General features: G+C 43.2%; 6 protein-coding genes and 1 non-coding gene across 18 annotated transcripts; 6 read left to right on the top strand and 1 right to left on the bottom strand.

The window, feature by feature from the left end:
• The first annotated feature begins 7,034 nt into the window (after positions 1-7,034).
• Positions 7,035-12,647, top strand: ZNHIT3 (zinc finger HIT-type containing 3). The gene is made up of 5 exons (XM_026710310.2): positions 7,035-7,185; positions 9,318-9,349; positions 10,383-10,475; positions 11,486-11,566; positions 12,159-12,647. The coding sequence occupies exons 1-5, from the start codon at positions 7,091-7,093 to the stop codon at positions 12,347-12,349; spliced, it is 492 nt and encodes a 163-aa protein (XP_026566095.1). The 5' UTR covers positions 7,035-7,090; the 3' UTR covers positions 12,350-12,647.
• Positions 12,648-12,747: 100 nt separating this feature from the next.
• MYO19 (myosin XIX) lies at positions 12,748-48,864 on the bottom strand. Of its 4 annotated transcripts, XR_015741918.1 has the most exons (25): positions 48,690-48,864; positions 42,960-43,095; positions 40,073-40,221; positions 38,803-38,916; positions 38,375-38,507; positions 37,102-37,171; positions 35,645-35,747; positions 33,831-33,927; positions 32,671-32,747; positions 31,579-31,669; positions 30,683-30,854; positions 30,160-30,233; positions 29,698-29,819; positions 29,459-29,572; positions 28,526-28,702; positions 27,321-27,479; positions 26,030-26,137; positions 24,945-25,015; positions 23,523-23,635; positions 20,723-20,847; positions 19,150-19,322; positions 18,603-18,732; positions 17,976-18,061; positions 16,633-16,941; positions 12,748-14,073 (listed from the first exon to the last, which is right to left on the bottom strand). XR_015741918.1 is itself a non-coding variant. In XM_026710296.2 (24 exons), exons 1-24 carry the CDS (start codon positions 48,696-48,698, stop codon positions 13,957-13,959), a joined length of 2,904 nt encoding a protein of 967 aa, XP_026566081.2. In that variant the 5' UTR covers positions 48,699-48,864; the 3' UTR covers positions 12,748-13,956. The 4 variants fall into 4 exon arrangements, 3 of the variants coding, with proteins under 3 accessions (XP_026566081.2, XP_087781436.1, XP_087781439.1); XM_026710296.2 differs by lacking the exon at positions 20,723-20,847; XM_087925310.1 differs by lacking the exon at positions 20,723-20,847 and having other exon boundaries at positions 19,150-19,295; positions 23,499-23,635.
• Positions 48,865-49,078: 214 nt separating this feature from the next.
• PIGW (phosphatidylinositol glycan anchor biosynthesis class W) lies at positions 49,079-53,371 on the top strand. 9 transcript variants are annotated; one of them, XM_087925375.1, is made up of 4 exons: positions 49,883-49,984; positions 50,863-50,956; positions 51,035-51,102; positions 51,536-53,371. In XM_087925375.1, exon 4 carries the CDS (start codon positions 51,546-51,548, stop codon positions 53,055-53,057), a length of 1,512 nt encoding a protein of 503 aa, XP_087781501.1. In that variant the 5' UTR covers positions 49,883-49,984; positions 50,863-50,956; positions 51,035-51,102; positions 51,536-51,545; the 3' UTR covers positions 53,058-53,371. The 9 variants fall into 9 exon arrangements, with proteins under 9 accessions (XP_087781483.1, XP_087781496.1, XP_026566090.2 ...); XM_087925380.1 differs by having other exon boundaries at positions 49,912-49,984; positions 50,866-50,956; XM_087925357.1 differs by lacking the exons at positions 49,883-49,984; positions 51,035-51,102 and adding an exon at positions 49,079-49,523.
• A 10,397-nt stretch (positions 53,372-63,768) lies between these two features.
• GGNBP2 (gametogenetin binding protein 2) lies at positions 63,769-119,389 on the top strand. Its single transcript, XM_026710302.2, is given in 14 exon segments — positions 63,769-63,880; positions 79,970-80,050; positions 81,684-81,937; positions 83,528-83,626; positions 90,536-90,649; positions 95,060-95,269; positions 98,954-99,128; positions 102,444-102,490; positions 102,492-102,636; positions 103,316-103,460; positions 106,057-106,182; positions 108,907-109,052; positions 114,188-114,439; positions 118,432-119,389. Coding segments are annotated over 14 exon segments (2,091 nt in total). The 5' UTR covers positions 63,769-63,787; the 3' UTR covers positions 118,636-119,389.
• A 7,785-nt stretch (positions 119,390-127,174) lies between these two features.
• DHRS11 (dehydrogenase/reductase 11) lies at positions 127,175-169,541 on the top strand. Its single transcript, XM_026710275.2, has 7 exons — positions 127,175-127,644; positions 149,406-149,615; positions 151,416-151,510; positions 152,634-152,763; positions 153,928-154,020; positions 163,002-163,067; positions 165,637-169,541. Exons 1-7 carry the CDS (start codon positions 127,513-127,515, stop codon positions 165,676-165,678), a joined length of 768 nt encoding a protein of 255 aa, XP_026566060.1. The 5' UTR covers positions 127,175-127,512; the 3' UTR covers positions 165,679-169,541.
• Positions 169,542-175,390: 5,849 nt separating this feature from the next.
• MRM1 (mitochondrial rRNA methyltransferase 1) lies at positions 175,391-186,363 on the top strand. Its single transcript, XM_087925261.1, has 6 exons — positions 175,391-175,496; positions 178,453-179,302; positions 180,403-180,496; positions 182,303-182,423; positions 185,153-185,272; positions 186,036-186,363. Exons 2-6 carry the CDS (start codon positions 178,479-178,481, stop codon positions 186,167-186,169), a joined length of 1,293 nt encoding a protein of 430 aa, XP_087781387.1. The 5' UTR covers positions 175,391-175,496; positions 178,453-178,478; the 3' UTR covers positions 186,170-186,363.
• Positions 175,973-176,043, top strand: TRNAG-GCC (transfer RNA glycine (anticodon GCC)). The gene has a single exon. It is a non-coding gene; the product is annotated as a tRNA-Gly (tRNA).
• Positions 186,364-288,358: the final 101,995 nt, after the last annotated feature.

Consider the following 288,358-nt stretch of genomic DNA (forward strand, 5'->3'; position numbering starts at 1 on the left):
ACTGCCTGTACAAATGCCTCCTATTTTATTGTGCGGTAAAGGGGGCTGGAAAGATTTCATTTCAATGGTCTGCAGTTTCTTTTCCTTGCTATACATTTGAATAGCAATGTCCAAAATTCATAGCCCTTAAATTTCAGCTGAATTAGATTTCCCCTCCTTTCTTCCCTATATAATGCCTTTTTTTTATTTTTAAGGCAGCAAACCTAACTACGTTCTGAATTTCTTTGCATTTACCGTGCCTCTAAGTTTTCTCTTTCCTCTGTTTGTTTCTAGTTTTTGCTTCTCTTGAAGTGGAACTTGCCACCCTTTAAAAATGAATCTAATAATAGTGTTCAGAGCATCCAATGCGATATTCAGATCATCCTGTATGATTATTAACTCGAGATTAATTTTATGTTTTCATTTAAACTTTATCTTTTAACTCAAATGTTGCTTAGAAACAAAAGCCATCTTCACTTTTAAGATGTAATGAGATTTAACATTGTGCATTGTTGATAACAAACATAACTTGGGCACGGTTAGAATTGCTTACTTTTCCTATTGTGCATCTATTAATATATGAATGTAGCCAAAATAAAATTCAAATCTTATTGTTTCCTTAGTAGATTTCATATTAAACAAGTAAGTCGTGTAATTTAGTTTACTTTATTGTCACCGCACCTCGTACAACAAAATTAAATACCATCTTCAGTGTACAATTTATGACTATGAAAACAAATACAAAAACACACATCCTTCACGTTCTATACATTGAACTGAAAACTCCTGATATTGCATTAATATTACACTATACAGTAGAATTCAAAAGAGCTACTGCCCTGGGATAGAAACTGTTTTTCAGCCTATTTGTCCTTGTTTTTATTATCCTGTACCGTCTGCCGGATGGTAATAGTTCAAAAAAAGGATGCCCAGGATGAGATGGATTTTTGAGAATGTTTTGAAGTTTCTTAAGGCAGCGGGAGCGATAAAGCTCTTCCAAAGAGGGGAGAGGGCAACCCAGGATCCTCTGGGCAATAATGTTAACCCTCTGGAGGGTTGTCTTATCTGCCACTGTGCAATTGGCAAACCATACAGAGGTGCATATTTCTCTCTCTCTCTTTTTTTTAAAAAAATAAATTTTTATTCTTTAAAAACCAAAAATACAAAACTCTCAATTTCATTAACAGTATTTGTGTCATGGTATATACATATTTCTTGTTCTGTGACTATACATTATTTTTATCTTTATTCTCCACCCATTCGTACCATCTATCCCATCTCACGTAATATCCTAAATCATCCTTGCCTCTTAATTCCATGGTGAATTTGTCTAACTCTGCACAATCCATTATTTCTTGAATTAAAGCTTCATCTGGTGGTATTTTATCGCTCTTCCAACTTTGTGCAAAGGGGATTCTTGCTGCCGTTAAGATGTGTACCATGATGTATCTTTTATCCTTGCTCAAATTCCTTTTAATCATACCTAATAAAAATGTTTCTGGTTCCAGTTTCAATCTATGATTTGTAATCTCAAAAGCCATCTCAGTACCTTCTTCCAGTATTTTTTAACTTCTATACATTGCCACCACATGTGGAAATATATATATATATAGATAGATAGGCATTCAGCTTTGTTCGGTATTTTCCCACGTCATTGTAGTTGTGCTTTTAAAGTTGTAGCACGTTTGGCAGAATCTCATCTGCCATCATCAGGCTTCTGTATTGTGTTTAGTCTGTGAGTCAGACTTTACAGTGGTTTCAGATTTAAATTTGGGGCAGCCTATTTAAATCTGAAACCACTGTAAAAGTCTGACTCACAGACGAACACAATACAGAAACCTGATGATGGCAGGTGAGATTCTGCCAAACGTTACTACAACTTTAAAAGCAAAACTACAATGACGGGAAATACCGAACAAAGCTGAATACCATACATGTAAGTACCTGCACGAAAACTTAAGAAAACACACACACATATATATATCCCCATTGACTTTGCTTAGGAAGGTTGCAAATGGCAATCACACAACCATCGTAAATACATGCTGGTTGCGAAGAACCCAAATTTTGGTCAGGTTGGGGATGCTGTGATGGTCATAAGTATAAGGAATGGTTGTAGATCACTTTTTCAGTGCCATTATAATGTTGAATGGTTATAAGTCTATTATAACACTATCTATTTGTTACAGGTCACTAAGAACAGATCAAACTAAAAAACAAACCCACTCCAGTGTATTTTTTTTTTTTTGCATTTATGCCCTTCTCATCCTCCTAAAATTCTCCTTTATTGCCTACCCCATTTTTGATCGATGGCAGTCCAGTCTCTTCTTAAAAACCTCCAGTGATGAAGCTCCCATGACTTCTAAAGGCAACTTCTGTTCCATTGGTTGGTTGTTCTCACTGTCAGAAAGTTTCTCCTTCTTTCCAGGTTGAATCTCTCCTTGTTCAATTTCCATCCATTGTTCTTCATCTGCGTTGGAAAATAGCTTGACCCCTTCCTCTCTGTAGCAGCTGCTCAAATATTGGAATGCTGCTATCATGTCTCCCCTGGACCTTCTCTTCACTAGACTAGCCGTGCCCAGTTCCTGCAACCATTCATCATATGTTTTCGCCTCCAAGTCATCTTGGTTCCTCTTCTCCGCACTCTTTCCAGAGTTTCAACATCTTTTTTATAATGTGGTGACCAAAACTAGATGCAGTATTCCAGGTGTGGTCTTACTAAGGCTTTATAGAGTGGTATTAGTACCTCACTTGATCTCGATTGCATCCCTCTGTTACTGCAATTTAGGATTGCATTAGCTTTTTTGGCTGCTGCCGCACACTGCTGGCTCATATTTAACTGGTTGTCCACTAAGACTCCAAGATCCCTCTCCCAGTTACTGCTACTAAGCCTGGTTTTCCCCAGTCTATATGTGTACTTTTTGTTTTTCTTGCCTAAGTGTAAGACGTATAATGCCTGAACCTCATAGAATAACTTCTGGCTACCTTGTCCGAAGAGACACAAGACTTGGGGGTTGAGTATCAGGGGAGTCCCTGTCATTTTTAAAAACACTTTTAGGCTGTTTTGTTCGACCTGCTATGCTTTGTGGTTATGCTTTTGTTGTTTTTAATTGCAGATCGGGTGTTGGAAGTGAGTATTTCTGTACCTTGGCCATGTTCAGTAGGATGGACTTCAATCCCCAGAATTCCCCAGCCAGCATTGAATTCTGGGAGATGAAATCCACTCATCTTAAAATGGTTGAGGTTGAGAGAAACCCTGTTGTAACCCCCACAGAGCCCTTTGGAATGGAGCAGCGATACAGACAGCTGTCAACTTACAACAATTCATTTAGCAACCATTCAGACTCACAATGGCAACGAAAAAAGTGACTTAGCACCACTCTTCACACTTGTGACCCTTGCGGTGTCCGCACCGTTACATGACCAAGATTCAGAGGCTTGGAAACTGGCATGTACTTATGACAGTTGCCTTGTTCTGGCTTCCAGCAAGCAAAGTCAATGGGGGAAGCTAGATTCATTTAACAAAAGTGTGATTCACTTAGGAACTGCAGTGATTCCCTAAACAACCATGGCAAGAAAGGTATTTACGAAGAAACAAAATTCGGCGTCTAGATCTACAACTTCGGTCATGACGCGCAGCGGTGCGGGCGACGCTAGCAATCTACGCATCGGAACGAGAGTAGGAGCTGAAGCATTCAGGCCGATGCCTAGCGTATGCATTTCTATCGCATACTGTACTTCGTAATCGTATCATCACGTACAATTTTTACAAAAAGTATAGCATACTGCTGGAAAACCAGTTTATTCCTACTTTATTATTTTATGCATTTTTCACGTATAAAAAGTGTACCTGCTTTGTATATGCCACCCCCTACTTTTTGGGCTTGAAAATTTTGGAAAAAAGGGTGGCTTATACATGGGGAAATACGGTATGACAGTTGCCTTGTTCTGGCTTCCAGCAAGCAAAGTCAATGGGGGAAGCTGGATTCATTTAACAAAAGTGTGATTCACTTAGGAACTGCAGTGATTCCCTAAACAACCATGGCAAGAAAGGTAGTCAATGCAGCCCAACACACTTAACAACTGCCTTACTTAGCAACAGAAATTCTGACCCCAATTGTAAGGAGAAAGCACTCCCTGTAATGAATTTGCTATGACTACTGTACTGAAAGTGATTATCGCCACCTGGTGGTGGAGAGTTGTCATTACTTACTATAATACCTTGACTTATGACCACAAATGAGCCCGGAATTCTGTTGCTAAGTGAGATAGTTCAGTGAGTTTTGCCTCCTTTTATGCCCTTTCTTGACACAGTTTAGAATAGAATAGAACAGAACAGAATAGAATAGAATAGAATAGAATAGAATAGAATAGAAGAGAATAGAATAGAATAGAATAGAATAGAATAGAATAGAATAGAATAGAATAAAATCCTGTGGTATCTCTGGACAACTACATAACTGGATAGAAGCATTCCTGTCAAACAGACAACAAATGGTCAAAATTGGGAGCGTCCTATCAAATTCTGTACCTGTCAATAGTGGTGTCCCCCAAGGCAGTGTTCTAGGACCAACTCTCTTCATACTCTACATAAATGACCTCTGTGATCATATTAAGAGCAACTGTGTTCTTTTCGCTGATGATGTAAAGCTGTTCAATACCACAGACAATACTGCTACCCTTCAAAAAGATCTTGACTGTGTATCAGAATGGTCAAACAAATGGCAACTTCAAATCTCAACAAATAAATGCTCTGTCTTACATATTGGCAAAAAAAATCCGAAAATAAAATACAAGCTGAATAGTCAAGATCTTGTTGATGATCCAAGCTCTGTAAAGGACCTTGGAATACTCACCTCTAATGATCTATGTGCTAGAGCCCACTGCAACTACATAGCCAAAAAGGCATTAAGAGTTGTTAACCTAATCTTAAGTAGCTTTTTCTCTGGTAATATCACACTACTAACTAGAGCATACAAAACATTTGCTAGACCAATACTCGAATACAGCTCATCAGTCTGGAACCCACATTACGTATCTGATATTAGCACAACTGAGAAAGTCCAGAAATATTTCACAAGAAGAGTTCTCCAGTGCTCTACTCGTTGTAGAATACCTTATGCCACCAGACATGAAATTCTAGAACTAGAAAACCTTGAATTACGCCGTCTTCGGTCTGATTTAAGCATGGTATATAAAATCATACATTGCAACGTCCTACCTGTCAATGAATACTTCAGCTTCAACCATAACAACACAAGAGCACACAACAGATACAAACTCAAGGTTAACCGCACCAAGCTTGATTGCAGGAAATACGACTTCAGCAACAGAGTGGTCAATGTCTGGAATACTCTACCCGACTCTATAGTTTCTTCGCCAAACTCCAAAAACTTTTACCTTAAGACTGTCTACTATTGACCTCACCCCTTTCCTAAGAGGTCTGTAGGGGGCGTGCATAAGCACACCAACGTGCCTACCGTCCCTGTCCTATTGTTTCTTTTATTTTTCTTTTATTTTTCTTATATGTACCCATTTCATGTATTCATAACTATGTATACACTTATACTTATTATCTTGTAAACAATTGACAAATAAATAAATAAATAAAATAAATAAAATAAAAATAGAATAGAATAGAATAGAATTCTTTATTGGCCAAGTGTGATTGGACACAAGGAATTTGTCTTGGTGCAAATGCTCTCAGTATACATAAAAGTGTACAAGGACAAATAGCTGAAAAACAGCTTCTATCCCAAGGCAACTAGCTCTGTTGAGGTCTACTGTATAGTGCAGTGTTGGTGTGGTGTTGGGGCTTTTCAATTCAATGTGTGGAATGTGAAGGATGTGTGAGTTGTTTATTTTCATAGCCATGATGTGCACTGAAGATGGTGTTTGATTTTGTTGTACGAACTGCAGTGACAATAAAGTAAACTAAACTAAACTAAAGAAAAGAGATCTTCGTTAAGAGTCAAGAATCATCAGGTACGACACTTAATGACAGTCACAGGGTACAATAAGCAATCAAATCATACTAGGAAACAGTCAATATAAATCGTAAGGATACAAGTGACAAAGTTACAGTCCTACAGTCACAAGTGGGAGGGGAAAGGTGATAAGAAGTGATGAGAAGATTAATAGCAATAGTAGTGCAGACTTCGTAAATAGTTGGACAGTGTTGAGGGAATTATTTGTTTAGCAGAGTGTTAAGCAAATCACTGCAGTTGTTAAGTGAATCATGCAGTCATTAAGCAAATCTGGCTTCCTACATTGACTTTAGAATAGAATGAATGAGCTGGAAGGGACCTTGGGAGGTCTTCTAGTCCAGCCCCCTTGCTCAAGCAGGAGACCCTATATAATTTCAGATAAGCGACTGTCTGTAGATTCTTCTGAAAAACCTCCGGTGATGAAACCCCTGCAATTTTTGGTGGCAAGCTGTTCCACTGGTTAATTGTCCTCGCTGATAGGAAGTTTCTCCTTAATTCCAGGTTGTTTCTCTCCTTGGTGAGTTTCCATATCCATTGTTTTCTTGTCCTGCTTGGGACACAGCAACAGGTCATAAATATGAACCAGTTGCCAAGCATCTGAATTTTGACCACAGGATCAGGGGGATGTTGCAAAGGTCATAAGTGTGGAAAATAGTCATAAGTTCCTTTTTTCAGTACCGTTATAACTTCGAATGGTCACTCCACGAACGGTTGTAAGTCGAGGACTCCCTGTCTACAAGAGCAAGCTTCAGCCCCCAAAGGGTTTTTCTTCCACCCACCCTTGGGAATCACGCATTCATACCACGCCTGGGAATCACGTATCATGCAGGCATCGTATCGTACAGGCGGTCGCTGAAGCCTTCCGAAATCGCAACTCGGGGAACTCCGAGTCCTCGCCTTTCGTCAGCCTTAAGGGTAGGGTTCTCCTGCTTGGGCGTAGAGGGGGGAGGGGTTGGACTAGATGACCTCCAGGGTCCCTTCCAACTCACAAGCTGAGCGCGATCCGGCTCGAGAAGCAGCTTTGCGGGCGGAGCAGCTGCCGGGTCTAGAGCCAAGCCCCGCCCGGGAGGCGGATCGGGCAGGCGGGCCGGAAGAGGCGCCGGAGAGCCGGGCTTGAGGTGGCCATGCCGGGGACGCCTGCCGAGGGGCGATGCGTGGTCTGCGGACGCGAGGGGCGCCAGGCCGCGAAGTACCGATGTCCGGGCTGTCGGGAGAGATAGTGAGTACCTACCAGGGCGCGCTCTTTGCTTATGCTCAGAGGCCGCTTTCGCGAGGGGAAGGGGCTTCCCGGGGTCTGGCGTTTGCAATGGGGGAGGGCGAGGGGGAGGAAGGCGCTTGGAGGATCTCTCATTGGAGGGGGTGGGGGGGTCCGCACTGAGGAGGCTTGAAGATGCTTTGCAAGCACAGGGGGCGATTTGTTTTATTTTGATGTATATAAATACGTGTCTCCGTCTCTCTCTCATATCATGGCTGGCTGGGGAATTCTGGGAATTGAAGTCCATCCATCTTAAAAGTTACCAAAATTGGGAAGCATTGCTTCAAATAAAGTGGTTTCCCCCCTTTCTCTCACACAAAAAATGTCTGTCTGTCTGTCTGTCTGTCTATCTATCTATCTATCTATCTATCTATCTATCTATCTATCTATCTATCTATCTATCTATCATCTATCCTATCTGATCTATCTTTCTGTCAATCAGTCAGTCGTATCATCCATCCATCTATCTATATCTATCATCTATCTATCTGATCTATTTATATCAATCATCTATCAATCATCTAATCTAGATCTATATCTTCTGCCTATCTATCAATCATCTATTCCTTCCGTCCGTCCGTCCATCCATCCATCCATCCATCTATCATCTACTGTGTTTCTCATATAATAAGGTCGGTTCTTTTTTTTTTTTTTTGAGCCCCGAAAAAATGGCTAGGCTGTCTTTTTGGGGGTGACTTAATTCACCCCCCACTTGCATCTTTGGGTGGGCGGGCGGCGACAGCTTGGGTGTTGACCTCAGCGTTGGTGGGGCGCTTTGTATCGGGGTCAACGCAGGCAGCACCATATCCGGGTGTGCAACAAAAGTACTTCCTAACGACAAGCCCCCCCACCATTCCCCCCCCCCATTTTGCATGTTTTAATATAGGCCTTAATTTGGGGGGAGGGGCTTAATTTCATTTCATGCCTATAAAACATGTTGGGACTTTCTATTGGGGGAGGCCGTATTGTTGGAGAAACAGGGTATCTATCTATCGATCTATCTATCTATCGATCTATCTATCTATCTCTATCATCCATGCATCTATATTTAGCTATCTGTCTATCAATATCAATCATTAATCAATAATCTAATCTATATATCTTCTACCTATCAATTATTTATCCCATCCACCCATCAATCATCCATCCATCCATCCATCCATCCATCTACCTACCTACCTAATATTTCTTTGAACATATTTAACACATTATTATCCTCCTATTTGCTTATATTTATAATATCCTATTATAGATACTTGGGGGAATCCCTTGCCAGGGTGGGAGGAGTAGGTCGTGAGGGATTTGGGGATTACTGGCAGAGCAGAAGGTCTCCCCTGCCTCTCTCTTTCACCCAGGTTGTAATGCAATAGGAGATTACTTAGGATCGGTCTCTTCTAAGTGAGAATTGCTGGTTTATAGAAATCTAGAAATGGTTTCACCGTCTCAGGAATGGCCCATTGGGATGTTTCAGGAGAATTTGTGGGTTGGTTCAGGTTGGAACCTACAAACTCTGTTCACACAAAGGTTTGGGAGAGATCTAACATAGTGTTTCTCACGCTTAGGAACTTTTAAGAACTGTGGAGTTCAACTCCCAGAATTCCCCAGCCTAAAGTCCACGCGTCTTAAAAGTTCCCAAGTGTGAGAAACTTTGATTTAGCAAATGCATTTCCAGAATGTGGCAATCTTGGTTAGAGTTTTGCTTAGCTGCGCTCTCTCTATTTTATTTTATTTTATTTATTTTATTTTTAAATACTGTGCTGTGTAATTCCAGCTCTTTGGCCTGGTGGATACTTTGGTGTATAATATGAATCTTGAAAAAAATGGGTAAATTAAGTGAGTTGTGTGTATCTCAGGCTCTGGAATCTAATTACCTTTTCACCTTAACTGGTGGGTATTTATTTTCTCTGTTGGCATTCAGCCTTGTAATGTCTGAAGGAGCAACAAGGAGACCTTTATCCATGTGCAGAGTGCATTCCTCCCACTGGATCCCGAGCTAGGTTGATACACAGAACCTTGGGATCAATCCACATTTTTCTTTTCTATTTCTTTTGCTCTTAAAACTCCTGCCCTGATGGATAATTCTCTTGTCGTTTCAGTTGTTCGGTGCCTTGTTACAAGAAGCACAAAGGTAAATCCCCCCTTTTTTTCCCCATCTGTATCCCTATTCAATTAATTCAAATTGTAATTCTGTGTCTCAGCCTTCCCAAAGTCCATATTGCATGGGGTGTATGGGATTTGAAGTCCTATAAATTCGAGAAGCATCGGTTTTGGCTTTCCGTTTGTATCGTTTCCCTTCGGGTCAAATTCTATACTGGTTTTTTTTTCTGGTTTTCATCTGGGGAAATCCATTGCGGTGTGGTGGCCTAGAGGTGGAGTTCTCACCTCACAATCAGGAGGTTGTGAGTTCAATCCTAGGTAGAGGCAGGTATTTCTCTGTCTGGGCACAATGAGAATATATATCTGCTGGGGAAAAACAAACAAACTCCTCATTGGTGACAAGAAGGGCATCCGGCCAGTAAATACTCAGCTCCAGTCAGTTGCCCAGACTCCATTCCACAAGGGATTATGTGGTCGTTAAAAGATGATCTGGGGAAGTCCATTGCAACTTTGAACAGCTGCTAAGAAACCATTTCAAATTATAACAGACTCCCCCAAAGTCCTTATGACACCCTTCTGGGGTTCTGACAGCTATATGCGCACACACTCACACAAACGCAACGTGGTCATGTGTGATTGCAATGAGCCTTTGGCAACTGGCTTGTGTTTATGGCCTTTTGCAGGATCCAGTCACATTACTGCAATTTGTGGTGGCTTTTGCTGGTTTCCGACATTCTGTTTTGTGGCAAAAGACACTCACTGGATAAAATGGATTTGTTTGTTGATCCCTGTGGTTCATTGATGACCATGTCACTTGCTGAACAACCTCTGCAGAGAAAAAGCCATACAATTGGGCAGTCACATGGTGATCCGCTTAACAGCTGCAATTCTGGGTTCAATTCTGGTCATAAGTCGAGGACTATCTGCAGCCAAACGCAGATCTGGAGTAAAGTTTGTAAGCTTTGCAGCGACTGCCTGAAGAGATGAAAAGCAGGGTGGGCGTGATCTGTAATTCCAAATCAACACGATAACCTTAAAAAAAAATGTGTTTGGCATTTTAATAGAAGAGTGCACATCCAGAGTGGATCCAGCCACACGGCCTGCAGATTCAGGTCCTTCCTGCCCCGTTCAGAGAGAGAAATCCTGGAGGGCTGAAGGTAGGTGTTGTTTTAGTTGTGACGTGGAAGGAAAAATGGATTTTCTTTCCTGTATGAAACATGTGCAGCAAAATGTTTCTCAAGACTTGTCAACTTTCAAGATGGCTGGCGGGGGGGAACTCTGGGAGCGGAAGTGCCTCTTGCCTTGAAGTTTCGAAAGTTGGGAAACGCTGATTTGGAGAGAGAGTGCAATGGGGAATGGCTGAATGGTTTTTGCTCCTTTATATACTACGTAGTAGTAGCGTGCAAGAAGAGGCAGGAAAGGAGAAAGGAAAAGACGAAAGGCCAAAAAGAAGAAAAGATGGGAAGAGAGCAAGGGAGGAAAAAGAAGGAAAGAGGGAGGGAAGGAAGAAGAAATTAAAAAGAGGGAGGGAAGGAAGGGAGATAGATTATAATGAGAGGGAGGGAGGATCTCATCAAAGTCCTGCCTTAGAACTTGGCCACCACGGGTGCCTCCCCTGACATGAGTCCCATGTCACACCCACCAGGACTACACACACACACACCCCCAGCCTTCCCCAGAGGTCAGATACAAGTGGCCCTCAATGAAATTGAGTTTGACACTCCTGACATAGAAAAATAGCAATAGTGGCGAATATCTGCAGCTCGGGTGTAGGATGAGGGTGAAGCTCGGAGAACGAACCTTCACCCTCATAGTATAATAGGGTGGGAAGGGACCTTGGGAGGTCTTCTAGTCCAGCTCCCTGCTTAAGCGGAAGACCCTACACACCAGCAGCCCCCAACCTTTTGGGCACCGGGGACTGGTTCTGTGAAGAAAGGTTTTTCTGTTGACCAGAAGGCCGGGTTTTGCATGCTGCCTGCATCCTGTGGTCGGCGCCTCACTTGTTTGCTGGGATGCCGTGGGCCGGGGCCGGCCACGGACGGGGCGTCGGGGACCCCTGCCCTACACCATTCCAGACAAAGGCCTTTGGCACAATGGTAAGATCTGTGCAGATGCTGCTTTCCTGGATTTCTTTAGTGATGGGAGTTGTCTCCTTTCGGCTTTTTAGGCAGCCCTTGGTCTGTGGATGACATTTTGACCGAAGATGATGAAGACGATAGGGTGCCTCTCCAGAAACTTCAGCTGTTGAGTAAGTTTTCGGCATGAAATAATCATCGGTTTCCTGCAGTTGAGGAAACTTTCCTGTTTCAATCTCCTGCAAATGTTTGTTTGAATGAGATTACTAATGAAATCCTGATGATCTCCTTGCCACGGAGGGAACTAATTAAAAAAATAAGCAGTCGGAAGTCCTTGACTTATGACCACAATTGAACCCAAAACTTCTGTTGCTTCTAAGCAAGGCAGTTGTGAAGGGAGTTTTGCCCCCATTTTACGACTTTCTGGTTAGAGTTATTAAGTGAATCACTGCAGTTATTTAGTAACGTGGTTGTTAAGTGAATCTGGCTTTTCCATTCACTTTGCTTAACTGAATGTTGCAAAAATTGATTGCATGACCTTGGGATACTGCAACTGTCATAAACATGAGTCAGTTGCCAAGCAAAATTCACTTAACAATTGTCTCACTTAGGAACAGAAAATTTGGGTTCAATTTGGGTCGTAAGTCGAGGACTACCTGCATTTGACTTGTCCCTGATCCTCAGACATCTTAGATGCCAAGAACCTTTCAATATCTGAAATTCTCAGCTCATCCTTCTTCCTTTCCCTCTCTTTTCTTAAAACAGGGGAATCGGAAGAGCTCCGAGCCATCCTTTCGAATCCTCACCTCCACACGCTGCTGCTGACCATTGACCAAGCCGACAACAAGAGCGCTCTCATGAGAAGATACATGCAGGAGCCCGTCTTTGTGGAGTTTGCAGATTGTTGCCTGAGGACTGTCGAGCCGGAGGTGGAGGAGAACGAAATTCCAGAATGAATGTCTAGGGAGTCAAGTAGAGGTTTCTCCAGCCCTGGAAAATGGCTAGCAAATCCGGAGATGCTTTGTCTTATTCACTGCCAGTTCTGCGTTGGAATCTCTTGGACAGAATGAGCCACGCTGCTCCCAAGAACAGTTGATCCAAGCATAGGGGTGATTTTCACAAGCTGAATTTTTTTTTTTTTTGAACTACCAAATTTTTGCCAGTTTCAAGAGTGGCAATTCCTCTGGTTTTGAAAGGGAGACAGATGCTTTTATTTTTAAAATAAATCGTTTAATAAAGTCTAACCTCCTTTTTGCACTCTGGTCTGATTTTATATTGTGGGAAAGGAAGAAAAGTTAAAATTTTACTTCTGGAGTATAAAACTGATGCAGTAAAAATATCAAAACCAGCCATATTTATAATCATCTCAAGTTTATTACCTCTTAATTTGTACAGAATATAACGCAACCCAGCAGTTAGGAAGAATGATCGGAGACTATTACTTTGACCTCTGCCTTTTAATAATTTATTCTTTTTTCTGACATTTTAAGAAATATTTTGAACAAAACAGCTGCATCTCAGAAGAATTTTTAAAATAACTCTTCAGGCTTTTTATTAAAAAAATGCCCAAGCATCCGGCTTTTTCCTCATTACATGGGGACACTGACAAGTGCAGTAGATTTAAAAAATATATATAAAGTTCTCACTACATTAAAATGGTGTCTTTGGTGATTTAATGGTGTGGCCATTAAAAAACTCCCGAAGATTTCTATCCTGTAGTATATCAAACCTACAGCACCCTTTTGAAATAAACATTGCTATATAGACATTTTTTTAAAAAAATATAGCACCCTCAAAACTAGCAGGATTGAAATTCTACTGGCTCCTGGTTTTAATAAGATTTAGAGCTGTTACATGCTTCAAAAATGATTTGGAAGAACAATTTTGTGCCTATACTGATCTAAAAATAGCACCTCTTTGCAATTCATTAAGTCTTTTAAGATTGAGGATTCTATAGAAACATAACATAAAAATGCTGTTGCTTTAAAGTTCTACATAAAGCCACTGGATTCCTTGAAGTACCGGTATCATTATTTAAAAACTTGTGTGGAAACGTGGAAAAAGGTAGGCTGTTTTACTGAATAGCAGTAAAGTGGTGCTTTGAGCACTTCCCAATCATTTTCAAGGCGTGCACAAGACTTGTTAAGATTTGCTTCCTGATTCTGAAAATAAAGGATCAGACGATCAGGGAGATGGGATCCTTTCACTACACTAGATTACCGGCTGCTATCAGGCCAAATAAAGCATTGGAGGTAGCTTGTTTCTGTTATATGCATACAACCATCCCAAGTGGGGGTGGGGAGGAATACAATTGATGGATTGAATGAGTGGGCCTCTGCATCTGGACTAGTGCTTCTCAACCCCTTTAAGATGGGTGGACTTCAGCTCCCAGAATTCCCCAGCCAGGGAATTCTGGGAGTTGGTCTTTTATTTAGACCAACCTGTATTTTAGACAAGCTCTGTATGGGGGAGAAGTGCTTAAGTTCTCCGGTCCTCCAGGAAGCATCCTAAGAAGAGCAATAAATACAGGACTAATCAAGGGCCCAGAAGGACTCTTCCAGACTCAAGGTATTGTGCATTTATCAAGGAGAATCTGGTTGAACCCGGTCACTATATGGCTGTATGGCCTGGTGTTGGCATAAAGCAGCGGAGACTTTCTGCAGTAGATCTTGATGGAGTCCTGAAGGAAAAAAAGCGATAACTAGATGACCAAGGCATTATACAAATTAAAAAGATACAGTAATTGCAAAACGGCATCAAATGTGAAGCCACTTGGACGGTTATTTACAGTGAAGACAAACTGGGGGGCACAGTTAACATATATATGTCAAGTAATGCCCAGTGATACAGCGAATGTGCAATCTATTTTTTTTTATACTGAGATATTTATTGGTTAATTTTATTTGCCACCCATCTTGACGTGGGTCTACTCTGGGTGGCTCACAACCATAACATGAAGAAACCAATAACAGAAGCAAAGGAATAAAACAATAAAGAATGGAAGTACAATAATATGGAATTAAAAAATATGGGCAGAGGGGAACTGGGAAGCACAGAAGTGGGGTCAATTAATTAGTCCAGTAGCCACCATATATATCATTATAGACTACATATTCCATAAGATAAAACAGCTACAGGTAATCCACGACTTACAACCATTTGCTTAGCGACTGAAGTTATAACATTGAAAAAGGTGACTTACAACTCTGTCAGCATCCCCATGGTCACATGACCAAAATTTGGGTGCTTGGCAACCAGGCATCTCTAGGTCACGTGATCATCATCTGCGACCTTCCCAGCCAGCTTCCGAAAATCAAAGTCATGGGGGAAGTTGAATTTGCTCAACAACTGCGTGATTCACTTAAGGGCAGTGCTTCACTTAACCGTGGCAAAAAGGCCATAAAATCAGAACGACTCAAGAACAATCTTGCTTAGCGATGGAAATTCTGGTCCCAATTGTTGTAAACCAAGGACTACCTGTACAGGTAGTCCTCAGCTTACAACAGTTCATTTAGTGACCGTTCAAAGTTATACCACCAAAGAAAAAAGTGAGTTAAGAGCATTTTTCACACTTTTATGACCACTGCAGCATCCCCATGGTCATGTGATTTACAGTTGGATGCTTGACAACTGACTCATTGCTGCAGTGTCCCGGGGTCACGTGATCCCCTTTTGCGACCTTCTGACAAGCAAAGTCAATGGGGAAGCCAGATTCACTTAACAACCATATTACTCACTTAACAACTGCAGCGATTCACTTCAGCTGTGGCAAGAAAAGTCATTAAATGAGGCAAAACTCACATAACAAATTTCTCACTTAGCAACAAAAATTGTGGGCTCCATTGTGGTCCTAAGTCGAGGACTACCCGTACGATGCTAGGAATGGCTAACATAGCAGTTATTCTAAATATTAGTGAAAAGAAGGACTGGGGTGACACATGATGGCAATGTTCCAATTTCTCAGGAACTGCCACAAAGAAGAGGAAGCCAACCTATCCTCCACAGCATCTGAGGGCAGGACAAGAATCAATGGGTGGAAACTAATCAAGAAGAGAAGCAACCTAGAACTAAGGAGAAATTAATCAGTGGAACAACTAAGGAGAACAGTTAATCAGTGGAACAACTTGCCTCCAGAAGTTGTAAATGCTTTAACAGTGGAAGTTTTTAAAAAGATGTTGGATAACCATTTGTCTGAAGTGGTGTAGGGTTTCCTGCCTAGGCAGGGAGTTGGGTTAGCCCAGAGGTCGCCAATCTTTTGGACCTCAGGGACCACCAAACTCATAATTTTAACTCCTGGGGACCACTAAGATGAATTTTGACTGACGGTGGCTTGCTGATGTTGGTGGGAGAGAGACAGAGAGAGAGATTTGATCTAACTTCTCTCTCTTACTCATACACACAGAGAGACAGGAGTGGGATTAAAATTTCTTTAACAACCAGTTCATGGATGTGGCCTAATTTGTGGGTTTGGCATGGTGGTCATGTGACTGGCTAGGCATGGCTGTATGTAAATATTATAAATATTGATGTAAATATTATTTTTTATAAAGAGCAATTTTTACCCAAAACCAGGCAAAGGCAGGCAGGCAGATTGAGTTGCTCACAGAATCATTCAGAGATATATTATCTATCTGCCATCGACTACCTGAGTCTGTCACATAAAATTTGCTTGCAGTGAGTCTGTACTGAATAACAGAAGCTTCAATCCTAAGGAAAGTTCTAAAGATTAGCTAGAAAGCAAGAAATGCAATAACTTCCTGCTTTCTAGCTAATCTAAAACTCCCAGCATAGCAGAACAGCTGATGGTTGGGAAAAAAAAGAGGAAAAATAGCAACTTAGCAGGCAAGTTTGCCAGGTAAGCAGTGAGTGGGTGGGGAGGGTACCTGTAGGCCATGTGGGTGGCACAGCCTTGTGTTTCTGTGCAGCCTGGATTAATTCTTTGGGGGGTGCTCTGGGGGTGACATTTCTCTGTGGACCACCCAAATTTTCTCACGGACCACCAGTGGGCCACGGACCACCAGTTGATGACCACCGGACTAGAAGACCTCCAAGGTCCCTTCCAACTCTGTTATTGTAGTGTATTCTAAATTCACTGGGTCTCCATGTATTTGAAAAAAATGGTTGTGCCCCAGTGTTTGGTTGAAAATTATTTAAGCGTGTCTGTTTTCCAGGGATGTGAGTGTGCGAGTGAGCAAAATTCTAAGTCAAAGGCGGAAGTGTGTGTAACAATAGTCCTTACTTGTGGGGGAGCTCGGATGGAGTTGACACCTTGTATAGTGAACCTGGTCTCTGCCTTGGTCCAGTTCATCTTCTGTAAGACTTGGAGGCAAGTTAGCAGAGCAACGTTTCTCTGGAGACCCTCCAGCGTTGTCGGGGTGCTTGACAGAACAAGGCTGAGAGGCCAGAAACGGATGACGGAATTCAGAGGCCAGGATCTGTCCAGTTTTCTCGTAGCCTGGCCTGAGGGAGCAGCTATCCCAAGGACAGAGGGAAGGGGATCTTCTTCCATGCCATCCAGTTCTTCGGCAGCTATCACAGCCATCTTGGTCTACGGAAGAGTTAAAAAATACTCCAATTTATCCACCAAGTGTCAGTACAGGTAGTTCTCGACTTACGACCACAATTGAGCCCAGAATTTATGTTGCTAAGTGAGAAATATGTGAGTTTTGCCCCATTTTACGACTTTCCATGCCACATTTATTAAGTGAATCACCGTAGTTATTAAGTTAGTAACCTAGTTGTTCGGTGAACCTGGCTTCCCCATTGACTTTGCTTGTCAGGTCGCAAAAGGTGATCACATGACCCCCCCGGGACACTGCGACTGTCATTAAAGCTGAGCCAGTTGCCAAGCATCTGAATTTGGATCACATGATCACTGGGATGCTGGAAAGGTTGTAACCATCCTAAGTCCCTTTTTCAGTGCCATTGTAACTTCGAATAGTCAGTAAATGAACTGTTGTAAGTCGAGGACTACTTTTAGTGTGTGTGGGGGGGCAAATGACGAAAGCAGCGGTGTCAATCCATCGTGACATAAACCCCACCACTTTTGTGTGTTGTGAGGTCACACACAGATATTTATTTTATTATTTTACTGATTAGATTTATTTGCTGCCCATCCTGCCTCAAGCTGACTCTGAGTGGCTTACATCATTAAAAGTGATAAAAAATTAAATAGTTCTGATACAAATAAAAATAGAAAATTACAATTAAAAGATGGGGAGGGAGGGAGCAGAATGCAAAGGGGTGGAGGTGGGGTCTATCCAGCACCTACAGTGTGATTATTCCTCTGTTATACCTGAAAACAATTATGTATGATGCTGTTTGAATTGTTTTGAGGAAAGCCTCCAATTCTGTCAATGCTTCTACCCAACCTGTTTCAGACTCTTCACCAACATGTTTTAATGCATTTGTAGACATAAGGACTAGAAACTCTAGAAAAACATTTTAAAACAAAACAAAAAAAAACCTTGCTTAGGTTTTTGCCCAGAACTGCAACATGCACCTAATTTTGTTCCCAGTTTTCAAAGAAGAAAATGCCTGGATGAATTTTTTTTTTTACCTTGTTAAACTTGTTTTTCTTACCTTCCATTTCTTCCAGGTCTGTTTTATAATCCTAACAGCTTTACGTAACCTCTGGAAATGTTTCCTAGCTAGCCACTGGCGAACAGCTACCAAAAAAAGAGAGATAAAAATGCATTTAGGGAATATACTAGAGCAGTGTTTCTCAACTTTAGCAACTTTAAGATTCATGAACTTCAACTCCCAGAATTCCCCAGTCAGTTATGCTGACTGGGAGTTGAAGTGCACACGACTTGCAAGTTGCCAGGGTTGAAAAACAGCGTGTTAGTGGGACACAGATAGCAACTCTCTTATACTAGGACAAATGACTCTTCTAACTTTCTTGGAACTTGAGAAAATAACAGAATAACAGAGTTGGAAGGGATCTTGGAGGTCTTCTAGTCCAACTCTCTGTTCAAGCAGGAAACCCTATGCCATTTCAGGCAAATAGCTCTCCAACCTCTTCTTAAAAACCTCCAGTGTTTTTAAGACTTTCCAGAGGGAGAAAGGAGACATTTCCCTAATTTGGTCCATTTAAATTGAAATGTCTGGGATTGAGCCTGTAGAATTTCACTCTGAGCTATGTCTCTCCTTTCAAAAGACATGTAGAAACTCTTCCAGATCTCTCAGTATAGGAGCCTCCCCCCTCACCTGACTGGATGATGGTTGCAGACCATCTCTGCCTGGCAATTTTCTTCCTCCTGAACCTTCTCCAACAGCACTGGATGCAGAATGCTTTCTCAGATAAGAGAGAAGCCCTTTGGAATTCGAGAAGCTCCAACTATGAAAAGAAATGTAAAAAAAAAAAATCTTGTTGGACCTGGGTGTAGGCAAAAAAAGATTCCTATACACATACACCTTTATTCCCGCCCCACCCCCCACCCCCAGTCAAGACTACATGCTCAGAGGGCTAAACTTCATCTCCTCTTTTCTGGTTTACAAAACAATTTATGCTAATCAAAATGATTTTGTTTCCCCCCCCCCATCCAAGGTAAGCGGAGAGGAGGGAGAATGGGAAGGCCTGAATCTATGTCACTAAAGGGCTTTGCCCCCACCTCCCAGACTTGTTTTTCATGTGTCCTCATGAGGGCTAGAAATCTTTGATGTTACAGAATCCTATTGTGGCAAAAATTCACCCTGATTCCACCCCCGGCCAACATTTTGTTTTCCTTTCCAAAACTTGCTGGATGATTCTTACCATGGAGTTGGTCAAAAATACTTTGGTCTTGCCGCAAAACATGGGTAGGTTGGGTGATTTTGTTTCTCTAGGTTTGACAGATGAATGAATGGGTTTCACTTGCCGAAGGATATCTTGGACCTCAGACTGCAAAGTGTCACATTCTTCTTCTATAGGAGTAGTCACTGATTTGCCTGTTAGAGAATTAAAAAAAAAACACAGTAAAAAGTTTTAAAATATTAGCAGTCACTGTGGGCCAAACTTCACGGGTTTGAACTTAAAAGTACTAAGTAAAATGGGACTAACTAAAATGTCTTGGAAATGCCGAAGCAGGTGATGCTGTGGGATCTAAATATGCACAATCTTTCCCCTCCTGCATGGAATGGATGCAGTCTTTATGGATTCTGTCTTCTTTACAGAATCTACAGGTAGTCCTCGACTTATGACAGATTGCTTAGCCACTGCTTGAACTTACAATGGAAGAAGGGAGTTATGACCCAGATTTGAAGTCACAGTGACCATTCCCCCAGTCTGCTATCCTGTAACCACATTTTGGCAACCGGTCTGCATTTACTGTTGTTTGCAGCACCCTGTGGTCACGTGACCACAATGTTTTTTTCCCATAAACTATTGTTTACTTCCAAGTTTCCTGGGGGAGGAGCACCCATAGCAAACAATGGCTTCACTTAGAGACTGTGGTGATCGCTTTACGACCATAGCATTTTGTAAGGACCTGCCTCAACTAGTTCCTCAGGAAAGTAAGACTCTTGAATCTGTTTGGTTGAATCAAAATAACTTTTACCGAGAGAAAAGTGATTGCGGGAAAGCCAGGCAGAATCTGAAAAAGCCCGCGCAAAGCACACAGCATTCTTTCATTTCCCCAACCCCAAACCCCTGACCAGTCCACCAGCAGCCAATGTGAAAAGTTGTTATGGAAACTCCAAGGTGCTAGGTAGATAATCAGTCACCCTCAGGGCATGGTGGTCCTGATGGCAATTGGAATTGGGTGGGAGGGGATCAGCTCCTTCTCTGAAGATGGTCCCACTCCCCCTTAATTCCCAAGCAGTTAGGCAAAAGCATGAGAAAATGCCAGTAAGACTTCTCTCCCCCCTTTTCCAACGGAAGGGCAGGACACGATGCTACGGACCTGACACATTCACTTTATGACAGATGCAAAAAAAAAAAGTTATAAAATCAGATGTGGTCACAGGATAAACTGCTTAACAGCCATCACGACTTACGAGAGCAATTACAGGCTCAATTACGGTAGTAAGTCGAGAGGTAACTATACACAACAGTTGCATGAGATGGTGTACCTGCCCTAGTTGCTGCCCATTTACAGTTTGAAAGCATGCAAATGCAAGTAGATAAATAGGTACCACTTTGGTGAGAAGATAACAGTGCTTGCCTTGGCCTATAGTTATGCTGATCACATGACCACGGAAGCATCTTCGGACTACACTGGCTCCCTTGGCTAAGAAGCGGATATGAGCAGCTCCCTACAGAGTCAGATATGACGAGACAGGGGAAATCTTTATCTTCACCAACCCATGTAGTTTGGCCCCATGACGGGGGAGTCCTAATCTCAGCTTACCTCTACTAGCCAGCCTTGTTCTGCTAAAGCAAGGAGAGGAGGGTGAAGTGTGTTGCTTGGAGAGAGAGAGGCTGCCGTAGAGAGAAGCAAGTTTTGGGAAGAGTGGAAGAAGAATCCAAGGAGAACTAGGAAAACCAAAAGGGCAGTTGGAAAGATAGCGGGCAACTCATTTGATTAGCTGACGACGACAACAAAAATAATAATCAAAAACTAAACCAAACACCAATAATTATTCCCGAATTTGTATACAGGTAGTCCTCGAGTTAGGACCACAATTGAACCCAACATTTATGTTGCTAAGTGAAACATTTGTTAAGTGACTTTGCCCCACTTTACGACTTTTCTTGCCACTATCGTTAAGTGAATCAATTCATTTATTAAATTAGTAACATGGCTGTTAAGTGAATCTGGATTCCCCATTGACTTTGCTTGTCAGGTCACAAAAGGTGATCGCATAACCCTGGGACACTGCAGCCGTCATAAATATGAACCACTTGCCAAGTATCTGAATTTTGATTGTGTGACCGTGGGGATGCTGCAAAGGTTGTAAGTGCGAAAAATGGTCATAATTCACTTTTTTCAGTGCTGTTGTAACCTTGAATGGTAGCTAAATGAATTGTGGTAAACCGAGGACTACCTGTATTTAGGTGCTTATTTTTCTAAAAATAGTGACAAATAAGATGTCAGCTTTGGAAGCCATATTAGCACCAGAAGCTTCCACACTGCCACATTTTTGAGCTTGGGAATTTGGGAGGGGGGATTTTATGCAGCATATGTAGTTAGACATAATAGCATTCTTTAGAGTCATGTTATTTCTGCACCTGGTGGTTGAAGGGATGTCTTGGGGCATGTGATGAAATGATGGGTGCAGGGCATGGATTTGTAATTTTTAATTATTGTAGGAAAACCCAGAACTTTCAGATTCGGGTTTTCCCAGATGTGCCAGCATGACAGCTCTAATAAAATGGAACTTTGAGAAAATGCCTGTCTCGGAGTTTTGCTGTTGGAGTTTGTTTTTCTGAAACGCTGACATAAAACATACTTCCCTAACCAAAAAGGAGCACTGAGTTATTTGTAAGTGTGATTCTTCAAGTGACCATCTCTGAATTCATATATATTTGGCTACGTTTTCCCAGAGGTTAGATTTTTTTTTTACCAGAAACTCATTCTGCTTGTATTCCATATGTGCTACTAAGTAGGGCCTTTGCTATTCTTCTGAACCTTGAAATTTAGAAGGGTGAATTTACAGATGATCAGGAATGGGACTGATAGGGGAAGTCACTGGTTCTTCATCATTGTTTCTGCTTTACAGATCCAGATGATTATACTGTTCATTATCTGGAGGGAAGTAGATGTTGTAAGGCAGGGGGTCCCCAATCCCCAGTCCGCGGACCAGTACCAGTCCATGCAAGTGGCAGGTGACTGCGTAAAGCTCCATTTGTGTAAGCAGCAGGTGTGTGTGCAAAACCATCCCTACCACCACCGTCACTGCCACCGGTCCGCAGAGAAGGAAAAGTTGGGGATCGCTGCTATAAGGAAACAGAAGATACAGCTGTTTTCCTGAAGCTGGGGATGAAAGTCAAACTGACAGCACTGTAGATGTTTGCATTTCTGGACCCACTTAATACAATGATGGGGGATACAATTAAGAAAAGCTAAATTCTTACAATTAAGAGAGGCAGTTTGGTGGTGTGGTTAAGATGCCAGGCTCAAAATCAGGAATACATGAGTTTAGTCCTCTTTAGGCATTCTTGGTCCAGTCCAGGGGTGTCAAACTCAAGGCCCATAGGCCAGATCCAGCCTGCAGGGTGCTTAGATCTGGCCTGCAGGGCCGCCCTGGAAACAGCGAAAATGGAGCTCAGGGAAGCCATGCAAGGCCCATCCAGGCTCCGTTTTCAGACATGACGGTCTCCTACAGCCCTCTACCTGCGAAAACGGAGGCCTGGGGAGGCTGCATGCTTCATTTTTGCTGGCTGAGGGATGGAGGAGGCTGTTGCAGTCAAATACGTAGCCTCAATGAATAATGTCGAGCTGGCCATGCCCACCCTGGTCATGCCCCTGACCATCACCACCCCAGCCCCCTGAGATCAAACACAACCCTGATGCGGCCCTCAATGAAATCGAGTTTGACACCCCTGGTTCAGTCAGTCACTCTCTCAGCTCTAGGAATGAGCAATGGCCAATCTCTTCTGAAAAGCTTTGCCAAGAAAATTGCACATAAATGACTTCTCACTTGTGACAGATGTGTAAGAGGAATGTTCTACAAAACTTAACCCTACAACTCAATTCCTCATACACTATGACTTCTGAAATCTGCAAATTCACAAATTTCAGAAAATCCAAAAGCAAATATGAAGAATAGAGAAAGTGAACAAAACATTTAAAAAATGGAAGAGGTTTAAAGACCTTGAATGCCCAAAGCTGATGAAGTCAATTAATCTTAGAGATAGTTGTGAAGAAGAAAAAAAATGAAACTTTGACTTTGGTTTTGTTGATTAGAAAGACTTGGTATTATAGGAATGGCTAGTTGTATGTTAATGTGTAAAAGCAAAAGTTGAGGTTGGAGTGTGTTTATCTGTGCTTAGAAGAGTTGGAAGTCAATGCTCCCTTTTCTTACTTTTTTCTCTTTCCTCTTTGTATCTTACACCTTCTTTTCCCTGCTGCCTTTCCTTCCCTTCATTTCCTATTTTTTTCTTCTCTTTGTGTATTTTATATAATAAAATAAAACCTTAATAAACATGAAAAAAATAATTTTAGAGATAATCCATGCTATTACCAGAAGATACAACCTTAAGCTTACCATTCTCTGCATCAGGGGAAAAATCATTTCCTTGGCTGGATGTTGCTTTCGGATTCAGTTTCTTTAATTTCTTCAGCAGCCCATAACGTTCTAAAAAGTTTCTGAATGAAATCCTGCCAGGAAAGCAGTAGGGGAAAGAAATGATCTGATGCATAATCCAATTCTGTGTACTTCTGTACAAACAGCCTATCACTGTAACCTGGAATTAGCGTAATAAATCATGACAGTTATTAAAGAGGTCACCAGGTGACCATGCCTGATTTTATAACCATTTTTCTGGTGGTTATTAAGCCAATCCATTGTCTGCAATGGGCTTCTTTTATTACAGGAAACCAGAAGTAAATGCCAGGCTCTGGCAAAAAATATATATAAATCATGGTCACATGATCATCTGACACTGCAAATAGCCATAAATGTGGGCTGGTTTCCAAGAACCCAAAATGTGATCACATGACTCAAGGGTAGGATGCTGAAACTTCAAGTCTGGGTTTTAAGTCACTTTGGGAAGGTGTGTTGTAACTATGTATGTCCAATTGATGTACTAATCAAATGAATTGTGGAAGCATAACTTTCTCTTTTACTCTTTCTCTCCACCCATCTGGCCATTCCTCCACCCCACCCCACCCACTCCAGCTATCCTCCCTCTTCCTTTGCTTCTGGCTCTGATTCATGATGGACCTTTTAGGTCCTCCTAAAAGAAACAATGGTTACAGTTTGGAGAAATGGTGGCATTTATGAAGGACCATCTCTAGGGGAGATGTATAGGGATAGTTATTGCTGTATTCCACCTATTTTAACAGTGAATGTATCTTCGTGCAATTGAGTGATTCCAAATCAAACTTAGAAGTTGCTTTAAATAGTTCTATTTCCAAAGTTCAGGATGTGGTGAATAGGACCAGCAGGCTTGGAAAAATCCAAAAAAATTGCAGAAGTACAAAATGGTACATACTTAGCAAAATTATCAGTAGTAAACTAATAGCTTGCTTTGATGCTATCAGCGGATGACAGGAATAGCAACTAAAACTTTATGTATGTTATGTCTGTATGCTAGCCAGACAGCCACATTAATTTTAGAGTTAATTTGGATATAAGCAAAAGGCCTCCAGTGTAAAAATAACACCCAATTACCCAACCTGCAAATAACAAATAAATACCTTAAGAGAGAAAGGTCCTGGAAATAATTTTGTACATTTATTGTTTGGGGTTTGGCTTGCAGGAAATTTTATTTTATTTTTTTAAAAAAGGGGAAAATCCTCTCCCACCACCGACAACCCAACTCATTGGGAATGAGATGATAGATAAATGGTATACAAATAATGTATTCTCTCATTTCCAAATATTATAAGGACAATGAGAGAAAAATGCAGGGAAAAATACAAGCCAGGAAAATCATAAATAAGAAAAGAAGTGCAACCTCTTTACCTAACTGGAAAGCCAGCTGCACTGATGTTGACAGTTTCTACAATGCCGCATGCCTCCAACTGATGCAGAACCTGGAAGAGAAAGAAACTTTGAAGAACACCACTCCCGAAAAACTGTTTCCACTTCTGGGGAACACACTCCAAGAGAGCTTCAGAGAAAAAAGGGTTGGAGGAGGGCAATAAGAATCATAAGCAGTATAGAAATTAAATTCTACAACAGGAAACTGAAAGTCCTGGATATGTTTAATCTTGATAAAAAATTGACCTAGAAGTGATATGATGAATATCTGAAAGAAGCCCACAAAAAAGGTGAATCTCATTCCAGAGCGCAGGAGGCGATAGCGCTGATTTTAATTACCAGGAGGCAGGTTATATTTGAAAGTTAGAGAAAAAGTCTGGAGAATAAGAGTAGTCTGGCAGTGGGAAAGTCACTCAGGGCTGGTGCAAAATCCTTTTCTGGATGTGTTCGTTGGGGCTGCTTTAATTTGGATTCCTGCTCTAAGAGAGGAGTTGGGTTAAATACCTTAATGCCCCCTTCAAACTGTGTTACTGAAGAGTTAAACAGCTACTTACATTATCCCTGACATATACTAAAACAAGTATTTTTGTGTGGAAAAGATAGCAACAGCAATAGCATTTATATATTAATTCATAGTATTTTGCATAGTATCTCTGGATGGTTTACAATGTAAGCATTATTTGCTTATTGCCCACAACAATCTGGGTCCTCTTTTTACCGACCTCGGAAGGATGGAAGGCTGAGTTGACCTTCAGCAGGTCAGGATTGAACTCCTGGCAGTCAGCAGAATCTGCCCGCAATACTGCATTCTAACCACTGAACCACCAGGGCTCCACAACCCAGGAAAGGGTGGGTGGTATCAGCAAAACCAACAGATCCTTTATAAATATTGGGATAATGGGGTTATGCCTTAACTTTGAAAGACAGAAGAAATATAAAGAAAGGACTCCACAATGTAGAAGATATTTGATATTGATAGAAGAGAATATTTGTAGCTCAGGGTTGAACTATAAGGTGTCCCTGGAGGGGAAAACATAAATAAATAAAAAAATTAGTGTACAGGTCACCTCCTCTTTTCTGAAAAGGTCCGCCTTGCAGTCTGCGTTGGGCTTAATGCACCGGATGTAGTGTGGGGTGGTACTGTGCAGGATCTCCATCAGCTGCTCGAGGGAACCCTGCAAGAGAAACAAGAGAAACGGGCCCTTGAGGGTTTTGAAAAGAAAAACTGATCTACAGTGAAACGTTGCAGCGTAATGCATTCTTGATCAAGATTGCAATCCGTTGGCCTGGCTCTTTTCTAAGGCACCCCAAATATATATTCTCTCCCAGTTTTATATATATATAATACACACACACACACACACACACCCACCTTGCCTTCCCACTCCCAGCATTCTGTGCCTGCTAAACTCATTGGAATCACGCCTCATAAGCAGCCTGGAGGGAGCAGGATGTGAAAGCAAAGGAAAGCTGGGAGAAGCAGGGCACTATGTGAGGCCAAGGGACTGACTGGGATAATTTGTGACGGCTTCCCCTTTGTCTTTGCTTATGGGAAGATGGCAGGCAAGGCTGCGAATGGCGATCACGCGACTGTGGGGTGGTGCAGTCATCATCCTGGTTGCCAAGTGCCCAAATCGTGATCATGTGACTGCAGGGTCTTGCGATGACCAGAACTTCAAGGACCAGTCAGAAGTACAGGTAGTCCTTGACTTATGACAGTTCTTTTGGTGACTGTTCGAAATTACAATGGCATTGAAAAAAATGACTTGTGACCATTTTTCACACTTATGACCATGGCAGCATCCCCAGGGTCATGTGATCAAAATTCAGACATCTGCCAAGTGATTCGTATTCATGATGGCTTCTGTGTCTGCGGGTCATGTAATCCTCTTTTGTGGTCTTCTGATAAGCAAAGTCAAAGTCAAAACCCAGAGTAACAGCTGTATTACTAACTTAACAACTGTAGTGATTCACTTAATAACTATGGCAAGAAAGGTCATAAAATGGGGCAAAACTCACTTTACCACCATCTCACTTAGCAACAGAAATGTTGGGCTCAATTGTGATCATAAGTCAAGGACTCCCTGTATGACTTATTCAGTTCTGATACAATTTCAAACAGTCATTGAACAAATAGTTGGTAAGTGAGGACTACCTACAGTTTAATGATTCGTCCTTTATTCGTACAACATCCCATCCTGCCTCCCTTACCTGTGATCTCCTGTTCTGAGAATCTCACTTCCTCCTCTTCCTCTCCTTTAACAAATACAGGTTTTGGGGCCCACTGTTGTAGGAGGAAAGCACGGGGATAAAAAAAATGAGGCACAACTTAAATTGAAATCTGTAAATGGGGCGAACCTTAAATTTTGAGACGACTGTGACAAGTGCAGGTTTTGCTTGAGTCTTTGTATGATTTTCGTCAGGTTTGGTGTTTGTCTCTTCTACAGGAAATAATTTCTGAAGCAAGGCATCCTGGGACTGTTGCAGCAATAGGACCAACTCTGGGGGAATGGGATCCTGTATTTTTAAAGAAAAATCAGAAGCAAACAAATTATCAGACTTTATCATAGTGAACCATAAACATACAGAACAATTCCAAATGCATCTAACTGTTGCAGCAGAAAGTGCTTCTGACAATATTTCCAGTCCTTGCTCCGCTCCAATGTATCTTTTTTGGGGGGTGGGGTGGGTGGGGGCTGGTGTTCCAAAGGACAGGGGCCACCATAGAGCAGGCCACTTCCTAGGTCCTATCAGAAGGCACTGCTTAATGGATGGAGTACGTCCACTACAGGCAGAAACCATGAAATACAGAAAGGTTTATATCTGTCTAACTTTTTTGTGGGTTTGTAAGCAAAAGCTGTTGCCACACAAAAGCTTCAGAAAGGAGACCCTAACCAACAGCCAGAGATATAATGTTTATTTGCGCATTTATGAACAAAATTTAAAATCTTCTGGGGATGATGACATTACATTATTGTTGGAGGAACTGCAGGAGAAATTATTCCAGTCCCTTAAAGAAAATGGTGAGAAAAAATATTCATATATATGAATAAATGGTATCTTCTGCGTTCTTTTGGCCTCTATGGTCAGCAGATGACGGTTTAAATTGGTGTTGTTCACTGGTACCAAAGATTCAAGCAGCACGTGCAGGGAACTTCTCTGTGGCAGCAGCCTTCCTATTTTTACAACTCACTTTTAAAAGGCTGACAAGGTTTTTTATATCAGAAAATAATAACGGGGGTGGGGAGGGAGAGAGAGAGAAGAAAGACAGAGACAGAAGAAAGAGACAGACAGAGGGGGTGGGGAAAGAGGGAGGGAGGGAGAGAGAGAGAGAGAGAGAGAAAGAGAGAGAGAGAGAGAAGAAAGACAGAGACAGGAGAAAGAGAAGGAGAGAGAGAGAGAGAGAGAGAGACTTGAACTAAGTTTTGTTTTTTTAAACTGGATGCTTTTCTTTAATTGCCCATCCAGTAAACAATTAGAGACTTAACAAAAAATGACTTAGAGACCACTGGTTTCCCTATCTCTCATTTAAATTAACAAACACAAGTGATAACCAAACATACCTTATTTTTTTCCACCATACTCTCAATTCGATAGCAGACACTACCAGCATAATGGGATACGATGAAGTTTGGCTCCTTCCTAAATTTGTCTCGGCTTACACTCCTGTTCTTGGACAGAGCAATCTCAATCCGACTTTGAAACTGTGCAGCATTGGAAGTCCAGTTAAGGCGACAGGCCTGCCAAAGAAAAGAGAGACACAGTGGGGAAAAGTTGGCTGGGGGGGTGGGGCAGGGGGGGGGGGGAGGACAATTACGACCAAAGCCAATCAAATTTAGGCATAGACGAGTATTTTGGAGCAGTCCAAAAAGGGGGAAATCCAATGTCGTGGTCAATGTCTATGGAGGTTTTCAGTCTTTGAAGATAGCAAAGTCCACATTATGGACAGAGAGGACCTCTGGTTTAAAAGAGGAGTCAAAGAGGCCATCTATGTCAAAACTGAATAGGCTTCACCCAACACAAGGGGAGGGATATGACACCACCCATCTCCTGTTTACAACACGTCCTTTCGGCAGTTCCAAGGAGGTTCCACACTTATTTGCACTACTCAGGTGACCCTGAGGACAGAGACAAACCTCCAAGTGGCCTCAACAACTCTCTAAAAGAATGCAAATGACCAGCTGTCTGCAAGGAATATAAATCCTTCCATTCCCCACCATCCAGTCAGAGATGAAGAAGCTTCTTGGATGAGAAATGTCTTCAAGGAGAAACAAAGAAAGTCCAGATGTCTCTTGAAAAAAGCATCTTTGGGACAAATGCTGTGGTCTTTAAATCAGGCACTCCTTCATGCCTTTTACATTCCTTTTTTTCCCCTTGTTTTGCATTGCATCGGTATTGTCTTACAGTGCCAGTTTAGCCTCTTCTCCTTTGGATAGCTCTGATTACGATTTAATGGACCTTATTTGAAAAAGAAGAAACGGAAGCTTTGGACTCACCTCATTGAGCAAGGAGAAGATGCTAACAGGATTCCCCTCAATGGCATCCAGACAGGTTTGATTATCTTGGTAGTTTACAAAGGACCATTCAAGACCTTCTTCAGCATATTCTTCCTGGGGGAATCAAAATCATAGGAAAATAACAGAGAAAATGATTTCCATTTGCCCAAAGACCCTGGGACACAACCACCGATTCTTGCAAAAGAATCCTTGGGGAAAATTCACTGGCAAAGTATTACCTGTTGAGCCTTTAGAAAATGGCCGACAAAATGCTGCTGCAGTTTCTCATTGGCATAGTTGATGCAGAGCTGTTCCAAATGGTTTTCCACAAAAGATTCAAAACCGTAAACATCAAGTAGACCTGGAGTGAAGCAAAGTCAATGGGGAAGCCAGGTTCTCTTGATGACCACGTTTCAATTAACAACTGCAGTGGTTCCCTTAACAACTGCGACAAAAAGGTTGTAAAATAGGGCAAAACTCATTGAACAACTGCAAATTTTGGGATCAATTGTGGCCATAAGTCGAGGATTATCTGTAGCCTCATCCCAAACCATTTAAAGCTGTAAAGGTAATAATCAGAGCCCTGAAAGAAACTGGATGATTCCCAGATTGCAGAAGGTTCAACGTATAGAACATTATTTAATGTGGATTCTAACTATTTCTGCCAGCAGTTATGTATCCAAGATGACCCCAAATAATACCTATGAAGTTGTTCCACACGGAATTTGAGGCACAGATGCTTTCGTTGATCACAGACACCAGCCAGTCAAAGATCCTGTAAGAAAGATGCAAAATTGTGTCACTCTAAACAGCCAGATATGCTATTACATAGCAACAAAGAAGCCGTAAACACAAATACTGAGTTGTTAATTGTCTGTCATAAACAGGACTGAAGACCCAGTCCAAAGCTAATAATCAATCATGAAGATTATACTTTTTCTTCCAGGTTACCTTACCCTCCTCAAGGAGAGAAAGAGATTTTGAGGAATAGAATGGCGAGAGATGCACAAACTGAGATCTATCAGTTAATATCACAAAGATACATGACATTTTAAAATGTGATACAAGGAATGAAAACACAGACTTTTAAGGACATTTGATGAACAGTTGATGCTTTTATGAAGTATCCAAGGCAGTGTTTTTCAGCCTTGGCAACTTGAAAATGTATGGACTTCAGTTCCCAGAATTCCCCAGCCAGCCAGCCATGCTGGTATAACGATTTACCTGGCATAAATCACCTTGGCCAGACAGTCCCTCCTTGTATCACACTCTGCCTTGAGACAAGGCTTCCTGAACACCTGCCGTTGTCTCCCAGCGGTTATCGTCCGGATCCTGAGTGTGTCCAACAACTGCTCCCCAGGTACTCTTAAAAGCCGGGAAGCAGTCTCTGCGAAGCCTTGTTTTAAAAGAATCATTAAAAAAAGGGGGTCAGACACTTTTTTCTTAAAATAGCCTGGATAAATTTCTGTTCTACAATATAAAGCTTAGGAGAATATCTTGGCTTGATCTATAGGTGGTTCAGAAATATGAAATGGGAAAATGACTTATCATCCTAAAATTTTCTAAGTCAGCAACCATACACACACACACACAATTTATACAGATACAAACATCTGTATTTGTATATATCCGACATTATACAGTTAGTCCTCAACTTATGACCATAACAGAGCCCCAAATTTATGTTGAGAAATTTGTTAAGTGAGTTTGCTCCATTTTACGACTTTTCTCACCACATTTGTTAAGGGAATCTGTAGTGATAGATACAGTGATACAGTTGTTAAGTGAATCTGGTTTCTCCAATGACTTTGCTTGTCAGAAGGACTCTGGGATACTGCAACCGTCATAAACCCGAATATAAATCTCGTGACCATAGGGATTGCTGCAACAGTCGCAAGTATGAAAAATGGTCATAAGTCACTTTTTTCAGTGCCGTTGTAACTTGGAACGATCACTAAATGAACTGTTGTAAGTCAAGGACTATCTGTATTATGACGTACTTTGCTGAATAAGATGCAAATGTCTGGTTTTACACCATCTTCAGAATTAAACCATGATTCTTTGGCAAAGCTGAAACTAGACAGTTTTGAGATTGGAGGACTGGCTCATGGGCAGCTCACCTTTGGCCAGGTTTTCTAACTCACAAAGTTGTGCCTCATCTTCTGACTCACAGAACTGAATATTGCCCAAATGGAGAAGACCAGCTAGTATCTGTAACAAAAAGAGGTTGCAAACTGGTTAGTTTCTCTGTATTCTGTACTGGTGATGTTTTTGGGATGATCTATACTCAGAAACTGAGTTTACTGGAAACTGACCAGCAGAAGATTTGAAGGAAAAAAACCCCACCCTAGGATAAAAAAAAACATCCTCTGTGAACACAGACAAAAACGGCATGAAGCCAGGCTGCTGAAATTCAGGATATGCTAAATCACCCTCAAAGATCAATATGTGCTGATTAGGTGGCCTAACAAATCCTATCACAGATTTGTAACTAAGACTAAGAACATGGCATCTGGCCTCACAATTCCTAGCAAATAGATGGGGAAGAAATGTAGGTAGTGACAGATTTTACTTTCCTGGCTCCAAGATCACCGCAGATGGGGACTACTGACAAGAAATTTAAAGACGCTTGCTCCTGGGGAAGAAAGCTATTGCAAATCTAGACAGCATACTAAAAAGCAGAGACATCACCTTGCCAACAAAAGTGTGTATAGTCAAGGCTCTGGTTTTCCCAGTTGCAATGTATGGCTCTGAAAGTTGGACCCTAAGGAAGGCTGAGTGCCAAAGAATTGAGGCCTTTGAACTCTGGTGCTGGAGAAGACTCCCTTGGCGAGTCCCTTGGACTGCAAGGCCAACCAACCGGTCAGTCCAGGAAGAGATTAATCCTGACTGCTCCTTAGAAGGCCAGATCCTGAAGATGAAACTCAAATACTTTGGCCACCTCCTGAGAAGGAAGGACTCACTGGAGAAGAGCCTAATGCTGAGAACGATTGAGGAGAAAAGAAGAACGGGATGGCAGAGAAAGAGGTGGCTGAATGGAGTCACTGAAGCAGTTGGCGTGAGCATAAATAGACTCCGGGGGATGGTAGAGGAAAGGAAGGCCTGGAGGAACATTGTCTATGGAGTCACGATGGGTCAGACACGACTTTGCAACCAACAACAACAAATCCTATCAATTAATCCAACTGCTATTGAGCCAAGGTTTAACTGACCTTAAAAACATTCCTCTGGGTGAAACTGTCGATACCCAAGTGGGTCATGGCCTCCCGAGTCACATCAAAACAGTCTTCTACAAGGCAAAGAGACATTTGTTAGATGGAAGTTCTCTCTTCTCTCCTGAAGATCAGGCGGCTCTAAGGCAGTCCCAAATCATGATTTGTAAGACGTAACAATGATTTGCTGCTCCAATTTAACCAACAGCCTGAGTTAACATGCACTGGTACTGAATCAGAACGAACCTAGTAAGGCCAAAGTGCTCAAGTGCAAGAATAACTTTTAAGAGTTGAAATTGCAGGTAGACTATACTTGATTCCGCCTGCTTCAGAAAATGGGAAGAATCATGAAAAATGGATGAGGCAAAAGCAAACTTATTTTCACTTTCATGAAAGCAAGAAAATATTGTCATTTTTCCTGTACTTAACGTATTTTCCTTGCCTCTAACATTAAACTTTGACATTTGGGAATCCTCAGGTTATACATCCAGGGCCAGGCAGTACTGAGAGAAATGGGGATGGGTGGAGAGCGGTTATTGGTTTTTGTATTGGGGTTTCATCCCTAATAGCTGTCTGGGGTCACCAAGAGCGAGTTCGGTAGCCAAATACATTTTCTAAATAAATAAATATTCTAAAACCAAACCAAAATCCCAGGACTTGGTGGGACTACGCTCCAACTAAATAATCCTACTGAAGTACCTCAGAAATTATAAACAAACAAATGCATTTTTTAAAAATCAAACCAAAATCCCAGGACTTGGTGGGGCTACACTCCAATTAAATTATCCTACTGAAGTAGCTCAGAAATTATAAACAAACAAATACATTTTTTTAAAACCAAACCAAAATCCCAGCTTGCTGGGGACTAAGCTCCAATTAAATAATCCTACTAAGGTATTTCAGAAATTATGTAAAAATCCTTTTAAATGAATACAGCTGAGAGTTAAAAAAGGTAGATTTGTCACCATAGTTCCTTATCTTTTTTTGAAAGTTAGCCTCAGAATTTGCTCCAGCAGTTTTCATCTAGTCATTTCTTCTGTAACAGCAACTCGGCTTAATTAATTACATTAAATTTTATTTATTTAGGCTTACAGTCAATCTCCTCCCTTTCTTTAAAGAAGCCGAAGGGTCTTTACATGATCTGGGTTTTCAAATGCTACCTTCTAGAGTCTTTTCAGAATTTGGAAGCCAACAGAAATGTGCGCTCTCCAGAAGATCCCATTCTTGGCGCTCATCCAGGGTGGCTCCCTTTGCAATCTGGAAAGTAAGAAAACAGTGTGGCAATTTCCCTCAAACCTACATTTGTGTCCTAGGTACTGACTGTCATCCTCATACAGCGGCATTTACAGAACTTGCTAAATGTGCTTACTGAATTAACCCATTTACTGAATTTGTACAGTGATGGTAGTCTTACTTAAGTTGAATTCGGCACATGGTAACTTCTAGCTTACATTTCTGGGGTCTCCTGCTGGCTTCCTGTCCAAACTCTAACCAGATCTGAATCTTTTTCATTTTTTTAGGTCAGCCAATACAAACTAAGTGGTGGCATCGGCTGGAAAAAAACCAAACCAAACAAGCTGTACAACATGCCACCCTCTGCATCTAAAGTTAATACTAATCAGGCAATCTATATGGAAAAGATTTAAAAAACTAGGTTATTAAATGAGCTTAACACAATTATGGCAACAGGATCAATATTTAACGCAACTATGGTTTAACCATTAGACATGTTTCACAGGCATCTAGTAGCTAAAGCTGAGAAAGAATGGATCTGATTAGTACTTGGATGGGAGACTGCAAAGAAATCCCTGGATTACAGGATAAATTGGGAAATCATGGAAAGAAGACAATGGCAACCCCCTTTTGCACCCCCAGAATGGCTAAATTTGCAATATTCCTAGAAGTCAGGCCCAGTTCAAAGAATCTTTACTTAGCTGGCATATTATGGTTGGTCCGCCAGATGCTTAGACTGGATGTGGCATTTTTGTCCACCTATCGCGTCCTTCCCAAGGACCCTGGATAGGCGGGTGTTTTTGTCTGGAGGTATTAAAGGTATCTTTGTAGGATGTAAACTGTTCTGAGTAAAGCTGCCTTTTGCAGTTGACTGGTGGGATTTTGTCACTGCCAATGATGTTCAAGTGCATCTCCAGATGTTTTGAAATAGCACCCAAGACACTTATGCCTATTGGTAATACCTTTGCTTCCTTTTGCCACAATCATTGTGCATCTATTTGCAGATCTTTATGTTTTGTGAATTTTTCCAGTTATTTTTCTTCTATTCTGCTGTCTCTAGGTATAGGTAGTTCTCGACTTACAACAGGTCGCTTACTGACCATTTGAAGTTACAACAGCACTGAAAAAAGTGACAGGATTATTTTTCACACTTGTGATCATCACAGCATCTCCATGGTCATGTGATTTACATTTTGATGCTTGGCAAGTGGTTCATATTTATGACAGTCATAGTGTCCTGGGGCCATGTGATCCGTTTTTGAGAGCTTCTGCCAAGTAAAGTCAATGAGGAAGCCAGATTCACTTAATAACCATGTTACTAATTTAACAACTGCATTGGTTCACTTAACAAAATGTGGCAAGAAAATTCATAAAATGGGTCAAAATTCACTTAACAAATTTCTCATTTAGCAACCTAAATTTGGGGCTTAATTGTGGTTGAGGACTACTTGCATTACAATTACAACTAAACTTTTTTGTCTTTCTCATCAACATTATTAGATTTTCGTGTGTGTGTGTGTGTGTGTGTGTGAATACAAGACAGTAAATATGCCTAATATTCCTGCCTACCATTTTCCCACAAACAATAGAAGCAAGCAGGTTGTTCCATTAAAAAAAGGATATTACTCATACTGAGACTCTCAGCAACAAAGCAGAATTATTTTCCTAGCATCACTATATGCACACAAATTTTAAAAGAAGTTATTGATTCACATCAAACAAACACAATAAAAACACAAACCTGGTAAAAAATATGGAAATTCCTTTCCTGAGGGGCTTGATAAGCAACTCTTGTTTTCTCCAGAAGAAAAGTCTGAATGGAAGCACTTGTTAAAAGCTGAGATCTATAGAATGGCAGATTAAAATTAAATCTTAGACTCTAAGAGCAGTGGAAGTTCAGCAAAATTACATTTCCTGTTCTATTCCAGAAGGCCCTTCTTCACATACAAGCTTTCCCAACTCAATGGATTGCAAAAAGCAAAGATTTTAACTTCAAGAATGCCAATCAATGGCCATAATTGATGAGGATGCTGGAAGGTGTAGTCTCAACATATTTGACGGGTGTTCAAAATAGACAGGATGGCAAATGCTGTGCATGATGCAAGCCAGGGGTGGGTTTCTACCGGTTCTGTCCACCTCTGCAGAATCAATAGCTCTGAAGAGCAGCAGACATAGAACCGGTTCTATGTCTGCTGATGTTTTTGCCTGCCCACCCACCCGGGCTCTTACCTGATCTTTATTTCCTGATTTTGCAACTTCAGCTGCCGAACGAGGCACAGCTGCAGTTAGAAAAGCAGGAAAAGAGGGCTGTTTCAAAGGCTGCTTCTCTGCACGGAGCGTACTGATGATTTACAGGCGCACAGCTCTCAGCCTGCAGGGAAGCTCGTAAATCCTGAACCGGTAGTTAACCCTCTCGTATTCCACCCCTGATGCAAACTCCACCCTTCAATTTAATGCCACATTGGTTGTCTTGCCTGTTTTGATCCCACCCCTGGACACTATGCATAAATTCTTGCCCAGAATACAGGCAGTCCTTGACTTACAACTGGTGGCTTAATGACTGCTTGAAATTATTACAGGCCTGGAATGAGTGCTTTATAGCCCCTAAAAGCATTTGTGGCAATTATGAAGTGTCATGCCACCTACTCCTCCCATGGCAGTCATGTGACATTTTGGGCACTTGGCAACCAGTATGCCTTTATGATCAGTTTCAAAGTGCCCGAATCATGTGGCCATAATGTGTGACTTTTTTGTTAGTTTCTGGCATTTTCTTTGCTGGTTTCTGGCCAAAAACACCTGTTTGGAAGAATGATTCACACTTATGAAGGCAGCATATATATAATGACTGTGGATTTGTTTCACAACCACACCAAATTGCTTAATGACTGCTGCGAAAAGTGTCATAAAATCAGGTCTGTTCATAAGAGTCCCTTGACTTATTACTATAATGACTTAAACCCAGCAATCCAGTTGCAATGTGGGTCAAAAATCAGGGACTGCCTGTATGGCATCTTTCAAATATATTTTTCAAAGCTTCAGGTTGGATTGGAGCTCAAGTCCATTGACTTTTCAAATGTGTGTGTGCGCATGTGTGTACATGTACACATACACACACACACACACACAAAATAAAAGTTGTGGAAGAAATTGTTAAGATCATCAAAATAGAATATCATTATATGAGTGAATTGACAATACCTGTTTAAGTGAAGTTGGATGTATTTCCCAAAGCGGCTGCTGTTGTTATTCCGAAGGGTGCATGCGTTTCCTGTAAAATTAACAAAAAACTGGCAATATGCAAGACACACCTATCTATCACAAAGGTTAAAGGAAGTATGAATTCAGGTAAAAGAGAGATCCGGCATTATGTTAACATGCAAGGGGATTTAACATAGCATGCTATGTTAACTTGGCTTGATTTATTTTGTGTGTGTGTGTGTGTGTGTGTGTGTGTGTGTGTGTGTGTAGCCTAAAATCCTGTTTTTTCTATAGTATATCATCATTCAACGCAGGAAAGTAATGCAAGGCTCAGAACTGGACTAATATAATTTTTTAAAATGTCATCTACCAAACCAGTTTTACCCAATTAGTTTAATTGCCTTATATCTTGTGACCCTCCAGGTTCTCAAATGTGGCCACTCCTTTATATAATTTAGTACATTTTTGTAAATCAACCCGTTGTGGGTTGTTGTTGTTTTACAAAATGTTGCTTGGGGCAACGTGGAAAGCCAGTCACACTTTTTTTATTCATGGCTGTGTTTAGACAATTTTAGTTGGGTATGTCTGACTTTATAATCAGCTGGAAAAACTACATGTAAGAATTATGCCTTGAGGAGTATTTTTAAACCAAGAAGTACGTTACTTGTTTCATCTATCAAGCTTTGTTCTTTTTGTACCTCTGCATAATATGGTAACATAAACAAAGTTTGTATTGCAGCCCATTTTTCACAGGTGTCTGAGCAAAAAGGGCTGCAGTACAAACTTTATGTTTACATTATAATATTGCGCAGATACAAAAAGAAGGAAGCTTGTTAGATAGCATCCTAATGCACGTCTGATTAGTCTGATAGCTTGCTATGGACACTTATGGTCTGGAACTGTTTGAACAGACTAGATCAGTGTTTCTCAACCTTTCCAAACTTAAGACAGGTGGGCTACAATTCCCAGAATTCTCCAATCAGCAGGGAGAATTCTGGGAGTTGAAGTCCACCCATCTTAAAGTCGGCAAGATTGAGTAACACTGGATCAGATTTAATTTTTATTTGAATTGGATTGTTCCATTGATAGAACATTGGTCCCCAACCTTTATGGCTTGGCAGACTGGTGCCCGGGGGGCGGGGGTGGTGGTGGTTCCATGTGACCAGTGGAGGCATGCCACTTATGTGGCCCAGTTCCGAATAGGCCATGGCCCGGAGGTTGGGGACTTCTGTGCTAGAGCAAACATTTTGTTTATTAAAAAGATCATACTTACCAAAAGCTTCCATGACAGGATTGGAATCCAATACTCGTTGCTCTATCCTTTCCACCATTATACTGCCTTCCGGAATGTCAGATGAAGCTGCAACAGTTGCATAAAACTTCATCAGGCAGCGAGAGGTCCATGTCTAGAAACAGATTTTGAATCAAATTCCATCTTTAACAAGATCTGGAATCTCCCTTTAATCCTGATTCAGTAACTACAGTTATGCAGAGGCAAGAATGAACTGATTCCATCCAAGGCAAAACTGGAAGGGGATGAAATTCAAAGCCTTAAGTTCTAACATGGAAAAATGAGTTAGAGTGGCAACCTTCTGAATCCAGGTAAAAAAATCAGCTGGTCACACAAACTTGTAGGTCAATTCAACCAAAAATAAGCATGCAAAATTTCCTCAAAACAGATTTAAAGACACCTTATCTTACCTTCCCAGCACCACTTTCCCCGCTAACAATTATGGACTGATTAACTAATGAAATCTGGCTCTGGACATTTCGGTAGCTTTCTTCTGCTACTGTGAAAATGTGAGGTTTTAATTCCTAAGGGAAAAAAAATACACAAGCAATTGGAAAGAAAAATGGAAACAGACAATTCAATGGCAGATTGAAACATTTTCAGCAAAAGGGACTCAACACTAGCATCCTGGATGGATGGTGGAAGTAGTACCACAACTGCGTCTTGCCTGTTTTGATACACACACACTCATGGACACAACTGGACATGCACCGTGTGGACTGAACCAGAACTGGAAAATTAACTAAAGCTAGGATAGGCCGAGTGTTCATGTGCACAAGGATACACCTTGGTTCTTGCCAATGCCGTGTCTTCTAAGCTCCAACAGTAGTTGTTGTAGTAGTTTTTCTTTGAATTTTCCCCACAATGTATTTTTTACATTTTACATTATTTTTTACATTGTGCTCACTGATTTCTTACAATGAAGCTACAATACACATTGTGATGGCAAAGTTTTGATTATTAGATGACCTGTCACAGAGTCTATGTTTGTTAGAACCAAGAAAGAATACTGACCTGAAGTCATTCAGATGCTTCCATGCCTAAGAGAGACTTTAAAAGCAGCGTCTCTCTACTCCTAACTCATCACCTCCACTATGCACTGCACTGCTTGTGATTGGTCTCCCCCAATATATTTCAAAAAATTAAATGACAGAAAGCTTCAGTCCAATGCTTTGTTTTAAAATAAGGGTTCTAGCAATATTTTATTATATGCCTGTATTGAAGTGTCATACAAATCAGAAAAACAATTGTGAAATTCCATGCAGTAAAATTAGTTTGAAATTTAACAGCCAAACTAGTAAACAAAGATTGAACATGTAAAATATTTGACAAGTAAAATATTTGACAACTGCAAATTACATAATTTGTGCAATATGCCCTAGCACTTGTTGAGCTTAGTGCTTTATGCTTGCTTGGCTTGGGGAATTCTGGGAGTTGAAGCCTGCACATCTTTGATTGATAGAAGAGAATATTTTGTTGAACTGTGGAGTGCAATGCTAGAGCTGATGACGTTACCTACTTTGGTAATGAAACATCTGCAAAAAACCACTAAGCTTAGAAGACATCAAGGTCCCCATACACATATTAGAGCTGCCAATATTGAAAAGCATTAATCTAACTTTAAACCCAGTTTGGTTTTTCAGAAAGGTAGCAATCAGCCACTGCGGTATATCTTCTCACCTGAAGATGGTCAACAGTGTGGTATTCGTTCATGAGCTCTTGCGAGTAGAGAGACTGAACCGGACGGAAGGGGTTGATGGCCACAAGGCTGCACCCCGCTTTGGTATAAAACACACTGATTGCATATCTTGCTTGCAGACACCTCAGAACTAAAGATAGCAGAACATTTTGTCAATGTTTACTACCTGTTCTCTTTTGAATGATCTATTTTAGTTACCGTTTTCAAAATACAGAATAGTAAGTCTCTGCCTCATCTGATGTCTTTTTGGACAGACAAAGCTGATTTTACTCTGGACATCATGAGTTTCAATTCCCCAGCAATTGTTAAGTTGGCTTGAGAATTCTGGAGTTCATGTGTATAAAATTCCAAATATCAAATAGTGGCGTTATGCACAAAGACATACACATAGTCCTCAACTTACAACCATTCATTTAGTGACCGTTTGAAGTTACAACAACACTGAAAAAGTGACTTATGACAGTTTTCACATTTACGACTATTGCAACATCTCCATAATCATATGGTGCTTGGCAACTCGCAAGTTTTTGCGTTATATTTATGCCTGTAGTGTCCCAGGGTCACGTGATCACTATTTGTCATCTTCTCAGCCAGCTTCTAATAAGCAAAGTAAATGGGGGAAATCTGGATTTACTTAATGACCACTTGATTCACTTTAATAACTGCAATGATTTGCTTAACCGTGGCAAAAAAAAAGCAAAAAATGGGGCAAAATTCACTTAACAATTGCCTTGCTTTGCAAGGGAAATTTTGTGCTCAGTTGTGGTTGTAAGCCGAGAACTACCTGTAATTCAAACTCCTGAAGGCAATAGGGGTGGGTGCAAATGGGCCATTAATCAGCTGTATTGGAGAGTAAAGCAATTACTTCTTTTTTTAACATTCAGCATGACCAGACTGGAATAAGCAGATCTCCAAATTACAGATTACAAATGATTTCCCTATTTTCTTGCTGCTGAAGACCATTAAGGGTTGCCCCCTATCAAGTTGTGTCCGACTCTAAGGTACAGTGCTCATCTCTGTTTCATTGGCCATTAGCCAAGGGAGCCAGCGTTGTCCAAAGGCAATTTTTGAGGTCATGTGGCCAGCATGGCTATATGCCAAAGGTGCACAGAATGCTGTTACCTTCCCACCAAAGTGGTACCTATTTATCTACTATTCACATGCTTTCGAACTGCTAGGTGGACAGGAGCTGGGGTGAGGATGGGAGCTCACCCCATTTGTGTGCTTGGATCTTGAACCCAGGCTGACAAGTTCAGCGTGTTTAACCACTGAGCCACTGCACAATCTTCATTACAGGTAGTCCCCAACTTACAACAGTTTGTCATTGAAATGGCATTGAGAAAAATGACTTATGACCAGTTTTCAGTTACAACCATTGCAGAATTCCCATGATCATGTGATCAAAATTCAGATGTTTGCTGACTGGTTCATATTTATGACCGACACTGTGCCCCAAGCTCATGTGATCCCCTTTTGCAACCTTCTGACAAGCAAAATCAATGGGGAAGCCAGGTTTACTTAACAACCATGTTAGTAACTTAGCAACTGCAGTGATTCATTTAACAACTGTGGTAAGAAATGGTAAAATGGGGCAATATTCACTTAACAAAAGTCTCAACAACATAAATTTTGGGCTCAATTGTGGTTGTAAGTTGAGAACTACCTGAAGCTGCTTGTTTTTCAAAGGCAATAAAAGTTGCTGCAACGTGATCCTAGAGTGCAGTATGAACTTCTTGTACGGACAGACCTCACTTAGCAACCACAAGTTGGACGGGCAACTCTGCCACTAAGCAAAACTTCATGTACACACAACAGGCTTACCATCTCACTTCTTCTATTTAGTTATTCATTTTTAATTTTTATTTACTGTATCGCACCTTTGTTGTTTTTACAGAGAAACTCTAGGTGGCAAACATATCTAATATTCATTCTTCTTCCTATTTTCCCCATATAACAACATCCCTGTGAGGTGGGCTGGGCTGAGAGAGAGAATGAGTAGCCCAAAGTCACCCAGCTGGTTTTCATGGCTAAGGCGGGACCTGAACAGTTGTAAAAATCCACTGGTGTTTATCATATGACTGCAGGGATGTTGTGATGGTCAAATGCAAAGACTGGACATAAAGCTTCTTTTTCAGCTCCATTGTAGTTTTAAATGGTTGCTAAACAGGACAGTTGTTAAGTAAGGACTACCTGTAAAGTAGGCAGTTTTATTTCCAGGCCTCAATGCATTTCAATGGCCAAATTTCTAGTATATAGATAGTCATTGACTAACAACAGTTCACTTAGTGACCATTCAAAGTTACAACGGCACTGAAAAATGTGACTTAGGATCGTTTTTCACACTTACAATATCCCCATGGTCCCGTGATCAAAATTCAGATGTTTGGCCACTGGTTCATATTTATGACGGTTGCATTGTCCTGTCCTCTTTTGCAACCTTCTGACAAGGAAACTCAGTGGGGAAGCCAGATTCAGTTAACAACCATGTTACTAATTTAAAAGCTGAAGTGATTCACTTAACAACTAAATGAAAGGTGGTAAAATGGGGCAAAAATCACTTAACAAATGTCTTATTAGCAACAAAAATTTTGGCCTTGATTGTGCTTGTAAATTGAGGACTACCTGTAATTTCTGCATGATATTATTGTTCAAATGACTAATATCTCTGATGTTACAAGAGACAACTCCTCACCTCAATTGAGTCTATTAAATCAAATTATATTAAAGGCAATACAATCTATACCGCAAACTGATTGTTGATTTCAAGTGAGAGAAGAATTTTCATGAACAGGCGACCTGATTGTATATGTGTAAAATAAGAGTAGCTCTGCAGCAAACTGTTTTCTTTAAGAGTGTTTGAACTCTTACCCGTTGTGGTGGTTACAGGATTCACTTTGGTAAGGTCACTGATGCAAGAGAATTGTTGTTGGTCACTCAGAAAAGATTCAACTTCTTTGTCCAAAGAGTTATCTTCCCCATTGTGATGGGCGGTAAAGCCATTAGCCTAAAAGCAGAGATACAAGCATTAAGAGACTAATGCAAATGAGATATTATTCCAAAGACTTCAGGATATTATCTGCAGGAACCTAAATTTAAAACATTATTTTTTAAAAATAATAACAATCCACATTCCTGTCATGAAACTTTGTGAGATTTGTATTCTGGTGTGATTTCTGCCTTTTCATTTTACATGAATTTTGCCCTTCTGGCTTCATTCTACCTTGCCTAAATGGGTGCCTTGACTTATGATCATAATGGAGCCCAAAATTTCCATTGCTAAGCAAGACAGTTAAGTGAGTTTTGCCCCATTTTATGACCTTTGTTGCCATGGTTGCTAAGTGAATCACTGCAGTTGTTTGATAACACAGTCGCTAAGTGACTCTTGCTTCCCCGTTGACTTTGCTTCTCAGGTTACAAAAGGTGATCACGTGATCCCAGGACACTGTCTTCAATACGGTTAGCTAAGAATCTGAATTTTGATCAGGTGACCATGGGGATGCTGTAATGATCGTAAATGTGAAAAATGGTCATAAATCACTTTTTTCAAAGCCGTTGTAACTCCACTCTCTTAAAAGAATGGCTGTAAATTCAGGACTAACTGTAGTTACTAAACCCTCAGTTTAAAGGTTTGTTGACAAAGGAATTTGGTACAATGAAATCATATGCATCATGACATCTACATGTGTGTGACATCATCATGACACATGCAACATCATTTGCCTCCCTACAATTACTAGGTTCATGAATCTCAGTAAATCAAACTGCATTCTGGTTTAGAAAAATGTAGGATTCATACAGTAATTGGAATGAATTGGATTGATGAATTGAACTCAAACAGAACTTCAAGAGTCTATAGAGATGTTCAGTCATCCAGATCATAATTGCCCCAAAGTTGCTTCTCATCCAAGAAGCTTCTTCAGCTCCGACCTTAGAGCCCTGTCCCAAAAGTGTTTTTTTTTTCAAGAGGCAGCTGGACTTTCTTGATTTTCTTCTAAGACATTTAGTTTATCATCCAAAAAACTTCTCCAGCTCAGAGAAGATGAGAAGAGAAACAGAGTTCTAAGGCATTCACTAGTATAATTTGTATGGTTTTGTTCAGCACTAATTGTATGAACTCTTGTCATCATTTTGTATGCAAAGACCAACAATTACAGGTAATCCTCAACTTACAACAGCGTTGTTTAGTTTCATAGTGAGCGTTCAAAGTTACAAGGGTACTGAAAAAAGTGACTTATCACTGTTTTTCATACCTACAATTATTGTAGCATTCACATGATCACACGATCAAAATTCAGACACTATGAGAGTTGCAGTATCCTGAGGTCATGTGTTGCCCTTTTACGACCTTCTGACAAGTAAAGTCAATGGGGAAGCCAGATTCACTTAACAACTGAGTTACTAACTAAAAAACTGCAGTGAATTCACTTAACAACTCTGGCAAGAAAGATCATAAAATGAGGCAAAATTCACTTAACAAATGTCTCACTTGGAAACAGAAATTTTGGTGCAATTGCAGTCTTATGTCGAGGACTACCTGTATAGTATTAATCCTTTGCATTTTGACTTCAACTACCATATACCTACCAATTTTCATCTGAAGAACAGTTTGGGTTTAATTGTCGATTAATCATCAAAATTACTCCATCAGGCTTTTTCAAACCAACATGTTTTTTTCTTATATGTGTTTCTTGCAGATAAATTGTATTTACTTTTAATTTTTTTCCAAATCTTCAATGTAGTTTGGTAAGTGTTATAAAGGGAGGGACCAACTATGCACGTTCATCCTAACCTGAAACCTGTGAAGCAGCTGTTTACAAAACATACAACACACACGGCTACTGTTGTGGACTGCCGGGGTTGAAGATAATTCAATGATTTTTCTCCAATATAACAGATCTGTTTCCAGATTGTTACACGCACATTAGCAAAGAGAGGAGGAATGCCTGAAGGGAAAACAGAGGCAGAACAATTTTACATGGGTGTGGTCTGTGGAAAGTTTTATGAGGACAAGGAGGGAAAAAGTGTGAAAACATACTTTTTGATTGCTAGCTTCATTCCACTTCAGAGCAACTGGCAGATAATAATAGCTTTAAACTACACTGGATGCTTGCTTATTACATGCATAGAGTACATTTATATTTCCCCTGCTGTTATTTTCTCTATTAAGATTATTCCCTTTCTTCACAAAGAATTATGTTGTACAATAATACAATTTATATTAGTTTCTTTCTAACATTATTATACTGTAATCATTATTACCATATATTTTAAGCAGAAAATTGAATTAAAAAAACCTATTTCTTTTCCTAAAGGTTTTATATCTGCCTAGAAGTAGTTTCCCTTCTTCCGCATAGAAGAAGGCTAGAAACTAGGAGAGCGTGAGTTCTAGTTCTGCCTTGGACATAAAGGCAGCTGAGTGACCTTGAGCCAGTCACTTTCTCTCAGCCCTAGGAAGTTAAATAATGGCAAACAACTGAAAAATCGTACCAAGAAAACTGCAGGGTCTCTTGTTCAGGTAGTCTCTGAGAACTGGACACAATTGAACAGAAGAAAAAGAAGTCTAATTATAGTCCTTCAAGTCCCCGCTACAAAAGCTAATTGGTTCTGACTCTGTTAGCTTTTGTGTGACAAAACAAGGTCAATGTTGTTATTATTTGGCAAACACTAAATTTTCTGCAAATTTGCCCAGAGAAAATGCTCACAAAGATCTCAATGTCCATTTTTTGCATTGCCATTTTTAAGCAGGTAAGCAGGTAAGAAACAAGACATATAAGCCATAATTGAATTAAACATTCTGTTTTGTATATCAGAGTTTCAGCTTAGAGGTACGTAAGAACCAAATAATATTTGTTGGATTAATAGGAGAGGACAGGACAGGACAGAACAGAACAGGACAGGACAGAATAGGATTCTTCATTGAGCAAGTGTGATCCGACACACAAGGAATTTGTCTCTGGTGCATAAGCTCACAGTGTACATATAAATATCGTAAAACATAGGAAAGAATGTTTATAGTTGCATGTGCTGAGAAAATCATGGAAAAATACTAATTCTGGAAACCTTAATAATATTCACCATTAATTAGCATAGTGTACAAGTATAGCCTATGGGATCAGTTTTAAATTGAACCATGGTTTATAATGATTGATTTGTGGAATAAATTGCCAAGCTACAGCGCAGATCTTCTGTACAAATCACAATGGCTGAATTTATCCATCATATTAAGCCCAGATGTCTTCTTTGCCAACCAATGCAGTTAATATACTCTGCCTCTGGGTTTACCTTGAACAATTTTTGATGACTAGAATTTGATTCCTTTATTCGATATGCAAATGCGCTCACACTTTGCCTCTTACCAATCCAGACAGTGCAAAGGAAGGGATTAGCACTGACCTCAAGTATTTTCTTGGGCAGGGGTCTGCAACCTTAAACACTCAAAGAGCCATTTGGACCTGTTTCCCACAGAAAACAAAACACCAGGAGCCACAATACCTGGGTAAGCATGGCCAACTCAACATTCAGTCACTGACCCTCCCAGCCACACCTACTCAGGTTTTGTGGTTCCCTTGTGTTTTCTTTTCTATGGAAAACAGGTATCTGTGTGTGTGTGTGTCCCTCTTTCTTTCTCCCTCTTTCTCTTTCCCTCCCTCTCTCCCATTTCTCTCTTTCTTCCTCTATCTCCCTCACTCTCGTCTTTCTGTCTCCCTCTCATCTTTTTTCTCTTCCTCCCGCTCCCATCTCCCTTTTTCTTCCTCTCTCTCTGTCCCCCCTCCCCCATCTCTTTCTCTCTCTATGAATCAAGTCAACAAGCACTAGCTTCAGATTTTATAATTTAATTTAAATCAAGCTAAACCATAAAACAGCCAAGAAGAACAATCTACTGTACTGTTTATAACAATAAAGGTACTCTAGCCTTAAAGATCTACTGCTGTGTATATACCATGGCTTTTTGTGAATTATATCTGTCCTTCAAATAACCTACAATCCATACAAAGGGCCGTAAACAAAATTTCTCCGCCTCACCCCAAACTGGCTTAAAACAAAACACACATTCAAAATTCAGGATTTAGGGATATAAAAACAATCTTCTTGAATCAGAATATTTAATTCTTAATGCTTGTCCTCCCTTTTCCCTGCCTTAGATTAGAACTTCATTTAGGGGGCATAATATTTCTGGGAGCCCACTGAATAAGATTAGTGGAATTGCAGTATAAACAATGGATATAAGCTCTTTGACTGAAAAAAAAACCCTTCACATTGATGGATCTAATGAGAAGCTGATGGACACAGAAGACTACTACAGCATTGTAGCACAAATTCCAATTAAAAAAAACAAACAGCAATAATTCTTTTAAAAATCAGACTTAGCCTTAGGCCAAGTTTGCCCACTGGATATTCCTCAAGGAAGAAAAAGATAACCAGAGAAAGCCACCACAGTTTCAAAGAAAAATGGCAACAAGGCCTGGATTTGAGTTGGATGATGGGGTTCCATTATTAAGCAACCCAACCCAGGCTTGGCAACACAAGTTGATTGAGGTTAGAAGACTTTTGTCCCAGATTTTTAGTGGGAGAATTTCAGATAGCAAATATGAGGCTGTGGTCATGATGTATCCAACATAATATATTTAATTGGGTTTGTATACCATGTGTAGCCATAAACAAGGTTTGGTCAAGATTTTACATTTCACCTGTTATGCCAAACTTTTAAAAAGGTAACAATCTCAAACAGCCTTCAAAATTCCCCAGATGCCTTCACCCTTTTCATTAAACCTAAATCTTTAATATAAGACAGTCCTATTGAAATCTATGGGGTTTTTCATATAAACATTTCATATTTTTAAAAAAGCCACTTGCCTCTGGCTTTGTAACTTTAAAAATTACAAGCAGGATATTTAAGTTTTTCACATGCTGGTGGTAGATTATTCTTGGGTATAAAAGTTCCACTGAGTTATGACATTGTACTCATCAAACAAGTATCAGGCAGACCACTTGGAACTATTTTGTGAATGAGCTTATTTTGGACATTGGTGAATTTAAAATTTGGTATTTAAATTCCAGCACTTTTAGTTTGACTGCAAAGAGTTGCATATAAATATATACTTGAGTTGACTCACCAACACACACCAAAAGACAATTTTATTTTTTAATGTGTATCTTGTGAGCTACAGTTAAGTCAGTATGGTTTCAAAGCTACGGTCAACTTTAATGTATTAACAAAAGGGTCCTAGCCATTATTTTTAACCCTAACCTACTGTTACTACTGGATAACTTGCTACAAAAGTTTTTTTTTTTTTTCAAATGTTGAAATTAAAGGAAAGCCGGGCCTCTTAGTTGTCTCTTCTCTTATACAATCTGGCAACTTTTTCCAAAAACACTGCTTCTGCCAAGTTTTCTCCCCTCCCACGGTTTAGCTTCCTCCTGGGAAGCAAGAAGGAACTTCGTACATGCGCAGCAGAACTCTTGCTCCTTTACATCTCCTTTTATTTCTCAAGATTTGAGGGCATATTAAGGGGACAGACGGAATAATCAGTGCTCTGGTTCAGCCACGGAGATGGGAGGGGGAGAAAACAGATCGTAATATTGCCCAATCTGACTCACCCGCCGCATATAGATAGATATAGAAAGCAGATAAAGCTAGAATCGGAGTTTCGTGGTGGTCCTGGGAAAGCCGAAGGAAATGTCCTCTAACAACAACCGGGGAAGGAAGGCTGAAGTTGCTCCCTACCGGTCCCAGTCCAGGCAAAGGCGGGGCAGGAGCAAGAGGCGGAGGCTGCTGAATTTGAATCATCAAAAGGCTTGGCTGCCGGGATTGAGCGTCCCGCCTGCGGAGCCCAAAGCCCCCTGCGTTTTTTTCTGGGGAGGGAAGGTTAGCGAAGGACAGTGGCGGAGGGCTCTTGCAAGGAGTGCGCGTTTTCCTCTGGGGAAGTCGGGAGTGGGAAAGTCTTGCAGTCTGCAAAGTTAAAACTCCCCGAAAGACGCAACCCCTGGGAAAATGCAACACGTGGCTCGTGGAAAGATCTGATCGGGAGTTGTATCACGTGCTTTGCGAATAGCGCTCGAGGTTTTGCGTTTTCTCCCAGCTACTTCGCAAAAGGCGAAGTTTCGTCGATTTTTGCCTGTAATTCTTTGTATTACAAGGACGTACGCGCGGTCCTTCGAATAAAACAGCTGGATTAAAGGGCTAGCTTTCTACTTAAAGGGATTCAGTTTTCGTAAGGTGAAGATGTCACTCAACATCTGAAATCTGAAGGAATCGCTTCTAAGCGGGTGGAGACGCTAAGCGAAGGATTTGCCGGTTTTGGGTTGTTCCAGATTTTAAAGGAAGGGCAGGAGGGAGGCTTTGGTACCTGGTTAGAATAAGTACCAAAAGCCGTGGTTTCTGTAGGTCCATTAGCCCAAGCTAAATGGAGAGATGCTCGAAATGTTATAAATGTAAGTGAAAAGACCTTTTTCCTACTTGGGGTTAAAAAAAAAAACTTTCTCTGCAAAAAAAAATGGATGTAGAGGTTTGGGTCCCAGTTTTAACAAGCCCTAGAATAAACCACTTGTCAACGAAGACCTCATTTCGGTGTCTGATCTTATCTATGGCTGAGTTCACTGAGATTCAGTAAGGCTCTGATTTAGATGGACGCGAAAAAATCCACATACTTATCATCAGAACATAATTTTGCGTATCATTTTAATCCTCTGGATTTTTAATAGGAAACGAGCATTCGTTGCTCAAACAGCGTGGTGAATCAGGCAGTACGGTTTAGGAGGATATTTGCTGATGAAAATGTCGCTAGGAAACGGATTCCTCCTTTACTTTTTTTGTGTACGGTGCTGTGGCAAGCTGAAGTTTAAAATAGTCCGCAGCGGAAGGCAAAAGAAGAAACTATTCCAGACGTCCAAATGTAATATTCTTTTGAAAGGGCAATTCTTCTCTCTAAACTGCGTGATTCTCATTTAAGCAACTCAAGTCAAGTCCTATTTGGGTTGTTTTTTTTTTTAAGGAGTTGTTCTTCCTGGTGACTCATGTAGGTTATTCTTTCAAAGCATTTCCGGGTGAATATTTGAAAAATGCAAAGAAATGGATAACATTCAACTGGATTTTAAACTTTTCTCTCTTCCTGCTGCCGCCTCCCAGCCTGTCTGAATTAATAGTCAAAATATAGGGATATTTGTAAGCTCGTATTTATTTGTTAGTTGTTTCAGAAGGGCAGGGTCCAGACTCACTTGCTGCCTAGAAAGCAGCTTCCAAGGGGATTTAGTTTGAATTTTAAATTTATTTTAACTGTTCCTGTTAAAAGGAAATTAATTTTAAATATTTTAAGTTTTCTGCAATTCTTGTCACAACTGGGCAGTGCTGGTGTCTGACTGAATACTTAATTGCTTGCTTGATTTTATTGTTTTTAAAATATTTTTATTGTCAGCAGTTCAAAATGTGTTCACGACTGATTGACAAATAAGATAACTATTATGTGCATTGACATTTTAATCATTCTCTACCCTTTCCTTTATAGGGAGAAAAACCTAAACACCAAATTTCATATTTAGTAATGAGCCCCAAAAAAGAGATTAGCATTTCAGCAGTCTAGACCAGTTTGGGAATAAACAGAATTGGAATGGAATGGAGTAAAACCAAACGTGTTTACTGGAACACGATAAAGCAGCCCTTCACATTTTGTACAGCAATGTTTTGTTATGAGTTGTACATGCCTTGTCAATCAGAATGCATTGCAATATTTCTTTGAATTTGTAGATTTCAAAGAATAACTATTTTGTTTTTCAGCAGACTAAGGAATTTCTAAGGAATCTGCTAGACAGAAAAAAACATGCTGAGAACAGCGATGAATCTTCCTTGAATTATCTGCTTATGCAAAGAAGTACTTATTTTTTATTACATTTATATCTCTTTATTTGACTTCTGTTCTACCTTTCTCACACAGTATTTTCTCTTCCAGTAATTATATGGAGAAGTAATGAGTTGAAATGCACCAAGGGATGAATTGAAAATGAGAAGGAAAAAGGGGTTAGTTTTATTAATTGAAGGGCTATTAGTTTTTCTGTCTAAATTGTGGTGGTCCTTTCTGGATCACAATGATATCTCTGGTCAGAATATATCTTCTTGCACAGATCTTTCTCGTCTGCTTCCCAAAATTGTTTGTGATGAACCCCTTAATAACTGGCATGACTTACAGTCATAATTCTGGGGTTCATTACAGTCAAAAGCCGAGGACTAGCTGGGGAGATCATTATTGCTAACTGATATTTTTCATCAACTGTACGCAAAACAAATGTATTGTCCATTGTTTTGTCCAATAATTCTCTATTGTACATTGAGAAACTGGAAAGTAGTCTTTGAAAGGTGGGAATCTATTTTTAAGTAAACCCAGATGCTTTCTTTTGATTCCTGTTTTAATTTTCTTGCCATTCTGATTTTTGTTTTAAATATAACTTTGCAGAGGCTGAAAAATGTCACAGCGGTTGGTAAAAGAAGCCTTTCTAAGTAACCTAAATGGAACGACGTTACTTGAAATTTCTGTTGGCTTACCTCTTGCACCATTATGTGTTCTCACCAGAGGACTGCTCCTAATTTTGTATTTTCTCCACAATGGAAGACCTTTATGCTCGGTGTATAGTAATTTTTTTCTAGACTTCACTGTTTTAATTGTACCTCTAGTACTTTCCTGTACAATTTTAGCTTCCATACTCCCTTTTGTGGTCCTCTCCATTACGGCATTCTGCACGGGCTTGATTTTTGTCATTTTTACTAAACGGACAAATTATGTCCAAGTGTCTCTTAAGCGAATCTTAGATGATTTTCTGAGAACCAACTTGGACCCAGAATACATTCCCTCCATAACCTCGGTTCGAGTGTTCATCAATTTATGGACATCCATTAGCATCCTGGCTGTAGACTTCCCACAGTATCCCCGGAGGTATGCCAAAACAGAGTCTTATGGGACAGGAGTGATGGATTTGGGAGTTGGAATATTTGTTTTTGGAAATGGTGTGGTTTGTCCAGAAGTTCGGCTGAAACCTGGTGCAACCCAACACAACTTCTTTTATCTCACAAGGCAATTGTTGACCATATGGCCCCTCCTTCTCCTTGGCTTTGGACGACTAATGAGCGTTAAAGCAGCTGACTATTATGAGCATGTCACCGAATATGGTGTGCACTGGAACTTTTTCTTCACTTTAGCTGCTATACGAATGGGTGCATCACTTCTTCTGACTCTCTTCCCCGTGCACAAAGCCTGGATAGTCGCAGTAATGTTAGCTGTGGTTTATGAATGCTTTCTTGAGATTACACCTCTGAAGATGTTTATTTTGCATGGAAGCAATGGGCAAGATTCAAGGACTGGTTTTCTAAATGCCAACAGAGAGGGCATATTTTCTGTCATCGGTTACCTTGCTATCTACATGGCTAGTGTGCAAGTAGGTTTATCTTTGTTAGGAAAAAGAACAACAGCAAGAGGGTGGCTTAAAATAATCATCTACTTTTTACAGGCCATTTTTCTCCTTTTTATATGTCTCTATATTGCTCAGATGTACATTGACAACGTGTCCCGACGAATGGCAAACCTTTCTTTTTGTATATGGATTGTTGCTAGCTGCTTGATCCTCTTTAGTTCTTTTTTAGTGGTTGATCTCATTCTCGTATTCACAAAGCTGCTTGTGGGTGGGGCTGATATTCCTAGTAGTTGGAACATTCTGCACTCATCAACATATAAAAAAACTGATTTGGAATTTCGGCACAGAAAAAACGAATCTCAGAGTATGTGCATGATCAATGCTGTGAACAAAAACCAGCTTCTGCATTTTTTGCTAGCCAATGTTTTAACTGGTCTTGTAAACATGCACTTTGATACAATGCACAGCAACACACTGTCTGCCATGTTAATTGTGCATTTATATATGTTTACAAACTGTTTAGCTATGTATATATTGCAAGCAAAAAATATAATTTTTAAATGGTGGTAATTTACAAAACTGCAGGACATGTCTAAGCAGTCTCCAGGCATCAACATTGACTTGAAGGTACAAAAAATATTGCCAATAAAAATGATAAAAGCTGCAATGCCATTATGAAATATAAAAGCTTGGGTGTTTTTCCTTAGTTTTGGGATATATATGCATAAGATGGGTTGTTGTTTTTTTTAAACTGGGATATTTAATACCCCATTTCTGACTTTTGGGAAATGGAAGGGAATTATTTTAAACAACAGAAGACTTCTTGTCAATAATGTGATGTTTACAAACTTTTGTGACATCATGAAATATAAAAACCATTATCACTGGCGTGGGTTGGGACAATTTTTTTTGGTAGGGGGTTAAAGAATACAATTGATAAAGACAAAGGCACCTGTTTTTATTCTTATTTTAGAAAAAAAATATTTCAATGGTGCAATCAGAACACGAGTGCTGGGGGATCAGGTGTAGCTTGAAGGTTTCTTACACTTGTTTTACTGTTTCTACTCAGCCAAGCTGACATATAAATTTAGGCTGGTTTTGGACCCTCAATTTAGAATACAGAAGGTGAATCAAAGTATAAAAATTAAAGACGGCCGTTCTACTTAGGTTTCTGGAAATGGATCAGCTTCTACCTACATTAGCTTAGTTGTAATTTACTATTGATTGGGGAAAAAACATCAACTACATACAAATAATGTACAAAATAACGTTCTCGTTTCTGAGGTCCTCACCTCAAAAATGAGTTGTTTGCAGTGGAACTGTCATTATACAAATAATGTGCCATTTTCAAGGCCATGCCATTTGTTGTATTTGTTCTGAAACACTATTTAAAAGCATCAGTATTTATGCAACTGAAACTTGCCAATCACAATGAGAAAATGCGAACTGTACAGGTAATCCTCTACTTACATCCGTTCATGACTGTGGTGTCTAATTGTCACTAGAAATAAAGGGATGTGAAGAACCAGAGGTCCCTGTATAAGGTCAGTTTCTTTCATACATGCATGCAATGTTACAATGCCACATTCAAAGGAACCATGGCAACACTAAGACTGCTTTCACCATTTATTTTTTGCAATTCTCCCCATCACTTCCAAATGCCGACACTTGTGAGACAGGTGAAATAATTTTCAAATACTTTTGGTCTGCAGCCCTTGGCTATTTTTCTTTTCTAAATAAAATGATGCTTTACGTTGTGATATGCCACTTCCAATTTATTTATGATGCTAAAATGCTAGATGAAGGAGCCTAGCAAGGGAGTCGTTACAACCCCTAGAGTGACAAATGGAATGGCAAAATATTTGGCAGGCTAGAAGCTAGGTACTAACTAGCAGTCCAGGTACAAGCCAAGCTTTGTTAGAACCTCAACCCTGTAACTGCTTAATGCCAGGTTGATCTATATTATGAATGCAATAATATACTGGTGGTCCTCAACTTGTAACTGTTTGTTTAGTAAACAGTTACAACACTAAAATAAGTGACTGCCCTTTTTTTCACACTTAAGGACTTGTAACATCCCTGTAGTTGTCATGTGTTCGAAGTTCAGATACTTGGCACCTGACGCATGACAATTGCAGTGTCCAGGGGTCATGTAATCATTTTGTACCCTTCTGACAAGCAGTCAGTGTGGAAGCCAGATTCACTTAACAGTTGTATTACTAACTTAACAACTGTAGTGAGTCACTTAACTATGGCAAGAAAAGTTGTAAAATGAAGCAAAACTCACTTAACAATCCTCTTCTTAACAATGGAAATTTTAGGCTGAATTGTAGTCTTTAAGTCGAGGACTACCTGTAACCATGGATAAAGATCATAAGATGACCTTTCTTTCCGAATAGACGTAAATGATTAATTCCTTCAGTTTTACCTGAGTGCTGGTATCCAATCTGCTGTCAGTATGACCTTGAATTATAGAAGAAGCGTTCCATTTTTGATTTCAGATTCAGGTTTTATCTTCTGCTGGACACCTGTACGGAACAGATATCTTTCTGTTCTATTGCTGTGCCATTTCTCAGTTGATTGCAAGAAAAGGTCCCAGATTTGGCATTGTGCATCTCCAAGCTTCTTTAAATATTGATAAGATTTATTTGGGGGGCAACACAGGTATATGTTGCACCTCCTTTAAAAGTATTTATAAGATATATTCTTTTGTGGGGGGGGAGCATGTTATATATTATCCCTTTAAATATTGATAAGGCATATTTTGGGGGGAAAGCAGGCATACATTATACTTTTAAATATTGATAAAGTATATTGGGAAGAAGCAGATTATGTACCTTTTAAATACTGAGATAAAATTTGGGGGAAAAGCAGGTACACATTATACCTTAAATATTGATAAGGTATATTTTAGGGGAAATAAGGTATATATTATACCTTGTTTTCAATATTGATAAGGCATGTTTTGGGGAGAACAAGGGTAGTCTTTAAAATATGGATATGGATATACACATCTTTCAAATGTTAAGGTGCAAGTAGTCCTTGATTTACAACAGTTCATTGAGCGACTTTTGAAAATTATAACAGCACTGAAAAAGGATCTTAATGACCGTTTTTCACACAACCATTGCAGCATCCCCATGGTCACATGAACAAAATTCAAATGGCAACTGACTCATTTTTATGACTGTTGCAGTGTCCTGGTATCATGTGATCGCTGTTTTTTTTACAAGCAAAGAATGGGGGAGATTCATTTAAGAACCATTTTGCTTAATAACTGCAGTGATTCACTTTAACTATGGCAAGGAAGGCTGTACAATGGGGGCAAAATTCATGTAACAAATGTTTCACTTAGCAACAAATATTTCGGGCTCAATTGTGGTAATAAACTGGAGGACTACCTGTATATTTCAGAAGGAAAGGTCGCCTGATAATTTTTTTGTATGAGAAACCAAAACGGTTTAAAGAGGCCAACGAAGTTTAAGGACCAGCAGCTATTTAAAATGGATGAGGGGGGAAATTCTTCAGGAACACTGCCAAAGGGGCAATTTTGCCCCAGTTTTTTAATCCCCAAGTCAGCCCCGTCTCGGATCTATATACGAATTCACTCTCGCCTCAGGGCGAGCGCGAAATAGACATCGCCTCATCGCCACTTTTTCCCGCTCGAACTTTCTCTCGAGGCGGAAGAAACGGCTTACTGGGCATGCGTAAAACCTCAGCGCCCTATTCGCCGCACCGGCGGCAACGGGCCATTTGTGACAGTTCCCAAGAAGGCGGGGGAATAAGCTTGTAGATTCCACTTCACGTCAGCGTTGGGCATGCGCAGAAGGCCGCAAGCCGGAGCCTCTTACCGGCTTTTACCTATATAAAGGAAACGCTCTTCCCCACCCTCCTTTCTTCGATTTGAGCCCGCGGCGGAAAAAAGCGAAGGGGAAGGCCGAGGAAGGGGCGGGCCACGCAAGGGTCATTTACATAAAGAGAGAGAGAGAGAGAAGGGGCGGAGCTTGTGGCAGAGGAGAGAGCTTGAGCCGAGGCACGCCCTGAAAGAGCAGTTAGTCGCCGAGAGGAGGAGGGGGTCGAAAGAGGGCGGGGTTTGGGAGGCCAGGAGGCGGAGCCTGGTGAGCGGTTGGTCGGGGCGGTGGGTGGGGTAAGGCGGGAGGGTTGCCTTCTCCGTCTCTCGCGAGAGGAGGGGGGGCAGCAGGAGGAGGGGCGGGGGCGGAGCCAAAGCCGGACGAGGAGGCTCCATGCTGCCCTCCTGAAAGGGGAGGGAGGGGAAGGGAAGAGAGAGAGGCCAAAAAAATAATAATAATCGCCCGTTTCGGCGTTTCGAGGTGTGGTAGTTTCTTCTCCTGCTGCTTCAGCCGCTTCAGCCAATAGGAGAGGCGGGCTGGGGGGAAAAGGAAGGTAAATTTAAATAGAAGGTGGAGCCTATCGGAGCAGTAAGTGGTGGCGGGGGGGGGGAAGGAGGAGAGAGAAGAAGAGGAAGAGCGAAGGTTATGCTTTGACCTACTCGTTGCCTTATTAATTTATATTTTTCCTTCCATGTATTTCTGTCCTGGGGAGGGGGGGCATTCCTGCTCCTAAACTGCTTCCTTTCGAAATGCATAAAGAAATCCCCCTCCTGCCTGGAGAAGGAGGGGGGAAGCCATTTTCCCCTTAAAAAAGCTATTTCCCCTTTTTAAAAAAGCCATTTTCCCCTTAAAAATGCCATTTGCTCCTTTAAAAAGCCATTTTCTCCTTTAAAAAGCCATTTTCTCCTTAAGCCATTTTCCCCTTAAATAAGCCATTTCCCCCCTCTCCCCATTATTTGAAGACTCCCTGGGAAAAATGCCCCCTTGCAAAATCTGAAATGCCAAAGGTGGGGAAGGGATGCAAAGAACATGGGAAAGTCAAAAGGAGAGGTAGTAAGAGTGAATTTAGCCCCCGATTAAGGGGAAAAAAGAAAAAAAAACCAAACCACCCTCTTTCTATCCCAGGGCAGTAACTCTATTGAATTCTACCATATAGTGCAATATTAATGCAATATCAGGGGTTTTTAATTCAATGTGTGGAGTGTGAGGGATGTGTGTTTGTGTTTATTTTCAGAGTCAAATTGTACACTGAAGATGGTATTTAATTTTGTTGTACAAGGTGCAATGACAATAAAGTAAACTAAACTAAACTTTTGGGAAAAGAAGTAGGCAGGCTGCTAATTACCAGGACTTTTTCTTCTGCTTTGAAACAAGCTGCTTTGCTTTATTCTTTTTGCCCCCTTGGGCAAATTGGGTAAGTGTGTAGGTGTGCAGGTTGTGCTTAAACATCATAATTGCTGGTAAAGCCCTGGATTTGGGTTGCTAAAATGCATTGCAAGTTGGCCTGCCTTGCAATTCCAGGTTGCTTAGTTCTAGAAAACCAAACATGTTTCTCCTAGAGTTGGTTTTTCAAGCTGTTACCAGGCTTGGCCTTTTGAGTCCTGCTGTAATTCAGAGCCTTTGGCTCAGCAGCGTGGAGTTTGGTGTCTTTATTTGGTGTCCTACTTTTATCTCTGCGCAGCAAAAAAAAGAAAAATATCCCTAGAAAAAGTTCCCTTCCTCTCCGTCACCTTGCTTGCAATTAGTTGGCAGGTGCCCCATCACCGGAAGGTTTCAAAAATAGACTGCACCACCATTTGACCCAGGATGCTTTGAGCAGGGGGTTGGACTAGAAGACCTCCAATATTCCTTCCAACCCTACGATTCTGTGTTCTATGTTTGTAAACGGTAAATTTGGGGTTGTGGTGGGAAGTTACTTTGGCTTAGCCTGTGGTGTGAACCCAAATGACGTGATTTTCAATAAGGTTAAATTCAACCCTGGCACAAATTGTGATACAGGTAGTCCTCGGCTGATGGCCACAATCGAGCCCAACATTTCTGTTGTTAAGTGAAAAATTTGTTAAGTTTTGTGACTTTTCTTGCCACATTTGTTAGAGTAAATCATTGCAGTTGTTAAGTTAGTAACCTGGTTGTTAAGTTGAATCTGGCTTCCCCATTGACTTTGCTTGTCCGAAGGTCACCAAAAGAGAATCCGATGACCCTGGTACACGTCATAAATATGAACCAGTTGTCTGGCATCTGAATATAAATCACTTGACCATGGGGATACTTGCAAGTGTGAAAAATGTTCATAAGTCACTCCCCACCCCTCCAGTGCCGTTGTCAGTTTGAATGGTCACTAAATGAACTGTTGTAAGACAAGGACTGACTTGCATATTATATGGTGTAGTTGTTTTTTTATTGTGTGTCTTTGAATCTGTGTTGTCTCCTGGCGATTGCCTGGGCAAGTCTGCAGTTTTCTTGGCAAGGTTTCTCACAAGTGGTTTGCCGCTGCCTCCTTCATAGAACTGAGAGAGGGACTGGCCTGAGGTAAACCAGCTGGTTTTCCGCCTAAGGCAGGACTAGAACTCGGCTTTCCAGTTTCTCGCCCAGTTGCCTTAACCACTAGACCACTAGGCTCTCCTGATATTATACCTCTAAGTGCCCAAAATACTTGCACAGGCATCATAAATATGTGGTAGGCCCTGAGTGTAGATAAGGATTTATGGGGATGGTTGTGAATAGACATTTCAGAATAGTCTATGGGAGCAGAGATTCAGCAAGGAGCCTCGTAGCACCTGTCCTGACTGACCCATTTTATTCAAAGGCATATTTACTCGATTGTGAGGCAAGTGGCTGTAGAAATATTAATAAATTAAGCCTTCGTGTGCAGCATCTTGCTTTATTGGGTACACATTTGAGCAGCAGCTCACAAAAGCTTATACCTTTGAATACTTATTTATTTAGCATTATGGCATATACGTGGGCTAGCGAGATATATTAGCATTTCATCTAGATTAGTAAAACACAATAAAATATAAATGTTAAAATAATATAATAATATGCACAATATAATTAATAATAAAATATAAAAGAGCTATGTTCAAATTGCAATGTTAAACTCGATTTCATTGAGGAACGCATCAGGGTTGTGTTTGACCTCGGGAGTCTGGGGTAGGCATGGTCAGCTCGATATTACTCGTGTCAGTTGCCCTGAGTGCCCTGCCAGCAAAAATGGGCTCCCAAGTTCCGTTTTTGGCTGCGACGGCCTCCTGCTACCCTCTGCCAGCGAAAACGGAGCTCAGGAGCAAGCTTCATTTTTGCTGGCAGAGGCACCTCAGGCTGGTCCTTCACTGTTTCCAGGGTGGCCCTGCGGGCTAGATCTAAGCACACCACAGGCCAGCCAGATCCAGCCCCTGGGCCTTGAGTTTGATACCCTGGTTTAGGCCATCTTAACTATTGAAGCCCAACCTCGTTTATATTTTTTTTAAAAAAATCAGATACTGGACCGGTACATGCCCTCAGCTTACAGCCGGTCATGATGTGATCTACAGTTGGATGTGGGATCTCGCAATCACACCTAGGGGGGGATACTATGCCCCATGTATACACAGAGTCTCGGCAGGCACTATGCGAGGTGGAAATCATGTTCAGGATTGTCCACTGTCGTCGTGGGAGGCACATTTGTATGGAGTCATTTATACGTCTTCCTATAACTGGATGTTCAGTGACCCATTTGACTTTCCATTGGGAACCAATTTAAAAGTTGTTGGCCAGACGTTGTGTAAGTGCCAACGAGGACTTCCTGGATTTGAGTCTTCTGGCTGATAAATGAGGAAGGTCAGCACTTTTAAAAAATTATCCTTCGTTCCAGGTTGCAATTCAAAGAGAGAAGCAACCTCGAACTAAGGAGAAATTTCCTGACAGAACAATTTATCAGTAGAATGGCTTCCCTCCAGAAGTTACGGCTGCTCCAACACTGGAAGTTTTTAAGAAGAGACTGGACAGCCATTTGTCTGAAATTGTATATGGTCTCCTGCTTGAGCAATGGGTTGGACTAGAAGACCTCCAAGGTCCCTTCCAACTCTAGCATTCTGTTAAAATTGTGTTACTGGACTATTATTATTTTTTGCAAGGCTGCATTATTTCATCTATTACATATGTGGTGAAATAAATTTCTTTCTTTCAGATAGGTCGAAATGGGAAAAGGGAAAATTGGAGGGAACTTAAAACTGAATGACTCTGGTAAAGAGAACTGTAATTTGTGAATGTGTAAAGAAGATATGAGCACGTATGTTATTTAGAGTGTTATCAATGCTGGTTTAAAGTCTTCAGTCCTTTATTATTCTTTGAAGTGAAGCCCAGAGGGGAGACCTTTGCTAAGAATAATGAAGTGGAGATTTAAGGCAGGCTTAAAATTTAGGTGCCCCTCCTCTCACAAAGATATCTCGGCTTATATGTGTATGCTGGACGGGTGGGGGCAACGATATATTTTAGAAACTGGATTTTCTGAATGTGTACCCTGTCCCAACCTATAAGCTGGGTTCCTGCAATATATAATAAGTTTAAACTGAACACTAAGAAAGCTTAGGTTGCTAAAGGAGAGTATTTGTAGCTCAGGGTTGACATGAGGGTTCCTTGGTGCTCTCTGAGCTTGGTTGTTTTCTTGCAGACATTTCATGACCCAGCTAGGTAACATGATCAGTGATAATCAAGTAGTCATCATCGACTAGCACTGACAGTGTTACCTGGTTTGGGTCATGAAACATCTGCAAGGAAGCAACCAAACTCAGAGAGCGCCAAAAATCCCTCAAAGCATAGGCCAGGGGTCTTCAAACTTGACAGCTTTAAGACTTGTGGACTTCAACTCCCATAATTCCTCCTCCGGCCATGTTAGCTCAGGACTTCTGGGAGTTGAAGTCCTCAAGTCTTAAAACTTGCCAAGTTTGAAGACCCCTGGTACAGAAGCATAGTTAATTGGCTTGGTTATGTATGTTGTTCAGTGGAAAAGCCCCAGTTTTGTTGTGTTTTAACAGCAACCCCACGGTGTCCAACACACCTATGTTTTTAACTGCCAAGTATTTTTTTTTAATTGTGTTTCTGTTGCTGCTATGATTCAGAGGGCCTCACGTGTGAGGAAACATTGACACAATGCTGGTACCTCTGTCTTTCCCTAATCTTAGTTCTGAGCAGCCAGATTGAGGTGCAACACTATTTATTTTTTATTTTATTTATTTAGTTTAGTTCAGTTTGTCAAGCCAGTATGACAAAACACGTATAAGTCTGAACATAACTTATAAACGTATAAACATAAACGGGTATAAGTATATACATCATAATTGAGTACGAATAAATGGGAAGAGTAGGATAGGGACGGTAGGCATGCTGGTGCACTTATGCATGCCCCTTTCCACTTTGGAAGCCATATTAGCACCAGGCGCTTCCACACGGCCACATTCGCGAGCCTGGGAAAATGGGAGGGGGGAATTTCTTGGAGTGTATGTGGTTAGACATAATAGCATTCTTCTTCTAAGTCAAGGTCATGTGGTTTCTGCACCTGGGTGAGGGGACGTCTCAAATTGGGACGGATGGTGATTGGGGCATGTGATGCCATGAGAGGTGTAGGGGGTGGATTTGTAGTTTTTTACTTATTGCAAGGAAACCCGGAACTTTCAGATTCGGGATTTCCCAGATGTGCCAGTTTACTAAAATAAAAAAGAACTTTTGAGAGGATTTGTGTCTCGGAATTATTTGTTGGAATGGAGGTTTTCTGGAACGTTGACAGCCCCCTCTTAGGAATGGAGTGAAGTCCACGGTAGACAATTTAAGGTTAAAGTTTTGTCGGTTTGAGGCTGTGACAACAGAGTCAGGGAGTGAGTTCCAGGCACTGACCACTCTATTGCTGAAGTCGTATTTTCTGTAACCGAATTTGGAGCAGTTTATTTTTGAGTTGGTATCTGTTGTTTTGCCCGTGTGTTATTGTCCTCAACATTGCGAATTAGTTTGCTTTTCAGTGCGGCCAGGCTGAGGGTGGACTCATTCGGGTCTGGATTAATGAATCATCCTGAAATCTGGGCATAATGTACAGGTAGTCCTCGACTTAACAGGAGTCCATTTAGTGACTGTTTCAAGTGACAATGGCACTGGAAAAAAGTGACTTGTGTGACTGTCTTTTCCCCATGGTGACGACTTTTGCAGCATCCCCATGATCAAAATTCAGATGCTTGGCAGCTGGTTCAGTTTTACGACCTTTGCTGTGTCTCAAGGTCGTGGGAATCACCTTTTGCGACCTTCCGACAAGCAAAACGTCAGCGGGGAAGCCAGATTCACTGAACAACCATGTTACTAAACTTATCAGCTGCGGTGAAGTCACTGTGGCAAAAAAGGGTCGTAAAATGGGGCAAAACTCCCCGAACCAATGTCTCGCTTAACAACAGAAATGTTGGCCTCAGTTGTGGCCGTGGGTCAAGGACTGCCTCTATTCACAAGTTGATCTGTGCTGCTGACTTTTTTTCCCCACCTTTGTTGTGGGTCTATGGGAAACAATCCATGCAAGTTCGCACACCCGCAGTCAAATCTCAAGTGCTTGTACTTAGCCATGGGTGTGTTCCAGCCGGTCTGTATGACCTACATTTTCTGGACTCCCTTCCTTCCTCCTTGGAAGAGCTTTAAGAAGCACATGTTCAGACACCCCACAACCCCAGGAGCCGTAAGGTGCTTCTCTGCTTGTCATCCTTGAGACAGGTCGGAATAACAGAGTTGGAAGGGACCTTGGAGGTCTTCTAGTCCAGCCCCCCTCCCTGCTCAAGCAGGAGACCCTTATACCATTTCAGTCCAATGGCTGTCAGTCTCTTCTTAAAAACCTGCAATGACGAAGCACCCACAACTTCTGGTGGCGAGCTGTTCCACCGGTTAATTGTTTTCACCGTTAGGAAGTTTCTCCTTAGCTCCAGATTGCTTTCTCTCCCTGATTAAGTTTCCATCCATTGCTTCTTGTCCTGCCCTCAGGGGCTTTGGGAGATAATTTGACCCCCCCTCTTCTTTGGGGGGCAGCCCCTCAAATACTGGAATGCTGCTATCATGTCACCCCCGGTCCTTCTTTCCTGTAGACTGGCCAAACCCAAATCTTGCAAACGTCACTTCGTATCTTCTTCTCAAACTAGGGTAACGTCCTGAAAGCCACCCCTCTTCTGGCTCAAATAAAAATATATAAAAATAAAAATAAAAGCCGTAGGTAAAAAAAAACATCCAAGGAGCACCTAGATGAGGTGTTGCCTCCTCCCCCCTCTGCTTTCTTTCCTCCTCTCCTCTCACTTTCCTCTTTTGTCGAATCTGTCCCGGTTAAGGAGGGTGATTCTCCCCCCCTGCTGGTGAAAGTGTGGCAGAGGAACTCAAGCTTATATTTACTTGCCCTGGGTTTGGCTGCTTTTCAGGCTTTGGAAGGAAGAGGCAGAGCAAACGGCAACAGAGATGGCGCGGCTGGTGGCCGTTTGCAGAGACAGCGAGGAAGAATTCCTCTTCGAGAGGCTGCAGATCCCGCTTTACATCGATGACACCCTGACGGTAAGCGAGTCCCGGGGCCACTTCGCTCTGGGCTGGGGGCACGGGGGGAGGGCTTGCAACGCGCCACAAACGGGTGTTTTGCAATCCCTAAGCAAGCCATTCCAAACCCCTCCTCCTCCTCCTCCTCCTCCTTCCTCCTCCCTTCCCTTGCAATGCTCTCAGCAGACTCTGGAAAGGCCTCCGGGGCCACGCCTTGGAGCCCTCCCTTTGCAGTAATTGGTACACCGGGGTTGCCTCACGACGCCTTTTTGTGCCCTTACCCACGTCTGGGAGGCAGCATGCATGCACAGACACACACGCAGACACAAGCAAGCACGAGCGCACATACACGGGCAACACACATGCACTCAACTCGGGGAGGCCCTTCAAGCCGGGAGAGTCGAAGCCATTTTGGAACCTCTGTATATCGCCCGTCGGAGGCCCTGGGCGGCGTTGTGGGTGGGGTGGGATATGGGGTGGGGGAGGGGGGAATAAAGGGACCCACAAATGCAACCGTGGTGGTGGCGGGGGGGGAGGGGCAGAGGGTTGCTGGGGTGGTTCGGTATCCTTCCAACTCTCTTTGACGCGGTGGAGAGTGAACTTTGGTTGCTTTGCACACCTGTCCGGCTTTGCACGCGTTCGTTTTTGAAGGATGGGCATTTTAATTTTTTTTTTCCCCTTTTTTTATTTTAGAAGGGAGGAAGTGGGGTAGGATTGCAGGGGAACCTTTGCAGGTTGGGGTGATTTTTTTTTCTTTTTTTTTTTGCAAGATAAGAGATTTGGGCAGGAAAGATCCCAATTTCCGGAGGAACCAAATGCCAATATTGTAGAGGAATTTTTTCCTAACATTGAAGGTGACACCCCCAAAATATTTCAGCATTTTACTAGCATTTAATACTCTTCCAATCTGTTCATCTCCTTCCTTCCTTCCTTCCTTCCTTCCTTCCTTCCTTCCTTCCTTCCTTCCTTCCTTCCTTCCTTCCTTCCTTCCCCTCCCTCCCTCCTTCCTTCCTTCCCCTTTCCTTCTCTTCGTTTCTTCCCTCTCTCCCTTCCTATCCTGTCTCCCTTCCCTCCTTCCCTCCCCCCTCCTTCTTCTTATCTTCTCCCTCCCTCCCTTACTATCATTTCTCCCTTCCCTCCCTCTTCTCCCTCCCTCCCTCCCTCCTCCTTCCTTCCTATCTTCTCCCTCCCTCCCTCTCTTTCTTTCTTTCTTTCTTTCTTTCTTTCTTTCTTTCTTTCTTTCTCCCTCCCTCCCTCCCTCCCTCTCTCCCTCCTCCTTCCTTCCTATCTTTTCTTTCTTTCTTTCTTTCTTTCTTTCTTTCTTTCTTTCTTTCTTTCTTTCTTTCTTTCTTTCTTTCTTTCTTTCTTTCTTTCTTTCTTTCTTTCTCTCCTTTCTCCCTTTCTCCCTTTCTCCCTTTCTTCCTTTATCTTAAATTTCATCATAAACAGAGGGCTCTATTCTTTTTAACTCTTTTACCCAGGCCCTGAACCACTGCTTCCAACTCCATCTTAAGTTGCTTGCTTGTTATTTTGGGGTAGGTCATCCAACCTCTACTTGGAGATCAGGCCATTGGATCAGGCCAGTAGGAGTAGGGCCTAGTATCCTCGGTCTAAATCGGCGATTCAATGGGTAGAATGAGAAAGCCCCCGATTTTCCTGTTGTTCGGTATATCTCGGACATTAGTCCTTGGCTTATGACTGTAATTAGAATCAGAGTTTCCATCGCTAAGCAAGACAGTTAAGTGACTCGTGCTGGATTTGAAGACTTTTTTTTTTAAACCATGGTTGATAGAGAGATCAGTGCAGTTGTTAAGCGAGTCATGAGGTCATTAAGCAAGCCCTGCTTCCGTGGACTTTGTCACATGACTCTGGGATGCTGCAACCATTATAAATACACGCTTGGTTGCTAAGCGTTTGAATTTCGGTCACGTGACCTTAGGGAAGCTGCAACCACAGTCCTTGTGTGTGCAAGGCCTGGATTGTGTAAATCACTTTTTTTTTTTTAGTGCCACTGAATCTTGAACGGTCACTAAATAAATGATTGGAAGTCAAGGACAACCTGTACTTTGATGCTGGGAGTGCGATTTCCATCTGCTGCATTGAGCGATGGGAATAATCACGGGTCAGAATCACAGAGTTGGAAGGGACCTTAGAGGTCTTCTAGTCCAACCCTCTGCTCAAGCAGGAGACCCTATACCAGAAGGTCTCCAAACTCAGCAACTTTAAGACCTGTGGATTTCAATTCCCAGAATTCCTCAGTCAGCCGTGCTGCTGGGCAATTCTGGGAGTTGAAGTCCACAAATCTCAAAAGTTGCTAAGTTTGGAGATCCGTGCCCTGTACCATTTCAGACAATGACCTGTTGGCTTGGAGATCAACCGCTTGGGGAAATCCAGGCAGAGAATTTGGACTTTAAAGAGAAAGATTCTTCCTTTGACCCCAGTTTCCCAATGAGGGACCTTTCTGGATCACCGGCCCAGATTGTTGGGTGCCTCCAACACAATGCGTGAAGATAGTCCTTGACCTAAGACCATAATAGAGCCCCAAATGTCTGCTGCTAAGCGAGACAGTTGTTAAGTGAGTTTTGCCCCATTTTACGACCTACCTTGCCACAGTTGTTGAGTTGAATCACTGCACCTGTTAAGCTAGCCACATGGTTTAGTTTAGTTTACATTTACTTTATTGTCATTGCGCCTCGTACAATGAAACCAAGCACCATCTTCAGTGCACATCATGACCATGAAAATAAACCCTCACACTCCACACATTGAATTGAAAACCCCTGATATTGCATTAATATTACACTATAGTAGATTCAATAGAGTTCCTGCCCTGGGATAGAAGCTGTTTTTCAGCCTATTTGTCCTTGTTTTTATTATTATCCTGTACCGGCTGCCAGATGGTAATAATTCAAAAAAAAAAGGTTAAGTAAATCCAACTTCCCCACTGACTTTGCTTGTTGGAAGGTTGCAAACCTTGGGATACAGCCACTGTCATAAATGCAAGTCACTGGCTGAACGCCTGAATTTCGATCACATGACCGTGGAGACCCTGCAGCAACCATCGTAAGTGTGAAAAAATGGTCATAAGTCACTTTTTCTGAGTGCCGTTGTAACTTTGGACGGTCACTCAATGAACTGCAGTAATTTGAGGACTTACTTGTACAAAGTTCCTGGCTTGCTTGGAAAAAGTTCCACATTAAATGCCTAATACAGGTAGTCTTTGAACTATCCCACTTGAGCCGGAGGTTTCTGTTGCTAAGTGAGTTTTGCCTTTCTTGCCACAGATGTGAAGCAAGCCACTGCAGTTGTTAAGTGAATCGCTTGGTCATTAAGCGAACCAGTTTCTGTGTCCCTCCCCCCCCCCCAATGACTTGGCTTGTTGGAAGCCGACCAGGATAGCGATCACGTGACCTCTGGGCAGTGCAACCGTCATAAATACAGGTCCTCGACTTACAACGGTTGGCTTAGTGACTGTTCAAAGTTACAGCGGCGCTGAAAGCAAGCTACTTATGACCGTTTTTCACAGTTACGACATTTCCAGCATCCCAGCATTCCAGCTTGGAAACTGACTCGCATTTATGACAGTTGCAGTGTCCCGGGGGGGTCACGTGGTCCCCTTTTTGTGACCTTCTGACTAGCAAAGTCAATGGGGGGGGGGGAAATCAGATTCACTTAGCGACCGTCTTACTAACCTAATCAACTCCAGCGATGCCCTGAACGGCTGAAGGAAGGTCGTAAAATGGGGCATAATTCACCAAACAGATATCTCGCTTAACAACAGAAATGTTGGGCTCCGTAGTGGTCGTTATTTCAAGGACTTGCCTGTACAGTCCGGTTGCCAAGCACTCAAATTTGGATCAGGGGACCATGGGGATGCTGCAACCGTCGTCAATGCGAAAAACGGTCATAAGTCACTTTTTTCCAGTGCCTTTGTAACTTTGAATGGTCACCTGAACCAGGGATCTCCAACCATGGCAACTTTAAGCCTGGTGGACTTCAACTCCCAGAATTCCCCAGCCAGCAAGCTGGCTGGGGAATTCTGGGAGTTGAAGTCCACCAGGCTTAAAGTTGCCAAGGTTGGAGACCCCTGACCTAAACAAATGTTTGTAAGTTGAAGACTCCCTGTATCACCAAGACCGATTTAACTACCCTGCTGAACCAAGATCATTCAACATTAACCAAGGTGGAAACCTGTTACCCTTTGTATGCTCCGGACTATAATTTCCCAGCCTTGTTATTAAATAAGAATTAAAGGAGTTTCTCCGCCGAAGCCTGGAAAACAATACTTCACTATGATTATTTTTACGCATGACCACTTGAAAGGGGCCCTTGATCTCTCACCTGAATGGCTTGGTTGAACTTACCGTAAAACTGAAAGCACTTTTTTATTTTAATCATCTTGCAGTGGTGCTTTCTAAGGCGGCGGGGGTGTGTCTCTTGGGAGTGCAATTTTGTGATGAGGGTGGCAATTGCCTTAAAACGCCTGGGGTGCCGTTTCGCAAAAGAGAGTTTTTGAACTGGGAAACAGCAAAAAGGGGAAAAAAATTCTTGGACTGCGCCAGCGGCGGATTAGAAAATACCTGGATCTCCAATCTATCTATATATATAAAAAAGTGAAATACCACTCATGCATCATCACAAAATCTCCAGAACCGCAATGCCTTCAAACTTGAAATTTGGCACGTATGTTCCTTTTGGCTTCTAGGTGTTCACTAAGAAAGGATTTTTCAAAATGACCACCAGAGCCATTAGTATTTCCTATATTATTATTAACATGCTCTGATGCTAAGAAGTTCTACTCCCCCTCCCCACCTGAAAAGAAGCCTGTTTCAACTGCAGTTGAGCTAAGCCACACCCAGGCTCCTTGCTGTCTTCTTGCTCGCACAGCAAATACTGTTTCAGTTTCCAAACAGCCCTCAACTCTCACACACTGACAGGAGATTAGCCAGATGAATACCGATGGATTGTGGTAGGCAGAGGCAGAAATTTTTTCCCCTTATTTTTTTTCCCCAAAACTTGCCTGATCACATAGTTTTGTAGCGAAGCACAGGTATATCCTTCTAGTAGAAGATAAAATATTTATATTTTAGAGTTGAATGGTAGGCTGGACTTGGCAGTTTTCTTGCAGATGTTTCATTATCCTAACTAGGTAACATCATCAGTGCTCTTGATGATGTTAACAGGTAGTCCTCGACTTATGACTAATTGCTTGCCACCGTTCAGAGTTATGACCTACCTGAAAAAAAAGGGGACTTATGATCTGGATTGGACGTTTTAATGGTTGCACCCAGTGTGGTTGTGTGACCGCACTTCGAGCATTTGTCAACACAGCCACAAGTTCCTGTACAACAATAACTTCTGGTTTTCAGCAAAACTGCACCCACAGCCAACCTTTCATGGCTGCGGCATCTAATTGTCATTAGAAAGGAAGGCCCATGAAGAACCGGAGGTCACTCTATAACGGGGGTGTCAAGCTCGGTTTCATTGAAGGCCGCATCAGGATTGTATTTTATCTCGTAGGGCCAGAGTGGGCGTGGCCAGAGCGGGTGTGGTCAGCTCGACATCACTCGTGTCAGGGGTTCCTGTGGTGGCCCGAGCCCCCGGCCAGAGAAAACAGGCTCCTGAGCTCCGTTTTCGGCTGCAACGGCCTCCTGTAAGTAACCCTCTGCCAATGAAAACGGAGCTCAAGAGTTCTGTTTTTGCTGGCAGAGGCACCGCAGGCCAGTCTTTCGCCATTTCCAGGGTGGCCCTGCGGGCCAGATCTAATCACCCCGCGGGCCGGATCTGGTCCCCGGGCCTTGAGTTTGACACCCCTGTTCTACAAGGCCAAGTCCTTTCAGACATGCTTAGCTGTAATTTACCGTTGATCAGGGTTATCATGATAGCAGTATTCCAGTATTTGAGGGGCTGCCTCAAAGAAGCGGGGGTCAGGCTATTCTCCAAAGCACCTGAGGGCAGGACAAGGAACAATGGGTGGAAACTAACCAAGGAGAGAAGCAACCTGGAATTAAGGAGAAAATTCGTAACAGTGAGAACAATTAATTAGTGGAAAAACTTGCCTCCAGAAGTTGTGCGTGCTTCATCACTGGAGGTTTTTAAGAAGAAAGACTAGACAGTCCTTTGTCTGAAATGGTATAGGGCCTCCTGCTTGAGCAGGGGGCTGGACTAGAAGACCTCCAAGGTCCCTTCTAACTCTGTTATTCCGACCTGTCTCAAGGATGAGAAGCAGAGAACCATCTTATGGCTCCTGGAGTTGTGGGACGTCTGAACATGTGCTTCTTAAAGCTCTTCCAAGGAGGAAGCAATGGAGTCCAGAAGCGGGGTGGGCTAGAAGACCTCCAAGGTTCCTTCCAGCTCTCTTCTATTCTTATTCTAATGTGACATACAAATAATGTAGAAGATAAAGTGTTCCTTTCTGAGGTCATCCCCTCAGCAGTGAGTTGTTTGCAGTGGAACCATGTCCAACGAAAGTCACTATACAATAATGTGCCATTTTCAAGGCCATGCAATAAAGTAAGCCATTCGTTCTGAAACACTGTTTATTTAAAAACACCAGTATTTGTGCAGCCACTGACACTTGCCAATCACAATGAGAAAAGGTGGACTGTACAGGTAGTCCTTGACTTAACATTTTTCATGACTGCAACGTTGTCATTAGAAAGAAAGGGACATGAAGAGAAGGACCAGGGGAGACATGATAGCAGTCTTCCAGTATTTGAGGGGCTGCCCAAAGAGGAGGAAGGGGTCAAGCTGTTTTCTAAAGCACCTGAAAGCCAGACAAGGAATAATGGATGGAAACTGATCAAGGAGAGATTCAACCTAGAAATAAGGAGAAACTTTCTGACAGGGAGAGCAATCAACCCATGGAACAGTTTGCTTTCAGAAATTGTGGGAGCTTCATCCATCACTGGAGGCTTTCAAGAAGAGATTGGACTGCCGTTTGTCAGAAATGGTGTAGGTTCTCCTGCTTGGGCAGGGGGTTGGACTAGATGACCTACAAGGTCCCTTCCAACTCTGATTATCTGTTATCTGAAGAACTGGAGGTCACTCCATAAGGTCAGTCCCTTTCATATATCCATGCAATGTTACAATGCACATACAAAGGAACTTTCACAGCAACGCTGTAAGGCTGTTTTCACCATTTATTGTTGGCAATTCTCCCCATCACTCCCACAAATACCGACAGTTGTAAGACAGGTGAAATAATTTTCAAATAATTTTGGCCTTCAGCCCTCGGCTATTTTTCTTTTCTCTTCTTCTTTCCCTCAGTGACCGCTGCAAAAATGTGAAATCGTGTCAGTCACATGACATGATATTACGAATTATGACTGCAGTGGGCAAGCTCCATTATGTTGTAACTCAAGGACTTTCTGTCCTTCGTGATGAAGGGACCGGGTTGGGCGGATGAATTATCTTGCCTGCAAACCGCCAAAGTCTGAGAGCACCAAGGACTTCCATATCAAGGTCTTATCAGTTCTCGACCTACGACTGCAATTGAGTCCAAAACTTCAGTTGCTAAGCAAGACCCTTGTTAAGTGAGTTTTGCCCCATTTTATGACCTTTCTTGCCACAGTTGTTAAGTGAATCACTGCGGTTGTTAAGTGAGTAACACGGTTCTTAAGTGAATCTGGCTTCCTCCTTAACTTTGCTTGCCAGAAGTTCTCAAAGTGTCAAGATCACAGGACCCTAGGGCGCTGCAACCAACATAAACATACGTGCCAGTTGCCCAGCATCTCAATTTTGATCATGTGACCATGGGGATGATGCAGTGACGTGTAAAAAAAATAGTCATAAGTCACTTTTTCAGTGCCATTGTAACTTCATATTGTCACTGAACAAATGGTTGTATGTCTAGGAGTACCTGTACAATTTTTATTTCTCTGACGTCTGTGCCAAGTTTTCCTCTTACAGGGTGGCATAAATAGCATTCAGATCAATCAATCAATCAATCAATCAGAATAAAGCTGGAGCTCTTCTAGTACAGACCACTATTTAAACAGGACACCCTATACCAGGGATGTCCAACCTTGGCAACTTTAAGACTTGTGGACTTCAACTCCCAGAATTCCTCAGCCAGCAAAGCTGTCCACAAGTCTTAAAGTCCACAAGTCTTAAAGTTGCCAAGGTTGGACACCCCTGCCCTATACCATTCCAGACAAGTGGCTGTCCATTCTCTTCTTAAAAACCTGCAGTGATGAAGCACCCATAACTTCTGGTGGCAGGCTGTTCCACTGTTTAATTGTCCTCCCTGTTAGGAAGTTTCTCCTTAATTCTAGGTTGCTTCTCTCCTTGATTAGTTTCCATCCCTTGTTTCTTGTCTTGCCCTCAGGTGCTTTGGAGAATAATTTGACACCCTCTTTGTGGCAGCCTTTCAAATACTGGAATACTGCTAATCATGTCTCCCCCGCCCCCCCGTCCTTCTTTTCTCTAGACTGGCCAAACCCAATTCCTGCAACCGTTCTTCATATGTTTTAACCTCCGGGCCTTTGAATCCTCTTCGTTTCTCTTCTCTGCACTTTTCCCAAAGTCTCAACATCTTTTTAGTAATACGCTGACCAAAACTGGACACAGTATTCCAGGTGAGGCCTTATTCCAGGCTTTATAAAAGCCGTACCTAATGCTTCACACGATTTTGATTCTAGGCCTCTGTTTATGCAACAAAAAAGATTGTGTTCGCTTTTTGGGTGGCAGCTGCAGTTTTTGTCCATATCGGCACAAAAACTGGTCCTCAAAGTTCTGACCATTGCAGACATGGGCGTAACATTTGAGTCTTGGCAGCCAGCTCGCATTTAGTTTAGTTAAGTTTAACTTACTTTATTGTCATTGCACCTCTTATAACACAATTAAATACCATCTTCAGTGTACATTATGACTATGCAAATAAACACAAACATACATCCTTCACATTCTATACATTGAATTGACCCCTGATATTGCATTAATATTGCGCTATATTTACAGCTGGTTGTCATTTCAGTGGTCCCATGACTGCCATTTGTGACTGTCGCTGCCAGTCTGTGGAAGCTGGCAAGGAAGGTCCCGGGTCCCCTGCACCCCCCACACACATACCCTATGCCTCTTTCCCTGGTCCTCCTGTGCTTTTTTTCTCTTAGCACTGTCATAACTTGGAATGGTCACTAAACAAATTGTACTTACGATCACATCCCTTAGAAGTGGGAATTCTAGACCCAGTTGCTGCCGTAACTTGAGGACTTACCTGTATTAAAGAAGTCACGCTGGTCTTTCAACGCATGGTGACTGGAAGCACAATATCGCACCAGGAATACATTCCCAACCCAAAAAAACCCCATATAAAAATGGCTCAAATCTTCCTACATTTTGGTGTCCTGGATGATACCTTGTGGGTGAGAGTTGCAAGGGTTGTACAAGATTTTGGCCGCTTCAAAGGTTGCGGTTTGGGTGGTGCCTGCATCCTTATGCCAGATTGCACACCGGCTCCGCCTGCCTTGGAAAGTGAAGTGCTTTATAGTGGTGAAGCGACATCTGAGTGTGCAAGGCAGCTCTCACTGCCTGCCGGGCACAACCAGGGCGCTAAGCCTCTCGGCACTGGAAAACGGGAGTGTTATGAAGATACTTCAGAAAGGTGGAACACCTTTATAAAGGTCACTGTTGGATCTGTAGGTAGATTATATTTAAATATAACTTCTGATAATTATCTCCGAGCGGACACAGGATTAGTTCTAAAAAAGTACAGGAATGTAGTTTGAAAATAGAACGAATGACTTAGCAAGCTGGTTGGCTCTCCTTTACCTGGAGGCTGCCTGTCAGGGTTGCTCTGATTTGGTTTACTACACTGTAGGTGGGATTGGGCTCAGCGGTGGGCCTCAGAAATTCCAGCAACCGGTTCTCTTCCCGGTTGCTGGGTGGGCGTGGCCATGGTGGGCGTGGCCTAGTTGGGCTCTTGCATCACGGGGGGGGCCTCCCCCAGGCTCGGAGCCCCTCCGGAGCCTGGAAGCGGGCCTGTTTCTGTCCTTCTGGAGCCTACAGGAGGCCCGTTTTTGGCCCTCCCCAAGCCTCCACACGGGCCCTGCACTTACCTCGCATCCAAAACGGGCCATGTGGAGATTCCTGGGAGGGGTGGAGTAGAGTGGGAAAGGAGCAGAGGTGGTATTTGGCAGGTTCTGACCCGTTCTGGAGAACCGGTAGCGGAAATTTTGAATAGTTCAGAGAACCGGCCAATTCCACCTCTGACTGGCCCCGCCAACCCCATCTCTTCTCTGCCTCCTATTGAGTCCCGGCTGATCGGCTGGGTCTTCTTTGGTTGCCCTGCACAGGAGAACGGAGCTGGAAAGCAGGTTAGTGGGGTAGGGAGGGAATGGGGATTTTGCAGTATCCTTCCCCTGCCAAGCCCACCAAGTCACGCCCACAGAACCAGTAGTAAACAATTTTGAATCCCACCACTGGAGGGGAGGCATGGGAGAGGTCAGCCAGGGATGGGATTTGGCGGTTCTCTTACCGGCCATAACATTAGCTATGGGTTCTCCCAAACCCGGGCGAACCCGTAGCAGCCCATCCCTGGTTGGGCTGGATGACCTCAAGGGAAGTTTTCCAAATCTTAAGATTGTCCGAATCACTGAAAGGGCCAGCTACGTAACTCTACTAAAGACCATAGAAAGCAGCTATATTCCTGGATGGCCTTAATTAATACAAACATATCAACCTGTCTTAATTGTAATTATTATTCTCCAGGCTCCCAAGGTGGTATACAGGTAGTGCTTGACTTACAACAGTTCATTTGGCGATTGCTCAAAGATACAACGGCACTGACCGTTGTAACTTTACAACCAATTTATGATGTAAATTCCAGTCTTAAGGATTACATTTCAGTGTCAACCTTGGGTATTCTCACACACACACACACACACACACACACACACACACACCAGCATTTTCCCCAGCTGTTCGAAGACACCAATTTTTATTTGATTAATAAAATTTTTTATCTGGGTTCATTATTTATTATTAGTTTTAAGATGTCCTGTATTGTTAAAAGGCAGCTTTTGGGCAGTTTTCCTAATCCTTGAGAGGTGTTCAGAGGACCAGAGCACACTTGCAAAGAGAGGGCAACCTTGCCTGTGACGTAAGACAGATGAATGTTGGATTAGATCAAAGGTCTTTGCTTTGCGCAAGAGAAGAAGCTGACAAGGTCCTTCCTCAAAGACCTTTGATCTTCTCAAAGAACAATTTGAGAAATCCAGGGATACGGCACTGGGGGCAAGGGTGAGTTGGGAGCAGGCACCTGACCAGCATTCTACTTAGCCCTTAAATGTTTATTTATTCAAACCATTTAGATAGCCGTCCATCTTTCGACCACCGCTGGGCAAATCTCAATCCAAAATTAAGATTCGGATTAACAAGAGTTGGAAGGGACCTTGTAAATCATCTAGACCAGGTGTCAACTTGTAAAACATATCCTACGTGTCTCAGAGAGTCGGCTTCATACAGGTCATGCTGGCATGTCACTCGTAATAAATCTTTCGAAGTTTGCCCTCGAGGCTTATGATTAAATTGGGGCGATCGCTGGAATCCTGACACCAGGGGTGTCAAACTCGATTTCATGGAGGGCCACATCAGGGTTGTGTTTGACCTCGGGGCCCGCAGGTGAGCTTGGCTGGGGTGGGCGTGGCCATCAAGGTCATCAATGTCGCTCATCAAGGCTCTGTTTTTGGCTGCAACAGCCTCCTGCAGCCCTCTGCCAACAAAAACAGTTTGGAGAGGTCGTACGCGGCTGGCTCGGGCTCTGTTTTTGCTGGCAGGAGGCTGTCGCGGCTGAAAATGAAGCACGGACGAGCTGTGTGTGGCCTCCCCAAGCTCCATTCTTGTTGGCAGAGGGCTGCAGGAGGCCATGTGACCACCGGGATGTTGCAACGATCGTTAAGTGTGGAAACAAAGGTCATAAGTCACTTTTTTCAGTGCCGTTGTAACTTGGAACGGTCCAAAATGACTTGTTATAAGTCGAGGGCTACCTGTATGGTAAATACATTTTGGATGCTGCAACAGTTATCAGTGTGAGAAATGGTCATATGTAAGGACTTGTTTTCAGTCTCATTGTAACGTGGAACAGTCGTGACACCAGTGTCTCTAAGTTTTATACTTCCTGCGTAAAATCATTTTAAACATTATAAAACTCAACTGGATAAAACATCTCTTCTTGTGCCATTATCTGTCATCGGATGTTGGCGATCATGTATGTATGTACACACACAGACACACACACACACACTTTGAATACAGTGTATTGTCAGAGCATATCTACAGAAAAGAAAAAGAAATAGTAACATATATACTAATAACAATAGTAATGGTATAACAGAATAGTTTTAACTGAATTTCTCTTTATATTAGCTTATTTGTAATTCTGTTGGTTATATTGGCATATTTATCATTATAAACCATTTTTTATATTTAGTTCGTACATAGCCATAATCTTTCTTCATCTAATGTCTATTATCTCTAACCACTCATAAAATCTATTCCATGTTGAGTAAATATCCTGTATCCTCTTTGTCCTTTATTTTTAATGTTAATCTGTCCATCTCTGCACAATCCAATATTTTCCAAATTACACCCTCATCTGATGGAGTGTTCTCGTTTTTTTCCCAGTATTGTGCAAATACAATCTTCACTGCTGTCAATAACAGGCAAGACTAGGTATATGGTCCCTTTATCATAGCCCTCCGACATTATGCCCAACAAAAATATTTGTGGTTTGGCGATCATGTTGGCGATCTCCTAGCCGCATGAAAAAGTGCTGCTGAGTTTTGTCCAAACCAATCCCTTAGATGTTGAAGCCATGATGTTCTTCTTCTGCCTGGACCTCACTTGCCTTCCACCTTTCCCTGGAGGATTAAGTGAAGTAGGCCGTATTTTTCTGGGTATCGCATCACCCGTCCGAAATATTCTAACTTTTGCTTTTTGATGGTTTTGATAATTTCCCTTGGCTTTCCTTGGCGGCTGGTCACCTCCTTAAGTTATAAAACACAAAACATTTAAAGCAACAGTGTGCCATCCTCTTTTATCTTTTTCCATCGATTGGGAGAAAAAGCAGGTCTTCAAAGTCTTTTGCAAGGCTAGCCAGAGCCACAGCCCTCCGACACTCATACTTGCTTGTCAGAAGGTCTCAAAAAGGGGATCACCTGACCCCGGGATGCTGCGACCATCATAAATATGAACCAAGCGTGTGAATTTTGATCCCGTGATCATGGGGATGCTGCAAAGGTTGTAAGTGTGAAAAATGGTCAAAGGTCACATTTTACAGTGCCATCCTGCCATGTTTTATATATATTTCTTGCCACCAAAAAGGGTACCAGGTCTTATTTACGGGGGGGTGTCACTTGCACACGTCGCCCCCGGCCTCCTTTTTGCTGTCAGAGGCCTCCAGGAATTTCTTTCGCAGCTGGCAAGGCTTTCCTGAAGGCCTCTGCGGCCGATAACAGAGCTCTGGATCGACCCAGAGCTTCCTTATCAGCTACAGAAACCTTCAGGAAAGCCTTGCTAGCCTTGCTGGTTGCAGAAGAAATGGGCTGGCGAGGCAAGTGTTGAGGTGTGCGAGGCCTGGCTACAACTGTCCAAAGGTAAGTAGTAGGGCAGCTCCACCCCACTATCCCCACCCTGGTTTAATTTTTATCCGTGCACTCTGGAGTGGGCAGGATCTTAATTGGGGTTTGTTTTGGGGGTAGGGCTTATATTGGGCTCACATGTAAAAATCAAGCTAGGACTTACTTTCAGGGCAGGTCGTATTTTCAGGGAAACGGTAACTTTGAACGGTCAGTGCATGAACTGTTGTAAATCCTTTCACTCTATAAGCTTTCTGGGTTGTGTTGAAGCTTTCATTTATTTGTGGCAGTGCAAGCCGTTCTGTTCACGTTGCGCTTCAAAGCAAATAGTCTGTGGTGTTAACCAGAGGAGCACAGCAGTCCTTTAAGGGGCTGAATACGCGATGTTGTACTTTTAAGAAGGTCTTGAGAAACGGGGCCTTGTGATTGTGTGCCCTCCAAAAAGTCATAAGGCTTAGCCACCTGTTGCTCTGTTTACAACTCAGCTCTTCAAGGTTGAGGTGCAAGTAAGGTCAGCACAATCTACACAGGTAGGCCTCGAATTGCAACCCTTCGTTCAGTGGCCGTTTGAAGTTACACTACTGAAAAAGGTGATTTATGACCATTTTTCACACTTAACGCCCATTGCAGCTTCCCCAGGGTCACATGATCCAAATTCAGATTCATAGCGATTGGCATGTATTTATATGTTGGTTGCAGCTTCCTGGGATCACATGATCCTCTTTCGTGACCTTCTTGACACAGGCAAAGTCAACGGGGAAGCCAGATCCCCTTAACAACCCAGTTGTTAATAATGCAATAGCTGCAGTGATTCCCTTGACCACTGTGGCAAGAAAGGTTGTAAAACTCAACAAATATCTCACTTAGGAAGAGAGATTTGGGGCTCAGCTGTGGTCGTAAGTCGAGGATTACCTGTGCAGGTCTGGATGTCCCATTCAAATATATCTTCTGATTGTCTATTTGGATGGATGGATGGGTGGTGGTGAATGGATGGGTGGGTGGGTGAATGGATGGGTGGGTGGTTGAATGGATGGGTGGGTGAATGGATGGGTGGATGGTGAATGGATGGGTGGGTGGTTGAATGGATGGGTGGGTGAATGGATGAATGGGTAGTGAATGGATGGGTGGATGGTGAATGGATGGATGGGTGGGTGGGTGAATGGATGGGTGGGTGGTGAATGGATGCGTGGGTAGGTGGGTGAATGGATGGGTGGGTGGTGAATGGATGGGTGGGTAGGTGGGTGGGTGAATGGATGGATGGGTGGGTGGGTGGGTGGTGAATGGATGGATGGGTGAGTGGGTGAATGGATGGGTGGATGGTGAATGGATGGGTGGGTGGTTGAATGGATGGGTGGGTGAATGGATGAATGGGTAGTGAATGGATGGGTGGATGGTGAATGGATGGATGGGTGGGTGGGTGAATGGATGGGTGGGTGGTGAATGGATGGGTGGGTGGGTGGGTGAATGGATGGGTGGGTGGTGGGTGAATGGATGGGTGGGTGGTGAATGGATGGGTGGGTAGGTGGGTGAATGGATGGGTGGGTGGTGAATGGATGGGTGGGTAGGTGGGTGGGTGAATGGATGGATGGGTGGGTGGGTAGGTGGGTGAATGGATGGATGGGTGATGCACCATCAAATTGGTATTGACTCTTAATGACCACCTAGATAAGGGGAATGCAACCTTGGCAACTTTATAGCTGGCTGGGGAATTCTGTGAGTTCACAAGTCTTAAAGTTGTCAAAGTTGCACACCCTTGACCTAAATCGGAAGGATTTATATTCCTTGCAGACAGTTGGTCATTGGCATCCTTTTTAGAGAATCATTGGGGCCACTTGGAGGTCTGTCTGTGTCTTCAGGGTCACCTGAGTGGTGCAAATGGGTGGGGAGCCTTCTTGGAACTGCTGAAAGGACTCTGTTGAACACTGGAGATAGATGATGTTATGTTTCTTCCTCTCCCCCCCCCCCCCTCCCCCTGTTGAGAGAGGCCTGTTCAATTTTGACATAGATGCCCTAACTGGCTTTGCGTCTAAGGAAGGACGTTTGCTCACTAGATGTCTATGGAGATTCTCTGCGTGAATGTCCCAAAGGTGCTTTTTTCAAGAGACAACTGGACTTTCTGGGTTTTCTTTGAAGACGTTTCGCTTCTCATCCCAGAAGCTTCTTCAGCTCTGACCGGATGGTGGAGGATGGATGGATTTATACTCCTTGCAGACGGCTGGTCATTTGCATCCTTTAAGCGAGTCGTTGAGGCCACTTGAAGGTTTACAGGCCGAAGAAGTATAAATCCTACCATTCCCTACCGTCCGAGTCAGAGCTGAAGCTTCTGGGATGAAAAGCGAAAGGTCTTCAAGGGAAAACAAAGGAAAGTCCAGTTGCCTCTTGAGAAACGGCACTTTTGGGACGACCATGACGTGGATGACTGAGAATCTCCATAGACGCTCGTGTGTGTGTGTGCGTGCGTGTGCGTGATCTCCAGTGTCCACTTCCACCTTGACCCCAGAACTCACCTGCCAATGTTGTCCTCCTCATGCAGATGGTGATGGAATTTCCTGATAACATGCTAAACCTCGATGGACATCAGCACAGTGGAGGCCAGTTGAAACAGTTCATTCAGGTACAGTAGTATCTTCCCTCACGAGATCCAAGTGCTGGGGTTTTTTCAATTCACAAAAAATCATTAGGGGGCCTGGAGGCTAAGGTTTATGAAGAGCTGATGTTCCATCCTGGCAGTGGGGGTGTGTGTCAGGTTTGACTCAGCCTTCCGTCCTCCCGTGGTGGGTAAAATGAGGACCCGGATTGTTGGGGGGAGCAATAGGCTGACTATAAACCCGCGTAGAGAGGGCTGTGTAACACCGTGAAGCAGTATGCGTCTTAAGCGCTACTGCTCTTTCTAAGTGCTATAAATATAGCTTGTGATGTTTATATATTCTATAAATAAGATATTGTTGTTTGTTTAAGATGGTATGTGGCATCCAGTTTTGTCACCACGATACAAAGATGTTAAAATGCTAGAAAGAGTGCAGAAAAAAGCACCAAAGATGATTAGGGGACTAGAACATATGAAGAATTGTTGCGGGAATTGGACATGTCTAGTTTAATGAAAAGGGTGATTGCAGGGTTCCAATATTTGAAGGGCTGCCACAAAGAAGAAGGGGTCAACCTATTCTCCCTAGCACCCAAATGTAGCACAAGAGGCAATAGATGGAAACTAATCAAGGAGAGAAGCAACCTAGAATTAAGGAGAAATTTCCTGGCAATCAGAACAATTAACTTGTGGAACTACTTGCCTCCAGAGGTTGTAAATGCTCCAACACTGGAAGTTGTTAAGAAGAGCTTGGACAGCCATTTGTCTGAAATGGTATAGGGTCTCCTGCTTGAGTAGGGGGTTGGACTAGAAGACCTCCAAAGTCCCTTCCAACTCTTTGTTTTTAAATAAAAGTTTTTTATTTTTTATACATCTCTTCAAGTGAGCAACGTGGTTCCAAGCTACAACATTCATGCATAGTCATAATTACATTTCCAACTTTATTATCTAATTTCATATCAAATCATTATCTATTCCATTGATCTTTAAGTTCTCACTTCATATTTTCATTAATCCAATATCAAAAGCATTTCATCCTCACATATATTTTCCACTCTTTATCCCCTATTATTTTCATTTCCAGTTTACCACCTATTTTATTTTACATTATCTTCTTTAACTTTCTCAAAGCCAGTGTACAATAAACAACAAAAAAAGAATAAAATAAACTAATATATTCAGGATCCACATGGTATTTCCCCCCAGGAGGAAATATGAAATGGTTATAGGAATATCTCTGGAAGAAATATAAGATTTGTAATCTTATATTTCTTCCAGAGATATTCCTATAACCATTTCATATTTCCTCCTTGTTTCCATTTAACCAAATTTTACCTATGGAATTTTATTAAGTTTTCATTCCCTCCTTTTAATCATCATATAATAATCTCATTGCAGATACTTTACAATGTAATTGTCAACTATAAAACATGTATACAAAATGTTTTATGAGTTAATTGGAGTAACTGCCAGAACCCTGACAATAATCCTTTCTGGTTTACCATATTCTCATAGTCCTTTCCAACTCTTTGTTATTCTGTTAAGGTGCGTGGCTTGTATAAATTTTGCAAACCAACAAACAAATTATACTTTCCTACCTATGACGGTCGCTGTAGCGCTGAACCATTACTTTAAATAATTCCTTACTCTCTTCCCTCTGCAGAGGCACAGCATGCTGAAGCAGCAAGATTTGAGCATCGCCATGATGGTGACGTCACGTGAAGTCCTGAGCGCCCTTTCTCAGCTCGTCCCCTGCGTCGGCTGCCGCCGTAGCGTGGAGCGCCTCTTTTCTCAGCTGGTGGAGTCTGGGAACCCCGCTCTCGAACCCCTCACGGTCGGGTCCAAGGGAGTCCTGTCTGTCACTCCGAGCTGCATGAGGGATGCAAAGAAGCTTTACACGCTTTTCTACGTGCATGGGTAAGATCACTGAGGGCCAGCGTCTTGCCCTATCCCTCGTGGGAGGATTTTTTTTTCATCCACCCATCCATCTTTTTACGTATATATTCATTCTGTCAGAAAGGTGAGCAGCTATGGCCCCTTTACGAGTTGTGCACTGGTCCGGGAATTCTGGGAATTGTTACAAAGGTTATAAAAGGGTCATAATTGCCCATCCTTTTCCTGTCAAATTTAAGAGGCTGCCCAATTCACCTTCGATGCAGAGTAGAAAAAGTACCCTAGATACATGGTGGCTAGAGGGGCCTTCATTTGTGGCCAGCCCAGAGTTGGCCGGAGTTTGGAAGAGAGAAATAACCATAGATTAACCTCCATCTGCACCCTGGTGTGTTTTGATATAGGCAAACTCTGGTTTCCTGTGTGGATTGTGCCACTCCTTTACCCACAGATTACTACACCTAAACCACGCGCTAGTCGCAATCCCAAGATAGCTGTCGACATCATACAAATAATGTAAGGAGGAATTTTCTGACAGTGGGAACAATCAACCAGTGGAACAGAAGTTGCTTTCGGAGGTTGTGGGAGCTTCATCACTGGAGGCTTTCATCACTGGACTGCCATCTGTCAGAAATGGTGTAGGGTCTCTCCTGCTTGGGTTGGGGGTTGGGCTAGAAGACCTCCAAGGTCCCTTCCAACTCTGTTAATCTGTTAAAAATGCAGGCAATCTTTGACTTACAACCACAACTGAGCCCCAAAATTTCTGTCGCTAAGCAAAACGCTTACAAAGTGAGTTTTGCCCTATTTTAGGACCTTTCTTGCCACAGTTGTTAAATGAATCACTGCAGTTGTTCAGTTAGTAACACGTTTGTTAAGGGAACCTGGCTTCCCCGTTGTCTTCACAATGTCAGAAGGTTGCAAAAGGGGATCACATGACCCTGGGACACTGCAACCGCCATAAATATGAAGCGTTTGAATTTTGATCATGTGACCAGGGGGGTGCTTATGAAAAATGGTCATAAAGTCACTTCTTTCAGGGCCTTCATTACTTTGAACAGTTGCTAAATGAACTATTGTAAGTTGAGGACTTCCTGCACAATGAAAATTTATGGAAGAGCATCTATAATGGGCCCTCATACAAAATCATGTTGGATGGGAAATATAATGTTGAACGTGTCAGCATTCCAGAAAACCTCCATTCCAACAAATAACTCCGAGACACAAATCCTCTCCAAAAGTTCTTTTTTATTTGGGTAGTAAACTGGCACATCTGGGAAATCCCAAATCTAAAAGTTTCGGGTTTCCTTGCAATAAGTAAAAAAATACAAATCTGCCTCCTGCACCTCTCATGGCATCACATGCCCCAATCACCATCTGTTCCAACTTGAGCCGTTTCCTCAACCAGGTGCAGAAATAACATGACCTTGACTTAGAAAAAGAATGCTATTATGTCTAACCACATACACTCCAAGAAATTCCCCCCTCCCATTTTCCCAGGCTCAAAATGTGGCAGTGTGGAAGCGTCTGGTGCTAATATGGCTTCCAAAGCTGACAGAACGGATTTTTCAAGGGTTTTTTTTAACATTTTTTTCCCCATTTCTTTTCTTCTCCCCAAAGGTCCAAATTAAATGAAATGATTGATGCAATTCCGAAAAGTAAGAAGAACAAGCGGTGCCAACTGCATTCTTTGGACACTCACAAACCGAAACCCTTGGGGTAAGTGTTAATAAAAAGCACACGCATGAAACGGGTACGGGCACACCTTAGGACACCCCTCGGCAGGCTTAGTTGGTAAAACTGCTGGGTGTAGAGAGAAAGCAGAAATGGACAAAATAATGGTGCTTTTGTGCCTGCTGGCATCAAACCGAAACATTAAAAAAGCAGAGTCAAAAACAGATTTTCTCTACCAAGGCCGTGTTGGTATAGGTTGGGTGTCAGTCACCTGCGGCTCCGGAGCCGCATGCAGCTCTTTGGGCCTTCTGCTGTTGCTCCCTGTTGGGTGATCCCACCGCTGACTGGCCTTGCCCCTCACCTTCCCAGTCATTCCTCGCCTGGCTTGAGAAGGTAAAACTCAAAATAACAGAAATGAGAGGGAGGGAGGGAGAAAGAGAGACCCATTTCCCACAAAAAACACGGGGAGCCACAAAACCTGGGTAGGCGTGGAGGAGGGGGGTCATGTTACTGGGTGGGAGTGATGTTGAGTTTGCCACATGCACCCAGGTGTTGGGGCTCCCGGTGTTTTCTGTGGGGAAACAGGTCCAAAGAGCTCTTTGAGTGTTTAAGGTTATAGTATAGGTTGAAAGGTTATAGTATAGTATAACCTGGTATAGGTTGAAAAATTAGGAGCTTAAAAACCCATGGTGAATGTTAGCACCAATAATTGCCTCTTGGTGGCACTGTCTTAGTGGGGATCTTCCCTAGCCAGCCAGCACAACGAGTCAAAACTAGCAATTTAATCCATTTAAGTGATATTTTTACCCCCTCAAACAAGTTGTATCAGGGCATGCATTATGTTTATTTTTGGGGTGTGCGTGCCTGCAATTGCAAGTGACAGCATTGGGGATATAAAACCGATTTTTTTACCCCTCTGCAAAACTTCTATGGATATTCTCAGTCATCCAGGTCAGGGTTGTCCCAAAGGTGCTTTTTTTTCAAGAGACAATTCATAAAACATTTCTATGGCCGTTTTAAAGTTGCCAACAGAAAGAGAATGGGGAGAAAGGGATTTGAAAGAGAGCAGTGTAGCAGTTTGGAATCGGAAGTGTATTCCATTCGTAGTTTTTCAGAGATTGTAACTAGGTGACTGGAGTTTCTGCCAGGCAAAAATCTAATTGGAGAACATGACTGATGACTCTTGGCTATGGACGTGTTTCGTTGGAGAATATGAATTATGATACACCCAGGGGGTGGGGGGAAAACCCAGTGAATTACGTGTCTCAGAGTCGGCTACACCCAGGTCATGCCGACATGTTGACTCCGGTAGTGGGAGTCCATTTTTTTTACTACCGGTTCTGTGGGCGTGGCTTGGTGGGCGTGGCAGGGGAAGGATACTGTAAAATCTCCAGTCACAGGTGGTATTTGCCGGTTCTCCGAACTACTCAAAATTTCCGCTACTGGTTCTCCAGAACTGGTCAGAACCTGCTGACTAACACCTCTGGTTGTCTCCCAATAAATCCTGTTTAGTTTTGGAAGTTTGGTTTGAGACTCATGATTTAATTGGGGTAACTGCCGGAATCCTGATAGAAGGATTTATGTTCCATGCAAGTTATCCACCATTCAGTCAGAGCTGAAGAAACTTCTTGGATGAGAAGCGAAATATCTTCAAAGAAAAAGCAGAATGACAGCGTTCCAGAAAACCTCCGCTCCAACAAATAACTCTGAGACAGTTGCCTCTTGAAAAAAGCACCTCTACAAAACATTTTCTGAGGATCTCAGACTTCCCGTATGAACTTTAATAAAAATTACAGTCAATTTTTATTAAAAAGAGAAATCAACTGCAAGGGTTTCAATGTATAGGGATTCCTTGACTTACGATGACAGTTGAGCCCAGCGTTTCTGTTGCTAAGTGAGACAGCTGTTAAGTTAGTTTTGCCCCATTTTACGACCTTTCTCGCCACAGTTAAGTGAATTGCGGCAGTTGTTTAGTCACATGGTTGTTAAGTGAATCTGGCTTCCCCATTGACTTTGCTTGTCAGAAAAGGGATCACATGACCCTGGGACATTGCAGCCATCATAAATATGAGTCGGTTGCCAAGTGTCTGAATTTTGACCCTGTGACTGTGAGGATGCTTTTACAGTCGTAAGTGTGAAAAACGGTCAGGTCACTTTTTTCAGTGCCGTTGTAATTTTGAACGATCACTAAGTGAACCATCATAAGTCAAGGACTACCTGTATACAGCAAGCTCTGACTTTTCCCTTCAGTCTCTTTTAGTGGAAACTGAATTTTAACTCCTCTTCAGGTGCAAGGAGATAGGTTTTTAAGCGTCATAATTCACGCTTACGGGGCTGTTCAGTGGTTACCAAATTTCCAGGGTTATTTGGGGGGGTTTCCCCCCTTCTTTTAATGGTCCTGTTTGTTCGTTCTAAGCCCGTGTGGCTCCTTTGATGCTGTTGTGGGACCTTGTCTGTTTTTGTCCCAAAGGTGCTTTTTTTTTTTTCAAGAGGCAACTGGACTTTCTGTCTTTTTTTCTTTTGAAGACGTTTCACTTCTCATCCAAGAAGCTTCTTCAGTTCGTCCCTTTTTTGGATAGTTGTCGATTACATTAGCAGGCTACAATAGCCACAGTTGGAGGCCTGGTTGTTCTGCTCTTGGGACATAATCAGTGGTGGGCTTCCAAATTTTTTCCTACCAGTTCTATCATGAGAGCATGCTTCGCATAGCGCAGCACTCAAAAAACCGTCCTCTGTGTCAGCGCTAGTGAGGTGAGCTGTTTTTTTTAGCTCAGCTGAGGCGCAGCAATCCGGTCTTCCGTGCAAATCAGCTGAGGTAAAAAACAAGGGAATATAGGACAGGAAAGGGGGGGGAGGCGGGGGGGCGGGCCCACCAGAGGCGGTATTTGCCGGTTCTCCAAAACTAGTCCAAATTTCCACTACTGGTTCGCCTGAACTGGTCCGAACCGGCTGAATTCCCAGCTCTGGACATAATCCAGTTTCTGTTTTATGAGGGTTTTAAAGGTGGGTGTATGAAAGGGTCCAGGGAGGCCTAAGGATCCACAAAAGAAACACATCCATTTACACCGTGGTAATACCTCTGAATTCTTCTTTTAATGCTGTATACCCTAGTGAAGGGAACGGTAGCACCCCGAGCACAGAGAAGTTAGGTGCAGATAAGAGATCTAGCGAAGAAGACAGGAAGGAGAGCAAATGTAGGATCACTTTCTACTGTGGACCTTTCCAGGGAGCCAGCAGGTAAACCAAACCAGAAAATATTGAATTGTTTGTGTCTTGAATACGGCGCCGCGATGGCTCAGTGGGTAAAGACGCTGCGCTTCTCAGCTGGAAAGCCGGCAGCCGCCTGGGTTCGAGACCCGAACGCCGCGGGATGGGATGAGCTCCCATCCTCACCTCAGCTCCTGCCAACCTAGCAGTTCGAAAGCACGTAAATGTGAATAGATACAGGTAGTCCTTGACTTAACGACCACAATTGAGCCCAAAATTCTATGTTGCTAAATGAGAAATCTACTAAGTGAGTTTTGCCCCATTTTACGACTTTTCTGGCCATAGCTGTTAAGTGAATCACTGCACTTGTTCAGTTAGTAACCCAATTGTTAAGTGAATCTGGCCATTTGAGCCATTTGAAGTTACCAGTAGGTAGTCCTCCACTTACAACCTCAACTGGCACCAGAATCTCCATTTCTAAGCAAGGCGGTTAATTCTGTGAGTCACACCCAATTTTACAACTGTTTTTGCCCTGGCTGTTAAGCAAATCACTGCAGTTGTCGAATGAATTATGCGGTCGTTAAGTGAATCCGGCTTCCCCCATTGACTTCGCTTGCTTGAAGCGGGTCAGGAAGGTCTCAAACTGGCAGTCACATGATCCCCCTGCCATCGTCATAAATACGGGTAGCCCTCGACTTATGACCACAATTGAGCCTGAAATTTCTGTTAAGTAAGACATTTTTTAAAGTTTTGTTCCATTTTACAATCTTTCTTGCCTCCATTGTTAAGTGAATCACTGCAGTTGATAAGTCAGTATACCGGTTGTTAAGTGAATCTGGCTTCCCCATTGACTTTGCTTGTCAGAAGGTCGCTAAAGGTTGATCAGGTGACACAGCAACGGTCATAAGTACAAACCATTTGCCAAGGATCTGGATTTTTGATCACACATCATGGCAGAGGCTGCAAAGGTTGCAACTGTGAAAAATGGTCGTAGGTTCCCCTTTTCAGTGCTGTTGTAACTTTGAACGGTCACTAAATGAACTGTTGTAAGTCAAGGACTACCTGTGCATGCTGGTTGCCAAGCACCTTAATTTTGATCCTTTGACTCGGGATGCTGTAAGGGTCATAACATTGATAAGTCCCTTTTTCAATGCCGTCATAACTTCGAGCGGTTGCTCAACAAATGTTTGTAAGTTGAGGAACATCTCTACCCACATGGGCTAAAGTAACAGAAAGACTGCAAAAACCTCAGAGATTTAAGCAAGTAAACCTACTTTCGTATGGTTTTCAACAGGCAGTTGTGGGTAAAAATCAAGGGTCTTTCAAAAGAGGTGAGCACTGACAGAAAGAGCCCCTTTTGAAAATTAAGGGTGTGTGTGTGTGTGTGTGTGTGTGTGTGTGTGTTCATTTGAAGGATGGCCAATGTAGGTATAAGGAAGGCAGATGGAGAAGGAATGGATTACATCAAACAAACTCTATGGAGATTCTCCGTCATCCAGGTCGTGGTTGTCCCAAAAGGGCTTTTTTCAGGAGGCAACTGGACTTTCTTGTTTTGTTTTGTTTTTTTAAAGACATTTCACTTCTCCTCCAAGAAGCTTCTTCAGCTCTGACTGGATGGTGGGGAGTGGAAGGATTTATATTCCTTGCGGACAGCTGGTCATTTGCATCCTTTTTAGAGAGCCCTTGAGGCCACTTGGAGGTTTATCTATGTACTCAGGGTCACCTGAGTGGTGCAAATGGGTGTGCAGCCTTCTTGGCTGCAGGATGCTTTTCTGCCTTGTGTCCCTTTACTGGTGAAGACAGGCACAGGCTGTTGGGGACGAGTCTTATGTTATTTGCATCTCAACCTGAAGCGCAAATGGTTCCTGTAGTCTGCTATTTTTCTTTGGAAGTCCGTTCCCCACCATCCAGTCAGAGCTGAAGAAGCTTCTTGGATGAGAAGCAAAATGTCTTCAAAGAAAGAACAAGGAAGTCCACTTGCCTCCTGGGCGGGCGGGGGAGGAATGGACGGACGGGGGGGGACACCTTTGGGACATGAAACAAATGAATGCTGAAAAACTTACAGGTAGTCCTTGAGTTATGACTGTAATGGAGCCTGCCCGTTACAGGTAACCCTCGAGTTACGACCACAGCTGAGCCCAACATTTCTGCTGTTAAGCAGAACAGTTACTAAGTTTTCTTTGCCAGTGTTTATGAAGGGAATCACGATGTTTATTAAGTGAGCAATGTGGTTGTTAAGTGAAACTGGCTTCCCTATTGACTTTGCTTATCAGAAGGTCACAAAAGGGGGATCTCATGACCCCAGGACACTGCAACCATCATAAATACATGCCAGTTGCATGATGACGTGGCCCTGGGGATGCTGCAACAGTTGGAAGCGTGAAAAGCAGTCCGAAGTCACTTTTTTCAGTGCCGTTGTAACTTCAAACAGTCACTAAATGAATAGTCGTAAGTCGAGGACTACTTATATGGTCATAAGTTATAATATTTATAAAATGGGTCGGTTATGTGGCTGATGTAATTTTATGGCCTTTTGGGGAGCAGTTCTGAAGCAAACCCACAGTTAGCTATTGTGGGTGGGCTTTGCTGAAAATTGGAAAAATTGCCGTTTTCAGCAAAATAATTGTAAAACACAGTTAGGTGACTGTAGGATGCTCGAAACAGCCTTAAATGTGCCCATGTTGCTGAGCATTCAAAGTGTGGGTCATACGACCAAGGACATCTGATCAATGAAACTTTGGCTTCTGGTCATAAATCCCCTTTTCCAGATCAGGTGTAATTTCAAATGGTCCCTAAGCGAGTAGTCACAAGTCAAGGACTGCCTGTAGATGAAAAATAACTTTTTGCAAACCACTGGAAATTGTTTTGTGAAAGTTGATTATCAGGTTTTTTTAATTCTCATACTGCTTCATACTCGGTACCTCCAAGTGTGTGGGATGGAGATGGGATGGGATGGAGCCCCCGTTGTCCGGCTGTGTGGAATGTGGGTCTTTTTTCCCACCTTGTACAGATTTTATATATATTTTTGGTATATCTTTTCAATATTGAAAGCAGCCTAGAATTACTCGGGTGATGTTGTGGCTTGGCAGACTTGGACAGTGAGGAGGTTGGGGAGGAACCTGGTCCAGTCCTGGAGTCTGGAGAAGGCTCTGACAAGGGCTCTGCATCGGAGGCAGAGATGGGGCCAGGGTCCTCCGACAGTTATCCGCTGCCTTTGGAGTCTGAGATCAGTGGGGCAGAAGAACAGCTGGAGCCTGTTCCCAATGTGCACATGCACAGAGCTGCTAGGAGAAGGGAACAGTTAAGGAACAAGGGTTGACTAAGGAGTAAAGGCACAAGTGGACGGTGAATGGCCCCTGCCATAGGTAATAAAGTGGAGCAAAAGGGGACTGGTGTTTGCAGGAGACAATTAGTTTGTTTAATTAGTGTGAAGATTTGTTTGTTACTCTCAGAGAAATCCTTGCCAAGTATTTTCTTGTACAACGTTGCGCTTGGAAGTTATTGGCCTGGCAGCTCTCTAAGCCTGATAAGGTCTGTGGTTGCAATTCACCCTTGAAAGAATGTTTGCCGGGACTTTGCCGGATGTGAATGGATAGGAATTCAAATTAGCCAAATAAAAAAGGGGTTTTGTCGGGACAAGGAGTCTGCTTCGTGATTTTGTGAAGCCCAGGTCAGAACAGGTGGGGTGGATGGCCATATACGTTCCCTAAATAAATAAATATTCTTCTTTTTTTTACCCCTCTTCAGAGGTTGCTGGATGGATATATGGGAACTCATGTCGCAGGAATGTCGAGATGAAGTAGTCTTAATCGATTCCAACTGCCTACTAGAGACCCTAGAAACTTACCTCCGAAAACACAGGTGAGTAGCTGGGATTGGGAGCACCCTTCTCTTCCCCCTCTGCGTTTTACTCCTTGTGGTCAGTAAAGGTGCGTCAAAGGTGACACTAGGGTGGATTCAAAGGAGCTGGATCCAGTTATAGAAGCTTTTCAGGAAATCCGCCTGCACTCTCCTTTGGAAGGACAGATCCTGAAGCTGAAGCTCAAATACTTTGGCCACCTAATGAGGAGAGAGGACTCCTTGGAGAAGACCCTGATGATGGGAAAGATGGAAGGCAGGAGGAGAAGGGGACAGCAGAGGATGAGATGGTTAAATTCAGGGGTGAGATTCAGCCGGTTCGGGCCAGTTCGAACGAACCGGAAGTTAATTTTACATCCAGTTTGGTGAACCGGTAGTTCCAACAACCAGGTGGCCCCGTCTACCCCGCGCCTACCAGGAGTCCCATGAGGCCCATCTGGCTCCCAGGTAGGTGTAAGGTGGCCTCCTGGAAGCAAAAATGGGGCACGGAGGGGGGGGAATCTGGCGCCCCTCCTGCCCCGTTTTGGCTGCCAGGAGGCTCCAGGGAGGCCTTCAAGGAAGGAAGGAAGGAAGGAAGGAAGGAAGGAAAGAGGAAGGGAAGGGAAGGGAAGGGAAGGGAAGGGAAGGGGGAAAGAAAGGAAGGAAGGAAGAAAGACAGAAAGAAAAGGAAGGAAGGAAAAAGAAAGAAAGAAAAGAAAGAAAGAAAGAAAGAAAGAAAGAAAGAAAGAAAGAAAGAAAGAGAGGGAAAGAAGGGGGAAAGAAAGGAAGGAAGGAAGAAAGACAGAAAGAAAAGAAGGAAGGAAGAAAGAGAAAGAAAGAAAGAAAGAAAGAAAGAAAGAAAGAAAGAAAGAAAGAAAAGAAAGGGAAAGTGAATGAGATATGGATGGAGGAATGGATAGAGGGAGGGAGAGAAAAAGGAGAGGAAGGAAGGACCACAAACCCTGGCACTAGACGCAGCTTCAGAGGATGCTTTGAAACAGCACAGCAACCCCAGGTCGGAAGGGAACTCAAAGGTCATCTAGTCCAAACCCTATCTGCAGCAGGAGACATCTGGCTTATTTTGGTGCCTCACCCAGTCACATGACCACCAAGCCACACCTACAGAATCGGTTGTTAAAAAATTAGAATCCCACCCCTGTTTAAATGGTGTCATCAACGCAACAAACATGAATTTGGACAAACTCCAGGAGACAGTGGAGGATTGGGGGTGCAGGGGGACTGGCATCCTGTGGTCCTTGGAGTTGCGAAAATTCAGAAACTCAGCCGACTCAACAACAACACAGAAGCTTCTATTTTTTTAACGTTTGAACACCAGTTTTTTTTTTAATCTGTGGCAGCATCCCATGAACCTACAAACCCCTTTTCCAGGTAGTCCTTGACTTATGGCCACAATGGAGCCCCAAAATTCAGTTGCTAACTGTGGAATTTGTTAAGTGAGCTTTGCCCCACTTCGCGATCTTTCTTGCCACAGTTGTTAAGTGAATCACTGCAGTTGTTAAATTAGTAACATGGTTGTTAAGTGAATCTGCCTGGCTTTGCTTGTCAAAGGTCACCAAAGGGGATCATGCGACCCCAGGACTCTGCAGTGGTCATAAATATGAGCCGGTTGCCAATCATCTGAATTTGGATCATGTGACCATGAGGATGCTGCAATGGTCGTAAGGGTGAAAAATGGTCATGTCACTTTTTTTCAATGCCGTTGTAACTTCAAATGGTCACTAAATGAACTGTTGTAAGTTGAAGACTACCTGTACTTGATTCACCATGTTGGATTGGACACCACAAGAGATGCCTATAGAGCCTATTTGAATGTGTGTGTGTGTGTGTGTGTGTGTGTGTGTGTGTGTGTGTTAAAGCCAGAAAAAGCATGCAGTGTGTATGTTTCTCTCTCTTCTCGATGTCTTTCCCCTCCTCCTCTTAAACATTTAAAGAATAAAATAAGTAAACAAAAAAAGGAAGAAAAAGAAAAAAAAATATGAGTAAGTAAATAATATGGTCAGAGCTTAAAATTTGCTATTTCAGAGATTACATACTGTAATTCAATGAATATTTACTACTAAATTCATTAAATCGTCTTGAGACGTAATTGTCCATCGTTACAAAACTCTCAGTGTTCATAGTTCCATTGATGTCAGCACACTATCCTAACCTAAAATAAATGCACATATTATAAAAAGAAAAAAGGAAAATACTAAAAACAGTGAGTGAAAACAATATTAAGCCCCAATTCTCTTTTTCACCTCGAGGAGTATTTGCCAATCATTACAAAACTCTTAAAACACTGATGTTTATATTGATTGTCACCTTGGTTTATCGTTATCTAAAGTAAACACACGCGATCTTATGAAATGAAAAAAGGAAAACCTGAAATACTAAAAATCGATAGGTGAAAAACAGTGCTGTATAAAGTATCCTCCCGAGAAGTAATTGTCAATCATTACAAAACTCTTTTAAGCATCAATACTTATATCAATTGTCCCCGTGGTTTATCATTACCTAAATAAATGGGCCACATCTCATGGAACGAAAAAATACTAAATACTAAAGAATGAGAGTTGAAATCAGTATTACTTTCTAAATTCTCTGCCATTGTACCTAACTGCTGATTACAGGTAGTCCTTGACTTACGGCCACAATTGAGCCCAAAATGTCCATTAGTGTGCAAGACAGTTAAGCGAGTTTTGTCCCATTTTACAACCTTTCTTGCCACAGTCATTAAGTGAATCACTGCGCTTGTTAAGTTAGTAACAACAGTTGTTAAGTGAATCTGGCTTCCCCATTGACTTTGCTGGTCAGAAAGTCTCAAAAGGTGATCACATGACCCTGGTGTCGGTTGCCAAGCGTCACATCTTTGATCATGCGATCACGGGGATGCTGCAATGGTTGTGTGGAAAACGATCATAAGTCCCTGTTGAGTCGCCAGGTCACCGGGCAAATCACCTGGTGGCGCAGTGGTTACAATGCAGTCTAACTGCAGTCTAACTCTGCCTGTAAGTGTGGTGTTCGATCCTGACGGGCTCATGGTTGTTGACTGAGCCTTCCATGCTCCCAAGGTCAGTGAAACCAGGACCCAGATTGTTGCGGGAAAGATGCTGACATTGTAAACCACTCAGAAAATGCTGTAAAGCCAGGGGTGGGATCTTCCAGGTTTAACAACCAGTTTGGTGATCACGCGCTTGATGCGCATGTGCAGCGCTCAACACAGCGGAGAAGCAGCAATCCTCTGTGTCGCGCTAATCAGCTGAGATGATATAGGTAGGTTAAGCACAGGGGCAGGGCGGGCACATGATAGTTGCAGCAAACTGGTTCTCTGCCAGTTGATTTTCTGAGCAAGGGGTTCAGCCAAACCGGTCCGAACCAGGAGAATCCCATCCCAAAGCACTAGGAGACGGTATTTAAGTCTAAGTCAGGGGTGCCACACTCAAGGCCTGGGGGACAGATCCAGCCCATGGGGTGCTTAGATCTGGCCTGTGGAGCTCCCCTGAAAACAGCGTTTTCCAGTGAAAATGGAGCTCGGGAGGTCTGCGTGTGGCCCTACGGAGCTCCGTTTTCACTGGCAGAGGGTTGCAAGAGCCCATCACAGCCGAAAATGGAGCTCAGAACCCCGTTTTCACTGGCACTCTGGCCACCTCAGGCGCCCCCAAGACAAGTGACATCAAGTTGGCCGCCCCTACCCCTGCCCCCCCACACACACACATCCCAAGGTCAAACACAACCCTGATGTGACCTTCAGTGAAATCGAGTTTGACACCCCTGGTCTAAGTGCTGTTGCTGTTTATTCAGTGCCATTGTAATTTCAGACGGTACTAAACAAATGGTTGTAAGTCAAGGATTGCCTGTACATCCAATTATTGATCGCCATTAAAACTGCATCTGGCGAATGTCTTTCCATCAAGTACTTTGCCCCGTAAAAAATGTCTTTCTGTTTTCCTCTTTTAAGAAAAAACAAAATTCTATAATACCCCTGTCAACTCATAAAACATTTCTATGCCTGTTTTAATAGTTGCCATTAAAAAGTGTGTCTGTGGGGGGGAAATTCTGGAAGAGCAGTGCAGCAGTTTGAAAGTGAAAGTACATTCCAACTCTTCTCTTTAAAAGACTGTAACTAAAATACCAGAGATTTTTCCCGCGAATATATTTAATTGGAGAATGTGAATGATGACACCCAGCCTGTGAATGTGCTCAGTTGGAGAATCTGGTTTATGAGACGCTCAGGGGGGAAGGGGGGAAACAGGGTCACAGGGGACTGTAAATGACGTAGGCGAGTTGGCTTCATACAGGGCAGTGCCTGTATGTCGCCTCTAATGAATCCTTTGGATTTTTTTGAAGTTTGTCTCGAGAATCATGATTTGATTAAAGTGATTGCTGGAATCCTGACATTCCCCCTCTCCCCCCCCTTTTTTTTTGAACTAGGTTTTGCACCGACTGCAAAAACAAAGTCTTGCGGGCTTACACCATCCTGATCGGCGAGCTGGACTGCAGCAAGGAGAAAGGCTACTGCGCCACCCTTTACGAGGGCCTGCGCTGCTGCCCTCACGAGCACCACATCCACGTCTGCTGCGAGACCGACTTCATCGCCCACCTCCTTGGCCGAGCCGAACCCGAGTTCGCAGGAGGGTACGAGTATGTAATTGGCTAGACTGGGCTTTCTAGCGCTTTTGCTTCCTTTTTTTTTTCCCCTCTCAAAAGAAAATGTATATTTCTGTCTCGAAGATATACATTGTGTGCTCGGGACTGCCGCACCTCTCTCTGGGTCTGCCGTGCTGTTGGCGCTTGTTGGCGCATGGGCCTTCTGAGTGGAGCTTGCTCAGTGCTGCTGGGACGTGGGTTTGCCACACAAGCCAAACAATTTCCTTTACAAATAGCAGCTTTATAAGGCAGGGGTCCCCAAACCCTGGACTGTGGCCTGTTCGAAACCGGGCCACAGGAGAAACGGCCAAGCGCGTATGTGAAATTCCGCTCGCGGAGCTCCACTTGCGCGAGTGGCAGACGCTTGCCCCCGTGTGAGTGGAGCTTCGTGTGCAAGTGTAAGCTCTCTCCACTAACGTGTGAAGTTCCATGCGTGAAAGCAGAGCTTTGCGCGTGTGTTTGCCGCTCGCACGAATGTACTGTGTGTGCATGCATGTGCTTGCCACTCACACCTGCCCTTCCTGTGCTGGGCCAGGCCCCCAAGCGGGAAAGGTTGGGGACCCCAGTTATAAGGGATTCTTTGGGGAATCTCTTTTATCAATCTGCTGCCTGCAATCACTAGGAGAAGATGAGTTCTAGTTCTGCCTTAACCATGAAAACTGTCTGGGTGATTTTGGGGCCTATCACGAGTTCTAGTCCCACCTTAGGAAAGACAGCTGAGTGGGTTTGGGCCTATCGCCAGGAGACAGTGAGTTCTAGTCCCACCTTAGGCAGGTAAGACGGCTGGGTGGCTTTAGGCCTATTGCCAGGAGACAGTGAGTTCTAGTCCCACCTTAGGCAGGAAAGACGGCTGGGTGGCTTTGGGCCTATCGCCAGGAGACAGTGAGTTCTAGTCCCACCTTAGGCAGGAAAGATGGCTGGGTGGCTTTGGGCCAGTCATGCTCAGCCCAGCCCACCTGACAGGGTTGTTGTGAGGAAAGTAGTAGCAGGAAGGTGTGTTGGATCTGTTTGGGGCCTTGAGTTACTTATAAAAATAACAAGAGGCAGGATAGAATCAATACATCCATCTCTGATCCTGGTTCCCAAACGGCGCAGAATGTTTTCGGTCTACACATTCCAACCTCTCAAAACCGCATACCAACCTGACCTGAACCATCCTCCAGCTTGGCCACCAAGCCATTTTGACTTCAGAATACTTCTGATAACCCATTTCACCCCTGGATGAGAGTGCAGCATTTGAGGTTGGAATATTTTCCCCTCTACAAGCGTTTCTGACCTCTTTACGGGCATCCTGCTTAGTGGCCTGCCATTACAACGCGTTATAATAACTTGAGTTTTCCAGGGGAAACTTTTAGGAACTTTTAAACTTAAGTTCATTATACTAAGTTTGCTTCTGGTGTTTTTTCCCCCCTGCAGTGATTCACTTAACAACTGCGGTCATTAAATGGGGCAAAACTCAGTTAACCAGTCTTTTGCTTAGCAATGGAAATGTTGGGGCCAATTGTGTTCAAAAGCCGAGGATTACCTGTACATGAATCCATGGTGTACCCTTGCATGATACTGGACTACGTTTCCCAGCATTCTCTATATAGCTGAGCCTGCTGGGAAATGCAGTTGAATCACATTTGGAGAGCTGCCTCAGTTTTAAACTGCCTGTTTCTGTTTAAATTGAAACCTCTGAGTAGCTGTTTGAAATAGCAATAGCACTTTAGACTTATATACCGCTTCACAGTACTTTATAGTCCTCTCTCAATCAGTTTACAGAGTCAGCCTCTTGCTCCCAGCAATCTGGCTCCTCATTTTACCCACCTCGGAAGGATGGAAGGCTGAGTCAACCTTGAGCTGGTCAGGATTGAACCGCTGGCAGTGGTTAGCCTGCCATAGCAATAGCACTTAGACTTATATACCGCTTCACGGTGTTTTACAGCCCCTCTCTAAGTGGTTTACAGAGTCAACACATTGCCCCCAACAGTCTGGGCCCTCATGCGAAGCCTTCTCCTGGCTCTAAGGAAGTATCCGCTTCTGCTACAAACAGCCAGGTTGTGCTTGCGGGGAAAATAGGAGGAGGAAAGGAGTATTATGTACATTTTCCACCTTGAGTTATTTATACAAATAGTAAAAATGGGATTTAAAAAGTCAAATAAATAAGCAAAGCCACAGAGGGGTGTCGCGGATGTGTTTATTAAAGCAAGTTTGCTGTCCTGTTTTTTCCATTTAAAAGGGGAAAACAAGGTTCCATCATATAAAAAAAACAAACAAAAACCATCACCATCATGTTTTTTGAGATGTTTTGAAGGATTAAGACATTCAAGTAAACAAATGTTTTTTGCATGGATTCCTTTTGAAAAGGAAGGCTTTCCTCGAGCTTCCGGGAGGGCGGAAATAGCCTCCCGGAGCTCCAAAGGCTCTCTGGAAGCTGGAAATGGACCCATTTTCCGCCCTCTCTGAGCCTCCACGGGTGCCCTGCACTTTCCCGCATTCAAAACGGGCCACGTGGGGATTCCGGGGAGGGGAGGGGCTGGGTGGGTGGATGGTGCCAGCCCGGAGTGGGATTTGGGGGTTCTCCGAATTGCACAGAATCTTAGCTAGAGGCTTTCCCGAACCCCCAGCAGCCCACCCCTGATCCGAGGCCTTTCCCTCATATCTATACCCCAACACTGCCCAAATCCATGAAAAGGGTGGGGCTTGGAGCATTGGTGGAATTTTGGTCACTAAGCGATGCAATTATTAAGTGAGTCATCAGAGGATTGGATCCAATTTTATAACTATCTGATGTCAAACATTAAGCCTATATATATATATAGAGAGAGAGAAGAGAGAATACATCTTGCGATCTGCGGAACTAAAATTATATTTACTTCCTAAGCTTTTGTCAGCCTCTGCTGACATCATCAGAATATTAAGCTGCCATTACAGAGATCTCTGCCTTTATATATCATTAACCAATTTAGCCCTTGCATGCGTAATAGGCCCTTTCAACCTCCTCCGCCTTCCAAGGGCCTATTATGCGTGCCAGGGCTAGCTAAATTGATTAATGATATATAAAGGCAGAGATCTCTGTAATGGTAGCTTAATACTCTGACGATGTCAGCAGAGGCTGACAAAAGCTTAGGAAGTACAATAAATGTAATTTTAAGTTCCGGAGATCGCAGGATGTCTGTTCCTTCTTTTGCATATAGAATAATGAAATGAAATAAAACAAAATAATAAAATAAAAACATAAATAAGCAAGCATGCAAGCAAGCGAGCAAACGAATCCTGTGGTCATTCAGTGACCCACGTGGTCATTAAGCAAATCCAGCTTCCCCAATTGATTTTGCGGCTGGGAAGCTGGCAGCTCGCGGTCGTGGTGCGATCCCAGCACAGTTCACCCCGTCGTAAAGGCGAGTCAGTTGCCAAGCGCCCAAATTGCAATCATGTTGACTGCAGCGGGCGAGGCGACCATGAGGACGGGGCTGTAAGTGGCATTTGTTGTTGTTGTTGTTGAGGCCATCGTGAGTTTGAACCGTCCTTAAATGAACCGTCCTAATTTGAAGTCCACCTGGACATACAGATTACAAAAAAAAAAAAAAAACGGTGCTGGGAACTCCTAATAGAAGTTGGAGTTGCAACAGGAGAAGTGCCCAGTGCCCAAGGACTACCTTGCCACGTTTCCCTGTTTCCTTTTGTTTCCTCCAGGAGACGAGAAAGACACGCGAAGACAATAGACATTGCCCAGGAAGAGGTCCTTACCTGCTTGGGCATCCACCTGTATGAACGGCTGCACCGCATCTGGCAGAAGCTGCGGGCCGAGGAACAGACTTGGCAGATGCTCTTCTACCTGGGGGTCGATGCTTTACGCAAAAGCTTTGAGGTAGCAGCTCTCTGGTTACCTTGCTTACCTGGAGGGGTAGAAGCAGGAAGTAGGAAAAGCACTCCGGTCTATGGAATTCTGGGATGAACTGAATTCAATTCAAAATTGAATTCAATTCAATTCAATAACCTTTATTGTCAGAGTACAACATGTATAGGACGACATTGGCTGAGCCTCACTTCGTGCATCCCCACCCCCCCCAAAACACAATACAACTCACAGTGAAGACAAAATCCCTAAATAGGGGTGGGGGGGAGATGTCTGTCCGTGTCCCTTGGAACAGGGCTGTCCAAACTTTCTGGCTTGGACTGGTAGCATCAGGGGGCAGGAAGTGGGAATGGGTTCAAGAGCAGTAGCACTTAAGACTTGTATACCGCTTCACAGGGCTTTCCAGCCCTCTCTAAGCGGTTTACAGAGTCAGCATCTTTTTTTTAATTAATATTTTTTATTTTAAATACAGATAATACAAACATAATACCTATGCATTTCAATGCAAAAGAAAAGAAAAAAGAAAAAAATACAAATATTACAGTGCACCCCACCGCCTGAGACCACTTTTTCCTTATAATTCTTCTATAACAATTAACAGATTTACTATATATTCCAATTGTGCCCTTATCCTTTTCATATCGACATATATTCTTGAGTAGGCTTATTTCCTTTGCCTTCCACCGACACTGATTTCATAACCATCACTCGGTAGTTCATTAAAATTGTTTGCTTTAATCATCCCTTTTTTTAAATTTAATTTTTGTTGTTAATTTATCATTTGTTGCCATACTTCAAATTTCCTTATACCGCTCATTTCTTTGAATATCCCAATTTCGTCCCCTATATATAGCCATCACTAATCTAGCAGCCATTACTAAATTTACAATCAATTCCTTTTATGTTTCATTTATATCACATTTTTCCACCAATAACAGTAATACAATGACATATCTAAATTTACATTCAAAAGTGCATTAATTTCTCTAAACACCCTATCCGATATTTTTTGTGCATTATCACAATCCCACCACATATGCTTATATGTTCCAACCTCTTCCTTGCACCTCCAACAAATATTTGTATATTTACCATCTATTTGATTTAATTTATGTGGTATTAGGTACTACCTCCATATCACTTTATATCAGTTTTCCTTAACTCTAACCGACATACTCTTATATGCTCTTCTATTCCAAATATTTTTCCAATCATTATCATTTATTTCTCCTAAATCTGATTCCCAAATTAATTTTAAACCTTTTGCCTGCTCTTCTAATTCAGTTAATATTCTATATATTTTCCCAATTCTTCCTTTACCTATATATTCTTCATTCACCTCACATTCTTTTATAATCATTTCAAATTTTGTTAACTATCTTTCTCCTCAAACCCTTCTTCCCCTTTTATCCATTTCTCTAATTGTATCAAAGTCAACCAATTTAATTTAATATCTGATAAAACGTTCTTTAATTCTTGTGTTATATTCTTTATCTTGTTCTTCCAGTCTTCCCATCTATATATCTGATTTTCTTATAATTTACTAATCCATTCTTTCAATTCAATCTTAGGGAATATCTCCATTTATTCCATAATCCTATCAAATTTTTCAAAAAGGAATTTTGAATCCTAGCAATTTTTAAAATATCCTTTTTAAACCAATATGTTACTACAGGTTCACCTATTTCCCTTAATTTTTTCAGATAACAGATAATCAGAGTTGGAAGGGACCCTGTAGGTCATCTAGTCCAACCCCCTGCCCAAGCAGGAGACCCTACACCATTACTGATAGATGGGAGTCCAATCTTTTTTTGAAAATCTCAAGTGATGGCGCACAAGCTGTTCCATGGGTTGATTGTTCTCACTGTCAGAAAGTTTCTCCTTATTTCGAGGTTAAATCTCTCCTTGTTCAGTTTCCATCCATTATTCCTTGTCTGGCCTTCGGGTGCTTTAGAAAATAGCTTGACCCCTTCCTCCTCCCTGTGGCAGCCCCTCAAGTATTGGAAGACTGTTCTCCTGTCTCCCCTGGTCCTTCTCTTCACTAGACTAGCCAAGCCCAGTTCCTTCGTATGCTTTAGTCTATTTAGATGATCTAATCATCCTGGTTGCTCTATATCCCTCCATATTAAATCTCTAGTTACTGGTATAATACCTGGGACCACCTTTAATTGATTAGCTACCTAATAATTTCTAACTTTTGGAAGACCCAGCGCACCCTTCTTTAATGGTTCATACCATAATGCTCTACTTATTCTTGCTCTCTTGCCTCCATTACAATACACCTCCAGCAACCTCTGTATTTGCTTTCATTCTTGATCCAAAAATTTAATTGGCATCATCCATAGCAAAAAAAAATAATTTTTGGTAAAACTTTCATTTTTACCCCAAACAATCTGGGTCCTCATTTTACTGACCATGGAAGGATGAAGGATGAATCAACCTTGAGCAGCAGAAGGTTGATCAAACTCCTGGCAGTGGGCAGAGTTAACTTGATTCTTTCGTCTTCCAACTTCTACCTCGTGTTTCTAACCATTGATAAAACCTGTTCCATGTTAAATAGTATTCCGTATCTCCTTTATCTTTTATTTTTAGTGTTTTCCTGTCCATTTCCACACAGTCTAGTATCTTCCTTATCGTTTCATCCTCTAAACAGGGTGTTTTCATTCTTCTGCTGCACGTATACAATTCTTGCTCCAGTCAAAACATGTAATATTAAATACATTGTCCCTTCGTCGTAGCCCTCTGAGGTGATCCTTAGTAAAAACAATTCTGTCCTTTCACTCTTTCAAAGTCTCAATATAGTTTTTATATCGTGGCGACCGAAACCGGATGCCCTAAGGGTAGGATACAGGGTCCCGGTGTAGGGTTAGTGTCAGGATTTCGGCAGTTACTCCAATTAAATCATGAGCCTCAAGCCACACTCCCAAAACTAAAGAGGATTTATTTGAAGTTAGCATTCTATGTCCAGCACTAACCTGGGCGTAGCCAACTCTGCGATATGTAATTCACTGTCACCCTTGATCCTGCTTTGCCCCCTTCATCCAACGAAAATCCATAGCCAAGAGTCATCAATCGTGCTCTCCAATTAGATTTTTTTTCGGGGCAGAAGCTTCAGCCATCAAATCAGTCTTTGAAGAAAATAGGAATGGAATGTACTTTCGATTCCACACTGCCGGTCTGCTCTTTGAAACTTCCCCCCACTCCTTCTTTCTGCTGTCAACTATAAAACATATATACAAAATGTTTTATGAGTCGACAGTAGTTTTAGGGAAGGAGCAAAACGTCCCCTTCGCTCCTGCCCCGCTGATCCACTCTTTGTCTAAGCAGATGGCGGTGGAGAGGGTGCAAGGCATCAGCCGGCTGGAGCAGCTATGCGTTCTCCGAAGAGGAGAGGGTGCGGGAACTCAAGCAGGAGAAGAAGCGCCAGAAGCGGAAGAACCGGAGGAAAAATAAGTGCGTCTGCGAGATCCCGGCTCCTTTGCAAGTGATGGAGGAGAAGGACATGCGGAGCCAAGAAAAGGTGAGGGGCGCCGGACTCCTGCATGGATGGATGGATGGGTTGCTGCCTGGTTTTTGAAGTGGGAGAAAGGGGTGGGACTTCCTGTTAAGCTGTCTTCTCCTTGAATGGGAGGCTGGGGGCAACAACGTGGCGGGATGGAGGTGCAGGTGTCCCGTGACTTACAACCGTTGGTGGGGTTCAGTTTTTTTTTTACTACCAGTTCGGTGGGTGTGGCTTGGTGGGTGTGTCAGGGGAAGGTTACTGCAAAATCCCCCTTCCCTCCCCACCCCATTAACCTGCTTTCCAGCTCCGTTCTCCTGTGCAGGGCAACCAAAGGAGACCCAGCCGATCAGCTGGGACTCAATGGGAGGCAGAGAAGAGATGGGGTTGGCGGGGCCAGTCAGAGGTGGGATTGGCCGGTTCTCTGAACTACTCAAAATTTCCGCTACCAGTTCTCCAGAACTGGTCAGAACTGGCTGAATACTACCTCTGCTTACAACAATTCCTTTGACGCAAGGGTGTCAAACTCCGTTTCATTGAGGGTTGCATCAGGGTTATGTTTGACCTCAGGGGGGTTACTTGGACTCGCTGTCCAAGCCTGCCACCAGCTCCGCTGGCCGCTGGCGAGCCACAACAGCCACCTTGCTTGCCCCGCAAGCAGAGCGTGTGGCGTTCACATTCCTTTTCTGTCTCTTTGAAGGAAAATTTCTTGGAGACCAGCTGCACAGCCTGCGGCAGCCCGGAAGAGCGGAGCAGCTGCGTCGAGGTCATTGTGACCAATGCGAACGCTTCCTGCACTTGTCCCACCAGTGGCGCTTTACTGCGCTCCCCTAAAATAAAGAAAGGTAGGTCGTGCCAGCTCTTGGCGAGGTTGCTTTGAGTTCTGGTTAAATAACCAAATTGGGCTGTTTATGTGGGATCCGTGGTGCTCTCTGAGTTTGGTGGCTTTCGTGCAGACGTCTCATGACCCAACTAGGCAACATCATCCGTGCTAGAAGGGACTGGGGTTTGCACTCTGTTTATATATAAGTGGCTGGTCCGATCAGCGTTGGTGGGCGCATTCTTGGTGGTTCCTAAACAGGCTGTTGTTTCCTGATGGTTTGTTTGAAATTGGTCGTTCCTCGTTTGGGTTATTGTTTACCCTGAACTTTGTTGTCTTCTTGTGGACGATTCATTCCCCAACTAGGTAATATCATCAGTGCTACAAGGGAGTGGGGATTGCAGATGGGAGGAAAAGGAGCAGGAAGGACTGTGGGGGCGGGCTGGGTGCTTTCTGAGCTTGGTTGTTTTCTTGCAGACGTTTCATGACCCCATTAGCTAACATCATCAGTGCTATGGGTGGAGTGGGGATTGCAGACAGGAGGAGGAGAAACAGGAAGGACTGGGGGTCCTGGGTGCTTTCCGAACTTGGTTGTTTTCTTACAGATATTTCATGATCCAGCTAGGTAACAGCATCAATGCTAGATAATGCAAGCAACTTGACATTAAACCAGGTGTCCAATTCATCAAACGTTTTCTACGCCCGTCTTATAGTTGCCAACAGGAAGAGACGGGGAGGAAGCGGTTTGAAAGTGCAGTGCAGCCGTTTGGAATTGAAAGTGCGTTCCATTCATATTTTCTTCAGAGATTGTAACTAGGCGACTGAAGTTTCTGCTGTGCAAAAATCTAATTGGAGAACATGATTGATGACTCTTGGCTATGGACGTGTTTCGTTGGAGAATAGGAATTATGATACACCCAGAGGGGTGGAGGGAAAACCAGGGTCAAGGGTGACAGTGAATTACGTATCTCAGAATCGGCTACACCCAGGCAGTGCCGGACATGTTAACTCCCAATAAATCCTTTTGAATTTTGGAAGTTTGGCTCAAGACTCATGATTTAAATGGGGGTAACTGCCGGAATCCTGACCCCAGGATCACTTGCATAATATTGTATATAACGTTTGTGCTTTTTTGTACCTAAGTGCCTCAAGAAAGAAGCGCGTGAGCTTCTGGCAAGTCAAGAAAATTAAACAAAAGGAAAAGATAAAACAGTAACCTTTGTGGCTTTTCGCTCCTTCCCGTTTCACAGCTTCGAGGAGGTTGAGGCTTTTGTTTTTTTTAATTTCAATTCACCGCAGTTCAGCGTTGTGACCAAATTCTCAGCTGTGGTTTATGTTGACTGTGGTTTGTTTGGAACAGTCTTAAGTGGGTTTTTTTGTTTTTTAAATCAAAGCTCGGATTGTCCAAGCATTGTGCTTGGCTGGTGCAAGCTGCAGTGAATCAGAAACTGAAAAGAAAGCTTTGTAGTTCCTTGTGGCCCTGCTATGGGAGAGCAAAGTGGACTTGGGGCGAGGGTGTAGTCTAGCCCTGCTGCCATTAGGATGAAACAGGATTATGGAACCTGTGGTTCTCCAGATTGGGTAGATTGGGGCCCCATGGGTGTTTTACTTGTGTGTTTAATTGAACATGCAGCAGATTCAAAACAAATCCAGCAGACTTTTCTGCCAGTGGATACTGCTGAACGTTGACATACACCATTACACACACACACACACACACAGGCAGTTTGGGGTAGTGGATAAGGTGCCAGGCTAGAAACCAGGAGACTGAGAGTTCTAGTCCCACCATGAAAGGAAGCAGGGTAACTTTGGGCTAGTCACGAGGAGACTGTGAGTTCTAGTGCCACCTTGATATGAAAACTGGCTAGGTGACTTTGGACCTATCACCAGGAGACCGTGAGTTCTAGTCCTGCCTTACACACGAGAGCTGGCTGGGTGACTTTGGGCCAATCACCAGGAGACCGTGAGTTCCAGTCCTGCCTTACACACGAGAGCTGGCTGGGTGACTTTGGGCCAATCACCAGGAGACTGTGAGTTCTAGTCCTACCTTAGACATGAAAGCTGATGGGTGACTTTGGGCCAATCACCAGGAGATGGTGAGTTCTAGTCCCTCCTTAAGCATTAAAGCCAGTTGGATGACCTTGCCACTTTTAGGTTACTTCTAAAAATAATAAAAAAGGCAGGATACACATAAATAAACCCAAATAAATAAACATACATGAAACATACACAGTGGTGGCCAATGTAGATCTTTCAAACACATGGTTATCTTCTTACCGCCTTAACCGTTGTAAAATTTAAAATTGTATGTGTTAGGGCAGCGGCCCCTAGCCTTTTGCGCACCAGGGACCGGTTCCGTGGAGGGAGGTAATTTCCACGTACTGGAAGGGGCGTGGCTTCACGGGCTGGCTGCATTCTGCGGAAGGGGGGTCTTCCTTTGTTTGCGTGACCCAGTTTCTGGCATGCCACCGACTGGTGCTGGTCCACGGACTGGAGGGTGTGGCGCCCCTGCGTTAAGAGACCTGTGGATTTCCAATCCGGCGGGTTCTTTTTTTTTTTTTCACCATTACCAGCCTGTTTCTTCGGCCCTTTGTCTGAACAGCGCTTAACGTCTCTTCCAGGTTTATCTGCTCACTGTAATGGCAGCGATTGTGGCTATTCTTCCAGCATGGAAGGCAGCGAAACTGGTTCACGGGAGGGATCGGACATCGCTTGCACCGAAGGGATTTGCAACCACGATGAAAATGGTAGGAATGCTATAAAAGGTTTGTGCAGCTACTTTTATTTTTCCTGGGTTCCCCCCCACCCCCACCCCTTTGGGAGTATCTTCCAGAAGTCAAGACTGACTTAAAAGGCCCATCAGAAAAAGAAAATGTTTTATGGGAATGTTTAACCCCTTAAAGGTGACCATGATGTGGTTGCTGTATCAATCTAGTTCAGGGATCTCCAAACTTGGCCACTTTAAGACTTGTGGACTTCAACTCCCAGAATTCCCCAGCCAGCATGGCTGGCTGGGGAATTCTGGGAGTTGAAGTCCACAAGTCTTAAAGTGGCCAAGTTTGGAGATCCCTGATCTAGTGAATTGATCAGTCCTTATTCCCCCTTCTTGACCTACTTAGCCTGGCCACATTTTTTGTTTTAGTGGAAATGCTAAAATTATATTTTATTAATTTTAGGTAGAGTTGAGTTTTTCTCATAAAGGAAGACAAGGGGCTGTATAGTGAGTTAGATTTAGGCTGATACAAAGCCAGCTGGGTGACTATGGGCCAATCACCAGCAGACTGTGAGTTCTAGTCCCACCTTACCCATGAAAGCCAGCTGGGTGACTTTGGGCCAATCACCGGGAGACTGTGAGTTCTAATCCCGCCTTAGCCATGAAAGCCAGCTGGGTGACTATGGGCCAATCACCAGCAGACTGTGAGTTCTTGTCCCGCCTTAGGCATGAAAGCCAGCTGGGTGGGCCAATCACCGGGAGACTGTGAGTTCTAGTCCCGCCTTAGCCATGAAAGCCAGCTGGGTGACTTTGGGCCAATCACCGGGAGACAGAGTTCTAGTCCCGCCTTAGGCATGAAAGCCAGCTGGGTGGGCCAATCACCGGGAGACTGTGAGTTCTAGTCCCGCCTTAGGCATGAAAGCCAGCTGGGTGACTTTGGGCCAATCACCGGGAGACTGTGAGTTCTAGTCCCGCCTTAGGCATGAAAGCCAGCTGGGTTACTTTGGGCCAATCACTCTCAATCATAGGGTGCTTGTTATGTGGAAAAGGAGAGGAGGAAGCATTATTAAGATTGTTTATAAAATATTTTTGTGTTGTTTATAAAAATAATAAAAATGGGATATAAATAAAACAAATAAATCCCAGAAAGATCAGAGAATATTCAGAAAGAGGCCCTTGGGGCAGGATGAGTCTTAAAAATCTCCAGGGATGAAGCCCGTACAACTTCTAGTGGCCAGCTGTTCCACTAGTTAATTGTCCTCACTGTTAGGAAGTTTCTCCTTAATCCCAGGTTTCTTCTCTCCTTGATTAGTTTCCATCCATTGTTTCTTGTCCTGCCTTCTGGTACTTTGGAGAATAAATTCCTCTTTGTGGCAGCCCCTCAAATAGTGGCTTACTGCTTTCATGTTCCTAGTCCTTTTCTGTAGCCTGGCCATGTCCGATTCCTGTAACCGTTCTTCATATGACTATGGAAATATGTCCTCCAGATCATGGTTGTCACAAAGTTGCTTTTTTCAAGAGGCAATTGGACTTTCTGATTTTTTTTAAGGTGTTTTGCTTCTTATACAACAGGGGTCCCCAACCACCGGGCCGCGGACTGGTACCGGTCCGTGGAACATTTCCTACCGGGCCACCGGTTTGCTGGGCGCCGCCATCTTGTTTGACGAGAAAGTGCTTCCGGGTGAGCTTTTCCAGTTGGAAAGCGGCGTTTGGGTCCTGAAGGAATCCTCGCGCCTTAGTTTCATCGAAGGAGGGAGCTTCGAACGAAACTAAGGCACGAGGATTCTTTCAGCACCCAAGGCAAGGCGAGCCGAGCGACCGTCCCGAAGCGAAGCCCATCGACAAAGGTACAAAGGAGGAGTTGAAGGTGGCGGGGAGAAGCGGGGGACGGCTGGCTGGCCGGTCGCTCGGCTTGCCTTGCCTTGTCATGTGTGCTGATGCCGGTACCGGGCCGGGGATCATTTTGTGATGCCGGTACCGGGCCGTGGCACAAAAAAGGTTGGGGGCCACTGTTATACAAGAAAACAGCTGTCTGCAAGGAATATAAATCCTTCCATTCCCCACAGTCCAGTCAGAGCTGAAGAAGCTTCTTGGATGAAAAGCAAAACGTCTTCCAAGAAAACCCAAAAAGTGCCGTTGCCTCTTGGGAAAAAAAGCACCTTTGGGACATTCTTCATATGTTTAACATATGTTATATATTATTAGTTAGTAGTCACCTAGGAAAGATTAAGGCTCAAAGGCATTCACGGGAGGTGAAACCTTGCCCGTTTGTGTTTACAAAATGAGTCCATTACGTAAATTATGGGGATTGGCTAAGACACTGAGCTTGTCGGTCAGAAATTTTGGCTGTTTGGCAGTTCGAATCCTTAGCGCCGTGTAACGGAGTGAGGCTCCCATTACTTGTCCCAGCTTCTGCCAACCTAGCAGTTGGAAAGCATGTGAAAAAATGCAAGTAGAAATATAGGGACCCTTTTGGCGAGAAGAGAACAGCGTTCCATGCGCCTTCGGGCATTTAGTCATGCCGGCCACATGACCACGGAGACATCTTGGGACAGTGCTGGCTCTTCGGCTTTGTCACGGAGATGAACACACCGCCCCCTAGAGCTGGAAACGAGTAGCACATAGGTGCGAGGGGAACCTTGACCTTAATGAATCCATGCTACTTCCCCATTTGGTCTCGGGACATCGCAGCACAGTTTGGGTGGAAGGCCTCCCAGCCGCCTCTGCTCAAGCGCCTCTCTCTTCCTCTTTCTCGCAGTGGATGATCCGTGCATCCACCGTTGCGAAGACAAAGAAGAGGATGGGGACAGTTGCGTGGAATGCTGGGCGAATTCGGAAGATACTAACATGAAAGGCAAAAACAAGAAGAAGAAGAAGAAAAACAAGAAGTGCGAAGCCGAGCACGTAAGTGGGGGCATTTTAGGGTCAGGTTTTTGGTTTTCTTTTTTTTTTTTTTTTGCTTGCATGCTCAGGGCTTAGCTTGGATGTCGGCCAGGCTCCCCCTCGACCTCTTTTCCTCCCGGGTGCCTGTTGTTCCCAGGGCCCCCTACCCATCTGAGGGCAGCAGATTACACGGCTGGGAATTCAGCATCATTGTTAGAGAGAAGCTGTCCAACATTGTTAGCAGGATTATTATTATTTTTTTAAAAAAAGGAGACAATGAGGCCGGTTAATGAGGAACCGGGTTAGCCATAAATTAATGCTCTGAGTTTGTGAATAAAGTGGCCGTTGGATAGAGGTGTGGCTAAATGGAGGAGAGGAATGTCTCTTTTGTCTTCGGATCTCGGTGGAAATGAGCAGGAGTCATTTTGAATTGAACAAAACCCAAACGCAAGGCAGGGCCTCTCAGTCCTGGCCAGCTGAAGGCGGGTGGACTTCCAACTCCGAGAATTCCCCCTCCAGAATTGAATCCCACACCTCTTCAGGTTGCTAAGGTTGAGAACGGCTGTCATAGGTACAGGTACAGGCAGTCCTTGCCTTATGGCCACAATTGAGCCCAAATTTTCTGTTGTTAAGTGAGACAACGGTCCCTGGAACTACCGGTTCACCCAAACTGGTCCGAACCGATAGAATCCCACCCCGGCCATAAGTGTGAAAAAAATGGCCCTAAGTCACTTTTTTTTTTCCAGAGCCGTTGTAACTTTGAACGGTCACTAAACGGGGTGTTGTAAGTCGAGGACTACCTGTACAGAGAAGATTGCACCTTTGTTGGAAGAGGGGGAAACTTGCAATGCGGTGCAAACTCAGGAAGTCCAGGGAAATGGCACGGAATCCATGCATGCAAACTCAGGGAGGCAGAGGAAAAAGGAACTTGGGGGAGGGGTGTCAGGGAAAGAAGACATAGGGTGGGTGTATGTACATGTAGTCCTTGACTTACAACAGTTCATTTAGTGACCGTTCATTTAAAGTTACAACAGCAGTGAAAAAAAGTGACTGAATGACCCTTTTTCACAGTTACAACCTTTGCTGTGTCCCTGAGAAATTTTGATCATGTGATGAAAATTCAGAGGCTTGGCCACTGGTTCATACCTATGACCATTGCTATGTCCCGGGGTCATGTGATCCCTTTTTGCAATCTTTGACAAGCAAAGTCAGTGAGGAAACCCGATTCATTTAAATCCGCAGGTTGCTAACTGATCAATTGCAGTGATTCCCTTAAGAACTATTTTACAATGCGCCGAAATGGACAAACTAACCCAAGCGTTAAAAAAATAAAGAATCCTCAACCTATTATAACAATTGGAATCCTTGGTATAATTGGCTAAACCAAAGATAGATCACCTCTAGGAAAATTAAGGCTGAGGGCTTCCGAAGCAGAGATAAAGAAAAGCACCGCCGACGATATTTTTGAAGAAGAAAGGACCTTACAGACAGTCACAAAAAATATGGTTTTATTTTAATTGTTTTCCCTACTCTTCCCTCCCCTTCCCTTACTTTTCCCTCTTTCCTCTCTCAAGCCTTCCTCTCTTTCCCTCTTGGCCTATGCTAAGACCTGTTTGTCTTTTTGTTGTACATAATTTGTAGTTGTGTTGCTTTTTTTAAAGGTAAAATTAATAAAGTTTTTTCTAAAAAGAAAAAGAACTATTGCAAGAAAGGTCGTAAAATGGAGCAAAAGTCGCTTATCAACTGTCTCACTTAGCAGTGGCTCAATTGTGGTCGTAACTTGAGGAGTACCTGCAGTGTGTGGTTAAAATTTGTGCATTGTGAGAAAGTTTGGCGTTTTGTTTTTTTTCCCATACTCCTTGCATTTTGGTGAAAGATTTAGTTCTGGCTGTGGTATCCTTTAGGTCCGTGATGGTGAACCTATGGCACGTGTGCCGAAAGTAGCACGTAGAGCCATCTCTGCGGGCATGCGAGCCGTCGCCCCAAATTCAGTTCCATTGCACATGTGCGCGCACCTCCCGTCAGCCGGCTCATTTTCGGGTATCTGCCGCGCATGCGTGTGGGGGAGCAGGGAGCATACGGGAGACACATGGGCAGGGGTGGGGAGTACGGGGGGTTTCGGCGTGTGCATTGCATTACGGGCGCAGGCACGTGTGTGCACGCCTGCGCATATGTGGACTTTCGGCACGCGACGACAAAAAAGCCTTCACCGCTTTAGGCTGTGGGTGTTTCTTTCCAAGGAGAAAAGAACCTCCGTACGTACAGTTTTGAGCGGAGGCCGAGCGTCTTCGCATTTTAGCAGCAGCGAGGCTGCCAAACGGTTTTGGGCGCCGAGGTCCTGCCTATCATCAGGTCATCCCATTTGCAAATTTTATTGGTCGGTTGGCTGGTTCAGTTGATTTTGGAAGGAGGCCACCTCACGTCAAAAGCAGCTGAGGGTTGCTTTTCAAACGCCTCCTCGTAAAGCCCCAAGGGAACGGGGGTGGGTGGGGGATAAACGTAACAATAAGGCCTTGGAGAATATAACAATGCAACGGTCGAACGGTTATCGGGTTTGCTAATGGCCCCGGCCCCGGCCCCAGCTGGGAGAGCCCAAGTTTCGCGACCTTTCCTGAAGGAGCCGAGTGCAACTCCAGGGGAATTCATCAATTCCAAGGGAAATCCTCCTGGGGGCGTTGATGCATCCCATATACCCAGGGGTGGGCTTCAGTGATTTTAGCAGCCGGTTCTCTGCCTGGTTGCTGGGTGGGCGTGGGCATGGGGGGCGTGGCCTAGTCGGCCTCCTGTACGGAGGGTGGGGAGTTAGCCCTCCCTGGGCTCTGTAGGCTTTCCTCGAGTCTCTGGGAGGCGAAAATGGCCTCCCCAGATTCCGGAGGCCAGAAATGGGCCCATTTCTGGCCTTCTCTTAACTTCCGGGAGGCCCATTTTTCGCCCTCCCCGAGCATCTATGCCGGCCCTACACTTACCTGGCATCCGCGTCGGGACTCTGGGGAGGGGAGGGGTAAGGGTGGGAGGGGCCATCCAGGAGTGGGATTTGCCGGTCCACTGAACCTGCCATAAAATTAGCTAACGGTTAGCTACGGGTTCGCCCGAATCGGGGCAAACCAGTAGCAGCCCATCCCTGCATATATCCCAATAGGGAGGACAGACTCTGGGTCCCTTCCCCAAAACTGTGCCATCTGGTGTGACTCAGGAGGGGTGGATTTGTAATGATAGTTCCTCCCCCGCCAAAAATACAAAACATGGATGTGTCCCCCCAAAGCTTGCATCAGGATGAGTGGATACTCAGTTGATGAATTGTAGAGTATTTTAGTTCTGATGGATGAGTTGTGATTTCTGATTGATTAAGTAGTGATTTGATTAGTTCTGATTTCTGACTGATTAGTTCTGATTTCTGATTGATTGTTCTGGTTTGTTTAGTTCTGATTTCTGATGGATTAGTTCTTTTTGATTAGTTCTGGTTTATTTGATTATTCTGATCTGATGAGTTCTGATTTCTGATCGATTGTGATTTGATTAGTTCTGATTTCTAGTTGATTAGTTCTGATTTTTTTGATTATTCTGATTTGATTAGTTCTGGTTTCTGATTGATTAGTTCTGGTTTCTGATTGATTAGTTCTGATTTGAATAGTTCTGATTGAGGAGGATTTCTGATTATTCCGATTTGATTAGCTCTGATTTCTAATTGATTAGTTTAGATTTCTGACTGATTAATTGTGGTTTCTGATTTATTATTCTGATTTAATTAGTTCTGGTTTAGTTCTGGTTTCTTCTTGATTATTCTGATTTGATTAGTTCTGATTTCTGATTGATTAGTTCTGATTTGGTTAGTTCTGATGGATTAGTTTCAATTTTGAGTTCTGACTATGGTCTGTTGGTTTTAATACGATGTGTTAGCATTGTTGTCTTTTTCATTTGATTTGATGATTCTTTTTTATTCCCAACTAAAGTTACATCTGAGTTGTGCAACCATATAAATAGATCTAAATAAACAAATGACACCCTTCCCAGGACTTGAGCAAGTTGGAAAATGAGGGTAGGCGGGCAAACTTCAGAGGGATTGAAAGAAATCTGACAAAATTTGTTGTCCCCATCATTTGTCTCCTGAATAACAAGGACAGCTCAACAAACCCTACCTGGGGAAATGCAAAATAAATTCTTAAGGCCCTTGAGAATAAGGTAAAAAAAGAAACTACCAGGAAGGAGATTTGCAAAACTGCCAGGTGGATTTCAGTCCAGCTCCACAAAACAGATAAATCCTAGCTCTCTTGGTCTAAGAGAGAGTGGTCTAAACCAAGCTCTCACAAAGTGGTCAGTATAACCCCCCCCCAAGAGTGAGTGGGAATGTCCAATGAGCCAATCAGTGATTGGATGTCAAAAAGGGGACAATAAATGGCTATACGCTGACTCTGTAAAACCGCTTAGAGAGGGCTGTAAAGCACTGTGAAGCAGTATATAAGTCTTAGCGCTACTGCTATTGCAAACTAACTCTGCCACTGTCAGGCAACTGCTGCCCATCCTGCCAAGGTGGTAAAATGATCATTGTTAGGAGTCCTGACTCTGAAACCCGTTCAAGGGGCTTTAAAGACTATGACTCAGGCTTTGCAGTTCTTGCACTGCCGGGTTCAATCCTTGGCCTTCCATCCCTCCAAGGTCGATAAAATGAGGACCCAGATTGTTGGGGTCAATAGGCTGACTCTCTAAACCACTCAGCGAGGGATGTAAAGCACTGTGAAGCAGTATATAAGTCTAAGTGCTATTGCTATTGCAGGCAAACTGTGCTCACTGTCAGGAGTTCGATCTTGACCGGTTCAAGGTTGACTCAGCCTCCCATCCTTCCAAGGTGGATAAAATGAGGATTCATATTGTTAGGGGCAAGATCCTGACTCTGTAAACCTCTCAGAGAGGGCTTTAAAGAACTGTGAAGTGGTATATAAGTCTACGTGTTCTTGCTAGTGCTATTGCAGATTACCTCTGCCCACTGCCAGGAGTTCGATCCCCTCTCAGCCTTCATCCTTCCAAGGTCGATCAAATGAGGGCCCAGATTGTTGCGGTCAATAGGCTGACTCTGTAAACCACTCAGCGAGGGATGTAAAGCACTGTGAAGCGGCCTATAAGTCTAAGCGCTATGGCGATTTTTTTCCCCCTCCCTCCAGATCCAAAAGCTGAGCAGCTGCCTGGTGGAGACCAGTAACCGAGAGGGTCCGGTGACTGCCACGCACACAGACTACCACCGAGACAAGACCAAAGACCCCCATGCCGAAATCTGTTGTCGCATAGAAAAAGCTGGGCCCGCAACGGTACCTTGGCTGGAGCACAGGAAAACAGCCTTGTTGCGTGCGGAATCTTCAGAGGCACCTCCTGCTCCGGAATCAGGGAAGGGCGCAAAGAGTTTGGTGGAGCTCTTGGTAAGTCTCAAAGGACATCCCATATGTCTGTGGAGATTCTCCGTCATCCAGGCCACGGTTGTTCCCGCCCCAAAGGTGCTTTTTTTTTTTCCCAAGGGGCAACTGGGCTGGCTTTGCTTTTTTTGCTTGAAGAGGTTTCGCTTCTCATCCAAGAAGCTTCTTCAGTTCTGTACCGAATGGTGGAGGATGGGAGGATGTATACTCCTTTGCGCTCATCTGGTCGTTTGCACTCTCTCTGAGGATCATTGAGGCCACTTGGAGGTTTATCTGTGCCCTCCGGGTGACCTGAATCAGAGTGCGAATGGGTGTGGAGCCTTTTGGGAGCTGCTGAAAGGATGGTGTTGTAAGCAGGAGAGAGGTGGCGTCGTATCCGTCAATTTATTTTTCAAAGCATCAGAGAGAAGCAAAAATGTTAGGTAACTAATCAAGGAGAGAGGCAACCTGGAATTAAGGAGAAACTTCCTAATAGTGAGGACAATTAACCCGTGGAACAGCTTGCCACTAGAAGTTGTGGGTGCTCCGTCCCTGGAGGTTTTTAAGAGGAGACTGGACAGTCACTTGTCTGAAGTGGTTAGGGATCTCCTGCTTGAGCAGGGGGCTGGACTAGAAGACCTCCAAGGTCCCTTCCATCTCTATTCTGATTCTCTGTTGAGAGAAAGCTATCCACTCAGAAGAAGACCATCCTCCACCATTCAGTCCGAACTGAAGAAGCTTCTTGGATGAGAAGCAAAACATCAAGTCCATTTGCCTTTTAAAAAAAAGCATCTCTGGGACATTTAAGAAGGAGTTGGCCTTGCAGTCTGCTTTTGCTAAGAGAGAGGAGTGAGAAAAGCAACTTTGGTTAAAATGGACCAGGCTGGTGAAGTCTGTATCTTCCAAGGAATGTTGGAGCTCATGATCAGGAGAATTAATTGATATATTAGCTCAGGTAAGATTGGGGAATGTGAGAGATTCGTGAATTCAAATATCCGTTCATTTACTTACCCATTTGTTCATACTTTTATTTATTTATTCACTTATTCATTTGTTTATTCAATTATTCATTCACTCACCCGTTTATTCATTCATTTACCTACTCATTCACTTACCCATTTGTTCATTCATTTCCTTATATATTTCCTTATCATTTATTCACTTATTTGTTATATTCATTCACTTACTCATAGAATATAGACCATAGAATAACAGAGTTGGGAGGGACCTTGGAGGTCATCTAGCCCAACCCCCTGCTGGAGCAGGAAATCCTGCACCGTGTTACACAAATGGTTGTCCAATCTCCAGTGTTGGAGCATTCACAACTTCTGGAAGCCAATCGTTCCACTGATTAATTGTTCTCACCATTAGGAAATGTCTTCTTATTTCTAGGTTGCTTCTCTCCTTGATTAGTTTCCATCCGTTGCTTCTTATTCTACCTTCTGCTGCTTTGGAGAATAGCTTGACTCCCTCAGCCCCTCAGATATCGGAAGACTGCTATCATGTCACCCTCAGTCCTTCTTCTCATGAAACTAGACGTACCCAATTCCTGAAATTCTTCGTAATGTTTTAGCCTCCAGTCCCCTAATCATCTTTGCCATTTATTTATTTCACTTTATTTATTTCTCTTATTAATCGATGTCATTTATTTATTCGTTCCTTCAGCCATCCGATTTAAATGCTCTATTCGTCTCAGTCTAACCCCTCGTGGTATCTGATAATCTAAGCTGCAGCTTACAAAAGCTTCTGTCTTTTAATACAGTGTGTTAGTCAGAGAAGATGCTACCAGGCTCCTGATGTTTGTTTGTTTGTTTTATTTGTTTATTTATTTATTTTGCCATTGTAGACTAACACGGCTCTCTTCCCACATCACTCACAGTTTGTGACTCTGGACTGAATACATCATAAGCAATTAAGTCCAAAGATAACTGTCCCACAAGGAGGACATTCTCGATTTAGTGAACTACCTCGAAGAGGACGTTCTTGATTTAACAGTGGTTGCTTTGCAACTTTTGGACATTACAACAGACTTTCCCAGAGCTTAGGACCCAGGCTCAAAGTTCCAGTGGCGCTCACACCCCCACGATCACGAGATCATATTTGGGTGCTTAAGACTTTTTGCAGTATCCCACGTCTTGTGATCACAATTTTCAGCATTTTTTTTTTAATGCCAGACACCAGAATATACTTCTGCTAAGAACCTTGATGGCACAGTGGTTAGAATGCAGTATTGCAGGCTACCCCTGCCAACTGCCGGCAGTTTGATCCTGTTCTGTCTCGAGGTTGGCTCGGCCTTCCATCCTTCCGATGGAATGAGGACCCAGATTGTTGGGGGCGAGATGCTGACTCTGTAAACAGAGGGCTGTAAAGCCCTGTGAAGCGGTATGTGAGTCTTAAGTGCTATTGCTACGGCAGGCTAACTCTGTCCACTGCCAGGAGTTCGATCCTGACCTGATCCAAGGTTGACTCAATCTTCCATCTTTTTGAGGTCGGTAAAATGAGCCCTCAGATTGCTGGGGGCAAAACCACTTAGAGAGGACTGTAAAGCACTGTGAAGCAGTATATAAGTCTAAGTGCTACTGCTATTGCAGACTAACTCTGGCCACTGCCAGGTTCGATCCTGACCGTCTCGAGGTTGACTCAGCCTTCCATCTTTCCAAGGTTGGGTAAAATGAGGACCCAGATTGTTGGGAGCCAGAGGCTGACTCTGTAAACCCACTTACAGAGGGCTGTAAAGCACTGTGAAGCGGTATATAACTCTTCAGTGCAATTGCTATCACCATCCTGCAAGTAACCCACTGGTTAAAAAGGGGTTCATTTAACAACGGTTACGTTCGCTTCACCCTCCCTCTCCCCTCCCCCCCCGGGAAAGTTAAAACTGGGCTTTGATCAGTTCACCATAGGGATGCTGCAAACAGTCGTAAGTGTGAAACACTTAACCTTTTTCAGGACAATTGTCAGGGGTGGGCTTCAAAAATTTTAGCCGTGGGTTTTCTGCCCAGTTGCTGGGTGGGCGTGGCCATGGTGGGCGTGGCCTAGTTGGCCTCCTACACCATGGCGAAGAGGGGTGATTTTGCCCTCCCCAGGCTCCGGAGACTTTCTTCAGCCTCCGGGAGGGTGAAAACTGCCTCCCCCCACCCCCGGGTTCCGGAGGCTCTCTGGAAGCCGGACACGGGCCCATTTCCAGGCTTCCCGAACTTCATCGTGGCATGTTTTTCGCCCTCCCTGAGCCAGCGCGTGCACCCTGCCCTTACCTGCATCCGAAACGGGCCACGTGGGGACTCCTGGGAGAAGCGGGATGGGCAGGAAGCTGCCAGGAGTGGGATTTGGGGGTTCTCTGAACTGCACAGAATCTTAGTTAGGGGCTCTCCCAGGGGTGGGATTCAAATTTTTAACAACCAGTTCTGTGGGTGTGGCTTAGGAGGTGGGCGTGGTTTGGTGGTCCTGTGACTGGGTGGACATGGCTTGGTGGTCATGTTATTGGCTGGGCGTGGCCAACTCAATATCACTCACATCGAGGCACGCATCTCCTCGCCTGGCCTCTCATGACTGTGGGGATGCTGCAACAGTCCTAAGTGTGAAAAAGGGTCATATGTCACTTTTTTCAGTGCCCGTTGTAACTTTGAATGGTCACTCCACACAGGCTAAGTACCAGCAAAAGAGGGGGAAAAACTCCAGAGACAGTTCCTGAGACAGGAAGTCTAGTCCTGCCAAGAATGTAATAAGGGTTAACGGAGAGGCAGTTTCTGTAAGCAACACCAGAATGTTTCCTTCCTGCCTTCCTTACAGGATTAGTCCAGTAATTTCTTCTAACAACCGGTTCTCCGAACTGCTTAGAATGCTAACAACCGGTTCTAGTGAATAGGTGCGAACTGGTAGAATCCCACCCCTGGGCTCTCCCGAACTCCTGCGAACCCCCAGCTGCCCACCCCTGGCAAGTTCGAACATCCCCTAAACGAACGGCCGTTAAGTTGAGGGTTTTTTGCATTTCTCGTCTCTCTCCCTTTGTGCTTTTTCAGGATGAGTCCGAATGCACTTCCGATGAAGAAATATTCATCTCGCAAGATGAGATCCAGTCCTTCATGGCCAACAACGAGTCCTTTTACAGCAATAGAGAGCGGTACCGACAGCATCTGAAGGAGAAATTCAACAGATACTGCCGCCTGAACGATCACAAGAGGCCGGTGTGTGGCGGTTGGTTGACAACAGCTGGAGCAAACTAAACCGAATAAAATTAGCTCTGTCTTTCAGTCAAACTGTCAAAAAATGACTACTTGCGCGTTTTCTCTGTCTTCGGAAAACCGTCTCTCTTAGCGACTAAACAAAATTGTATCTTTTTAAAAAGGAAAAAAGACAAAAAAAAAAAGACGGTGGTTTTCTTTTCTTTCGGTCTTTCTGTCCTTTCTGTCTTTTTTCTTTCCTTTTTCCTTCTCTTCCCTTTCCTTTCCCCTTCTTTCTTCTCTCTCCTCTTCTCTTTCCTCTTTCCTTCCCTTCCCCTTCTCTTTTCTTTCTCTCCCCTTTCCCTTCTTCCCTTCTCTTTCCTTCTTTCCTCTGCAGGAGGCTGGTGGAATTTAATCCCTTTAATTTAGTTCCCTGCCCCCAATCTTACTGTATTTCCAGGCTTCCTGGTCTCTAGTTTTTGACAAAGAGAACTGAGACCAGCCCCAAAACTTATCCTAATTTAAAAGCCACCTCTTTTCATTCAATGTTTCTCTTAACTGTGACACTTATCAAACAGGAAAAAAAAAAAGCAGCTTAGTGACAAAAGTAATGTTGTACTTATAATTCTGTACAGAAATGACAATGAGCTCAATATAAAAAAGGATTTTACAAAGTAGACATCCATTTGCAAAAAAAAAAAATTTAAAAAAGATGTTCTGGATGTAATATGTCGGAAGCGCGGTGTGCAAAATTTAAAAAATAAAGAATATTTATTAAGATGCATAGTAAAAAAATAAGAAAAGACAAAAAATATAAGTGTGTTTGTTTCTGCCGTCGTTCGTGAAATCGGAGGATGTGGGAAGCTTGCCAGCGTTAGGTTTAAATTTTAAGGGTTGACAATATATATATATATATATATATATATATATATGATAGAATATTTTATCACTTAGGCTGAGAACACGGCTAACAGCAATGCGCTGGTTAAGCTGCCTCGTTCATAATAGAGGAGGGGAAAAAAAGGTTTCAAAGTGATCACTTTAAAAGGCCTGATTGCATCCCATAGTTTGTGGCTTATGGATCCAGTAATCATGATAAAAGATGAACTCCTGGAGCCTCTGCAAGTACCATCATGCACATTGCTTGGCACTGGTGTAAAAGTGGCCTGCCATGGTCACCTCTTCATTTTATTTTTAAATTTCCTGGTGGTCTCCCATCCTTTCTTAGATTGCATGTTTTCAGGAGAACCGCCAAAGGCCGAGTGTCAGGGTTCCAAGTAATAGATCCATATCCAGCAAAAACTCCAAGCCAGGTAGCATCTTCAAGGAATAGCTTTATTGGAAATATCATATCGGCACAGAGTAGAGTAGAATACGGTAGAGTACAATAGAGTAGAAAGGAATAGGAATAGGAGTAGAATATTTATTGGAATTGGAATAGAGTAGAATAGAATATTGGAAATGGAATGGAATGGAGTAGAATAGAATAGAATAGAATAGAATTCTTTTATTGGCCAAGTGTGACTGGACACACAAGAAATTTGGTCCAAATGCTCTCAGTATACATAAAAGATACATTCGTCGAGTCAAGAGTCATCAGGTACAACACTTAATGATAGTGATAGGTTACAATAAGCAATCAAATCATACTAGGAAACAGTCAATATAAATCGTAAGGATGCAAGCGATAAAGTTACAGCCATACAGTCACAAGTTGGAGGGGATGGGTGATAAGGAGTGATGAGAAGATTAATAGTAATAGTAATGCAGACTTAGTAAATAGGACAATGTTGAGGGAATTATTTGTTTAGCAGAGTGGTGGCATTCAGGAAAAAACTCCTTGTGTCTAGTTGTTCCAGTATGCAGTGCTCTATAGCATCGTTTTGAAGGAAGGAGTTGAAACAGTTTATGTCTGGGATGTGAGAGGTCTGTAAATATTTTCACAGGCCTCTTTTTGACTCCTGCAGTATACAGGTCCTCGATTGAAGGCAGGTGGGTAGTAATTGTTTTTTCTGCAGTCCTAATTATCCTCTGAAGTCTGTGTCTGTCCTGTTGGGTTGCAGAACCAACCAGACAGATCTGGTGAAAACAGAGTCTGAAGATTCCCACAGTTTTTCACCCAATTAAAAGTTTTCCTCTCATCCCCAAACACGTGGTCCAATCAAGGCGCTGTCTGGCGCCATCACTCCGCCTTCCTCCGACCAGGTGTGAGAATGTCCTTGGTTCCCAAGATAAAGTATTTTGTTTTGACTACACAACTCCAGCTCTCTCTAATCCCCTATCTCCCTATCCCTTGGCTCCAGTGTGGTAGCACTAAAGCTCCAACATGACCAGTCAGGTCAAATTCAGAGTTGACACCAAAACTTAGATCCAATAGAACAGCATTTCTTTTTTTTTTAAACAAATTTTATTAATTTTACAATTTAAAACAAATCAACAACCCATACACAAATAGAAAAGCCAGAAAAGCGCAAGGAAAAAAGAAAGAAACGCGAAAAGAAAAAAAAGGAACACTTAAAAACATTCTCATTTTCGACAGTTTGTAAGATCTTTTCTCTTCTTAATTTATATCATATACGCACATCTTATCCATATCTATATTTAGATTATACTCATATAAATCCAATTACAAAAGACCCCTAAAAATCAAAGAGTACAAAATCAGATAATAACAGCCAAACACAATTTGAACTTAATGGAACAAGAAGAAATGGAAATAAATTTGAAAATGACTAAACAAATTTATTTTGAATATGCTAATAAACCAGGAAGATGGCTGTCTTATAAACTTAAAAAAAGGAAAGAAAAGAGATTGATATACCAATTAACAGACGAGAAGGGCGACATACAACAAGAGACAGAAAAGAAAAAAGACATTGTACACAAATACTTTGAAGAGTTATATAAAGAAGAAGTCAATGAGGATAAAATAAGAAATTACTCAGATGAAACGAAAGACAAAATAATTGGAGATGAACTGATAGAATTATTAAACAAAGATACTACGTGGTCCGAATTGAAATCAGCAATAGAGAATCAAGGGAATAATAAAACTCCGGGGCCAGATGAGATCCCGGCAGAATTATATAAAGCAATTGCGGAACAAATTGGACCACTGATGATGGAAGTGTTTAACGAGGACTTAACTGGTAGCTAAGATGTCGGACTCATGGAGGGGAGCATTGATTTCGCTGATCCCAAAGGAGGAATCTGACCATAGATACATTAACAACTACAGACCAATTTCACTCCTAAATACTGATTATAAAATATTCTCCTCTATTATAGTCAACAGATTAAAACAAGTTTTAAATCTGTACATACATGAAGACCAAAATGGATTTCTCCCAACTAGACAGATAAAGAATAATTTAAGAGGAGTAATAGATGTTTTAGAATTTTATGAAGCCCACCCTGAGAAACAATCTGCACTCATGTTTTTAGATGCGGAAAAGGCATTCGACAACTTAAATTGGCACTTCTTAATTCAAAAAGTTTATAATATGAATTCAGGCACCAAATTTGAAAATATCATAACAACAGTTTACGATACACAGCAGGCCAATATCATAATAAATGGGGAATACACTGGTCCAATAAAAATAGAAAAAGGAGTCAGACAGGGTTGCCGCCTTTCACCTCTTCTCTTTATATTCGCTTTAGAAACACTCAACACGAATTAGGCAAAATCCTGAGATTAAAGGACTGAAGATTAAAATAGAAGAATACAAATTGCAAGCGTTTGCCGATGATATGGTTTTCTTTTTGGAGGAACCAATAGAAAAAGGACATAAATTGATAAAAGAACTAGAACAATTTGGTGCAGTAGCAGGACTTAAAATCAATAGAAAAAAAACCAAAATTAATGACTAAAAATCTAACAGAAGACCAGAAAAAGGAATTAGAGGTAAGTATGGGAATACAGGTAACAAAGAAAGTTAAATATTTAGGAATCTGGCTAACACCACATTGTAAGACACTCAAAGAGAATAACTATGACAAGTTGTTGCAAGAAGTAAAGAAAGATTTAGAATCATGGAGTAGGTTGCAACTTTCACTATTGGGCAGGATTGCTTTTATCAAAATGAATATTCTACCAAAATTCTTATACTTATTCATACTTATTATCTTATACTTATTTCAGACGATTCCAATTAAATTGCATACAATTTTTTTTGAAGAACTGAACAAAATAATAGTTAAATTCATTTGGCAAGGAAAGAAATCTAGAATTAATGTAAAGGCATTACAGGATTTGAAAAGTAGGGGTGGATTGGCACTTCCAAATTGGGAACTATACTACACGGCAGCTACTCTAGTTTGGTTAAAAGATTGGGTGAATTTACTTAATAAAAGAACGCTATTGTTAGAAGGCCACGACCTGCAGAGGGGATGGCACGCCTTTTTATGGGAAGTAGGGAAAGTCAATCAGTCATATTTCCATAGACACTTAATTAGAGATTCACTATTAACTAATTGGAAAAAAGTACAGGAAAAACACTATTTAAAAGTATCGATTTGGTTATCGACAATGGAGGCAATGATTCACCCAAACAATCTGGACATTACTAAAATGATCAAATATAAAGATTTATTAGATGCACAAGGAAAATTGAAAACATGACAAGAACTACAAGAGCGGGGATTTAAAATAGATCAGTGGGTATACCTTCAAATTTACAGTAGATATAAATAAGATAAAAAAGATTTCGGAATTAATAATAAACTCCAGCACTTAGACAAAATCTTACTAGGATCAAACAAAAACAAATATAACTAAATTTTACAACTACCTACTGGAAGTAGAGTTAGAAGAAGAGACAGTCAAAGGGAATATGATAGCTTGGAGTAGGAATGTTGGACGGAGTATCACATTAACAGAATGGGAGAAGATTTGGAACAGAAACAATAAGATCACTAAATCGGCAGCTTATAAAGAAAACGCTTACAAAATGTTTTACAGATGGTACCTTCCTCCTTCAAGGTTAGCGAAGATGCACCCCAACACGAGTCCAAAATGTTGGAAATGTAAAAATATAGATGGAACCTTTTTTCATATGTGGTGGTCTTGTAAGGAAACCCAGAAATGCTGGCAAAGAGTTAGAAAATGGCTAGAAGAGATAACAAAAGAACAGAGTGAATATAAACCAGAGTCCTTCCTGTTAGGGATTTTTGACAAACAGCTACCTAAAAAAGTGAAGTATATAACAATACATATCTTAACAGCGGCCAGGCTAACATTTGCTCAGTGTTGGAAACTACCTCACATACCTACAAAACAGATGATCATCCAGAAAATCTCAGACTGTGCAGAAATGGACAAACTAACTTTAGCCCTTAAAAACAAAGATTCTTCAATATATTATAACAATTGGAATTGCTGGTATAAATGGTTAGACCAAAGATAGACTTTATATCATAAAGTAAAAAAAGAATGGGATAAACTTATATGAGTGTAATCTAAATATAGATATGGATAAGATGTGCGTATATGATAGAACAGCATTTCTTTACCTCAGTAACTATAACTCCCAGAATTCCTCCCAGAATTCAACTCCCAGAATTCCACAGGAGTTCTGGGAGTTGAAGTCTATACCTCAAAAAGTAGCTGAAGCTGAAAAATACTGCAATAGGGGCTTGCGTAAAGGAAGCCCAAAGGAAAAGGCGTGAAACGGATATTGTGCTGTGTTATAAACCTTGGTCTACAACGATGGATTTTCCAATAAACCTTGGTTCTCGTGACCCACTCATCCATAAACGAAGCAAGGTCGTATAGTACATTCAGCTCAGATGTTTACTAGTTTACTGTTCAGGGTGTTGTGCAAACACAGCCTCCATGTTGGGTTATATTGGTGTTTTAAATGGGATTTCCTTAAGCTTCTTACATTCTGTGGTTTTTAATCTGCCAACTCTTAAAAAAGAAGGCTGAAGGGAGGAAGGGAAGGGGGTAGGGAACTTGAAAAAAGAAGAAGAGATAATTTATGTATCTTTATTGGAAATTATTTGTTGTGGCCCAGGGTGGCATTTTATGCAGTATATCCATTTATGATTATCTTAACCGTTGTTTTCAAAATCAGCTGGACTTTGTGGTTTCAAAGGAGAGACGCCTCATAAATTAACCACTTTTTGCACCCTACATTAGGCTGAAATAATTCTTTGGGTTACTTGCACACTATATTTTGCAAACCCCGCTATAGAACTGTAGGGTGGAAGGGACCTTGGAGATCTTCTAGTCTAACCCCCAAGACACGAGCCTTGATACTATCCTGGACAAATGCTTGTCCAATCTTTTCTTGAAAACCTCCAGTGATGGAGCATCCACGACTTCTGGAGGCAAGCTGTTCCACTGGCTAATTGTTCTAAGTGTCAGGAAATTCTTCCTTATTTCCAGGTTGGGTCTCCTTGGGAGGAGCTTTCCACCCACTGCTTCTTGTCCTGCCCTCAGGAGAGTGAATTGTCAACCTCATTGCTGTGACAGACCTTTAAAAGTTGGAAGATGGCTATCATGTCCCCCATAATCCTTCCCTTCATTAAGCTAAACCTACCTAAATTCCCTTAAGCCCAGGGGATCTTCAAACTTGGCAAGTTTAAGACTTGTGGACTTCAACTCCCAGAATTCCTCCTCCAGGCATGTTAGCTTAGGAATTCTGGGAGTTGAAGTCCACAAGACTTAAACTTGCCAAGGTTGAAGAGCCTTGCCTGTTGTAATGACGTCGCAGTCGAGGTGTTTGATCATGATCAACTGAATCATGATGTTCTTTATTGGAGTCTAGTCTTGCATTTGTACACATTTTTAATTATCCTCCATCACTGGTTAACTTTGGTTACTGCTTAACTTTCGTTACTGTTTAGCATAGTAATTAAGACAATTATCTCTAGTTAAAGTCTAACATATGTTTATTTCCTCTCTCTAATCCTCCTTTAGATTAGTGACTTTGTTTGCCTGAGTTGTATTTGCTTGGAAACATTCTTTTATCTGAGGTTTGCCATCCGAGATAGGAACATTCCTGCAATTACAGCTCTACACTTACCTTAGCTGTTCATCAAACAATTTAGTCCCCAGATCCCCTAATCATCTTTGTGGCTCTTCTCTGCACAATTTCTAGAGTCTTTGCACCTATTTTTTGTATGCCTGTGATAAAAACAATGGAGGGAGGCATGCCTTCAATAAAGGGGGATGAAACGGCAGGAAAAATACAGGGTGCATATACAGAATGGAAGCATTGGGGTATACCAATTGGTGTAAACATACGGTGTGCATACTAAGCTGGGCCTTTGGATCAATCGTCCAGAAACTTCCTTGAAGATAGCAATAGTAGTTAAGACTTATAGGCAGCTTCACAGCACTCTCTAAACCAGGGGTGTCCAACCTTGGCAACTTTAAGACTTTTTGCTGGCTGAGGAATTCTGGGAGTTGAAGTCCACAAGTCTTAAAGTTGCCAAGGTTGGACACCCCTACTCTAAACGGTTTATAGAGTCAGCATATTGTCCGCCCCATACAATCTGGACCCTCATTTTACCGATAACAGAAGGATTGGAAGGCTGAGTCAACCTTGAGCTGGTCAGGATCGAACTCCTGGCTATCAGATGTTCAACGGAAGAAGCAAAGATGAGGAAGTTAGAGGGAAGCCATGAAAAATGCTCCAGCGGGCTGGCAGGTCTGATACACGCACACGGAGTTTAAACAGGGACAAGATTGAAAAGTTGCAGTGAAGAAGACCTTTCAATAGAGAACACGAACATCGAGGGTGATGGCCAGAAGGTGCTTAGAGAACAGCTGGTTTGTTGTGTCAGCCGTTTTCTTTCCTTGCTTCACAAAAATAGAATAACAGAGTTGGAAGGGACCTTGGAGGTCTTCTAGTCCAACCCGCTGCCTAGGCAGGAAACCCTACGCCACTTCAGACAAATGGTTGTCCAACCTCTTCTTAAAAACTTCCAGTGTTGGAGCATCCATAACTTCTGAGTTAAGTCGTTCCACTGAATAATTGGACATGTTCTCAATGTCAGGAAATGCCTCCTTAGTTCTAGGTTGGGTTTCTCCTTGATTAGTTTCCACCCATTGCTTCTTGTCCTGCCTTCAGGTGTTTTGGAGAATAGCTTGACTTCCCTTTTCTTTAATAACAAATAACAGAATAACAGAGTTGGAAGGGACCTTGGAGGTCTTCTAGTCCAGCCCCCTGTTCAAGCAGGAGACCCTATACCAATGCAGGCAAATGATGGATAATTATAAGTTTGTGGCAGCTATCCTGTCACCCCAACAGTCCTTCTTTTCATTCAACCAGACACCCCCAATTCCAGCAACCCTTCTTCATCCCTTTTAGCCTCCAGTCCCTCCCCGCCTCACAATCAGGAGGCTGTGAGTTCAATCCTAGGTAGAGGCTACTATTTGGAATGGACTTTCTTGCTGGAGCAGGGGGGGTTGGACTAGATGACCTCCAAGACCCCTTCCCACTCTGTTATTCTATGGAATAATCTTAAAGGCCGGCTGGTTCACCGGCTGCTGAAGAGGAGGCGAAGGCACCAGCGTGGCAGAAAGGCAGCCGGGCGGGCAGGTCGGGGCCCCGGCTATAAGAGCCCGCGGCTGCCCCGAGGTTTGCCCCCCTTCCCACGCGTGGCATCCTCCGCTGTGGCCTGGCGCTGCTCCCCGGGCGGGAGAAGGCCCCACCCGCTGGCCAAAGGCAAGGGGAACTTTCACCCCTGCCCGGGGAGGGGGCCGCGGCGCTTCCCGGCCAGCCGAAGGGCGAGGCTGCCCTTGGAGAAGGAGGCGAGTGCGCCGGTCGGTTCCTCCTCCTCCTCCTCCCAGAGAAGCTTCGCCGGACGGGCTCCAGCGCTTCGGGGAGGCAGGAAGGGAGGGAGAGAGGGAGGGAGGGAGAGAGGAGGAAGCGACCGCGGTTGCAGGCAGGCAGGCAGGCGCCGGCAACCGGCTCGGCTCTGGGAGTCATGGAGCGCTGGAAGAACCGGGTGGCGCTGGTCACGGGCGCCTCGGCGGGCATCGGAGCGGCCGTTGCTCGGGCGCTGGTGCAGCACGGGTTGAAAGTGGTGGGCTGCGCCCGGAGCGTGGACAAGATCGAGGTAGGTTGGAAGGGAGGGGGAGGGAAGGAGGGAAGGAAGGAGGATAAAGAAGAAAGGAGGGAGGAGGGAGGGAGGAGGAGGAAGGAGGAAGGAAGGAAGATAAAGAGAAAAGGAGGAGAGGAAGGAAGGAAGGAAAGGAGGAAAAAGGAGGAAGGAAGGAGGATAAAGGAGAAGGAAGGAAGGAAGGAAGAAAGGAAGGAAGGAAGGAGGATAAAGAAGAAAAAGGAGGAAGGAAGGAAGGAAGGAGGATAAAGAAGAAAAAAAGGAGGAAGGAAGGAGGATAAAGAAAAAAGGAGAAGGAAGGAAGGAAGGAAGGAAGGAAGGAAGGAAGGAAGGAAGAAAAAGGAAGGAAGGAAGGAAGGAAGGAAGAGGGGGTAAGGAAGGAACACAGGGCGGAGATAAGGAAGGAGGGAGGGAGAAAGGAAGGAAAGAGAGGAAAAGAACGGAAGGAGGGAGGAAGAGGGGTAAGGAAGGCACACGGGGGAGAGAAGGGAGGAAGGCAGAGGGGAAGGAGAAAGGAAGGAAGAGGGGGAAGGAAGATAGTGTGCGGAGAGAAGGAAGGAAGGAAGGAAGGAAGGAAGGAAAGAAAGAAAGAAAGAAAGAAAGGTGCGGGGAAAAGAGGCGGGAGCATTTACAAAGAAAGGAATGTAGAGACCGAGTGAGCGAAGGAATGAATGAGCGGAGCCATGGAGGGAGGGAGGAAGCACCGCGGGTGAAACAGGCAGAGAGAGAAAGAACACACAAAAAAAAAACAGGAAAAGAAGGTGGATCCTTCTTTTTGGGGTGGGGGTCTTCTTCCTCTTTTCCGGTAAGACAGGAAGGCTTCAAGGGAGACTTCTGCCTTCCTTCCCTCCCCCCCCATTAACCACATACTCCCCCCCCCCGCTCCGCGCCCCCGCCAGGAGACGGCACGTGGCCTGGTGCAAAAATAAATAAATAAATAATAACCGGGGAAATCGGAGCTATCTGGTGGAGCATGTTAATGGGGGTGGATGGGTGGGTGAAATGGAAGGAAACAGCACCATTGTTCGCGAGGGCCGCCCCTCTTTGTTGGAGGGAGGGTGAATTTAGAAATCTGGGAAACAATGCGCCCCCCGGGTTTTTTTTTGTAGGGTACTTTTAAAGAAGCCATTGTCTTTGGAAATAATTCTAGACACGGGGGAAAAAGAAGAGAAGACGGGGTGGGGTTGGGTTTCTTTTTTTGTGGGGAGGGGGGTTTCATCTGGCAAGTGCCAGAGATCCACCAAAGCCTTTATTTGCACCCCCATTGTGCTGTCAGATCTCGTGTCTGTGTCTGTGTGTGTGTGTGTGTGTGTGACAAGTTCCCAGGGAGCCCTGCCATCTCTTAAAGATTTCTTGCTGATCAAAGCATGACACTCACTTTTTTAGACGGTGCAGATTGACACCGCTTTGCAAAAACAAAGTGACACCTTTAGGAAGTGTTTTTCCTCCCCCACCCCACCCCCCACCCCTCTTGTAGTTCTTCAAATATTTGAAAATCTGCTTTCCTTGGAAATCAGGGCCAAGCGTTTTTTCTTACCCTCCGGGATAATTAAAACACAACCAAAAGCGGGAAAAAAAATATATTTGGAGCATAGAATTTTCTTGCCAGAGAGACCCAGCTCTTTTATTTCTTGCGTTAATTGCATTATGGGCACTCCTGGCATCCTTCAGACATTTTGCAGAGGCAGTTTGGTCTAGTGTGGTTTAAGGTGCCCGAGTAGGAGGCGGTGAGTTCTAGTCTCACCTTAGGCATGTAAATTTAGGCAGCTTTTCCTTTTTTTTTTTAACCTAAGCCAGTATTTCTCAACCTTGGCTGCTTGGAAGATGGGTGGACTTCAACTCCCAGAATTCCCCAGCCAGCATGCTTTTAAGAGGTATGAACTTCAATTCCCTTACTGGCTGGAGAATTCTGGGAGCTGAAGTCTAATCAATTTAAAGCAGAGTCTCTGGTGAATACTGGCAGTTGAAACCCATATATCTTAAAGCGAGGGCCTTCAAACTTGGCAAGTTTAAGACTTGTGAACTTCAACTCCCAGAATTCCCGAGCTAACATGACTGGAGGAGGAATTCTGGGAATTGAAGTCCACAAGTCTTAAAGCTGTCAAGTTTGAAGACGTCTGTCTTAAAGCGTACTGGCTAGGGAATTCTGGGAGTTGGTCCACATATCTTAAAGGATACTGGCTAGGGAATTCTGGGAGTTGAAGTCTACCCATCTCCAAGCAGCCAGGGTCTAAGTTATTTATTTTATTTATTTATTTATTTGATTTGTCAATCACTTACAAGATAATAGGTATAAGTATAAACATAGTTATGAATGCATGAAATGGATACATATAAGAAAGATAAAAAGAAACAATAGGACGGTAGGCACGTTGGTGCGCTTATGCACGCCCCCTCCCCATAGACCTCTTACGAAAGGGGTGAGGTCAATAGTAGACAGTCTAAGGTTAAAGTTTTTGGGGTTTGGGGAAGAAACCACAGAGTCAGGTAGAGTATTCCAGACATTGACCACTTTTTTGCTGAAGTTGTATTTCCTGCATCATATGAATCATCCTCTGTAATCTTGTGGCTTGTATGTTATTTGTCTTCTGGTGCCGTCTTGGGCATTGAACAAGATTAAATCTGGCACCTTTTCCAATTGCAACTTGTCATCTCATCTCATCCCAACCCTATTTTGATTTGCATCTATTTAATTATTTCCTGCAATGCCTGCAATCCAGCTGACTCTTAAGAGACCAAATTCCACGAGGAAAAAGAGAAGCTGCTTTGCTTTACATTTTGTGGTCTTTCCAGTTTGACTTTAGTGAAAATGAACCGATCGAGTTTGCAGCTCCGGGGTGTGAATATGGCCTGTTTCGGGCCATTGGGGTTAACATTAACCACCGTTTAGTGGCTAAAATTATTGTACAGGTAGTCCTCGATCTACAACCACAATTGAGCCCAAAATTTCTGTTGTTAACCAGTGAGACATATCAGGGCTCCAACAAATCCACCCCCCATTCAAATCATAAGTCTCTAGCCCCATTTCTCAGAGTAAAGACTTATTATAGATTTATTAGGAGTGACCTTGTCGGCGTTAACTGGGTGCAGCTGACACTAAAATACATCATTCATTTCCCCCTTGACCCTGGTCTTCCCCCCCACCCCCTGGATGTATGTTCTCCAATGGGACACATCCATAGCCAAGAGTCATCAATCATGCTCTCCAGTAATAATCTTGTGCGCCAACAGCTTCGGCTGCCAAGGTGAGGCATTTAAGGAATGCACTGCTTTCCCCCACTCTCTTTCTGCTGGCAACTAAAAAGGAGTATTTTTTAGTGGACAAGACTAGTTAAATGAGTTTTGCCCCATTTTACGTCTTTTCTTGCCACGGTTGTTAAGTGAGTCACTAAGTTAGTAACCTAGTTGTTAAGTGAATCTGGTTTCCCCATTGGCTTTGCATGTTAGAAGATCGCAAAAGGGCATCACGTGACCCCGGGACACGGCAATGGTCATAAATATGAACCAGTTGCCAATCCTCTGAATTTAGATCACGTGACCATGGGGATGCTGCCAAGGTCATAATTATGAAAAATGACCATGTCAATTTTTTTTTGCAGTGCTGTTGTAACTTTGAATGGTCACTAAACAAACTGTTGTAAGGTGAGGACCAACTGTACCACTGTTTTCTTTTTTGCATTTCATCTTTTCTCAACCCGCCATCCGATACTTTGCAAAGAAAAGCAAGGCAAAATTAAAGCAACCAGGGATATCAACACAAGATCTTGGAGAAATTATGTGCTGGATTAGTGTGTGAGAGAGTTGAGAGATGTTTGGAAACTGAAACAGTATTTGCTGTGTGAGCAAGAAGGAGACAACAAGGAGCCTGGGCGTGGCTTAGCACAACTGTTCTGTACTAAAGCTGCTTGGTGCTGTGAAATGAAAACTGAATCTCCTCTGCTTGTGTTTTGCATTTGGAACAGATTTCTTTTCAGGTTGGGAGGGGGAGTAGAACTCCTTAGCATCAGAGCATGTTCATAATAATATAGGAAATCTAATGCTCTGATGGTCATTTGGAAAAATCCTTTCTGAGCAAGCACCTAGAAGCCAAGAGGAACATACATGCCAAATTTCAAGTTTGTAGGCTTTACGGTTCTGGAGATTTTGTGATGATGCATGAGCGGTATTTCACTTATATATATATATAAATAAAGTTATTATGGTAGAACCTTACATTTTGGGGGGTGGGGATTTCGAAGTGATGTATATAAATGTTCCCACAGCTTATTTTCCAAACCAAAACAATCTTGTCAGGCAGGTTGGGTTGAAAGAGAGGGACTGGTCTCAAGTCACCTAGCCAGCTTTCATGCCTTAGGGAGGCCTTAAAATTCACAGGGTCCCAGTTTTTAACCCAGCTCCTTAACCACTACATCCAAAAGGCTCTTCAGTGGATCCTGTTCCAAACAGGAGGTTGGACTAGATGACCTCCTTGGTCCCTTCCAACTCTATGATATTATGATTCTATCTAGAGAGTGTCCAGCTGGGGAAAGCTACAAAAACGAGATCTGTAGCGTCATCATATTGTTTTTAATGTTTTATACTTTAACTGGTTCTGTTTTATAGTTTCTGATATGATTTTATATTACATAATCTTTGATTGGAAGAGTTGACTGAAAGATGGACAGTTATCCAGGAAGTCCTCAACTTGCTAACACAATGGAGCTCAAACTTTTTGTTGCTAAATGAGATATTTATTAAGTGAGCTTTGCTCCGTTTTACATCCTTTCTTGCCACAGTTGTTGTGAATCACAGCAGTTGTTAATTAAGTAACATGGTTGTTAAGTGAATCTGGCTTTTGATCATGTGACCTTGGGGGATGTTTTAATGGTCATAAGTGTGAAAAATGGTCATAGGTCACTTTTTTCAGTGCCGTTATAACTTTGGTCGCTAAGCAAACTGTTGTAAGTTGAGGACTACCTGTATAAGTGCTATTTTTGAATAAATAAGATGCCTATTTTCTACATAGATGTAATACATTAATTTGGCCGTCCAGTCTCTAAAATTGGAAGAGCTGAATTGGTCATAAATGTGACTTCAATAGGATGCACAGATTAAGAAGAATTCTCTACAGCTTCTTGTGGCATAGCAAAGATGGCGTTAAAACAGTATGGGGGCAATTGTAGATTCTGTTTTTGTTAAAAAATATACTTGGAATATTAGGAGAATAAGAATAGGGATAGGATAGAATAGAAGAGTTGGGAGGGACGCTGGAGGTCTTCTAGTCCAACCCCCTGCTCAAGCAGGAAACGTTATGCCCGTGATGGCGAACTTAGGGCACACATGCCACAGGTGGCACGCAGAGCCATTTGTGCAGGCACGCGAGCCCCAGGCAAACTTACCTCACTGCGCATGTGTGTGCCTCCCAGCTGATTTTCGGCCTCGCAGAGGCTCGAGGGAAGCCTCTGCAGCCTTTGTAGGCCGAAAACCGGGCCCATTTCGTCACTTCCTGTATTTCCAGAAATACCGCAAGTGATGAAACGGGCCTATTTTTCGGCCTACAAAGGCTGCAGAGGCTTCCCTCCACCCCCCGGAGGGCGAAAATCAGCTGGGAGGCGCACACGTGCGCAGTGAGGTAAGTTTGCCTGGGGCTCGCGTGCCCGCACAAATGGCTCCCCAGACTCCAGGATTGGCCCATGTTCCTCCCCACGGTCCGACTCTGCTGCCGTCTCCGCAGGCGATGACAGACCACAACAGGAAGGCCCTCTTCTGTTAGGCCTTAACGTAGTCCCCAGAAACCTTGGCTCCAGCCTCGGAGGTTGCTTGGATATTTGTTTGTTTGCTAATTCAATTTATGTAGCCCTTTCTCTCGATAACACCACTCAGAGCGATGTAGGCAATTAAAAAAACAAAAGCTGCGGAAAATGAAATCTACAATATAATCAAACACGCTGCCCCAGAGGCAGTTCAAAGAACCGAAGGCCATAACTCACAACCGGCTGCCAATGAATTCTCATTTTAATGCCAGAGAACTATTAGATAGATCGGTAATTAGCCGCCTTGTGTTCATTTCCTTTCTGTGTCAAATGCAAATTAAATCACGTTTTGTTTTCCTCCTGACTCCCTTTCTTTCTTCCTCCTTGACGGATCTCCTTTTGAGGGGAATGCAACTCTAGGACTAGACTTTCTCCAAGAAGATGGGTGCCCCTTGCCACCCAAAAGTTTTGCAGGTAGTCCCCGACTTACGCCCACAACGGAGTCCCAGATTTCAGTGGCTAAGCGGGTCATTTGTTAAGCGAATTTTGTCCCAACAGTTGTTAAGTGAGTTTTGCTTCATTTTACATCCTTTCTTGCCACGGTTGTTCTTTGAATCACCGCAGTTGTTAAGCTGGTAACAGGGTCGTTAAGTGAATCTGGCTTCTCCATTGACTTTGCTTGTCGGAAGGTCGCAAAAGGGAATCGCGTGATCCTAGCATACTGCAACAGTCGTAAATAGGAGCCAGTTGTTAAGTGATTGAATTTTGATCATGTGATCATGGGGGATCACTGCCATGGTCATAAGTGTGAAAAATTGTCCCTTTTTTTTCCAGTGCTGTTGTAAAACTTCAAACAGTAATTAAATGAATGGTTGTTAGTAAGAATAGAAAGAAATGAGCTGGAAGGGACCTTGGAGGTCTTCTAGTCCAGCCCCTCCTCAAGCAGGAGATCCTATACCATTTCAGACAAGTGGCTGTCCAATCTTTTCTTTAAAAACTTCCCAGTGATGAAGCCCCCACAACTTCTGGTGGCAAGCTGTTCCACTGGTTAATTGTCCTCACTGTTAGGAAGTTTCTCTTTAATTCCAGGTTGCTCCTCTCCTTGATTAGTTTCCATCCATTCTTTCTTGTGTTGTATTCTAGTGTTTTGGAAAATAAATTGACCCCCTCTTCTTTGTGGCAGCCCCTCAAGTACTGGAATACTGCTATCATGTCCCCACTAGTCCTTCTTCTTTTCTCTAGACTAGCCAAATCCAAATCCGTTTTACGTGTTTTTGTCTCCCGGTCTTTAATCATCTTAGTCACTCTTTGTGATAACCAGGAGTGTAACACAAATGTAACAAAATCCAAAACATAAATAAATGTTCTTTAATGCCTCCAACTTGGCCCCACTGTTCAATAATTCTCAGTTGGAGATAAAACTTACCAAAGACAATCTTCAAAAGAAAGCAATACAGTCCGAACTCAATGAGCCGATAGAGGTGAAATAAAAAACTGAACAAACTACAGTGAAGAAATTTCCGCAATGGACCAGGATAAGTAATTACCAAATTCAAGACACAGTCTGTTGGAAGGACGCCAACCAAGATAACTTCAGCCCAAAATAAAACACACTTTGCTTCTGGCAATGCTGTGTTTTAACCGTATCTCTTATATACTATTCTCCCCAGCTGCAACCAATGAGGGGAATCATGGCCGCTTCCTCTCTCGTAAGCCAAGTTGTTTCCTTCTCTCTTCCTCCCTGCGTGCCCTAGGATGGAGAGGGGATGGGCCTGGTTCTTCCTCTGACTGCCCAGCCGACCTCTGCCCTTCCCCAGCCTCCTCCACAACCTCCGGAGCCACACCTCCGGTTGTCCCTCCTATCCCTCAGAGTCCGACTCTACCAAGGGCATGACACTCTTCTTTGCACTTTTTCCAAAGTCTTAACATCCTTTTTATAATGTGGTGACCAAAACTGGATGCAGTACCCCAGGTGTGGCCTTATTGAAGCTTTATAAATTGGTACTAATACTTTATATTGCTCTCTCCCCTCTTTGGAAGAGCTTTATAGCTCCTGCTGCCTTAAGGAATTTCAAAACATCCTTAAAGATCCATCTCATCCTGGGCACTCCCCCTTTTTTTTTTTGAACTATTACCATCTGGCAGATGGCACAGGAAAATAAAAACAAGGACAAATAGGCTGAAAAACAGCTTCTATCCAAGGCAGTAACTCTGTTGAATTCTACTGTATAGTGCAGTGTTGGTGTGGTGTTGGGTTTTTTTTAATTCAATATGAGGAGTGTGAAGGGTGTATATTTGTGGTTGTTTTCGTGGTCATAGTGTGCACTGAGGATGGTGTTTGATTTCATTGTACAAGGTGCAATGACAATAAAGCAAAGTAGAAACGTGAGTTTGATTCGACACTTACGTTTATACAACCAATTATGATTCTACACTTATGATTCTACAACCAATTATATTAGCTTTTTTGGTGGGCACCGCACACTGCTGGCTCATTTTTAAGTGATTGTCCACTAGGACTCCAAGGTCCCTCCCACTGTTACCGTTTTTGAGCCAGGTTTTACCTATGGACCTTGTGCCTTTGATGTCTCCTGCCTAAATGTAAAACTTTGCTTTTCTCCACCTTAAAATTCGTTTTGTTGGATAGGGCCCAGTGGTGGGATTCAATTTCTTTTACTACCAGTTCTGTGGGCGTGGCCTGGTGGGCGTGGCAGGGGATGGATATACTGCAAAATCCCCATTCCCTCCCCACCCCACTAACCTGCTTTCCAGCTCCATTCTCCTGTGCAGGGCAACCACTGGTTCTCCAGAACTGGTCAGGACCTGCTGAATACCACCTCTGATAGGGCCCATTGTTCAAGTTTGTCAAGTTCTTTTTGGATCCTGAGCCTGTCTGTCTGTATATTGGACTATCTGTATATTCACGGTTTCGATTGAGCTGTTCTCAGATTCTCATGCACCTTGTTTCCCATCTGGTTTTCCAGGACTTGAAGGCAGACTAGGAACTTTATATTTGTGGGGTCTCACTTCTCCGGACCAGTTACAGATAGTCCTCAACTTAACAACAGTTTGTTTAGTGACTGTTCGAAGTTACAAGGCCCTGAAAATAGTGACTTAAGACAGTTTTTCACATGCTGGTTGTAGCATCCTCATGACCACATGAGCAAAATTCAGGTGGTTCACAGTTATGACGGTTGCGGTGTCCCGGGGCCATGTGAATCCCCCTTTTGGGCTCTTCTAGCAAGCCAAGTCAATGGGGAAGCTTAATAAAACGACCAGGGTTCAATTCACAGGTGTGGCAAAAAAAGGTTGCACAATGGAGCAAACCTCACTTTACAACTGTCTCACTTAGCAACATACATTTTGGGCTGGTCATAAATCAAGGACTCCCTGCTATGGAAGAGGTGGTGGAGGGTGTTTCAGTTCAGGTTGGCAAAGGGGAAATTTTTTGTTTGGTTGTTGAGAAGCAAAGTATTCAAAATCTTTTGGCTTTATCCAGGTGAGCTGTAGGAAGAACTGGATAAGGTGAGACGCCTCCCTTATTAGAAGATAGGTAAAATGCTGTCTTTCTGTTCTCTTGCCTATCACCTTAGGTTTCTCCTTCTTTTCCTGTTTCTCTTTATTTTCTTCTTTTGGCAACCTTCTTTTCCTCCTCCTCCTCCTCCCCTTTTTCTTCCTTCTCCATCACTTCTCCCTTCCTCTTCCCTTCCTCTTTTTCTATTCCTTCTCTTTCTCATCTTCCTTCTACATTTGTTCCCCTTCCTCTTTTCTTTCTTCTCTATTCCTTCTTCTTTCCCTTCTTTTTCTATTCCTTCTCTTTCTCTTCTTCCTTCTACATTTGTTTCCCTTCCCCTTCTTCATCTGCTTTCCCTGTCTTCTTCCTCCTCCTCCCCTTTTTCTTCCTTCTCCATCACTTCTCCCTTCCTCTTCCCTTCCTCTTTTTCTATTCCTTCTCTTTCTCATCTTCCTTCTACATTTGTTCCCCTTCCTCTTTTCTTTCTTCTCTATTCCTTCTCCTTTCCCTTCTTTTTCTATTCCTTCTCTTTCTCATCTTCCTTCTACATTTGTTCCCCTTCCCCTTCTTCATCTGCTTTCCTTGTCTTCTTCCTTCTCCTTCCCCTTTTCTTCCTTTATTCCTTCTCTACTTCCTTCTCTTCTTCTTTCTCCATTCCTTTCCCTTCTTCTTCCTTCTTGATCCCCTTTCCTTCCTCTTTTCCTTCCCCCTTTCTATCCCTTCTCCATTCTTTCCCATTCCTCTTCCAATTTTTCCTCCTCCTCCTCCTCCTCCTCCTCCTCCTGCCAATGAGGGTTGCAGACTCAAGAGGACAATAATTTCCCTTCTGGATTTGGAAATGACAGCGGGTACCATTTTGCTACTGGCACTGAAGTGTTAAGTGGTTATGTGTAGCTGTTAATTTAACCAGGCCGTTAAGGAGAAATTGTCAACATTAAGTCATTTATTAATGACTTCTCCTGCTGGGTGGTAAGATTCTTCATAGGTTGCCAAGGGGGCCTAGAGAATTCTTAGCAGAGAGTTTCTTTTTTCTGTGCTTTGCCTCCCAAGCCGGCAAGCCAAAGGTGCATTGATCAGCAAGAACCATTTTCATTTTGCACCATGTGATACAGCAGGGGTGTCAAACTCAAGACCTACAGGCTGAATCTGGGCCACAGGGTACTTAAATCTGGCCTGCGGGCCCAGCCTGGAAATAGCAAAGGACTGGCTCCCGGTCTGCAGTGGTGGGATTTATATGTAATGACGGTTTCAATGTCCCCGGGGTCACGGGATCAACTTCTGCGACCTTCTGAGGGAGCAATGTCAACGGAGAAGCCAGATTCTCAACTGTGTTACTCACTTAACAACTGCAGTGATTCGCTTCACAACTGTGGCAAGAAAGTTCGTAAAATCGGGCAAAATTCACTTCACCCATGTCTCACTTAGCAACATAAATTTTGGGCTCGGTTGTGGTTGTAAGCCGAGGACTACCTGTAAATCATAATGGTCATTAAGTCAATGGGGAAGCCAGATTCACTTAACAACCAGGTTAACTAATTTAACCATTTCAGTGATTCGCTTCACAACTGTGGCAAGAAAGGTCGTAAAATGGGGCGAAACTAACTTAATAACTGTCTTGCAGAAATATTGGGCTCAATTGCAGTTGTAAGTTGAGGATTACCTGTAACTTGGTGGGGTTTCATTGCTAGATAAGTGCTTGGAACCCTAGAATCCTGCCTAGGAAGGAATTCTTAGACCAGGGACGTCCGAAGTTGACAACTTTAAGACCCGTGGAGTTCAATTCTGGGAGTTGAAGTCCACAAGACTTAAAGTTACCAAGGTTGGACACCCCTGTCTTATGGTCCCATCGTAGATCAACAGCCCTCCAATCTTTGCTTAAAAACTTTCTGTAAGGCCTTTCTGCTTCAGCTATCTTCTCAAGGAAAGCATGACTCTTGAAACAAACGATATTTCAAAAAGGAACTTTTACCGACAGAAGCGATTGCAGAGAAGTCAGGCAGGATCTGTAGATTCTTTAATGAAGCCTCAAGCTAATTTCCCCTGTTCAATCTCCCTACCCCCCCACCCGACCAGTGCCCCATGTCCACCAGTAGCTAACATGATGCCACAAAGCAGTGGTGGGATTCAAAAAATTTGACTACTGGTTCTGTGGGTATGGCTTGGTGGACGTGACGTGGCTTGGTTGGGTATGGCAGCGGAAGGATACTATAAAGCAGTGGTCCCCAATCACCGGGCCCCAGACCGGTACCGGTCCGTGGATCATTTTTAACTGGGCTGCCGGTTTGCTTGGGCGCCGCCATCTTGTTTCGGCGGTGCTTGAGAAAGTGCTTCTGGGTGAGCTTGTCGGTCGTCGGTTGCTGGAAAGCGGCGCTTGGGTGCTGAAGGAATCCTCGCGCCTTAGTTTCGTCGAAGGGGGGGCGGCTTTGAACAAAGAGCTGTCCCGATGGCGGTGGAGTCTCGCGTTACTCAGGAGGAGATTAAGAAAGAGCCTGAAAAGCACAAAAAAGGTACAAAGGAGGAGTTGAAGGTGGCAGGGAGAAGCGGGGGATGGCTGGCCGTCCGGTCGCTCGGCTCGCCTTACCTTGGTTGTCCGTGCCGATGCCGGTACCGGTCCGTGGATCATTTTGTGATGCCAGTATCGGGCCGTGGTACAAAAAAGGTTGGGGGCCACTGCTATAAAATCTCCATTCCCACCCTACTCCTGGGAGAAAGATACTGCAAAATCTCCATTCCTTCCCCACCCCCCTAACCTGCTTTCCAGCTCCGTTCTCCTGTGCAGGGCAACCAAAGAAGACCCAGCCAATCAGCTGGGACTCGGGAGGCAGAGAATAAATAGGAGTGGGGCCAGTCAGAGGTGGGATTTGCCAGTTTTCCAAACTACTCAAAATTTCCACTACTGGTTCTCCAGAACTGGTGAGAACCTGCTGAATGCCACCTCTGCCCTGGTGCCTCTGCTAGCAAAATGGGGCGCAGGGGCTTCCTGCAGCACCCCATTTCGGCCAGCAGGGGGCTGCAGGAGGTGTCTTTCCAGTCTTTCCGTCCAGGGGGTGGGATTCAGAAATCCCAGCGACCAGTTCGCTGCCCACTGTCTGGGTGGGCATGGCCATGGTGGGTGTGGCCTACCGGAACTTTCGGGAGGGCTGTTTTTTCACCTTCCCCATAGTCCGGAGGCTTCCCTCAGTGCCTCTGGAAAGATGAAAACTGCCTCCCCCAGGCTCTGGAGGCCCTCCAGAAGCCAGAAACAGATCCATTTCCAGACTTCCGGTACTTCCGGGATAAGCCCGTTTTTCCCCCCCTCCCAGAATCTCTACGCGGACCCTGCACTTACCTGCATCGAAAATGGGTCGCGTGGAGACTTCGGGGAGGGGCGGGACAGGACGGGGTGGGCCAACCGGTTGGTTCAAATATCGGTTCAGCGAACCAGATCTAAATTTAACATCTGGTATGCCCGTACCGGTCAGAACCGGTAGAATCCCACCCCTGCATCCGTTCCCCTGGCCAGCCCATGTCCTCGAAGAAATTTCAGTGTGACCCCGCTGTGATACAGGATTTGGGAGCACAGTAAAATCAAGGATGAAGTGTCTTAATGTGGCCAAGCTCTCTGTCTGTCCTTGGGCTTATTTTTGCGAGGTTTTCATGTCCTACCTCACAGTTTGTTGTTTGTGAAGGGGAAAGGAAGCGTTCCCCACCAGTCAGCCAGAACTGAATAAGCCTCTTGGATGAGAAAGGGAAACGTTTTCAAAGGGAAAAAAACTATGCCGTTTGGAGTGGAATTGGGTCCAGAATCCAATTCAAACTTAATTTTCACTTTGTAAATCTTCACCCGCATTTATTTAACTTAACAACTGCAGCGATTCACTTAAGAACTATGGCAAGAAAGGTCATAAAAATGGGGTGAAATTCACTTGACAACTGCCTCGCTTAGCAACAGAAATGTTGGGTTTGATTGTGGTCGCAAGTCGAGAACTACCTGTAAGACAGCTCTCTGTGTTACAAGACACACAAGTGATGGGTGTATCCATGATAGGGATGGATCAAAGGTGCTGTTTATAGCCCCTACAAAGAAGGTGCAGTGTGAATAATTGTGGTTTTTCTTATAAGAGTTTGATGCAGAGAGAAGGCCTGGCAGGAAAATAAACCTAGTTACCCATCCTGGTCATTCTTTCCCAGAGAACCAGGGGTTAAAGAGGAGTTGATCCTTTTGTATTTGGAAATTTTAGGGTGCAAGTATAGCTGAGGAATAAATACAGGTAAGTCTTTGACTACAGGTGAGCCCAAAGTTTTAGCAAGGCAGTTGTTAAGTGAGTTTGGTCTCATTTTACATCCTTTCTTCCCACAGTTGTTAATTGAATCACTGCAGCTGTTAAATTAGCAACACGGTTGCTAAGTGAATCATGACTTTGCTTGTCAGAAGGTGGCAAAAGGGGATCATGTGACCTCAGGACACTGTGACAGAACACTGCTATCATGTCACCCCTATTCCTTCTTTTCATTAAACTAGACATACCAATATTCCAGCAACTCTTCTTCATATATTTTATCCCCCAGTCCCCTAATCATCTTTGTTGCTCTTCTCTGCACTCTTTCTGGAGTTTCAACATCTTTTTTTTTTTTTGGATCGTGGCAACCAAAACTGGATGCATCTATTAGTGGGGAAAAAAGACTTGGATTTCGGTACAGTTGTCAAAATCAATTCTGCTTAGGTCTGATTGTATCTGTGGCAAAATGCTGGCAGGTTCTAAAGGTCATTTAGTCCAACCCCTCCTCAGCTTAAGACTCTCCCATGTCTGACTGATGGTCTTTTACCTGTCAGCGTTCCAGTGAAACTCCCCATTTCATTCAGCACTCAGAAACAAAGTTCACCCTTTTAAATTTCATTAAATTAATTTAATGAAATTTAAAAGGAGAAAAATCATGCAGAATCTGATTTATATACGCTCTGTGGTTTTAAAGGGATTATTAAGCTTAATGTTTTAGGTGGTGATGTTAAATGTTTTAACGAGATTTAAAAGGGGTGAAAATAAATGAATTTATAACTTAGAGGTGGCGCACTTATATTGAGATTTCAGGGGGGAAACCAATTTATAGAAGAAGTGTCTTTTTTGTAATTAGGTACTTTAAGTAATTAAGGTAATTTAAGATGAAATATTACAAACGTGACAGTTAAAAGTACTAAAGTATAATGATTATGAAGTTATCATAAGTGAATTAAATAATGAGATCAATATTTGGAATAATACAATAAAATAGAAAATGTATAAAAGCACTATTAAGATAAGGAATTGGATATAAAAATTTGAATATAGTCATATTTGTATGTATATGTGAAACCTGCAATCATGCTGTTCACTAAAAAGAGACATTAAAATATGGAAAACTGAATCAAACGTGTTTAAAAAAAAAGAAAGAAAGAAAGTTCACCCAAGTCAGAATTTACTGAAGAAGTCATACTGGCACATTTGGGAAAACCCAAATCTGAGAGTTCTGAGTTTTCCCTTCCCAATTGAAATTCACAAACCCCACCCCCTGCACCCATCAATACATTACATGGCCCAATCAATCATCGTCCCAACTGAATACATTCATCCAGACACTCCTTCCCAGGTGCAGGGTGACTTGTCCTTGACTTTGTGAGAAGAATGTTGTTGAGCCTAACTTTCTACCACTCTATGCCATTCCCCGCTCCCAAATTCCCAGGCACTAAAATGTGGCAGCTTTGAGCTTCTAAGTAAAATATGGCTTCCAAAGCTGACTGTGATGACCCGGAGCATGACACAAAAAATAACCAAGTCACAAAAGTAGAATAAATTCCCTTTAATGCCTCCAACTTTGCCCCAATGTCCAATTATCCTCGGCTGGATAACAAACTCTTCAAAAAAACAGTCTACGAGAATGCAGTCCGAACCCAAAGTAAAGATAATTAGAAATAAAAAAAAACCAACACAAACCACACTGAAGGCCAGGATGATAAATTGCAGACTTCCAAAGGTTAACGCAACACCCACAGTTGGGTTGACGCCAAAACCCAGATAAGCCTTGACCAAGATAATGCACGCTTTGCTTCCAGCAAGGAGCCGTGTGCAAACGCCCCACTTATATCCTGTTCTCCCAGCTGCAACTAATGAAAGGGATCAGGGCCGCCTCCTCTCTCGTAAGCCACTTTGCTCCTCCCTTCTCTGTTCCTCCCTACGTGCCCTAGGACGAAGAGGGGATGGCCCTGGGTCTTCCTCTGAATGCCCAGCCGGACTGTGCCCTTCCCCTGTTTCTTCCACAGCCACCGGATCCACACTCCCACTCCTTGTCAGCTGCTCAATCGCCCCCTCAGAATCAGATTCCAACAAGGGCATGACACGGACACTAACCTTCTGCTTAAATCCCTTTCCTGAATCTGTCTGCTCTACCACTAGAAGAATTCCTCTCACAGGTGGTCCTCAACTTATTTGTTTCTTGACCATCCAAAGATACGATTAGCACTGAAAAAAGTGACAACCGATCCTTGCACTTACTTACTTATTTACTTACTTTATCTTGGTTTGGTTTGGTTTGGTTTTGCAATTTATGTATAACTTGCAATCATTCACACCATTCTTCCTGCAAAACACCAACTGCCTTGGACTTTGCTACGTTCCTTTTACAATCTTTCCCCTTCGTTGCATCATACTGTCTATCATTCATTGTAGATCCTTGGGCCAGCCAACAGCACGGCATTGTCTGATAAAAAGCACATGCACATTTAAGTTTTCTGCTCACACATCCCTGCTATCACCATAAACAATCCTTTTATTTTTAGTCACACTGGGGTATCAAATAATTAAGGGGACATCATCTTTACGTCTTTACCACTCTGCTCAATGCTGAACTACACGTAACCCTCAACTTAGCGACCACTGATGAGCTCAAAATTTTGGTTGCTAAGTGAGACAGTTGTTAAATGAGATTTGCCCCATTTTAAGACCTTTCTGGCCATGAATCCTCGCAGCTGTTGAATTAGTAACTATCTGGTTTCCCCACTGACTTTGCTTGTCGCTAAAGGGGATCCCATGACCTTGGGACACTGCAACTGTCGTAAATATGAGTCCATTGCCAAGTGCCTGAATTTTGATCATGTGACCATGGGGATGCTTCAATGGTCGTAAAACCGGTCCTGTCACTTTTTAGTGCCGTTGTAACTTTGAATGGTCACTAAATGAACTGTTGTAAGTTGAGGACTACCTGTGTTCATTCAGCATTCCACTGACTCTCATTCATGCCCTATTTTCATTATAAAGATATTCCTCAATTTACGACTTCAACTGAACCTGGAATTATGGTTGTGTGTCATTGCAATTGTAAGAAGGGGCATTATGTGGTTGCACCTGATGTTTTGACATTTTTCTTGGCAGTTAACTCAACATAGCAGTTGTTAAGGAAATGCCATGGTAATTGGAATAGAACAGAATAACAGAATAGAATAACAGAGTTGGAAGGGACCTTGGAGGTCTTCTAGCCTAACCCCCTGCCTAGACAAAAAACCCTTTACCATTTCAGGCACATAGTTGTCCAATCTCTTCTTAAAAAACTTCCAGTGTTGGAGCATTCGCAACTTCTGGAGGCAAGTAGTTCCACTGATTAATTGGTTCTCACTGTCAGGAAATTTCTCCATAGTTCTAAGTTGCTTCTCTCCTTGATTAGTTTCCATCCGTTGCTTCTTGTCCTGCACTCAGGTGCTTTGGAGAATAGCTTGACTTCCTTCTTCCTGGTGGCAGTCCCTTAGATATTGGAACACTGTTTAATTGAATCCATTACCTAGTGGGCATTTTGGGCCGGAAACCGGAAGTAATTGGAATTATGATCGAAAGTCATTATCGTCATAAGTTTAGGTAGTATGTGGCCAAATCTGATGGTTTGATGTTTTTGTTAGAAGTTAAGCTAAGAGTTATTAAGCAAATGCTGTGGTCATTTAGGAAATCCATTTTACCCAATGGGTGTTTTGGGGCAGAAAACAGAAGTAAACATCAGAAACTTGCAAAAAAAAACCCAACCCATTGCAAATCCTGGTCACGTGAGCTCAGGATGCTGCAAACGGCCGTAAAATTGAGCTGGTTGGCAAGTGTCCAAAATGTGATCAAGGGACCAGGGATGTTTGGGTAATCATTGTAACTTCAGTATCAGGTTGTAAAGTAGCCTTTTGGGGGGGGGGGAGGTGCATCATAACTTGGAACAATCACTAAGCGACAGGTCGTAAGTTGAAGACAATCTGTATCCTGCACCTGTCCAAGGACAGGAAGCAACAGATGGAAACTAATCAAGGAGAGACCCAACCTAGAACTAATTTCCTGAGAACAATTTCTTGGTTTTATTGTATTGCGAACAGTTGCTGGGGTGCATCCACTGTTTCGTTGTACTTGTACAATGACAATAAAGTTCTTCTAATTCTAATTCTAACAATTAATGAGTGGAATGACTTGTCTCCAGAAGTTGTGAAGGCTCCAGCACTGGAGGCTTTTAAGAAGAGATTGGACAACCGTTTGTCTGAAATGATTGCAGGGCATTGGTGGCTAATCTTTTTGGGCTCCTGTGCCAAAAATTGTGCACATGAGGAAAGCTTCTGCAGGCTTTGCAAGCCGAAAAATGGGCCCATTTAGTTACTTCCGGTATTTCTGGAAATACAGGAAGTGACAAAATGGGCCTATTTTTCAGCCTGCAAAGGCTTTTCTCAAGCCTCCGGCAGGCCGAAAAAGGCCTCAAACAGGCTGAAAATCAGCTGTGAGGCACGCGCATGTGCAGTGAAGTAAGTTTGCCTGTGGCTTGTGTGCCAGCACAAATGGCTCTGCATGCCACTTGTGGCACACATGCCATAGGTTCTCCATCACGGTTGTAGGGTTTCTTGTCTGAGCAGGGGGTTGGACTACATGACCTCCAAGGTCCATTCTGTTCTATTCTGTTCTGTTCTGTTCTGTTCCGTTCCATTCCACTCCACTCTATACAGCAACCAACTTTCCACTTCATATTTGTGAAAAATTCTGAACCCCCACAGTTCAAATTTTACTCACTTTATCATATACTTTCTGCAAATCAAGTATCTTTCTCCCCTTACACATTTTTCAGTGACCTGCAAAAGAGTTAAAAACCTGATTTTCACATCCTAAGTCTCATTGTTCTTTCTATCTTCCCTTCCACACATTGCCTGTCTCAATCTTTCTTCAAGCAAAATTCTGCCCAGTTCTTCCCTTTAGCATATGAATATCCCTTTAATTTTTACTTTCACTTTGTTTTTATCTTTTCCTTTTAGTATAAAGTGACCGTAATACCATTCTTTTCAAACATTAAGCACCCATCTTTACTGGGATTTCAAAAGGCCATGACAACTTTAAAAATTCCCTTTTCTTCTTTTCCTTGTTTCCATCTAGGTTTGTTTTCCCTGCCATCTTTGTTCCTTTTGTGGGGGTTTTATGTTGTTTCCTTGTTTTTAAATGCATTTTAACAATTGGTAAACTGCTCAGAGCCTCTGGGAGTCAGATGGTATGTACAGTTAATAAATTATTATGTTTAATATTGTATAGTGCCGTAGCCACCAAACAAGCCAACGCAGTCCTATACTGTCTAAATAGAGGGGTAGAATCAGGATCATGGGAAGTGCTAATACCACTTTATAATGCCTGGGTAAGGTCAGACGTGGAATGCTGCATCCAGTTTTGGTCGCCACGATGTAAAAAAAAGAGGTTGAGACTCTAGAAAGAGCGCAGAGAAGAGCAACAAAGAGGATTAGGGGACTGGAGGCTAAAACATGAAGAATGGTGGCAGGAATTGGATAGGAAAGGAAGGAAAAGGGGTGACATGATAGCAGTATTCCAGTATCTGAGTGGCTGCCCCAAAGAAGAGGGAATCAAGCTATTCTCCAAAGTACCTGAAGGCAGGACAAGAAGCAACAGACAAAAACTAATCAAGGAGAGAAGCAACCTAGAGAACTAAGGAGAAATTTCCTGACAGTGAGAACAATTAATCAGTGGAACAACTTGCCTCTGGAAGTTGTGAATGTTCCATCATTGGAGGTTTTTAAGAAAAGATTGCACAACCGTTTGCCTGAAATGATACAACGTCCCTTGCTTGAGCAGGGATTGGACAAGACTCCCTTCCAACTCCATTATTCTATGTTCTATATACAAACTGTACTTATATTTTAGTATTTCTCCAGCTACCTCATTCACACCTGCAGCCTCACTGTATTTTCAACAAACTCGCAGCATTTATAGTTTCCTTCCCTTGTTTGTTTTTCCTTGGACACGGTTTCTTTCAGTTCTATTTATTTTTTTATTTTTTTGTAATACTGCAGTATTAATAACTATACTGTTATTGTGGGGAAATCCAGCATTACCTATAAAGTCTAAAACGCTCCTTTCGGCATTCCTTTGCCTCGATTTTATCTCAGATCATTTCATCGTTTTTATTTTTTGTTCCTTACAGTTCACTGGAGACAGGCCTCAGCCTTGAAATTTCCCTCAATAATTTTAGGATGGATATAGTTGGGGCCTTAAAATCAGAAATCTGATAGCATTTGTTCTGGCTAACAACTTCTAGAAAAAGGCCTAATATGCATAGAACTGGTGAGGTGTAGTGGTGAAGGTGCTGGCTTAGAAACCAGGAGACTGTGAGTTCTAGTCCTGCCTTAGCCATGAAAGCCAGCTGGGTGACTTTGGGCCAATCACCAAGAGACAGTGAGTTCTAGTCCCCCCTTAGGGATGAAAGCCAACTGGGTGACTTTGGGCCAATCACTAGGAGACTGTGAGTTCTAGTCCTACCTTAGGGATGAAAGCCAACTGGGTGACTTTGGGCCAATCACTAGGAGACTGTGAGTTCTAGTCCTGCTTTAGCCATGAAAGCCAACTGGGTGACTTTGGGCCAATCACTAGGAGACTGTGAGTTCTAGTCCCGCCTTAGCCATGAAAGCCAACTGGGTGACTTTGGGCCAATCACTAGGAGACTGTGAGCTCTAGTCCCGCCTTAGCCATGAAAGCCAACTGGGTGACTTTGGGCCAATCACTAGGAGACTGTGAGTTCTAGTCCTACCTTAGAGATGAAAGCCAACTGGGTGGCTTTGGGCCAATCACAAGGAGACTGTGAGCTCTAGTCCCGCATTAGCCATGAAAGCCAACTGGGTGACTTTGGGCCAATCACTAGGAGGCTGTGAGTTCTAGTCCTACCTTAGGGATGAAAGCCAACTGGGTGGCTTTGGGCCAATCACAAGGAGACTGTGAGCTCTAGTCCCGCATTAGCCATGAAAGCCAACTGGGTGACTTTGGGCCAATCACTAGGAGGCTGTGAGTTCTAGTCCCGCCTTAGCCATGAAAGCCAGCCGGGTGACTTTGGGCCAGTCACTCCCTCTCTCTCTCAGCCCAACCCATCTCATAGGGTTGTTATTGTGGGGAAAACAAAGAGAGTGTCAGGGCTCCAGCATCCACCCCCATTTAAATCATGAGTCTCTAGTTGGAGTTTAAAACTTGAAGAAGATTTATTAGGAGTAAGCATGCCGGTACTACCTAGGTGTAGCCGACTCTGAGACATATCATTCATTGTCACTCTTGAGCCTGGTTTTCCCCCACCCCCTGGGTGTATCATAATTCATATTCTCCAATGGGACACATCCATAGCCAAGAGCCATCAATCATGTTCTCCAGTTAGAATTTTGCACAGCAGCCTAGAAACTATCTTTGAAAACATTTATGGAATGCAGTTTTGATTTTGCAAGCTGCTGCACTGCTCCCCGCTCCCTTTCCGTTGGTAACGCTAAAAGACCAGAGAAATATCTTTATGAGTTGACATGGAGGAGGAAGGTGTGTGGGATATGTTTGCCAGCTTGAGCAATTTGTAAAAACAATAAAAACAATAAAAAATAAATCACAATTAAATACATAGGCTCTCTTGATGGAAGGATAGCAATTGTGTTGGTTCCTGGAAGCTATTCTTTTATGCTTTCTGTGGTTAGGTCTTCCTGACTTTATGTTAACTTCGTTGTTGAGTTGTCTAATGTTGGTGCTAAATCGTTTGGTGTTGAGTTGTGGCATAGATTTAATCCTGACGCACACAGACTCCCGTATGGATCCATCACCGGCTTCAAAACATCTATCCAACAGATTTCCCCATAACCACAGCTTCACCCCTATCTCCCTGTTGTATATAGACATTTGCATACTCGTAATACTACGTTCCGATTGGACAATCACTACCGCCTAGCGATTGGTGGTTAACAACAGATTATGATTGGCCGCCCAAACGGCGGGAGGTTTAAAATAATGCCATTGGTTGCGAGCCGCGAGCAGCCGCTATAAAAGAGGCTGCTGCGGCTCGAGTTTAGTTGAAGTTACTGACAGTTAAATAAAGAGCTGAACCCAACTCGGTCTCGAGTCTATCTTGTTCCGGCGATAGAACACTCCCCTTTGGGATTTTTCTTTTCATGGAATGTGAAAATGTGCATCTAAAAATACCAACACATTCCAGTTATTCCATCTTTTTGTCTTGATCTGTTCCCCTTTCAGAAGTTGGCAGCCGAGTGCGAGAGCGCCGGCTATCCGGGCGTCCTCATCCCATATAAATGTGATCTCTCGGTGGAAGAAGAGATTCTCTCCATGTTCTCCGCCATCAAGACTCTCCACCAGGGCGTTGATGTCTGCATCAACAATGCTGGCTTGGCGCGGCCGGAACCTTTGCTGTCTGGCAAGACCGAAGGTTGGAGAACCATGATAGATGTGAGTAGAGGGGGGGAAAGGAATCTCTGGGGAACCTTCTCGACCCACCCGCAGAGGGTCAACTGATGCCAAAATGTTCAGCAGGCCAAGAAACTTCACGTTCCTCCACGTGGGCTGATGCACCCTTGACATCTTCCACAGTCAAATTTGTACTTGTACGTGGCTCTGTCGTTTTGGGTTTCCCAGCTCATCCAAGTGGTTGACAGCGCCAACATAACTGATTGATTTCTTGCTCCTTCCACTCTATCTCAACCACCATCTCCTTCTTCCTCTTTTGTATCATTTCTCTTTTCTTTCTCTTCCTCCTCACCCTTCTGTCCCTCTTCCTTCTGTTCTTCCTCAACCACCTCCTCCTCCTCTTCTTCTTTCTCTTCCTCTCATTATTTTTCTTCTGCTGCTCTACCCCAACCACCTCTTTTTCCATATACTTTTCCTCTCTTTTCTCATTGTTCTTCTCCTTCATCTTCACTTTCTCTTTGTCCTTCTTCTCCCTCTCCTTCGCCACCATTTCAACCTCAACCTCCTTCTTGTACTTTCTCCTTCTCCTACTTTGCTTTCTCCTTTGCCTCCATTTCAACTTCAACCTTCTTCTTGTGCTTTCTCCTCCTCCTCCTCCTCCTCTTCCTCCTCCTCCTCCTCCTCCTCCTCCTTTTTCCTCCATCTCCATCTTAACCTTCTTCTTGTGCTTTCTGATCCACCTTGTTGTCCATCTCAACCTCCTCCTTCTGCCTCCTTCTCCATCTCCATCTCAACCTTCTTCTTGTACTTTCTCCTCCTCCTCCTCCTCTTCCTCCTCTCTCCTCCATCTCCATCTCAACCTTCTTCTTGTGCTTTTTCCTCCTCCTCCTCCTCCTCCTCCTCCTCCTCCTCCTCCTCCTCCTCCTCCTCCTCCTCCTCCTCCTCCTCCTCCTTTCTCCTCCATCTCCACCTCAACCTTCTTCTTGTGCTTTCTCCTCCTCCTTGTTGTCCACTTCAACCTCCTTCTTCTGCCTTCTCCTTTTCCTTCCCTTTTTCCTCCATCTCAACCTCAACTTCCTTCATGTGCTTCCTCCTCCTCCTCTTCCATTTCAACCTCAACCTTCTTTCTTCTCTCCCTTCTCTTCCTCCTCCTCCTCCTTTGCCTCTATCTCAACCTCAACCTCCTTGTGCTTCCTCCTCCCCCTCTTCCCTGGAAGGAGGCATACTAAAGCATTGTTTGTTCATTTGACCTTTAGTGTTTTGTTCAAATTATTTACCTCAGGGGTCAGTGAACTGTTCAGGTATTTCCTCAATTAAACAATGGCAAAAGCTTTCAAATGCTCCCACACCTCCAACATCTCAGAGCTTCACCAGGCTGCACGACATTTTGACCTCTTTTTAAAATCTTGCACGATTTTTGCATTTATTATTATTTTTTGCACCCACCTCTTTTGGGCATCCAGAGAAGTATATCAGAATCTTGTAAGATTAGTTCTTCTCGCATATTTTCACCCGTTTATTTAAACTCCTCATTTATTGTTATCAAATACAACCCAACCTTTTATTACAGTCATTAACCAGCCGAAAGCAAATATAATTGCGGGCCTAAGAGGAAAAGAAAAATGGTAAAATAATTGAAAGCGTCTAAGCATAAGACCTTCATCTTCATTAAAAAGAAAATTTGATAGGACTGCAAATGCGGGAGATCTCCGAGAAGCCCACAGAGGTTGTTGCTGGCAGCATGGAAAGTTAGTTACAGGGATGGTAATTGCTAATTTATTTAAATTCAAAGTCCCTGATTGATTTTCTCAAGGCTTCTTCTCTTCATTGTTCTTCTCCCAGGTCAATATCTTAGCGGTCAGCATTTGCACGCGAGAGACTTACCAATCCATGAAGGAAAGAAACATTGACGATGGACACATCATCAACATTAACAGGTGGGGAAGTTGCACAAATGAACATTTATCATCTATCTATCTATCTATCTATCTATCTATCTATCTATCTATCTATCTATCTCTTATTTATCTATGTATCTCTCTCTCGCTTCTATCTATCTATCTATCTATCTATCTATCTATCTATCTATCTATCTATCTATCTATCTATCTATTATTTATCTATCTATGTATCTCTCTCTCGCTTCTATCTATCTATCTGTCTATCTATCTATCTATCTATCTATCTATCTTCTCTCTCTCTCTCTCTTGTCTATCTATCTCTATCTCCTGTCTGTCTGTCTGTCTGTCTATCTATCTATCTATCTATCTATCTATCTATCTATCTATCTATCTATCTCTATTTCTATCTCTATCTCTTATCTATCTCTATCTAGCTATCTAGCTATATCTATCTATCTATCTATCTATCTATCTATCTATCTATCTATCTATCTATCTATCTATCTATCTATCTATCTATCTATCTATCTATCTATCTATCTATCTATCTATCTATCTATCTATCTTTCTATCTATCTATCTATCTATCTACTTATCTATCCCTTCATATCTATCTATAATCTATCCATCCATCCATCTATCTACTCACTTGCTTATTTATTTAACTTATTTATTTATTTTCTGCCTTTATTGTTTTGATAAATAGTTCAAAGAGGCTAACTCCTCCTATTTTCCGCACAACAACCCTGCAAGGAAGGTTGGGCTGAGAGAGAAACAGTAACAGGTTCAAAGTCACCCAGCTGGCTTTCATGCCTAAGGCGGGACTAGCACTCTCAGTCTGCTAGTGATTGGTCCAAAGTCACCCAGCTGGCTTTCAGTAGAACTCATGGTGTCTGTCTGTCTGTCTGTCTGTCTGTCTGTCTGTGCATCTATCTATTTATCTGTGTATATACGTGCAATGTGAGTGTGTGTGTGTGTGTGTGTATTTCACTCAATAATTGCAGTGATTCGGCAAAAAAGGTCATAAACTGGGGCACCACTTATCAACTGCCTCGCTTAGCAACCTAAAAGGCCGGCTCAACTGTGGTTGAGGACTACCGACACTGAATATTTTCCCCTTCTTTTGCCTTTCCTTCCTCCTCCTGTGTGTCGTGTCCAGCATGAGTGGTCACAAGGTGGTCCAAGAGTCGGTCGTACACTTTTACAGCGCCACAAAGTACGCTGTCACGGCTTTAACCGAAGGGCTTCGGCAGGAACTAAGAGAAGCAAAGACACATATACGAGCCACGGTGAGTAACTCTGATCGGACACTCTGGCTTGCCTGAAGCCCAGGGTTCAATTCCCTACATCTTTGCCAAGCTCTGTGAGTCAGAAAAGATTTCTCTTTCCCAAAAGGGACCAGATCAGAATATCCTCATCATCGGACCAGGTTTATGGACATTCATGGTGCTAGTCCTCTTTGTTTGCACCCAATGCATACAGCATCGTTGGCAACTTTCTGGTCAGGCTGTGTTCAGAGACAGTCTATAGTAGTGTTTCTCAACCGTGGCCACTTTAAGGGGGGTGGACTTCAACTCCCAGAATTCCCCAGCCAGCATTCTGGGAGTTGAAGTCCACGCCTCTTAAAGTGGTCATGGTTGAGAAATGCTGGTCTAGAATTTCAATCACTCCCAGTCAGTGATTTTATTTATATTCACTCCCAATCCCCTATTTTATTTATAACTCTATTTATTCCATTTATTTATACATGGTTCCATGAATGTTTGGACATCAGCTCCAAAATGGGCTAGAGATTATAGGCGTGGCCAGATGATTTATGTGAAAGTGATTAAGATGTAGAATAGAATAGAATAGAAATTAGAATAGAATAGAAATTAGAATAGAATAGAAATTAGAATAGAATAGAATAGAAATTAGAATAGAATAGAAATTAGAATAGAAATTAGAATAGAATAGAAATTAGAATAGAAATTAGAGTAGAAATTAGAATAGAATAGAAATTAGAATAGAATAGAAATTAGAATAGAATAGAAATTAGAATAAAATAGAATAGAATAGAACAGAACAGAATAGAACAGAACAGAATAACTGAGTTGGAAGGGACCTTGGAGGTCTTCTAGTCCAACCCCATGCTAAGGCAGGAAACCCTGTATTTATTTGTAACATCTGATTGGAGTTAACTTAGATTTCTATGGCGATCCTCAGTCATCCAGGTCATTGGGGATTTTTTTTGCTGTGAAAACTTTCAGCTTCTCTTATAAGAAACTTCTTGGATGAGAAGTGAAACGTTTTCAGGGAAAAACCCAAGGAAGTCCAGTTGCTTTTTGGAAAAGCACCTTTAGGATTTACTTTTGATCTTTTATACATTCTTATAAATATACACATATATATGTACAATAGGATGCTGTTTTTCTTTTTTCCTGTTTTATTCTGGTTTGTTTTTTTTTCCTTAGTGTATTTCACCAGGTCTGGTCGAGACCGGATTCGCTTTTAAACTGCACGATAATGATCCGGAAAGAGCTGCGGCCATATATGAGAGTATTAGGGTAAGAAAAAAATCCCAAAGAGCTATAGAGGGGTAATTTTGTTAACAGAAATGTAAGTTTGTTTGTATTTTGGGTTTAAGAATAGGCACTTTCAACTTCTGGGCAGGGCACCCCAAAATTGGATGGGTTCTGGCGAAGGCAGGAAAAAAATCCCTACAATTCAACCTAAACTTATACAAATTTCATTGGGTTGATATAATTATAAGTAGTCCTTTTTTTAGTGACTGTAATGGCACTGATGTTATCAGTTATTATGGCTAGTCCTCACACTTACGATGGGCTCCGAGTTCACCCAGAGCCCGTCAGCTCCGAATATGCCTCTGCAGCCAGTCAGCTGGCCATGTCACCTTATCTCTGCTGCTTCCGGATCTGTATTTCTGCGTGTGTGCTGGCTGAGGGCTTTGGAATGACGCAGCAGAGCTGAGGATGGATTCTGCAACAACTCCGGGGCTGCTGGAACTGGCTCTTTTCATGTATTGATGTGGTGCCTATTGTTAAAGGAGGTTGGGGTACATATAGATGGTAATTAAGACTTAGGTTAAAACATGGTGAAGGTGACACCAGGTGGGGATCAGTTAGTGAGGGTCGGAATAGGGTAGGGATGTAGCCATGTTATAGGGTTAATAGCATTTAGGGATAATGGGTTAGGCCTGGCCAGAATTAGAACTGTGTATAGGCCTCGGTGTGGTTTGGTTTGACTCATGATAATGGTGATAAAAGGAAAGGGAGCAAATTCAAATCCAACTCTAACCTTGCCTGGCTTTTAGCCATTCTTCCCTGATTAGAGTATTTGTTGTTTGATGATATATTGAATAAACCATCATTGTCCTAAAGAGGAGCTGGAGTTTGGATTCATCTAAAGACAAATCTTCAATACCATCTCTACGGCCATGCCATCAAAATTAGGATGCTTTTGGCAACTGGCATGTATTTATAAAGGGTGCAGCATTCCTGGGATCACTTGATCAACATTATAGATCCTCCCAGCCGGCTTCTGACAAGCAAAGTCAATGGAGGAAGCAGGATTTGCATAATGACTGCATGATTCACTTAACAACTGCAGAGAATTGGCAAGAAAAGGTTGTAAAAACCGGACATGACTCAAATTAACAACTGCCTCGCATAGGAACAGAAATTCTGCTCCTAATTGCGGTCTTAAGTTGAAACTACCTGTCCCACAAAGCTTGTTGATAATTTCCCCCTTGAGACATTTTAGATTTTATTTGATAGTAGTTTTTGACATTTGGGGCTGGCATCTGGTAATGTATTTGTTCTAGCCAAAGGCAAGTTTCTCAGATACAGGTAGTCCTCAACTTATTTTAGTTTAGTTTACTTTATTTTATTGACATTGCAACTCGTACAATGAAAGTAAATACCATCTTCAGTGTATATTATGACTATGAAAATAAAGACACACATACTTCACATTCTATACATTGAGTTGAAAACCCTTGATACTGCATTATAACCAGGGGTGGGCTGCTGGGGGCTTTCAGAGGCTCAGGAGAGCCTCTAGCTAAGACTTTGTGGGGCTCCGAGAGCCCCCAATAACTTCAGAAAGACAAGCAGCAAGGGAAAGCTCTTAATAGGCTTAATTGAACTTCTGGGCATTCAGCCAAGAGCATTTCACACCTCATAAAAGCGTTGCAAGCTAGATAAACAATCCACTCAGTGCTTACCAGGGAGAGCCATTGAGAAAATTAGATAACATAGCCACTAGCCTCCAAGGGGATTAATTCCCAAATAATAAGAATCACGTTGTCAACTCATAAAATATTTCTATGGTCTTTTTAGAGTTGCCAACAGAAAGGAGAGGAAAGCAATGCAGCAGCTTGCAAAACCAAAACTACATTCCACAAATGTTTTCAAAGATAGGAACTAGGTGACTGAAGTTTCTGCCTCACAAAATTCTAACTGGAGAGCATGATTGATGACTCTTGGCTATGGATGTGTCCCATTGGAGAATATGAATTATGATACACCCAGGGGGTGGGGGAGAACCAGGGTCAAGGGTGACAATGAATGATGTGCCTCAGAGTCAGCTGCACCCAGGAAGTGCTGGACTGTTTAACTCCCAATAAATCCTTTTGAAGTTTTGGAAGTTTGGCTCGAGACTCATGATTTAAATGGGGGGTAACTGCCAGAATCCTGACACACGTAACTCACCAGAAACCCCACTAAGACTCCAAGATCCCTCTCACAGTCATTGCTATTAAGCCTGGTTTCACCCAGTCTTTTATTTAAGTATTAAATGCATGAAATAATAAACAACTTTTTGGTGTATATCTGTTTTTTTTTAGGTAATTAGGGCAAAGAAGTGATGTCGAGTTGGCCACACCCAGCCAGTCACATGACCACCCAGCTACACCCACCTAGACAGTCATTAGGGCAGAGAGCCCCCTTGCTAAAAAAATTGGAGCCCACCCCTGCTTATAACCATTTGTTTAGTGACTGTTCAAAGTTAGATCAGTGCTGAAAAAAGCGACATCACCTTTTTTCACAGTTACAACTGTTGTAGTGTCCCAGTGGTCAGGTGATCCAAATTTGGACGTTTGGCAACTGGGTCATAGTTATGACGGTTGCAGTCATGTGATCACCTTTGCGACCTTTTGACAAACAAGTCAATGGGGAAGCCAGATTCACTTAACAACTGTGTTGCTCCTTCTGACCCAAATCCTTTTCCAATAAAACAAACAATAACCAAACCTTTTAATGAGTCTTACGAATCCCCGGTTAAAAGGCTGCTGCAAACTAATTAACTTTGATAAGCACAAACCCCGCCAAAACTGTGCCAAGAATAACAGATAAGAAATGTTTCACAACACAAGAGTCTTCAAATGCCAACTTAAGATACTGCAATGTCCACGAGGCTGGAGTTTCAAAATGAACGTCCAATTCACAGCTGGCTTTTATCTTCTTGAAGGAGGGGCCATTACCTTGCAGCCTTACTCCCGAGTTGCCCGTGCTGCTGCAGCTGCTCTTTCCTACGAGCAGCCCTGCGCACACACGCACTTGGCACAGGCTCCTCGGGAACCTCCTCATCGCTGCTGCCAGCCCCCACAATCTCTGAAGGCCGCAGTCCACTCCCTAATGGTCCTGGCCCCTCATCTGAGTCCTCGCTCTCCTCAGCCGTCTGCACCTGCTGCCGGCTAACCACAGCTGTTGCTGACTTAACATCCACAGTGATTCACTTAACAACTGGGGCAAGAAAGGTTGCACAAGGGGGCAAAATTAACTTAACAACCTGCTGAGCACAGGAAATTTTGGGTGGTTGCAAGTTGAGGACTACCTGTAATTACCTACAAATTAGGTGCCCTTGTAACTTCACTGATAAGAATGAAAGATGGAATTGAAGACAAGAAAATTAGCAAGAGACGGAAATGGCTGCAGAGAAGGCTGCAGATCGACGGCTTTTTGAACTTTTTTTTTTTTGTAAAGTCTAAGCATGCTGGCTGGGGAATTGTGGGAGTTGAAGTCCACAAGTTTTAAAGTTGTCAAGGCTGAGAAACACAGTGCTCCATAGCCCAGGTTAGAGGATCGACCAGTTTGAAGACCTCAAGGGAAAGAGAAGACGCCATTTCATACGGCATCCTGGTTGACCACTTGTAGACTTAGGACATTCTTCCAGAGGTTTAGCTTGAATTGCCTTCTTTATTTTAACCCTTTGGATTCATTCCTGACCCGGGGAGGGAAGGGAAGGGGAGGAGGTAACAGTGCTTAAGACCCTTCCTTCTTTTGTTTGGAAGAAATGCTAGTATTTCTCCCTTACTTATTTTTTTTCTCTGGCTAATCATATCCAAATTGTTTAGCGGTCCTTTCTCACCATATTGGTAGACTTGAATTTGCCACTGTCCCTTTGGAATGATGATGCTTCAAACTGGATATAGGTTTCCAAGCGCAGCCCGTCTGTCTTCTTCCTTCCCTTTCCCTTTTCCTTCTTCTCTATTCCTGCTCTTCTTCTTTTTCCATTCCTTTCCCTTGTTCTTCCTTCGTGATCCCTTCTCCTTCCTCTTTCCCTTCCTTCTTTCCATCCCTTCTCCCTTTTTCTCTTCCCTCTTCCTATTTTTCTCCCTTCCTCTTTCTCCTCTTTCTCCTCCTCCTCTTTCTCCTCCTTTCCTTCTCCTTCTCCCTCTCCCTCCTCCTGTTCTTCTTCTTCTCCTCCTCCTTCTTCCATCTCCGCTTTTTGTGCTTTCTTTTTGCTTTCTTTTTCTCTTTTTTCCTTCCCTCCTTTCTGTCTTTCTTCTTCTTTCTTTCTTTTCCTTTTTCCTTCCTTCTTTTTCTTTCTCCCTTCTTTTCTCTCTTTGATCCTTTCTTTCTTCTTTCTTTCTTCTTTCTTTCTTTCTTTCTTTCTTTCTTTCTTCTTTCTTCTTCCTCTTCCTTCCTTCTTCTTTTCTTTTCTTTCTTTCTTTTTCATCTTCTCTTTCTTTCTTTCTTTCTTTCTTTCTTTCTTTCTTTCTTTCTTTCTTTCTTTCTTCTCTCTCTCTTCTCTTCTCTTTCTTCCTTCCTTCCTTCCTTCTTTTCCTTCCTTCCTTCCTTCCTTCCTTCCTTTCTCCTCCTCCTCCTCCTTCCCCCCCTCCTTCTTCCACTTTTTCCTACCTTCTTTTTCTCCTCCTTCGGATAAAGGAGAATATTGGTAGCTCAGGATTGAAACATGGGGTCCTTGGTGCTCTCTGAGCTTGGTTGTTTTCTTGCAGTCGTTTCATAACCCGACTAGGTAATACCATCAGTCACTGGATCCTTCGTCTCTTTCTTTTCTACTCTCCCCCTCTCCCCTCCTCTTTCCCCTTCCCCATTCCTTCTCCTCCCTTCTCTTCCCCCTCCTCTTTGTTATCCTTTTGGCTGTTTCTGGTTAGAAGGAGGGCATCATTGCACATACTCATTTTGTTTCTGTGGGAGAGAACAGTTGTATTTGAGAGAGATTATTGGCATGTGTAGATACGAGATTGATTTTATAAATGGGTTAGCCAAGACTTAACTTCAAGGTAATCTGCCAAGAAATTCATAATCTGAGTAGACCTTTGCACTTCCTGCCTGTTCCTTCCTTTTCAGCAACTTCTATTCTTAGCAAGAACGCCCTCTTCGCTCATCAGTAATTTCAGGAAAAAACCAAAACCCTTCAGTTTTACTGTCAGTAAATTGGATACATGCAAAAGGGGAAATCAATTGATTTTGCAACCAATTTTATAGTCCTTTAGTTAGAAGTCATTCATTCAATGAATATAAATTTAGGCTTTTGTCTTATCCTTTTTTGGTAACTGGCTTCTGGCTGATATTGTATACGCAGATACATACATGTCTTTGTTTCACACGTGTAAGTGTACCACACACTTGAGGTTGTGTTTGTTTACTTCATTTCTGTTCTACCTATGATAATACCTTGGCAGGATAGAGTCAAGTTATTACACAATAGATTTACAAATAAAATACACCCTCAATCCACTTTAAAATAACTAAATGCAGGAAACCATTAAAAGAAATCAACAAATGTTATTTTCAGAAAGTTAAAAAACCTTTTGGAAAAATATAGTTTTAATGCCTTTAATAACGTTGAGTGGATTGCAAAGCTATTCTGCCTTGGAATGAATGCTGAGCCTTATTACTAACTTGGAAGCTTTGGCTAAACTGCAGAGATCTTTCAACTATTTTGGCAAACAGACATGAATCAGGAGTAATGTGGGGTTAGAATTGTGCGTCTTTCTAGACTTCTTGACTCCACCTTCCCTCTAGCCCTGGATAGAAAGCTGATTGTGCTTCCAGATTTCCTCAACTCTGGGGCATAGTTAGGTAATTTTGGACTCTGAACTGTGAGGTTATGCTAGTACATTGAGAGGGAAGGTTGATGGCACAGTGCAATGTTCCACAAGCTTGGTGATTTAAAACTGTGTGGACTTTGACTCCCAGAATCCCCCAGCCAGTGTGCTTAAAGTTGAGTGAACTATTAACTCCCAGAATCCACCTGCCAGGGCGTTTGAAGATGTGTGGGCTTCAATTCCCAGAACCCCCCAGCCAGTGTGGTTAAAGTTGCATTAACTTCCACTCCCAGAATCCCCCAGCCTTCAAGTTTATGGAGATTCTCAGTCCTCCAGGTCATGGTTATCCCATAGGTGCTATTTTCAGGAGGCAACTGGAATTTTCTTTGTTTTTCTTTTCTTTGAAGACGTTTCACTTCTTATCCAAGAAGCTTCTTCAGTTCTGACTGGATGGTGGGGAATGGAAGGATTTATACCCCTTGCAGACAGCTGGTCATTTGCATCCTTTTAGAGAGTCCTTGAGGCCACTTGGAAGTTTTATCTGTGTCCTGGTGGGGGGAGGCAACTGAGTAGGGCAAATAGTTCCTGTAGTCTGCATTTTTTCCCCCTGGAAATCCATTTATTCCTACACCTTCCATTCCTCACCATCCAGTCAGAGCTGAAGAAGCTTCTTGGATGCGAAGTGAAATGTCTTAAAAGAAAAAAACAGGAAAAGTCCAGTTGCTTCCTGACAAAGCGCTCTGTGGGACTCCAGCCTGGGCATGGCTAGTCTAGTGAAGAGAAGGACCAGAGGAGACAGGATAGCAGTCTTCCAATATTTGAGGGGCTGCCACAGGGAGGAAGGGGTCAAGCTATTTTCCAAAGAAGGCCGGACAAGGAATATTGGATCGAAACCGAACAAGAAGAGATTCCACCCGGAAATAAGGAGAAATTTTCTGAAAGTGAGAACGATCAACCAATGGAACAGAAGTTGCCTTCGGAAGTTGTGGGAGCTTCATCACTGGAGGCTTTCAAGAAGTCTGTGTGCTTTAAAAGATATGGGCATCAATTCCCAGAATCCCCCAGTTGGTGTGCTTGAAGTTGTGTGAACTTCAACTCTCAGAACCTCCCCCCCCCAGCCAGCATCCTTGAAGATGTGGACTTCAATTCCCAGAATCTCCCAACTTTAAGCCATGTGGACTTCAACTCCCAGAATCCTGCTGGCTGAGGAATTCTGAGTGTTGAAGTCCTCACATCTTAACGTTGCTAGTCTTGGAAAAAGATGGTAGCTAATGACACCAGTGTTTGAATCCTCTGCGTATCAGAAAGAGGAAGTTTCTGGCCTGATTTTTATCAATTTTCTAAGTAACATTGCGGCCAGGGAATTGCTCTAGCTCTGTAGGACTGCTTGGACCCATCCACAAGGAGGAGCGTTCGAGAAGTCCCTGATGGACAAGCTAGAAATTAGTGTCAAACTTTCAGAAATGCAATGACTTCTGAAATCTCAGCTTGGCCATAGAGAAGGGGAGGATGGTGGAGAAGGGCTGGCTGGGGCAGGGGTGTCAAACTGTGAGATGTGTCAACTCATAAAATATTTCTGTGGTCTTTTTAGAGTTGCCAACAGAAAGGGAGTGGGGAGAAAGGGGTTTGGAAAGAGCAGTGCGGCAGCTTGGAAATCAAAAGTGCATTCCACAAATGTTTTCAAAGATAGTAACTAGGTGACTGAAGTTTCTGCTACACAAAATTCTAACTGGAGAGCATGGTCGATGATTCTTGGCTATGGATGTGTCCCATTGGAGAATATGAATTATGATACACCCAGCGGGGTGGAGGGAAAACCAGGGTCAAGGGTGACAATGAATGATGTGTCTCAGAGTCGGCTATACCCAGGCAGTGCCAGACAGTATAACTTCCAATAAATCCTTTTGAAGTTTTGAAAGTTTGGCTCGAAACTCATTATTTAATTGGGGGTCACTCCCGGTATCCTAACAGCATGCTTAGATGCGGCGCGTGGGGCCGCTGTGGGAACAGCAAAGGACTGGTGCCTGTGCCAGCGGAAATGGAGCTTGGAAGAGCAGTGATGGCCTCCCGAAACCCTCTATCAGTGAATAGGGAGCTCCATTTTTGCTGGCGGAGGGCTAGCAAAACAAACTATAAACAAAAGAAAAAGAGAAATGTTCCCCTCACTTTGTATTTGAGCATGCAAGAAGGGACAGGAAAGGAGAAAGGGAAAGAAGAAAGAAAAAAAGAAGAAGGGAAGATGGGAAGCGAGCGAGGAAGGAAAAAGAAGGAAATAGAGTAGAGTAGAGTAGAATAGAAATAGGAACAGAATAGAAATAGAATGGAATGGAATGGAATGGAATTAGAATAGAATAGAATAGAATAGAATAGAATAGAATAGAATAGAATAGAATAGAATAGAATAGAATAGAATAGAATAGAATTCTTTCTTGGCCAAGTGTGATTGACACACAAGGAATTTGTCTTGGTGAAAATGCTCTCAGTGTACATAAAGAAAAAATAAAATACATTCATCAAGAATCATAAGATACAACACTTCGTGATAGTCATAGGTTACTAATAAGCAATCAAATCATACTAGGAAACAATAAAAACAATACAAGTTGTAAAGATACAAACAACATGGATATAGCCATAAGTGGGAAGAGAGAGATACTTGTAAGTAAGGAAAGAGAAGAAGGAAGAAGGAAGGAGAATGAAGAGGGAAGGAAAAAGAAGGGAAGGAAAAAGAAGGGAAGGAAGGAAGGGAAAAAGGAGAAGGAAGAAGGAAGGAGAAAGGAAAAAGAAGGGAAGGAAGGAAGGGAGAAAGGAGAAGGAAGAAGAAAGGAAAAAGAAGGGAAGGAAGGGAGGGAGGGTCTGAAAGAAGCTCTGCCTTAGCACTTGGTCACCACAGGTACCCCTGACACAAGAGATGTTGAGCTGGCCACGCCCATCTCCCCCCATCAAGCGCAACCCTGATGCAGCCCTCAATGAAATCGAGTTTGACTCCCCTGGGTTGAGGCGACCTTTCCAAAATCATCTGGAAGTTGTTTCCTATTTCATGATCCGTTACGCATAAATACATACTCCAACCCTGGAAGTTTTTAAGAAGAGGCTGGACAACCCTTTGTCTGAAGTGGTTACAGGGGGTCCTGCCTGAGCAAGGGGGTTGGACTAGAAGACCTCTAAGGTCCCTTCCAATTCTGATATTCCATTAATCTTTTCTGCATTCTGTTTCTGTCTCTTTCCTAGTGTCTAAAAGCTGAAGATATGGCCAACGCTGTAATATATGTTCTCAGCACTCCACCTCATGTACAGGTAGGACTTTCTGGCTATTTTTTATTTTGTAAATGGGTGGGATGAGGGGAAATTATTTCTATGATGGTCCCTGGGGGAGGAAATGGCATCCCACACACATCCCTGCAAGTGCTGTGCTGCAAAAATTATTCTGACTTTATGGAATCACTAATGCAAGGATGCTATGATGTCACTAGTGCAATGACATCATCCTGTGCATAATGTTGGCGTGCTTCTATCAGGTTCCTGTTGTTACAGACAGTCCTTGACTTACAATTATTTGTGTTCTGACCAAGGCTTTCGAGAGCGTAATTACACACAAACAATCCCTCGAGATAAGCACCCACCTTTCTTTCCTGTGAAGTGCTGCCAATAACAGAAGTATCCAATGAACTAGAAACAAAACCAACGGAAGTACAAAGAGCTTCAAAAATCAATCTGAACCGAACGAACAACTTTGCTTCCTGCAAAGGTTTCTTCACCTTTGCCTGTCCTTTATACCTTTCGGGAGGGGCAATCACCTCCCAGCCTTACTTCCAAGTCGCTCCTTTTGTTTCAGCTGCTCTCGCCTTCCAGCAGCTCTGTGCACTGGGAACAGGCTCCCCTGGGTCCTCTGACTCGCTGCTGCCAGACTCCAGAGGCTCCGGAGTCACTACCCCACTCCCAGATGGTCCTGGCCCCATCTCTGCATCGTCCAAGTCCTCTCCAGACTCACAGACTGATCCCGGTTCTTCCCCACTGTCCGATTCCACGGCCGTCGGCACAGGCTGCCGGCAAATCACAACAATTTGTTTTGGGACCATTCGAAGTTAGAACACCAGTGAAAAAAAAGTGATGTGTGACTGTTTTTCACACTTACGACCATCGCAGCATCTGCATGATCAAAATTAGGACGCTGGGCAGCTGATGCATATTTATGACGGTTGCACTGTCCTGGGGGTCATATGATCCCCTTTTGTGACGTTCTGACCCACAAAACCAATGGGGAAGCCAGATTCACTTAACAGCCGTGTTAGTAAATTGACAACTGCAGCGATTCACTTAACAAACGTGCCAAGGAAAGTTGTAAAATGGGGAAAAAAACTTACTTAACTGCCTTGCCTAGCAAACAGACATTTTGGGCTCAATTATAGTTGTAAGTATTATTTCCCCCATTGCTGTTATCCTCCTTATTAATTTACATTTCTCAGCCACCGCTTTAAATTTGCCTTTTTTAGATTCACTGACTTGATAGAGCAGGGTGTCAGCGTTCCAGCAAACCTCCATTCCGCCCAATAACTCCAAGACAGGCATCTTCTCAAAAGGTCCTTTTATTTGGATAGTAACAGGCACAACTGGGGAATCCCGAGTCTGAAAGTTCCCGTTCTGACCCATGTCCTCTCCCGACAGATCAAACCCACAAGTTCAAAAGGAACAAAAACCTTGTTAATGCTTTCACAAAATAATTAGCTGTGATAAGCACAAGCCTTGCCAAACTGTGCAAGGCTTGCCAAAAGATAACAGACAAGAAATAATTTGCAATGCAAACTCAAGATACTGTAATGTCCACGAGGCTGCAGTTTCAAAAGGTTTGTTTCACAGCTGGCTTTTATCTTCTTGAGCCATTACCTTGCAGCCTTACTCCCGAGTCGCCCGTGCTGTTGTAACTGCTCCAGTGTGGCAGCATGGGATCTCAATATCACTTCCAAAGCTGACACAGAGGTCCCAAAACTGTGGGCCACAGTTCACTAACAGGCAGCACCCTATTTGCAACTGGGCCGCGTGAGAGACCTGCTGGGGTGTGTGCACGTGCGTGCAATTTTCACACTTTCGATCATTGCAGCATTCCCCATGATCACGTGATTTAAATCGGGATGCTTGACAATGGACTCATGTTTACGACGGTTGCTGTGTCTTGGAATCACCCGACCGCCCCCTTTGGCGATCTTCTGACAAAGTCGATGGGGAAACTGGATTCGCTGAACAACCATGGGGCTAATTTAAGAATTGCAGTGATTCGTTTAACGAAGGCGGCGGAAGAAGTCGTAAACATGGGGTAGAACTCACTTGTAACAAATTTCCCACCCAGCCATGTCAATTTGGGGGTCCGTTGTGGTCGTAAGAAGGGGTGGGATTCAAAAATCCCAACAACCGGTTCTCTGCCCGGTTACTGGGTGGGTGTGGCCTATCGGAACTTCCTGGAGGACTGTTTTTTTTCCCTTCCCCAGAGTCTGGAGGCTTCCCTCGGGCCTCTGGGAGGGTGAAAATGGCCTCTCCCGGGCTCCGGAGGCCCTCTGGAAGTGGGAAACAGGCCCATTTCTGGACTTCTGGAACTTCTGGGAGGCCCGATTTCTCCCTTCCCAGAGCCTCCGTGTGGACCCTGCACTGCATCCAAAACGGGCCATGTGGAGACTCCTGAGACAGGAGGAGAAAGCAAGGCCAGCCGGTCGGTTTGACTATCGGTTCGATGAATCAGATGTAAATTTAACATCCGGTTCAGTTGAACCAGTCCAACCGGCTGAATCCCACTCCTGGTCTTAAGTTGAGGACAATCCGCACTCTGCTCCATTTCACCTGGTGTCGGTGACCAAACTCTCTTTGTGTCTTCCAGATCGGCGATATTCAGATGAGACCCACCGAGCAAATGTCATAGCTGAGGAAGAAGAGGATGGCACAGCCTTTCTCAAAACAGGGTTTTCTTCAGATGATCCAGTGACTTTCTAAGGGCCTCATGGGGGAAGGCCCTGACCCACAGCCCCTTCGGCCATCTCGGTCTCCTCAGCTGAGCTGACCTCAGTGGAAACTGACAGGAAAAAAAAATCCAGTCCTCGCCATAATTCCTCCACTCATCCTTGGTTCTGTCCACCATGGTTAATTTGTAAGCCACCATTCCCAGTGCACCACGTCCATGTCACCGGATTCTGATGTTTTTGGGAGAAAGGGACCAACGGCGGATCCAGATGACGAACATTTCATGAGCTGATTCCTTCAGCTACCCTTTGTGACTTGCAACCAATGTACGGTTTTTCTGGAAATGCATTGAAACCGAAACGCTACCTGTTTTTTTCTTCCTAGGTCTGTGATGGTGGACCAGATGGTGCACGCAGGGACATCTCTCTCTGGGCACGCCAGCTGTTGTGATGTCGCCCATTGCTCTTCCAGGTTCCAGCACTCGCTGGTCAGCTGGTCTTTGCGCGCATGGGAGTGCCGGAAACTAGAAGAGCATCTCCCAGTGAGCAACATGCACACCAGACACCGGGTCTTCCAGGTTTTTAAGGTGCATGTGTGTACGAAGACTAGCTGGCCAGCAGGCATGCGTGTTAAAAGCCGGCTGGCCAGCCGGTTTTCCGGCTTCTAACGTGCACACATACACGTTAGAAGCCGGGAGACCAGGTAGCCGGTGCCAAAAAGATTAACCACCAGTGTCCTAGGTGGTCATACCCCAAAATGTTAAAAAAAGAATATTTTCCCTCTTCTGGGCACTGAGGAGTGGCCTTCAGACCCATTAAAGGAGAATGAAACGAAATCCAGCTAGCTTAGAAGCGATTTCCATTCACTTAGAGCAGAGGTGGGCTGGGATCGTAGGTTCAAATCTTCACAGCGTTTTGGTTGATCTACAGGCAGTCCTCCACTTACAACAGTTCATTTAGTGACCAAAGTTACCACGGCACTGGAAAATGCGACTTGTGACCGTTTTTTAAACAGTTATGACCTCGGAGTATCCTCCTGATCGTGGGATCGAAAGTCAGATGCTTGGCCATTGACTCACATTTGTGACGGTTGCCATGTCCCAAGGTCATGTGATCGACCCCCTTTTGTGACCCTCAAGCAACGTTAATGGGGGAAGCCCAATTCACTTAACAACCGGGTGACTCACTATAACAACTGCGGTGATTCACTGTACAGCTGTGGCAAGAAGACTTGTAAAGTTGGGGCAAAACTCACTCAGTACTTATTTCACTTAGCAACAGAAGTTTTGGGCTTAATTGTGGTTGTAAGCCGAGGACTAGCTGTCTGTGTGTGTGTGTCTATATATATATATATATATATATATATATATATATATAGAGAGAGAGAGAGAGAGAGAGAGAGAGAGAGAGAGAGAGAGAGAGAGAGAGACTAAATCTTGAGTTCTGGAGCTGCAGAGGAAGGCAATACAGGTGGTCCTTGACTTACAACCATTCCTTTAGTGACCGAAGTGACAATGGCACTGAAAAAAGGGACTTGGTCCTCACACTTACGACTATTGTAGCATTTCCTGTGGTCACGTGATCGGGGCACTTACTAACTGGCATGTATTTATGATGGTTGCACCGTCCCTGGGACCTTTGACGACCTTCCCAGCTGCCTTCGGACAAGCAAACTCAACGGGGAAAGTCAGATTCACTTAACGATGGGAGCGATTCGTTTAACTGTGGCAAAAACGGTTGTAAAATGGGGCATGACTCACTTAACAATGGCTTCACTCAGCAAATGTTGGGCTTGATTTTGGTGGTAAGTTGAGCACTAGATCATAGATCTATAGATCTGCGTAGATCTACTAGTTGTAGATCTATAAATCTACTCGGTGGGTACGGGTGCCTGTAAGGGAATCGGAAAAATTCATGGTGGCTGCAACTATACAATCCAAACCTTGGCCCTTTTATGCATGTAACAAGGGGCGGGGCGGGGCTCTGATTGTACAGGTAGTCCTCAATCTATGACCATAATGGAGCCCAGAATTACAGGTAGTCCTCAACTTAGTAACAGTTCATTTAGTGACCGTTCAAAGTTACAACAGCACTTTAAAAAGTGACTTATGATCGTTCTTCACAGTTACAACCTTTGCCTTATCCCCATGATCATCTGATCAAAATTTGGATGCTTGACAATTGACTCATACTTATAACGGTTGCAGTGTCCCGGGATCACGTGATCTACTTTTGCGACCTTCTGACAAAATTTTGGGCTCAGTTGTGGTTATAAGTGGAAGGACTGCCTGTATGTACTGTTGTAAGTAGTTGCGGTCATCAGGCAAGGCATCGCCCAATCAGATTCGAAGTTATGAACAGTATTTATGGTGCTCATTGAGCACAGAAATTGTTAAGCGAATCCAGCGGCCATTAAGTGAATATGGCAGTCATTAAGTGAAACCCTTTTTCCCAACAAGAAAAGTCTTGCTGGAAACGAGAAGTAAATCCAACACCAACAACTAGAATAGAATTGAATAGAACAGAATGGAATAGTTGGAAGGGACCTTGGAGGTCTTCTAGTCTAACCCCCTGCTTAGGCAGGAAATCCTATACCATTTCAGACAAAGGATTATCCAATCTCTTCTTAAAAACCTTCATAACCTGGAGCATTTACAACTTCTGGAGGCAAGTACTGATTAATTGTTCTGTCAGGAAAATCCTCCTTAGTTCTAAGTTGCTTCTTTCCAGGGGTGGGATTCAAATTTTTTAACAACCGGTTCTGTGGGCGTGGCTTAGGTGGTGGGCGTGGCTTGGTGGTCATGTGACTGGGTGGACATGGCTTGGTGGTCATGTGATTGGCTGGGCGTGGCCAACTCAATATCACTCACATCGAGGCACGCATCTCCTCGCCTGGCCTCTCATGACTGTGGGGGTGCTGCAACAGTCGTAAGTGTGAAAAATGGTCATAAGTTACTTTTTTCAGTGCCATTGTAACTTTGAATGGTCACTCCACACAAGCAAAGTACCAGCAAAGGAGGGGGAAAAATTCCAGAGAAGTTCCTGAGACAGGAAGTGTAGTCCTGCCAAGAATGTAATAAGGGTCAACGGAGAGGCAATTTCTGTAAGCAACTCCAGAATGTTTCCTTCCTGCCTTCCTTACAGGATTAGCCCAGGAATTTCTTCTAACAACCGGTTCTCCGAACTGCTTAGAATGTTAACAACTAGTTCTAGCAAATAAGTGCAAACCGGTAGAATCCCACCCCTGCTCCTTTCCTTGATGAGTTTCCACCTGTTGCTTCTTGTCCTGCCTTTAGGTTCTTTGGAGAATAGCTTGACCCCCTCTTCTTAATTATAATAATAATAATACACAAGCTGCAATAGCCATAAAAGTGAGCCGGTTGCCAAGCCCCACAAATGCCATCCCATGATCATGTGTGTGGCTGGGGCCACCGTAATTTTGAAAATGAGTTGGCTGTAAGCTCTGGGAGATCTGTTGTAATTTCGAATGGTCTTTAAAGTTAAGCGACTAGTCATAAAGTCAAAGGCTACCTGTACAATTGTGACTGTCATCTTGTCCTTTTAAAGCAGCCTTACTTTCCCTCGGCAGACAATTCCCAACTTTGTGAAGGAGCAACGACATTGTTCCAAGTGCCAATGACGTTGTGTGCCCTGGTCATTTTCACAAAAACGTCACAAATGCATAACTTCCGCCCCTCCTTCCACACTTCGGGACACCTATGGGCAATAATCATTATTCTTTGTGTGTGTTGTGTTGGGAATTGTGCAAGCATCTGCCCCTTTGTATTATTTTAAACAGAATAATAACTCTATCATAGGATTTTAATATGTTTTATTCTGATGTTTTGTTACTTTGTATTCTGCGTTTTATATGTATATTATAAATATATATATTATATTTTAATATATATATTTACAAATAGCTCCAGGCACTGAACATACTCATTACAGGTAGTCCTCAACTTATGACCACAACTGAACCCCAAATTTATGTCGCTAAGTGAGACATTTATCCCATTTTAGAATTCCTTGCCACAGTTGTTAAGTGAATCATTGCAGTTGTTAAATTAGTAATCTGGTTGTTAAATGAATCTGGCTTCCCCATTGACTTTGCTTGTCAGAAAGTTAGAAAAGTTGACCGTATGACCCCGCGACACTGCAGCACTCATAAATATGAACCAGTTGTCAAGCATCTGAATGTAAATCACGTGACCATGGGGATGCTGCAACGGTCATAAGTCTGAAAAATGGTCATCAGTAACTTTGGACGATCACTTGGTGAACCGTTGTAAGTCACGAACTATCTATATACCTTCCTCCTCCTATTTTCCCCACAACAACCACTGTCTGAGGTGAGTTGGGCTGAATGAGTGATTGGCCCCCAAGTCACCCAGTTGGTTTTCATGCCTAAAGTGGGATTAGAACTCAGCATCTCCTGGCAATTGCCCCAAAGTCAGCCAGTCAGTTTTCATGCCTAAGGCAGGATTAGAACTCAGCATCTCCTGGTGATTGACCCAAAGTCAGCCAGCCAGTTTTCATGCCTAAGGCAGGATTAGAACTCAGCATCTCCTGGTGATTGGCCCAAAGTCAGCCAGTCGGTTTTCACCCCTAAAACAGGATTAGAACTCAGTATCTCCTGGTGATTGGCCCAAAGTCAGCCAGTCAGTTTTCATGCCTAAAGCGGGATTAGAACTCAGCATCTCCTGGTGATTGGCTCAAAGCCAGCCATGTCTAAGGCAGGATTAGAACATGTCAGATGTCGCCAAACAGCTGCTCTGTTTGGGTAGTTTTGAAGTACAAAGATGATGGTAGCTTCCCTTATCTCATTAGACAACCGGATGGCTTGCTGACTGGGGAATTCTGGGAGTTGAAGCCATATATATATATATATCTTTTAAGTTGCTAAGCTTGCTAAGGTTGAAAAATACTGGCTTGTAAAGATCAAGTTGATGCTTGAGGGCCAAAAATTCTTTTTAAAAAAAAAATCCTATGACACCTGCAAAACAGGGGCAGGATTTGGACGGCCCAATCAGATTTGCTGTTTTGTCTTTTTGGACCCCTGCCCACTCCCATGGACATCCCTATAAATGGAAGCACACGTACACACAAACAAAGGTGTATTTTAATAACCCGGCTCCATCATTCCATCTGCAGGCAAACATGCAATACTTTTCCTCATTAGGAGTTGCGAAATACTAACATGGGAACATTTTTTTTTGTTTTTGTTTTTTAAACTGGCATGAACTGAACAAACATTTTGACAAATGAACAGACATCGAGTTAATATTTCGTAAAAGACTTAATGTCCCCATCCTGCCACATGTTTACCAAGAAATAAGGCTCACTTTCAGCCTGGCGCCCGTAAATTCAGCCCAAATGGGTCAGTTTTATTTATTTTTTTTATTTTCTGGTTGTATTCAGAGCAGAGCTGAAAGCCGGGGGGAAAAAAACTTGGTGGGTTGCCTAAGGTGAATGGAGAATTTTCCTCGCCAAGGCCAGCCTCGGAACCAGCTTTCCTAATTTAATCTCGGCTGCCACGCTTGCCTGCTTCTGTTTTAGCGTCGAAAACATGTCCCTGTAGCAAATTCAGGGGACTGTTTCTAAATCAATCCCACTGGACTTAGGACCGAGTAGGATGCAGTTAATGATTTAAAACTTCTGCTGCTAAAGATTTGTTAAAAATTAAACTCTGCAGGAAATAGGACGAAAACCCACCCAAAAAACTCCCCAAACAAATTCAGAAATATTTAATTTATGACTCGTGTTTTCTCCCAGCATATGGATCAGTCTTCCCTCTCTACTTTTCCACACAACAACCCTGTGAGGTAGACTACACTGGGTGGGGCTGGAGCAAAGTGAGACCATGACAGTCCATGGCTGAGGTGGGGAGGCTCCAAGCGGAGATGGCAGCAGAATTGGACAGTGGGGAAGAACATGGGCCAGTCTGGGAGTCTGGGGAGGATTTGGACGATGGTCCTGCATCCGATACAGAGATTGGGGCCAGGGCCATCTGGGAGTTATGTGCTGACTCGGGAGCCTCCAGAATCTGACAGCAGCGAGGCAGAGGAACAAGCGGAGCCTGTTCCCAGTGCGTGTATGCGCAGAGCTGCCAGAAGGCAAGAGTAGTTAAGACAAAAGGGGCAAATTGGGAGTAAGTCTTGGAGGCGATTGGCCCTCCCATAAGACATAAAGGAAGTGCAAAGGGACAGGAGCCTTTGCAGGAAGCAACGTTGTTCGCTCTGATCGGTTTGGAACCTGAAAGTTCTGTGGTGAATTTGTGCTCCGTTTGGTTTTGAAAGACTAATTGGTACTTCAGCCGTTGACAGCACTTCAAGTAAGATAAAGGTGCGTTCTTATCAGACTTCTCCCGAAGGACTGGCAGACTTCCATGGGACTATTACAAACTGTTTGAGACTCATTGCGGACTGTAAATGACGATAATTCACAGCCGTTGAACTAAAATAAAAGGGTTTTGGATTTAACGTGTGTTTGTTGGTGTCTCAGGAAGCCTTGGTCAGAACAGGTGCTAGGGGAGAACTTTAAACCTGATACCACCCAAAGAGGGCAATCCTCAACTTACGACCACAGTTGAGCCCAAAATTTTGGTTGCTAAGCAAGACAGTGAAGTGTGTTTTGCCTCCTTTTATAACCTTGAATCTGATTTCCCTGTTGGTTTTGCTCGTCAGAAGGTCGCAAAACGGAATCACGTGGCCCTGGGCACTGCAACTGTCATAAATATGAGTCGGTCGCCAAGCACCTGAATTTTGATCACGTGGTATACTGCAACTGTCTGGGAAGTCTTGTTGGAAGGAAAAAACCCGGTCTGGTTTCAAGCCAGGAGAAAGATGGAGGAGTCAAGCTGCAGGAAAGGAGAATGAATTTGGAGGCAAGATGCAGGAAAGGAGGTCTCCATTTATTTAGGAAACAGAAGTGAAGTGACTCCGCATCCGTTGTGGGTCAGCTGACAGCCTGGGGGGAGCGATTTTCATACCCTTTGTGACTTTTGAGATTGTGGTGTCTGGTGGGGTTATTTGAGTAGATTAGATTAAATGAGATGAGATGATTAGATTAGAAGAGAAGGACCAGGGAGACATGATAGCAGTGTTCCAATATTTGGGGGGGCTGTAACACAGAGGAAGGGGCTCAACTTGTTTTCCAAAGCACCTGAAAATGGATGGAAACTGGTCAAAGAAACAGATTTAACCTGGAAATGAGGAGAAATTTTCTGGCAGAGAGAACAATCAACCCATGGAACAGGAGTTGCCTTCGGAAGTTGTGGGAGCTTCATCCCTGGAGGCTTTCAAGAAGAGACTGGACGGCCATCTGTCACAAATGATGTAGGCACTGTAATGTCTCCTGCTTGGGCGGGGGGTTGGACTACATGACCTACAAGGCCCCTCCCAACTCTGTCATTCTGTTATCTGATTCTGTATTGTAATGGTCCCTGGGTGGTGGTCAGGGGTCAAGGCTAACCTTGGGGAAAGGTGGAGAATGGAAATCCTGTGTGGCTTTGTGTTTTCCGACTTAATCCTTAATCCTGTCAATCCAGTCTCTCTCAGTCTTGTAACCAGGGTTACTTGAGGCCAATCTGGCTGGCAGGCAGGGATCGCTTTAGTTTTCTATGTGTCTCAAAGGTGCCTTTTTTTCAAGAGATAGCTAGACTTTCTGGTTTTCTTTGAAGACATTTCGCTTCTCATCCAAGAAGCTTCTTCAACTTCTATGGATGGGGTTTTTTTGGCCTTCTCTGGGGGCATGAAAATAAAGAGGGGTGTGTTTGTGTCTTACAATATTTCCTACAATATGAAAAATGCTCATCGTCTTCTCTTTCCTTCCATCTTTTTTACCAACATTAGAGCCTTTTCCAGAAAGCTGAGCCTTTGGGATGAAGCGTCCAAAGTAGCATAATTCGAGCCTGGTCATTTGTACCTAGATTGAGGATTCTGGATTGATTTGTTCAATGATCCATTTCTTGGCTTTTCAGTGACATTTTCATACATTCCCTCCGATCCCAAAATTAATTTCCTCGCTCTTCACCATCAACAGTCCTCAATTTACAACAATTCATTCAGGGATTGATGTTGCAACGGCAGTGAGAAAAGCGACTTTTGACCATTTTTCACTCTTACGACCGTTGCAGAATCTCCAAGGTCACGTGATCCAAATTTCGGCTGCTTGACAACTGACTCACAGTTATGACGGTCGCAGTGTTCTGGAGTCATGTCCCTTTTGCAACCTTCTGACACACAAAGTCAATGGGGAAGTTAGATTGACTTAACAACTGCGATAGAATAGAATAGAATGGAATGGAATAGAAAAGGTCTACTGAGAATTGAATAGAATAGAAATAGATTCTACTGAGAATAGAATAGAAATAGAATAGAATAGAATCTACTGAGAATAGAATAGAAATAGAATAGAATCGAACAGAAAATATGGAATGAAATAAAGTAGAATACAATAGAAATAATAGAACAGAACAAAACAAAACAGAAGGATTGGAATGGAATAGAATAGAAATATGGAATGGAATAAAGAATAGAATAGAAATAGAAATAATAGAATAGAACAGAATCTTTACTGAGAATAGAATAGAAATAGAAAGTATAGAATAGAAATAGAACAGAACAGAGTTGGAAGGAATCTTAGAGGTCTTCTAGTCCAGCCCCCTGCTCAAGCTGGAGACCCTATACCATTTCAGACAAGTGACTGTCTATTCTCTTCTTTAAAACCTCCACTAACTTAACCATTGCAGTGATTCACTTTACAACTGTGGCAAGAACAATAATAAATAATAAAGTGAGACAAAACTCGCTTAAGAACTGTCTCGCTTATTAACAGAAATTTTGATCTCGATTGTGGTCATAGGTCTAGGACTACTGTGACTACTTTTCCACAGTCATGTACACTCACCCACAAAATTCTCTTTATCGACCCAGCCTTCCCACCCAACCGACTACCCTCCTGCAGCTACCACTGTGATCCTTAAAAAAAGCTCTATTCTGATTGATATTGATAATCAAGGAGAGAAGCAACCTAGAACTAAGGAGAAATTTCCTGACAGAACAATTAATCAGTGGGACGACTTCCCTCCAGAAGTTGTGGATGCCTCCAACACTGAAAGTTTTAAAGAAGAGATTGGACAACCATTGGTCTCAAATGGTATAAGGTTTCCTGCCTAGCAGGGGGTTGGATTAGAAGATCTCTGAGGTCCCTTCCAACTATGTTTATTCTATTCTATTCTATTCTATTCTATTCTATTCTATTCTATTCCATATCTCTATTCTATTCTATTCTATTCCATTCCATTCTACCCTATTCCTATTTTATTCTTTTCTATTCTATTCTACCCTATTCCTATTCCTACTCCTATTCCATTCCATTCTACTCTGTTCCTATTCTATTCTATTCTATTCTATTCTATTCTATTCTATTCTATTCTATTCCTACTCCTATTCCATTCCATTCTACTCTGTTTCTATTCTATTCTATTCTATTCTATTCTATTCTATTCTATTCTATTCCCATCACCCCCAGCCACTCAATCAGTCGCAAGGTTTCTACAAAGACCGACCCAGCCCGTTGCGCATACAGACGCTTAATCCTCCACCAAACCAAACAACAAAGTCCTCCTTCCGGTCGCCGCTCTATGATTTCTGTGAGAACTCTGTGATCGGCAAGAGCGTTCCTTCCTGAACCCGGAAGTTAATCCAACGCCCGTGGCGCCGAGGGTGGTAGAAGTTGCTTTGAAACCCTAAAATCTCTGGCTCGGCGAAAAGAGCAGGTAAACGGCGAACGCATATTGAGGACTTTGCAAAATGAATAAGACAAAAATGCCAGAAAAAGCGTGCATAGGATAAGTACCTGCGTTGCCGGTCGTAGAGGCCATGCTGGCTTGGGATTCTGGGAGTTGAAGTCCATGCATCTTAAAGGGGCCGAGCCTGAAAAATGCTGATTATAAACCACATTTTATTTTTCCTTCCCCCAAACCCTTTTGGGTGCATCTTGAAACTTTCCCCCTGCCTATGACTGAGGCTTACGCAGCCTGATGCCCTCTATATGGCTCTATATGGCTCAGACTCCAGGATGCATAATTCCCCTATATGTTGGCTGGGAAGCATAGGCTTTGGCACTCCTGGCTGTGCTGGTATGCACACAAGCTTGCTCTAATGTCCTCACATATCATAAGGAAATAGTAACGATTTCATAGGGAAAATATTTTGGCTGAAGGGGCAGGATGGAGTAGGATTCAGTATGAATGCATTGGTGGTTCAGTGGTAGAATTCTCGCCTGCCACGCGGGAGGCCCGGGTTCGATTCCCGGCCAATGCATAGCAATTTTTTTTTTAAAAAAACCATCTTTTCCATTCAGCCTATTCCTTTTCATCTGCTGTCCCAAAAGTGTTTTTTTCCAAAGAGCAAATGGACTTTCTATTTTTTTTCCCCTTTGAAAACGTTCCTCTTTTCATCCCAGAAGCTTCTTCGCTTCTGAACTGAACTATGGAAGACTGAAAAAAAGAAGTGAAGAAGCAGCTTTTTGGATGAGAAGCAAATCGTTTTCAATGGAAAAACAAACAAACTCCAGTTGTCTTTTGTAAAAAGCACCTTTGAGGCAACCATGAGGTGGATGATTGAGAATCTCCATAGATAACATCCCATCCTGTTTGGAAAGCAGAGAAGCACATTTTTAAAAATGATTTTTTTTTTTTAAAAAAAGTTAAACTTAGGGCATGACATTTTTGTCTACTTTGTTGTCGATTTGAACTTTTAGTCCCTTGAGTTTTAATGCTTCTAACCTTTCAATTGTGTTATATTGTCATTTATGATATTTTAAAGCCACCCAGAATTGCAAAATAGAGGGATATGGCCGACATGTAAAATAGATAGATAGATGATAGATAGATAGATAGATAGATAGATAGATAGATAGATAGATAGATAGATAGATAGATAGATAGATAGATAGATAGATAGCAGTCTTTCCTTCAACTTTGACTTGCAGAAATCCTATTGGCAACCGTTGAATTCTTTTAATGATTTTTTTTCTCATGTCGCTTATTATGACATTAGAGACAGAGCAGCGACCATTATTTTTATTATTTCATTGTGCTATTTTGGGGATACCTTTAAATCAGTTTTGACACATGGCAACTCCTGGATTGGTCCCCGCAATATTCTTGCCAATTTTTCCCCCCGAAGTGGTAGGCCTTGCCTCTTTCTTTGGGCTGAGAGAGAATGACTGGCTCCAGGTCCAGTCAAGGGCTGTGCTGGTTGAGGAATTCTGGCAACTGAAGTTTGGAAGTGGTTGGGACTCCTCGATCTAGGACAAGGATCTCCAAACATGGTAACTTTAGGACTTGTGGGCTTTATTTTATTTTATTTATCTGATTTGTCAATCGCTTACAAGACAATAGGTATAAGGATAATCATGAGTATGAATACAGGAAATAGGTATGAATAAATCGGGACAATAGGACAGGGACGGTAGGCACGATTGTGCATTTATGCACGCTTCTTACAGACCTCTTAGGAATGGAGTGAGGTCAATAGTGGATAGTTTAAGATTAAAGGATTTGAGGCTGTAACGACAGAGTCAGGTAGTACATTCCAGGCATTGATCACTCAATGTGCTGAGGTCGTACTTTCTGCAATCAAGTTTGGAGCGGTTTACATTGAGTTTGTATCTGTTGTGTGCTCTTGTATTGTTGTGGTTGAAGCTGAAGTAGTTGTTGACTGGTAGGACGTTGTAGCAGATAATTGTGTGTACTACATTTAGGTCCAACCATAGGCAGCGTAGTTCTAGGTTGTCCAAGCCCGAAATTTCAAGCCTGGTACTATAAGGTATTCTGTTGCTAGCAGAGGAGTGTAGTATTCTTCTCGTGAAATACTTCTGGACTCGCTCAATTATATTAATGTCTGATATGCAGTGTGGATTCCAGACAGCTGAGCTGTATTCAAGTATTGGTCTAGCAAAGTTTTGGCATGCCCTAGGTAGCAATTCAATATTTCCAGAGGAGAAGCTTTGTAAGATTAGATTTACAACTCTTAATGCTTTTTTTGACAATGTTGTTACAGTGAGCTCTGGCGCTTAGGTTGTTTGATATGAGTACTCCTAGGTCCTTGACAGAGTAGGGTCTTCAACGAGGTCATATCCGCCTAGCTTGTATTTGGTGTACTGATTTTTTTTTTACCAATGGATAGGACAAAGCATTTATTGGTTGAGATTTCAACCCAGTTGGCTGGGGAATTCTGGAAGTTGAAGTGTTAAAGTTGCCACATTTGGAGATCTCCGTGTCAACTCATAAAATATTTCTATGGTCTTTTTAGAGTTGAGAACAGAAAGGGAGAGGGGAGCAGTGCAGCAACTTGCAAACTGAAACTGCATTCCATAAATGTTTTCAAAGATAGTAACTAGGTGACTGAAGTTTCTGCCTTGCAAAATTCTAACTGGAGAGCATGATTGATGACTCTTGGCTATGGATGGGTCCCATTGGAGAATATGAATTACGATACACCCAGGGGGTGGAGGGAGAACCAGGGGCAAGGGTGACAATGAATGATGTGTCTCAGAGTCAGCTACACCCAGACAGTGCTGGACATTTTAACTCTCATTAATTCCTTTTTAAGTTTTGGAAGTTTGGCTCAAGACTCATGATTTAAATCTGGGTAACTTCCGGAACCCTGACACCCTGATCTAGGGAATCATAGCACTGCATATAATATTCCACTTCTTTTCTCAAGGTTACCCATGAAGAAGTAGACTTAGAATGGACCCTCTCCATGCCTTTAACGCTGCCTTCCGAAAAGCGGCAAAATTGCCCTTTGTCAGTTGTCTTGCCACTCCTTTTAAGAGCGTCCGCTACTTCTCCACGCAGAAAAAAACGCCGTTGTTGGAAGATCAGCCTCTCAAGGAAGTCAGCAACGAAGAAACGGCAGCTTTGCAGCCTGGCCGTTCCCCGGAAGCGTCGAAACGTCAGGAAACTCGCCAGTTGAACTCCACACCGCATCCCCGTGGGAAAACCAACCACCAGGGTGATGTTCCTGAGAATAAACCCTTCCCAAAATTCCGCACCAAAGCTCTGCCATCCACCATTAAGGAAGAATTCCGGAACCTGAGAAATGACGACTTTGTCTCCAAGCAGAAAAAGCCGCAGAGACATCTTTGTCTGCCAGAAAGGAATCAAGGCTCGGAGATCTTGTTTGGGACAGCCCCCTGCTCCTTGGCCCTTGGAAGGTCCAAGAGGAGGTTTTTCCAGCTCTTCCTCAAAGCGAGTCGAGATGGAACATCTCCTGGGGCAGAAAAGTTCTCCCAGTATGCCGAGGAACGTGGCATCCCGGTGAAAAGGGTGCAGAAGAAGGTCTTGGACGCTCTTTGTAAAGGGGGAGTCCATCAGGGTGTGTGTTTGGAAGCCTCCCCTCTTCGCCCCCTGGCATGGCAGGAAGGGCCACTCCACCGAGCCCCGGTTGGCAAGGGGTCGCAGCGCATCTGGCTGGTTTTGGAAGGGATACACGATCCCATGAATTTGGGGGCGGTCCTGCGTACAGCGCACTTCCTAGGGGTGGACGGGATGGTGATGAGTCAAAGGAACAGGTGAGCCGGACTTTCTTGGACTGAGAAAAGCAAAATTGGTTGAACAATAGTCAACAAAGTGTTGAATAATAGAGAGTCAGTTTGGTGAAGTGGTTAAGGTGCTGGCTTGGAAACCAGGAGACAGTGAGTTCTACTCCCATCTTAGCCATGAAAGCCAGCTGGGTGGCTTTGAGCTAATCACTAGGAGACAGTGAGTTCTAGTCCTGTCTTAGGCATAAAAGCCAGCTGGGTGATTTTGGGCCAATCACCAGGAGACATTGAGTTCTAGTCCCATCTTAGGCATGAAAGCCAGCTGGCTGACTTTGCACCAATCACTAGAAGTGAGTTCTAGTCCCACCTGTAAACACCACTCCCTTTTTGCTCCTCTTTATTCCCTATGGGAGGGGCCATTCACCATCCACCTGTGCCTATACTCCCGAGTCGACCCTTGTTCCTTAACTGTTCCCTTCTCCTGGCAGCTCTGTGCATGTGCACATTGGGAACAGGCTCCAGCTGTTCTTCTGCCCCACTGATCTTAGACTCCAAAGGCAGCCGATTAACTGTCGGACGGCCCTGGCCATCTCTGCCTCCGATGCAGAGCCCTTGTGAGAGCCTTCCCCAGACTCCAGGACTGGCCCATGTTCCTCCCCAACCTCCTCACTGTCCAAATCTGCTGCAAGGGGCCGCTGGCCACTGGTGGGACACCATACCTTGTCAGCTCACTGCTAGTTATGGTGCATCTTTGAGTTGAGTCAGTTTGGGAGGGTAGCTAACTCTGAGAGTCAGCAAAGGAGCCTCCATCTCCAGTAATAGTATACCACTAGAAAGACAATTGCAATTGTGTGTGTGTGTGTGTGTGTGTGTGTGTGTGTGTGTGAGAGAGAGAGAGAGAGAGAGAGAGAGAGAGAGAGAGAGAGAAACTGGATCGCATGCCTTGCAGCTGCTCTGAGGTTTCCCATTTCTCTCACTGAACCTGTAACAACTGGATTAGGGTTGGGATTTTGTTCTGCTGAAGTGTGTCTTTTTTTTTTTTAAAAAAAGTGTGGCTTTTGAGATAATTGTGAAGTTTTGCCATCCTTTTCGAGGGGTTCTTTTCTAAACTGTAGCTTTTCTATTTGCAGCTGCTCCCTGACGCCCGTGGTTAGCAAAGCCAGCTCTGGCGTCATGGAGGTTTTCGATGTGTTTAGCACTGATGATGTTCAAGAACTTCTTAAGGTAAACTCCTCCTGTCTTTAATAATTCGCAACCGCACCCTGTTGGAGTTATTTATCTGTAGTGCCGAATGATGGCTAAAAATTAACGGAACAAAAAAAAAAAATCACTTAACACACCTTTCACTTATCAACAGAAATGTTGGGCTTAATTTTGGTCATAATAAGTCAAGGACTGCTCGAGTACCAGGTGCTTTTAATACAAGAAATGGCCATGAGATGGTAGCATTGGGCAACAATTGGAAACAATCTCTCTCTCTCTCTCTCTCTCTCTCTCTCTCTCCCCCCTCCTTCCCTCCCTCCCTCCCTCTTTCTTGCTCTCTCTCTTTCTCCATCCCTCCCTCCCTTTTCTTGTTCTCTCTCTCTCTTTCTCCATCCCTTTCTTTTTGTATCTCTCTTCACGCTCTCTCTTTTCCTCCTTTTCTCCCTTCCTCTCTCTTTCATTTCTGTCTTTCACTCCTATTCTCCGTCCCCCCTTTCTTTCTTTCTCCTTTCCCTCTCTCTATTTTTCTCTTTTCTCTCTTCCTCTCTTTCTCTTTTCCTCTCTCTCTTCCCTCTCTCTCTATTTCTCTCTCTCTCACACACACAGACACACATTGGAAACCATAGTGCAAATTCCTTTCATTTGTTTTTTAACGGGTTCTCAAAATCTCAGTTTTTCGCTAGGCATAAATTTGACCGGGTGGGTTGGAAGACTTGTAGTTTCTGGGAAGAATCAGGTAGAAAGCCAAATTCACAAATGGCTGGGGGTTTCTGGGGATAGAAATCCACCCAGCTTCAAGAATGCTGGCTGGAAGATTCTGGGAGTTTATGCATTCATTCATTTATTAAATCTTTAAGCCGCTCAACTCTGAGTGGTTGGGGAATTCTGGGAGTTGTAGTCCACCCACCTTTTTAGTTGCTATATTTAAGAAACATTGGATTAGTCAATTCAAATTATTTTTATTTATTTGTTTGTTTGTTTCCTAGATTAATAGCTTTTTTTTTTTTATAGGGCAGCATGCCTAGCGACTTAACCAAAAACCAACCAGGATAATTTTTTCCCTATTCCTTCCAGGAAACAAAAGGATTGAGCTTTGTGTAAAAAAAGGAAAATGTTGCACAGATCTGACTAGAATAGAATAGAATAGAATAGAATAGAATAATAGAATAGAATTAGAATTAGAATTAGAATTAGAATTAGAATTAGAATAGAATAACAGAGTTGGAAGGGACCTTGGAGGTCTTCTAGTCCAACCCCCTGCTTAGGTAGGAAAACCTATGCCATTTCAGACAAATGGTTATATCTAATCTCTTCTTAAAAACTTCCAGTGATGAAGCACCCACAAATTCTGGAGGCAAACTGTTCCACTGGTTAATTGTTCTCACTGCCAAGAAATTTCTTCTTAGTTCTAGGTTGGTTCTCTCCTTGATTCGTTTCCACCCATCGCTTCTGGTCCTGCCCTCAGGTGCTTTGGAGAATAGCTTGACTCCCTCTTCTTCTCTGGGGCAGCCCCTGAGATATTGGAAGGCTGCTATCATGTCTCCCCTAGTCCTCCTTTTAATCAAACTAGACATACCCAGTTCCAGCAACCGACATGATATCTGCTTCAATCTCCGGTCCCCTAATCGTCTTCGTTGCTTTTCTCTGCACTCTTTCTAGAGTCTCAACATCTTTTTTTACATTGTGGTGACCAAAATTGGATGCGGGATTCCAAGCGTGGCCTTACCAAGAAAAGGAGTATTATTAACACTTCACGTGAACTTGATTCTACGCCTTTGAAACTTGAGTGACTTTTTCCCCCCCTCCTCTCTCCCCCCCACCCCCAAGGCAAAATCCGAAGAAGGCTGGGAAATTCTCGGGACGGTTGGCCACCGAAAGATTCCGGAAGACATTCCGGTGGCTTCTTGCTCAGACTTTCGCTGGACTGAACCCACCGTACTGTTACTCGGTAGGTAAATTTTTCCATGGAGTAGAGTTGGGGTGGGGATGGGATGGGACAAGGAGAGACCATCCTTCACACACACACACACACACACACACACACGCACACACACCGGTGTGGGAAATTCTTTTTTGGCCAGTTCAAATAAATCGAGAAAAGACTGCTTTCTGCAGTAAGAAAAGACTGCAGTAAGGAAATGGAGATTGTTCCTGTTGAAGAACTTGGGAAAAGCAGCTTAGGAGGGAGATTGTGAGACACACCAGGAATCTCTGACCGTGTTTTTATTGTAGTCAGTCTGTAAGGTGAAACTTAAAAAGAGCCGCCAATTAGATCCTGAATCCTGGATGAATGGGAAACAGCGTAGAGGAATATTTTTCAATTCTTCTCTTCTCTCCTCTCCTCTGTTCTTCTCTCTTTCTCTTTCTCCTCCTCTCATCTTTCTTTTCGTCTCTCTCTTTCCTTTCACCTCTCCTTTCTCTTCTCTCCCCCTTTTCTCCTCTTTCTCGTTTTTGTTTTTTGTTTCTCTTCTTTGTTTCCCCTTCTCTCCTCATTCTTTTCTCCTTTCCTTCACTTTCACTCCATTCTTTCATCCTCTCTCCCTTTCTTTCTTTCTTTCTTTCTTTCTTTCTTTCTTTCTTTCTTTCTTTCTTTCTTTCTTTCTTTCTTTCTTTCTTTCTTTCTTTCTTTCTTTCTTTCTTTCTTTCTTTCTTTCTTTCCTTCCTTCCTTCCTTCCTTCCTTCCTTCCTTCCTTCCTTCCTTCCTTCCTTCTTTCTTTTTTCTCCCTCTCCTTCCTTTCTCTTCTTCTCCTTCTCCCTTTCTCTTCTTGTCTCCTTCCTTCCCTTCTTCCCCATCTCCTTCTGAGCTTTTCCTTCTCTCTATCTCCTGTCCGTCTCTTCTCCTTTTTCTTCATATTATTATTATTATCTTACCTTTCTTATCTATACAGCTCAAAGCGGCAAGCATACTAATTCTCCTGCCTCCTGTTTTCCCCGCAACAACATCCCTGTGAGGTGGTTTGGGCCAAGAAGTTGATCTTTCAGCACTACCATCGATGTTTCTAGAGCCATTTTCTTTGTAACAAAAAAAAAAAAATTCCAATCCCTCTTTCCTCGTAATTAGGTTTGAAGTGATTGCTTCCGAAAGACGATTTTATGTATTTATACATATAATTTTGTTTTGGTGCATTGCTTTTGCACATTCTTTTTAAATGTCCCTTCTACCTGCATCCTTGGGTCATCTAATTCGTAAAACAAATCCTTCCTCTGAGCTGAGAGGGAAGACAGAGGTCTGAACTGGAGCATCTGCTCTTGTTTCGCTGGGGTGGCAGTTTAATTGCTAATCAATCGAAAGCTCTAATTAAACTTTCACTTGTCATGTTGGCCTAGTAACTCTGCTGAAGCGGGGAAGAGAAGAGAGTTTCTAGTTTCAGTGTCTGCCGTGATGGCGAGCATTCTTGGGACAGATGTATGGAAACTCTGTAATTCTTTCATATACGTTATAAAAATAACCTCGTTTAAATCAGGGGTCTCCAACCGTGGCCACTTTAAGCCTGGAGGACTTCAACTCCCAGAATTCCCCAGCCAGCTTGGCTCCAATTCTGGGACTTGAAGTCCGCAAGGCTTAAAGTGGCTTTGATGACCCAAAGGGGCGTGGCACAAAGGCAACACAGTCACATAAGTAAGAAGAGTCCCTTTATTATTTCCAACTTTGCCCCCGGTGTCCAGGTTACCTGCGGCTGGAGAAAATAACTCTCCCAAGAACAGTCTTTAAGTGGAGGAAATTCAGTTCGAAAACGAAGTGCATACAAACTGTAAATAAAAATACACACAAACCACGCTGAGGTAATTAACTTGACAGGACAGGAGAAGGCATTGCAGACTTGAAAGCACAGCAAAACACACACAGTTGGGAAGAAGCCAGGAACACAGATAAGCCTCGATAGTACCAGATAAATTCATGATTTGCTCCCAACAGCTTGCTGCGTTCAGCTTCCCTTTTTAAATACTGTGTTCTCACCTGCAGTTAATGAAGGGAATCAGGGCCCTTTCCTCCCCTAGAAGCCACGCCACTCACGTTGCTCCCTTCTCCGTTCCTCCCTGCATGCCTTAGGATGAAGAGGGGGCAGGCCTGGGTCTTTCTCTGAATTCCCTCTGCCTTGCTCTACCTCTCCCCTGCTCTGCCTAGCTGGACTTTACCCTTCCCCAGTTTCTTCCACAGCCAACGGAGCCACACTCCCACACCCTGTTAGCTGTTCAGCCTCCCCCTCCAAATCAGATTCCGACAGGGGCATGACAGTGGCCAAGGTTGGACACCCCTGATTTAAATGATTCTCATAGCCATCTTCAAGGGGGAGCCATTTTGTGAGTAGATCATAAATACGAGTTCAGTTGCCAATCACCCCAATTTTGACCACGTGTCCATGGGGAAGGCTGCAACGGTCACGAGGAAAACAATTGTAAGCCCCTTGTTTCAGCACCAACCTAAGTTTGAATGGTCACCGAATGAATGTCGTAAGTCCGAGGACTGCTTGTCCCTGTAGACTTGGGCTGGAAGAAGCCTCAAGGCCCACAGCCTAGATTTCTCTGACCCATATCTCCAGGACTCTTTCCCACTGGCTCTCAAGCAGAAAGAAATCAAAGTAAGATGTACGTGCTGGAAAAATAAATAAATAAATCCCTGTTTTGAAACTCTAGATATAAACTGCAAGTCTTTCTCCCTTTGACACACCCCTACAGGAAATGAAGGTTACGGCCTACGTCCAGAGACACAAATGCTGTGCCACAGGATGCTGACCATCACTCCAGGAAGGGATTTGGAATTTGGGGTGGAGTCCTTAAACGTGTCAGTGGCAGCTGGTAAGAGAGTTTGCCTTCTCTCTAGAGTGTTTTGCTTCTCAGAGAAAAATAAAATAAAGTAAAAGAGTTTGGAAACAGCTAATATATTTGCATATTTCCTTCCTTCCTCTCTCCCGTCCTCCTTATCCATCTTCTTTCCTTCTATCCAACTTTCTTTTTCCTCCCTCCCTCTCCTTCTTTCTCTCTGTCTACTTTCTTTCCTTCTCTCCTCCTTCTTTCCTCTCTCCCTCCCTTCTTACTCTTTATCTTCTTTCCTTCTCCCTCCCATCTTTTTTCTATCCACCTCCCTCCTTCCTTCCTTCCTCCCTCCCTCCCTCCCTCTTTATCCACCTTCTTCTCTCTATTCACCTTCCTTCTTTCCTCCCTCCCTCTCTCCCTTCTTTCTCTTTATCCACGTTCTTTCCTTCTCTCCTCCTCCTCCCTACCATCTTTTATTCTACCCACCTCCATCCATCCCTTTATCCTCTTTCTTTCTTTCTTTCTTTCTTTCTTTCTTTCTTTCTTTCTTTCTTTCTTTCCTTCTTCTTCCTTCCTTCCTTCCTTCCTTCCTTCCTTCCTTCCTTCCTCCCTCCCTCCCTCCCTCCCTCCTTCCTCCTTCCTTCTTTCTCTTTCTTTCTTTCTTTCTTTCTTTCTTTCTTTCTTTCTTTCTTTCTTTCTTTCTTTTCTTTTCTTTTCTTTTCTTTCTTTCTCTCTCCTTTCTCTTTTTCCTTCCATACCACCTCCCTCTTTCTTAAAAAAACCCAAAAAAAACCCCCCTTTACAGGCATTCTTTTGCATGCCATATGCAACCAGAGAAATAACCACCCCAGAGTTACTGCATCTGAAGGCGAAGGAGCAGAGTCTACGGCTGCAACAGACTGCAACCAGAAGAACGAGCCAACAAACATCCTGGCCTAGAAGAATTCTGCGCCATAGAGAGGAACCCATAAAATGGAGGCAGCCAGCAAGGCTGCCAGGATCTATTTTCACTGCATGTTGTTTGTCCTTTATCTGCACTTTGGAATTTTAGAGGTACCTGGCATCCTCCTTTGCAAAATTTGAAGAGCATCTTGTCCTACCTGAAAACAATAAACACCTTCCTGGTATCCAAATGCCTAAAGTTTTATCAAAGTAATCCACCCGTTTATATCAAAGCCTCAGCTGCCAAGTCAGAACGAAGTCACCACTTCCTAGTTTTTATAACTCTGATCCTTTTGCACAGGGGTCCCCAAACTTGGCAACTTTAAGACTTGTAGACTTCAACTCCCAGAATTCTCCAGCCAGCATAAGAGTTGAAGCCAGGGGTGGAATTCTACCAGTTCGCACCTATTCACTAGAACTGGTTGTTAACATTCTAAGCAGCTCGGAGAACTGGTTGTTAGAAGAAATTACTGGCCTAATCCTGTAAGGAAGACAGGAAGGAAACATTCTGGTGTTGCTTACAGAAACTGCCTCTCCGTTAACCCTTATTACATTCTTGGCAGGACTAGACTTCCTGTCTCTGGAACTTCTCTGGAGCTTTTTCCCCCCTCCTTTGCTGGTACTTTGCTTGGGTGGAGTGACCATTCAAAGTTACAACGGCACTGAAAAAAGTGACTTATGACCTTTTTTCACACTTACGACTGTTGCAGCATCCCCACAGTCATGAGAGGCCAGGCGAGGAGATGCGTGCCTCAATGTGAGTGATATTGAGTTGGCCACACCCAGCCAATAACATGACTATCAAGCCATGTCCACCCAGTCACGTGACCGCCAAGCCACGCCCACAGAACCGGTTGTTAAACATTTTGAATCCCACCCCTGGTTAAAGTCCACAAGTCTTAGAAGTTGCCAGGTTTGGAGACCTCTTCTTTTGCAGGTCAGAAATTCAGGTTGAGAACCGCTGAATGGTGGTGGAAAGGAAGTTTGTTTTGGGGCACACCACCCCTACACTAAAAAGGAATTCTTTAACCATCTGGTTGCTTTTAAATTTTTTACATTTTTCATCCGTAACCTCCAGGATCTGTTGGCATTATTAAAACCCGCATTATTAAAAAAATGCAGCCTCTTGGTTCCTTCCTCGATTTTTTTTGGCAGGATGAGTGGAAGGATCCATGATGTGTCCACTAGATGGTGGTGTGGTTGTGTGTTCATTCATTTCTTTTGGGCGGGGGGGGGAAGAGTAGACTAGGCTGTCGCAAAGCCTCAGAGCATTTATTCTCCTGGGCACGAAGAGATGAGAAGAAAGCTTCATTACTTTCTCTGTGGCATCCTGATCTGACATATATACACTGCTCAAAAATATAAAGGGAACACAAAAATAAGACATCCTAGATCTGAATGAATGAAATATTCTCATTAAATACTTTGTTCATTACATAGTTGAATGTGCTGACAACAAAACCACACAAAAATTAACAATGGAAATCAAATTTAGCAGCCTATGAAGGTCTGGATTTGGAGTTACACTCAAAATTAAAGTGGAAAAAAGCACTTCAGGCTGATCCAACTTTGATGTAAGGTCCTTAAAACAAGTCAAAATGAGGCTCAATAGTGTGTGTGGCCTCCACGTGCCTGTATGACCTCCCTACAACGCCTGGGCATGCTCCTGATGAGGTGGCGGATGGTCTCCTGAGGGATCTCTTCCCATACCTGGACTAAAGCATCCCCCAATTCCTGGGCAGTCTGTGGTGCAACGTGGTGTTGGTGGATGGAGTGAGACATGATCTGCTCATTTGGATTCAGGTCTGGGGAACGAGCGGGCCAGTCCATAGCATCAATGCCTTCATCTTGCAGGAACTGCTGGCACACTCCAGCCACATGAGGTCTAGCATTGTCGTGCATTAGGAGGAACCCAGGGCCAACCGCACCAGCATATGGTCTCACAAGGGGTGTGAGGATCTCATCTTGGTACCTAATGGCAGTCAGGCTACCTCTGGCGAGCACATGGAGGGCTGTGCGGCCCCTAAAAAATGCCACCCCACACCATTATTGACCCACTGTCAAAGCGGTCATGCTGGAGGATGTTGCAGGCAGCAGAACATTTTCCACGGTGTCTCCAGACCCTGTCACGTCTGTCACATGTGCTCAGTGTGAACCTGCTTTCATCTGTAAAGAGCACAGGGCACCAGTGGCGAATTTGCCAGTCTTGGTGTTCTCTGGCAAATGCCAAATGTCCTGCACGGTGTTGGGCTCTAAGCACAACCCCCACTCCACCCTCATGGAGTCTGTTTCTGACCGTTTGAACAGCCACATGCACATTTGTGGCCCGCTGGAGGTCACTTTGCAGGGCTCTGGTAGTGCTCCTCCTGTCCTTCCTTGCACAAAGGTGGAGGTAGAGGTCCTGATGCTGGGTTGTTGCCCTCCTATGGCCTCCTCCATGTCTCCTGATGTACTGGCCTGTCTCCTGGTAGTACCTCCATGCTCTGGACACAACACTGACAGACACAGCAAACCTTGCCACAGCTCGTGTTCATGTGCCATCCTGGATGAGCTGCACTATTGAGCCACTTGTGTGGGTTGTAGACTCTGTCTCATGCTACCACTAGAGTGACAGCACCGCCAGCATTCAAAAATGACCAAACCATCAGCCAGAAAGCATAGGACCTGAGAAGTGGTCTCTGGTCACTACCTGCAGAACCACTCCTTTATTGGGGATGTCTTGCTAACTGCCTATGCCTGTTGTCTATTCCATTTGCACAAAAGCATGTGAAATTGATTGTCAATCAGCGTTGCTACCTAAGTGGACAGTTTGATTTCACAGAAGTGTGATTGACTTGGAGTTACATGATGGCAGATGAGATTCTGCCGAAACGTTGCTGCAACTTTAAAAGCACAACTATAATGACATGGGAAAATACCTGAACAAAGCTGAATACCATACATGTAAGTACCCGCGAAAACTTAAGAAAACATATATATATATGCAGGTCTTGGCATGTTCGGGTCTTTTCCCGTGTAAGATTAAGAGTATCTTGGTGACGTTTCGGCGAGGTCCCACTCACCATCCTCAGGCTGGTGCTTTCAGCTTCATGTCAGTGCAAGCTGAAAGCACCAGCCTGAGGATGGTGAGTGGGACCTCACCGAAACATCGCCAAGATACTCTCAATCTTACACAGGAAAAGACACGAACATGCCAAGACCTGCATACCTATACCTGTGAAAAGCTACGAAAACATATGCACCCCATTACAAGCCAATCGTATGGATAAAAAAAAACCAAGAGCAAACTATATCAAACTATATTTTGCAATTAAAAGTTGCATCTTGCAACTGGCTCTTTTTTTTTTTTGAAATTTTTATTTATTTTGACAACAAACATAAACAAACACAGACATAAAACAGTAAATAAAACCATCTTTCGATTGTACAGCGTGTTGGTTGGTACATATCTCTTGTGCAGAATATCAACAGTCATTCCATCTAAAACTTTTGATTAAAATTCATATTGTAAAAAAACCTATCCGTATCATGCTATCTTATTGTTAAATCATCATTACACTTTATTTACTTTATCCTTTTTGAGCAACTTATAATTCTTTCCCTAGTAATCAGTTATAATGTATAATTTCATTGTATTATTTTTACTATTACGTTATATTTATATTATGACATGCTTCATTTCTCTATTTTATCTTGCAACTGGCTCTTAACTGTGATTAAGAGCCGGAGAGTTCAGGCAGGCCGTTTCCCCCTCCCCACACCACCAGGGCTGGGACTCAAATTTTGCAACACCTGATTCTATGGGCATGGCTAGGTGGGCATGGCCATATGACTGGGTGGGCATGGCTTTTTTTTTCTTTTTTTTTTCGCAGCAACCCCCCCTCCATTTGGGGGGCCTTCTGGGCCTCAGGGAAGCCTCCTGCGGGGGGCGTTTTTCCTCTCAGAAGTCTTTCCTGAGGCCAAGGAAGGTAAAAAATGGAGGGGGTTGGGGTTGCTGCATCTCCCACCCTCCATTTTGCCTCCCTGGGCCTCAGGGAAGCCTCCTGGGTGAAGCAGTAAGCAAGCGAGGGGAATCTCAGCACAGCTGATTGTAGGAAGAGCTGATTGTCGCGAGGGAGGAAAAAAAATGCCTTAAGGAGTGATTGCACGGGGAAGAACGCCGTCAGCAATGTCGGGCATGCGGGCAACATTGCGCATGCACGATAAGGACTGACTGGGTGGGGAGGGGAGGGGAGGGGCCAGCCAGGGGCACAATTTGCCGGTTCTCTGAACTACACAGTATCATAACAACCGGTTCTGTAGAACCGGTCCAAACCGGTGGAATTCCACCCCTGCCTCCTGCTCCCTCTCTGCAAAATAGAGTCCGATCAGTTTCCTCCTTGTATCGGACACTGTGGTGCAGCACAATGCAATCGCATGACTGTGTGTGTGTGTGTGTGTGTGTGTGTGAGAGAGAGAGAGAGAGAGAGAGAGACAGACAGACAGAACATTAGAACCTTGAATCTGGATGTCCCAAAGGTGCTTTTTTTCCAAGAGGTAACTGGACTCTTGTTTTTCTTCGAAGACGTTTCGCTTCTCATCCAAGAAGCTTCTTCTACTCTGATCAGATAGTGGGGAATGGAAGGATTTATATTCCTTGCAGACAGCTGGTCATTTGCATCCTTTTACAATCGTTGAGGCCACTTGGGAGTCCCAAAGGTACTTTTTTTTCAAGAGGTGACTGGACTTTCCGGGTTTTTTTGGAAGACATTTCCCTTCTCATCCAAGAAGCTTCTTCAGCTCTGACTGGATGGTGGGAAACAGAAGGATTTATACTCTTTGCAGACAGATGGACATTTGCATCCTTTTAGAGGCTTGTTGAAGCACTTGGGGTCACCTGAGTACTTTGAATCTGGTCATAAGTACCTTTTTGGAGGCCTGTCATAACTTGGAATGGTCGCTAAGTGACCGTTCATAAGTCGAGGACTGCCTGTATTTCCAGCCTTTGCTGGGTCATGTAGGCAATTTAAGAGGCTTGGAGCAATTTTAAAATTGCCATTCCTTCTTTGGTTTTCTTATGTTCTTTGCCAGAACACAAAGGAACCTTCTGCCTCAAAGATGCACACCGTTTAAAATTCAATCTCACATAGGAGATCTGTTTAGGATTTTTGAGCATTGAGTGAAATAAATGCGGGCAAAGATTTACGAGGTAAAATTTAAATTTGACTTTGAATTGGGTTCTGGACCTAATTACACTCCAAACCATCATTTGCTTTAACATTTGTTAGCTGAGGCATCTGCAGGGGTGGACCAAAAAATTAAAGATGATGGCTTAGGAACCAAGGTGGCGCAGTGGTTAGCTTGCGGTATTGCAGGCTACTTCTGCTGACTGCCAGCTGCCTGCAATTTGGCAATTCAAATCTCACCAGGCTCAAGGTTGACTCAGCTGTCCAAGGTCAGTAAAATGAGGACCCAAATTCTGGGGGGCAATATGCTGGCTCTGTAAACTATTTAGAGAGGGCTGTAAAACACTGTATATAAATCCAGTAGTATCAGATGAGAAATTGAGTGATCCGTTCTAAAGAAGATTTAACTCTGCCAATCCTTAGCCCAGGAACCAACTAGGTTTTTATCTTCCTGTTCAACAAATATGCTCTATTAAGTAGATCATTGTTTCTCTTCCAAGCCATTTCCTGAGTATGTTTAAATGTGAAAATCTTTCACATTCACATTCTTTCCCATTTTTAGATTTGCCCTTAAGCCTAAATATTATGGTCTTTGTAATGTAACTTTATATGTGATATAAAAATCACTTAGCTCCATGTTGTAAAAACAATACTGTCTTTTGGGGGGGGAAAAAGTGCAAGATCAGAAATATGTTTTCTTGTTGCCAATGTTGAGTATGCGGTTCTTGTTCTTAATACCAATGAAAATACAGTGATTTTGTTGGTTGTTGGTTGTTTTTTATTTTTCCCTTATCCCAGTTGTTTCTTCACAGATTATTTGCAAGGATTTTTACTGAACACAACAGCAAATGTACAGATAACAGATAATAGAGTTGGAAGGGACCTTGTAGGTCATCTAGTCCAAACCACCCACCCAAGTGGGAGACCCTACACCATTTCTGACAAATGGCAGTCCAATCTCTTCTTGAAAGTCTCAAGTGATGGCGCTCTCACAACTTCCAAGGGCAACTTCTGTTCCATCGGTTGATTGTTCTCACTGTCAGAAAGTTTTTCCTTATTTCCAGGTTGAATCTCTCCTTGTTCAGTTTTCACCCATTATTCCTTGTCTGGCCTTTGGGTGCTTTAGAAAATAGCTTGACCCCTTCCTCTTTGTGGCAGCCCCTCAAATATTGGAAGACTGCTATCCTGTCTCCCCTGGTCCTTCTCTTCCCTAGACTAGCCAAGCCCAGTTCCTGCAACTGTTCGTTGTATGTTTTAGCCTCCAGTCCCCTAATCATCCTGGTTGCTCTTCTCTGTACTTTTTCTAGAGTCTTTTTTATAGTGTGGTGATCAAAACTGGATGCAGTATTCTAGGTGTGGTCTTACTAAGGCTTTATAGAGTGGTATTAGTACCTTACTTGATCTCGATTATATCCCTCTATTAATGCAATTTAGGATCGCATTGGCTTTTTTGGCTGCTGCTGCACACTGCTGGCTCCTATTTAGCTGGTTGTCCACTAAGACTCCAAGATCCCTCTCACAGTTACTGCTATTGAGCCTGGTTTCACTCAGTCTATATGTGTACTTTTGGTTTTTCTTGCCTAAGTGCATGCGGCCCCCTTGAGCTGCATTTTCTCTGGCAGAAGGCTGCAGGAGGCCGTCCCAGCTGAAAATGGGGTCCATGTCCACCTGTCCCAGCCACAACCCTGATGCGGCCCTCAATGAAATTGAGTTGGACACCCCTGATCTCAGATGTTGGCTATTCCTGCAGGGGTGGCATTCTACCGGTTCAGACTGGTCGGACGAACCGGATGTTAAAGTTACAATACATCTCTGGTTCACCAAACCGGTATTTCAACTGACCGGCTGGCCCCACCCACCCATCCTAGGAGTCTCCACATGGCCCATTTTCGATGGAGTTAAGTGCAGGGTCCATGTGGAGGCTCTGCAAGGGGGAAAAACGGCCCTACGAGACGTCCAGAAACAGGCCTGTTTCCGGCTTCCGGTGGGCCTCCAGAGCTCAGGGGAGGCTGTTTTCACCCTTCCAGAGGCCCAGGGAAAGCCTCCAGACCCTTGGGAGGATGACATGACCTCCCCCGGGCTCTGGAGGCCCACCGGAAGCTGGAAACAGGAAGTTCTACTAGGCCATGCCCAATTAGCAACTGGGCAGTGAACCGTTTGCTGGGATTTTTGAATCCCACCCCTGGTATCATCTGCAAATTTGGTAAATTTCCCTTCTATTCCTTCACCTAGGTTCATGTGGCAGCCCGTTCCACGGGCTAACAGTGGAGGAATCTCCATTTCCTAAAGCTTCCACTCCCCCCAATTCTGTCCTGCCTTGAATTTCCATACCCCTTGGGGGATTTTGTAGAATCTACACACACACACACACACACACTACACACCCACACTCACACCTGCACGCCAGGCTCCTAATTGGCGTCTGCAAATGCAATCCACCTCGAGGTCTCATTCCCTTCCCAGGTGCAATTAATGGCACCATCTGCTTGCCAAACCGCGATTAACGATGTTTACAAATACGCTACAACGTGTTAAAAAATAATAATAACAACAACCACCATCGTATTCATCAGCCTCCTTGTTGCAGATGGGCTCCCTCTCCTTTTTCAAACGCCTCTCTTGCCGTTGCATTGGCAGGCTGCGATGGGCGTCTTTGCGTGTGTGTGTGTGTGTGTGTGTGTGTGTGTGTGTGTGTGTGTATTTGTGGTGTGTGTGTGTAGGTTGGGTGCTTAAGGGGAGGCGGAGCTGTGGGGAGGCCCTCTGGTGTCCTCATTTCACCAGGCTGAGAAAGCGTGAAGCATCTGGCTGGGCAGGTGGGATGTTGCACAGCGAGGAAGTGTGTGTGTGTGTGTGTGTGTGTGTGTGTGTGTGTGTGTGTGTGTGTGTGTGTGTGTGTAGAATCCATCATTGCCATGGCAGGGAGATGCCAACTGTGCCCTGGAGGAGGAGGAGGAGGAGGAAGAGTCGGGTGGGAACGGCAGCATATGGGCCCTTTGAAAAGGGCAGACTTTGCTTTTTATTTTTATTTTTAAAAGAACATTCATGGGGGGGCGGGTTGTCCTTAAAATGCTGCTCCCTCTCCAAGTGCTATATAGGTCAAGTCTGGATATTTAATGCCCTGGAAAAAGAATTTATTTATAATATGTATTTGTTGGTGTACAGGTAGTCCTCGGCTTACAACAGTTCTCTTAGTGACAAAGTATCTAGCGTATAGCAGGCCAACTAATGAAAAGGACTAGTGGGTGACATAGCAGTCTTCCAATATCTCAGGGGATGCCCCAAAAAAGAGGGAGTCGAGATATTTCCCCAAAGCCCCTGAAGGCAGGACAAGAAGCAACGGATGGAAATTAATCAAGGAGAGAAGCAACTTAGAACTAAGAAGAAATTTCCTGACAGAACAATTAATCAGTGGAACAATTTGCCTCCAGAAATTGTGAATGCTCCAACATTGGAAGTTTTTAAGAAGAGACTGGATAACCACTTATCTGAAATGGTATAGGGTTTCCTGCCTGAGCAGGGGGGGTGGGGTTGGACTAGAAGATCTCCGAGGTCCCTTCCAACTTTGTTATTCTGCTCTGTTCCATATAGCTTGATGTTTTTGCAGATTCTCAGTCATTCCAGGTCGTGGTTGTCCCAAAGGTGCTTTTTCAAGAGGCAACTGGATTTTCCTTTTTTTTCTTTGAAGATATTCCACTTGTCCTCCAAGAAGCTTCTTCAGCTCTGACTGGATGGTGGACAATGGAAGGGTTTATATTCCTTGCAGACAGCTGGTCATTTGCATCCTTTTAGAGTCGTTAAGGCAACTTGGAGTCCCACAGGACACTTTTTCCAAGAGGCAACTGGACCTTCTGTTTTTTTTTTCTTTGAAGACGTTTTTGTTTCTCATCCAAGAAGCTTCTTCAGCTCTGACTGGAGGGTGGGGAATGGAAGGATTTATATTCCTTGCAGACAGCTGGTCATTTGCGTCCTTTTAGAGAGCCGTTGAGGCCACTTGGAGGCTTATATGTATCCTTAGGGCCACCTGAGTGATGCAAATGGGTGTGGAGCCTTCTTGGAACTGCTGAAAGGACCGTGTGTTGTGGAACTGTGCTTTCTGCAGGATGTTTTTCTCTGCCTTGTGTCCCTTTCCCTGTTGAAGGCAGGCGCCGGCTGTTGGGGATGAGCCTGTGTTGTCTGCATCTCAAACTGAAGCCACCAATGGTTCCTGTAGTCTGCAATTTTTCCCCCTGGAAATCGGATCATCCTCCCGCCCCATTTGAAGGACATTCATTCCAAAATGAATAGCTAAAAGTCTAAGGAGATTCTCAGTCGTCCAGGCCATGGTTGTCCCAAAGGTGCCTTTTAAAGAGGCAACTGGGCTTCCTTATTTTTCTTTGGAGACAACACCCTGTGAATATCTGTGGCTTGGGATAGGGTGAAGGTTCCTCCTTCGAGCTTGTGGGTTTGGTGTCCGAACATTACATTACCACGCTAGGTAGCATTCTCAGCGTAATTTAGGGAAAGTCAGTGTTGATATTCTCCTGCTTATAAGGACATTGTATGGTCAGTGGGTCTTGTGATAGAGAAGTCACATCTGGTGAGGGTCTTTGGATGGGTCAGGTGTGGGTCACATCCAGTGAGGGATCTTGTGAGGGGGCAGGGGTGGTCTGTTGGGGGTTCACAGGGGTTCGGGAGAGCCCCTAGTGTTCTGATCCAAATCTTTGTCCAATAAAACAAACACAAATCAAAAGGGAACAGAAACCTTTTAATGATTCTTACAAATCCCCGGTTAAAAGGCTGCTGCAAACTAATTAACTTTGATAAGCACGAGCCTCGCCAAAACTGTGTGAGTTTGCCAAAAATAACAGATAAGGTTACCTAGAAATATTTTACAACACAAGAGTCTTCAAATACCATCTAAGATACTGCAATGTCCATGAGGCTGGAGTTTCAAAACGTTTTTGCTTCCTGCAAAGAACGTCCGATTCACAGCTGGCTTTTATCTTCTTGAAGGAGGGGCCATTACCTTGCAGCCTTACTCCCGAGTCGCCCATACTGCTGCAGCTGCTCTTTCGTACGAGCAACCCTGCACGCACACGCGCTTGGCACAGGCCCCTTGGGAACCTCCTCATCACTGCTGCCAGCCCCCACAATCTCTGAAGGCAGCAGTCCACTCCCTAATGGTCCTGGCCCCTCACCTGAGTCCTCGCTCTTCTCAGCCATCCACACCTGCTGCCGGCTAACAACACCTAGCTAAGATTCTGTGCAGTTCGGAGAACCCCCAAATCCCACTCCTAGATGGCCCCTCCCCTCCCAGGAGTCTCCATGTGACCCGTTTTGGATGCAGGTAAGTGCAGGGCCTACGTGGAGGCTCAGGGATGGTGAAAAATGGGCCTCCCGGAAGTTCAGGAAGAACTTCCAGGGTCAAGGGTGACAGTGAATTATGTGTCTCAGAGTCGGCTAGCTGTCAGGGCTCCGGCAGTTACCCCCAATTAAATCATGAGTCTTGAGCCAAACTTCCAAAACTTCAAAAAGGATTTATTGGGAGTTAACATGCCGGCACTGCCTGGGTGTAGCTGACTCTGAGGCACATCATTCATTGTCACCCTTGAGCCAGGTTTTCCTCCCACCCCCTGGGTGCATCATAATTCATATTCTCCAATGGGACACATCCATAGCCAAGAGTCATCAATCATGTTCTCCAGTTAGATTTTTGCATGGCAGAAACTTCACTCAACTAGTTACTATCTGTGCTGTACAGACAGTTTAGAGTTAATGGGATTTGGATAGTTAGGTAGCAATTGTGAGCTGTCCCCTTAAGGGAAGGCATCATGGTTAATGTAGTTAAGGTATCCTCGGAAATGTAGTCCATAATCACGTGACCACATCTGTAATCCTGATTGGTCACTAAATTGACCCTCGATGGGTAGGAGGAGTTTTCTTCGCTCTTGGCTGAACTCATGGACTCGTGGTAACTGTTCTACTTCTATCGCTGCAAGATGGGAGAAAAAGGATAGGAGATAAGCCATCTTTTTACCTACAAGACAGATATACAAAGGATTGGTCATTAAAGAAGAACTTCATCACAAATGTGAGTTATGAGGATACCTGATGAACCAATAAATGTACTTTGTTATGGACGCCTTGTTGAGTTTATCTATCTGCGTCTGTACAGCTTACAAATCCACCACTGTACAGAATACAGGACACTATTTCTGAAATACTATGTGTGGAATGTACTTTCGATTTCCAAGCTGCCGCACTGCTCTTTCACACCAACTTCCTTCCTCCCTTTCTGTTGGCAACTATAACATGGCCATATATTTTATGAGTTGGCAGGGAAATGGGCATGTTTCTGGCTTCCAGAGGGCCTCCGTAGCCCGGGGAGGGCAAAAATGCCCCTCCCGCACACTGTGGTCCAGGAGGCTGACTAGGTCATGCCCAAATGGCTGTGCCCACCCAGCAACTGGGCAGAGAACCCATCGCTAAAATTTTTGAAGCCCTCCCCTGGGTGTGGGTCATGTCAGATGGACACTTGACAAGACCCACACCTGACCCCATCACCAGACCAATCACCAGACCCCCCTCCGGATGTGACTCCCACAAGACCCATCATTAAACTCATTGCAAGACCCTCACTTGATGTGACTCTTACCTTGCCCGATAGTGAAAGCCACAAGCTTGGAGAATACACCTCCACCCTCCACAATATTTTCAGTTTCATTTAGCAGCCAGAATAGGGGAAAATTTGTTTATAATTAAAGCCCTTTAAAACATGTGTCTATTAGAGATAGATGCCTCCCAAATATCTCCGTAGGTATTTCCATTACTGGAGTCTAAAAAAAGCTTATTATGTAAATCATTTTTTTCATTCTATCCAAAAATCATTATAATACTCAATTTCAGGAAGTAGCCTCCACCAGCTGCTGCTTTTATACATCTGTGAGATAGGGGTGTGCATGCGCACACCCACCCTTACACACACACAGATGTACAGACACACACACACACACTATAGCGTTCAGGATGAATCTCAGTGAAATGTATTAGCTGTGTCCATATATTTCCACCTAAATTCCCCTGGTAGATAGAAATATTTGATAATGATAAAGACTGGAATTTAAACCATCTCAGACAGAAGGAAAGAAGAATTAAAGGTCGGAATAGGAATAGGAATGTGGAATGGTATGGAATAGAATAAAATAGAAAATAGAATAGAATAGAAAATAGAATAGAATAGAATAGAATAGAATAGAATAGAATAGAATAGAATAGAATACGAAAAGATGGAATGGAATAGAATAGAATTTTTGTATCGTTCCAATTTTAGTATATGTGCTGCCGAAGCGAGCACTTGCGCAGGGGCCATGCTAATCTTCTCTGGGAATAGAATAGAATTTTTATTGAGAATAGAATAGAATCTTTATTGAGAATACAGTAAAAAAGAATAGAATAATAGAAATTTTATTGAGAGTAGAATAGAATAGAATCTTTATTGGGAATAGAATAGAAAAGAATAAAAATTGTATTGAGAGTAGAATAGAAAAGAATAGGATAGTGGAATATTGAGAATAGAATAGAATAGAATAGAATCTTTATTGAGAATACAATAGAAAAGAATAGAAATTTTATTGAGAGTAAAATAGAATAGGCTTTATTTAGAATAGAATATTTTATTGAGAATAGAATAGAATTTTTATTGAGAATAGAATAGAATCTTTACTGAGAATAGAATAGTAAAGGATCTTTACTGAGAACAGGACAGGACAGAACAGAACAGAACAGAACACAATAACAGAGTTGGAAAGGACTTTGGCGGTCTTCAAGTCCAACGGTCTATGGACCCACAGTGGGCCACAGCATGACAGAAATCAGGCTGGGCAAACAAGCGAAGTCCCATCTGCAGGATGCAGGGAGCACGCAAAACCACGCCCCCTCCAGTGCACAGAAAAAAACCCCTCTCCTCAGAACCGGTCCTTGGCGCCCCAAAGGTTGGGGTTTCCACATCGACTTTGCTGGTCTCAAAAGGTCTCAAAAGGGGATCGCGTGACCCCTGGGACGCAGCAAAGGTCATAAACAGGAACCAGTTTGCAAGCATCCGAATTTTGATCGCGTGATCGTGGAGGATGCTGCAAAGATTTTTAACCAGGGGTGGGATTCTACCAGTTCAGGCCAGTTCAAGTGAACTGGTAGTTCTGGTAATCATTTGACCGCCCCCACCGCCGCTCTTTTCCTGTGCTTTATTTCCTTCTTTTGGTAGCTGATTCACGTGGCAGAGCGGTTTTGCCGCGCCTCAGCTGTTTTACTCACCGGGGCTGCAGTAAATGATAAAAGTATTATAGCTGAAAATTGTTTTTTTTTTTAAAAAAAATGGTGCACACGCGTGTGGTAACCAAACCGGTGCTTACACCGGTTGAATCGCACTACTGGCTGTAACTATGAAAAACGGTCATAACAAGTCACCTTTTCCAGTGCCATTGTAACTTTGAACGGCCACTAAACCAACTGTTGTAGGTCGAGGACTACCTGCCAAAAGAAGCAGGCTGGGATGGATTTAAGGGTGGAAGCCCACCAAAGCGACATAGGCACATTTGCCTTAAATTGCCCCCAACGGATCAGAATAATCCCTCTTTTTGTGTCTCTTTCTTCGGATTCGCAATCCAGTCCACAAGTTCGGGCTGGTTGGGTAGGCGGTTGGCCAGATTCCTGGCCAACGCGTGAGTGCCCGGGGGCAGACACCGAGAGAGGAAGCCCAGAAAGACATCCACATAAAAATCACCAACAGAGTTATTGATAGCGACAGCAGCTGCCTATTGATTGACAGGGCAGAGAGAACGCGGTCTACTTTCGGGGTGACTGGACTCGGTATTGACAAGCTGTATTGGCCATTGGAAATCTGATGGGAGCCAACGGCTGCTGGGGGGGAGGCAGGGTGTGTGTGCGGGGGTGGGGGTGGGAAAAGAGAGAAATGAGGTTTGGGGCAGGCAGGGATGAAGGAGAAATGATGGGGAGCGAAGACTGCAGGGAGGTCTATGGAGATTCTCAGCCATCGGGGTCATGATTTATTTTTGACAGGCAACTGGACTTTTTGGTTATTCTTGGAAGCTATTCCCCAAAGCACCTGAGGGCAGGACAAGAAGCAATGGAGGGAAACTCATCAAGGAGAGAAGCAACCTTGGAAGTAAGGAGAAACTTCCTGACAGAACAATTAATCAACGGATCAACTTGCCTCCATAAGTTGTGAACTCTCCAACACTGGGAGTTTTTAAGAACATTTGCCTGAAATGGTGTAGGATTTCCTGCCTGTGTGTGTGTGTGTGGTGGTGGTGGTGGTGGTGGTGGGGTTGGACTAGAAGACCTCCAAGGTCCCTTCCAACTCTTGTTATTCTGTTCCAGATAGCTTGATAGCTATGGAGATTCTCAATCATTCCAGGTCGTGGTTGTCCCAAAGGTGCTTTTTTTCAAGAAGCAGCTGGACTTTCCTATTTTCCTTTGAAGACCTTTCGCTTCTCCTCCAAGAAAAACTTCTTTGGCTCTGACTGGATGGTGGGGAATGGAAGGGTTTATATTCCTTGCAGGCAGATAGTCATTAGTTGATTAGAGGACCAATGGTTCTCACTTTCAGGCAATGCCTCCTTAGTTCTAGGTTGCTTCTCTCCTTGATTAGTTTCCACCCATTGCTTCTTGCTCTGCCTACAGGTGCTTTGGAGAATCGCTTGACTCCCTCTTCTTTGGGGCAGCCCCTGAGATATTGGAAGACTGCTATCATGTCTCCCCTAGTCCTTCTTTTCATAAAACTAGACACTCCAAATTCTAGCAACCGTTCTTTATATGTTTTAGCCTCCAGTCCCCTAAAAAAATACCTTATTCCACCAGACTTGAAACTCTAGACCTAGAAAAACTAGAACGACGCCACCTCTGGTCCAATCTAAATATAGTATATAAAATCTTACATTGCAATGTCCTACCTGCAAATGAATACTTCAGCTTCAACCATGACAATACAAGACCACACAATAGATACAAACTCAAGGTTAACCACACCAAACTTGACTGCAGAAAATATGACTTCAGAAACAGAGTGGTCAGTGTTTGGAATACTCTATCTGACTCTGTGGTTTCTTCCCCAAACCCCAAAAACTTTAAGCTTAGACTGTCTACTGTTGACCTCACCCCATTCCTAAGAGGTCTGTAGAGGGCGTGCATAAGTGCACCAATCGTGCCCACCGTCCCTGTCCTTATTGTTTCTTTTATTTTTCTTATAAGTATCTATCTCATGTATTCAAAACTATATTTATTCTTATACCTGTATCTTGTAAGCGATTGACAAATCAAATAAATATTTAAAAAAATTACTAAATTAACTCGGTTGCTCTTCTCTGTGCCCTTTCTAGAGTCTCAACATCTTTTTTATAACATGGCAACTAAAATTTTGTGCAGTATTCCGAGTCTGGCCTTACCAAGGCATTATAAAGTGGTATTAACACTTCATGTCATCTTGATTCTATCCCTCTGTTAATGCAGCCTAGGACCGAGTTGGCTTTTTTGGCAGCTGCAGCATCCTGCTCGTTCATATTTAATTATCTACTAGGACTCCAAGATCCCTCTGCAGTTACTACTTTTGAGCCAGATACCACCTGTCCTGTACTGACAGATTTGGGTTTTCTTTCCTAAGTGTAAAACCTTGCTTCTCTCTACATCGAATTTCATTTTGTCAGATAAGACCCGGTGTTCAAGTCGATGAAGGTCCTTCTGTATCTTGAGCCTATCTTCTGGAGTATTGGCTATTGGTGCCAGTTTGGTGTCATCTGCAAATTTGATCCATCTATTCCCTCATCTAAGTCATTGATGAAGATATTGAAGAGTACTGGGCCTAAGACAGAGCCTAGTGTCTCATACTTCCCTCCATGTAGATGCAGTTCCATTAAGGACGACACATGGAGTGCAGTTGGTCAGCCAGTTATAAATGTATCTTGCTGGCGATGCTGTCTAACCCATATTTTTCTATTTTACCAAGTAGTAAGTTGTGGTCTTCTTTATCAAACGCTTTACTGAACTCCAAATAAATGATATCCACAGCATTTTGCTGGTCCGCTAATTTTGTGACTTTGTCAAAGAGTGCAGTAAGATTTGATCTGTTTTTGACAAATCCATGTTGGCTTCTGGTTATGACTTGGCTCGCCTCTACGTCTTCGTAGATTTGCTGCTTGATGAACTTTTCCAAAATCCTTCCAGGTATTGATGTCTTTTATTTTTCTTTTATTTTTCTTATATGTACTCATTTCATGTATTCATAACTATGCATACACTTATACTTATTATCTTGTAAACAATTGACAAATAAAATAAATAAAAATAAATTTCCAGTCCTCTGGTAGTTCCCTGGCATTCCAGGATCTTTGAAAGTTATAGTTCAGTCTGCCAATTCCTTCAGAATCTCTGGTTCTAGAGATTTGAACTTGTCTAGAATGGATAGGTGTTCTCTTATCATTTTCTTTTGCTTAATTTGACTTGCATTCCTAATTTGCATTTTACAGTATGTTTTGGGATAGGTTTGTCTGTTTTTTCCTTTTGTGACAGATATAAAAATTTTTTCCTCCTTTCTCACTGCTGCTTGTCACCTTTTTGCCATTTTCTCCCATTAATGGACCAGTAGTCTCCTTGAAATGTTTTCTTGTTTTTCACATGTTGAAAGAAGGTTCCTTTGTTATTTTTGACTTTATTTTATTTATTTATTCATTTGATTTGATTTGTCAATCGCTTACAAGATAATAGGTATAAGTATAAACATGAGTAAGAATACAGGAAATAGGTACGAATAAATGGGGACAATGGGCACTATTGTGCACTTATGCATGCTCCTTACAGACCTCTTAGGGGGTGAGGTCAATAGTGGATAGTTTGAGGTAAAGGAGTGGGGGCAGAGATGGTATTCAGCAGGTTCTGACCAGTTCTGGAGAACCCGTAGTGGAAATTTTGAGTAGTTCGGAGAACCAGGAGCGGAAATTTTGAGTAGTTTGGAATCCCACCTCTGACTGGGCCCGCCCCCTTCTATTTTCTGCCTCCCGAGTCCCAGCTGATCAGCTGGGTCTTCTTTGGTTGCCCTGCACAGGAAAACGGACCTGGAAAGCAGGTTATTGGGGTGGGGAGGGATGATTTTGCAGTAATCTTCCCCCTGGAGTGAGGAGGGAATGGGTTTTTTTCAACATTCTTCCTCTGCCACGCCCACCAAGCCACGCCCAGAGAACCGGTAGTAAAAACATTTGAATTCCAACCACTGAGTGGAGGTTTGAGGATGTAACAACAGAGTCAGGTAGTGCATTCCAGGCCTTGACCACTCTGTTGCTGAAGTCGTATTTTCTGCAATCAAGTTTGGAGTGGTTAATGTTCCATATTAACATACTCGTAATCCTGCATTCTGATTGGTCCACCGATACAGCTTACTGATTGGCCAGTTTACCCTACTCTGATTGGACCGTATTACCACCCTGTGATTGGTCTGTCTGGACGGCGGGAGATTCAAGGAGCCATCATTGGCCGCGAGCCGCGAGCAGCCGCTATAAAAGAGGCTGCCGCGGCTCCACGGTTAACACAGATTTTCAGAACTAAATAAAGAGCTGAAAGTCACACTGGTCTCGAGTCTCTTTTCCCGCGATCTAACAGTTAACATTGAGTTTGTATCTGTTGTGTGCTCTTGTACTGTTGCCGTTTGCTAGTTTCATAGCAAACCTTAGTTCATTCTGAGTTGTAGCTTTCCCGACTTCATCTTTGCAACTTTGGGTATTTTCTGATCTTCTAGAAGCTTTAGTTAGGCGCCCCTGTTCCCCCTTTTTAAAACTTGTCCTTTTTGTCTTTCACGTTATCAAATAGTTCTTCGTTTGCAGCCCTGCTGGTTTCTTTGAGATCTCTTATTTTTCTTCTTCGTTGGAATTGTGCTAGACTGGGCTTTTATAATCAAAGTGTCCCAAGCTTCTTGAATTGTTTTCCCCTTGAGGATTCTGATCAGTGGAATCCTTTTCAAGCTCTCTCTTAAGTTTATTGAAATTAGCTCTCTTCAATTCCAAGATTCTAGTTTGGCTTCGTTCTGTTGCTTGCGCTTGCATAAATGTTGAATTCTAATAATGCGTGGTCACTTCCTCCCCAGGTTCCTATATCGTCATCACTTTCTATCATTTCATCTCTGTAGTGAGAATTAAATCCAGTGTGGCTGACTCTCTAGTTCCCTTCTCTACCTTATGGGAGACAAAATTGTCAGCTAGGGTTTGTCAGGAATCTGTTTGATGTTCCACGAGGCTCAGAGTTTGACTCCCAGTTGATATCAGGACCTTTAAAGTCCCCCATCACAACGGTGGTGTGCTTCCAACGTACCTTAGTTAACTAACTAGCAAAAAAATCCTCTGCTAGCAAAAGAAAATTCATCTGCTGGTTGTGTGATGACCTGGGGCGTGGCACAAAAGCAACAAAGTCACACAATTACTTAAAGTCCCTTTGATACCTCCAACTTGGCCCCAGTGTCCAGTTATCATTGGCTGGAGAAAAAAAACTCTCCCAAGAACTGTTTTTAAAGGGAAGAAATTCAGTTCGAACCCAAAGTACATATAAATGATAAATAAAAACCGACACAAACCACGCTGCAGCAATTAACAAGACAGGGCAGGATAAGGAATTGCAGACTTCAAAAGATAACGAAACACACACAGCTGGGAGGATGCCAGAACTCAGATAAGACTCGACAAATGCTTTGCTTCCAGCAAGGAGCTGTGCGCAAATACCCTCTTTATCCTGTTTTCTCAGCTGCAGCTAATTAAGGGAATCAGGGCCCTTTTCTCCCCGGTAACCCATGTTGCTCCCTTCTCCGTTCCTCCCTGTGTGCCCTAGGATGAAGGCGGGGGGCTGGGTCTTCCTCTGAATGCCCAGCTGGACTTTGCCCTTCTTCAGTTTCCTCCACAGTCACTGGAGCCACATTCCCATTCCCTGTCAGCTGCTCAACCTCCCCCTCGGAATTAGATTCCAACAGGGGCATGACAGGTAGTCCTCAACTTATAATAGTTCGCTTAGTGACTGTTTGAAGTTACAATGTCACTGAAGAGTGACTTATGACCATTTTTTTAATGACCGTTGCAGCATCCCCCTGGTCATGTGAGTTACATTCGGATGCTTGACATCTGACTCACATTTATGACGGTTGCAATGTCCCAGGGTCACGCGATCCCCTTTTAAAACCTTCTGACAAGGAAAGTCAGTGGAGGAAACCAGATTCACTTAACAACTGTGTTAGTAATTTAACAACTGCAGTAATTCATTTAACAACCATGGCAATAAAAGTCGTAAAATGGGGCAAAACACACAACAAAGCTCTCCCTTGTTAACACAAATTTTGGGCTAAATTGTGGTCATAAATTGAGGACTACCTGTATTCCAAATCAAGGACATCTTTACCACAGTACCGGTAATCCTCAACTTACAACCGGAATTGGATCAGAATTTCAATTGCCAAAGCAAGGCAGTTGTTAAGTGAACCACACCCAATTTCATTTCTTTTGTTGTTGTTAAGTGAATCACATCAGTTGTTAAGGGAACCATACCATCATTAAGCGAATCTGGCTTCGCCACCATTGACTTTGCTTGTTGGAAGCCAGTTGGGAAGATTGCAAGATTGGGATCACATGACCTTGGCATCCTGCAACCATCATGAATACTTGCCGGTTGCCGAGCAACCAAAGTTTGATCATGTGACTGTCAGGATGTTGCTACCATTGTAAGTGTGAAGACTGGATGTAAGTCACTTTTTAAAGTAACTTTGAACGGTCCTGGAATGGAATGGAATAAAATGGAATCTCTCTCTCTCTCTCTCTATCCTATCTATCTTTATATTATATATCTCTATCTCCTATCTATCTATCTATCTATCTATCTATCTATCTATCTTTGTATTTATCTCTTATCTACCTATCTTTATATTATATCTCTATCTCTTATCTGTCTGTCTGTCTGTGTCTGTCTGTCTATCTATCTATCTTTATGTTATATCTCTATCTCTTATCTATCTTTATATCTATCTATCTATCTATCTATCTATCTATCTATCTATCTATCTATCTATCCATCCATCCATCCATCCATCCATCCATCTATCTGCTATCTATCTATCTATCTATCTATCTATCTATCTATCTATCTATCTATCTATCTATCTATCTATCTATCTATCTATCTATCTATCTATCTATCTCTTATCTATCTATCTATCTATCTATCTATCTATCTATCTATCTATCTATCTATCTATCTATCTATCTATCTATCTATCTATCTATCTATTATCTATCTATCATCTATCTATCTATCTATCTATCTATCTATCTATCTATCTATCTATCTATCTATCTATCTATCTATCCATCCATCCATCCATCCATCCATCCATCCATCCATCTATCTATACTGATGGAAGGTGGTAGGCAGAGGCATAATTTTTTCTGTTTGTTTTCCTCCCCAAAAACAATAGATCTAGTTGAGAATAGAACAGAATCTTTATTTAGAATAGAATAGAATCTTTATATAGAATAGAGTAGAACAGAAGTTGGAAGGGACCTTGGAGGTCTTGTAGTCCAGCCCTTGCTCAAGCAGGAGGCCCTCTACCATTTCAGGCAACTGGTTGTCCGATCTCTTCTTAGAGCGTTGGAGCATTCACAGCTACTGGAGGCAAGTAGTTCCACTGGTTAATTTTTCTCACTATTAAGAAGTTTCTCCTTAATTCCAGATTGCTTCTCTCCCGGATTAGTTTCCATCCATTGCTTCTTGTCCTGCCTTCAGGTGCTTTGGAGAATAGTTTGACCTTCCTGAATGGTTGTTAAGTCAAGGGCTACCTGTAATGGAAACCCCCAAACCCCCAAATCTTACCAAATTTAATATTTATCCAAAACCTTCCCGATACCACGGCATGACCCTGCCTCAGTTAAGCCTCGGAGAAGCCATTGGAGTTTATCTACCCACAGCGGCCTCATTATCAAATAAAATAATTGCCCTCTCCCTTTGTCGCCTTGATGAAGTTGTAAAAAAGAAGATTTACAAGGTTATTAAAAGTGGGGTATCCTCCCTCCTTCCCTTCCCCCCCCCCTTTTTTCCCTCTCTCTCCCTTCCGAGCGAATGTCACAACAGATGTGCATAAATTCCTTGTCGATTTCCAAATGCCACCTAGGGAATATTGTCAACTAATTATCGAAAACAGAAGATGGGGGTCTCCCACTCTACAGTTTTTCAGAGGTCGCCTTCCCAACAGCTGAGGATTTAATTAGGGCTGATTGTCATTAGCATGTTCAATAGCCGCCGCTCATTACAAAAAGGGGGAGATCCAGTGATCCAGCATCGCCTGCAGCTTGGGGGGGGATCGGGGGGTGGCGGTGTTCCTAATTAAGGAAGCAATTTATTTGTGCCAGCCGCGGTGTGTGCAGAAGCGAGCACTTAAGCTTAATTTTTTTTTGTTTCAAGGGGAAACGGGCTTTGGGCTTTTTGTTTTGCACTGAAGGTCAGGGTGGGAGGGGGTGAAGGTCATCCTTGTGGGGTGTCACTTGGCGCAAAAGAGAAGACGGACCTCGGCCCGTTTTGAGCGAGGGAAGCAATTAGGTCGTTACCGATAAAAAAAAAAGCGTGAGGTCGAACGCCCTTCAAAGGGCCGGGCCTGGTTCTGCAGGGCTCGTAACACGATCGTTTTGATAGGCGGGTCTTCTCATCCAATTGTAGCAAGGGCTTCTCTGCCCAGTTGCTGGGTGGGTGTGGTCATGGTGGGTGTGGCCTAGTCGGCCTCCTGCACCATGGCGGGGGAGGGGGCGTTTTTGCTCTTCCTGGGCTCCGGAGGATTTTCTCGAGTCTCTTGGACGTCAAAAATGGCCTCCTGGGCTCCAGAGGCCCTTCGGAAGCCAGAAACAGGCCCATTTTTCACCCTCCCCAAGCCCCCATGTGCACTTACCTGCACCCAAAACAGGCCACATGGGGGCTCCTGGGAGGGGAGGGGTGAGTTGGGCAGGGCCAGCCAGCAATGGGATTTGGGGGATCTCCGAATTGTGCAGAATCTTAGCTAGGGGCTCTCCCGAGCCCCTGCAAACCCCCGGCAGCCCATCCCTGCCCCCTCACAAGATCCCTCACCTGATGTGACTCACACCTGACCCATCCAAAGACCCTCACTGGAGGTGACTTCCCTATCACTGTACTCAATGACTAGTCCTTAATGGGTCTAAGTCTCCTGCGATGGAGATTTTCCCGACTCCAGGAGGCAGGTTGAGTCTGTGGCTCTTCATTAGTGTGTCTCAAACTTTGGCGACATGAGGAAGACGGGTGGACTTCAACTACCAGAGCCAACCTTTGGGAGGTCCAGCCAGGAGGTTCTTCAGTCGGGCCAGTCCACCAGTTGTCCTCTCCTTTCTCATGGATCCTGAGGCCACTTTGCTGCACAAGTGTGTTGGTGTTGTGGTTCGCTGGCAGCAGGTGCGGACGGCTGAGGTTCTTGGAGAGCAAGGACTCGGATGAGGGGTCTCTGTGTGATGCAGGATGGGGCCAGGACCATCAGGGAGTTGAAGGCTGCCTTCGGAGCTTGTGGAGGCTGGCAGCAGTGATGAAGAGGATCCCGAGGAGCCTGTGCCAAGTGCGCGTGAGCACAGGGCTGCTCGAAGGAAACAGCAGCTGCAGCAGCACGGGCGAGTTGGGAGTAAGGCTGCAAGGTGATGGCCCCTCCCTTAAGGGATAAAAGCCAGCCCTCAGAGGTGGGATTCTTTGCAGGAAGCAAAGAAGTTCTTGCACTTCAAGCCTTGTGAAAGTTCAGACTATCCTGGTTTGTGTTCGGAGACTTTTGATTTTGATTATTTCCTTGCAATTTAATCTAATGTTCTTGGCAGCCTTGAACAACCTTGGCAAGGCTCGTTCTTATCTGGGACAATTAGTTTTTAATAGCGTTTTACTGTGAATGAATGGAATTCACAGAGAAGCATTAAAGAGGTTTTGCTTTTATCTCTTGTTTGGTGTTTGTTTGCTTTGAACGAGGCTTGGGTCAGAACAGTTGGGACTTCATCGGAACAGGACGAAAACTGTCCAAAGAATAGCAACTTGAAGACGACTGGACTTCAACTCCCAGAATTCCCCAGCCAGCAATATTCTGGGAGTTGAAGGCCAGCCATCTTCAAGTTGACAAGGTTGAGAAACACCACTTAAGATCTCTCACAATCAGAAAATTCCCCCGCCTTTCAAATTTGGAGGTCCTTCTATAAAGTTTCTATCTATTCGTTTTGTTTTATTTGGGGGCACTGTGGAGAATAAATCCACCACTTCTTCTCTGTGACATCTCTCCTCATATTGGAAGCCTACTATCATCTCTCCCCTTTGGCTTCTCTTTTTTTAGGTGCAACGCCTCTAGATCTTTGAACCATGATTAATCGCATTTAGTCTTCATGTTCTTCACCATCTTTGTGTGGTGACCAATCTTGATGGTGGTTGTTCTTGTATCATTGACCTTCTCTAGCTGATAATACAAGCTGAATAGAAAATACAAACTGAATAGTTAAGACCTTGTTGATGATCCAAACTCTGTCAAGGACCTTGGAGTACTCATCTCAAATGGCCTAAGTGCTAGAGCCCACTGTAACTACATAGCCAAAAAGGTGTTAAGAGTTGTTAACCTAATCTTATGTAGCTTTTTCTCTGGTAATATAACACTAATAACTAGAGCATACAAAACATTTGCTAGACCAATACTTGAATACAGCTCATCAGTCTGGAACCCACATTACATATCTGATATTAATACAGTTAAGAAAGTCCAGAAATATTTCACAAGAAGAGTTCTCCACTCCTCTACTCATTGCAAATACCTTATGCCACCAGACTTGAAATTCTAGACCAGTGATGGCTAACCTTTTCAGCTTGGTGTGTCAAAAATCGGGAAAAAGTATAGCCTTCCTCGGGTCGTGTGTCACTTCAAGAAATATCAATAATTTGTTTTATGACGGACTGGGCTGGGGTGATCACGCAGGGCTGTGAAACTCGTCTCCCTGGTCTCAGGGCTGCAGGTGCAGGATGTGGGGATCGGAAGGCCACCTTACAGGGCTGTGAACCTCATGGATCTCCTTTCCTCCTGTAGCGTTCCTGAGGTAATAAAACTGACAAACCTCAGCTTATGGCAGTTAAAACTGGTTCTCTGCTGCAAAGATCTTGCGGCAGTGGTGACACCACGCCTCCACGCAACAAGCAGGGAGCAGGGATTGGAGCAGAGCACAGGCAGCCTCTAAATGTGCAGGTTTTCCCCACACCAACAGGCGTGTCAATCAAAGTGCCTCGGAGTGTCAAAAGTGACACGCGTGTCATAGGTTAGCCATTACTGTTCTAGACCTAGAAAATCTAGAACTATGCCGCCTTCAGTCTGATCTAAGTAGAGTACATAAAATTATATATTGCAATGTTCTACCTGTTAATGAATGCTTCAGCTTCAACCATAACAATACAAGAGCAAACTCAAGGTAAACCGCACCAAACTTGATTGCAGGAAGTACGACTTCAGCAACAGAGTGGTCCATGTCTGGAATACTCTACCTGACTCTGTGGTTTCTTCCCCAAACCCCAAAAACTTTAACCTTAGACTGTCTACTATTGACCTCACCCCTTTCCAAAGAGGTCTGTAGGGGGCGTGCATAAGCGCACCAACGTGCCTACCGTCCCTGTCCTATTGTTTCTTTTATTTTTCTTATATGTACCCATTTCATGTATTCATAACTATGTTTGTACTTCTACCTGTTCTCTTATAACTGCTTGACAAAATAAATAAAATAAATAAATAATACAGAGTAACAGAGTTGGAAGAGACCTTGGAGGTCTTCTACTCCAACCGCCTGCTTAGGCAGGAGATCCTATACCATTCCAGACATGTTGCTGTCCAGTCTCTTCTTAAAAATTTCCAGTGTTGGAGCATCCATAACTTTTGGAGGCAAGTCGTTCCACTTTATTTTAATCATCAGGAAATTTCTCCTTAGTTCTAAGGTTGCTTCTCTCCTGGATTAGTTACCATCCGTTGCTTCTTGTCCTGCCCAGATGCTTTGGAGAATAGCTTGACCCCTTCTTTATGGTAGCTCCTCAAATATTGGAGCACTGCTATCATGTCACCCCTAACCCTTCTTCTCACGAAATTAGCCAATTCCTGCAACTGTTCTTCATATGTTTTAGCAAACACCTGTAGTGTTCTATATTAACATACTCCAAACGCTGAAATCTGATTGGTCCACACGGACCGCTTCCCGATTGGTCCACTGAACGTCCGTGATTGTCTTTCTAAGAATCAACCGCGATTGGCCGAGCCAATCGCGGGAGATTCAAAGCCCTGTCATTGGCCGGCAAGCCACGAGCATTCCCTATATGAAGGGCTGCCGCAGCTCCAAGATCTTGTACAGGTCTTAACTTTAAATAAAGAGCTTGAAGTTCACTGGTCTCACGTCTCGTCTGTACCCGATCTAATATGTACCAAGCCAAGTTGATGATACATCTGATATCTTGCCTTACTTCTTGGAGGCTGGGTGATCTGTGTCATATCTCAGAAGCTTTTGATGTTCCTTATGTTGCTGGATTCCAATTCTCACCAGTCTTCATTGGGTTATAGACATAATTGTTCTGTACAGACATCTGCATACTCGAAATCCGGCAGCCCGGATTGGCTAAAGCGCACGGCCACCGGATTGGCTGAGTGCGCGGCACTGATTGGTCGCTCGGAATCGACCGCGATTGGCTGAGCCGATCGCGGGCGATTCAAAACGACCCGATTAGCCGCAGCACTCAGCAGAAAGCCTTTTAAGCCGCGCTTCTTCCCCACTCTCCCCACTTGTGTTTTTACCCCCAATAAATGAGCTGAACCAAGTCACTGACTCGCGTCCTTTGTTCGTATGAGATATACGACACTGGCGACGAGGATGGGATTCTAACAAAATTCCACATCGCACGTGGCCCACGGAACCGCAACCGGCAACATGGCCAGCGGCAACGTGCCACCCGCTCCTTTCAATGCGGCTACCGAGGACTGGGAATCTTACATCGACAGATTCCTCATGTTCTTAGAGAGTAGCAATCTCTTTTTTTTTTTTTTAAATATAGTTTATTAATTTTTACAATTAAAACCAGTCACAATACATACACAAATAAGCAAAAAAAAAGAAAGAAAGAAAAGAAAGAAAAGAGAAGAGGAAGAGAGGGAAAGAATTTTAAGAAAAGAAAGAAAGAAAGAGGTTACAGGATTAAAAGTATTCTTATTTTAACAGTTTGCAAGATCTTCTTTTGTTTTCATCACCTTAACTTGTGTCATATAACCACACCTGTTTTTAACTTATATCGCTACCTCGCTGTTATGTATTGATACTTTTCTTTTATGCCTTATAATATATTATTTATCTTTGGTCAATCCAATTATACCAACAATTCCAGGTGTCATAGTATAGTGAAGTGTCTTTGTTTTTAGCGCCAAAGTCAATTTATCCATTTCTGCGCATTTTGAGATTTTTTCAATAATCATTTCTTCTGATGGAATTTGGTGTTGTTTCCAATGTTGAGCGAAGGCTAATCTGGCCGCTGTTAAAATGTGTATTGTTATGTATTTGGTTTTTTTGGAAATTTGCTTATCAAAAATCCCTAGTAGGAAGGACTCTGGTTTGTATTCGATCTGCTCTTTGGTGATTTCTTCCAACCAAGTTTTGATTTTCTTCCAATACTTTTGGGTTTCTGCACAGGACCACCACATATGGAAAAAGGTTCCTTCTTTTTTCCTACACTTCCAGCAATGCGGACTCATGTTGGGGTGCATCTTCGCTAACCTCGAAGGGGGAGATGCCATCTATAGAACATTTTATAAAGATTTTCCTTGTATGCTGCCGATTTGGTAATCTTATTGTTTCTGCCCCAAACTTTCTCCCATTCCGCTAATGTGATGCTGCCCTCACATTCTTACTCCAAGCAATCATATTTCCTTTTACGATTTCTTCTTCTAGTTCTGTTTCTAATAAGTAGTTATAAAATTTTGTTATGTTTTTTTTATTTGATCCTAATAAAATTTTATCTAACTGTTGCAGTTTGTTATTAATTCGAATTCTTTTTTTGTCTTGTTTATATCTGCTTTGAATCTGAAGATAAACCCATTGATCAATTTTATGTCCTTGCTCTTGAAGATCCAGCCTCGGTTTCAAATTTCCTTGTGGGTCTAATAAGTCTTTGTATTTAATCATTTTGGTAAGCTCCAAATTGTTTGGGTGAATCATTGCCTCCATTGTTGAAATCCATACTGGTACTTTTGTATAATGTTTTTTCCTTATTTTCCTCCAAATTGTTAATAGTGCGTCTCTAATTAAATGTCTATGGAAATATTTTTGACTGGTTTTCCCTACGTCCCATAGAAAGGCGTGCCACCCCCTTTGTAAATCATGGCCTTCTAGAAATAGTATTCTTTTATTGGTTAAACTCACCCAATCCTTCAACCAAACTAATGAGGTGGTCATATGGTATAACTCCCAGTTTGGAAATGCTAACCCTCCCCTGCTCTTCATATCCTGCATTGCTTTTACATTTATTCTGGGTTTTTCCCTTGCCAAATAAATTTCAGGGTTGTTCTATTGAGTTCTTCAAAAACTTTTATGTAATTTAATTGGGATCGCTTGGAATAAATACAAAAATTTAGGGAGAATGTTCATTTTAATAGTAGCAATTGCCTAGTAGTGAAATTTGAAGTTTCCCCACGATTCTAAATCTTTCTTTACTTGATGTATCAGTTTATCATAATTGTTTTCTTTAAGTGTCTTACAGTGTGGGGTTAGCCAAATTCCTAAATATTTCACTTTCTTTGTCACTTGTATCTGCATTATTTCTTCTAGTTCTATTTTCTGTTTTTCTGTTAGGTTTTTGGTCATTAATTTGGTTTTTTTTTTGTTTATTTTAAGTCCCGCTACTGCTCCAAATTTCTCTAATTCACTCATCAATTTTGGTCCCCTGTCTTTTGGTTCTTCAAGGAAGAAAATCATGTCGTCCGCAAACGCTTGCAATTTATATTCCTCTTTCTTAACTGTTAATCCCTTTATATCTGAATTCCGCCTAATTCGTGTTAATAATGTCTCTAATGCTAATATGAAGAGCAGGGGAGAGAGTGGGCAACCCTGTCTCACTCCTTTTTCTATCTTTATTGGGCGGGTGCATTCCCCATTCACTATTATATTAGCTTGTTGTGTGTCATATATAGTTGTTATAATATTTTCAAATTTGGTACCCAGATTCAAATTATAAATTTTTTTGAATTAAAAATTGCCAATTCAAATTATCGAAAGCTTTTTCTGCATCTAGAAACATGAGTGCTACTTGTCTCTCTGGGTGGGCTTCATAAAATTCTAGTACGTCTAATACTATTCTTAGATTATTCTTTATTTGCCTAGTTGGAAGGAATCCATTTTGATCTTCATGTATATACAAGTTTAGCAATCTTTTTAATCTGTTTGCTATAATAGAAGTGAATATTTTATAATCAGTATTTAAGAGTGAAATCGGCCTGTAATTGTTTATATATCTGGGATCTGTATCCTCCTTTGGGATCAGCGAGATCAGTGCCCCCCTCCATGAGTCCGGCATCCTAGCTGCTAGTAAAACATCATTAAAAACTTCCACCATAAGTGGTCCAATTTGATCTGCTATTGCCTTGTACAGCTCCCCTGGGATCCCGTCTGGGCCGGGGTTTTATTATTTTTCTGGCTCTCTATTGCTGATTTCAATTCCGATTCAGTAATGTCTTTATTTAATAGTTCAGCCATTTCTTCCCCAATTGCCTTATCCTTTACTTCATCTAGATAATTCCTTATTCTATCTTCACTGACATCCTCTCTTTTGTATAAATCTTCAAAGTATTTATGAATGATTTCTTTTTTCTGTTCTATTTCCTGGTATATATCTCCTTTGCTATCTATTAACTGGTATATCAGTCTCTTCTCTTTCTTTTTTTTCAATTTATAAGATAGCCATCTTCCTGGCTTGTTGGCATGTTCAAAATAGATTTGTCTAGTTAAGTTCAAATTCATAGTCATTTTCTCTTGATCAATTAAATTCAGTTTGTGTTTGACTATACTTATCTGATTTTGCAGTTTGGATTCTTTTGGGTTATTTTGTAGAAGGGTTTCTAGCCGTTTTTCTCACACACTGCGGCCCCGCGGTCTTCAAAATGGCAAAAGCCCTTGCCAAGCCGATCGATGTGAAGATCATGGACTGGGCCGATCTCGAACCTCTGCTGAGGAACCACTACGCGCCGCTGTGCCCACCCTCATTCGGGCGGCACGAATTCTATCGCCGCGACCAGAAGCCGGGTGAGGCGTCAGCAAATTTGTGGCGGAACTCAGGGACCTCGGAGGGCTGTGCGGGTTTACCGACTTAGACGAGGCTCTACGGGACCGCGTCGTCCTCGGCCTCCGGGACACCGTCCTGCAAAGCCGGATCATGGCGGCGACATCGCCCTCGCCGATGCCCTCGCAGAAGCCACAGCGGCGGAAGCAACCCGGAGATCAGCGGCCCAGCTGAAGCAAACCGGCACCGCGAACGGGCCGCCGCAGCCGCGACACCCGAAAACCGGACCGGCGACAACTACCGGGCGGCCACATCCACGCACCACGGCGACCTCGAGTCCCCCTCCATCGGAAGACGACGAGGAAGACGTCCATCGCCTGCAGACGGGACGAGACAGGCGCGAACCACGGAACCGAAAATCGAAGTTCCAGTGTGCCGCTGCGGGGAGCACCCAAGGTCAGAATGCCGTTTTTCGACGCGATCTGCCGCCATTGCGACAAACGGGACACATCGCAAAGGTCTGCCGTTTCAAGAGGAACCACAGCCCCGCCACCGAGACACCACCCCGGAGACGCCGAAAGTGCCAGGCGCAACAACACCCCGCCGAGGAACCGCGATCGGGACGGTGAGCCGCTGGGCCGGGAATCGAGGAGCCGCCGTTTCCACGAAGGCCGCCAGCGAGAAACCCACCAAACGGTCATCGCCGGCCATTCCTCCAACTGGGACGGCCGGAAAGTCCACGTGGAGGTCGAAATCGAGGACCGCCCCTGCAAAATGGAGGTCGACTCCGGATCGTACCTGTCCATGGTCGCATGGCGGGAAATTAAGCGACTGGTACCTTCCATGAAGCGGCACGAGCTGGAGAACCAGACGCTCATCCTTAAAGATTACCAGGGAATCGCATTCCCGTGGTAGGGACCGGCACTTCAAGGTTACCTTCAAAGGGCGCACAGAGATACTTCCGCTAACCGTCGTCGAACGAGACCGCCCCAGCCTCTTGGGACTGCAATGGTTTGCGCCGCTGGGACTAGAAGTGACCGGCACCAACCACGTCGCCGAGGCGGACTGGGAGGAACAGCTCGTGCGCGAGTTCCAGGAGGTCTTCGACGGAAATCTAGGCAAGTACCTGGGCCCCCCAATATCCTTCAGCCTAGACCCCACCATTGCTCCCATCCGCCTCAAACCCCGGCGAGTGCCGTTCGCTCTCCGGCCCAAAATCGATGAGCAATTAAACAAGCTCATCGAACAGGAGTCCTCGAAGCCACAGACCATGCCCGATGGGAGACCCCTATAGTCACCCGATAAAGCCAGACGGGTCTGTGAGAATCTGCGGGGACTATAAGGCAACCCTGAACCGCGCTACAACAAAGCGCCTACCCGTCCCAGTAGTACAACACCTCTTGCACTCGCTGGGAGGGGGCAGGGTTTCGCCAAACTCGACCTGGCCCAAGCCTATCAGCAATTGCCGGTCGACGAGGAAACCGCCGAGGCGCAGACAATAGTTACCCACCGGGGGCATTCCGTTGCAAGAGGCTCCAATTGAGTCAGCGTAGCCCGGGGTATTTCAAAGCCTCATGGAAAGACTCCTCCGGGGCATAAAAGGGGTAGTGCCTTACTTCGACGATGTGTTGGTAGCCGGGGCTGACCAGAAACAATTAGAGGACCGCCTACGGGAAGTTCTGAGGAGATTCCAAAGTGCGGGGCTCAAGGTTAAGAGAGAGAAGTGCCAACTGCACACGGCACGGGTCGAGTTCCTGGGGTACTTACTAGATCGGCATGGAATCCACCCCACCGAGGGCAAAATAAAAGCCGTTAAAGAAGCCCGAAGCCCGAAACAAAACGGAATTACAAGCGTTCCTGGGGTTGATTAATTTCTACAATGTTTTCCTGCCCCAAAAGGCGACCGTGGCGGAGCCGTTGCATAGGCTGCTCGACAAGGCAGCCACCTGGATGTGGGGGAGACGAGAAGAGGACGCCTTCAACAGAACCAAGGACCTTCTCACATCAGACGCTGTCCTCATCCAGTACAGCGAGACACTCCCCATCACGGTAATGTGCGACGCATCCCCTTTCGGAGTAGGAGCCGTCCTCAGCCATACCCTCGCCGACAGAAAAGAAGCACCCATCGCCTTTTTCTCGAGGACCCTTTCAAAACCCGAACGAAACTACAGCCAATTGGATAAAGAGGCTCTAGCCATCGTCGCGGCCGTAAAGAAATTCCACGAATACCTTTACGGCAGGACCTTCACCATAATCACGGACCACAAACCGCTGCTGGGAATACTGGCAGGAGACCGGGCCACCCCAATCATCCTCTCTCCAAGGATGACAAGGTGGTCCGAATTTCTCGCCGCCTATAATTACCGGCTAATCCACCACCCCGTAAGACAATTCCGCACGCAGACGCCCTCAGCCGCACACCGCTGCCAACCCTGGACGCCGACCCAGCACCAACCACGTCAACCCTGAGCATCGAGACCTTACCCAACCTACCTCTGACCGCGTCAGACATTGCCCTAGCAACCAATAAAGACAAACGTCTGGCGCAGGTCCTGAGATGGGTGGGGAAAGGCTGGCCGGAAAAAGACGGGGACAGCGAGTTCAAAGCTTACCGGAACCGACAAACAGAACTGTCAATACAAAAGGTTGTTTACTGTGGGGGGACAGGGTCGTAATCCCGGAAAAGTTACAAAAAGAGTCCTGAGCATGCTGCACGAAGGGCACCCGGCATCGTCAGGACAAAAGCCCTGGCCAGAAGCCACGCCTGGTGGCCAGGGATGGACAAGGAGATCGAAGCCTGGGTAGCCGCCTGCAAACAGTGCCAGGAATCAAGACCAAACCCCCCAGCCGCCCCAATCCAGGAGTGGGAAACCCCCAGGGGGCCATGGTCCCGAATCCACGTAGACTTCGCGGGACCAACCAGAGGACACACCTTCCTGGTAACCGTAGACGCTTACTCCAACTGGCTGGAGGTAAGCAACATGAAGACAACCACCACAGACTCCGTCATCAGACAACTCAGCAAACTCTTCGCAACCCACGGCCTCCCTGATGTCATCGTATCAGACAATGGGCCCCAGTTCACCGCACTACCGTTCGAGAAATTCTTAGCAGAACGAGGGATCCGGCACGCACTAACGGCACCGGCGCACCCGGCGGCGAACGGTAGAGCGGAGAAAATGGTTCAATTTACAAAAAAGACCATTCAAAAGATCGAAACCGGGGACATACAGGACAAGATTAATCGGATGCTCCTAATTCAACACATAACCCCGAGTACCACAACGAACAAAAGCCCAGCGGAGCTACTAATGGGAAGAAAACTGCGATCCCTGCTCGACCGCCTGCACCCCACATACAACCCGGAAAGACCCCCTGACTCTACCAGCAAATACAGAACATTCTCACCGGAGACAAGGTCTACGCAAGAAACCTCACCGGAGAGCCCCTCTGGGTACCGGCAACGATCACCCAAGCAACAGGCCCACTCTCGTGCCGCCTCCAAACAGATGACGGACGAGCGTGGAAACGCCACATCGACCAACTGAGATCAAGAACCAACGCGGGAAACACAACCGACACGCAGACACCAGGTACAGAAGGAAACCGGCAAGACACCAACCAAGAGGGGAGGGAAGCCCCAAAGAACAAAAAGAACAAACCCACCCGAAAAGGAACCAGCAGTACTCACCATCTGAAGAACCGGAGAGCGACCCACTCAAGCCTCACCTGGAAGGAGCAGCCGAGCCAGCTCAACCGACCCGGAAGCCCGAGCGGGAGCAGCCAAGCCAGCTCAACCAGCCCGGAAAAGCCGAGCGGGAGCAGCGAAGCCAACAGCTCGACCGACCGGGAAGACCAGGAGGGAGCCGCGGCGAGGCCTGACTCACCCTTCCAGGCGGTTCCATCAACGAGGCGGAGAGCGACAGGAGTCCCACCCGAACCGGCCGACAAACAGGAGACAACTGACCAGCGCAAGTCAAGTCGGAAAATACGGGCCCGCCTACTTACGGGACTACGTCACGTGAGGACCAAACCAAGAGGGGAGGGGTGTTCTGTACAGACATCTGCATACTCGAAATCCGGCAGCCCGGATTAGCTAAAGCGCACGGCCACGGATTGGCTGAGTGCGCGGCACTGATTGGTCACTCGGAATCGACCGCGATTGGCTGAGCTGATCGCGGGCGATTCAAAACGACCCGATTGGCCGCAGCACTCAGCAGAAAGCCTTTTAAGCCGCGCTTCTTCCCCGCTCTCCCCACTTGTGTTTTTACCCCCAATAAATGAGCTGAACCAAGTCACTGACTCGCGTCCTTTGTTCGTATGAGATATACGACAATAATAATGTAAGTATATAAGAATTTGGCATGAAAACCAGTGGTGGGGTTCAAATTTTTTTACTACCAGTTCTGTGGACGTGGCTTGGAGAGCGTGGCTTGGTGGTTGTGGCAGGGGAAGGATATACTGCAAAATCTCCATTCCCTCCCCACCCCACTAACCTGCTTTCCAGCTCCGTTCCCCTGTGCAGGGCAACCAAAGAAGACCCAGCCGATCAGCTGGGACTCAGGAGGCAGAGAAGAGATGGGGGCGGGGCCAGTCAGAGGTGGCATTTGCCGGTTCTCCGAACTACTCAAAATTTCCGCTACCGGTTCTCCAGAACTGGTCAGAACCGGCTGAATACTACCTCTGATGAAAACCAAGTAGGTGACTTTTGGCCAATCACCAGGAGGCTGTGAGTTCTAGCCTCACAGGTAAGAAAGTCAGTTGGATGACTTTGGGCCAATCACTCTCTCAGCCAAACTCACCTCACAGAATTGTTGTGGGAAAGTGTGAGGAAGAAGTATTAAGTATGTTCTCTGCTTAGTGTTGTTTACAAAACTAATAAAAACAGGATACAAATAAATGCATTAATAAGTAAATCCGTAAATAGATCCATTAAAATTAAATATAATATTTGGTGAAGTGCCACCATGTTTCTTGATGCTCTGACCCACGACCTTTTCCAACAAATCAAACACAATCCAAAGGGAACAGAAACCTTGTAATGCTTTTGCAAAATAATGAGCACTGATAAGCACAAGCCTTGCCAAACCGTGCGAGACTTGCCAAAACATAACAGACAAGAAATAATTTGCAATACAAAAATGTTCAAATACAAACTCAGGATACTGGAATGTCCACGAGGCTGGAGTTTCAAAATGTCTTTGCCTTCTTCAAAGAACATTCCTTTCACAGCTGGCTTTTATCTTCTTGAAGGAAGGGCCATTACCTTGCAGCCTTACTCCCAAGTCGCCCCTGCTGCTGCAGCTGCTCTTTCCTGCGAGCAGCCCTGCGCACATGTGCACTTGGCACAGGCTCCTTGGGAACCTCCTCATCGCTGCCGCCAGCCCCCACAATCTCTGAAGGCAGCAGTCCACTCCCTAATGGTCCTGGCCCCTCATCTGAGTCCTCGCTCCCCTCAGCCTTCTGCACCTGCGGCCGGCTAACCACAACACTTGAAGAGAGCGGACAACCATTTGTCTGAAAAGGTATAGTGTCTCCTGCTTGAGCAGAGAGAGGGTTGGACCAGATGACCTCCAAGGTCCCTTCCAACTCTATCGTTCTCTTAATATGTAACAGTCAAGTAAAGATTGTAGAAATTTGTTTTTGCCATTCACAGATTTTTAGAATGGTGGGTCAGACTGCCAGGCTACCATTTTTTTTAAAAAAATACTAATATGTGAACACAGTCAGGAAAAGAAAGGGTTGAGGCTGGGTGTGTACATGTGGGGTTACATTTGTAATTTAAAGCCAGCCTTTGGGGGTCAGGCTGGTGGGAAAGAGGCTATTGTAAACCTGGATTAGAAATGCTTGTGTTTTGTCCTTTCAAAAGGGAAATGTTGTGGTATCTTCCGGAGCAGGTGAACCGAGTAAGTAATTGTTGTGCAAATGTAGCTTGCGTTAAAAACCGGTTATCTCTCTGTTTCTTCCTGACCCTAGGCAACGTCTGCTACTGAAATATATTTATATATACTTTCTATAATTTGCCTTCTCTCCAGATCTTTGCCAGAGTGCAAAGAAAAAAAAAAACCTTGTATGGCTTGAATTTTGAATGGCTCCTGACAAGGATTTTGCATTCCCGTGAAATTATCTTGGCATGTATAATTTCTCATTTTATTTCCTGCCCCCCACAAAAACTCTACCTCACGTGTGTAGATGGGGAGAGTAATAACTACTTTTTACGTATGAAAATAATATCATTTATCATTTAATGCTGGTGGTTCAGCCCTTCCCTCCAGCTTACACTCTCCCTTTCCGCCCCCAAGCGAATTGAACTAAACCAACATTTATTTGCACAAAAGATACCATATCTTGCTTAGGTTCTGGCTGTGGTTCCAGTGACAAAACCTTTGCAGGGAGAAATGTATGAATTCTTTCTAGCTTGTCCCTTCTTGCACTTGGCTAACAGGAATTTGAATGCTTTGTTTGCAAAATCTTACCTTCAAAACATCTCATAAGAAAGATGGAGAGAGGAAGATGACCAAAATGCAGGACTTGGGTGTTTTGGCGCAAAAGTGAAGCTAAAGACATGGAGAAGGGGGACAATGCAATTGGTAGACATTTTATCACGTCAAACAATCTTCTTTGGAAGGGAACATCTCTTGAATTTGATTATATTTACCTATGGGATAAAGGAGCGATGCAAAACGTTATCATTTCGCCCCAAGCGTTTGGATGACTCTGCCAAAAAAAGAAAACCAATTATGCTTTCAAAACATGGAAGAATTCTCCCATTTAAAGCCAGCGGTAGTGTCTTCTTCAGGAGTTACAGTGCAGGATAACAAGAGTTGGAAGGGACTTTGGAGGTCTGCTAGTCCAACCCCCTGCTTAAGCAGGACATGCTATATCATTTCAGACAAATGGCTGTCTAGTCTCTTCTTTACAAACTTCCAGTGATGGGGCACCCACAGTTTCTGGTGGCAAACTGGTCCACTGGTTAATTGTTTTCACTGTCAGGAAAGGTTGGATCTCTCCTTAATAAGTTTCCACCCGTTACTTTTTGTCCTGCCTTACGGTGATTTAGAGAATAATTCATTCTCCTCTTCTCTGTGATAGCCTCTCAAGAACTGGAAGACCGCTAGCCTGCCCCCTCTAATCCTTCTCTTTGTTTGACTAGACATTATCCAATTCTAATAAAGGAGAATATTTGTAGCTTAGGGTTGAGATGAGGAGGGTCTTCGGCGCTCTCTGAGCTTGGTTGTTTTCTCCCAGACGTTTCATTATCCAACTAGAGAACATCATCAGTGCTAGAAGGAAGTGGGGTTATCTCTCATTACGTTATAGCACTGAGATGTTACTTAGTTTGGGTAATGAAATGTCTGTAAGAAAACAAGTTCCAGAGAGCACCAACGATCCCTCATATCCAATTCTCACAACCATTCTTTGTTTATTTTAGGCTTCTTATAATCTTCGTTTCTCTTCTCTGCACTCTTTCTAGAATCTCTCTCTCTCTTTTTTGTATCGTGGCGACCAGAACTGCAGGCGGTATTCCAAGTGTGGTCTTTTTACCAGTGCTGTATAGAGTTGGGAGATGAGCAGTGGAAAAAATAAATAAATTGGGGCCTGACCTGAATAATCTTCCCCGAGGGAATATTTGACACCCAGATTTTCAGCAAAATATTTCAAGATTTTTGGAAACTTATCTCTGCCCCAAGACGGAAGTCCTGATAGGTTCTAGAAAATAACCGGAATGAAAAAGGACAGTGTATTCAAATAGAGACTTCTAAGTCGATGTTCCTATTGGATAGTTAATACAACGAAAGGATTGGTTAATATTGTCAGCATCGGATTGGCCGTCTAAAGCGGCGGGAAGTTTGAATAAATGCCATTGGTTGCGAGCCGTGGGCAGCCGCTATAAAAAGGGCTGCCGCGGCTCGACTGCAGTTGAAGTTACTTGTTATTATTAAAGAGCTGAATTCAACTCCGGTCTGCGAGTCTCTTTTACTGGCGATAGAACAGACTCAAAGTTTTGTGATACAAAAATAAGGGGAGGAAGAGCTATATACCTGTTTTAAGTCAATAATTGGGGAAAAAAAATAAGGTAATGGGATTTTGCATTCTCACAGAATGCTATTGATTCTTTTAGGACACTGATAGAGAACAGAAGTTTTAAAAATTTAAACTACCTAATTCTAATTCTGTTATTCTTTTCAATTGTGAGCCATCACAGCTTGATTCCTCTCCTAGCCCTCATGCTGGGGAAACTGCCAGGGTTTCAAGATTTTAGAATAGAATAACGGAGTTGGAAGGGACCTTGGAGGTCTTCTAGTCCAACCCCCTGCTTAGGCAGGAAACCCTACACCACTTCAGACAAAAGGTTATCCAACATCTTTTAAAAAACGTTCAGTGTTAGAGCATTCACAACTTCTGGAGGCACGTTTTTTTCCACTGACAGGTTTTTCTGACAGGTGAGTAGAGTTGGGGTCAGCTGAACCTTAGACAGGTGTTCCAGACTAGAGGCACAGGTAAGGCAAAGGTAGATGACCCATCTCTATCATATGGGGCTTAAAACATGTCTCTCTAAGAGAGAACCCTGGTCTCTCTTAGTGAGCGTTTACCTGGAAACACCGATCACATCTGAATATTATTTGTTTGCGAGACTAGCTGCAAATCCTCAGCTTCCTTCAGATTGGGAAATGGAGAAAAACAACTTAAAGGAAACCAGTAAGAAGCCAGTTGGATACTGCGGCCAACAAAATTGTGAGAATGTGTCCACAGCTTTCCAGAGTCCCTTCAATTAATGTTTTTCAAACATAGCAATTATTCAGAGGTGCAGACTTCCAGAATCCTTCTGCTAGCAGGGGAATTCTGGGAGTTGAATTCTCATCTCTAAAAGCATGCTGGCTGGGGAATTGTGGGAGTTGAAATCTATACATCTTAAAGCATGCTGGCAGGGGAATTCTGGGAATTGAATCCACATATCTAAAAGCATGCTGGCTAGGGAATTCTGGGAGTTGACATCCACATATCTCAAAGTATACTGGCTGGGGAATTCTGGGAGTTAAATTATCATCTCTAAAAGCATGCTGGCTGGGGAATTCTGGGAGTTGAAATCCACATATCTTAAATGATGTTGGCTGGGGAATTCTGGGAATTGAAGCGCACAAAATTTAATATTGCCAAGTTTGAAAAACAGTGGATTATGTTGACTTTCTAATGCTGCAGTGCAAACCTCTCACATGATATTCTTTGTTACACAGGAATGTCTGCAGACTATAGTCGATAAAGTTAAGATGAAGGCCGCAATGGATTATTCAAAATGTAAAGGGTTTTTTTTTTAATGATTGTGGGGATGTGCCTAGATCCGACACATAGAAAAACAGATGGAGTTTAATTATACCATCATGGTCGCCATCTTGACTTTTTTGACCCTGGAAGTTAGACTGAATGTGGCCTTTTCAAGTATAAACACCTCTGATAATTTGTATGAAATGTATATAGAGATAGGCCTCCATTTATGACCAGTTGCTTAGCAACTGTGAAAAGTTTCCATGGACCTACCTAGGGGGTCCTACTTAGGACCTAGATTCAAAGTCATGTGACCACGTATTGTGGCAGTTTTCACATAAACCAGCATTTATTTCTGTTTTTTGGCAAAACCACGCCCTGTCAGGGCTCTGACAAATCCATCCCTATTCAAATTATAAGTCTCTAGCCGCATCTCTCAGAGTAAAAAAAAAAAGATTTATTAGGAGTGACCAGGTCGGCATTACCTGGGTGCAGCACACATCATTCATTTCACCCTTGACCCTAGTCTTCCCCCCACTCCCTGGATGTATATTATCCAATGGGACACATCCATAGCCAAGAGTCATCAGTCATGTTCTCCAGTAATAATCTTGGGCGCCAACAGCTTCAGCTGCCTAGCAATTATCTGAGGCATTTAAGGAATGCGCTACTTTCCCCACTCCCGTTCTGCTATTTTTAGTTGACACGTCCACAACCAACCATTGGTTCGCTTAACAACTGCAGTGTTCACTTAATGACTGCCCCAAAAATGGTTGTAAAAACAGGTGGGTCACAAGACCGACGTGTTTATAGCCTTCATGAGTTATAACTATGACAAGCAGGCTCCTTTAGGGTCTTAACTGTAGTTGACCAGGCTGGGCCTGAGGGAGGAGTCAAGCAAGTCATAAGTCTTGAGTCTTGATGCTCACAAAAGATCTAAGTTCAACTCAACTTGAATTCCCCTCCTAACTCCCGCTAATTTCCTTTGGCTATTAGCAGTTCAGATTCTTGCAGGGAGCTTAAGCTTGTAATAAATCTTTATGCAGGTAGTCTTCGACTTACAAAAGTTCATTGAGCGACTGTTCAACATTACAACGGCCCTGAAAAAAAGTGACATGACTATTTTTCACACTTATGACCATTGCAGCATCCCCACGGTCACCTGATTGATATTGGGGTGCTTGATGACTGACTCACATTTATGACGGTTGCAGTGTCCCGGGGTCATTCTGACAATTGAAGTCAATGGGGAAACTAGATTACCACCATATTATTAATTTAACACAGTTAACAAATGTGACAAGAAAAGTCATAAATGGGACAAAACTCCCTTCACAAATGTCTCACTTAGCAACATAAATTTGGGGCTACACTGCAACCATCGCAAATATGAGTCAGTTGCCAGGCACCTGATCACATGACCATGGGGATGCTGTGACAGTTGTTAAGTGTGAAAGTCACTTTTTCTAACTTTGAACGGAAGTCACTTTTTTCAACTTTGAACGGTCACTAAATGAACCGCCGTAAGTCGAGGACCGCCTGTGGTTTAGCAATGATCATTTCTGCAAACCTCTGATCTGGACTTTTCATAGAACAATTCTACCTCTAAAGTGCTTTTCCCGTCCAAATGAAATGCAAGGGAAAACAGACCAGATTAGGGAGTTGGAAGAAGAAAGAAATCAAAATCTAATTAAATGCCATTGATTTCTTTTTAAATTTGCTCTTAATATACTTCGGGATGCAATTTTCTCCTTTCATCCCCCGCCTTTTCTTGTTCTCTTTCATTCCTCCAGCTTCTTTGGTCACGTGGGATTTAATGGAGCAGAAGAATTTGGGGGAGACAAATAGGACCCAGGGGTGGGCTTCAAAATTTTTAGCAACGTGTTCTCTGCCCGGTTGCTGAGTGGGTGTGGCCATGGTGGGCGTGGCCTAGTTGGCCTCCTGCACCATGGTGAGGGGGGGCATTTTCACCCTCCCCGGGCTCCGGAGGCTTTCCTCAAGCCTCTGAGAGGGCAAAAATGGCCTCCCCGGGCTCCGGAGGCTCTCCGGAAGCCAGAAATGGGCCCATTTCCGGCCTTCCCAAACTTCTAGGAGGCCCGTTTTTTGTTCCGCCCTGCACTTACCTGCATCCAAAATGGACGACGTGGGGACTCCTGGGAGGGGCGGGGCAGGGTGGGCAGGGCCAGCAGGAGTGGGATTTGGGGGTTCTCCAAATTGTACAGAATCTTATCTAGGGGCTCTCCCGAACCCCTGCAAACCCCCAGCAGCCCCACCCATGACGGTGCCCCTTAAAATGTGCATTATCTCACCCACAAAAAACCAACTTCCTGCCATGCCAGCTGAAAGCATCGGCAACTTTCTCAATAGGGAACATAGAATAGAATAGAATAGAATAGAATAGAATAGAATAGAATAGAATAGAATAGAATAGAATTCTTTATTGGTCAAGTGTGATTGGACACACAAGGAAGTTGTCTTGGTATAAATACCCTCAGTATACGTAAAAGAAAAGATACATTTGAGTCGAGAATCATCAGGTACAACACTTAATGATAGTCATAAGGTACAGTCAGCAATCAAATCATACTAGGAAACAGTCAATATAAAACATAAGAATACAAGCATCAAGGTTACAGTCATACAATCATAAGTGAGAGGGGATGGATGAAAGGAAGGACGGGAGGATTAATAGTAATAGTAAGGCAGACTTAGTAAATAATAGGACAGTGTTGAGGGAATTATTTGTTTAGCAGAGTGATGGCATTTAGGAAAAACCTGTCCTTGTGTCTAGTTGTTCTGGTGTGCAGGGCTGTATAGCGTTGTTTTGAGGGAAGGAGTTGAAACAGTTTATGTCTGGGATGTGAGGGGGTCTGTAAAACATCCACACCACATTGCATCCTTATTGTAAGTCCTGGTTGTTTAGTGAAAGTTCAAAGTTCCAACAGACGTACTTGGAGGGGGTGACTTATAACCCCACATTCAAAATACCAATGGCCAGTCCCTCTCCTTGTGGCCTTGTGACTGTATTTTGGGCAGTTGGCAACTGGCGCACATTTAACATAATAACATAGTTGGAAGATTCTGGAGCCCGGGGAGCCCGTTTTCACCCTCCTGGAGGCTCAAGAAAAGACTGTTCTCCATTTTCTCAAACAGGGTGGTGCAGGAGGCCAACCAGTCCACGCCCACCATGACCATGCCCACCCAGTAACTGGGCAGAGAACTGGTTGTTAAAATATTTGAAGCCTTCCCCTGGGTTGATCTCTATTGATATACAAGTGGTTTGCCCCGTCAGTGTCGTTGGGAGTGTTCATGGTGGTTCTTTGATTGGGGTATTGTTTACTTCTTGATTATTGGTCTATTGTTCATTTTGGTTTTTATTTTTGCTTATCTGGGTGTTGACTGCTGGAGAGGTAGTCTTTTGATCTCTTTTTGTTTCATTTTTGGCTTTTTGATTGTCTCTTTTGAATGGTGTGTAGACATTGTTCGTTTGCCCTTTTGTGTCCGTTGATGGCTGATTTGTCTGAGTGCCAGGCTTCTAGGAATTATCTAGCATTTTTAGACTTTTTACAATAGTAATCTATGACAATAAAAAACATTCCTGGAATCTTTGATGCTTTTGTTTCTTCGCCTGACTTACCTCGAAGGCTTGATAATTGCAAAAATGCATAGAATCTGAAAAAAATACTGGTTTCATTAGGGCTCAGATGGATTCTGGGTTACCCAGTCAGGGCCCAGAAAATTCTGGTGATTCTGTTTTAATCTGGTAGACCCAACCCCCCACTTTCCTTTGCATCATGTAATATCTTATATTTAAACTGTTGTTCCCCCCCCCTCTATCATACAAATTTAGATATATCCTCTGTCATTGTTTAAATGGTGCATTAGCTGTCAAAGCAGGTACTGCTTGAAATAAAAATAACATTCTAGGCAAAGCATTCATCTTAATCACAGGAATTCTCTCCAGCAGTCACAATCATATTTTATCCCATCTAACATACCCTTTTAAACTTCATTCCATGTCTTAACGTAGTTATTTTGAAATAACACGCAATTCATATTTGTCCTAATAATACCCCAATATTTTAGCTTCTTCTCAATATTAAAACCTGTTTTATTCAACACCTCTGTTTGTTCTGGTACCTTCATCCGTTAACATTTTTGTTTTCTGTTTGTTAAACTTACTAATGCTTCAAAACATCCACAAAAAGCTCATAAATTATATTAATTTAATTTATATATTAAATAACTAATTTAATATATTAGATCAATTTAATCTTTATACCCCAAATCCTCTCATCTTGCCTTATGTCTATATTTAATACTTCAATATAACAATTATTTATATTTTTCATGAAATATAATTTGTTTTTTTTTCATTTTATAAAATTGTCTCCAAAATTAATATCTTCCAGAACTTTAAAAAAGAAAGTCCAATTATCAAAAATCTCTACATCTAAAAAAATCAATGCAGCTTGTTTTTCATTCTCTTATCCCAAATATTCCAAAATATCCAACACAGTTGATTTATTTTTATTTATTTGTTTGTTTGTCAAACATGTACAAGATAACCAGTGTAGGTATGAACATAAACAAGAACAAAGGGAATAAATACAGATAAATGGGAACAGTAAGACAGGGACAGTAGGCACGCTGGTGCGCTCATGCACGCCCCCTTTAAGGACCTTTTAAGAATGGGGTGAGCTCCACGGTAGACAATTTGAGGTTGAAGCTGCGAGGGGTTGAGGTTGTAATAACAGAGTTGGGTAGAGCATTTCAGGCGTTGACCATTCTGTTGCCGAAGTTGTATTTTCTGCAATCGAGTTTGAAGTGGTTTGCCTTGAGTTTGTATTGGTTGTTTGCCCGTGTATTATTGTGGTTGAAGCTGAAGTTGAATTGACAGGTAAGACGTTGTAGCAGACAAATTTGTGAACTATGCTTAGATCGTATCACAGGCGGCGCAGTCCCAGATTGTCCAGGCCCAAAATTTCGAGCCTGGAGGTATAGATAATTCTGTGGTGAGTGGAGGAATGGAGAACTCTTCTCAAGAAATACCTCCAAACCCACTCAATCGTGTTAATGTCCGATATACAGTGTGGGTTCTAGGTGGACGAACTGTATTCAAGAAGGGCATGAGTGGGATTCAAATTTTTCAACAACTGGTTCTGTGGGCGTGGCTAAGTTGGTGGGCGTGGCTTGGTGGTCATGTTTTTGGCTGGGCGTGGCCAACTCAATATCACTCACATCGAGGCACGCATCTCCTCGCCTGGCCTCTCATGACTATGGGGATGCTGCAACAGTCGTAAGTGTGAAAAATGGTCATAAGTCACTTTTTTCAGTGCCATTGTAACACTCCACACAAGCAAAGTACCAGCAAAGGAGGGAAAAAAAAACTCCAGAGACGTTCCAGAGACAGGAAGTCTAGTCCTTCCAAGAATGTAATAAGGGTTAACGGAAAGGCAGTTTCTGTAAGCAACCCCAGAATGTTTCCTTCCTGCCTTCCTTACAGGATTAGCCCAGTAATTTCTTCTAACAACCGGTTCTCCGAACTGCTTAGAATGTTAACAACCAGTTCTAGCAAACAAGTGCGAACTGGTAGATTCCCATTCCTGGGCAGTTGTAACATTGCCTTTCAATGTCTGTGGAGATTCTCAGTCATATTCCAGTCCCAAAGGTGCTTGTTTTTTCAAGAGGCAACTGGACTTTCTGATTTTTCTTTGAAGAAGTTTCGCTTTTCATCCAAGCAATGATGTCGTTCTATAGGTTGCAGGCATATCGGAAAAGCTCAGGGGGATCTTCAGCCAATACAACATACGTGCACACTTCAAACCCAAGAAAACACTGAGGCAGAAGCTTGTCCACCCCAAGGATAAAACACCCAGACAGAAACTGAGCAATGTGGCATAGGCAGTACAATGCAGTGAGCCATGTGCAGATCTGTACATTGGGGGGGAAACAAAACAGCCACTTCACAAATGCATGGCACAACATAGGAGAACAAACACATCAGGACTAGATTCAGCAGTCCACCTGCCTTTAAAAGACAGGGGCCACTCTTTTGAAGACAACATTGTCCATATATTTGGGCTTGGACAACCTTGAACAATGCCGCCTATGGTTGGACCTAAGCATAGCACACAAAATTATTTGCTACAATGTCCTACCAGTCAATGACTACTTCAGCTTCAACCGCAACAGTACAAGAGCACACAACAGATATAATAAACTCAATGTAAACCACTTCAAACTCGATTGCAGAAAGTACAACTTCAGCAACAGAGTGGTCAATGCCTGGGATGCACTACCTGACTCTGTTGTTACATCCTCTAACCCCCCCCCCCCCGCCACTCCTTTAACCTCAAATTATCCACTATTGACCTCACCCTCTTCCTAAGAGGTCTGTAAGGGGCATGCATAAGTGCACCATCGTGCCTCCCGTCCCTGTCCTATTGTCCCCATTTATTCATACCTATTTCCTGTTTTCTTACTCATGTTTATACTTTTACCTGTTATCTTGTAAGCGATTGACAAATCAAATGAATAAATACAAAATTTGGGGGCAGAGAGGACTACTGGTTTGAAAGAGGGGTCAAAGAGGCCATCTACGTCCAAACTGAGGGGGAGGGATATATGACATCACCTATCTCCAGTCCACAACACAGCAGTCCTATCAGCAGTTCCAAGCAGATTCCACATTTATTTGCACTACTCAGGTGACCCTGAGGACACAGATAAACCTCCAAGTGGCCTCAACAACTCACTAAAAGGATGCAAATGACCAGCTGCCTGCAAGGAATATAAAATCCTTCCATTCCCCACCATCCAGTCAGAGATGAAGAAGCTTCTTGGATGAGAAGTGAAATGTCCTCAAAGAAAAACCAGAAAGTTCAGTTGCGTCTTGAAAAAAAAATATATCTTTGGGATTGCCTTTTAAATGTTCTTTTATATAAACCCACATCTATCCTTACGAATAAATTCTTGCAAAAATCATTCTCGGCCTTTCAGGTGGAAGTTGCTTGCAACTTATAACCATCATTCGATCACAATGCTGGTCTGCAGTTTCTTGCTAAAGTGAAATTTGTCCCTCTTTAGAGATTGATGTTATTTTAGCATTTTTCCAAGTCTCTGACAATTTGTTACTAATTTAACAACTGCAGTGACACGTTTAACAATTGTGCCAAGCCAGATGAAAAAGGAGTCAAAAGAACTGATTTAAAAATTGTCTCGCTTAGCAACAAAAATGTTGGTGTCCATTCTGGTCGCAACTCAAGGACAACCTATATTGGGCACAGTCTGAAGGAATTGCTGTATGAAAAATCAGAGCATGATCCTGATTGCCTCATTTAGGATTCCTCTCAAAGTCAATTTAAATCCTTTCCCTGGGAGAGGGAAATAACTGATTCTGGAGTGATTGGGGACAGGTTATTAGTATATCTTTCATAAAGGATGAAACGCCATCACAGAATCTGCATACATAAGGTGGGTAATCATGTCTTGTAAATAGTAATTGTAAGAGAGATGCTTATTGTGGGTCACAAATGTTTAACCTGCACAATCCTATCTAGTTGTGTGCAGTGCAGGGGCCAGGATGACACACAAGGCCTTCTCTTTGAGATTTAAATATTATGATTTTTTCTGTTGTTTTTGCAAACACACTGAATGTTTTTGTACTGGAGACAATTCCTAACCATACCAAATAAACCTCACCTCTTCTCTCTCTTCTCTTCTCTTCTCTTCTCTTCTCTCCTCTCTTCTCTTCTCTTCCCAATAAAGATTCTTCTCTTCTCTTCTCTTCTCTTCTCTTCTCTTCTCTTCTCTTCTCTTCTCTTCTCTCCTCTCCTCTCCTCTCTTCTCTTCCCAATAAAGATTCTTCTCTTCTCTTCTCTTCTCTTCTCTTCTCTTCTCTTCTCTTCTCTTCTCTTCTCTTCTCTTCTCTTCTCTTCTCTTCTCCTCTTCCTTCCCTCTCTCCTTCCTCTCCTCCCTTTCATGCTGTGATTCTGCCACCTCTTCCTTGCAGCCCTCTCCCTCATCCCCTTGTTAAAATAGAAGAAAAGGGAAGGAAGGAAGGGAGGAGAGGGACTCAACCCATTCTCCAAAGCACCTGAAGGCAGAACAAGGAGTGACTGATGGAAATTAATCAAGGAGAGAAGCAACCTAGAACAAAGGAGAAATTTCCTGAACAATTAATTGGACAATTAATTAGTGGAACAATTAATTGGTGGAACAACTTGCCTCCAGAATTTGAGGCTTTTAAAAAGAGATTACATACCATTTGTTTGAAATGGTATAAGTTTTCCTGCTTGACCAAGGGGTTTGAGTAGAAGACTTCTAAGGAAGGAAGGAGGGAGGGAGGGGAGGAAGAGGGAGGGAGGGAGGGAGGTTGGTCCAGTTTACATAGCTACAGAAAGGTTTCACTCCATCACTGCAGGTGGAAATCCCACTGGTGAATTGTCGTAGCCAGTCCTTCCCCCAGCCTCCCTCTCAGAATTCATCCGAGTAAGATCAGGGGCAAAAGACTCCATCCAAAATTCTATTTTTTCAAGAATGCAGTTTTTTTTTAAAAAAAAAACACCTTTCTTTTCCTCAGCTCTTTTCCCCTCCACCCAAGTCAGTGGAAACGCTCAGATTTATGCTTGGGAAGGCGTTGGTGGATGCATATGGGAGAAAAAAGCTTTTAGGATGAATGCTGGCTCTGCTGAATTTGTTATGAAAAGCCTGAAGATAATCTCCGTTTCATCTCTCTTTCTTTATTTTTTGTTCAAATTTGTTACAGAATTAGGAAGGTGAAGGGGTGGGGGCAGGATGACATCTAAATGGAGATTAAGGTACAATTAAAATTCCTGAATGGTACAGGAGACTTAATTGTAATAAGGATGAAAAATATAGTTATCATCGCCGACTAATTAGCTGGCCTACTTGGTGTTTCTGTGCTTGATTAATCTTCACTAGGTGTTAATAAGTTATGGGAGATGGGTTTTAACTTGTGAATTTAGACTTTTGGCTTGGCTGTCTACCTTGTGAGAGGAAATCTCCTAGGAGGAGCCCACACGCACACGCTGGCAAAGATGTTTTTCAATATTTTATAGCCAGTTTTAAGAATATATAACAGAGTTGGAAGGGACCTTGGAAATCTTCTAGTCCAGGAGACCCTATACCACTTCAGACAAATAGTTGTCCAATCTCTTCTTAAAAACCTCCAATGTTGAAGCACTTACAACTTCTGGAGTCAAGTCGTTCCATTGATTAATTGTTCTCACTGTCAGGAAATTTCTTCTTAGTTCCAGGTTGCTTCTCTCCTTGATTAGTTTCCATTCGTTGCTTCTTGTCCTGCCTTCTGGTGCTTTGGAGAATAGCTTGACTCCCTCTTCTTTGGGGCAGCCCCTCAGACACTGGAATACTGCTGTCATGTCACCCCTGGTCTTTCTTTTCACTAAACTAGAGGTAACCAATTCCTGTAACTGTTCTTTCATATTTATTCAGGGTTTTACACACTAGCATTTTAGCCAGCAACGATATTAGAACAAACTTCCCCTGGAAGATTTAACATCTTGGTTTCGAATAGCAATAATCAAGTTCAGGTTGTGGATTTAGTAGGAAGATAGATGTATTAGGGTACGTGACTCCCCAGATCAGAAGAAATATATCTCAGGGGCTGCCATAAAGAAAAGAGGGGGTCCAGCTGTTCCCCAAAGCCCCTGAAGGCAGGACAAGAAGCAACGGATGGAAACTAATCAAGGAGAGAAGCAACCTAGAACTAAGGAGAAATTTCCTGAAAATGAGAACAATTAATCTGTGTAACACCTTGCCTCCAGAAGTTGTAAATGCTTCCTTTCAACTCTGTTGTTCTGTTCTGTTCTGTTCTGTTCTGTTCTGCTCTACTCTACTCTACTCTACTCTACTCTACTCCACTCCACTCCACTCCACTCCACTCCACTCCACTCCATTCCATTCGCCCTAAACCTCTTTATTACCTGCATCTATTACTGAACTGAAGGCTAAATTCCAATTAAATGTTTGTGAAATCTCTCCACAGACCCCAAAGTTAAGAATCCCACCCTTAGAAATGCTATATATGTGTGCCCCCCACTCACTGAAACACAGTTGCAGTTTGGGTCTTCTTGTATTATTTCCTTTTACATGTTTCTTTTATTTTATGGATGCTTCTAATTCCCGTTTGCTGCTGCCGCCCTCAGTTTGATGTGTGATTCTAATTACTGTGATGGATGTCTTGAAATTGCTTTGGTTCTTCTTTAAAAAGCAATATTTTGCTTTTCAGAACTTTATGATTCTGCAACAGGTATTAGACTACTCTTAAGGACTCCTATACAGGTAGTCCTCAATTTACAACAGCTCATTTAGTGACCATTCAAAGTTACAACGGCATTGAAAAATGTAACTTGTGACTGTTTTTCATTTATGACCTTTGCAGCATCCCTGTGGTCATGTGATCTAAATTCAGATGCTTGGCAACTGACTCATATTTATGACGGTTGCAGTATCCCGGGGTCATATCATCCCCTTTTGCGAACTTCTGATAAGCAAAGTCAATGGGGAAGCTAGATTCACTTAACGACGGGTAACAGAGCAACTGCAGTGATTCCCTTAACAATGGTGGCAAGAAAATAGGGCAGAACTCACTTAACGACTGTCTCACTTAACAAGTTTTATTTGTTTTATTTTCTAACCATTGATAAAACAAATCCCATACAATATTCTATTTCTTTTTTTTCTTTAATTACCAATGTTAATATATTCATTTCTGCACATTCAAATATTTCCTCAATTATTTTTCCTTCTGTCAGTATCTTACCACTTTTCCAATTCTGAGCAAATCCAATTGTAGTTGCGGTTAATTAATACATGTATGATTAAATATGTTTTTTCTTTGCTGTAACCTTCAGGTACCATTCCTAATAAAAAATATTTCAGGTTTCAAGTCTAACTTGGTTTATTCGGCATGAAATGGAGCTTAGTTATGTAGCAGGAGGCTGTATATTCTGCAATATTGGGACTGTCTGTGAGTCAACAGCTGTCAGAGGAGGAGCCACTGCGAGACAGAGATGACAGTCGGTCTTAAAAAATTATGATTTAAATCGCGTTGATTTAAATCAAGCCTTTATGCTAGTGATTTACATTATGGTGTAAATCTAATTGATTTAAATCAAATCTACCCTGCTTAACAACACAAATTTTGGGCTCCATTGTGGTCATAACTTAAGGACTACCTGTATGTGTGGTCAGTTGTCATATATATATATGTATGTATGTATATTTTCTGAGGTTCTCGTGGGTATTTGTATGTGGATCTTTGGTTATTCGGGTTTTCTCCGGCGTAAGATTGAAGTATCTAGGCAACGTTTCGATGAAGTCTCATTCATCATCTTCAGGCTTGTGTCTTCGGCTCTGTGCTGCCAAAGACACAAGCCTGAAGATGATGAATGAGACTTCAACGAAACGTTGCCTAGTATCAGAGAAAACCCGAATAACCAAAGATCCAGATAGATAGATAGATAGATAGATAGATAGATAGATAGATAGATAGATAGATAGTACAGGTACTCCTTGACTTTTGACCACAATGGAGCCTAACATTTCTGTTGAGACAGTTGTTCAGTTAGTTTTGCCCTGTTTTATGACCTTTCTTGTCACTGTTAAGTGAATCACTGCAGCTGGTAACTTTGTCACATGGCTGCTAAGGGAACCAGTTGTTGTGGTTTGCCGGCAGCAGGTGTTTGCCGGCTGAGGTCTCAGAGAGTGAAGACTCAGATGAGGGGCCTGCGTGTGAGGTAGGGATGGGGCCAGGATCATCAGGGAGTGGAATGATGCCTTCAGAGATTGTGGAGGCTGGCAGCAGTGATGAAGAGGTCCCTGAGGAGCCTGTGCCCAGTGCACTTGCGCTCAGGGCTGCTCAAAGGAAAGAACAGCTGTAGCAGCACAGGCGACTCAGGAGTAAGGCTGCAAGGTAATGGCCTCTCCCTTAAGAGATAAAAGCCAGCTGAGAAACTGGAGTTCTTTTCAGGAAGCAAAGAAGTTTTTTCACTCAAGTCCTGTGGACATTCAGATTATTTTGGTTGGTGCTTGGAGGCTCTTTGTGTTTGAAATATTTCTTAGCAACTTTATCTAGTGTTCTTGGCAGCCTTGCACAACCTTGGCAAGGCTCGTTCTTATCAGAGACAATTAGTTTGAAACAGCCTTTTAACTGGGAAGGAACGGAATTAGTAAAGAATCATTAAAAGGTTTTGCTGTTACCTCCTGTTTTGTGTTTGCTTCCTTGGAACAAGAATTGGGTCAGAACACCAATCTTTCCCCATGTCAGAAGGTCACAAAAAAGGGGATCACATGACCCCAGGACACTGCAGCTGTCATAAATATGAACCAGTTGTCAAACATCCAAATTTGGATCACGTGACCATGGGGATGTTGCAATGGTTGTAAGTGTGAAAAACAGTCACAAGTTTGTTTGCAATGGAGATTTTTTTTTACTTATATGCCTGTCCACTTATTCAAGCCACCCAGCCATTAAAATTAGATCTAGTAAACCCGATTTGGCAGTCCTGGGCTCACCCCAGGGAGAAAAATGATCTTGGCTTTTTTGTATCATTCAAGTTGCAGGAATATGCCAAAAAATAAAATAAAATAAAATAACATAGCCAAACTTGTAACACTACATCAACTTGGCTGACACCTCCATTGTGTCTTGAGATTTACGCCTTTATCTTTTTGTGTTGAAAGGTAAGACTAATAGTAAAATGTTAATGCCATATTCTGGGTAATGCTGTACATAAACGAATGACATCACACCGGGACGTAGATAAATCACTGCAGCGTTCAGAAAATAATTGGTTGGAGACCCAGCAACCTGCAGCTTCAGCAAAGCTGGAGAACCAGCCTGTTTTTGGTTTTGCTTTTTTAGAATCACAAGGCTGGAAGGGACCTTGGAGGTCTTCTAGTCCAACCCCTTACTCAAGCAGGACTCCCTTTACCCATGATGGCGAACCTATGGCATGTGTGCCACAGGTGGCACGTAGAGCCATTTGTGGCGGCACACAAGTTGCAGGCAAACTTACCTCACTGCCCATGCGTGGACCTCACAGCTGATTTTTGGCTGGTTTGAGGCCTTTTTCGGACTCCCAGAGGCTTGAGGAAGGCTTCCGCAGGCTTTTCAGGCCGAAAACTAGGCCTGTTTCATCACTTCCTGTTTTTACGGAAATACTGGAAGTGATGAAATGGGGCTAGTTTTCGTCCTGAAAAGCCTGCAGAAGCCTGCAGAAGCCTTCCTCAAACCTCTGGGAGTCTGAAAAAGGCCTCAAACTGGCCCAAAATCAGATGAGAGGCACAGTGCAGGTAAGGGAGTGGGTGGGGATTGTATGCGCATGCATAGGGGGCGTGGGGCAGAGGTATTCAGCAGGTTCTGACCAGTTCTGGAGAACCGGTAGCGGAAATTTTGAATTGTTCAGAGAACCAGCAAATACCACCTCTGTCTGGAGATTTTACAGTATCCTTCCTCTGCCACACCCACCAAGCCACGCTCACAGAACCGGTAGTAAAAGAAAATGAATCCCATCACTGGCGTAAGGGCGTGCGCACTGCCTTCTGGGTGGCTGGCAGGCAAGTGTGCAAGCGCGCACACAATTTTTGGCACAGGAGCCCCAAAAGGTTAGCCACCACTCCCCTATACCATTTCAGACAAACAGCTGTCCAATTTCTTCTTAAAAACTTCCAGTATTTCAGCATTTACAACCTCTGGAGGCAAGCGGTTCCACTGATTAATTGTTCTCACTTTCCAGAAATTTCTCCTTAGTTATAAGTTGCTTCTCTCTTTGATTTGTCTACATCCGTTGCTTCTTGTCCTACCTTCAGGTGCTTTGGAGAATAGTTTGACTCCCTCTTGGTTTTTTGCAGCCCCTGAGATATTGAAAGACTGCTATCCTGTCTCCCCTTGTCCGTTCTTTTCATTCAATTAGACACATCCAAGAGTGAGATACATAAATTGTGGGATATAAATGTAACATGCACACTATATTTCTCAAAGTCAGACAAGTACATTTACCTCATTTATTTATTTAGAAAATGTATATTGCTCTCCAAATTAAATAAGTAAATCTGGGCTGGTTAACAATTGAAAGAAAGGAACAAAAACAAAACAAATAACCTCCCCCAAACAGAACTAACTGTACCCCAAGATAAAGCAACGGAAAAGACAATGTGAAACGATGAAGTTTGTTTGGGATATTACTTATTCATTTCATTTTTTCATTCTTAAAATTTCCCATCTTTATTATTTTTTTATAATACAGGTTGTCCTCAACTTATGACCATGATCGAGCCCAGAATGTATGTTGCTAAGCGAGATGTTTGTTAAGCGAATGCTGTCCCATTTTATGACCTTTCTTGCCACAGTTATTAAGTGAATCATTGCAGTTGTTAAATTAGTAACATGGTTGTTAAGCGAATCTGGCTTCCCCATTGACTTTGCTTGTGAGAAGGTTGCAAAATGGGATCACATGACCCCGGGACGCTGCAACCGTCATAAATAGGAGTCAGTTGCTAAGCAGTTGAATTTTGATCATGTGACCGTGGGGATGCTGCAGTAGTAATTAACTATGAAAAATGGTCATGTCACTTTTTTCAGTGCCATTGTAACTTTGAACGGTCACTACATGAGCTATTGTAAGTCGAGGACGTGAGAGAGAGAGTTTGATCAAAAGTCATCTAATTGACTTTTATGCTTAAGATAGAACTAGAACTCTCAGTCTCCTGGTGATTGGCCCAAAGTCACCCAGCCAGCTTTCATGCCTAAGGCGGAACTAGAACTCACTGTCTCCTGGTGATTGGCCCAAAGTCACCCAGCCAGCTTTCATGCCTAAGGCGGAACTAGAACTCACTGTCTCCTGGTGATTGGCCCAAAGTCACCCAGCCAGCTTTCATGCCTAAGGCGGGACTAGAACTCACTGTCTCCTGGTGATTGGCCCAAAGTCACCCAGCCAGCTTTCATGCCTAAGGCGGGACTAGAATTCACGGTCTCCTGGTGATTGGCCCAAAGTCACCAGCTGGCTTTCATGCTTAAGGCAGGACTAGAACTCACTGTCTCCTGGTGATTGGCCCAAAGTCACCCAGCCAGCTTTCATGCCTAAGGCGGGACTAGAACTCACTGTCTCCTGGTGATTGGCCCAAAGTCACCCAGCCAGCTGTCATGCCTAAGGCAGAACTAGAATTCTCAGTCTCCTGATTTCTACAGCCTTAGCCACTGGACCAAACTGACTCTACTTGCAAGCATAACAATAACCAACCCAGTAGTAGCCACTACCCATTTTTCTTTTTAAAAAAAGAGCAGTAAACATTTTTGGGAGGATTGGAACCAAAATCTTCCTTTTTCCCTTCTCTGTCTTTTAGAAACTTATTCCCAGCTTCTGGATCGAAGGGTGCGAGGAGGAAAAATATGCCATCTTTCCAAATGGGCTTCCCCACCCCCCACAACAAATTTGGGATTCACTGGGTGCAAAGCTCTCCCTCTTGACCTCCACCCTCTGCCCCTCCTTCTATTTTTCCGGGGAAAATGTGCTTGTCAGCAAAATAATTGTGCACTTTCCTCCCAAACCACCCAGCTCCTCGCTTAGGGAGCGAAGCTGTAATAGCTGGCGCATGGAGGGCTGAACTTCTTCTATCTCCGTTGCCATGGAAACGTTGCTCGGGCAAGGGTGCCACTTCCCGCGTGGCAGAAGTCCCGTTGACCTCACTTAGAATTATTAGCTTTAGCCAAATAAAATAATTTGTATTAATAAAAGAGGCCGTTTCCTCTCGGCGCCCAAGTGCGCCTTCCCCAGAAGGCAGAGCTGACTCCTTAATTACAGTTTTAACGGCACGGTGATTAATGTCCAATATATGCGATACCCCGTTTAAATAAGTCACTTATTAACACCTTTAATACGTTTTAATTCCTCGCCCTCCCTCCTCTTCCTCCTCCCCCCCCCATCCCCCTAGTCCCCCAACTTGGCTGTCAAATTAGCAAGGTGGCTGGCTTATGGACTGTGGAGTCCAGGGCCTGACAAGGAGTGGGGTTGTGCAATGCGCAAGCACCAGGGGGCGCTCTTACCTCGGACAACATTCTGGCTGGCCGAAAGGGTTGATGGAGGCTGGTTTTCTGAAGGAGTCGGAAGTCTAGAAATGGAGATGTGGGCTTTCTGCTTTATTCCCCCAGCCAGGCAGCAGAGAGGGTAAAAGGCGACTTAAAATAGGGATGACATATATATTCTGTTTTTGTCGTCGCTATATCTGCCAGGAGATCCACCAAAAGGCTACTCAAGATGCCTCCCCAAACACACCCGTGAATCTTTCCACTGTTAAATATGCATTTCAGGCTCGATGAAAAACCATTTCCTCTAGAGTTTTTCCTCCCTTCCTCCCTCTGTTTCCTTTCCTTCTATCCGTCCACCCATCCATCCAATAACCCACACAATTGAAAACCTACATTAGAGTAGAATAGGATAGGGAAAGAACAGAACGGAACGGAACAAAATGGAACGGAATGGAGTGGAGTGGAGTAGAATAGAATAGAATAGAATAGAATAGAATAGAATAGAATAGAATAGAATAGAATAGAATAGAATAGAATAGAATAGGGAAAGAATGGAATGGAATAGAATAGAAATAGCAATGGATTGAAATGAAATGAAATGGAGTAGAGTAGAATAGAATAGAATAGAATAGAATAGAATAGAATAGAATAGAATAGAATAGAATAGAATGGAATGGAATGGAATAGAATGGAATGGAATACAATAGAATAGGGAAAGAATGGAACAGAATAGGAATGGAGTGGAATGGAGTGGAGTGGAGTGGAGTAGAGTGGAATGGAGTAGAGTAGAGTAGAGTAGAGTAGGGAAAGAATAGGGAAAGAATGGAATGGAATAGAATAACAGAGTTGGAAGGGACCTTGGAGGTCTTCTAGTCCAACCCCCTGCCTAGGCAGGAAACCCTACACCACTTCAGACAAATGGTTGTCCAATCTCGTCTTAAAAACTTCCAGTGTTGGAACACCCACAACTTCTGGAGGCAAAGTTGTTCCACTGGTTAACTCTTCTCACTATCAGGAAATTCCTCCTTAGTTCCAGGTTGCTTCTCTCCTTGATTGGTTTCCCTCCATTGCTTCTTGCCCTGCCTTCAGATGCTTTGGAGAATAGCTTGACTTCCCTCTTCTTTGGGGCAGCCCCTGAGATATTGGAAGACTGCTATCATGTCACCCATCCGCTCCCCTTCGCAACAATCAAGATGCAATAAGAAATGAAGAATTGTGGAACCTAATATTCAAAAATGTTCTTCTCAGACAACACCGGTATTAGATCTAATGGGAGGGCCAGATGCGTGGATGAAAAAAAGAAACAGGTGTTTTCTTGAGGCAACAACTGTTTAATGACAGGGCTGGCCCAGAGTATCATGTCATAAAATCATCACAAGAAAGAACGGCGCACAAGGATCTTTGATTTAAAGGTGTCCATAGGATACCATGATTTAAACTGCTTTGTATCATTGGGATGTAAGCTCCACCCCTTTCATTGTGACAACATAGTACAGGTACAAAAGGGGTGGAGCTAAGCCCTGGAACAACACAGTACTAATTCCATCCTGTGAGTGCTTTGGAGATGTTAGCCAGAGGAAGGAAGGAAGGAAGGAAAGAAGGGAGGGAGGAGGGAAGGAAAAGGGGAGAGAGGAAGGAAGGAAGGAAGGAAGGGGGAAGGAAGGAGGGAGGCAGGGAGGAAGGAAGAAGAAAGGAAAAGGGGGAGAGAAGGGAAAAGGAAGAAAGAAAAGAAATAAGAGGTAGGAAGAAAGGAAGGAGAAAGAGGAGAGAGAGGGAAGCAAGGAAGGAAGGAAAAGGGGGAAGGAGGAAAGGAAACAAGGAGAAAAAAGAGAAAGAAAAGGAATGAAGAAAAAAGGAAGGTGGATGGAAGGAAAGGGAGGAAGGAAAAAGGGAAGGAAAAGGAGAGATGGATGGAGGAAGGAAGGAAGGAAGGAAGGAAGGAAATACAGGGGAGGAAGGAGAGAGAGGAAAGAAAGAAGGAAGGCAATGAAAGAGGAAAGGAAAGTTGCAAGGAAGGAAAAGGAGGAATAACCAACGCCACCAATAGAAATATGATTGACCAAAAGGTGGCTATAATAAACCTTACCGAAAGTTGCTTTGCAATATGAGTGAGTGAGGTTGTCTTAAGAGGAAACCCTCAAATGACTTTGTCTGAACTTTGCTTCCCTCAACAGTGATCCAACATCGATCAGAAAATTTAACTGTAACCTGTATACCTTTTCTGAGCTGGCTGCATCTCATAAGCCTTGGCCCTGAGGGGTGGGCAGTTTGGGCCTAGCCCTGAGGCCTTCAGAGGCTGAGACCTTCATTTACTGTAGGCTGAAGCAACAGGATCCTCACAGTGTCAAGCCAGTCAGGCCTCTATACTGTCCAGGAAAATTCAAATTTCTTTAAAAAAAAATGTGCTTGTCTGTCTGTAGGAACTTCCTTCATCCCTCACTAAACAAATTTTGGAAAGGTCCAACCAACCTCATTTTCATGATCAGCAGTATTCCAGTACTAGCTGGATACCCGTGTTTCGCTTACAAAACTATGTGATCGGGCTTAATTTGGTGGGGAAAAAACAAGGGGGCAGGGAATTCTGCCTCTGCCTACCACCATCCGTCGGTATTCATCTGGCTAGCGTCCTGTCAGTGTGTGAGAGAGCTGAGGGCTGTTTGGAAATTGAAACAATATTTGCTGTGTGAGCAAAGAGACAGCAAGGAGCCTGGGCGTGGCTTAGCTCAAGTGTTCTGTACTAAAGCTGCTTGCTGCTGTGAAACTAAAACTGAAACCAAAACTCCTCTGCTGGTGTTTTGCATTTGGAAGAGATTACTTTTCAGGTGGGGAGGGGGAGTAGAACTCCTTAGCGTCAGAGCGTGTTAATAATAATATAGGAAATACTAATGCTCTGATGGTCATTTTGAAAAATCCTTTTTTAGCGAGTACCTAGAAGCCAAGAGAACATAGGTGCCAAATTTCAAGTTTGTAGGCTTTATGGTTCTGGAGATTTTGTGATGATGAGTGAGTGGTATATATATAGATTTGAGGGACTGCCACAAAGAGGAGGGAGTCAATTTATTTTCCAAAGCTCTAGTGGGCAAGACAAGAAACAATAGATGGAAACTAATTAAAGAGAAGAAGCAACCTGGAATTAAGGAGAAACTTCCTAATAGTGAGGACAATTAACCCGTGGAACAGCTTGCCACTAGAAGTTGTAGGTGCTTCATCACTGGAGGTTTTTAAGAAGAGACTGGACAGTCACTTGCCTGAAATGGTATAGGATCTCCTGCTTGAGCAGGGGGCTGGACTAGAAGACCTCCAAGGTTCCTTCCGGCTCTATTCTGATTGATTTTGAAGCCTTTCAAGGTTTTCTTGGTGAAAATCTGTTCGCTTTGAGGAGGGAAGCTTCCCCTTTAAAAAAAAATTTAAACATTGAAAGGAAAATGGAAACACCAAACTGATGTTTACCAAAAACCAAGTTAGGGCTTCCATGTGAAAAGATTAGAGAGATAGGCAATACGATCTGTACAGAACTTCGCATTTCTTCTGAGCTTTTTCAGCAATGAGGACTAGTCACTTTTAGAAGTCTGGTTGAATATTATTTTGCAGCAAGCAGCAAAAACTTTGCAAGCAGACAAGAAAGAACCCAAGATTGGCATATCCTGTATTTTTCGAGGACAAGTCTTTCTAATTCCTTCAGGTTTTCCTCTGGGAGTAGGTGGGAATTTTTTGCTATGATAGAAGACGCTTGTTATGAATGTTAAGAATTTTAAAATGCATCATTAGCAGAAGACAAGGGGACAAGATTTTTTTTTTCCGGAGAAGTCCTCAAAATGAGCACAAACAAGCAAATTGGTTTGCTTTCTTCCCTCTTTCTTCATTCCGTACAAAATTAGGGAACGGCGTTGTCTATAATAAGAGTTATTTATGTCAGTTTGAAGACATACAAACAGGTTCTGTAATCATGGTAATTTCACATGCCACTTAATGCTGGAAATCCCCCCCACCCACCCCCGAGGTGTATAAGTACTAGCAAAAATGCTGTTCAGCCTTATTTTTGGGGGGGGCTTCACTCTCCCAACTCTAGTAAATTCATATTTTCCCCCTTTTTTAAAAAAATACATTTTTAATCTATCTATCCAATTTCTCCAAAGCAGGAACAAGCAAAAAAGCCTCTTACCGTGGGTCGCAGTAGGGAACCACGGAAATAATTATTTTATTTCATTAGCAAAACTGTTTACTTCTCTCGATTTAATTGCTTCGGAAGGTAGGAGGGGAAAAACATTTAAAATATACTGTGCTTTCTCTGCAGGCAATGCAAAGGACCAGCCCCTTCTCTCTCCCTCTCTCCCTCCCTCTCTTCCACATTCTCTCCATCCTCTTCAGCTATTACTCACTTGCTTTAATGTTGGTTCAACGACATCGCAAAACAGTTCGGCTCCAGGCTGGGATTCATTATTTTTCACAATGGGGGTGGGAAAAAAAATTTAAAAGTTGTTTGAAAGGGTGCCAGGGATTGCCGATCGTTTTCCCCCTCCAAATAAATAAATAAATTAGGATGCCAAGTGATTGCTTGGGCCTAGTGATGTTTCACTCACGTTTTTAGTAGCAGAAATATTAATTTGACTGCACAATGGTGTCTCTTGGATTAGTTTGAGGTACCACGGATGCTGAAGCCAACTGTTTCCTTCCAACACTGACCGCCTTGGTCCCTGCTTATCCAGCCTGATCCCAGATAGGTTTACTTTGAAGTAAATCCCGTGGAAGTCCAAGGGGCTTTCTCTAATGCGAGAGGTGCACAGTCATAATTTATTTGCTGAAAAGCAGTTAGCAGTGAAGGTGGGTTGTTTTTTTTTTTTTAAAAAAAACACATTTATTTATTCATTCAATCTGTATGCTGCCCATCTCAGCCAGTGGGCAGCAAATAATCTTAAAATGCATAAGCATATTAATTAATTAAAGAAATTTGCATGACCGCCAGTCTCAGAGAAATGACTCGGGGCCCCCGTACGAGAATAAAATAAAACCACATGTATAAAATGATTTGTATACAAGATATGCAAACCAGTATTAAAAAAATAATATTTTTTATTATATTTATTATTATCAAGGTTAAGTCAGCCTTCCACCCTTCCGAGGTGGTAAAATGAGGGCCCAGGTTGTTGGGGGCCATAAGCTGACCCTGTAAAATTGCTTAGAGAGGGCTGTAAAGCACTGTGAAGTGGTATATAAGTCTAAGCGCTATTGCTGTTATAAAAGCAAATTGCAGGTAGTCCTTGACTTAAAACAGTCCATTTAGTGACTGTTCAAACTTACAATGGCACTGAAAAATGTGTTTTTCACAGTTACAACCTTATCACCCATCCCCTCCCACTTGTGATTGTAGGACTGTAACTTTGTCGCTTGTATCCTTATGATTTTTATTGACTGTTTCCTAGTATGATTTGATTGTTTATTGTACCCTATGACTCTTATTAAGTGTTGTATCTGATGATTCTTCACTCTTGCCGAATGTATCTTTTCTTTTTATGTACACTGAGAGCGTTTGCATCAAGACAAATTCCTTGTGTGTCCAATCACACTTGGCCAATAAAGAATTCCATTGCAGCATCCTCCATTCTCATGAGGTCAAAATTCAAACGCTTGGCTACTGGTTCATACTTATGACCATTGCTGTGTGTCCCAAGGTCATGTGATCCCCTTTTGCGGCCTTCTGACAAGTAAAGTCAATGGAGAAGCCAGATTCACTTAACAACTGGGTGACTAACTTGCCAACTGCAGTGATTCACTTAACAACTGTGGCAAGAATGGTTGTAAAACGGGCAGAACCAGGGGTGGCATTCAAACTTTTTAACAACCGGTTCTGTGGGCATGGCTTAGTTGGTGGTCATGGCTTGGTGAGCATGTGACTGGGTGGATGTCGCTTGGGGGTCATGTTATTGGCTGGGCGTGGCCAACTCAATATCACTCACATCGAGGCATGCATCTCCTTGCCTGGCCTCTCATGACTGTGAGGATGCTGCAACAGTCATAAGTTTGAAAAATGGTCATGTCACTTTTTTCAGTGCCATTGTAACATGGAATGGTCACTCCACCCAAGCAAAGTACCAGCAAAGGAGGGGGAAAAAACTCCAGAGTTGTTCTGAGACAGGAAGTCTAGTCCTGCCAAGAATGTAATAAGGGTTAATCGAGAAGCAGTTTCTGTAAGCAACTCCAGAATGTTTCCTTCCTGCCTTCCTTACAGGATTAGGCCAGTAATTTCTTCTAACAACCGGTTCTCCTAACTGCTTAGAATGTTAACAACTGATTCTAGCGAATAGGTGCGAACTGATAGAATCCCACCCCTGGGTAGAACTCACTTGACCAATATCTAACAAACTTGACAAACAGCAGGAAACTTTGGTCTCAATTGTGTTCATAGGTCAAGGTCTATCTGTACCGTACAGAAACCGTAGGCAAAGAGAGAAGAAGAATATTTAACTTGGCAATAAAACCATCTAAGCATGTCTTATAAATTCCCATCATAAATACAAAAATTAAAACCCACAGCATTTTTTTAAGCATGTTTGACTTTACGCCAAGGCATCCTTTGAAGCAAATCATCCTTGGCATTTTTGTTTCAAGATGGGATTTATTTAGGAAATAGGAAATAAATGTGAGTTCTTTTCTATCAATTTTACATGAAGTAGAGGCCATACCAAAAATAGGTGTGTCAGGATTCCAGCAATTGTGGAAATTAAATCATGATTCTCGAGCCAAACTTCAAAGGATTCATTGGAGGCGACATACTGGCACTGTGTCATGCCCCTGTTGGATACTGACTCCAAGGAGGAACAGCCGACAGGGAGTGGGAGTGTGGATCCGGAGGTTGTGGAGGAGGCTGGGGAAGGGCAGAGGCTGGCTGGGCAGTCAGAGGAAGACCCAGGCCCATCGCCTCTCCATCCTAGGGCACACAGAGAGGAGAGGATAAGGAAGAGATGGGAATGGCGTGGTCTACGGGGGAGAAAAGGGCCTTGATCCTCTCCATGGGCTGCAGCTGTGACAACTGTTTAAAAGGATGGACATGCGTATGGGCCAGTGCTGGAAACAAGGCATGGAAATATCTCTAGTCTGTCATTTCTCTCTGAGTTTGGAGTCCTTCTCATTGTGTGTTCCGATATCTGTGGACATCTTCAAGCCCTTATCTTGCCTGGTTCCCTTAATTGCTTCAGTGTGGTTTGTGTTGTTTTTACTCTTTATAATTTATAGGCATTTTTAGTTTAAAGGGTATTTCCTCCTTTTTGTAACTGCGTGTGGGGGAGTTTTTTGTCTCCAGTCAAGGATATTTGTAGCTTTGAAGCAAAGTGAAGAAATAAAAGGGCCTTCACCTGTTTTTGTGACTGTGTTTATTTTGTATCCCACCCTGGGTCATCACACACTGCCCTGTATGAAGCCAACTCTGGCATACGTAATTTACAGTCCCCTGTGATCCCGTTTTCCCCCTCCACCCTGGGGGTCTCATCATTCACGTTCTCCAATTAAATATATTCTCATGCAAAAACTCTGGTATTTTAGTTACAATCTTTTAAAGATAAGAGTTTGAATGTACCGTCGCTTTCAAACTGCTACACTGGTCTTCCAGATTTCCTTCCTCCCTCCTCTCCATTTTTATGGCAACTACTAAAACAGGCATAGAAATGTTTTATGAGTTGACAAGGGGACAACTGTTTACCTGTACTCTCCAGGTAAGTACAAGTAGTTCTAGACTTACAATCTCAATGGAGCCCAAGGTTTCTGTTGCTAAGTGAGACAGTTGTTAAGTGAGTCTTGCACCATTTTATGGCCTTCCTTGGCCTGGTTGTTAAGGGAATCACTGAAGTTGTTAAGTTAGTAACTGGTTGTTAAGTGAATCGGGCTTCCGCAATGGCTTTGCTTGTTGGAAGGTCTCCAGTGGGGATCACGTGACCTTGAGACCCAGCAACGCTCATAAGTATGAACCAGTTGCCAAGCACCTGGGTTTTGATCACCTGACTATAGCGATGGTCATTAAGTGTGAAAAATGGTCATAAGTCACTTTTTTTCAATGCTGTTGTAACTTCGAACAATCAGTAAACTGAGCCAAGGATTACCTGTAAGGGGAAAACTGCCCTATTGTAGGCAATTCTCAGGCAGGGCCTCCAATGTTTCAAATTGAATTATGACTCCTCCAACTTTTTGCTGTTAAAAAGCATGTTCCTGCTTTGGAGGTCAAATTGAACCTTTTGCATCACCCGTGGCATCTCAGTGTGCCCGTTGTTAAGTACGCAAGAGCCCAGTTGGTATGTGTAATGGCGATGTGGAAGACCACTGCTATTCCAAGGAGTTGAACAGTATGATATAAAGAATTACAGACTTGGAAGGGACCTTGGAGATCTTCTAGTCCAGCCCCCTGTTCAAAGAGGAGACCTATTATACCATATCAGACAACGAGTGGTCTGATCTCTTCTTTAAAAGCTCCCATGTTGGAGTACCCACAACCTTTGGGGGCAAGTCGTTCCATTAGTTAATTGGTGTCACTCTTAGGAAATTTCTCTTTAGTTCTGGGTTAGAATGGAATGGAATAGAATAGAATCTATTGAGAATAAAGTAGAAGAGAATAACCTATTCCATTCTATTCCATTCCATTCCATATTTTCTATTCTGTTCTGTTCTGTTCCGTTCCATTCCATTCCATTCCATTCCATTCCAGATCTCTATTCTATTCTGTTCTGTTCTGTTCCATTCCATATCTTCTATTCTATTCTATTCTATTCTATTCTATTCTATTCTATTCTATTCTATTCTATTCTATTCTATTCCATTCCATTCCATTCCATTCCATTCCATTCCATTCCATTCCATATGATATCTCTGTTGTTCTGTTCCATTCCATCTATTCTATTCTATTCTATTCTATTCTATTCTATTCTATTCTATTCTATTCTATTCTATTCCATTCCATTCCATTCCATATGATATCTCTGTTGTTCTGTTCCATTCCATATATTCTATTCTATTCTATTCTATTCTATTCTATTCTATTCTATTCTATTCTATTCTATTCTATTCTATTCTATTCCATTCCATTCCATTCCATTCCAGATCTCTATTCTATTCTGTTCTGTTCTGTTCCATTCCATATCTTCTATTCTATTCTATTCTATTCTATTCTATTCTATTCTATTCTATTCTATTCTATTCTATTCTATTCTATTCCATTCCATTCCATTCCATATGATATCTCTGTTGTTCTGTTCCATTCCATATATTCTATTCTATTCTATTCTATTCTATTCTATTCTATTCTATTCTATTCTATTCTATTCCATTCCATTCCATTCCATATGATATCTCTGTTGTTCTGTTCCATTCCATATATTCTATTCTATTCTATTCTATTCTATTCTATTCTATTCTATTCTATTCTATTCTATTCTATTCTATTCCATTCCATTCCATTCCATATCATATCTCTATTGTGTTCTGTTCCATTCCATTCCATATCTCTATTCTATTCTATTCTATTCTATTCTATTCTATTCTATTCTATTCTATTCTATTCTATTCCATTCCATTCTATTCTATTCCATACCATTCCATTCCATTCCCAATAAATATTTTTTTCAATGCTGTTGCAACTTCGAACAGTCACTAAATGAACTGTTTTAAGTCTAGGACTAACTATAAGCAGCTTGTTGAGTTATTAGACCTAAAAAGAGTGGAAAGTCCAAAATGGCGCTGGACAGAATACTGTATTGGTCCAAAGGAAAAATAATTTTGTTCCTTCAAAGAGCAACTTCATTATGTAAAATTCTTATTTGAGTCCCAAGGCGGATACATTTATTTTTTTCTCCAACATACTTTCCATTGGAGAGCAGGCTTTCCTTAAATTAAATTAGATTACTTTAAATTCAGGGATATCTTCAAATAAATCAAAATTTATTTGTATCCCACTTTTATCATGTTTGCATTATGTTAAGGCAGTAAATGTATTCACCTTCTTCCTATTTTACCCATGACAACAATCCTGCAGGGTGGATTGGGCTGAGAAAGAGTGACTGGCCCAAAGTCACCCAGCTGGCTTTTATGCCTAAAATGTGACTAGAACTCACAGTCTCCTGGTGATTGGCCCAAATTGGAGTCACGGCCTCCTAGCCTGGTGCCTTAACCACTAGATCAAACTGTATAATGGAATAACAGAATTGGAAGGTGATAATTAAAAAGTGACTATATTGTGATAAATCATTATTATGAATTAAAGAGGAGTTAACTAAATCATAAATAAGATGAAGGGTGGTACACTCAAATCAGTAATTAAAGGGGATTTTTTTTTTGAATTATTAGAATTAAGATGGAATTTTTGGAATAATGAAATAAGAACATGCAATGAAACTGCAAACGTGACAGATAGAAGCGTAAAGTATAATGAATATGAAGATAGGAGAACTATTTAAAGTAAAAAAAGAAATAAGTTTAAGAAATGAATAGAAAACATATCAAATAAGTTTGAAGAATATAAGGATATCTGAGGAAATTTACAGAAAATATAACATGCCATGATACGATGTGAAATCAAATGTGAAGGATGAATGTGTAATCCAGGTCATGTTTGTATGGAAATGTGAAAGTCCGGGAGCCACGCTGTTCATTAAAAGAGGTGTTTTTGAAATATAAAAAAATAAAAAACTTTTTGCAAAAATAATAATAATAGAAGACCTCCAAGGTCTCATCCATCTCTGTTATTGTATATTCTGTATGGAGCATTAGGGTTGTGGGCCCACCCAACCTTGGTGTGTGCCTATGGCTATTCACCAGTTCACACTTGCCTGTGTTTCAAATAAACAGCCTCTTTTGACAATTTTTTAAAAAATTAAAAATATGGATCCCCTTTCCCTTGTCGGTATCCGTCTCCCTCTCTCTTTTTTTTCCCGTTCCACCTTTTAATATCATTTTCACTTGCAAGCAGATGGCTATGGGGTCCCTGTAATTTCCCTGCGACCTGGAGGGACCTTTGCCTTTTACTCCGTATTTAAGCTGAACAAGACAGAGGTGAGTATCAAATAAGCCGCCGTTCCCTATTTACCCTGCCAATTTCCTTTGATAGCAAGAGGCGGTATTGAAATTAACTCGGCTGTTGTCTAATGCCGAGAAATGTTTACAGCCCAGAAGAGGAGATAGATTGTAGCAAGCAATTACTGACACCGGAGGCCTGATTATGGTCCACTCAAGCACCACAGCCATTTGCGCTGATGAATTTCGGATTAAGGCCGCCACGGGCAGACAGGCAGGAGAGAATGGGGGAAGCTCACCAAGGCAAGGCAAAAACACAGGAGGGATGGTTGCAGGAATTGGGTTTGGCCAGTCTGGAGCAACGAAGGACTCGGTGGGGTTGACATGACAGCGGTGTTCCAGTATTTGGAACAGAGTTGGAACCTGGAAGGGACCTTGGAGGTCACCTAGTCCAACCCTCTGTCCAAGCAGGAGACCACCCCCCACATCATTTCTGACAAATGGCACTCCAATCTCCTCTTAAAAACCTCCAGTGATGGAACACTCCTAATTTCTGGAGGCAAAATATGCACAGGTAGAGAGAATTTAGGGGCATGAAACAACAGTAACAGAATTCCCCTAAGCATAAATAAAAATGGAATCCAAATGGGTCTTTTCCAAAACTGCTTAATTTCAAAGTCTACTGAGAGCATATGGATGCTGTCTTCACATACAGACTAACAGAGCTGGAAGTGACCTTGTAGGTCATCTAGTGACTCGACTCGACTCGACTCTACTCTACTCTACTCTACTCTACTCTACTCTACTCTACTCTACTCCACTCCACTCCACTCCATTCCATTCCATTCCATTCCATATCTCTATTCTACTCTGTACTGTTCTGTTCCATTCCATTCCGTTCCGTTCCATTCTATTCCATCATGATTCTCGAACCAAACTTCAAAAAACTCCAAAGGATTCATTAAAGGCAACATACTGGCACTGCCCTCTATGAAGCCAACTCTGGCCTACGTCATTTACAGTCCCCTGTGACCCTGTTTGACCCCTTTCCGCTGGGTGTGTTGTAAATCAGATTCTCCAGTTGAGCCCGTTCACAGGCTGGGTGTCATCATTCACGTTCTCCAATTAAATATATTCGTGGACAAAAGCCCTGGTAGTTTAGTTACAATCTTTTAAAGATAAGGAGTTGGAATGTACTTCCGCTTTCAAACTGCTGCACTGCTCTTCCAGATTCCCCCCCCCCTTTTTAATGGCAACTACTAAAACAGGCATAGGGATGTTTTATGAGTTGACACTATCTACAAAACCAAAGACCTTCAGCTCCAGGTGATGGTATTAAGATTCGATCCTTCAGGACATAATAGGATTAACCTACTATCATTTAGCAGAAGACACTGAATGGTTTGCATCTAAGAGAGCATGCTCAGATAGCAGAATCCCTGCTTCCTGCTACTAGCATTTGAAAAAGGACCTGTTTTCTTTGGGCAAAACCATGGTCTGGTTTGGCTTCCCTCGAGGATTTTAAATGTTTTGCAATCAAGTTTTGATATCGGCGTGTTGCGCACACGAGGGTTGTTGCTGCTCTGCTTTTCTTTTGATTGCTCTCCTCCGAATCGGCGCCGTGAGTTACCCATCGGAGGTTTGTAAATCTCTCCAAGGGGAGTAGAACTTTCTGAGTCCCTCAAAACCTCATCGGAAAAGGGAATGGAAAGAAATTCCACCCCCCCCCCAAGACATGTGTTGTTGTCCTCCGTGCAAAATTGCTGGCGAGATTAAAAAATGCATCTGGCTACCTTATAAAATTGTTTAAAAAAAAATGCATCTGGCTACCTTTCTGAAAGGTAGAATGTAAAATAGAATTTTGTCATCAGCACCACTAATTTTCTTAATGTAAAGGTTCCCCTCCATGCTAGTTGTTTCTGCTTCTAGGGGGTGATGTGTTCATTTCTCTTACAAAGCTGAAGAGCCAGCACTGTCCGAAGACGTCTCCGTGGTCATGTGGCCGGCATGACTAAATGCCAAAGGCGCATGGAACACTGTTCCCTTCCCACCAAAGGGGTCCCTATTTTTCTACTTGCATTTTTTTACGTGCTTTCAAACTGCTAGGTTGGCAGAAGCTGGGGCAAGTAACGGGAGCTCACTCCGTAACGCGGCGCTAGGGATTTGAACCGCCGAACTGCCGACCTTTCTGATCGACCAGCTCAGCGTCTTAGTCCCTGAGCCTCCACGTCCCTTTTCTTAAGAGGGAATCCCAAGTATAACAATGTTTGTTAGGTTAGCAAGTGGGGGGGGGATGACAAGCTGCGTAGTGACATTCCTACGGTACGGGTAGTCCTCGACATACAACAGTTCCTTTAGCGACCATTCGAAGTAACAATGGCACTGAAAAAAAGAGACTCAATGACCCTTTTTCACACTTACGACCGTTGCGGCATCCCCGTGGTCATGGGATTTACATTTGGATACTTGACAGAAGATGCGATCCCCTTTTGTGATCTTCTGACATGCAGAGTCAGTGGGGAAACCAGATTCACTTAGGAATCATGTTGCTGTGATTCACTTAGCAACTGTGGCAAGAAAAGGCGTAAAATGGGGCAAAACTCACCCTAACAAATAGCGACATGACTTGTGGGCTCAATTGTGGTCATAAGTTGAGGATTAGAATCGAACCGAACCGAATAGAATAGGGAAAGAATAGAATAGAAATCTTTATTGAGGATAGAATAGAATAGAATAGAATAGAATAGAATAGAATAGAATAGAATAGAATAGAATAGAGGAATCTTTATTGGGAATAGAATAGAATAGAATAGAATAGAATAGAATAGAATAGAATAGAATAGAATAGAATAGAATAGAATAGAATAGAGAAAGAATAGAATAGAATAGAATAGAATAGAATAGAATAGAATAGAATAGGGAAAGAATAGAATAGGAATCTTTATTGGGAATAGAATAGAATAGAATAGAATAGAAGAATCTTTATTGGGAATAGAATAGAATAGAATAGAATAGAATAGAATAGAATAGGGAAAGAATAGAATAGAAATCTTTATTGAGAATGGAATAGAATAGAATAGGGAAAGAATAGAACAGAAATCTTAACGGGAATAGAATAGAATAGGAATCTTTATTGGGAATAGAATAGAATAGAATAGAATAGAATAGAATAGAATAGAATAGAATAGAATAGAATAGAGGAATCTTTATTGGGAATAGAATAGAATAGAACAGGGAAAGAATAGAATAGAAATCTTATTGGGAATAGAATAGAATAGAATAGGGAAAGAATAGAATAGGAATCTTTATTGGGAATAGAATAGAATAGAATAGAATAGAATAGAGGAATCTTTATTGGGAATAGAATAGAATAGGGAAAGAATAGAATAGAAATCTTTATTGAGAATAGAATAGAATAGGGAAAGAATAGAATAGAAATCTTATTGGGAATAGAATAGAATAGGAATCTTTATTGGGAATAGAATAGAATAGAATAGAATAGGGAAAGAATAGAATAGAAATCTTATTGGGAATAGAATAGAATAGAATAGGGAAAGAATAGAATGGGAATCTTTATTGGGAATAGAATAGAATAGAATAGAATAGGAATCTTTATTGGGAATAGAATAGAATAGAATAGAATAGAGGAATCTTTATTGGGAATAGAATAGAATAGAATAGGGAAAGAATAGAATAGAAATCTTTATTGAGAATAGAATAGGGAAAGAATAGAATAGAAATCTTATTGGGAATAGAATAGAATAGAGGAATCTTTATTGTGAATAGAATAGAATAGAATAGGGAAAGAATAGAATAGAAATCTTATTGGGAATAGAATAGAATAGGGAAAGAATAGAATGGGAATCTTTATTGGGAATAGAATAGAATAGAATAGAATAGAATAGAATAGAATAGAATAGAATAGAATAGAATAGAATACCTTTATTGTCATTGCATTCCACGAATACAATGAAATTTGAAAGCTACTCCAGCACAGTGCCCAAACACCACATCACAATCACACTACAGAATATTTAAAAATTAATAATAATAATAACAATAACAACAACAGGACTAAATCACAAATGCACTGTTTGATTCAAGACAATTACTGCCTTGGAAAAGAAACTGTTTCACAATCTATTAGTCCTTATTTTAAGACACCTATAACGCCTCCTGGATGGTAACAGATCGAAATATGAATATCCAGGATGATTACCTGTATTATTTTCCCCCCTCGAAAAGATACAGGGAGTCCTCGACTTACAACCATTTGTTTAGTGACTGTTCAAAGTTACAACGGCCCTGAAAAAAAAACGAACTTAGGACCATTTCTCACGCTTATGACCATTGCAGCATCTCTGTGGTCAGGTGATAAAAATTTGACGCTTGGCAACTGACTCACACAGGTAAGTCCTCAACTTGTAAATCCAGTGGAGCCCCACATTTTTGTTGCTAAGTAAGACGGTCGTTCAGTGAATTTTGCCCCATTTTATGACTTTCTCACCACAGTTGTTAAGTGAAATCACCGTCGCTATTAAGTTAGTAACACGGTTGTTGGGTGAGTCTGGCTTCCCCATTGATTTTGCTTGTGAGAAGGTCGCAAAAGGGAATCGTGTGACCCCGGGATACGACCATCATAAAGAAGAACAACCAGGATGATTAGGAGACTGGAGGCTAAAACATACGATGAACAGTTGCAAGAACTGGGCTTGGCTAGTCTAGTGAAGAGAAGGACCAGGGGAAACAGGAGAGCAGCCTTCCAATATTTGAGGGGCTGCCACAGGGAGGAAGGGATCAAGCTATTTTGTAAAGCACCTGAAAGCCAGAGAAGGAATAATGGATGGAAACTGAACAAGGAGAGATTCAACTGGAAATAAGGAGAAATTTTCTGACAGTGAGAACAATCAACCAATGGAACAGAAGTTGCCCTCGGAAGTTGTGGGAGCACCATCATTTGAGACCCTCAAGAAGAAATTGGACTGCCATTTTCAGAAATGGTGTAGGGTCTCCCGCTTAGGTGGGGGGGGTTGGACTAGATGACCTACAAGGTCCCTTCCAACTCTGATTATCTGCGTAAGGGCCAGTTGCCAAGAGTCTGAATTTTGATCATATGTGCATAGGGATACTGGAAAAGTCATAACTATGGAAAAAAGATCCCTTTTTTTCAGTGCTGTTGTCACTTTCGGTCATGAAATGAACTGTTGTAAGTTGAGGACTACCTGTATTTATGATGGTTGCAGTGTCCTGGGATCATGTGATCCCCTTTTGTGACCTTCTGACAAGCAGGTCAATGAAGAAGCTAGATTCACTCAACAACCGTGTTACTAACTCAACAACTTCAGTGATTCACTTAACAACGGTGGCAAGAAAGGGGGCAAAATTCACCTAAGAAATATCTCACCTAGCAACAGAAATTTGGTTGTGGTCGTATGTTGAGGACTACCTGTAATCCTTACGACCGCCATTGGGACCAACATTTCTGTTGCTAAACAAGGTGACTGTTAAGTGAGAAGAAGAAAAGAAAATGAGGAAGAGGAGGAAGAGAAGAAGGAGGAGGAAAGCAACGGCAATGGAATGATAACATACCTTTTAAAAACTTGCACAGAAAAAAAGAAGTAGCTATGTAAAAAAGAAAAGAAAAAAGAAACACGGAGAAATTGTCTCTTAAAAAACAGTCGCTTGCATCCGCAGAACAAAAGAACTAGCAGGGTAATTTGTTTAAAAAGGAAATTTCACAGGTTTATATCAATGGAGACACACTTCCAAGAAAGAGACGGATTTTATGTATGAGAAAACGGCAAATAAAATAGATACAGGATTTTTTTTCTCCTTAAAGGATCTTTTTTTTTAAAAAAAAAAAAGTCAATTAAACTTACATTAGATAACAAGCCAGTCTCTGGATTCCTAAAAGCTGGTTTAGGCCAACCAATTGTGCCTAAATTGTTAACCGATTGAGTTGCCAACCAACTTGTCCCAAAGATGATTGGATGCCACACAAATAACCCCCAAACTCTGCATGGATATCGGTGCTTCCCAAAATATTTTTATTTCTATTTCTTAGCTCTGGGGAATTTCAAGGATTGTGTCCTTTATCATATTTATTAATGTGAATGTTAAACTAAAGATAAACAAATAAACAGAGCAACAAACAAACTACCTTTTTACGACCCTGTAATCCTTTAATTTGGCGTGGAGTCGGGGAGAGTGGATATAGCTGAGCATTTACCGCCCGGATTCCCTTCCTGACACCTATGTGAAGTTCACAGCAGATATTTTCCTTTTGCGCCTTAGGAGAGAAACATCTGCAACGAACAAACATTGGGAGCTATTTCTTCTGTTACAAGAGGAGAGTCCTGGCTGAATCTAAACAAGAGACGATGGAGTTCTTTTATATGCTGTGTGCCCCATCAAGAGCACACTAGAAGGTGGAATAAATTTCATGGTGAACAACGCTGATGAACTCTGCGTATTACCGGTCATAATAAAATAAATGAAAATAACTGCACAGCCAGGACGAAGAATGCAAGCTATCGATACAAATAAAATCAACTCCGTGCAATCCCTACAGGCGTGTAAATCTTAAAGAGTCCACTTCCTTTAAACATTGTGAGGACATATGCAATGTCATTCCTGTGTACATTCACACGGAAGCACAAACGCACACCCAGGAAACCTTAGAACCAAAAGGGAAGAGGGGAAAAAAAACAACATAAGAGTGAAATGCATATCTCCAGTTTCGCACCCTTTCTTTATTGTAAAGGTGGCAGCAGCTGCCAGACCAAATTACCGTTCATCTAAGCGTTGTTGTGGAAATTTTCATGGGATTTGCAGTAATTATATGACAAAATGCTTGCAAATCTTACTCGTTGCTGAATAGAAATGCACAGGTCAAAGACTGAACAGGTTCGGCTGGATAATTTGTAAACGTCAATCAACCCCATAAACCACTGGAGGTGTACAGGCATAAGTAAGTAGTGGGGGAGAAAACACAATGGGTACAACAAAAGCTTATCAATTCAATTTCCATCCCCCTTTCTCTCTGTTTGCCAGTATGTGATATATAAAGTAGAGGTGTGTGTATGTATTTATATAAAAAATGCTGCATATGCCTTCAAGGGTTAGAGATGCTGGTGTTAACACAATAAGGAAAAATACATAAGCAGGATCACCCTCCATCAAGGTGAGACAGAAATATATTTAATATATTTGTCTTAGGAGAGAATGAAAAGAGAGAGAGAGAGAGAGAGAATATTAAAAAAAAGGAAGGAAGAACAGCCCAGTTTAAATAAAACTGGGAAAGATTAAATTAACTGATACATGCAATTCGCCAAGGGTAGATCGTTTTGCTCTGCAATAAATATAGGCCTCTATCTTCCCTCTTCTCGAGCCCAGCCAGGAGAGCAAAATAAAATTAAAAGATATAACAATAAAAATTATAAATGCATTGCGGGCCCCAGAGAGCAGGAGTCTATAATGAAAGGCTGGAAACGCCGAGGATGTTATCGGTATGGATCGTAAATAAACAGAAGCAGGGAAGATTAGGGGGTTCGCTCCCACGCGGCACACAGAGGGGAAATAAAAATTGGGGTGAGGTCTGGAGAAGGCGTCGCACACGTAAAGGACAGGACCAGAAAGCAAATTCTGAACGTGTTTCCAGAAAACCGGCTTCCAAAATTGCATAGCATTGAAACTTGCAAACAAGGACTGGCCTCAGACAATGTCATTTCTATCCTTCTCCACGAGGAATACATGCAAATCATCGGGCCTGCTTTGTAAGCGGGGAGAATTTCTTCAATCCAACGGTTATTTCAAACACAATTGCTTAGGAGATCCCAGGTGGATACTTGTGAATCCCAGAGAAGCTGCTCGCCCACCCCACTCTCCCAGCACCTCCGGAGTTTCAGAGTCGATTTGCAGCTTGCTGTCAACCCTGAAGCTGGCCTAACTGTGGCCATTTTCTCATAGCTTTCCTCTAAGGAGGTGTTGTGGCCTGCCAGTGGTCAGCGGAGCTGGCGGCAGACTTGGACAGTGAGGAGGTTGGGGAGGAACATGGGCCAGTCCTGGAGTCTGGGGAAGGCTCTGACAAGGGCTCTGCGTCGGAGGCAGAGATGGGGCCAGGACTGTCCGACAGTTATCAGCTGCCTTTGGAGTCGGAGATCGGTAAGGCAGAAGAACAGCTGGAGCCTGTTCCCAGTTTGCGCATGCACAGAGCTGCCAGGAGAAGGGAACAGTTAAGGAACAAGGGTTGACTCAAGAGTATTATGGGCACAGGTAGACAGTGAATGGCCCCTCCCTTAGGGAATAAAGAGGAGCGAAAGGGGAGTGGTGTTTGCAGGGGACAATTAGTTCAATTCATTAGAGTGAAGATCTGTTCCTGACTTTTTGCCGAGTAATTGCTGCTACAGCGTGGCGTTTGGAAGATATCAGCCTGGCAACTCTCCAAGCCTGATAAAAGGTCTGTAGTTGTGAAATCTCATGAACGGCTGTTTGCTGGGACTTTGCTGGAGAAGAATTCCCTTTAACCTAAATAAAAAGGGGTTTTATCAGGACGAGGAGTCTGCTTCATGATCTTGGGAAGCCCAGGTCAGAACTGGAGGTTTCTTTTCACGGCTGACACAGGGAGGTGTGTGTGTGTGTGTGTGTGTGTGTAGAGATAGCTGCGGTGCTGTAGCCAAAATTAAGTTCTTTCTCCCTGGGAACCAAGGATGTTGGTGCAGGTGTTTGAGAGGTGGAGACTGAGTCATCTAGCAACTGGACTACATGCTGATAGGACCATGTTATTGGAGACTCTGGTGGTAGGAGGAAGTGACAAAGTTTTACTTTTAATAGGGTGTAAAACCAGAGGGAACTTAGAGACGGTTTTCCCACCAAGTCTGTGCCAATTTGATATGTCCCCATAAAATGTTCTTTCAGGAATATGCCTGTTCAATATGTTCTTATTGAAGGCGATGTATCACTTGGAACCTCGACACCTGCATTGTACGAATTGGAGGAAGGGGATCCTGGGAGGATTTTATTCTTGGGGTCAGTGGTGGGATTCTACCACTTCAGACCAGTTCTGGCGAACCAGAAGTTAAATTTACGTCTGGTTCGGCGAACCGGTAGTTGAACTGACCGGCTGGTCCCATCCAACCTGCCCTTCCCCTCCCAGGAATCTCCATGTGGCCTGTTTTAGATGCAGGTAAGTCTGGGTCTGCGTGGAATTTCTGGGCGGGCCAAAAACAGGCTGAACCAGAAGTTCTGTAAGTCCGGAAATGGGCCTGTTTTTTGGCTTCTGGAGGCCCTCCGGAGCCCGGGGGAGCTGTTTTTTTGCCCTCCCAGAGGTCAGAGCAAAGCCTCTGGACTCTGGGGAAGGCAGAAAATGGCTGAACCGGAAGTTTTGGTAGGCCACACCCACCATGGCCACGCCCACCCAGCAACTGGGGAGAGAACCGGTTGATGGGATTTTTGAAGGCAGGACAAGAAGCAATGGATGTAGACTAATCAAGGAGAGGAGCAACCTGGAATTAAGGAGAAATTTCCTTTAAAAAGGCCAACAGTTAATCGGTGGCATGACTTGCCTCCAAGAAGCCGTGGGTGCTTCAACACTGGAGGTTTTTAAGAAGAGATTGGACAACGATTTGTCCGCAGGGTTTCCTGCCAGAGCAGGGGGTTCGACTAGAGGACCTCCAAGGCCCCTTCCAGCTCTATTATGATGGATTGTTTGTACTACTTTGTAAACGTTATCTGCTGGTTGTCTCTTATCAACGGATCCTCCATTTCTCCAAAAGCTGCAGCTGGTTGCTATCCTCTTTTACCGATGCCCTGGCCTTGAGGGCCTTCTCTTCCTGCTTGGTCTTGGGTGAAGGAGTGATTTTGCTCCACAGACGCATTCTTTCTAGCATTGCAAATGATGTTCTGGCAGACTATTTATATTGCAAAAGAGCGCTATCCACGGGCAACGCTTAGACGTAAAGTATCACCTATTTTTCTCCTTTTTTTCCCCCTCCGATCAAGTATAAAAACATGTTCATTTTACAGTCCCCTTTTTATCTCCTTCTGCATAGAAATTGAATTCATTTTTCTAAGCCATCGTGCTTGCAAATTCAAGAGGTGGCTCAGCCACTACCTACTTCCTTTCCTTTCCTTTCCTTTCCTTTCCTTTCCTTTCCTCCTTTCCTTTCCTCTCCTCTCCTTTCCTTTTGTTTCCTAGTATGATTTGATTGCTTATTGTACCCTATGATTACTATTAAGTCTTGTATCTTATGATTCTTGATGAATATATCTATTCTTTTATGTACACTGAGAGCTTATGCACCAAAGACGTTCCTTGTGTGTCAGTCACACTTGGCCAATAAAGAATTCTATTCTATTCTATTCTATTCTATTCTATTCTATTCTAGTTTCTGTTTCTATTCCTATTTTTTCCTTCCCTTCCCTTTCCCCTTTCCTTTCTTCTCCTCTCTTCCTTCCTTTCTACCTTCCTTCCTCTACTTCTTTCCTTCCTCTATTTGCTTCCTTTTTTCCTTCAATTTCCTCCCTCCCTCCTTTTCCCTCCCTCCCTTCCTCTTTCTAGTTCCTTCCTTCCTTCCTTCTTTCCTTTAATTCCCTTCCTTCCTTCCTTCCTTCCTTCCTTCCTTCCTTCCTTCCTTCCTTCCTTCCTTCCTTCCTTCAGTTCTATCCAAGAACTACATGCTATTGAAAGAAAATTTTTACTATTCAGGGTGAAACTAGGAACCGTCTTCTGGGAGGGGTCGTTCCCTCTCAGAAAAGTTAAGATGGCAAGCCTACACCCCACCCTGTTCACCTGGTTGAAACCTCCGGAATCAGGGGTCTTCAGAAGGACCATTCCAACTGATTTAAATAACAGGCTGGGTCACAGCATGGAAGCGTCTTGCAGATAATCAAGCTGTTTACCTCTATCTCTATTTCAAACTCTGTCTGGGAAGACCCGGGAAACCAGCGGGCAGATTCTTGTAGCACTCCTCTCACCGAACAAGCGTTCAAGATTTGTATCTTGTATTCACAAGAATATATATGGATCCTCCCCATCCCTCCTCTCCAAGCTCTTCTTCCTCTTGATGGTCATTTCTTTGCAGGGACTTAATGGCCTGTGTGTGCCCAAGATTTTGCACTTAAGCAAAAAAATAGTAAACAAATCCCATACTGAGCTGCAGGGAATGCTACTTTCCCCAGGTCAGCTAGTTCATTTTGCTCATGCCATATAGCTATATAATTAGATAGATGATAGATAGATAGATAGATAGATAGATAGATAGATAAAATAGACAGATAGATAGATAGATATAGATAGACAGAGATAGAGATAGATAGAAATATAGCTATAGTTATATAAGTATAGAGGGATTTTTATTTTTTTATTTATTTTATCAAGCAATTAAAAGATAACAGGTATAAGTATAAACATAGTTATGAGTACATGAAATTGATACATATAAGAAAAATAAAAAGAAACAATAGGACAGGGATGGTAGACCTCTTAGGAAAGGGGTGAGGTCAATAGTAGATATAATAATAATAATAATAATAATAATAATAATAATAATAATAATAATAATAATAATAGACAGAGATATTGCTATAGCTATAGATAGAGATAGATAGAGATAGATAAATAGATATACATATAGATAGATATAAATAGATAGTTAGATAGATAGATAGGTAGATAGATAGATAGATAGATAGATAGATAGATAGATAGATAGATAGATAGATAGATATAAATAGGTAGATAGATACAGATAGGTAGATATTGCTTACTCACTTTTATTTTTAAATCGAAGCAAGCTGGTAGCAATACAGGTAGTCCTTGACTTACAACAGTTCATTCAGTTCAAAGTGAAGTGACTTAGGACCGTTTTTCACACTTACAACCGTTGCAGCGTCCCTACAGTCACGTGATCAAAATTCAGATGCTTGGCAAGTGATTCGTATTTATGATGGTTGCAGTCCCTTTCTGCAACCTGCTGACAAGCCAAGTCAACAGGGAAGTCAGATTTACTTAACGACTGAGTTACTAACTTAACAACTGCCACGATTCGCTTAACAATGAAAGAGTTTGCAAAATGGAGCAAAACTCACTTTATGACCGCCTTGCATAGCAACGGAAGTTTTGGGCTCCACTGTGGTTGTAAGTCAAGGATTACCTGCACATGGCAAAGGCTTCTCTGGAAGTTTTCCTGTTTGTAGGCTGAGACTGATTGCAATCCAGAGGTGGTATTCAGCAGGTTCTGACCTGTTCTGAAGAACCGGTAGTGGAAATTTTGAGTAGTTCGGAGAACCTGCCAATCCCACCTCTGACTGGCCCTGCCCCCATCTCTACTCCGCCTCCCATTGAGTCCCAGCTGATCGGTTGAGTCTTCTTGTGTTGCCCTGCACAGGAGAACGGAGCTGGAAAGCAGGTTAGTGGGGTGGGGAGGGAATGGGGATTTTGCAGTATCCTTCCCCTGCCACACCCATCAAGCCACACCCACCATGTCACGCCCACAGAACCGGTAGTAAAAAATTTTTGAATCCCAGCACTGATTGCAACCCAGCTAGTCTTTCCCGAGGTCTCTGGCAGATGTTGTTGGATCATCGCATCAAGAATGCAAGAACTTTTGCATTCATCTAAAATTTTGACTTTCATCTAAAATTCTAAATACTCCCCAAATGCGCAGTTCTTGTCCCATTGGGAGCAGAATGCAACCTCTCCTCTCGTTGCTTCAGCAAAATAGGATGCTTAACAGAAAACGACTGGGATAGAGATAAAAAGTTGAATTTCTAATGCTGGAAGATTCAGCCATTCCACCAATGGAAGCCTGAGCCCATGGCTCTCCGCATAGCACAGCTTTTCACCTCCAAGGAGGTGTGTGTGTGTGTGGGGGGGGTATCTACTTGAGAATGAGCAATACATGGGATTAAGTAGGTGAAGAACTGGCAGACGAGAATTTCTACAGGGGAAAGAATCAAGATGGTGCTGCCCATGTTGATCCTTTCATGGCAAGGTTCCTTCCTTCCTTCCTTCCTTCTTCCTCCCTCTTTCTATTGTTTTTCCTTCCTTGCATCCTCCTCCTGCTTTCTATCATTCCTTCTCTTCCTCCCTTTCTTCTCCCTCTTTCTCTCATTCTTTTTCCTTCCTTCTTCCTCCCTCTTTCTATCATTCTCCTTCCTTCCTTCCTTCCTTCTTTCTTCCTCCCTTCTTCCTATCATTCTCCTTCCTTCCTTCTGCCTTCCTCTTTTTAGTTTCTTTCTTTTTCTTCCTTCCTCCCTCCTCCTCCCATTCCTCTTTCCCTTTCTTTCTTTCTTTCTTTCTTTCTTTCTTTCTTTCTTTCTTTCTTTCTTTCCTTCCTTCCTTCTTCCTTCCTTCCTTCCTTCCTTCCTTCTTCCTTCCTTCCTTCCTTCCTTCTTTCTTTCTTTCTTTCTTTCTTTCTTTCTTCTTTCTTTCTTTCTTTCTTTCTTTCTTTTTTTCCTTCCTTTCTTGTTGGAAGGGTGCTTAAAATGAAGGGAGATTTCATATCATCGCCTTCTTGAGCTCCTGAAGAAAAGATGAGACATAAATCCAACATATAAATATTAAATAAGTTGAAAATCTTGATTTTGGGAATGACAGTATGGAATGAGAGGCTCCCCCTTGTGGTAAAACACTGAACCTCAGGCACAAGCAATTTTTTTTCAACCTTGGCAACTTTCAGATCTGTGGATTTCAACGCCCAGAATTCTCCAGTCAGCATACTTAAATGTTGTCAATGTTGGGAAACATTACTGTAGACTAATATTCTTCCAACTTGGCAACTTTAAGAAATGTGGACTTCAACTGTAAGAATCTGTTTGAAAAACAAAATTCCTGGCTCAGAAATTAGTTTTCAATCACCACAGGCGATTGTATCGTGGTGCCTAATAGTATAATCATACAATCAGGGGTGGGATTCTACTGGTTCAGACTGGTTCTATAGAACCGGTTGTTATGATTCTGCACAGTTTGGAGAGTTGGCAAATGGTGTCCCGGCCAGTCACCCCTTATTGCGCCTGTGCAAGATGGTGCAAACATCGCTGACTGCGTCCCCCCTGCCCAGTCACTCCTTAAGATATTTCTTCTCCCGACATCAGTTCCGATGATCAGCTGTGCCGGGATCCCCTTCGCTGTCTTACCGCTTCACCCAGGAGGTTTCCCTGAGGCCCAGGAGGGGCACGCAGGGTTGAGCTGGGGAGAAGTGTGCTGTGCGCGTGCGCGCGCACACACACACACACACACACGAGCTCCATTTTTTGCCTTCCTGGGCCAGGGGTGGAATCCAAATTTTTTTACTACTGGGTCTGTGGACGTGGCTTGGTGGACGTGGCAGGGGAAGGATACTGTAAAATCTCCAGTCAGAGGTGGGATTTGCCAGTTCTCCAAACCACTCAAATTTTCTGCTACTGGTTCTCCAGAACTGGTCAGAATCTGCTGAATACCACCTCTGTCCTGGGCCCCATGGAAGCTTCCTGGGAGCCAAAACGCCCAGGGGGCAAAAAAAATGGGGGGGGGTGTGTGGCTGCAGAAAAAGAAGGCATGCCCACCCCGTCACATGTCCATGCCCACTTAGCCATGCCCACAGAGCCCGGTGGGTGTGAATCCCACCCCTGCATAGGAACCTTTGAGGTCTTCTAGTAGTCCAGGAAAGAAGGGTGGGTGGGTGGGGAAATCAGCCTGTTATCTGAAGCCCCTGAAGGCAGGACAAGAAGCAACGGGTGGAAACCAACCAAGGAGAGACGCAACCTGGAACTCAGGAGAAATTTCATGACAGTGAGAACAATAAACTAGTGGAACAGCTTGGCTTCAGGAATTGTGGGTGCTCCAACGCTGGAAGTTTTTAAGAAGAAATTGTACAAGCATTTGTCTGAAGTGGTATAGGGTTTCCTGCCTAAGCAGGGGGTTGGACTAGAAGACCTCCAAGGTCCCTTCCAACTCCGCTATTCTGTTATTTATCCAATCTTTTCTTGAAATCCTCCAGTGATGGAGTCCTCCGGGAAACAAGCTGTTCTACTGATTAATTGTTCTTACTTGTCAGGAAATTCCTCCTTCGTTCCAGATTGGATCTCCCTCTGAAAAAAAGCCTCCATCCGTTGCTTCTTGCCCTGTCTTCAGGTGCTTTGGAAAGGTTGATCCCCTCTTCTCTGTGGCAGCCCTTCAAGTGTTAGAAGATGGCTATCATGTCAACCCTAACCCATCTCCCTTTTTAGACTACGCACATCTACTTCCCTCACTTGTTCATTGTGGGATTCAGCCTCCAGACCCTTAATCATATTTGTTGCTCTTCTGAGCACTCTTTCAAGCGTATTTTTTTGTACTGTAGTGACCAAAACTGGACACCACTTAGTAAAACTGTTGTTGTTGTTGCTGTTGTTGTTGTTATTATTTAATCTATAGTGAGATTCACAGCCTTTGGGGCCGGTTGGTAGCTCAACAGCTCGAGTCCTAACCAAGAACCTAGGACCTGTTCAGGTAGCGTCGGAGGATATAAGCTGTTCCAAGTAGGGTGGATTTTTGTAGAATCAGGGTATGCAAGTCTGATAAATTCAGAATTTCCAAATAGCGAGGTAGCCCTTTAGGTATTGCTCCAAGGGCTCCAATTGCAATTGGGATAACACACAATTTCTTTTTCCAAAGAAACTTCAATTTGTAAGAACCAAAACTTTGTGATTTTTTTCTTCCTGCATGTCTACAATTCATGCATCACCAGGTATTACAATGTCAATGAACCAAACCTTTTTCTTTCCAACTATTGTTATGTCAGGTGTGTTGTGGGCCAAGTGCCTGTCCATCTGAATTTTGAAATCCCTCAAGATCTTAACTACTACTACTACTACTACTACTATTACTACTATTATTATTATTATTATTATTATTATTATTATTATTATTATTATTATTATTATTATTATTATTATCATCATCATCTCTGAGGAGCCATCATAAATACCATTGCTCCATGGGTCTCCTTAGCTTTTCACTGTTCATTTTCATTTTCTTCTTTGTGACTTTTTTCTCTTATTGTTCTTTTATTACCTTCGTTCAGGAGGGAAGCAAACCTTGGCTCAAAAAAACGCAGGTGTTGCCGATGGTCAGGGATTTTCTGCGACTATCAGCCTCCTTAAATTTCTGGAGACTATTTCCCCTGGTGTTCTCAGAGATACTTTGGGGAGAAATCCCCAGCTAAAACTCAAATTTGCATTTAAATGGAGTTTTCCTCCCCTTCTCTCTCTCTTTTTTTTAATGAGCAAACCACACGGGAGAGGAAGACTATTAATTTTACTTTATTTTATTTTTTTATCCCTGGAGTGCGAATGTTGTTCAGTGCTCTCTCACCTCAGTTTTTTTCCAAACCCCTTTCAGGAAAAGTACTGGTTTACATGCTGGGGAGGGGTGGGAGATAAAATCAACAACTCAGGAACACCAGACTAACAGAACCAAGGTCCCCTCATTTCAACCCTGAGTTACAAATATTATATTCTCCTTTATTGGTAGTATAGTACGATAGCAGAATAACAGAGTGGGAAGGGACCTTGGAGGTCCTCTAGTCCAACCCACTGCTTGAGCAGGAGACCCTATACCCGTGATGGCAAACCTATGTCACGCGTGCCGCAGGTGGCACGCAGAGCCATTTGTGCTGGTATGTGAGCCGCGGGCAAACTTACCTTATTGGGCATATCCGCGCCTCATAGCTGATTTTTTTTCGGTTGGTTTGAGGCCTTTTTTGGGCCTCCCAGAGGCTTGGAAAATGTAAGGCTTCTCAGGCCGAATTATAGGCCTGTTTCATCACTTCCTGTAATACCGGAAGTGACAAAACGGGCCTATAGTTTGGCCTGAGAAGCCTTGCAGAGGCTTTTTCCAAGCCTCTAGGAGGCCGAAAAAGGCCTCAAACCACCTGAAAAATCAGCTGTAAGGCGCAGTGCAGGTAAGGGGGTGGGGGTGGGGATTGCGCGTGCATGCACAGGGGGTGTGGGGAGCACGCCCCATTGCATTCTGGATGCTGGCGCACTCGCAATTTTTGGCACAGGAGCCCAAAAAGGTTAGCCACCACTGCCCTGTATCATTTCAGACAAGTGGATATCCAATCTCTTCTTAAAAACCTCCAACGATGAAGCACCCAAAAATTTCTGGAGGCAAGTTGTTCCACTGGTTAATTGTTTTCACTTGTCAGGAAATTTCTCCTTAGTTTTAGGTTGCTTCGCTCCTTCATTAGTTTCCATCCGTTGCTTCTTGTCCTGCCTTCAAGTGCTTTGGAGAATAGACTGACCCCGTCGTCTTTGTAAGAGCCCCACAACTATTGGAATGGTTCTATCATGTCGCCTGGAAAATCAAGGATCCTGCCCTCAGATATGCTGGAGGGTCGGTTAATCTCCTTTTCTCTGTGACAGCGCCTCAAACTATCCCCTCAAAACAAAACTCTTTGCAGCATCCTGGCAACTAATTAATAAATGCAAGGGCAGATCTCCCAATAATTTAACACAAAAGAATAGAATTCGTAAAGAATTCCTATGCCTGTTTTAGAGTTGCCATAGGCGGGGGTGGGGAACCCAAAGTACATTCCATGCATATCTTACAAAGATTGTAGCTAGGCTACCGGATCTTCTGCCGCTGAAAATCCTTCATTGGAGAATGTGATTGATGACGCGTGCTTCGTTGAAGAATCTGATTGATGATGCACCCAGGGGGGAGGAGGGAAATAGGGTCACAGGTGACCATAAATCATGTGTGTCAGAGTTGGCTTCAACTGGGAAAATGCCGACAGGTTGCTCCTAATAAATCTTTTGGATACTTTTGAAGTTTGGCTCGAGGCTCATGATTTAATTAGGGCAATCGCTGGAACCCTGACACAACCAAGATGATTAGGAGACTGGAGACTAAAACATACGAAGAACGGTTGCAGGAACTGGGCATGGCTAGTCTAGTGAAGAGAAGGACCAGGGGAGACAGGAGAGCAGTCTTCCAATATTTGGGGGGCTGCCACAAAGCCAAAAAAATGAAAGTGCACATATGGGTGTACTAGTGAAACCAGGCTTAGTATCAGTAACTGTGAGAGTGATCTTGGAATCTTGGTGGACAACCAGCTAAATATGAGCCAACAGTGTGCGGCAGCAGCCAAAAAAGCCAATGCATTCCTAAGTTGCATTAACAGAGGGATATAATCAAGATCAAGTTAGGTACCAACACCACACCTAGAATACTACATCCAGTTTTGGTCAGTACAGTATAAAAAAGATGTTGAGACTCTAGAAAAAGTGCAGAGAAGAGCAACCAAAATGACTTGGAGGCTAAAACATATGATGAACAGTTGCAGGAACTGGGCATGGCTAGTTTAATGAAAAGAAGGACCAGGGGAGACATGATAGCAGTCTTCTAATATTTGAGGGGCTGCCACAGAGAGGAAGGAGTCAAGCTATTTTCTAAATCACCTGAAGGCCAGACAAGGAACAATGGATGGAAATTGAACAAGGAGAGAGATTCAACCTGGAAATTAGGAGAAATTTTCTGACAGTGAGAACAATCAACCAATGGAACAGAAGTTCCCTTCAGAAGTTATGGGAGCTTCATCACTGGAGGCTTTCAAGAAAAGACTGGATAGCCATCTGTCTGAAATGGTGTAAGATCTCCTGCTTGGGGGGTGGGTTGGACTAGATGACCTCCAAGGTACCTTACAACTCTCTCCATCTGATAAGTGTTTGTGATCACTTGCAGTGTCTACAGTAGCATGACAATGATTTGCATTTTTTTTTTGCCAGAAACCAGTTGTTACCTTGGTGTCTGGCACAAAATGTCCATTGAGTCCAATGGGTTTGCTTAACAACTTCAGTGCTTGTTTAAGAACTGCAGGCTTCATTTCCTGACTGGTGTGTGTTCGCTTAATGACCATAGCATTCACTTAATGGCTGCTACAAAAAAAAGTTAATAAAATTGGGTATGGCCACACGGAGACTCATTTAAGAGACCAACACGATTTACAACTATAATTTCGGCCTCAATTACAGTCGTAAGTCGAGGACAACCTGTCCGCTTTTTAATTCACTGTTTACAGTATGTTATTTATTTTACTATCCTGTACCTTATTTTTTCGCTGCAACTCACATAGGATTGATCTCTACCACTTCACCATTAAAAATAATCAAATCCGCTCACAATTAACACCAAGTACAATGAAGCCCATTAAAAATCCCAGCACAATAAACAGTTAAAGAGTAAAATTACTCAGTTGAGGATATTTATAGTTATGTAGTTCTGGGTGCTGCTATGCTTTAAAAAGGATATAGACAAATTAGGATGAATTCCAAGGATGGAGGGAAAGAGAAGAGCAATCAGAAGTGGGAAGCAAGTCACTTCAAAGTCACTTGAAAAAGTTGCGGTTTATTTTGCATTATCTATTTTTTTCTTTAAAATGGGGATCTACATATATATATATATATATAAGTGAAATCCCACTCATGCATCACCACAAAATCTCCACAATCATAAAGCCTACAAACTTGAAATTTGGCACATATGTTCTTCTTGGCTTCTAGGGGCTCACTAAGAAAGGATTTTTCGAAAGGACCACCAAAGCTATTAGTATTTCCTATATTGTTATTATTAACATGCTCTGATGCTAAGGAGTTCTACTCCCCCTCCCCACCTGAAAATAAATCTGTTCCAAATGCAAAACACAAGCAGAGGAGAGGAGTTTCAGTTTCAGTTTCACAGCACCAAGCAGCTTTAGTACAGAACAGTTGAGCTAAGCCATGCCCAGGCTCCTTGCTGTCTCCTTCTTGCTCACACAGTAAATATCGTTTCAATTTCCAAACAGCCCTCAGCTCTCTCACACACTGACAGGACGCTAGCCAGATGAATACCAATGGATGCTGGTAGGCAGAGGCACAATTCATGCTCCCCTTATTTTCCTCCCCAAAAACTAAGCCCGACTACGTGGGTTTCGTAGCAAAGCACGGGTATCGATCTAGTAAGTAATAAGTACAGGTAGTCCTCGACTTACAGCAGTTCATTTAGTGACCATTCAGGAACTGTTTATTGGCTCTCTGGGTGGTGGCAAGGCAGTGCAGCATCATTGGAAGAGTCACACATTTGTCAAATTTCAATCCCTTCGGAGACGCAGGTCCTGGATTTTGAATGCATTCTGTAAGTTCACTCATTTGAGGTATAGAGGCACTCCCTGGCTTACAACAGTGACCATTCCAAGCTATATCATCAATGAAAAAAGTGAGCAAAGACAGTTTTTCACACCGAGGACCATTGCGGTATCCCCATGGTCATGTCATCAAAAGTTGGAGGCTTGGCAACTGGCATGAATTTATGATGGTTGCAGTGTCCCAGGATCACATGATCCAACCAATGAAATATGAGCCAGCAGTGTGCAGGCGGCAGCCAAAGAAGCCAGTGCAATCCTAAATTGCATTAATAGGGAGGTACAATTAAGATCAAATGAGGTTCTAATAGGTAAAGGTAAAAGGTTCCCCTCGCACAAACGTGGTACTTGTTTCTGGCTCAAGGGAGCAATGCTCATCTCTGTTACAAAGCCAAAGAGCCAGCACTGTCCGAAGACGTCTCCGTGGTCATGTGGCTGGCATGATTAAACATCGAAGGCACACAGAACGCCGTTCCCTTCTCACCAAAGCAGTCCCTATTTTTTCTACTTGCAATTTTTACATGCTTTCAAACTGCTAGGTTGGCAGAAGCTGGGAAAAGTAATGGGAGCGCGCTCCGTTACGCGGCGCTAGGGATTCGAACCACTGAACTACTGACATTTCTGATCAACAAGCGTCTTAGCCGCTGAGCCACCATGACTCTCTTGAGGTACTAATTCCACTTTATAAAGCTTTAGTAAGACCACACCTAGAGTACTGCATCCAGTTTTGGTCACCACACTATAAAAAAATATGTTGAAATCTAGAAAGAGTGCAGAGAAAAGCAACCAAGAGGATTAGGGGACTGGAGGCTAAAACATACAATAAACAATTGCAGGAACTGGGCTTGGCTAGTCTAGTGAAGAGAAGGACCAGGGGAGACATGATTGCAGTCTTCTAATACTTGAGGGGCTGCCACAGTGAGGAGGGGGTTGGTTCAACTACCGGTTCCACAAACAAAATTTAAATTTAACATCCAGTTCCGCCCGAACCATCCCGAACCAGCTGAATCCTGTCAGGAACAGTCAGGAATTCTGGGCTCAGTTGTGGTCATAAGTTGAGGACTACCTGGGTTAGCATATGGGGCATATGCGGGGGGATTGCAATACGTTTGTAGCGCGTACATCCACCATGGATCCCACATCACAAATGAACAAAGATTATTTAATAAATCATCTGGGAAGGGAATAAATAACCCGCTGTCTTCTAACCTCATAATTGAGGCAGAATAGCATTAATAAACAAATACTCAGCAGAAACTCAATTAGCCAGTGACTCATGCCCCATTATCTTCATCGCTGTACTCTCAGCCCCCAGCGCATGAAACCTATCAAGAGACGCATAAATATTATTATTTCTACTGTATTCTCTGTGTCCACGCTTAAATTGCTGATGGGATGGCTATTTTTTAACAGATTTACAGATTAACAGAGTTGGAAGGGACCTTGTGGGTCATCTAGTTTAACCCCCCTGCCCAAGCAGGAAGAGGAAAAATGTCCCGGATAAGGAATCTGGATTCCTCTGAATCCATATTTTATGAAACCATCTTCTTAATCTTGGTGGTGGAGGCAAAAATTATCGCCCTTCGAAGAATGCAGACCGAGGATTCCTAAACATAGGCAGTCCTTGACTTACGACCGCAACGGAGCCCAACATTTCTGTCGCTAAGCGAGACAATTTTAAGTGTGTTTTGCCCCCTTTTACGACCTTTCTCGACACGGTTGTTAAGTGAAGCACTGCAGGTGTTAAACTTGGTAACCTGGTGGTTAAGTGAATCTGGTTTCCCCATCGACTTTTGCTTGTCCGAAGGTTGCCAGAGCATCATTAAGTGTGAGTCAGTTGCCAAGCGCCTGAATTTTGATCCTGCGACCACGGGGAAGCTCCAACGGTTGTAAGTGTGAAAAAAAGCCATTTTTTTCAGTGCTGCTGTAACTTTGAACTGTCATTAAACGAATGGTTGCTTCAAAGATGTTTTTTTTTTTCCTTCCAAAAAAGTGGATTGTTTAAATCAGGGGTCTCCAATCTTGGCAACTTTAAAGACTTGTGGACTTCAACTCCCAGCAAAGCTGGCTGAGGAATTCTGGGAGTTGTTTATTTGTTTTTATTTATTTGATTTGTCAATCGCTTACAAGATAATAGGTATAAGTATATACATAGTTATGAATACATGGATACATATAAGAAAAATAAAAGAAACAATAAGGACAGGGACGGTAGGCATGTTGGTGCGCTTATGCACACCCCCTACAGACCTCTTAGGAAAGGGGTGAGGTCAATAGTAGACAGTCTAAGGTTAAAGTTTTGGGGGTTTGGGGAAGAAACCACAGAGTCAGGTAGAGTATTCCAGACACTCTGTTGCTGAAGTCGTATTTCTTGCAATCAAGTTTGGTGCGGTTTACCTTGAGTTTGTATCTATTGTGCGCTCTTGTGTTGTTATGGTTGAAGCTGAAGTATTCATTGACAGGTAAGTCATTGCAATGTATGATTTTATATACTATGCTTAGATCGGATGCAAGGCGTTGTAGTTCTAGGTTTTCTAGGTCTAGAATTTCAAGTCTGGTGGCATAAAGTAGAGTAGAGGAGTGGCGAACTCTTCTTCTTCTTCTTTTTTTGAACCCCACAAGTCTTAAAGCAAAGCTGGCTGAAGAAAAAACTGGATGCAGTATTCTGGGTGTGGTCTTGCTAAGGCTTTATGGAGTGGTATTGGTACCTCCCTTGATCTTGATTGTATCCTTCTGTTAAAGCAACTTAGGATTGTGTTGGCTTTTTTGGCTGCCATTGCACACTGCTGGCTCATATTTAATTGGTTGAATCTTTCCTTGTGCAGTTCCCATCCATTATTCCTTGTCTGGCCTACAGGTGCTTTAGAAAACAGCTTGACCCCTTCCTCCTCTCTGTGGCAACCCCTCAAATATTGGAAGACTGCTATCCTGTCTCCCCTGGTCCTTCTCTTCACTAGACTAGCCAAGCCCAGTTCCTGCAACCGTTCATTGTGACGGAATGGCCAAGTAAGTCACCCCGCACACTCACGTCCTTCCTTTCTGACCCGCCACACCGTTCCCGTTGCTTTTGGTGGTTCCAGATGCCACTAACAATAACCGAGGCTCTTCGCGCCTTTGAAATTTCATTACGAACCAGTTACATTCCTGGCTATCTTCCTGCCATTCTAACGAGGTTTTCCTTTCGGATGTCACTCTCGCGTGGCGTAGATTCTCCCCCCCTCGCCCCGGAGAAGAAGCCACCTGTCCCCTCCAATTTTCCTGCAAGGTAACGAGACAGGTCTGAGGCGGAGAGCAAATGACCAGGCCCCGACTGACCTTTTTCTCCTTCGATTTCATTGCTCTCTTCCCGGGAGAAAAGAAGAGGGAAACGTCCGGGATGGGAAATAAATAAATAAGTTTGCCTGTCAAGCGGCCACATTAGGTGGAACTGACAACCTCATCACCGGCTTGAGCTGTTACATATACAATAGCTGTGTCACTCAGGATCACCTCAGAGAAGAAGCTGATGAAATTACAGGCCCATCATAGGCCAAATGTCGTTCTCCACCAGCCAGGTATTTTTTTTTTTTAACCTGAAGTTTGTTCCGTCGGTTGCTTCTTCCAAGATGGGCTGGCAGCCAATGCTGTGAGGACTCAGGGCCAAAGCTCACAAGCTGAATAATAGAATAGAATAGAATGAGCTGGAAGGGACCTTCAAGATCTTCTAGTCCAACCCTCTACTCAAGCAGGAGATTCTATACCCGTGACGGCGAACCTATGACACGCGTGCCACAGGTGGCACACAGAGCCATTTGTGCGAGCACATGAGCTCCAGCCAAAAATTACCTGCACTGCGCATGCGTGCGCCTCTCAGCTGATTTTCGGCCTGTTTGAGGCTGTTTTCGCCCTCCCGGAGGCTCGAGTGAAGCCTCTGCAGCTATTCTGGCTGCCCAAAGCAGAATTGGCTCTGGTAGATGGAGCCATCAGAATATACTGAGCTAATCTCACTGCCTAAAGAGTCACCTGATTTTCACACCAATAATGGTGAGAGAAACGTTCTACTTGTAACCAAGATGATTAGGAGGCTGGAGGCTAAAACTTATGAAGAAAGGTTGCAGGAACTGGGCCTGGCTAGTCTAGTGAAGAAAAGGACCGGGGGAGACAGGATAGCGGTCTTCCAATATCTGAGGGGCTGCCATAGAGAGGAGGAAGGGGTCAAGCTATTTTCCAAAGCACCCGAAGGCCAGATAAGGAATAATGGATGGAAACTGAACAAGGAGAGATTCAACCTGGAAATAAGGAGAAACTTTCTGACAGGGAGAACAATCAACCCATGGAACAGAAGTTGCCCTTGGAAGTTGTGGGAGCGCCATTGCTATCAAGACTTTCAAGAAGAGATTGGACTTCCATCTGTCAGAAATGGTGTAAGGTCTCCTGCTTGGGTGGGGTGGGGGGTTGGACTAGATGACCTATAAGGCCCCTTCCAACTCTGTTAATCTGTATCATTGTCTGACTAAAGGGGAAGCCACCAACTCCAGAACAGCAAAAGACTACTTGAGGCTGCCCCAGGTATGGGGACTGGGGAGAAAAGGAAAGGAATTTTTATATATGCAATTGCAGTCTCACATTTGTGATGTAGTCCCCATTTGTAATGGGGAAAGGCCCTTGGGTATATTTGGTGCAAAACAGTTCAATTTCAATTCTGCGCTCCTACTCAAAGGAATGAACTCGACTCAAGGTGGCAAACATACACAATACACCCCCTTCATCCTTATTTTCTCTACAACAACTCTGTGAGGTGGATTGAGAGAGAGAGAGAAAGGGATTGGCCCAAAGTCACCCAACCGCTTTCATGCCTAAGGTGGGACTAGAACTCACCGTCTCCTGGTGATTTCTAAAGTCACCCAATTATGCTTAAGGCTGGGACTAGAACTCATTATCTCCCGGGGTTTGGTCCAAAATCAAGCAGCAAACTTTCATACCTAAGAAAGGACCAGAACTCACCACCTCCTGGTGATTGGCTCAAAGTCACCCAGTCAGCTTTCACACCTAAGCCAGGACTAGAACTCACAGTCTCCTGGTGCCTTAACCTCTAGGCCAAACTTGTAGTTACGTGTGTCTGTGGTATACGATAACTTTTTTCCTTTACTCAAGAGAGCGTGGTCAGGAAACAGTTAAGGCTCCCCTTTCCTCCTCCTCCTCCTCCTCCTCCTCCTAACTTTCTAAACGGTTGAACTGCTGCATGTTGTAGTTTTTGACCGCAAATCATCTTTAATAGCAGACGTCATGGGACGACTCATTACATTAAACTATTTTTCATGCTATCTCCTGTAATATCCTTTAATCCAATGCGTTTCAAATCACCTCGGGCTAAAATAAGAGACATAGCACTATAATAGCTTAGTGTATTAGTGGGTTAATTGCCCTGTTGTGGTCTCTCGTAAAAGATCTATGGGATGGGCCTCCCGACATTAATTGTCAACGGGTGAAATGAATTTTAACTCCTTGAGTGACGGGCAAAGACCCGGGCTGAGTTTCGTGGCTTCAAGACGGCTGGTGCAGTGGTGGGATTCAAAAAATGTTTACTACCGGTTCTGTGGGTGTGGCTTGGTGGGCGTGGTGTGGTTTGGTGGGCGTGGCAGGGGAAGGATAATCAAAATCCCCATTCCCTCCCCACCTCACTAACCTACTTTCCAGCTCCATTCTCCTGTGCAGGTCAACCAAAGAAGACCCAGCCAATCAGCTGGGACTCGGGAGGCAGATGGGGGCGGGGCCAGTCAGAAGTAGTATTTGCCGGTTCTCCGAACTATTCAAAATTTCCTCTGCTGGTTCTAGAGAACTGGTCAGAAACTGATGAATACCACCTCTGGTCTGGTATTTATTTCTGTCCTGGTCCACCGAGAGCTTATGGAGCTGGGGGAAAAATGGGTCTCTCAACAGAAAAAACTCTTACCTTTTTTTGTTGTTTTTTGATTTTTAGTTTCTTTTCTTTCTTTTCTTTTTGGTATTACGTTTTTTATTTCATATTTCCAACAAATCCATCTTTCCTTTCAACAGTGTGCTGACTGAGTACATATATCTTGTACGAATGATTAAAATTAACATACTTTCTTTGCCAATATAACAATAATCACACTGGTGGGACTCATCTCCGGGGGTGGGGGGATGAGTCTGCCTACCGAGATGAGGTAGACTGGCTGCTTTCGTGGTGTGGAGACAATAACTTGGTCCTCAACACCAATAAGACCAAGGAGCTTATAGTGGACTATTGAAGGAACAGATATTGGGTAGTTCGTAGAACAGGTGATAATCTTCCCCCAGGTATGGGGTGGGAATGGAGATTTTACAGTATCCCTCCCCTGCCACGCCCACCAAGCCATGCCACGCCCACCAAGCCACGCCCACAGAAGCAGAAGTAAAATAAATTTGAACTCCACCACTGAAGAACATGCGTTGTATTGGCTGCTGTCAGACTCCCATGGGGCCATGTACAAATCCTGGGAATTGGTCTGAGCTATATTTGGTTGAAGTTTGAACTGCTGGGGATGTGTGCAACTGAGATGATGCAATGAAGGGGCTTTGGGCAATTCTTATTGTGACTGAGGAGGGCTAATCCTACCTTTGTTGGATCTTGGGTGAGGATATTTGTGTCAAGCCCGAAATTGACATAATAAGTGTAGCCATTTTAGTTAGGCTTAATATATTCTTTTTCTTACTTTCTCTGGCAGTATGGGGGAAGGGTTTGGGGCTTGCCACATTCCTAAGTGGGGAGGAGTGGAGATAGAGAGAGTTGTTGAGGCTAGGTGATTCTTCTTCCCGTGGGAAAAAGATCTGTCCATGCTTGGGCCCCTTGAGGTGAAGATTTATGACATCAAGCAACATTGAATTACTTCTATTGGATAATGTGACTTTTGGAGGTTGTTTCTAACTTCTAATATTATGGGATAATTCCGGGTTGTGTCAGATCTGGAATTAGCATGGACTTTGCCAATTTGGTGCTTTCCTAAATAAAAGAAATTGTCTTGGAAGATGGAATTTGTTTTTTAATAGATTTCATCACTTGGAAACCTGACAACTTGCTTATGAATAGAGCTAGCTATCTCTTTATCTCTTAAGTGCTGACATCTGCTATGGGCTATTAAGGAAGGTGGGGGCTACTTTCCAACAGCATGTTTCTCCATTTCTCATCCAGGGAAATATAATATTCTGCCTTTTTAAATATTTCTCAAAACATTTCATTCTTTGAGGAGAGAGGTGGGTGCTAACTTTCTACAGACCGCTGCAGCATCCCCATGGTCAGAATTTGGGTGCTTGGCAACTGGCATGTATTTATGACGGTTGCAGTGTCCCAGGGAATCATGTGATCATCACTTCTAACCTTCCCATCCCATGATATCCGACAAGCCAAGTCAATGGGGACAGCTTAATGTTCGCTTAACAACGACATGATTCATTTATCCACTGCCATTTCACGTAACAATGGTGTGAAAAAGAGAAATGTTATAAAATGGACAGAACACACTTAACATCCGTCTCAACGGCTAGCAACAGAAATTTGGGGCTCCGTTGTGGCCGTAAGTTGAGGACTTACGAGTATACAAAGTGATGGATCGGTGTAGGTACTGCGGACCAGTGGCGGGATTCAAATTTTTTACTACCGGTTCTGTTGTTGTGGCTTGGTGGGCATACTGTAAAATCTCCAATCCCACCCCACTCCAGGGGAAGGTTATTGCAAAATCCCCATTCCCTCCCCCCACTAACCTGCTTTCCAGCTCCGTTCTCCTGTGCAGGGCAACCAGGGGTGGGAGGAGGAAAAAAAACTCAAGGAGTGACTGGGCAAGGGGGGAACGCAGTCAGCGATGTTGGGCATGTGTGCAATGTCACGCATGCGCAATATGGACTGACTGGGTGGGGAGGGGAGGGGCCAGCCCGGGGCACGATTTGCGCAGAATCATAACAACCGGTTCTATAGAACCGGCCCGAACCGGTAGAATCCCACTTCTGACAGTAACCAAAGAGGACCCAGCTGATCAACTGGGACTCAATGGGAGGCAGAGAAGAGATGGGGGCGGGGCTAGTCAGAGGCGGGATTTGCCGATTCCCCAAACTACTCAAAATTTCCACTACCGGTTCTCCAGAACTGGTCAGAACCTGCTGAATACCCACCTCTGGCGCAAACCCATACTGAAGGGGCCGCGAGGAAATTGCAAATATTTGACCCTGTTTACAAAAAGCTCTCCCTTTTCCAACTGCTAACTGACAACATAAAATATGCGCAGAAGGAAACGCCCGCCCATTTCGTTGATTTGATCGGGGTATCACAATGTTCCATTTGCAAATGTCATCTCCTCCCTGCCTCTTGTCCGCTTTCTGTTGTCATTTCGGCAACGGATGCCGGGAAGATTGACAGCTCCCCTATTCCCCCAAGGTTACTTCAATTAATCCATTTTAACATGTTACCCATGGCCGTCGCGCAAATGGCGGCGGAGACCGTCAAATCTTGACACCCGACGCCACACGTTGGGCTAAAAGGGGAGATTCCCATGCAGTACCCACTCCCCCCAGATGTTTCCCCAGACCTAACATCTTGACCTAGTTTGCAACCCAGATGGGCAGGATGGGAGGTAGATATGATTATGGAGCATAACTAAAGTGTCTTCAAATATTGGCCGTTTAAAAGTCTAGGGAGACTCTCAGTCATCCAGGTCATGGTTGTCCCAAAGGTGCTTTTTTCAGGAGGCAACTGGACTTTCTTGTTTTTTAGCACTAGCAATAGCACTTAGACTTATATACCGCTTCACATCGCATTATGGCCCTCTCTAAGCAGTTTACAAAGTCAGCCTATCGCCCCCAACAATCTGGGTCCTCATTTTACCCACCTCGGAAGGAGGGAAGGCTTTGAGCCGGTGAGATTCGAATTGCCAAATTGCAGTCAGCTGGCAGTCAGCAGAAGTAACCTGCAGTACTGCAATCTAACCACTGCGCCACCTCAAATAATAGAGCTGGAAGGGACCTTGGAGGTCTTCTAGTCCAGCCCCCTGCTCAAGCAGGAGACCCTATACCACTTCAGACAAGTGGCTGTCCAGTCTCTTCTTAAAATCCTCCAGTGATGAAGCACCCACAACTTCTAGTGGCAAGCTGTTCCACTGGTTAATTGTCCTCACTATAAGGAAGTTTCTCCTTAATTCCAGGTTGCTTCTCTCCTTGCTGAGTTTCCATCCATTGTTTCTTGTCTGGCCTTTGGGTGCTTTGGAAAATAGGTTGATCCCCTATTCTTTGTGGCAAAGAAATCCCTTAAATACTGGAATACTGCTATCAAGTCCCTGTCCCCCCGACCCCCCGTTTTTCTTTTCTCTAGACTGGCCAAACCCAAATCCTGCAACCGTTCTTCATAAGTTTTTTGTCCCTGGCCCTTAGTTATCTTAGTTGCTTTTCTTTTTTTTTATGTTTCAACATCTTTTTTTGTAATGTGGTGACTGAAATGGGATGCGGGATTCTTGGTGTGGTCTTCCAGGTGTGTATTCCAGTTGAAGTCATTGGTCTTGTAGTCAGTTTATTATTTGTGGTTTGGATACCTTTCCTTCCTTCCCTCCCTCTTCCTTCCTTCTTTTATTTTCTTTTCTTTTCTTTTCTTTTCTTTTCTTTTCTTTCTTTCTTTCTTTCTTTCCTTCCTTCCTCTTTCTTTCTTTCTTTCTTTCTTTCTTTTTTTCTTTCTTTCTTTCTTTCTTTCTTTCTTTCTTTCTTTCTTTCTTTCTTCTTTCTGTTTTTTCCTTCCCTCTCTGTTTTACTTTCTTTTCTTCCTTCCTTCCTTCCTTTCTTCCTTCCTTCCTTCTTCCTTCCTTCTTTTCTTTTCTTTTCTTTCTCTCTCTTTCTTTCCTTCCTTCATTTGTCCTTTCCTTTTTTTTTTCTTTCTTTCTTTCTTTCTTTCTTTCTTTCTTTCTTTCTTTCTTTCTTTCTTTCTTTCTTTCTTTCTTTCTTTCTTTCTTTCTATCTTTCTTTGTTTTTCTTTCTGTCCTCTCTCTATTTTACTTTCTCTTTCCTTCCTTCCTTCCTTCTTCCTTCCTTCCTTTTCTTTTCTTTCTTTCTCTTTCTTTCCTTCCTTCCTTCATCTTTCCTTTCCTTTGCTTTCTTTTCTTTCTTTCTTTCTTTCTTTCTTTCTTTCTTTCTTTCTTTCTTTCTTTCTTTCTTTCTTTCTTTCTTTCTTCTCTGTTTTAGTTTCTCCTTCCTTCCTTCCTTCCTTCCTTCCTTCCTTCCTTCCTTCCTTCCTTCCTTCCTTCCTTCCTTCCTTCCTTCCTTCCTTCCTTCCTTCCTTCCTCTCCTGAACCAATACAGCATTTTTCAAGAATAAGGCAGGCAAAAAGTTTAATGCACAATGTCATGCATTAATCGGCATCTGGGATGTTCTCAGGACATAAATTATATTTTATCAGAGCACCTCCACAAAGTGGCTCCCTTATGAAACTTATTAGCACCCAGGCTTACTTTTGGCATCAATCATTGCAAACATTCTACAACAATTTTTGTAAAAGAAAACAGTATTTTAAAAACAAAGTGATAGTTGAGAAAGAAAAAAGCATTTTAAAAACAAAAAATATTTCAAAAACAATACATGTTAAAAGTATTAAAGACAATATTTTAAAAAGAAAACAGTATTTTAAAAACAAAAAAATATTTTTAAAAATACATATTAAAAATATTTTAAAAACAAAACAATATTTTAAAAATGCCTGTCTTTAAAGACAAAGGAGCTTTGAGGCAGTTGCCACATCCCAACGGTCCTTTTTCGGAGAACTGACACTGAACAAGCCCAAGGTTGCAAATCCTATTTTTCGGGAACAAGGGAAAAAAAAAAAAAAAACCAACCCAGCCCATCTACCCTGATTGATATTCATGGGAATCTGGGACGGAGATGGAGACCCTCGAAAAGGTATCTCTCTGATGCCCTCTTGCCATTTTTTTTATGGGGGATCTGAGGTTAATGAAATTTAATGCCAAGCGCTTCATTCGGAGGATGAACCTGAGGTCATCCCAGCAGCGTTGGAAAGAAAAGCCGTGTCTGGATGGGGGCAGAATGGCTGATTTAAACCCCCAGCCAGCCACTGAATAGCAAGCACTGGAGCATGAAGGTAGATTGTGATATTGCATTGCGAGGAGGGGAGCGGCTGGCTTCGGGTTGCAGGGAGAATCCCCAGCCAGTTCTTTTTCTCCCCTTCCTTCCTTCCTTCCTTCCTTCCTTCCTTCCTTCCTTCCTTCCTTCCTTCCTTCCTTCCTTCCTCTCTTTCTTTCCTTCCTTCATCTTTCCTTTCTCTTCTATTTCTTTCCTTCCTTCATCTTCCCTTTCCCTTCCTCTCTTTCTTTCCTTCCTTCATCTTTTTCTTTCTCTCTCCTCTATTTCTTTCCTTCCTTCCTTCCTTCCTTCCTTCCTTCCTTCCTTCCTTCCTTCCTTCCTTCCTTCCTTCCTTCCTTCCTTTCTCTCTCTCTTTCTTTCCTTCCTTCATCTTTCCTTTCTCCTCTATTTCTTTCATTTTCCTTCCTTCCTTCCTTCCTTCCTTCCTTCCTTCCTTCCTTCCTTCCTTCCTTCCTTTCTTCTCTCTCTCTCTGGTTCTTCATTTTTTTCTTTTTCTTTCTTTTCTTTTTCTTTCTTTCCTTCTTCTTGCTTCCTTCCTCCATTTTTTCCTTCTTTCCTTTCTCTCCCTCTTTCTCTTTCTTTGTCTTTCATTCCTTCTGTCTTTCTCTCTCTCCTTCCTTCCTTCCTCTCTTCCTTCCTTCCTTCCTTTACTTCCTTCCTTCCATCCTTTCTTCGTTTTTTCTTTCTTTCTGTCAATAAGTGTGTTTGCCCTGTTTTGCAACCTTTATTGACATGGTTGTTAAGTGAAGCACCATAGTTGTTAGCAACCTGGTTGTTAAGTGAATCTGTCAACCTATATTCCCTTTATTTCTATTTTTTTTTAAATTTTCACATTGCTCAGAGTTGTGGACGCAAAGGACCCATAGGACCCTGTTTCCCCAAAAATACGACCTACCCTGAAAGTAAGTCCTAGCTTGATTTTTACACATGAGCCCAATATAAATCCTACCCACCAAATAAGCCCTCATTAAGATCCTGCTCACTCCAGAGTGGATGGGTAAAAATTAAGCTAGTTTGGATAAGGGGGGTGGTGGAGCTACCCTACTACTGACCTTTGGATGGTTGTAGCCAGGCCTCGCACACCCTGACACTTGCCTTGCTAGTCCATTTCTTCTGCAGCTGGCAAGTTTTTCCTGAAGGCCTCTGTAGCTGATAACAAAGCTCCAGATCGATCCAGAGCTCTGTTATTGGCTTCGGAGGCCTTCAGGAAAGCCGTGCCAGCCATAGAAGAAGAAATTCCTAAAGGCCTCTGACAGCGAAAAGGAGGCTGGGGGCAACATGCGCAAGTGAGGTCAGTCAGTGGATGACACCCCCTTAAAATAAGACCTGCTGCCTTTTTTGGTGGCAAGAAAAATATAAGGCAGGGTCTTATTTTCGGGGAAACACAGTAAGATGTATAATTGAAATGAATGAGAACCAGATTCCAAAATGTAGTAAGTGTATAAGGAGAAATTTGGATTCATAGCTTTCTCCCTGAGATGCTACTTTCTGTAAGTGTGGACTATAATTGAATTGTGTAAGTTCATTCCTCGAAGGCCAGAATAGTACAGACCAAGAAAGTAGATTCTGTTAAATATATTATTTCTTTTTCTCCTCCATCCTCTTCTTCCTCACTCATTTTGCATTGGCTGACATATATATCCTGACCCCCTTGAACCTTAAGAACAGAAAATTAAGCACTTCCAACTATTCAATTAATTATAAAACCATAATAATTGATGCTTAACAGCCACATTAATGGTGCAAGTTTCATTATCTAGCCATTAAGCTCTTGCCACATATTTAAAATAATCAATTAGTATTTATTTAACATACAATAACTTTTCTATTTACATCTCAATTAGGGGCCAGTTAGAAGGACCTAAAGGGGAAACAATAAGGTTTGCCTTTCACTGTTTTGCCAGTCCCTGAAATTCTGAATCTGGAACGTTTAGCAGAAAAATAAGAGTTGTAACAATGCATTTGTTCACCAAGAGTCATTTTCTGAGCTGAGGTTCAGCATTCCTAGACCGCAAAGGTTTTCATGAGCCTGGGCAATGGTTAGAATACAGTGTTGCAGGTTAATTCAGCTCACTGCCACAAGTTCGATCCCCACCGGCTCAAGGTTGACTCAGCCTTCCATCCTTCCGAGGTCCTTAAAATGAGGACCCAGATTGTTGGGGGCAATAGGCTGACTCTGTAAACCACTTAGAGAGGGCTGCAAAGCGGTATATAAGTCTAAGGACAATAAGTCTGCTTTATAGAAAGGAAGTACAAGGGCTGACACTGTGGTGTAAAGAAAATAATCTTGCATTTAACATCCAAAAAAACTAAAGAACTCATAACTGACTTTCGGGAGGAAGAGTACATTTCTCTTGTACAGAAATGGCGAGGAGGTGAAGAGGGTTGATAGTTTTAAATTTCTGGGCATTTATATCTTGGAGGACCTTTCATGGACTATGAAATGCTAACATGCTTGTGAAGAAGGCACAGAAGAGGCTGTACTTCTGGAGAATGCTCAGGAACGTAAGTCTATCTCAGCAACTACTTCTGTCCTACTACTGCAGTACCATTGAGAGGAGTGTCCTGATAAATGGCATTCTTGCATGATATGGAGCAGCTGTGTAGCGGACAAAAACGTTCTACAGAGAATCATTCAAACTGCCCAGAATATCATTGGGCTCCAGTTACCAGCCCTGGATGACATCTTCGTATCTCGCTGTTTGAGGAAGTCACACAACGTTCTCAGAGACTCTTCCCATCCTGCTTACAATCTTCGTGAACTGTTGCCTTCTACAGAACAATTGAAACTCGGACCACACATTTTCTGTACAGTTTTTATCCCAGAGCTATAATTGCACTTAACAATGAATTTAAGGACCATCATCAGTGAGCTGTTGGACAGTACTACTTGGTCTGTTGGGTGGATGCTTGTGTGTTTTTAGGGGGCAGGGAATTTGGCGGGTGGGGGTGAGTTCGGGGATTGTCATGTGTGTGTGTGTGTGTGCGCGCGTGTTTTCAGTCTGGTCTCTGGGTGTTGTGTGAATTTTGTTGTATGTGTATACTGTGTATATACGTACAATGACAATAAAGTATTCTTATTCTTATTATTCTTTTTTTTAAAATAAAGTTTATTAGTCTTTTGTACTGTATATTTTAAAATAAAATGAAAAATAAATATCATGATGTTACAGTTTTGTGACATCCCCCTCATACATTTCTATCCTTTGTGCATATATATACAATTTTGTGCGTATATGTACATTTAATCTATAAATTGCTTATCATTAATTCCTTCATTTTCTATCTGTCTTAATCCGATCGAATTATACCATTTTCCTCAAATTCTATAGTATTCAGACTCCTCTTTCTCTTGTATCATTAAAGTCAATTTATCCATTTCAACACGTGCCATAATTTTTTGAATAATCAGTTCATCCGACGGTATGCAGTTGTGCTTATTATTCTTATTATGTGTTGCTGCTTTTGCAGAATTTGCATGCGTTTGCCAATTCAAATAATCGCAAAGATGCTTTTTCAAGAAGTAAACCAAAGAAGTCCAGTTGCTTCCAGTGCGCAAAGTGTGCGTTTGGCAAGCACGTACACGCAAAGTGTGTGCATGAGCACAAAACACTCCCACCAAGCCGCACCTACCGAACCGGTGGCAACAATATTTGAATACCACCATTGGTTGCCTCTTGGAAAAGCACCTTTGGGACAACCATGACACGCTTCCATCCGCCTGTTCCCCCCTCCCCAACAAAATCACACAGATGCGTGATCGTACCTTGCGTTTTCACTTTTAAGTTTTGCTCTGCTTTGCTGTCAGGTCATGCCGGACGAAACATTCCCAGTTTTGAAAGCTGGACTTCAATGGCCGCTAGGCTGGGGTGGATATACACAAAGAGGAGGGGGTCTGCTGGAGGGGACCAGGGAATGGCAAAGCAGCTTTCTGCCACTGTCATATAAATGAGATTGTGAGTTCGAGTCCTGCCTTAGGCATGAAAGCTGATTGGGTGACCTTGGGTCAATCACCAGGAGACTGTGAGTTCTAGTCCTGCCTTAGGCATAAAAGCCAACTGGGTGACCTTGGGCCAATCACCAGGAGACGGTGAGCCCTAGTCCCGTCTTAGACAGTAAAGCCAGCTAGGTGACTTTGGGCCAATAAACCAGGAGACTGTGAGTTCTAGTCCTGCCTTAGGCATAAAAGCCAACTGGGTGACCTTGGGCCAATCACCAGGAGACGGTGAGCTCTAGTCCCGTCTTAGACAGTAAAGCCAGCTAGGTGACTTTGGGCCAATAAACCAGGAGACTGTGAGTTCTAGTCCCATTTTAGGCTTAAAAGCCAACTGGGTGACTTCAAGCCAATCACCAGGAGACAGTGAGTTCTAGTTCCACTTTACACATGAAAACCAATTGGGTGACTTTGGGCCAATAAACCAGGAGACTGTGAGTTCTAGTCCCATCTTAGGCATAAAAGCCAACTGGGTGACTTCAAGCCAATCACCAGGAGACAGTGAGTTCTAGTTCCACTTTACACATGAAAACCAATTGGGTGACTTCGGGCCAATCACCAGGAGACGGTGAGTTCTAGTCCCGCCTTAGGCATGAAAACCAACCGTGTGACTTCAGGCCAATCACCAGGAGACTGTGAGTTCTAGTCCTGCCTTAGGTATGAAAACCAACTGGGTGACTTTGCGGCTGAAACATACGATGAAAGGTTGCGGGAACTGGGCCTGGCTAGTCTAGTGAAGAGAAGGACCAGGGGAGACATGATAGCAGCATTCCAATATTTGAGGGGCTTCCACAGAGAGGAAGGGGTCAAGCTATTTTCTAAAGCACACGAAGGCCAGACAGGGAATAATGGATGGGAACCGAACAAGGAGACATTCAACCTGAAAATAAGGAGAAATTTTCTATCTGTGAGAACAATTAACCAATGGATCAGAAGTTGCCTTAGAAGCTTCATCACTGGAAGCTTTCAAAAAGAGACTGGACTACCATCTGTCAAAAATGGAGTTGGACTACTAGATGATCTACAAGGTTTCTTCCAACTCTGATGGTCTAGATGTGAATTTGGGCAAACTCTGGGAGACAGTGGATGGGGGTGGGTGGGGGCGACCATGCAGTCCATGGGGTCTTGAAGAGTCAGACACA

This window comes from Pseudonaja textilis, chromosome 1, assembly GCF_049901715.1.
Source record: "Pseudonaja textilis isolate UNSWEBS1 chromosome 1, rPseTex1.2, whole genome shotgun sequence".
In the NCBI taxonomy this organism is placed as follows: Eukaryota; Metazoa; Chordata; class Lepidosauria; order Squamata; family Elapidae; genus Pseudonaja; species Pseudonaja textilis.

Bases quoted from the DNA above. Each gene is read 5' to 3' on its own strand.
- DHRS11 (XM_026710275.2), top strand. From the start codon at position 127,513: ATGGAGCGCTGGAAGAACCGGGTGGCGCTGGTCACGGGCGCCTCGGCG. The intron at 127,645-149,405 runs GTAGGTTGGAAG...TTCCCCTTTCAG, and splicing joins GGAGCGTGGACAAGATCGAG to AAGTTGGCAGCCGAGTGCGA. The intron at 163,068-165,636 runs GTAGGACTTTCT...TGTGTCTTCCAG, and splicing joins GCACTCCACCTCATGTACAG to ATCGGCGATATTCAGATGAG.
- MRM1 (XM_087925261.1), top strand. From the start codon at position 178,479: ATGGACCCTCTCCATGCCTTTAACGCTGCCTTCCGAAAAGCGGCAAAA. The intron at 180,497-182,302 runs GTAAACTCCTCC...CCCACCCCCAAG, and splicing joins ATGTTCAAGAACTTCTTAAG to GCAAAATCCGAAGAAGGCTG. The intron at 182,424-185,152 runs GTAGGTAAATTT...ACACCCCTACAG, and splicing joins ACCCACCGTACTGTTACTCG to GAAATGAAGGTTACGGCCTA.
- ZNHIT3 (XM_026710310.2), top strand. From the start codon at position 7,091: ATGCCGGGGACGCCTGCCGAGGGGCGATGCGTGGTCTGCGGACGCGAG. The intron at 9,350-10,382 runs GTAAATCCCCCC...GCATTTTAATAG, and splicing joins TTGTTACAAGAAGCACAAAG to AAGAGTGCACATCCAGAGTG. The intron at 11,567-12,158 runs GTAAGTTTTCGG...TTCTTAAAACAG, and splicing joins CCAGAAACTTCAGCTGTTGA to GGGAATCGGAAGAGCTCCGA.
- PIGW (XM_087925357.1), top strand. From the start codon at position 51,546: ATGTCACAGCGGTTGGTAAAAGAAGCCTTTCTAAGTAACCTAAATGGA.
- MYO19 (XM_026710296.2), bottom strand. The intron at 26,138-27,320 runs GTTCGCCCCATT...TTTCTCTTGCAG, and splicing joins CAGTCGTCTCAAAATTTAAG to GGTTCCCTCGAGCAGCTGAT. The intron at 18,062-18,602 runs GTGAGGGGGGAG...TTTTTTTGGTAG, and splicing joins TGCAACCATCATCCAGTCAG to CTGTTCGCCAGTGGCTAGCT.